Source organism: Elephas maximus, chromosome 6 (assembly GCF_024166365.1).
Source record: "Elephas maximus indicus isolate mEleMax1 chromosome 6, mEleMax1 primary haplotype, whole genome shotgun sequence".
NCBI classification, from domain to species: domain Eukaryota; kingdom Metazoa; phylum Chordata; class Mammalia; order Proboscidea; family Elephantidae; genus Elephas; species Elephas maximus.
In genome coordinates this window covers 4,507,131-4,744,796 of record NC_064824.1, presented here as the reverse complement: position 1 = coordinate 4,744,796, position 237,666 = coordinate 4,507,131, and the positions used below count along the sequence as shown (strand labels likewise).

Below are 237,666 nucleotides of genomic sequence, written 5' to 3'. Positions count from 1 at the left end.
AGGATGGCTGCTGGGCCTCAGGTGTTGGTTGGATGCAGATTATGTTCAATGGCAACCATAGACTATAAAAGCATTCAGCTGCCTGGAGGAAGAGGGCCTAACCTGGTGTTTAAGAAGGGTAAAGCCCTGCATGGGGTTGAATAAAACAAAACAGCTACCCCGGAGTCCCTGTGTGGTGCAGTCAAGCACTCAGTTTCTAACTGATAGGTTGGTGGTTCAAATCTACCCAGAGGCACCACAGAAGAAAGGTCTGGCAAACTATTTCTGAAATATCACAGCAGTTGAAAATCCTCTGGAATCTGTGCATAGGAAAGGGGGAAAAAGAGAAATCTCCAATAAAGGTAACAACATAGGCAAATACAAGGACCTAGTATATGGTATTTTCAGGGAGTAAACTCAATAATTTAGTTCCACAAGCAACACAACATCAAGTGCACAAGAAATAAATACAAATTAAACCTATCAGATATAGAATCTACAATGACATAATTCGAGACTCAACAACAGAAAGGAGGGAGGGAAAAGCAAAACAGAATAGAGTTTTAGTATATTAACATTGTATGTTCCTTGTTTGTATGTTAAATGTTGGCAAAAAAAAAAAAAAAAAAAACCAGTGCCGTCGAGTTGATACTGACTCATAGCAACCCTACAGGACAGAGTAGAACTGCCCCATAGAGTTTCCAAGGAGTTCCTGGTGGATTGGAAATGCTGGCCCTTTGGTTAGCAGCCACAGCACTTAACCAGTATACCACCAGGGTTTCCTAAATGTTGGCAGCAAGCAAAGTAAGTTGCTGCAGTTGTAAGTTGTTCAATGTAATATTTGTAGTAACCACTAATACTTAGGGAAAATACACGGAAAGGAAGAAGGAAGAAATCAAAAAGGCTCAACACAAAAAAAAGCAGCTAAACACACACACACAAAAATAACAAGAATGGAAATAATTGGACAAAGAAGATATGTTGTTGTTGTTAGGTGCCATTGAGTCAGTTCCAACTCATAGTGACCCTATGTACCACAGAACAAAACACTGCCTGGTCCTTAGCCATGAAAACAATCATCGTTATGCTTAAGCCCATTGTTGCAGCCACTGTGTCAATCCACCGTATTGAGGGTCTTCCTCTTTTTTGCTGACCCTGTACTCTACGAAGCATGATGTCATTCTCCAGGGACTGATCCCTCCTGATAACATGTCCAAAGCATGTAAGATTCAGTATCAACATCTTTGCTTCTAAGGAGCATTCTGGATGTACTTCTTCCAAACCAGATTTGTTCGTTCTTTTGGCAGTCCATGGTATATTCAATATTCTTTGCTACAATTCAAAGACATCAGTTCTTCTTTGGTCTTCCTTATTCATTGCCTAGCTTTCACATGCATATGATGCAATTGAAAATACCATGGCTTGGGTCAGGCACACCTTAGTCTTCAAGGTGACATCTTTGCTTTTCAACACTTGAAAGAGGTCTTTTGCAGCATATTTGCCCAATGCAATGTGTCTCTTGATTTCTTGACTGCTGCTTCCATGTGTGTTGTTGATGGGTGTTGGTTGGTTGTTGATTGTGAAAGAAGATATAAGACGCACAAAAAACAATCAGCAAAATGAAGAAAGATGTATTTCATTTTTAGTAATTACCTTAAATGTAAATGGTCTAATATCTTCATTCAAAAGACAGAAAGTCACAGAGTGGATAAAATTAAAAAAAAAAATCCATCTTTGTGCTGACTACAAGAGACACACCTGGGACACAATGATACAAACAGACTGAAAGTGAAAGGATGCAACAGAATATTCCAAGCAACTAGTAAACAAAAAAAAAAGCAGGGGCGTCCATACAGATATCAGATAAAATAGACTTTCAATGAGAATCTATTATAAGAGATAAAGAAGGATGTTACATAATAATAAAAGGATCAATTCATCAAGAACACATAACAATTATAAATACATATGCACCTAACATTGGTGCTCCAAAATATATGAAAAAATACTGAGTGATATGAAAGAAGTAATAGACAACTCCACAATAATATTTGGGGACTTCAAAACACCACTTACAATTCTAGACAGATCATCTAAAAAGAAGATGGGTAAGTACAAAGAGGACTTAAATAATACCATAAACCAACTAGACCTAATGGACATCATCATAACATACACATTTTTCTCCTCTGTACATGGGTCATTTCCCAGAACAGACCATATGCTAGGCCACAAAAGAAGTCTCAACAAGTTTTGAAAGACTGAAGTTATACAAAGTTTCTTCTCTGACTAGAAAGGAATAATATTAGAAATTAATAGCAGAAGCAAGAAAACACGCAAATTTGCAGAAATTAGACAACGCACTATTAAATAACTATTGGTCAAGGAAGAAATCAAGAGTGAAATTAAAAAATATCTAGAAATAAATGAAAATATATCATACCAAAATTTATAGGATGCAGCGATCAACACTACATTAACAAAGAAGAAAGATTTCGAATAAATAGTTTAATCCTACAGCTTGAGAGACTAGAAAAAGAAGAATAAGCTAACCCTACAACTACTAGAAGGGAAGAAATAATGAAGATCAGAACAGATATAAATTAAATAGAGAACAAGAAAACAGTAGAGAGAATCAAATCCAGAAGTTGGTTCTTTGAAAAGATCAATAAAATTGACACACCCCTTGCTAGGCTGACAAATAGAGAAGATGAAAATAAAATAAGAAATGAAAGCAGAGACATTACAGTAAGCCAAATGGAGTAAAAAGGATCATCACAGAATACTCTGAACAACTGCTGCTGTTGTTTTTGTTAGGTGCCATCAAGTTGGTTCCGATTCAGTGACCCTATATACAACAGAATGAAACAGCACCCGGTCCTCCACCATCCCCACAATCATTGCTGTGCTTGAGCCCATCTCCGCAGCCACTGTGTCAATTCATCTCATTGAGCGTCTTCCTTTTTTTTTTTGCTGACCCTCTACTTTACCAAGCATGATGTCCTTCTCCAGGGACTGGTCCCTCCTGATAACATGTCCAAAGTATGTGAGACTTAGTCTTGCCCATTCTTGCTTCTAAGGAGCATTCTGGTTGTACTTCTACCAAGACAGATTTGTTCATTCTTTTGGCAGTCCAAAATAAGTTCAATATTCTTCACCAACACCGTAATATAAAGGCATCAATTCTTCAGTCCTCCTTATTCACTGTCCAGCTTTCACACGCATATGAGGCAATTGAAAACACCATGGCTTAGGTCTGGTGAACCTTAGTCTTCAAAGTGACTTCTTTACTTTTTAACACTTTAAAGAAATCTTTTTGCAGAAGATTTGTCCAATGCAATGTGTTGTTTGATTTCTTGACTGCTGTTTCCATAGCTGTTGATTGTGGATCCAAGGAAAATGAAATCCTTGACAACTTCAGTCTTTTCTCTGTTTATCATGATGTTGCTTATTGGTCCAGTTTTATGTTGAGGTGTAATCCATACTGAAGGCTGTGGACTTTGATCTTCATCAGTAAGTGCTTCAAGTTCTCTTCCCTTTTGACAAGCAAGGTTGTGTCACCTACATAACGCAGGTTGTTAATAAGTCTTCCTCCAGTCCTGATGCCCCACTCTTCTTCATATAGTCCAGTTTCTCAGATTATTTGCTCAGCATACAGAAGGAATGCTCCTTAGAAGAATGGCGAGACATACTTTGGACATGTTGTCATAAGGAATCAGTCCCTTGAGAAAGACATCATGCTTGGTAAGGTAGAGGGTCAGCGAAAAGAGATGGATTGATACAGTGGCTGCAACAGTGGGCTTAAACAGAACAACGATTGTGAGGGTGGTGCAGGACTAGACAGTGTTTCATTCTGTTGTACATAGATAGGGTTGCTATGAGTCAGAACTGACTCGATGGTACCTAACAACATAACAACAACACAGATCGAATAGGTATGGTGAAAGAATATAACCCTGACGCACACCTTTCCTGACTTTAAACTATGCAGTATCCCCTTGTTCTGTTCCAATAAATGCCTCTTGATCTATGCACAGGTTTGATCTGTATGAACGACTGTACTCCAACAAAATCAATAACTTTGATGAAATGGACAAATTCCTAGAGACACATAACCTACCTAAACTGACTCAAAAGGAAGTATAAAACCAAAATAGAACCATAACAAGCAAAAAAATTGAATCAGCAATAAAAAGCCTTCCAACAAAGAAAAGTCCAGGACCAGATGGCTTCACTGGAGAATTCTATTGAACATTTAGAGAAGAACTGACACCAATCCTGTTTAAACTCTTCCAAAAATATACTGCCTCTTTCTATGAAGCCAGCAATACCCTGGTACTAAAGCCAGACAAAGACACCACAGGAAAAGAAAACAACAGACCAGTATCCCTTATGAATATAGATGTCAATTTTTTCAACACAATACTAGTAAAGGGAATCCAATAACGTATTAAAAGAATTACATATCATGATCAAGTGGGATTTATTCCTGGAATGCAAGATTGGTTCAACATTAAAAAATCAGTCAGTATAATACACCACATTAACGAGACAAAATAAAAGAACCACATGATCATCTCAATTGATGCAGAAAAGGTGTTCAGTAAAATTCAGCACCCTTTCTTGATAAAATCTCTTAACAAGATAGGAGTAAAAGGAAAGTTCCTCAACATGATTAAGGGTATTTATGAAAAAAACCAATAGCCAATATTATACTCAATGGAGAAAGATTGAGAACTTTCCCCTTGGAAGTTCACTCTCATATTCAATATTGTACTGGAAGTCCTAACTAGAGCAGTAAGGCAAGGAAAAAGAAAGAAAATGTATCCAAATAGGAAAGGAATAGGTAAAACTATCCCCATTCACAAAGGAATTGATACATACACAGAAAATCCCAAAGAATCTACTGAAAAGCTTCTGGAACTACTAGAGGAATTTAGCAAAGTTGCAGGATACAAGGTCAACATGCAAAAATCAGTTGGGTTTCTATACACCAGCAATGATAAATATGAAAAGGAGATTAAGAAAACAACTTTATTTATAATAGCACCTAAGCAGGCGCTCCTTGGAAACTCTATGGGGCAGTCCTACTCTGTCCTATAGGGTCGCTATGAGTCAGAATCGACTTGACAGCAATGTGTTTTGTTTTGTTTTTAAGATAATAAAATAGCTAGGAATAAATTTACTCAGATATGTGGAAGACATATACAATGAAAATTACAAAACACTGCTAAAAGATATTAAAACCCAAACCCAAAACCAACCCATTGCCATCGAGTCAATTCTGACTCATAGCAACAGTATAGAGCAGAGTAGAACTGCCCCATAGGGTTTTCAAGGAGTGACCTGTGGATCTGAACGCCAACCTTTTGGTTAGCAGCCAAACTCTTAAACACTGCGTCATCAGGGGTCCAAAAGAGACTAAAGAAGACCTAAATAGATGTAAAGATGCTCCATGATCATGTATTAGATGACTTAACATAGCAAGCAATCTACAGATACAATGCAATCCCAATCAAATTCCAACAGCATTCTTTGCAGAAATGGAAAAACTAGTCATCAATTTTATATGGAAAGACAAGAGACACTGACTAGCCAAAGCAATTTTAAGAACAAAGTGGAGGCCTAACACTTCCTGACGTCAAACCATGTTACACAGCTACATTAATGAAAACAGCCTGGCACTGTTTTAATGATAGGTCAGTGGAATAGAATTGAAAATCCAGAAATAAATCCAAATATCTATGGTCAGTGGAGCCCTGGTGGCACAGTGATTAAGTGATATGGCTGTTAACCAAAAGGTGGGCAGTACAGATCCACCAGCCGTTCCTTGGAAACCCTCCACGTAAGTTCTACTCTGTCCTATAGAGTTGCTATGGGTCAGAATTGACTTGGCAGTAGTGGGATGGGTTTTCTAGTTATGGTCAATAAGTTTTGACAGCCCAAATCCACCGTTGGGAAAGAAACAGTCTCTTCAACAAATGGTGCTGGCAAAATGATTTCCCCATGCAGAAAAATGAAACAAGATATATACCTCACACTATACACAAAAATTAATTCAAAATGAATCAAGGACCTAAAATTTAAATCTAAAACCATAAAGTTCTTGGAAGAAAATATAGGAACAAAGCTTCAGGACCTCATTTTTTTCAATGATCAATTATCAAACACAACAATGAATGCATGAGCAACAGAAAACAAAATAGATAACTGGGACCTCATAAAAGTTAAATACTTATGTTCCTAAAAAGACTTTATCAAAAGAGTAAAGACGCAGCCTACAGACTGTGAAAAAATCTTGGGGAATGATATAGCTGATAAGCGTTTAATATTTAAAATATATAGAAAATGTCTACAATTTAACAACAAATAACCCAATCAAAAACTGGGAAAAGAACATGAACAGACGCTTCACCAAGGAGGATATTCAAATGGCCAACACACAAGTTAAAAGATGCTCAGCATTACTGCCATCAGAGAAATGCAAATCGAAACCACAATGAGATACCATGTCACTTCCACTAGGATGTCCAAGATTAAAAAATAAGTGTTAGAGGGGATGTGGATAAACGGGAACCCTCATCTATTGCTGGTGAGACTGCAAAATGATGCAGGCTTTGTTGAATACAGTCTGTCAATTCCTCAAAAACATAAAGGTAGAGCTGTCATATGACCCAGCAATTCCAATCCTGGGTATATATCCTAGGGATCTAATAGAAGTGACAAGAACAGACATATGCACACCTATAAGAAGAGGACTTGATGCACTTACTGATGAAGATCAAAGACCACAGCCTTCAGTATGGATTACATCTCAACATAAAGAAAACAAAAATCCTCACAAATGGACCAATAAGCAACATCATGATAAACAGAGAAAAGATTGAAGTTGTCAAGGATTTCATTTTCCTTGGATCCACAATCAATAGCCACGGAAGCAGCAGTCAAGAAATCAAAAGACGCATTGCTTTGGGCAAATCTATTTCAAAGGACCTCTTTAAAGTGTTGAAAAGTAAAGATGTCACCTTGAAGACTAAGGTGCACCTGACTCAAGCCATGATATTTTTAATTGCATCATATGCATGTGAAAGCTGGACAATAAATAAGGAAGACTGAAGAAAAGTTGACGCCTTTGAATTGTGGTGTTGGTGAAGAATATTGAATATATTCATGGACTGCCAAAAGAACAAACAAATGTGTCTTGGAGGAAGTACAACCAGAATGCTGCTTAGAATCAAGGATGGTGAGACTGCGTCTTAACAGACTTTATACATGTTATAAGGAGGAGTCAGTCCCTGGAGAACGACATCATGTTTGGCAAAGTAGAAGGTCAGTGGAAAAGAGGAAGACTGTCAACGAGGTGGGTTGACACAGTGGCTGCAACAATGGGCTCAAGCATAATGATTGTGAGGATGGCACAGGACCAGGCAGTGTTTCATTCTGTTGTGCATACGGTCACTACGAGTTAGAACCGACTCGACAGCACCTAACACAACAACGTTCACATAGTAAAAAGATGGAAACAACCTAAGTGCCTATCAACAGATGAATGGATAAGTAAAATGTAGTAAGTACATACATATAATTGAATACTATTCAGAAATAAGGAAAAATGAGTTCCCAAAACATCTTGGAACACTGATGAACCTAGAGGACATTATGTTGAGCACAGTAAGTCAATCCCAAAAACCAAGTATTGTACGTCCTTAATTTCATGAAATGACATGAACAAGTAAATATAAAGAAATTAATGTTCATTAGTGGTTACCAGGGGTGGTGGTAGTGAGGAAGTGGAACAAAGGGCTTCACTCTCTAGATAGTAGACACATATTTGTTGTTGCTGGGAAAGTTAACACTAAATGAGGGTGAAATATGCACAGCTTGATGAAGGTAGCAAACCCTGATGGCGTAGTGGTTAAGTGCTACGGCTGCTAACCAAGAGGTCGGCAGTTCGAATCCACCAGGTGCTCCTTGGAAACTCTATCTGGCAGTTCTACCCTGTCTTATATGGTCGCTATGAGTCGGAATCAACTCGATGGCAGTAGGTTTGGTTTTGGGTTTTGATGAAGGTAAATGACGTAATTAAAAAGTATACAAGAAAAAAGGACCTGTTGGTAATTTGATATGGCATATATACTTTTGGAACAACAGCAAAACAACCAAAAAATATATGTGCGGGTATATATGTATGTATTCCTTTTGTGGACCGTGGGACAAACATCGCCAACCTACATTTCCCCCCTTGAAGTTTCTTGTGAACCTGCTTTTCCACTTATAGTGTCTGCTGCTGCAAGGCCAGGACCTGTATAGCTATTTAAGAAGGAAGAAATGGGCATGTGCGACAAATCACTGTTTTTACAGGGTATATTGTATGAGGTGGTGCTGAATCAATATTTTTAGTAGGTAAAACATGTTTTTGATAAAAAATTTCTGACACATTTGTCCCTTTGGATCCTGGGGAGGACAAATATGTCCCTCTGGACTCTGAGGGTAGGATTGGTGGGATAATGCAAAAAAAAAAAAAAAAATCCATACTTCCTACCAAAAATTCAGACATACTCAATGATTCAGTATGCATTCTACTAATGAAAACACATGGTATCAACAAAACTTTCAAAGCAGAAAAGAATTGGGTTTTGAAAGGGGCATGTAGACATGTATTTGTATAAAACCTAAACCAAACCTACTGCCATTGAGTCGATTCTGACTCATAGCAACTGTATAAGACAGGGCAGAACTGCCCCACAGAGCTTCCAAGGAGTACCTGGTGGATTTGAACTGCTGACCTCTTGGTTAGCAGCCATAGCACTTAACCACTATGACACCAGGGTTTCCATATGTATATAGACATGTGTATATAGGTGTTTGCATATGTATATGCATCTATGAGACTATATGCACATATTGTTGTTTTGTGCCATCAAGTTGGCTCCAACTCATAGCAACCCTATAGTACAGAGTAGAACTGCCTCATAGGATTTCCAAGGAGCAGCTGGTGGATTTGAACTGCTGACCTTTGGGATAGCAACCAAGCTCTTAACCACTTCGCCACCAGGACTACATATATTCATATATATAATAATGTCTTAGGCAGTGCTCTCTAGAGAAGGAGACAGAGAGAGAGAGAGATTTGTCTCAAGGAAATGGCTCACGCAGTCATAGAGGCGAGCAAGTCCCAAGCCCGTGGGTCAGGCATCAGGCATCAGGCATCAGGCTTCTCCCGACTCATGTAGCTGCAGAGGCTGACAAACCTAAATCCACAAGTCAGATAGCAGGATGCTGGCTCATGGCTGCAAAGGCTGACAAATCCAAGATCTACAGGTCAGACGTCAGGGTGCTGACCCAAATCCCCGAAACTGGAGGTCAGATGCTGATAAGCCAAATGCTGAATCCAGAGCACAGCAAAAGCAAGCGACCTTTCCCAGAAAGTCCACATAAGATGAGGGCCACACCCTCAAGGAAACTCCTTTTGGCAGATCTCATCATAAAAGTGATTACATTCTATCATATCTCATCATGGAGGTGATTACATCATTATACGTCTGCCAATCTACATGAGAACTGCCATACTACTGAGGAGCATGGCTCAGCCAAGTTGACACAAAACCTTAACCATCATAGTCCACCCGTTGTCAACCTGGCACCTGTACACGTCTCCTTAAACCATACATATCTCTGAATGAAGATGATTATAAAGTCATACTTGTGCCTAACAATACAACTAACACATGTTCAACCAAAAATATACTAGCCCTGTTTAAGTGAAGAAAACAAAAATATTTGATGCACACACACAAGAAATAGTCATAACAATTATAGTCCTCATTTCTGCAACTGGTCAGGTGGTTGTAACTGGTGTTTAGGACTACCTTCTTCCACCACCCATTATTCCCTGTGCCCTCAGCAAGCACCTCAGCTGGTCCTGGTTCTTTGCCTGGTGGGGTGACCCAAACCTTCATTCCTGAAGGATCTGGGCCATTAGTATTCATATCAAAATTGGGTTGGCATAGTTTTCCATTGACTTTAATTACAGGGCATGGTAGTATTAAGAGACACCCTAAGAGATCTCCTGCATTCCAGACATACTCTTCTTTACCTCCATTATGTAACAGCAATCCAATTTGTTCTTGGTAATCAGGATCAATCACACCAGCCAGTATGGTAACTCCCTTCTTTGCCTGTTGATCCAGAGGCATAAGGAGCCCAAAGTGGTCAAGTGGCATTCTTAACTTCCAGTTCAATGGAATCAGTGATGTGTCTCCAGGTGAGAACATTCTTCCCTTTGGAACTAAGACCTCTAGACTCACAGAGCATAGGGTCGTGGGGACAGGAAGCAAAAAATTTACAAGTGGGTTACTAGTAATAATAGTGAGTGGTGCCACTCCCATTTCCACCCCTTGATTCCTGGACCCACGAATCCTGGCTATGGGAGAAACGGCACCATATATTGGACTCTGGTTTAGAGCATATATAGGCTCATGGAGAATATTGCCCCAGCCCTGCAAGGTATTGCCACCTAGCTAGCACCGTAATTGTGGTCTTTAGCAGGCCATTTCCTCATTCTATCAAGCCAGCTGCCTCAAGAAGATGGCAAACATGGTAAGACCAGTGAATTCCACGAGCCTGGGCCTATTACCACACTTCATTTGCTATGAAGTGAGTCCCTTGATCCAAGGCAATGTTATGTGGAACACCATGATGGTGGATAAGGCATTTTACAAGCCCACAAATGGTAAAAAATCTCTGCAATCCCTCCGGGAATATGGTATTGCTTTTGGTTTACCATTTTCCTAGGTAGGAGCAGTTCTTATGGCTTCCATTTGGCTTTTCCTACCATAATAGCCCTTACTCCACTTGTCAGGAATCCAATGTGGGGTTTCTGCCAGTTGCTGAGTGTGTGTGTATACACACACACACACATATATTCCAATTATGCACTGAGTATATATATTCCAATTATGCACTGAAACTGGGGAAATCACTACAGGATGTTCAGGACCAACTGGACCTACTGTGAGACAGATATGAGCTAACACTTCATTAATAATGTGGTATCTGTATGCCTCCACTCTGACTGGTGGGCCACAGTGACATTTTGGGTCTCCTGGTAGCAGTGTCAGTTCAGATCCAGTATCCAGTAATCCCCGAAAAGTCTGATAATTTCCCTTTCCCCAGTGAACAGTCACTCTCATGAAAGGCCATAAATTCCTTTGGGGTAGGCTTCGAGAAAGAGTAGCAGTATCAATTTTTGGCAGTGTAATGGGATACTTTCTCAAGGAGACTCGGCCTCCCCTTCATTCAAGAAGTTCTAAGTCTGTAAACTTGCTCAAGTGTTGGAATTGATTGAAGGGCCGTGACTCTCTTTCCATCTTTTCTTTCACCACTTTGTCTAGTGAAAGTAGGACCAACCAACCAGCTTCCTTATACTTCTCATTCTGACAAAATTGTAAAAAGGTATTAAACATGTGATCACCCAGAGCCTCTCCTCTCACCAATACCTGATCTACTGGTGTTTATATTTTATGTATTTCTATTGCCACTTCACACCATGGATTAGCAGTGCCCTCTTTACTACTGGAAGCAGAGTTGTCAACATCTTTAAGACTATTCAGGCTTGGAAACTAATTTAGAAAACTCATTCTTACAATTTTATTTTTCTAGAATCACTCTCAGTACCAAATGTCTTCAGCTGGGTATTCTAGAGAAGCAAAATCAGTGCAGTATATGTGTATATACCTATACCTATACCTATACCTATACCTATACCTATACCTATACCTATACCTATACCTATACCTATACCTATACCTATACCTATACCTATACCTATACCTATACCTATACCTATACCTATACCTATACCTATACCTATACCTATACCTATACCTATACCTATACCTATACCTATACCTATACCTATACCTATACCTATACCTATATACACATAACAGAAGAAAATTAGAACAAGTCCACAAGAGCCAAAGTACGACCTTGAGTATATCCCACCTGAATTTAGAGACCACCTCAAGAATAGATTTGATGCATTGAACACTGATGACCAAGGACCAGACGAGTTGTGGAATGACATCAAGGATATCATACATGAAGAAAGCAAGAAGTTATTAAAAAGACAGGAAAAAAAAAAAAAAAGACCAAAATGGATGTCAGAAGAGACTCTGAAACGTGCTCTTGAACACAGAGTAGCTAAAATGAAAGGAAGAAATGATGAAGTCAAAGAACTGGACAGAAGATTTCTAAGGGCATCTTGAGAAAACAAAGTAAAATATTATAATAACATGTACAAAGACCTGGAGATATAAAACCGACAGGGAAGAACACGCTTGGCATTTTTCAAGCTGTAAGGACTGAAGAATACATGCGAGCCTCAAGTTGCAATACTGAAAGATTCTCCAGGAAAAATATTAAATGTTGCAGGAAGCGTCAAAAAAAAAAAAAAAAAAAAATGGGAGGAATACACAGAGTCACTATACTGAAAAGAATTGGTCAACGTTCAACCATTTCAGGAGGCAGCATGTGATCAGGAACCAATGATGCTGAAGAAGTCCAAGGTGCACTTGAAGGCATAAGCAAAAGAACAAGGCTCCAGGAACTGATGGCATACTAATTGAGATGTTTCAACAAACAGGTGCAGCACTGGAAGTGCTCACTCGTCTATGCCAAGAAAATGTGCAACAGAACCTCAAATTCCTAAAAAAAGAAAAAAATAGAACTACTGGACAAGTTGAGACTGGAAGACTCCCCAAAACCATTGCCCCGAGATATTCTTTAAACCTTGAACCGAAATTAACCCCTAACATCACCTTATAGCTAAATAACAAATTGGCTCAAAAAATAATGAATTTCACCCATAAGTGCTGTGCTCCTTTAAAAAATCACCTATATGAGACCAAATGCTCAACAATTACTTTAGAACAAAGATGAGAATGTGAGGGGCCAGGGAAGCTAGATTACTGGCAATGAAATAACCAGGATGAAAATAATGAGAATGTCCCTGCATTGTGAAGAATGTAACCAGTGTCACTGAAAAACTTGTGTGTAGAAATTGTTGAATGGGAACCTAAATTGCTGTGTAAACCTTCACCTAAAACACTATAAAATAGTATTTAAAAAATAAATAAAACCCTATGAAACACAGTTCTCCTCTGCACACATGGAATCACCATAAGTTGGAATTGACTTAATGGCAATTTTGTATGTGTGTGTGTTTCTGTGTGTCCAGGCATGGGCCAATAACTTGAAATTTGCCTCCAAAAGTGGAGGGCACCGAGGGACCAAAGAAAGGGGTGGGCAACTCCAGTGTGGCAGTGAAGAAGTGTATTACTGGACACCTGCTGGACCAAAGCAGATCTCCGCACCCCACGGTGGGAGGGCAGAGGTGGTTGAAAAATAGTGGCTCCATGCCAGGGGCTTAGATAAGAATGCAAACTGTAGTGAACTATCAGACCATGCGAGAGTGCCCATGTTTGGCCTTGCAAAGTCTGCTTCCCTTTCAGTCCACCTCTCGATGCCAGCTCTTAGAATGTGGCACATTTTCTGTCTTGTGCCGTAGTACGAGAGACCCCGTTCCCCCCACACTGGGTACCGTGTGGTGCTCACACATGTGAAAGAGATAAAGTTACTATGTGCCCAGAGCAGGAGGAAGGCTTCTCTGATAAGAAGGAACCAGGAGAGAAGGTGACTCAATCCCCAGCCTCCTCTTCAGAGAATGCTATGGGCCCAAGGCCTTTACTTAGGCAGCCTGGATAGGAGGCACAGAGGCAGATCACTCCCCCAACAGTCCATTCCCGACTCCCATCAGGGTTCCAAAAAACAAACCAAGTCCTGGTATGTCCATCACCCATTTTGGATGTTGAACTGCACATCTGTGGTTTGGTGCATAAGATGTTACCTCCGTGCATCATTGAGGCAGCATTTAATGAGGGTTCCTAGTAGGATGGCCCCCAGAAGATTGATCAGGCCTGCTGGGAGGAGAGATCCCAACCAGCCACCCCAGCTGTAGCTTAATCCAAGCCAACCGAATATATCAAAGGGCTGTATTTGTCCAGTCTTATCTATGTGAAACATTCCCTCAATCATTTATGCAAAAACAGCATCTTTCTCCCAACATGGTATATTATATAAACATTAGACATTCCAGCACCAGTAATACAAAAGCTCCCTTTCTCAGCACAATTGAACAAGGTATTATCATTACCAGACCAGGCTAATTCAGCCTTGGTGTAGTCAGTCAATATACATTGGACCATCTGGTCATATTCTGCAAGTCTTCCATGAGTAATATCAAACTCAGTCTTAAAAGTACCATTCTCAGAGTCAAACCATCTAGTCCTGTGCTTTTCACATTTTTAACACACAGAGAGAAATTTCCTTCTAAAGTTGGAGCACTCCCCACAGGCAGCTTTCATACTTCTAAAGATGTTTTCCGCAAGTAGTGGTGTCGACCGTATTCATTTACCACAGGTTACACATTTACACCAGGTTACACATTCATTTGGTCCACTAGGCATCCTCCTTATTGACAGATCAGCTGGAACAACAGAGGGAGATGACCCAGTTCAAATATTGCAGAGCCAACATTTGGTCTGATTGGTAGCTCTAGCAAAAGCCTGTGTCATTGGGACCCATGGATAAGGGGCCTGTCCATCACTGTGAGATAATCTCGGAACAAAAAGAAACAACATTAACAATCCCCCCCTTCCACTCACCTGTCTTCCGTGGAACTTTCGGTGACGGTTGTCCAGGTATAGCCACCCAGGCTGTCTGTCCTAATCTTGAGGCAGTGACCTTTTGTCAGTAACAGTTGTATACAAACAAACACATTTTATAGAACAGTTTGATCAAATAAGAAATGCCCTTGCAGGGAACTGCTGCATTGAGACCCCATACTGCTTGCCTGAGATGTAAAGTGCATGCTGGGCCTGTCTTGTCCCCTCCTATCAGCTGTTTAAGCCTGTCCACTACAGTGCTCAATTGCCCCTATGGCTTGGGGGTGATGTACAGCGTGAAGAGTTCATTCAAGATCCAGTGGAAGCCTTTGTATAGGGTAAGAGGCCCCGATATGATTTATCTGCTGAGAATGCCCTGGCCTGTTGGCTCAGGAATCTGTTCCTGGGCGGGTTTTAGCCTTGGTCATGGTCTCATAGGCAGGTCAGATTTTCTGTGCTGTCCAGTGTTTTTCTGATGATGGTGGCAGTCCGTGTGTGTGGGCCCAGTCTAGAATGGTGTGTGAATCTTCATGGGTCATCCTCTCTTAAATCCAGGAGGTGGTTGGTTGCTCTGGAGCAGAGGATCCTTCAGCCTCTGCAGCCCATTGGCAAGAGCTGTTTTGGTTGTTTTCCCCTCTCAACATAGGGGCCTTTCTGGTGACCATCCACGCAAGTAACAAAAGCTTATCAGGAACAGAACTGACTTTTTTTTTCCAGATGTCAGTCTGAGGATTGTCAGTGGCCAGACTGAATGGTCAGGCTATTAGCTATTCCCCATGTCACAGCTTCGGTGTGCCCCACTAAAAACGGCCTTAACTGCAGTAATTCCCATCAGGGCTTGGAGGCAAAAGTTTACAAAGGTATAACTTAATATATTGACATCATCAATGCATATAATAGAAATCCCTATTAGGGACTTATCCATAGTTAGGCTTGGGCAAGGATCTCAATAATGGTGACCTCAGACCCAAAAGCTTTCCTCATTTTCAAGTGTAAAAGAGATCACAAGTCACATGTGCAATGGTATCTAAAAACCCAAGATATACAATTCTTTTCATTTCCTCATTGAACTTCAATCGTAACATAAGGCCTTTGGTTTTCCCCGGTGACAGAGGGACCTAGGCTTAATCCTTGGTCTTAATTATTTCTGAAAGTCAGAAGATTTGGGCAAAGTTGGCAGAGCCCTCAGTCATTTGTGGAGCCATGTGTCCACCATACCAAGTGCAAGCATTGGTTCAGTAACCCAGTAGCCCTAAAATAGGGCCCTCCTATTTTAGTTTTCCCCTTACTATTGCAGCTGTGACTGTGTTGCTGTTCAATTACCTTGGCAGAGGCAGTTATCAGAGAATTCCAGAGACGGCCTCTAAGGTCTTTTCAAGGTTGCTCAACACAAGCTTTTTACTCCTTTTTTTGGTTGTTTCTTCTGTTTTAACTCCTGCTTTGCACTAGGCCTTACAGGGTGTTCTCAGTGCCAGGGACCTGCTTAGCCCCTCCAGCTATCTCTGGAGCGCTTGTTAGAGCGCTTTGAGCAATGGCTAGGGAATTGTTCCCCTAGCCCTTGAATTTCCCATCATTACAAACCTGCAGGAGAGCATTTCTAGTTGCTTATCCTGTTCGCAGATGTGGATGCTCAATACATCAGTCATGGCCACACACAACTGCCACACATCCCTTTCCAACTGCAACTCTTCCTGCAAAGCTCTTATGTGCACTTAAGCAGCTTGGTAGGCTTTGGTGGCCATCCCACAGCCGCTACTGCACTCCTAGCTTCTTTTCTACACTTATGAAGATGCGTGTCTGCCCACAACTGGGCTATGCCACTTGGCATTTCCTGGGTGTCCCTGTACTCTGGCCAACCCGGGATTTCCCCCACGGAAAAGCATATGGGCCAGACCTCCCTGCATGGATGTCGCTGGCCAGCCCAGATTTCCCCTGCAGGTGCCTCACGCCACTCACCATTTCCTTGGACTCCTAGCTGGCTTGCCAATTGTCCAGGCACGGGCCAGTAACTTGAAATTTGCCTCCAAAAATGGAGTGTGGCATAAGACCTAAGAAAGAGGAGGACAACTTCAGTGTGGCAGTGAAGGAGTTTATTAGGGAGACTTATGCATGAGGAAGTCCTGGGTGGCCACAGGACCAAAGCATATCTCCATACCCTTAAGTGGGAGGGCTGAGGTTTTATAGTGGTGGTGGACAATAGTGGCTCCATGCCAGGGGCTTGCATAAGAATGCAAACTGTAGTGAACTAGCAGACCACATAAAAGTGCCCATGTTTGGCCTCACAAAGCCTGTTTCCCCTTCATCATATGTGTATGTGTTTGTTTTGGGTGCATTTGTGCTTTGCCCAGGCTCAAGGAGAGCAGAAGGGCTGGCATTCCTGGATGTCACTGGTTTGGAACTGCTGTAGCTGAAGGTCTATATAAATTCTGTGAGGTCAGACAGAAGATGAAACTGGAGGGTGGTGGCCTGTGCCATGCTAAGGAGTCAACTCTGGTGCAGACCCTCACTCTTGGACTCTGAACCTGACTCAGTGAATGCTGGGTGTCGGTCCCTGGAGGAGTTGGTTGCTGAGGTTAGTTGGTAGACATAACTGTTTGCCATCAGCAACGTACATGCTTATGCATATTGTGCAGTTGACTTTTATCCAGATATTTTGTGATCTTAAACTCACTGTAAGCAAAATTATTATGAAAAAGTGCTTAACAATTACAGAAGGAATTTTTTCAAGGGAAAAGATTTTGTAACATGAGCCCTTTACTAAGTCATAAAATTATTTAGAGGCTTGTGGAAAGGTGGCATTTTTCTGGTGATCCTCCTCAAGGCTAATTCTGGCCCTTGAGGTCACAGCCTTCTTACATATGTACATGTGTAAAAATGGCGTAGAGGAGACATCTGACATCTTGTCGAACTTCACAAGGGGGAAGGAGAATCGTTATCACTATCAATGGCCGAAGGCTGGTTGCCGTGATGCACAGGTCAGACACGCCTCCACCCTCCAATCTTTTTTTTTTTCCAACAGTTCCGACACCAACCGTCTCTTTCATGGCACTCTTTACTTCTCTGCTGGGTTCAATAATTTGTTTTACTGGCCATGCAGAACTCACAGTGTTTATTGGAGAAGTAACAGGTTACAATTCAGGTTCAGGAATGCTCAGGATACAATATTTCGATCAGGACAACCTCTTCTCAGCCATGCCCACAGGCATGCCTCTCTCTGGCCCCTCAACCTCTGCCCTACTCAGGCAAGTGTTATAACGTTCTTTTAGCTCTGCTGTTAAGTGCTCAGAGGCACCCCAAGCCATCAGTAAGTCTCGGCCCAAAGGTGCTCAGCTCTCTTCTCCGTGGATTGGGGAGCCTAGCTCTTAGAGGTATCCACTCCACCAGCAAGCCTCCTGCCTGAAGACACTCAGCTTTCTTGCTCCATGGGCCAGGAAGCCCACCAAGCTGTCTCCTGCCGGTCTCCTGGTTCTGCTGCCTCCCACACTGCTATCACTGCACCATCATCTCTTGCTATCTATTCTGTTACAGCTCCCTCTCTCTGTATCTCCTGGATTTAGGAGGTTCTCAGTGCAGGGATCCTGGATTCAAAGGATGGACTCTATTTGGCTCTTGCTTCTTGGTGGTGGTGAGATCCTCCCTTCCCACCTCTGGGATGGCTCATCTTAAGCCTAGCAGGTGGGCAAAACTGACCAATCCCCTCGTTAGGGTTCCATACACCTTATTTGCGTGGTACTACCCCCACATGGGTGCCACGCACCGTATTTACATTATTAGCAAGCAATCCAATCCCCTTGGTAGGCCACAAGCATCGGTGGGAGTTACAAAGACTATGACTAAAAAAATATTAAGTAACTCATTTTACCGAAATATTGTTATTTGTTTTTAACAGGAGACAAACTCAATGCTTAATAATCATATATTGCTATGATTTCGGAGCCTCATTTAAATTAACTGACAGAAGAAGAAATCAGAAAACCTCAGTGGCGCATGCCCCCAGCATGCGTGGACACCAAGGGCACAGCCCTGGGAGCCAAAGGTCAGGTCTCTTCATATCCACCCACTGCCATTGAGTCAATATCAACTCATACCAACCCTGTAGGACTAGAGTAGAACTGCCCCATAGGGTTTCCAAGGCTATAAATCCTTACAGTAGGAGACTGCCACATCTTTCTCCCTCAGAGCAGCTGGTGGGTTCGAACTCCTGACCTTTCTATTAGCAACTGAGTGCTTAAACTACTGCACCACTAAGGCACCTCATCTCTTCATACAGGGATGAGAAATGCTCACATCCTGCCATTTCTCCATATCTCAGATTTCTTTTTGTCTAAAAAAGAAAAATAATTCCCCATATTCCTATCTCATATGGTTATTAGGAGGGGCTAGCTTGGGTCTCTGTTTAGCTTAGGAAAGCTTTCTTTAATTTCTGTGACTATTGCCTCTGTTCCAACCTTCTGGGATTTCTATTTACACAAATTGAACTTCCTGTTTCTATCCTCAGTGCCTCTCATCATTTTCTTTTTTTTTTTTTTTTTTAACATTTTTCTCTCATTTCTGGGAGACTTTCTCAGTTTTGTCATCTGCTTTGTTTTTCTGGTTTTATCTAACCTGCTGTTTCTTGCCATCATTGAGGTTTATGATTCAGTGATCATGGTTTTCATCTCCATAAAATTTTTCCAATGTCCCCTTGAAGCTTAAGAACAGAAAATCAAGGATTTTCTAAGAATGTCTCCTTGCCATGGCTGTAAATTCATTTCTAAAACCATATGCTCTTCTTCTGACTGGTCATTTTCTTATAGGTGAAATTTCTCTGTTTCCTCACTCTTAAAGACAGCAGTCCTTCCCCAGCACTGGCTTGTTGTCAAGTAAGATTGTTATAACTGCGCAAATCCTTCAAACACAGATGAAATAGGAAGTGGAAAGTTAAGCTTTCCTGTAATGTATACCAGTAATTCAGGAATCTAAATACTTTGAGGCACTATCAGCAGTCCCAACAGCAAACTTTGCCTCTCCACCAGAATTTCTTCTCCATGTTTGCAGGGCTAGGCAGGAATTAGCCTGATGTGGGAATGTCCCCACACTCTGCCTCACAAGGCTGCAGATGCCAAGGATAAGCCCCACCGTATCTGCTTTACCCTCAGTGGAGCCAGCAGTGCGAGGATCGCTGCCTTGGATCTCCAGGGTAGCTGATGCACATGGCATCACATGATATCCTCAGGAAGGGCCTGCAGGGTTTGACCAAGCTTGTTCCTGCTTGCCTCGGGCTCATACTGTTATTCCACAAGCCAAGAGATAGTTCTCTCCTCAAGCCAATTCCATTTTCATTGTGTCTGGTGGCTGATTCGTGGGTAGGACCTTTCTCCAGTTTTTAGTGCTGGTAATGATTGTCCGTCACTACAGCGAGAGTCTTAGAAGGGATAACTTGGATGACTTTGCTCATATCATATCTTACTCAATATCGGGATCCACTGTATCATGCCCTGCACAAAGGATGTTCACAGTATCGCTTGCCAATGATACTGATGATATCCCAGCAGGAATTGTCTGGACAATCCTCAATAATGGGAAGGAAGAGAATTAGCAGTTGCATAACGGTTCAAAGCACGGTGGTATGCACTGGAACCAATTTCTCCACTTCCTAGATGTGTGACCTTTGATTATTCTGAGCATCCGCTTTTTCTAACTGAAAATGGACCTAATAATAGTACCTATCAGATAAGGTTGTTGTGGAGATTAAATAATATATACAAAGCACTTAGCACATACCAACCCAAACCAAACCCACTGCCATCGAGTTGATTCTGACTCATAGTGACCCTATAGGACAGAGGAGAACTGCCCCATAGAGTATCTAAGGAGCGCCTAGTGGATTCAAACTGCCAACCTTTTGGTTAGCAGCCATAGCTCTTAACCACTACGCCACCAGGGTTTCCACTTAGCACATAAAAAAAAAAAGCACATAGTATATGCTTAATAGCAGCAAATATTTCCAACATTGCTAGGCACTGTTGCATAATTACATATAATTTTATTTAGTCCTCACAGCAATCCTGCAAAAGTCGTTGCTAGTATCAGTATTTGGTAGGTGAGAAAAGAAATACTCAGGATGATTAAGTAAGTAATTTGTGCAAGATCACAACTAGTAGGAGACAGAACCAGGATGTGAACCCAGATCTTTCTGGCTTTAAAATCTTTTTCATCTAGCACTGCTGTAGAAATGGAAGTACAAGCTTAGGAGAGACAGGACAGAAGCCAGTCCCTAGGCTCAGAAAAATTCCATTCCCATTCTGTTTTGGTTTCTACATGTGTGGTTAAATTTCATCTCCCATTTTCACATCATCGAAACACTGATCCTTCTGTGCTGACCTTTCTGATAAAGACATTTCAGGTTGTTAATTTATATATATATGTATAGAGAGAAAGACAGCCTATAACTTCATGGGGCAAGAATCTTCCCAACACCTTGCACTAATATCAGCTGTCATCACCACTGTGGTCTTACAAAATGCCATCCCTTTTCCGTACTGGAGCTCAGATGAGGACACTCTGCCCTTCCCTACAGTGTAGCTGATGCCAAGCTAGATGGTTCCATAAGACTTTACTGAAGTCTTGGGAAGATTTAAAAGAGAAATGGTCTCAGAAAAAGCATGGCGCTCAGCTGTCTGCTGACACAGTGGCTTATGTAGGCTAGGTTCCCCCAGGCTGCTGTCATCTGGGGCACCAGCTTTGTACCCTCCACTCAGGAGCAATGATTAATCTTCTCAAAGTCCTGACCTCCAAAGAGGGCTGAGAAAGAATCTTCATGCCTGGCTGGCCTTCTGCTCAGTTCCCACCCCCATTCACTCCTCCATAGTTACTCACCTCCCAAAGCACCTAGTGTGTGGCAGGCACTCTGCACACACTGGGAACACTAGTGGGTAAGGCACAGAGCTCATGGTCTATGGGAACAGAAAACAAGTTGTAGGAAGGAAATAAATAAAGTCTCTCTAAGGAAGTAAGCTTCACTGAGACATGAAGGTTGAGAAGGAGCCAGTCCCATGAAAAGCAAACAGAAAAGCATTCCAGGTAAAAGAAACAGTAAGTGCAAAGGCCCCGAGGCAAGAAGGGGAAACAGAAAGGTGGCCACAGTGGCTGGAACACAGAAGGGTGATACGAGGTGCAGAAACAGACCTGGCCAGATTACATGGGGCCTTGCCAGCCTTGCCAAGTGTGAAGGGACCCCTCTGCAGGGTCTGAAACAGGAACGTGACACGGTGTGATTTGTATTTTTGGAAGTTCCCTGAGGCTGCTCTATAGAACGAGTTAAGAGACTATCTTCCATTATGGTTTTGGGAGCAGTGGAGTAAGAGACAGAAATACAAAACTTTGAAATATACTTTGAAGGTAGAAATCACAAGACTTGCTGACGGATTGGTGGGAGAAGTCTCTCAATCTTTGACTCATACTGCAATGACTATTTCCTTTCTAAGCTATTCTTCCCACCCACAAGGGCTTAGCTTGCAGGGCTCGGCAGGACCACCCCATCTGAATCCAGGAACTAACTTCACCTTGCAGAAAGCCCCACACCCAGGAACAAGGGGACAGGAAAGAATGGTGGTAGCAGTGGGAATGTGGGCCAGCCAGGTATGGGAGTTGTAAAAATGGCCTGAGGAGGTATCTGACCTCCTCCAACCCCACAAGGGGGAAAGTGAAACAAGATCAACGGCCCAATGTTGATTCCTATGAGGTGGAGGACAGACAGGCCTCCTCCTCCCTCTGCCATCTCTACCAATTCTGACACCAACTGTCCCTCCCACAGCACTCTCTACTGGGTTTGATAAAACAAACAAAAAAACAAACCCAGTGCCGTGGAGTCAATTCTGCGTCATAGCGACCCTATAGGACAGAGTAGAACTGCCCCATAGAGTTTTCAAGGAGCACCTGGTGGATTCGAACTGCCGACCCTTTGGTTAGCAGCCGTAGCACTTAACCACTACACCACCAGGGTTTCCAACAATTCATTGCAATGGCCACAAAAAACTCACAGGCCATACTTATGATTATGGGGTTTATTAGGGAAGCACATTAAAATTCAGGCTCAAGAACACTCAGAATACAGTTCTTCCATCAGGATAGCCTCTTCCTGGCCCTCAGTCTCTTCCCAAGGGCACTCAGGTCTCTCCCTCTGTGGGCAGGCCAGGAAGCCCAGGGCGCTATCTCCTGCTGCTGTTCTTCCTTAGTGGTGGTGGGCTCCTCCTCTCTGCTCTGAAATTGGCTCTTTTTAAAGACAGAACTGACCAATCCCCTGGTGGGCCACAATTATCTTATTTGCACAGCCCCACCCAATTACCTGGGTGGGAATCACAACACCATGGATAGAAAGTCCACACACAAAAGTAATCAATCCTACCTCTGATAAAGAGTAACAGTGAACAGATCCAACAGATTAACAAACTCAGGGACTTAGGGAGGGTCTCAAAAGTTTAACTTTGCCTATTTACTGAACACCCAACACCACTGGTATTACCTTATACATGTACAGGGCTCTGTATTTGACCTAGAACTTTTGCATCCATTGTCCCAGCCTCCTGAGTTGTTAAGGCGGATGTTAATATACTCATCTGACAGTGAGATAACAGAGCGCCAGCACTGTGTGCGGAGTGTGACCCACAGAAAAATCAATTGTACAGCAGGCTCCCCAGCACTTGTGAATCCTGACCGGAGATGGGACATCATCTGTTAAGATACAAGGTTGATTATTAGGAAATAGTAGGCTATGGTACAAACCTAGGAGCACATTTGGCTTAGGGATGGGGAAGAGGGAAAGGAAATGGACCCAATATGAAAGGAAGGGAAAGACTGACCACTTTTCTAGCGCCCCCATACTAGCTGGTGGGCTGGGGCAAGGCACCTGCCACCTTTCGTGCTCACCGTTGTCTGCACTTCCATCACTGTACACCAGAACCGGTTCCCTGGGGCTTGGCCTGGTGATGATGCCGTCAGGAGGGGATCAGGACTTCCCCACACAGCTGGCCTTCAAGGTGAGACCAAGTCTCCCACTGTCTCTTGCCTCCTGGATTTTGTATTTCATATAAGTTACTTCTTGACTACCGCCCTTGTTTGGAGCTTTGGAGGTACCTCACCCTGTGCTCACGAGTGTCTGGGAGGATCAGAGGAAAACAGTAGCTCCCTCACCTAAAAAAATAATAATAATTAAAAAATATGTAATCCCATGACCTCCGTTTTCGTTTGCGCCTGTCACTAGACTTTTCCAGATACTTTTTAAAGTAGCTTTACGTGAACTGTGAGTCTACTTTCTATGTAGTCCCCGCAGAGACCCCGGCCGGCCCGTGGATCCCGGGCAGGGCGCATTCTGCCAGCTGGCTGTACGGAGGGTCGCGGGTCCCCTGGGGGCCGCGTGCACAGTTGGCTTCCGAGTCTGGCTGCGAGGGGCATCTTCTAGCCTAGCGCCCTCCCAGTACCCTGGGAGCGCAGCTGCCCTGCCGGAGTGTCTGCCCAGGTCGCTCCCGTAGCAGGCACTGGACCTCGCGAACTCGGCCTGTAGCCACAGTTTCCTGCCCCAGATGTGCCTGGATGCTCCGCAGCGGTCTGACCTGAAATCCTTGCAGAGGAATAGCCAGCGCCGGCCATCTCCACTCACTGCCAGGCTGAGGTGCAGGAGCGTCCCTTCGTTGTAACGATCCCGTCCCAGTACAAGCCTGTGAATGCTAGGGGTGGTGGCGGCGGCGGGGACGCAGCGGTCCGCGGAGGGAGGCTGGCCCGGGGCCCCCGCACGCAGCGCCCGCCGCCGCCGCTCCAGGTCTGCGTGCGCGCGGGCGTGAGCGCGTGCCGCCCGGGCCCGCAGCGGGGTTGCCGGGGACGGTTAGCGCCGGCCGGTAGACCGGGGAGTGGGCGGCCAGCGGATGCCCCCGCGCCCTACCCGGTGGGCGCCGGGCCTCGCTTCGAGCCGCGCGCGCGCAGCACCTGCAGAGGGATCCCGGTCCCGCAGCAACCTGAAGCGGGCGGTGTCCTGCGGCCGGCGGGGAGCCTCCTTAGCGGAGCCCCATGATGTCAGCCGGCCCCGAGCGGCGGCCGCGCGGCGACGGGAATGGGGCCGAGAACTCTGCGCGGCCGTCCGCACGTCTCCCGTGCTCCGACAGCGGCGCCGGCCCTGGCTCGCGCGCCCCTTCGCCCGGCAGCCCTGCCGCCGCCGCCGCGGCCCAGGGGCCCTGTCCCTCGCCGCTGCCGCCGCTGGCTCAGCTTCCGCCAAGCCTATGGCTGGAACTCGGGCCTGCCTGCGTGAGGACGCAGCAATGTCCCAGCGAGTCGAGCGGGCGGGCGAGCGGCGACTTAGGCACTAGCAGCAGCAGCGGCGGCAGCAGTGCCGGGCTGTCCCCGGGCTCTGACTCGGACAGCAGCGGCGTGGCGTGCGGCGGCCGCGGCGGCAGCGGGGGCATGCGCGGAGCCCTGTCCCGCTACTGGAGCCTGGAGAGCCTACACTCGGCCACCGCCGGTAAGGCGCCGCTGCCCATCACCGCCCCACGCGCCGGCCAAACCCCTCTTGTTCCGGGCTCTTTTTCCCTGGGCTCCTGGCTGCTTCTCGGCTAGTCTCCAAAATGACTCTTTCCGGTCTTTCCTTTTCCTCCTCTTTTTTATTTCTCATTTCCACCCCCTGGTCCCTTCTTTCCCACTGGTTTGCCTTTTTGAGTCCTTTTCCTTTTCCTGGTTTCCTTCTGATTTCCCCCAACCCGCTCCCACTACCCCTTCCCCTTCTTTCAGCCCTTCTACCTGTGGCCGCCTGTTACACCTGGGGCCCTCTTGGGCCACAGAAAAGAGCGCATCATGGAGAGGGCCATTCAGAAAACTGCGAAACTTGAATAATTAAGGGGAGGCTAGAATTTGGTTCTGTGATTCGCTTTTTCCCTTCCCAAAATTATTTCTGATCCAATGGCAAAATGTTTGGGTTTCCAAACTGCAGGTCCAATTATAGGTGGGATAGAGAGGGACAGGCTGGCGGAGATGGGCTGAAATGGATCACCTCGCCGTCAGTGTGCTTTGGATCAGGCCTCGGGACTGGGGCTCGGGCCTGGAGGAGGGCTGGTGCTGGATCCTCAGGAACAAGGAGAGCAGCTTCCCTGAGACAGGCTGCTTCAGTGACTCCTGGAACTGTGGGCTACCATTAGTTCTCATGTGTCTATCTGCAATGCCAGTTCAGGCACAGATGGAGAAGGTGGCTTTGATCCTAAGCATTAATCAAGAAGGGAAGTCCAGAGTGGTTTTATGGATGGTGGTCATGATCCTTAGTCAGTTTCTGGACTGGATTCTTTATATCTTACTCTTGCAAATACCCCACAAGCATTGTTGAGCCCCTGCAGTGGGAGCTGTTAATGAAGTAGGTTGCTGCCAGTTATGGGAAGTAATGTACCCATTATGCTGCTGCCAGGTCCATGCAGGCGGTGAAAGCAACAGAGCTTCACTGAGGTGGCAGCGGTGCAGGCTCCAGTGATGCCCCTGCAGAACAGTAAAACCAGGAAGCAGCATGGAGAGCCAGAGGGCAGCAGGGTGGCCCAAGGGCCAAATACAGCCCATGCTGGGAGGAGTGAATCCCATTGAAAGTAGGCCCAGGTGGATTTTGAGAGTGCCGTGAATGACGGGTACCAGGTCTGAACTTTGCTCTATGGTCAGAAGGTTTAGCAAGTGGAAGTAAGGACCTCTTCACTCAGTGCAGACCTCCCTTCTCAGTGCACACTCCCATACTCGGTACAAAACTGTATGCTCGGTGCAGACCTCCACACTGGGTCCAACGTCCACACTAGGTACAGACCTGTACTCTCGGTGCAGACCTTCGTGCTTGGTCAAACAGCCACACTCTGTACAGACTTACACACCTGGTGTAGACCTGCACACCCGGTGCAGACCTCCACACTCGGTGCAGACCTGTATACTCAGTGCAGACCTCCACACTTGGTGCAGACCTGTACATTTGGTGCAGACCTCCACACTCAGTGCAGACCTATATACCTGTGCAGACCTCCAACACTCAGTGCAGACCTGTACACTCGGTGCAGACCTGTACATTTGGTACAGACCTCCACACTTGGTGCAGACCTCCACTCTTGGTGCAGAGCTATACACTCAGTACAGACCTGTACACTCGGTGCAGACCTGTACACGGTGCAGACCTCCACACTCGGAGCAGACCTCCACACTTGGTGCAGACCTATGCACTAGGTACAGACCTCCATACTTGGTGAGAACCTCCATACTCAGTGCAGACCTGTACACTCGGTGCAGACTGGTACACTCAGTGCAGACCTCCACTCTCAGTGCAGACCTGTACACTTGGTGCAGACCTCCACACTTGGTGCAGACCTCCACACTCAGTGCAGACCTATATACCTGTGCAGACCTCCAACACTCAGTGCAGACCTGTACACTCGGTGCAGACCTGTATACTCGGTGCAGGCCTGTACATTTGGTACAGACCTCCACACTTGGTGCAGACCTCCACTCTTGGTGCAGAGCTATACACTCAGTACAGACCTGTACACTCGGTGCAGACCTGTACACGGTGCAGACCTCTACACTCGGAGCAGACCTCCACACTTGGTGCAGACCTATGCACTAGGTACAGACCTCCATACTTGGTGAGAACCTCCACACTCAGTGCAGACCTGTACACTCGGTGCAGACTGGTACACTCAGTGCAGACCTCCACTCTCAGTGCAGACCTGTACACTTGGTGCAGACCTCCACACTCGGTGCAGACCTCCACACTCGGTACAGACCTCCACTCTCGGTGCAGACCTAAACACTCAGTGCAGACCTCCACACTCGGTGCAGACCTGTATACTCCGTGCAGACCTCCACATTCGGTGCAGACTTGTACACTAGATGCAGACCTGTATACTTGGTGCAGACCTATACTCCCGGTGCACACCTCCACACTCGGTGCAGACCTGTACACTCAGTTCAGACCTGCACACTCAGTGCAGACCTGTATACTTGGTGCAGGCCTGTACACTTGGTGCAGGCCTGTACACTCAGTGAAGACCTCCATACTTGGTGCAGACCTGTGCACTTAATGTAGACCTTCACACTGGGTACAAGATCTATACTGAGGATCCCATCACTGTCATCTGCTCTCTCCAAAAACAAAGAAAACTCAGAAAAATGGAGTGATCCAGCTGTTGGTGTCTCCTCTAACTGAAAAGTTTTCAGAGTTTTGAAGCTCTGATCCCCTCTCCTTTGAATTCTCTTTTAACTGTCCTCGTTTTAAGTAAACTAAACTAGATTATACTGTAAGTGGGATTTGACACAAGCTGACAAAGGACACATTCCTCTCTCTTTGCCCAAATGGTTTCATTCCACTTCTGGAGTTGGAAGGCACTCTTGCTCCCACCTGGTGACTGCAGACCAGGCCCAGAGAGGCTCACAGAAGTGGCTCTTGTCCCCTCCATGGACTCCCCCTGTACTTCTTCCTTCTTCCCCAGGACATGTGCAGGGGTGAGGCAGATGGAGATGGCAGAGACCCTGGCTTATTAGGTGACTCTGAGATCCAGGGACTCCCCAGACTATCCCAGGAGCACTGAGGCAGCCTGGATGAGTTTCAGAGATAGCAGAGGTATTTGCATGAAGGCCTGAGAAGTGTGAGGTGTGTGTGTGTGTGTGTGTGTCTAAGTAAGTAAGGTGGGCCAGATAAAAGCTGAGGCCCAGAAGACTGCTCCTTGTGAGGCTCAGAGCTGTCACAGCAATGGTGGGGCAGGAAGTAAGGCATGATGACAGTGTAAAAGTTGATGGTTGAAATGCAGAAACTAATGCTCTCCCCCTCACAGGGCACTGGACTGCTGAGGAGGGCCTGTAGATGTTGCTAGGCTTGTGGGCAGCACACTGCACTCAGAGAGTGCTGGTCAGTGATCAGCCACAGGGCCACCAGGAAGGCATTGTAAGTCACCTCTTGGGTCATACTCTCTGCCCCTACTCCCATCCCTCGACATGCATTGGTGAGTGTTCAGTACTAGATGTGTGCAAAGATATCGTGACGTGTATCTGGTAGAGCCATTTGAGGTCGTGAAGCAGTTTTTCTCAGCTGGATTCCTGAAGAGAATTAAGCCCTGATGCCCTAAGATGTCCTTAGTGTGCAATAACTTAACTTCTGTTCTCTTCTTCTAGAATGGTACTAGTTATGTACTATCTTTGAGAGGACTGAGAAAATGGGCCCTCAAGTAGTTTCCTTTGGATTTGTGGCTCAGGTGAGGAAATGTGGTTGAAAAAGGCAGAAATCTGGTTGAAAACGAGGAAGACTTGATGGGAAGAGGAAAGTAAAATTACATTTTTTGAGCATTTTCTATATGCCAGGCACGTTGCTCCACATTGCCATTAACGTGCATAAAAAATTCTAATGAGGTAAGAATTTTTACCCTACAATCCAGATATAAAAACAGGCTAGAAAGGTGAAGGTACTGCCCAGGGTTGCCCAGCAAGGTGTGTCTGAGCAGAAGGTCAGGCCTGGTGAGCCTTAATGGGGCCCTTTGCTGGGATTAGAGTGAAGGCTGTGCCAGTGGCCAGGGCACAGAGGAAAAGGAGCCTGCAGGTATGGTTGGCAGTTGGAGGACTCACATTCACATGTGCTGTGATCTTTGTTCAACAGTCAAGGCTTTTTTTTCCGGCTCCGGCTTCCTCATTTTCAAAATGAGGAAATTTAAATTGAAGATGCGACCTCTTTTCTAAGCGGCTCTAACATGGTACCATGCTAGCCAGAGCTATTGACTTGAGGTGGGTGCTCCCCAGTGAGTTGGCATTCATTGAATACTGCATATCTGTGACTGATTTTGTAGCTCTAAAACAAAACACATGTGTTTAATTGAACTCTGTTTGTCTCTTAAGAAAGATTAAAAACAACCAGTATGGAAACCTTAGCAAAACTTCATTAATGTTGTTATGGTTTTTGTGGCGGGATTGCTAACCATTTTTAAGTTGCCAGCCAGGACCAGAAAGGTAAGAAACTTGAGACTGGGGTTGCAACTGACTTGAGGGAAGAGCCAGGGAATCCAAGCAGAGAGCTGTAGGTTCTCGTTTCCAAAAGACTTCTTGAATTTTAGATATCCATTCTTGGTATTTTCCATTGAAATGTCACTCATTCTGGTGTAGAGAAGGCTTTCCTTAAAGGCAGAATCTGAAAATAAAATGTTGTTGACAGAGTGGAATTCCCACCATCCTTCTTTCTGCCTTACTGTTCTCATCTCTCCAAAAGCACCCATAGCTTACATGGCCCTTAAATATGCTATCACACTGCTGTTACTTAGCCCAGACTTTTCAAATCCCCATCCTGGATGTGTTGCTTGACAAACTTAATTCTCTGTTTAGGTTTCTGGAGTTGACAGTTTATACTACATGTTCTTTTGCATGGTCAATGTCATGTGATCTCTTCTTGGGAGAGAACCCACAGTACTTTCAGACTCCTCTGCAGGCCTCTGAGGCGTAGTTCTGGCTCAGGTGGGAATCAGGCTTACGAGCAGGTTAGGCCACCTTGCAATGAGGCATTTATTGAACATCTGTTATAAATGTTAACTAGGCACTAGAGATGATAGGGGATTATCCAAGGTCTTGTCCTTAATGAAATCACGGCACAGATAATCCATTACGACAAGTGATCTGACAGAAGTAAACCCAGTGGGATGATGTTTTGGAGGATCCCCAAGACCACCTTCATGAAATCACGGCACAGATAATCCATTACGACAAGTGATCTGACAGAAGTAAACCCAGTGGGATGATGTTTTGGAGGATCCCCAAGACCACCTTCAGCTTCCACGATTCGCTAGAAGGACTCACAGAACTCAGAAAAGCTGTTATACTCATGGTTATGGTTTGTTATAGCAAAGGCAGAAGGTGCAGAGAGTAGGCTCCACGAGAGACCAGGGATGAGCTTCCAGTTGTCTTCTCCCAGTGGAGTCACACGGACCGTGCTTCATTTTCCCAGCAAAGGTATATAACAACATGTATGAAGTGTTGCCAACCAGGGAAGCTCACTCAAGCCTTGGTGTCCGTGGCTTTTACTGAGGGTCAGTCACATAGGCATGGAACCCCTGTGTGACTGTTCTTAGGTACACAGTCTCTAGCCCCTCCATGTTGTTGTTAGGTGCCATCAAGTCATATCCGACTGTACAGCAGAATTAAACAGTGCCCAGCCCTACGCCATCCTCACGATTGTTGCTATGTTTGAGCTCATTGTTGCAGCCACTGTGTCTGTCCATCTCGTTGAGGGTTTTCCTCTTTATTGTTGATGTTTTACTTTATGAAGCATAATGTCCTTCTCCAGGGACTCATTCCTCCTGATAACATGTCCAAAGTACCTTAAGACGAAGTCCTGCCATCCTTGCTTCTAAAAAGGGTTCTGGCTGTACTACTTCCAAGACAAATTTGTTCGCTCTTCTGGCAGTCCATGTTATATTCAGTATTCTTCACCAGCACCATAATTTAAATGCATCAATTCTTTTTCGATCTTCCTTATTCGTTATCCAGCTTTCACATGCATATGAGGCTATTGAAAATACTGTGGCTTGCGTTAGGCACACTTTAGTTGTCTAAGTGGCATCTTTGCTGTTTAACAGTTTAAAGAGGTCTTTTTGGGCAGATTTACCCAATGCGATACTTTGTTTGATTTCTTGACTGCTGCCCCTCCACAGGTCAGACTAATACAGCGTAGCTCAAGGCCCCCACCACAAATCACATTGTTAGCATAGACTGGCTGATATGGCCCAAGGCCCAGAAATGCAAAGACATTCTAATCAGGCAGGATGTTCCAAGGACTTAGGTTTTATCTCCCAGGAACTGATCAGTGGCCAGTCCTTTCCTTGGCATATTCAGGGTTTGACTATCCCAAGCCTGCTTCATTAACCCTTACAGCACAGATGAGAAAGCTCAGAAGACGGGCACCAGACCCAACCTGTTATGGGGGGTGAGAGGAGGCAAGGAGGAAGGGGTTTAGGAAAACCTTTCAGAAGGAGGTGTTGCCTGAGTCTTAATGCCTGCAGGTTAGCTGTGGTAAGGAGTGGAAAGCTTTCAGCAGAGAACAGTAACTTAAATGCATAACGATGTAGGAAGGGAAGGGCGCTTCTGTGTACTGAGCACCTGTGCGAGGTACGATGTCAGCTACTTTAAATAAGCAGAAATTGCCATTAAGACCTCTTTAAAGTGTTAAAAAGCAAAGATGTCCCTTTGATTACTAACGTGCACCTGACCTAATCCATGTATCATGGATTGAATTATGTCCCCCCAAAAAATGTGTGTATCAGTTTGGCTGGGCCATGATTCCTGGTATTGTATGATTTTCCTGTAGGTTGTAAATCCTGCCTCTATGATGACGATGAGGGAGGATGGGCAGCAGTTGTGTTAGTGAAGCGGGACTCAATCTACAAGACTGGATTGTGTCTTGAGGCAATTTCTTGGGATATAAAAGAGAGAAGCTAACAGAGAGACAGGGGGACCTCATACCACCAAGAAAGTAGCACTGGGAGCAGAGTGCGTTCTTTGCACCTGAGGTTCCTTTGCTGAGTTGCTCCCAGACCAAGGGAAAACTGATGACAAGAACTTTTCCTCCAGAGGTAACAGAGAGAGAAAGCCTCCCCTGGAGCCAGTGGACTGTAAGAGAATGAACTTCTGTTTGTGAAGCAGCATTAGGTAACTAAGACAGGGGGTATGCTCAGTCATTTCATATGCATGTGAAAGCTAGACAGTGAACAAGGAAGACCAAAGAAGAACTGACGCCTTTGAATTGTGGTGTTGGCAAAGAATATTGACTATACCATGGGTTGCCAGAAGAATGAACAAGTCTTGGAAGAAGTGCAGCCAGAATGCTCAGCCAGAGTATAGACGTGAGGATGGTAACACTTCATCTCACTTACTTTGGACACGTCATCAGGAGGGACCAGACACTGGGGAGGGTTATCAAGCTTGGTAGAGGGTCAGCAAAAACTAAGAAGACCCTCAGTGAAATGGATTGACACAGTGGCTGCAACATGAGCTCAAACATAACAATGATTGTGAGGGTGGTGCAGGGCCCAGCACTGTTTTATTGTGTTTTACATGAGGTCACTGAGTCAGAGCTGACTCGATGGCACCTAACAACAACAACATGAAATGAAAAGAATGCCAATGGGGGAGGTCAGAGTCAGGAAGACAAGGCTGCAGCCCCATGTCAAGAAGTACAGAATGACAATGCTAGAGAGACATGGGAAGGTTTTTGAGCAGGAGATTGATGTGGCCAAATTGCTTGCTTACTTTCTTCTCTTCTGTCTTTATATTTAATGCATTTCTAGTTATATACAGTAAACATCTCTTTTTGATGTACAATTCTATGAGTTTTGACAAACGCTGTAGTTGTATAACTACTACCACAGTCAAGATACAGAACAGTGTCATCACACCAAAATATTAATGCTACCCCTTCCCCCACCACCAGAATGTCGTATGAGTGGAATCATTTCATGTGTTGCCTTTTGTGTCTGGCTTCTTTTTTTTTTTTTTAATTTTTATTGTGTTTGAATACTCCTAGTTGCTGTCCCCCTAATGAGACAGCACATTCCTTCTCTTCACCCTCTATTTCCATGTCCATTCAGCCAGCTTTTGTCCCTCTCTGCCTTCTCATGTACACTCCAGAAAGGGGCTGCCCACGTACTCTCATGTGTCTACTTGACCCCAGACCCAGAAGCTCACTGCTCAATCAGTATCATTTTCTATCCTACAGTCCAGTCCAATCCCTGTCTGAAGAGTTGCCTTGGTAATGGCTCCTGTCCTGGGCCAACAGAAGGTCTGCAGACCATGACCCCCGGGGTCCTTCTAGTCTCAGTCAGACCGTTAACTCTGGTCTTATGAGAATCTGAGGTCTGCATCCCACTACTCTTCTGCTCCCTTGGGGGTTCTCTGTTGTGTTGCCTATCAGTGCAGTCATTGATTGTAGCCGGGCACCATCTAGCTCTTCTGGTCTCATGCTAATGTAGTCTCTGATTTATGTGGCCCTTTCTGTCTCTTGGGCTCATAATTACCTTGTGTCTTTGATGTTCTTTATTTTCCTTTGCTCCAGGTGGGTTGAGACCAATTGATGCATCTTAGACGGCCGCTTGTTAAGACCCTAGATGCCACTCTCCAAAGTGGGATGCAGAATGTTTTCTTAGTAGATTTTAATATGCCAATTGACCTAGATGTCCCCGGAAACCATGGTTCCCAAACTCCTACCCCTGCTATGCTGACCTTCAAAGGGTTTGGTTTATTCAGGTAACTTCTTTGCTTTTGGTCTAGTCCTGTCGTGCTGACCTCCCCTGTATTGTGTGTTCTTTTCCGTCTCCTAAATTAGTTCTTATCTACTATCTAATTAGTGAATGGAAACCCTGGTGGTGTAGTGGTTAAGTGCTACGGCTGCTAACCAAAGGGTTGGCAGTTCAAATCTGCCAGGCGCTCCTTGGAAACTCTATGGGGCAGTTCTACTCTGTCCTATCGGGTCGCTATGAGTCGACTCGACAGCACTGGTTTTGGGGTTTTTTTGGAATTAGTGAATACTCCTTTCCCTCCCTCCTTCCCCTCTATCATAACCATCAGAGAATAATTTCTTCCCTGTTTAAACTATTTCTTGAGTTCTTATAATAGTGGTCTCATTTCTCCTTTTGCAACTGACTAATTTCACCCAGCATAAAACCTTCCAGATTCCTCCATGTTATGAAATGTTTCACGGATTCATCATTGTTCTTTATCAATGCACAGCATTCCACTGTATGAATATACCAGAGTCTGTCCATTCATTTGTTGATGGGCACCTTGGTTGCTTCCATCTTTTTGCTATTGTAAACAGTGCTGCAATGAACATGGGTGTGCATATATCTCTTCCTGTAAAGGCTCTTACTTCTGTAGGGTATATTCCAAGGAGTGGGATTGCTGGATTGTATGGTAGTTCTATTTCTAGCTTTTTAAGGAAGCGCCAAATCAATTTCCAAAGTGGCTGTACCATTTTACATTCCCACTAGCAGTGTATAAGTGTTCCAGTCTCTCTACAACCTCTCCAACATTTATTATTTTGTGTTTTTTGGATTAATGCCAGCCTTGTTGGAGTGAGATGGAATCTCATTGTAGTTTTGATTTGCATTTTTCTAATGGCTAATGATCATGAGCTTTTCCTCATGTATCTGTTAGCTACCTGAATGTCATCTTTAGTGAAGTGACTGTTCATATCCTTTGCCTGCTTTTTAATTGGGTTATTTCTTTTTGTTGTTGAGTTTTTGTGGTATCATTGCAGATTTTAGAGATCAGACACTGATCAGAAATGTCATAGCTAAAAACTTTTTCACAGGCTGTAGGTAATCATTTTGCTCTTTTGGTGAAGTCTTTGGATGAGCATAGGTGTTTGATTTTTAGGAGCTCCCAGTTATCTAGTTTCTCTTGTGTTTGTGCAGTTAGCAATGTTTTGTATACTGTTTAAGCCATGCATTAGGGCTCCTAGCATTGTCCCTATTTTTTCTTCCATGATCTTTATTGTTTTAGATTTTATATTTAGGTCTTGATCCATTTTGAGTTAGTTTTTGTGCATGGAGTGAGGTATGGGTCTTGTTTCAATTTTGGCAGATGGATATCCAGTTATGCAAGCACAATTTGTTAAAGAGACTGCCTTTTCCCCATTTAACAGACCTTGGGACTTGATCAAATATCAGCTGTTCATATGTGGATGGATTTATGTCTGGATTCTCAGTTTGGTTCCATTGGTCTATGTATCTGTTGTTGTACCAGTACCAGGCAGTTTGGACTACTGTGGCAATATAATGTGTTCTAATATCATGTAGTGTGAGGCCTCCCACTTTGTTCTTCTTTTTCAGTAATGCTTTACTTCTCCAGGGCCTATTCCCTCTCCATATGAAGTTTGTAATTTGTTTCTCCATCTCATTAAAAAATGTCGTTGGTATTTGGATCAGAATTGCATAGTATCTGTAGATCACTCTTGGAGGAGTAGACATTTTTACAATGTTAAGTCTTACTATCCATGAGGAAGGTATGTTTTTCCACTTACGTAGGTCTCTTTTGGTTTCTTGCATAGTGTCTTGTAATTTTCTTTGTATAGGTCTTTTACGTCTGTGGTAAGACCTATTCCTAAGTATTTTCTCTTCTTGGGGGCTACTGTAAATGGTATTCATTTGGTGATTTCCTCTTCGATGTTCTTTTTGTTGGTGTAGAGGAATCCAACCGATTTCTGTATGTTTATAGTGTATCCTGATACTTTGCTGAACTCTGCTTTTAGTTCCACTAGTTGAGGATTCCTTAGGGTTTTCTGTGTATAAGATCATGTCATCTGCAAATAGAGATAATTTTACTTCTCCGTTACCAATCTGGATGCCTTTATTTCTTTATCTAGCCTAATTGCTCTGGCTAGGACTTCCAGCACAATGTTTAATAAAAGTAGTGATAAAGGGCATCCTTGTCTGTTTTCTGTTCTCAAGAGGAATGCTTTCAGGCTCTCTCCATTTGGGATAATGTTGGCTATTGGCTTTGTATAAATGCCCTTTATTATGTTGAGGAATTTTCCTTCTATTCCTGTTTTGCTGAGAGTTTTTATCATGAATGGGTGTTGAACTTTGTCAAATGCTTTTCTGCATTAATTGATAAGATCATGTGGCTCTTGTCTTTTGTTTTATTTATATGATGGATTACATTAATTGTTTTTGTCATGTTGAACCATCCCTCCACCCCTGGTATGAATCCCACTTGGTCATGGTCAATTGTTGAATTCTATTGGCTAGAATTTTGTTGAGGATTTTTGTATCTAAGTTCGTGAGGGATATAGGTCTGTAATTGTCTTTTTTTTTTGTGGTGTCTTTACCTGGTTTTCATATCAGGGATATGCTGGTTTCATAGAATGAGTCTGGAAGTATTCTTTCCTATTCTATTCTCTGAAATACCTTTAGCAGTAGTGGTGTTAACTCTTCTCTGAAAGTTTGGTAGAACTCTCTAGTGAAGCTGTTCCTGGCCACGGCTTTTTTTTTTTTGGTTGGGAGTTTTTTAATTGCCTTTTCAATCTCTTCTTTTGTTGTGGGTTAATTTAGCTGTTCTACCTCTGTGTTAGTTTAGGTAGGTAGTGTGTTTCTAGAAGTTCATGCATATCTTCTAGGTTTTCAAATTTGTTAGAGTACAATTTTTCGTAGTAATTGGATATGATTCTTTTAATTTCATTTGGTTCTGTTGTGGTATCGCCATCTCATTTCTTATTCAGGTTATTTGCTTCCTCCCCTGTTTTTCTTTTGTCAGTTTGGCCAAGGGTTTATCAATTTGGTGAATTTTTTCAAAGAACCAGCTTTTGGTCTTGTTAACTCTTTGAATTGTTTTTCTTTGCTCTATTCCATTTAATTCTGCTCTAATTTTTATTATTTGCATTCTTCTGGTGCCTGAGGGTTTCTTTTCTTGCTCTCTTTGTATTTGTTCAAGTTGTAGGGATAATTCTTTGATTTTGGCCTTTCCTCCTTTTTGTATGTGTCCATTTATTGATATAAATTGATCCCTGAGCACTGGTTTAGCTGTGTCCCAAAGTTTCTAATAGGAAGTATTTTCATTCTCCTTGGACTTAATGGATTTCTTTATTCCATCCTGAATGTCTTCTATAACCCAGTTATTTTTGAGCAGGGTATTGTTCAGTTTCCAAGTGTTTGATTTCTTTTCCCTTCTTTTTCTTTTGTTTATTTCTACTTTTATGGCCTTATGGTCAGAGAAGATGCTTTGTAATATTTCAGTGTTTTGGCTTCTGCTAAGGCTTACTTTATGAACTAATATGTGGTCTATTTGAGAGAATGTTCCATTTGCACTAGAAAAAAAAAGTATACTTGGCTACTGTTGGGTGGAGTGTTCTGTATATGTCTATGAGGTCAAGTTGGTTGATTGTGGCATTTAGATCTTCCGTGTTTTTATTGAGCTTCTTTCTGGATGTTTGTCCTTCACTGAAAGTGGTGTGTTGAAGTCTCCCACTATTAAAGTGGAGCTATCACACTTTTCAATGCTGATAGGGTTTGTTTTATGTATCTTGCAGCCCTGTCGTTGGATGCATAAATATTTAATATGGTTATATCCTCCCGGTATATTGTCCCTTTAATCATTATATAGTGTCCTTCCTTATCCTTTCTGGTGGATTTAACGTTAAAGTCTGTTTTGTTAGAAATTAATATTGCCATTCCTGCTCTTTTTTAATTGTTTGCTTGATAGATTTTTCTTCATCCTTTGAGTTTTAGTTTGTGTCTTGAAGTCTAAGGTGCGTCTCTTCTAGGCAGCATATAGACGGATCGTGTTTTTTAATCCATTCTGCCACTCTCTGTCTCTTTATTGGTATATATAGTCCATTTACAGTCAGTGTAATTATGGGTAGGTAGGAGTTTAGTGCTGTTATTTTGATGTGTTGTTGAGAGTTTCTTTTTTCCACTTAATTTTTTGTGCTGAGTAGTTTATGTATTGCCTTTTCCTCTTATTCATTGTTAATTTTGTTTCTGCCGAGTATTTTTTTCTTGTATTTTATTTTTTTGAGTAGGATTGTTAGTCTCCTTTGTGGTTGCCTTAATATTTACCTCTGTTTTCTAAGTTGAAACCTAACTTTTGTTTCTTTTGATCAACTTGACTTCCTCTCCATAGGAAAGATCTATGACTACATTTCTTAGTCCCTCATTATTGTTTTAATGTTGTCTTCTTTTACATAATGACATCACTGTTTCCCTGTTTTGAGCATTTTTTTATGTTGATTTATTTTTGTGATTTCCCTATCTGGGTTAACATCTGGTTGCTCTGTCCTGTGTTCTAGTGTTAGGTTGATATCTGATATTATTGATTTTCTAACCGGATGACTCCCTTTAGTATTCCCAGTAGTTTCGTTTTGGTTTTTACGAATAACCTAAACTTCTGTTTATCTGGAAATGTCCTAATTTTGCCTTCATATTTGAGAGATGGTTTTGCTGGATATATGATTCTTAGCTGGCAAATTTTTTTCCTTCAGTGCTTTATATAAGCCATTCCATTGCCTTCTTGCCTGCATGGTTTCCTCTGAGTAGTCCAAGCATAGTCTTATTGACTCTCCTTTGTTGGTGACTTTTTGTTTATTCCTAGCTGTTCTTAAAATGTTCACTTTGGGTGGGGCCAAGAGGGCAGAACAGACAGATGCTTCCAGTGATCCCTCTTAAAACAAAGACCCCCAAAACAAGTGAAATGACCATATTTATGACAAACTAGGAGCCCTGAACATCAAAGGCAAAGTTAGAAAACAAACTGAGAGCCAGGGGGAGGAAGAGACGGAAGCGGAGAAGAGACACCGGACCTGAATCACCAGGGTCCCTCAGGCACCATTCCTGGGAGTGGCTGCGGCGGGCTGATATTAGCATTTGACCGCAGTTTCCTCAGGAAGAAGCAGCCAGCCACACAGCCTACTCACACCTCTGGAAACAGAGAAGAACAGCGCCTTCAGCAAAAGCTAAGTAGTTGCTTATATTTTTCTGTACCCCCTATCCCCAAGCCAGCTTCAGTGATGGTTGATTTCCCTGGGCCTGAGATAGGCCCTGTTTAGTGCCAAGAGCCATCCTTCCGGCCTTGGAGAAGGAATAAATTTGAAATTGGGGGAAAAGATAATTTGCCAGCTCCACTAACCGGGGAAGCTCCGGACACAAGTGGCTCCTGTGCAGGCATAAACGGTCTAAGGACTTTGAGTCCCTTCTGCCCTGCATTGACCTGTATGGGCCTATTTCAGGAGAATAGGCCCATGTTGGCAGACTACAACTGTTTCAGCTATGCGGTGGCATGGCGGATGTTTGATGTTTGACACTGCCTTGCCTATTAAACAGGGCCCTTACCTACCCACATCAGGTGCCGAAGGACTGGTGGCTCCACACATGTTACCCAGCCACCCGCAACAGGGGTCCAAGGATAACTGGTACCTCCCAGTCCTCAAGGCCAAAAGCACTGGGTGCCCATGGTCCCGTCTGCAGAACCCACCCACCTGTACGCTGTATGGAAGATGGACACGCTTTCCTAGGGAAACTTGGGGGATGATTCTCAGCCCCCTGCCCTGTTTCAGAGCATGACCCCCTGCTGCAACCAGATATCTGCACCTACACTGATTCCCCCTACCCCTCTAAGACTGTAGATGCACTAATAAAGACACATACTAAATGCACTAATAAAGAGACAGAGAGTGGCAGAATGGAATAAGAAATCATGATCTGTCTATATGCTGCCTACAAGAGACACACCTTAGACTCTGAGGCACAAACAAACTAAAACTCAAAAGATGGGAAAAAAATATATCAAGCAAACAACAGTCAAAAAAAAAGAGCAGGAGTGGCAATAATTTCTGACAAAATAGACTTTAAAGTTAAATCCACCACAAAGGATGAGGAAGAGCACTGTATAAAGATTAATGGGACAATAAGTATATAACCATATTAAATATTTATGCACCCAATGACAGGGCTGCAAGATACATAAAACAAACTTTAACAGAACTGAAAAGTGAGATAGACACCTCCACAATTATAGCAGGAGACTTCAACACACCACTTTCGGAGAAGGACAGGACTTCCAGTAAGAAGCTTAATAGAGACATGGAAGACCTAATTGCTACAATCAACCAACTTGACCTCATAGACTTATACAGAACACTCCACCCAACAGCTGCAGAGTATACTTTTTTTTCTAGTGCACATGGAACATTCTCTAGAATAGATCACACATTAGTCATAAAGCAAGCCTTAACAGGATCCAAAACATCAAAATATTGCAAAGCGTCTTCTCTGACCATAAGGCCATAAAAGTAGAAATCCATAACAGAAAAAGCAGGGAAAAGAAATCAAACACTTGGAAACTGAACAATACCCTGCTCAAAAATAACTGGATTATAGAAGACATGAAGGATGGAATAAAGTAATTCACAGAATCCACTGAGAATGAAAACACTTCCTATCAGAACCTTTGAGACACAGCTAAAACAGTGCTCAGAGGTCAATTTATAAACACATCCGACAGGAAGAATGGGCCAGCATCAAAGATTAATCCCTACAACTTGAACAAGTGGAAAGAGAGCAACAAAGAAACCCTCAGGCACTAGAAGAAAGCAAATAATAAAAATTAGAGCAGAATTCAATGAAATAGAAAACAGAAAAACAATTCAAAGAGTTAACAAGACCAAAAGCTGGTTCTTTGAAAAAATTACAAAATTTATAAACCACTAGCCAAACTGACAAAAGAAAAACAGGAGAGGAAGCAAATAATGTGAATAAGAAATGAGATTGTCAATATCACAACAGACCCAACTGAAATTAGAAGAATCATGTCAGACTGTGCTCTAACAAATTTAAAAATCTAGAGGAAATGGATGAATTTCTAGAAACACACTACCTACCTAAACTAACACAATCAGAGGTAGAACAACTAAATAAACCCATATAACAAAAAAGAAGAGATTGAAAAGGTAATTAAAAAACTCCAATAAAAAAATCCCTGGCCCGTACATCTTCACTGGAGAATTCTACCAAACTTTCAAAGAAGAGTTAACACCACTACTACTAAAGGTATTTCAGAGCATAGAAAAGGATAGAATACTCCCAAACTCATCCTATGAAGCCACCATATCCCTGATATGAAAACCAGGTAAAGACACCAGAAAAAGAAAGAAAGAAAATTACAGACCTATATCCCTCATGAACTTACATGCAAAAATCTGCTACAAAATTTAACAGAATTCAACAACATATCAAAGAAATAATTCACCATGACTAAGTGGGATTCATACTGGGTATGCAGGGATGGTTCGACATTAGAAAAACAATTAATGCAATCCACCATATAAAGAAAACAAAAGACAAGAACCACATGATCCATCCTGTCAACTGATGCAGAAAAGGCATTTGACAAAGTTCAACACCGATTCGTGGTAAAAACTCTCAGCAAAATAGAAATAGAAGGAAAATTCCTCAACATAATAAAGGGCATTTATACAAAGCCAACAGCCATCATCATCCTAAATGGAGAGAGTCTGAAAACATTCCCCTTGAGGAGGGAACCAGTCAGGGATGTCCTTTATCACCACTCTTATTCAACATTGTGCTGGAGGTCCTAGCCAGAGTAATTAGATAAGGAAACAAGGGGCATCCAGATTGGTAAGGAAGAAGTAATAGTATCTCTATTTGCAGATGACATGATTTTGTGCACAGAAAACCCTAAAGAATCCTCAAGAAAACTACTGAAACTAATAGAGGAGTTCAGCAGCATATCAGGATGCAAGATAAACATACAAAAATCAGTTGGATTCCTCTACACCAACAAAAAGAACATGGAAGAGGAAATCACCAAATCAATACCATTTTCAGTAGCCCCCAAGATGATAAAATACTTAGGAGTAAATCTAATCAGAGACGGAAAAGTTCTACATAAAGAAAACTACAAGACACTACCACAAGAAACCAAAAGAAACCAACAAAAGTGGGAAAACCTATCTATCTTGCTTATCTATAGGAAGTCTTAACTTTGTAAAAATGTCTATTCTACCAAAAGCCGTCTATGGATACAATGCAATTCCAATGCAAATTCCAATGACATTGTTTAAATGGGATCAAAAAAAAAGCACCAACTTCATATGGAAGGAAAAGAGGCCGTGGACAAGTAAAGCATTACTGAAAAGGAACAAAGTGGGAGGCCTCACTATACCTGATTTTAACCTACTATACCACCACAGTAGTCAAAACAGCCTGGTATTGGTATACCAACACATACGTAGACCAATGGAACAGAATTGAGAATCCAGACATAAATCCATCCACATATGAGCAGCCGATATTTGACAAAGGCCCCAAAACAGTTAAATGGGAAAAGACAGTCTTTTTAACAAATGGTGCTGGCATAACCGGATATCCATCTGCAAAAAATGAAACAAGACCCATACCTCACACCATGCACAAAAACTAACTTAAAAAGAATCAAAGACCTAAATATAAAATCTGAAACGATAAAGATCATGGAAGAAAACATACAGACAATGCTAGGAGCCCTAATTCATGGCATAAGCAGTATACAAAACTTTACTAACAATGCACAAACACTAGAAGAGTAACTAGATAACTGGGAGCTCCTAAAAATTAAACACCTATGCTCACACAAAGACTTCACCAAAAGAGTAAAAAGATTTTCTACAGACTGGGAAAAAGTTTTTAGCTATGACATTTCTGATCAGTGTCTGATCTCTAAAATCTATGACTACAAAAACTCAACAACAAAAAGACAAATAATCTAATTAAAAAACAGGCAAAGGATATGTATAGTCACTTCACTAAAGATGACATTCAGGTACCTAACAGATACACGAGGAAATGCTCACAATCATTAACCTTAGAGAAATGCAAATCAAAACTACAATGAGATTCCATCTCACTCTAACAAGGCTGGCATGAATCCCAAAAAATAATAATAAATAATAAATGTTGGAAAGGCTGTGGAGAGATTGGAACACTTATACACTGCTAGTGGGAATGTAAAATGGTACAACCACTTTGGAAATCCATTTGGTGCTTCCTTGGAAAACTAAAAATAGAACTACCATACAATCCAGGAATCCCTCTCCTTGAAATATATCCTACAGAAATAAGAGCCTTTACAGGAACAGATATATGCACACCCATGTTCACTGCAGCACTGTTTACAATAGCAAAAAGATGGAAGCAACCAAGGTGCCCATCAACAGATGGATAAATAAATTATGGTATATTCACACAATGGAATACTGTGCATCAATAAAGAACAGTGATGAATCTGTGAAAGATTTCATAACATGGAGGAATCTGGAAGGCATTACGCTGAGTGAAATTAGTTACAAAAGGACAAATACTGTATAAGACCACTATTATAAGAACTCAAGAAATAGTTTAGACAGAGAAGAAAATATTCTTTGATAGTTATGAGAGGGGGGAGGGAGGGAAGGAGGGACAGGGGTATTCACTAATTAAAACCCCAACCCAGTGCCGTCAAGTCGATTCTAACTCATAGCGACCCCATAGGACAGAGTAAAACAGCCCCATAGAGTTTCCTAGGAGCACCTGGCAGGTTCGAACTGCCAACTCTTTGGTTCGCAGCTGTAGCACTTAATTAGCTTATTCACTAACTAGATAGTACATAAGAACTACTTTAGGTGAAGGGAAAGACAACACACAATACAGGCGAGTTCTGCACAACTGGATTAAACCAAAAGCAAAGAAGTTTCCTGAATAAACAGAATGCTTCAAAGGCCAGTGTAGCAGGGGTGGGGGTTTGGGGACCATGGTTTCAGGGGACATCTAACTCAACTGGCATAAGAAAATTGATTAAGAAAACATTCTGCATCTCACTTTGGAGAGTGGAGTCTGGGGTCTTAAATGCTAGCAAGCGGCCATCTAAGATGCATCAGTTGGTCTCAACCTACTTGGAGTAAAGGAGAATGAAGAACTCCAAGGACATAAGGTAATCATGAGCCCAAGAGACAGAAAGGACCACATAAAGCAGAGACTACATCAGCCTGAGACCAGAAGAGCTAGATGGTACCTGGTCCCAACCGGTGACTGTCCTGACAGTGAACACAACAGAGAACCCCTGAGGGAGCAGGAGAGGAGTGGGATGCAGACCCCAAATTCTTGTAAAAAGACCAGACTTAATGGTCAGACTGAGACTAGAAGGACCCCGGTGATCATGGTCCTCAGAACTTCTAGTAGCCGAAGACAGGAACCATTCCCCAAACCAACTGTTCAGACAAGGATTGGACTGGACAATGGGATAGAAAAAGATGCTGGTGAAGAATGAGCTTCTTGGATCAAGTAGACACTTGAGACTATGTTGGTATCTCCTATCTGAGGGGGAGATTAGAGGGCAGAGGGGGTCAGAAGCTGGCTGAATGAATGGACCCGAAAAAAGAGAGTGGAGGGAAAGTGCGCGCTGTGTCATTAGGGGGAGAGCAATTAGGAGTATATAGCAAGGCGTATATAAATTTTTGTATGAGAGACTGACTTGAGTTGTAAACTTTCACTTAAAGCACAAATCAAAAAAAAAGTTTCTCTCTTTATCTTTGGTTTTGGCAAGTTTGATTATAATATGTTTTGGTGACTTTCTTTTGAGATCTATCTTATATGGAGTTCAATGAGCATCTTGGATAGGTATTTACTCATCTTTTACGATATCAGGGAAGGTTTCTGCCAACAAATCTTCAACAATTCTCTCTGAATTTTCTGTTATCCCTCCCTGTTCTGGTACTCCAATCACTCATAGGTTATCTCTCTTGATAGAATCCCACATGGTTCTTAAGGCTTCCTAAATTTTTTAAAATTCTTTTATCCGATTTTTCTTTGACTATATTGGTGCCAAGTGTTTTACCTTCAGTCTCACTAATTCTACCTTCCACTTCCTCAGTTCTGCTCCTCTGACTTCCTATTGAGTAGTCTGTAATTTTATTGTTAATCTTCTGAATTTCTGACTGCTGTCTCTGTGGATTCTTGTAGGCTATTAAATTTATCATTATGTTCTTGAAAACCTTTTTAATTTCTTCAGCTGCTTTATCTGTGTGTTACTTGGCATGTTCTGCATTTTGCCTGATCTCATTCCTGATGCCTTGAAGAGTTCTGTATATTAATATTTTGTATTCTGCATCTGGTAATTCCAGGAAGGTACCTTCTTCCCTTGATTCTTTGTTTTATGAGCTTGTTGAAGTGATCATGGTCTGCTGCTTTATGTGATTCGATATTGACTGTTGCCTGCAAGCCATGTATAAGTTATTGTATTAGTTTACTTTATGTTTGCTTACTGTATCCTATCTTCTTGCTATGTTTTGATATGCCCAAATAGGCTGCTTGAGTGAAGTAGCTTGATTATGAGTGCCTTCGAAGCTCTAACGTCATGTCACCAGATGGCTAGAGCTACCAGGTGTGTGAGCTTAGGAGTCCAATCACTTTTCATGTATGGATTCAGCTCAGGTGTCCAGGTAGTTGGTCATAAGTGTGTGGTACAGGCTCTCTCCTACAGTCTTAGAGGGGCAGGGGTGATTGGTATAGGTACAGGTATCTTGTTGCAGCAGGGGGTCACGCTTTGAAAAAGGCAGGGAGCTGACAACCATGCCCTGAGTATCTGTGAGGAAAGTGCATCCCTAGTCCCTATAGCGCACAGGTGGGCGGGCTCTGCAGATGGAGCATGGGCACCCAATGCTTTTGGTTGTAAAGACTGGGAGGTATCATTTATCCTTGGACCCCTGTCGCAGGTGGCAGGGTGATGTGGGTAGAGCCACCAGTACTTAGGCCCCTGATGTGGGTAGGTGAGGACCCTGTTTAACAGGCAAAGCAATGTCAAACACCAAACACCCGCCTGTCCAGTGCACAGCTGAAACAGATGCAGTCTGTCAACAAGGGCCTTTTCTCCTGATATAGGTCCACACAGGTCCATGCAGGAGTGAAAGGTATTTAGAGTCCACAGACCATTTATGCCTGGACAGGAGAGGCTTCTGTCCTGATTTCTACAGCTTAGTGGAGCTGGCAGATTATTTTTTCCCCCAACTGTGAATTTATTCCTTCTCCAAGGCTGGGAGAATGGCTGAGGGCTCGCAGTAGGGCCTATCTCAGGCCCAGGGAAATCAACAGCCACTGATGCCAGCTTGGGGCTTGGGAACGTGGTAAAATAAACACAGGTTCTTAGCTTTTGCCAAGAGCACTGTTCTTCTCTGATTCTGGAGATGTGAGTAGGCTGTGCGTCTTGCTGTTTCTCACTGAGGAAACTGCCTCCAGAATGCTACCGCCAGCCCCACGATCGTCACTCCAGGGAATGGTGCCTGAGGGTTCCCGATGATTTATGTCCGGCAGCTCCTCTCCACTACTGAACCATTTCTCCTTGCCCCTGCCGCTTAGTCTGTTTTCTAACTTTGATGTTCAGGGCTTCTAGCTTGTCATAAATATAATCACTTCACTTTTTGGGGGGGTCCTTTTCGTAAGAGAGATCAGCAGAAGCATCTAACTACTCCGCCATCCTGGCCCTACCTCCCCTGGCTTCTTTTCACTTAGTGTAATGCATTTAAGATTCATCCATGTTGTTGCATATATTAGTAGGACTCTTTTCCTCTTAATTGCTGAATAGTATTCCAAATGTACCACAGTTTATCAAGTTAAGGAAGTTTGGGTTGTTTGTAGATTTTAGCTAAAACAAATAAAACTGCTATGAATGTTGGATCGTACTAAGAACAGTTTACCTAGCTTGAGGTCACAGAGTTTCTCCTATGTTTTCTTCAGAAATTTTTAAAATTTATTTTACAGTTATATCTATTCTGAGTTAATTTTGAGTAAAGTTTAAAGTATGGGTCAAGGTTCATATTTTTGCATTTGCATGTCCAGCTGCAGCACCAATTGTTGAAAGTCTATCCTTTTTCCATTGAATCACTCTTTGCTTCTTGGTCAACGATCAATTATCTGTATTTCTATGGGTCTATTTCTGGACTCTCTGATCTGTTCCTTTGATCTCTGTGTCCATCATTTTGTCCATACCACATTGTCTTGATTACTGTATATCTCTGCTAGCAAAATTTTGCTGAAGATAATTTAAAAACGAGTGCAACTGTACATTGATAGGGAACTGCCCAAAATTCAAGCCGGATTCAGAAGAGGATGTGGAATGGGGGATAACACTGTTGGTGTCAAATGGATCTTGGCTGAAAGCAGAGAATACCAGAAATATTTTTGCCTGTAGTTTATTGACTACATGAAGGCATTCAACTGTGTGGATCATACCAAATTGTGGATAACATTTTGAAGAATGGGAATTCCATAACAATTGTGCTCATATAGAACCTGTACATGGATCAAGAGGTAGTTATTCAAACAAAAGAAGATACTATGTGGTTTAAAATTGGAAAAGGTGTGCAGCAAGGATGTATCCTTTCACCTTAGTTATTCAATCTGTATGCTGAACAAACAGTCCAAAAAGTTTGACTGTATGAAGAATAATGCAGCATCAGGATTGGAAAAGACTCATTAACAACCTGTAATATGCAGATGATACAAGCTTGCTTGAAGCACTGATGAAAGTCAAAGACAGCACCCTGCAGTGTGGACTACACCTGAATGTGAACAAAATGAAAATTCTAGCAACTGCCCTTTTGATAAATAACATCATGGTAAATGGAGAAAAAACTGAAGTTGTCAAGGATTTCATTCTACTTGGATCAACAATCAATGTCCATGGAAACCGCAGTCAAGAAATCAAGTGACTACATTTTGATCAAAGTTTCTACAGAAGAATCCTTATCAAAGGGGAAAAAGCAGAAGAAAGTTTCAAATTCTCATGAAATACAGACTTCCTGGAACCATGGATGCTGGACCACTGATACTGTTGCCCTGAGATAATCTAAACCTTAAACCAAAAATATTGCCTGAAGTCTTCTTAAAACCAAATAATAGTTTACTTTAGCTAGTATATAATAATGACTGCCTTGAGCATTGTGCTCTTTTAAGATTTACGTATATGGGATCAAATTGACAACAGCAATTTGAAAGATCAGATAAGAAATTTAGGGGGAGAGAGGCAGGGCCATGATGGCAGAGTAGTCAGATGCTTCCAGAGTAGGCAGACCAAAAAAAAAAAAAAGTGAATTGCTTATATATGTGACAAGCCAGGAGCCCTGAACATCAAAGACAAAGCTAAGAAATCAGACTGAGTGGCAAGGGGAGGGAGAGACAGTTCTGAAGCAGTGAGGAGTTGGCCCGGACCTGACTCAGCGGGAGCCGGTGTCCCTCATTCCCAATCCCCTGGTGTGATCATGGCGGTGCTGGCGGTAGCATTCGAAATGCGTTTTCCACAGCAAGAGAGAGCAAGTGGCACAGAACCAACTCATGCCTCTGGAATCAGTGAAGAACAGCACTCTGAACAAAAGATAAGTGCTTGCATCTAATTTACCATGTGGATCAAAAAGCACCCCTTGCAAAAGAACTTTCTCCCATTTATCTGATCCCTCCTGCTGCCCCAGCCCCTGAGCTGGCTTCAGTTACAGCCTATTTCCCTAGGCCTGAGATAGGTCCTGCTGCACGTTCTGAGCCATTCTCCTGGCCTTGGAGAAGGAACAAATTAACAAATGGGGAAAAAATAATCTGCCGGTTCCCCTAAGCTGGGAACTCAGGGCACAAGTAGCTCCTGTCCAGGCACAGCCAGTCCATAGACTTTGAATGCCTTTCACCCCTGCATGGGCCTGAGTGGGCACATTTCAGCAGCGTAGGCCCTTGTTGGCACAGTGCAATGATATATGTGCCTGGGGTCTGATGTCAACTGTTTTAGCTATGCTGTAAAGAGGTGGGTTTTTGATGTTTGACACCACTCTGCCTATTAAGCACGGTCCTTACCTACCCACATGAGGGGCCTCAGGACTGGTAGCTCTACCCATGCCATCAAGCTACCAGCAAGAGGGGACCAAGGATAAGTGCTACCTCCCAGTCCTTACAACCAAAAGCATTGGGTGCCCGTGGTCTGGCTGCAGAGACCACTTGCCTGTGCACTCTAGGGAACAGGATGCACTTTCCTCACAGGCATTAGAGGAATGGTTGTCAGCCCCCTGCCTTGCTCAGAGTGTGACCCCATGCTGTAACCAGATGCCTGTGCCTACACCAATCATCCATGCTCCTCTAAGACTTTGGGTGAGAGCTTGCACCACACACTTGGTGACTGACTACCTGGACACCTAAGCTGAATCCATACAAGAAAAGTGAATGGATTCCTAGACTCGTGTACCTGGTAACACCTAGCCATCTGGTGACAGGACATTAGAGCTGCAAAGGCACCAATAATTAAGCTAGCTTACTCGAGAAGCCTATTGGGGTATATCAAAACAAAACAAAGCAAGAAGTTAGGACACAGTAAGCAAACATAAAATAAAGTAATACAATAACTTATAGATGGCTCGGAGACAACAGTCAGTATCAAATCACATAAAGAAGCAGACCATGATCGCTTCAACAAGCTCGCAAAACAAAGAACCAAGGAATTTTCCGAATGATTTGTTGTTGTTGTCAGGTGCCATCGAGTTGGTTCTGACTCATAGCAACCCTATGCACAAGAGAACGAAACACTTCCCGGTCCTGAGCCATCCTTACAATCGTTGTTATGCTTGAGCTCATTGTTGCAGCCACTGTGTCAATCCACCTCGTTGAGGGTCTTCCTCTTTTCTGCTGACCCTGTACTCTGCCAAGCATGATGTCCTTCTCCAGGGACTGATCCCTCCTGACAACATGTCCAAAGTATGTAAGACGCAGTCTCACCATCCTTGCTTCTAAGGAGCATGCTGGTTGTACTTCTTCCAAGACAGATTTGTTCTTTCTTTTGGCAGTCCATGGTATATTCAATATTCTTCGCCAAGACCACAATTCAAAGGCGGCAGTTCTTCTTTCGTCTTCCTTATTCATTGTCCAGCTTTCACATGCATATGATGCAATTGAAAATACCATGGCTTGGGTCAGGTGCACCTTAGTCTTCAAGGTGACATCGTTGCTCTTCAATGCTTTAAAGAGGTCCTTTGCAGCAGATTTACCTGACGCAATGGGTCTTTTGATTTCTTGACTGCTGCTTCCATGGCTGTTGATTGTGGATCCAAGTAAAATGAAATCCTTGACAACTTCAATCTTTTCTCTGTTTATCAGGGTGTTGCTCCTTGGTCCAGTTGTGCAGATTTTTGTTTTCTTTATATTGAGGTGCAATCCGTACTGAAGGCTGTGGTCTTTGATCTTCATTAGTAAGTGCTTCAAGTCCTCTTCACTTTCAGCAAGCAAGGCTAAATGAAGATATCATCCTGGAATTACCAGAGGTAGAATACAGAAGATTAATATACAGAACTTTTCAAGAGATCAGGAAGTAGGTCAGGCAAAATGCAGAGCAAGCCAAGAAACACACAGATAAAGCAGTCAATAAAATTAAGGTTATTCAAGAGCATAAGGAAAAATTTAATAGGCTGCAAGAATCCATAGAGAGACAGCAGTCAGAAATTCAGAAGATTAATAATAAAATTTCAGAATCAGACAACTCAGTAGAAAGTCAGTAGAGCAAAATTGAGGCACTGGAAGTCAGAATTAGTGAGACTGAAGAAGAGAAAAAAACTTGGCACCAATATATTCGAAGATAAATCAGATAAAAGAGTTTTATAAAATGAAGAAACCCTAAGAATCATGTGGGACTCTATCAAGAGAAATAACCTACAAGTGATTGGAGTACTAGAACATGGAGGGAGAATAGAAAATACAGAGAATTGTTGAAGACTTTTTGGGAGAAAACTTCCCTGATATAGTAAAAGACAAGAAGATATCTACCCAAGATGCTCTTGGAACTCCACACAAGGTAGATCCCAAAAGAAAGTCACCAACACATATTATAATCAAACTTGCCAAAACCAAAGATAAACAGAATTTTAAGAGCGACTAGGAATAAACGAAAAGTCACCTACAAAGGAGAGTCAATAAGACTAAGCTCAGACTACTCAGCAGAAACCATGCAGGGAAGAAGGCAATGGAATGATATATACAAAGCTTTGAAGGAAAAAAATTGCCAGCCAAGAATCATGTCCAGCAAAACCGTCTCTCAAATATGAAGGCAAAATTAGGACATTTCCCAATAAACAGAAGTTTAGGTAATTCATAAAAACTAAACCAAAACTACAAAAAATACTAAAGGGAGTCCTTTGGTTAGAAAATCAATGACATCAGATAACAACCCAAGACTAGAATACAGAACAGAGCAACCAGATATCAACACAGATAGAGAAATCACAAAAATAAATCAAGATTAAAAAAAACCTCGAAACAGGGAAGCAGTGATTATGTAAAAGATGACAACAATAAATCAATAAAGAGGGAATAAAAAATGTAGTCACAGACCTTTAATATGGAGGGGAAATCCAAGATGATATAAAGAGATAAAGTTTGGTTTAAACTCAGCAAAAGAGGGGTAAATGATAAGGTAACCATAAAGGAGACTGACAATCTTACACATCAAAATAAAATGCAGTAAAAACATAAAGCCTTAGCTAAAACAAAATGAACAATGAAAAAGAGGAAAAGACAATATATAAAGAAAAACTCAGCACAAAAAAATTAAGCAGAAAAAAGAAACTGTCAACAACATACACAAAAAGACATCAAAATAACAGCACTAACCTCATGCCTGTACATAATTACAGTGAATGTAAATGGACTAAATGTACCAATAAAGAGACAAAGAGTGACAAAATTGATTTAAAAAAAAATGACCCATCTATATGCTGCCTACAAGAGACACACCTTAGGCTTAAAGACACAAACTAAAATTCTAACGTTGGAAGAAATATATCAAGCAAAAAACAATCAAAAAAGAGCAGGAGCGGCAACGTCAATTTCTGAAAAAATAGACTTTAAAATTAAATCGACCACAAAAGATAATGAAGGACACTGTATGCTGATTAAAGGGACAGTATACCAGGAGGGTATAATCATATTAAATATTTATGCACCCAATGACAGGGCTTCAAGGTACTTAAACTCCAACTGCATTGAAAAGCAAGATAGGTCCACAGTAATGGTAGGAGACTTCAACATACTGCTTTCGGTGAAGGACAGAACATTCAGAAAGAAACTCAGTAGAGACACAGAAGATCTAAATGCCACAATCAACCAACTTGACCTCATAGACATACAGAGCACTCCACCCAACAGCAGCCAAGTGTACTTTCTTTTCCAACCCACATGGAACATTGTCTAGAATAGACCACATATTAGGTCATAAAGCAAGCCTTAACAGAATCCAAAACATTGAAATATTACCAAGTAACTTCTCTGACCATAAAGCCATAAAAGTATAAATCAATAACAGGAAAAGCAGGAGAAAAGAAATCAAACACATGGAAACTGAACACCTTGCTCAAAAAAGACTGGGTTATACAAAAAATTAAGGATGAAATACAGAAATTCATAGAATCAAATGAGAACGAAAACATTTCCTATCAGAACCTTTGGAACACAGCTAAAGCAGTGCTCAGAGGCCCATTTATAGCAATAAATGCATACATCCAAAAAGAAAGAAGGGCCAAAATCAAAGAATTATCCCTGCAACTTGAACAAATAGAAAGAGAGCAACAAAAGAAACCCTCAGGCACCAGAAGAACCAAATAATAATAATAATAAAAAATAGAGCGGAAATAAATGAAATAGAAAACAGAGAAGCAATTGAAAGGGTTGACGAGATCAAAAGCTGGTTCTTCGAAAAGATTAACAAAATCGATAAGCCATTGGCCAGACTGACAAAAGAAAAACAGGAGAGGAAGCAAATAACCCCGAATAAGAAACGAGCTGGGTGATATCACAACAGACTCAACTGAAATTAAAAGAATCAGATCAGATTACTATGAAAAATTGTACTCTAGCAAATTTGAAAACAGAAGAAATGGACAAATTTCTAGAAACACAGTACTTACCTAAATTAACACAAACAGAGGTAGAAACACTAAATATATAACAAAAGAAGAGATTGAAAAGGTAATTTAAAAAACTGCCCCCCACCCCAGAAAAAAAGCCATGGCCCTGACAGCTTCACTGGAGAATTCTACCAAACTTTCAGAGAAGGGTTAACACCACTACTACTAAAGGTATTTCAGAGCATAGAAAACGATGAAACACTCCTAAACTCATTCTATGAAGCCAGCATTTCCCTGATACCAAAGCCAGGTGAAGACCCCACAAAACAAACAAACAAAAAATTACAGACCTATGACCCTCACGAACTTAGACGCAAAAATTCTCAACAAAATTCTAGGCAATAGAATTCAACAACATATCAAAAAAAAAAACCAAAAACAATTCACCTTGATCAAGTGGGATTCATACCAGGTATGCAGGGATCAGAAAACCTGGTGGCATAGTGGTTAAGTGCTATGACTGCTAACAAAGGGTCGGCAGTTCGAATCTGCCAGGCCCTCCTTGGAAACTCTATGGGGCAGTTGTACTCTGTCCTGTAGGGTCGCTACAAGTCGGAATCGACTCGACGGCACTGGGTTTGGTTTGGTTTGGTTATGCAGGGATCGTTCAACACTAGAAAAACAATCCATGTAAATCACCATATAAATAAAAGACGAAACCACATGATCTTATCAATTGATGCAGAAAAGGCATTTGACAAGGCACCTATTCATGATAAAAATTCTCAGCGAAATAAGAATAGAAGGAAAATTCCTCAACATAATAAAGGACATTTATACAATGCCAACAGCCAACATCATCCTAAATAGAGAGAGTCTGAAAGAATTCCCCTTGAGAACGGGAACCAGACAAGGATGCCCTGTATCATCACTGTTATTCAACGTTGTGCTGAAGGCCCTACCTGGATCAATTAGGCTAGATAGAGAAATAAAGGACATCAGATTGGTAAGGAAGAAGTAAAAGTATCCGTAAAAATCCTCAAGAAAGCTATTGAAACTAATAGAAGAGTTCAGCAGAGCATCAGGATACAAGATAAACATACAAAAATCAGTTTGATTCTTTTACACCAACAAAGAGAATGTTGAAGAGGAAATCACCAAATCAATACCACTTAAAATAGCCCCCAAGAAGATAAAAATACTTAGAAACAAATCTAATCAGAGACGTAAAAGTACTATACAAAGGAAACTACAAGACACTACTGCAGGAAACCAAAAGAGACCTACATAAATGGAAGAACATACCTTGCTCGTGGATAGGAAGGCTCAACATTGTAAAAATGTCTTTTCTACCCAAGGTGATCTATAGATACAATGCAGTTCCTATCCAAATACCAAATGACACTTTTTAATGAGATGGAGAAACAAATCACCAACTTCATACGGAAGGGAAAGAGGCCCCAGATAAGTAAAGCATTACTGAAAAAGAAGAACAAAGTGGGAGGCCTCACACTACATGATTTTAGAACCTATTATATCACCACAGTAGTCAAAACAGCCTGGTACTGGTACAACAACAGATACATAGACCAGTGGAACAGAATTGAGAATCCAGACATAAATCCATCCACATAAGAGCAGCTGATATTTGACAAAGGCCCAAAGTGTGTTAAATGGTGAGAAGACAGTCTCTTTAACAAATGGTGCTGCCATAACTTGATATCCATCTGCAAAACAATGAAACAAGACCCTTACCTCACACCATACACAAAAACTAACTCAAAATGGATCAAAGACCTAAATATAAAATCTAAAATGATAAAGATATGGAAGAAAAAATAGGGACAGCATTAGGAGCCCTAATACATAGCATAAACTATATACAAAACTTTACTAACAATGCACAAACACCAGAAGAGAAACTGGGAGTTCCTAAAAATCGAACACTTACGCTCATCCAAAGACTTCACCAAAAAAGTAAAAAGATAACATTTAGACTGGGAAAAAGTTTTTGACTGCGACAAATCGATCAGAACCTGATCCCTGAAATCTACATGATACTACAAAAACTCAACAACAAAAAGACAAATAACCTAATTAAAAGATGTGCAAAGCATGTGAACAGGCACTCCAGCAATGAAGTCATTCAGACCACTAACACATACTTGAGGAAATGCTCATGATTGTTAGCTATTAGACAAATGCAAATCAAAACTACAATGAGATCTGATCATCTCACCCCAACGAGGCTGGCATTAATCCAAAAAACACAAAATAATAAATGTTGGAGAGTTTGTGGAGAGACTGGAACACTTATACACTGCTGGTGGGAATGTAAAATGGTACAATGACTTTGGAAATCAATTTGGTGCTTTCTCAAAAAGGTAGAAATAGAACTACTATATGATCCAGCAGTCCCACTCCTTGGAATGTATCCTAGGGAAATAAGAGCCCTCACATGAACAGGTATATGCACACCCATGTTCACTGCAGCACTGTTTACAATAGCAAAAAGATGGAAGCAACCAAGATACCCATCAACGGATGAATGGATAAATAAATTACTGTATTTTCACATAATGGAATACTACTTTACAATTAAGAAGAACTACGAATGCGTGAAAGATCTCATAATATGGAGGAATCCGGAAGGCATTAGGCTGAGTGAAATTAGTCATAAAACGACAAATACTGTATGAGACCACTATTATAAGGATTCAAGAAAAAGTTTAAACACAGAAGAAAATATTCTTTGATGGGGCAGGAGGGAGAGGGATATTCACTAATAAGAGAGTAGACAGGAACTATTTTAGGTGAAAGAAAAGACAACACATAGTATAGGAGGCCAGCACAACTGGACTAAACCAAAATCAAAAAGTTTCCTGAATATAACCAAATGCTTTGAAGGCCAGAGTAGCAGAGATGGGGTCTAAGGACCATGGTTTCAGGGGACATCTAGGTCAATTGGCATAACAAAATGTATTAAGAAAACTTTCTGCATCCCACTTTGGTGAGTGGTGACTGGGGTCTTAAACATTAGCAAGCGGCCATCTAAGATGCATCGATTGGTCTCAACCCACCTGGAGCAAAGGAGAATGAAGAACACCAAAGACACGAGGTAATTATCAGCCCAAGAGACAGAAAGGTCCGCACAACCAGAGACTACATTGGTGCCCAGCTACAACCAATGACTGCCCTGACAGGCAACAAAACAGAGAACCCCCGAGGGAGCAGGAGAGCAGTGGGATGTGGACCTCAAATTCTCATAAAAAGACCAGACTTCATCTGACAGAGACTAGGGGGACCCCAGAGGTCCTGGTCCCCAGACCCGCTGTTAGCCCAAGACTAGAACTGTTCTTGAAGCCAACTCTTCGGACAAGGTTTGGATTGGACTATAAGACAGAAAATGATATTGGTATGTGGGCAGCTCCTGGCTGGAGGCGAGATGAGAAGGCAGAGGGGGACAGGAGCTGGTTGAATGGACATGGGGAATGCAGGGTGGAGAGGAGGAGTGTCCTATCTCATTAGGGGGAGAGCAGCAAGGAGTACATAGCAAGGTGTGTATAAGTTTTTATATGAGAGACAGACTTGAATAGTAAATTTTCACTTAAAGCACAATAAAAAAAGTTTTAAAACCACTTAAAAACAAATGTTTGCAGCAGCCATCCAAGGTAAAACAATTGGCGTCTGTTTGCCTGGAGCAGCAGAGATAGGAGAGTCAGGAGAGCAAGGAGCAACTGGAATGCATGTCTAATGCCTCCAGGAATAACTGCAGAACAGAGTGATGCGTGGCAACCATTACTGAACATTCTGATTGAAGATTCTATAGAAGAATTATGATCAAAAGTGGGGAAAAGGAGGATCAGAACTTCACATTCCCATGAAATGTAGATTTTATGGAGTCATCGAGGCTGTATGATCCTCTGAAACTATTGCCCTGAGATAATCTTTACACCTAAAATCAAAAGTATACCCTGAATTCATCTTTAAACCAAAGAATAAACCCAACCCAGTGCCGTCAAGTCGATTCCCATAGGACAGAGTAGAACTGCCCCATAGAGTTTCCAAGGAGCGCCTGGCGGATTCGAACTACTGACCTTTTGGTTAGCAGCCATAGCACTTAACCACTACGCCACCAGGGTTTCCAACTAAAGAATAAAGTGTATCTTAATTAGTAAAGAATGTCTGCCTTCAGCATGGTGCTCTTTTAAATAATTGTGATCAAAATGACAGCAGCAACTCAAAAGGTGAAATGAGATGCTTGGGGGACAGTAAGTTTATGTTAATGGTGGTGGGATAATCTGGAAAAGGATAGTGATAATAATTGCTGAACTAGAAGAATGTAATCAGTGTCACTGGATTGTTCCTGTAAAAATTGTTGGCGTGTGCTTTGCTGTGCACATTTTCACCAAAAAAATAAAAATAAACAGAAAAGAAAAAAGAAATTTAGGGGGCAGTGAGTTTATGTTAATGAAAGAGGAACAACTTGAAAAAGGAGGGTGGGAAAGGTTGTACAACTTGAAGAATGTAATCAGTGTCACTGAATTATATGTGTAGAAACTGTTGAATTGGCGTAGGTTCTGCTGTGTTCATTTTTAAGGACAGCAACAAAAATAAACTATAAAAATTTTTTTCTATCAATAGTTTTTAGTTATCGGCCACAGCTTCTGCACATATTTGTTTAGATCTATATTTCAGTATTTTGTGTTTGTGGTGATACTGTAAATGGAACATATTTTATATTTCAATTGTTTATTTCTAACATATAAAAATACAAGTGATTCTTCAATATTGTCCTTGAATCCTGCAACCTTGCTAAGCTCCTAAGCTCACTTAATAGGAGCTTTTCTGTTTATGTTTTTAGTTTTTTGGAATGTTCACGTTATGTGGACAGTCACGTTGTCTGGGAATGTTGTTGATATTAGATGCCATCGAGTTGGTGTCAACTCATAGCGACCCTTTGTACAACAGAATGAATAGCTGCCCGGTCCTGTGCTACAATCCTTGTTATGCTTAAGCCCATTGTTGCAGCCACTGTGTCAGTTCATCTCATTGAGGGGCTTCATCTTTTTTGCTGACCCTCTACTTTACCAAGCATGGTGTCTTCTCCAGGGACTGATGCCTCCTGACAACACGTCCAAAGTATTAAAGACGTAGACTCGCCCTCCTCGCTTCTAAGGAGCTTTCTGGTTGTACTTCTTCCAAGACAGATTTGTTTGCTCTTTTGACATGTCAGTTCTTCTTACCTCTTCTTTATTCATTGTCCAGCTTTCACATGCATAGGAAGTAATTTAAAACACCATGGCTTGGGTCAGGCACGCCTTAGTCTTCAAGGTGATGTCTTTGCTCTTCAATACTTTAAAGAGGTCCTTTGCAGCAGATTTACTCAATGCAGTGCATCATTTGATTTCTTGAGTGCTGTTTCCATGGGTGTTGATTGTGGATCCAAGTAAAATGAAATCCTTGACAACTTCAGTCTTTCCTCTGTTTATCATGATGTTGCTCATTGGTCCAGTTGTGAGGATTTTTGTTTTCTTTATGTTGAGGGGCAATCCATACCGAAGGCTGTAGTCTTTGATCTTTATCAGTAAGTGCTTCAAGTCCTCTTCACTTTCAGCAAGCAAGGTTGTGTCATCCTCATAATGCAGGTTGTTAATGAGTCTTCCTCCAATCCTGATGCCCCGCTCTTCTTCATAGAGTCCAGCTTCTCAGATTCTTTGCTCAGTCTACAGATTGAGTAGGTATGATGAAAGGATCCAACCCTGACGCACATGTTTCCTGACTTTAAAACATGCAGTATCCCCTTGTTCTGTTCAAACAACTGCCTCTTGACCTGTATACAGGTTCCTCATGAGCACAATTAAGTGCTCTGGAATTCCCATTCTTTGCAATGTTATCCGTAATTTGTTAGGAACCACATAGTCGAATGCCTTTACATAATCAATAAAACACAGGTAAACGTCTTTCTGATATTCTCTGCTTTCAGCCAAGATCCATCTGACATCACTAATGATATCCCTTGTTCTGTGCTTTTCTGAATCCGGCCTGAATTTCTAGCAGTTCCCTGTCGATATGCTGCTGCAGCCACTTTTGAATGATCTTTAGCAAAACTTCACTTGCATGTGATATTAATGATATTGCTCAATAATTTCTGCATTCGGTTGGATCACGTTTCTTGGAATAGGCATAAATGTAGATCTCTTCCAGTTGGTTGGCCATGTAGCTGTCTTCCATATTTCTTGGCATAAAAGAGTGAGCACCTCCTACACTGTGTCCATTTGTTGGAACGTCTCAATTGGTATTCTGTCAGTTCCTAGAGCCTTGTTTTTCACCAGTGCCTGGGATAGAGACCATTTATTTCTTCCTTTCCAATCTGTTTGCTTTTTATTCTTTTTTCCTTTTTATTGCACTGACTAGAACTTTCACTATGATGTCAAGTGGGAGTCATAAGAGAGGCATCCTTGGCTTGTACTCAACCTTGGGGAGAAAGCATTCAGTCTTTTATCTTTTATCAAGTAAGATAAAAGTATTAAGTATGATGTTAGATGAAGTTTTTTTTTTAAATAAATGCCCTTTATCAGATTAAGGATAAAAGAAATTCTCTTCCAAGTCCTAGTTTACTGTGAGGATTTTGAGTTTTTATCAAATGCTTTTTTTGCATTTATTGAGATGATCTATTAATTTGATGAATTACATTAATTGATTTTTTGAATGTTGAATTAGTCTTACATTCCTGGAATAAGCCCCACCTTTATATTGCTGGATTCAATTTGTTACTACTTTAATGGAGCCCTGGTGGCACAGTAGTTAAGTGACACAGTTGCTAACCAAAAGGTCGGCAGTTCATATCCACCAACAGCTCCTTGGAAACCCTATGGGGCAGTTCTCCTCTGTCCTGTAGGGTCGCTTTGACTCTGTAGAGTTCTTGTAATGTCTTTGTTTGGTTTTGCTATCAGGGTGATGCTAGCCTCATAGAATGAGTTAGGAAGTGTGAAAAACAAAATAGGCCTGTGTGGAAATCAATCAACTATATCAATCTGTTCCACTCAGTTCTGACACTGAGTGAAGTAATGCTTCTTTCTCTGACCCTAACCACCAGAGCTAAGTCACACCTCAAATTAAAGAGCACCATCCTCCAGACTGCCAAGTCTGCCTAAGACTTCAAATGTCAGCTGCAAGCTTGGGGGTCCCCAGGACACCTTAACTCAGACCTGCTGTGTACACATTCAGGTTCTTGTCATTACTCCTTCAGGATGCCAGCCATAAGCTTTAGAGCCCCCAGGGCCCCACTCAGTTCTGACCTGCTAGCTGCAAATTTGGGGGTTCCCTCTATCCCCTCAGGATACCAACCAGCAGTAAGCTCAAGTGTTCCAGGTTCCCCTTTACTTCTGATCTGCTGGTTCCCACTACTCCCTAAAAAAAAAAAAAGATAGGGTTCAATAATTCCCTATAGCAACTTACAGAACGCACAGAAACTGTTACAATTACAGTTTTATTATGGCAAAAATGATACAAATGGAGAAAGGGATAGGGCAAGGTCTGGAAAGGTTCCCAAAGTGAAGCTTCCAGATCACAAAGAGTGCACTACCCTCCCATGTGCATGGATGTCTTTGACCAACCAGGAAAGCCATGGAGCTTCCGTGGCCAGAGTCTTTACTGCGGCCTCATGAGTGATTGAATTACATGGTCGTGATTGTTTGAATCAGCCTCCCTCCTCTAAGGTTGGGCTGATACCACATGGTGGGTCCTTCTGGCCTGGCCAGGCCCCACCTGAGTCACATCGTTAGCATTATCTGTAAGGTAGGTGTGATCTAGAGCTCTTGTAGATGTAGAGCTCAGAGGGGAAATTCAAAGGTTTTAGAGGCTATCTCTCTGGAAGCAGGGGCAGAGATCAAATTCTTTGGGTAAACTTAATTGTAAACCCCACAGCACCTGACAATTGAGGTAATTTTTTTAAATTAATTTTTATTGTGCGTTAAGTAAAAGTTTACAAATCAAGTCAGTCTCTCACACAAAAACCCACATACACTTTGCTACACTCCCAATTTCTCTCCCCCTAATGAGACAGCCCACTCTCTCCCTCTACTCTCTCTTTTCCTGTCCATTTCATCAGCTTCTAACCCCCTCCACCCTCTCATCTCCCCTCCAGGCTGGAGATCCAACATAGTCTCAAGTGTCCACCTGATCCAAGAAGCTCACTCCTCACCAGCATCCCTCTCCAACCCATTGTCCAGACCAATCCATATCTGAAGAGTTGCCTTCAGGAATGATTCCTGTCCTGGGCCAACAGAAGGTCTGGGGGCCATGACCACCAGGATCCTTCTAGTTTCAGTCAGACCATTAAGTCTGGTCTTATGAGAATTTGGGGTCTGCATCCCACTGCTCTCCTGCTCCCTCAGGGGTTCTCTGTTGTGTTCCCGGTCAGGGCAGTCATTGGTTGTAGCCGGGCACCATCTAGTTCTTCTGGTCTCAGGATGATGTAGTCTCTGGTTCATGTGGCCCTTTCTGTCTCTTGGGCTCATAATTGCCTTGTGTCCTTGGCATTGATCCAGGTGGGTTGAGACCAACTGATGCATCTTAGATGGCTGCTTGCTAGTATTTCGGACCCCAGACGCCACTCTTCAAAGTGGGATGCAGAATGTTCTCTTACGCCACTCTTCAAAGTGGGATGCAGAATGTTCTCTTAATAGATTTTATTATGCCAATTGACTTAGATGTCCCCTGAAACCATGGTCCCCAGACCCCTGCCCCTGCTATGCTGGCCTTTGAAGCATTCAGTTTATTCAGGAAACTTCTTTGCTTTCGGTTTAGTCCAGTTGTGCTCACTTCCCCTGTATTGTGTGCTGTTTTTTCCCTTCACCTAAAGTAGTTCTTATCTACAATCTAATTAGTGAATGCCCCTCTCCCAACCTCCCTCGCTCCCCTCTCTCGTAACCACAAACGAATGTTTTCTTCTCAGTTTAAAGTATTTCTCAAGTTCTTATAATAGTGGTCTTATACAATATTTGTCCTTTTGCAACTGACTAATTTCACTCAGCATAATGCCTTCCCGGTTCCTCCATATTATGAAATGTTTCACAGATTCCTCACTGTTCTTTATCGATGTGTACTATTCCAGTGGGTGAATATACCATAATTTATTTATCCGTTCATCCGTTGATGGGCACCTTGGTTGTTTCCATTTTTTGCTATTGTATACAGTGCTGCAATGAACATGGGTGTGCATATATCTGTTCATGTAAAGGCTATTTCTCTAGGATATATGCCAAGGAGTGGGATTGCTAGATTGTATGGTAGTTTTATTTCTAGCTTTTTAAGGAAGCACCAGATCGATTTCCAAAGTGGTTGTACCATTTTACGTTCCCACCAGCAGTGTATAAGTGTTCCAATCTCTCCACAGCCTCTCCAACATTTATTATTTTGTGTTTTTGGATTAATGCCAGCTTTGTTGGAGTGAGATGAAATCTCATTGTAGTTTTGATCTGCATTTCTCTAATGGCTAAGGATTGTGAACATTTCCTCATATATCTGTTAGCTACCTGAATGTCTTCTTTAGTGAAGTGTCTATTCAAATCTTTTGCCCATTTTTTAATTGGGTTATTTGTCTTTTTGCAGTTGAGTCCTTGCAGTATCATGTAGATTTTAGAGATCAGGCGCTGATCAGAAATGTCATACCTAAAAACTTTTTCCCAGTCTATAGGTAGTCTTTTTACTCTTTTGGTGAAGCCTTTTTTTTTTTTGGATGAGCATAGGTGTTTCATTTTTAGGGGCTCCCAGTTATCTAGCTTTTCTTCTACATTCTTTATAATGTTTGTATACAGTTTATGCCATGTATTGGGGCTCCTAACGTTGTCCCTATTTTTTCTTCCATGATCTTTATCGTTTCAGAGTTTATATTTAGGTCTTTGATCCATTTTGAGTTAGTTTTGTGCATGGAGTGAGGTACGGGTCTTCTTTCATTTTTCTGCAGATGGATATCCAGTTATGCCAGCACCATTTGTTAAAAAGACTGTCTTTTCCCCATTTAACTGTTTTGAGGCCTTTGTCAAATATCAACTGCTCATATGTGGATGGATTTATGTCTGGATTCTCAATTTTGTTCCATTGGTCCAGGTATCTGTTGCTGGACCAGTACCAGGCTGTTTTGACTACTATGGCGGTATAATAGGTTCTAAAATCAGGTAAAGTAAGGCCTCCCACTTTGTTCTTCTTTTTCAGTAGTGCCTTATTTATATGGGGCCTCTTTCCCTTCCATATGAAGTTGGTGATTTGTTTCCCCATCTCATTAAAGAATGTCCTTGGGATTTGGATCAGAATTGCATTAAATGTATAGATCGCTTTTGGTAGAATAGACACTTTTATAATGTTAAGTCGTCCTATCCACGAGCAATGTATGTTCTTCCACTTATGTCTCTTTTGGTTTCTTGCAGAAGTGAACTGTAGTTTTCTTTGTATAAGTCTTTTACATCTCTGGTAAGATTTATTCCTAAATATTTCATTTTCTTGGGGGCTACTGTAAATGGCATTGATTTGGTGATTTCCTCTTTGATGTCCTTTTTGTTGGTGTAGAGGAATCCAACTGATTTTTGTATGATTATCTTGTATCCCGATACACTGCAGAACTCTTGTATTCGTTTTCGTAGTTTCCTGGAGGATTCCTTAGGCTTTTCTGTGTATAAGATCATGTCATCTGCAAATAGAGATAATTTGACTTCTTCCTTGCCAATCTGGATGCCCTTTATTTCTTTGTCTAGCCTAATTGCTCTGGCTAGGATTTCTAGGACAATGTTGAATAAGAGTGGTGATAAAGGGCATCCTTGTCTGGCTCCCATCTCAATGGGAATGTTTTCGGGCTCTCTCCATTTAGGGTGATGTTGGCTGTTGGCTTTGTATAAATGCCCTTTATTATGTTGTGGAACATTCCTTCTATTCCTATTTTACTGAGAGTTTTTATCATGAATGGGTGTTGGACTTTGTCAAATGCCTTTTCTGCATCAATTGATAAAATCATGTGATTCTTTTGTTTTATTTATGTGATGGATTCCATTAATTCTTTTTCTAATGTTGAACCATCCCTGCATACCTGGTATGAATCCCACTTGGTCATGGTGAATTATTTTTTTGATATGTTCTTGAATTCTATTGGCTATAATTTTGTTGAGGGTTTTTGCATCTACATTCATGAGGGATGTAGGTCTATAATTTTCTTTTCTTGTGGTGTCTTTACCTGGTTTTGGTATCAGGGATATGGTGGCTTCATAGAATGAGTTTGGTAGTATTCCGTCCTTTTCTATGCTCTGAAATAGCTTTAGTAGTAGTGGTGTTAACTCTTCTCTGAAAGTTTGGTAGAACTCTGCAGTGAAGCTGTCTGGACCAGGGCTTTTTTTTTGTTGTTGGGAGTTTTTTGATTACCTTTTCAATCTCTTCTTTTGTTATGGGTCTATTTAGTTGTTCTACCTCTGTTTGTGTTAGTTTAGGTAGGTAGTGGTTCTAGGAATACGTCCATTTCTTCTAGGTTTTCAAATTTGTTTGAGTATAGTTTTTCATAGTAATCTGATATAATTCTTTTGATTTCAGTTGGGTCTGTTGTAATATCGCCCATCTCATTTCTTATTCGGGTTATTTGCTTCCTCTCCTGTTTTTGTATTGTCAGTTTGGCCAGTGGTTTATCAATTTTGTTGAGTTTTTGAAAAACCAGCTTTTGGTCTTGTTAATTCCTTCTATTGTTTTTCTGTTTTCTATTTCATTTAGTTCAGCTCTAATTTTTATTATTTGTTTTCTTCTGGTGCCTGTGGCTTTCTTTTGTTGCTCTGTTTCTATTTGTTCGAGTTGTAGGGATAATTCTTTGATTTTGGCCTTTTCTTCTTTTTGGATGTGTGCATTTATTGATATAAATTGGCCTCTGAGCACCGCTTTTGCTGTGTCCCAAAGGTTCTGATAGGAAGTGTTTTCATTCTCATTGGATTCTCTGAATTTCTTTATTTCATCCTTAATGTCTTCTATAATCCAGTCTTTTTTGAGCAGGGTATTGTTCAGTTTCTAAGTGTTTGATTTCTTTTCCCTGCTTTTCATGTTACTGATTTCCACTTTTATGGCCTTATGGTCAGAGAAGATGCTTTGTAATATTTCAATGTTTTGGATTCTGCTAAGGCTTCATTTATGACCTAATATGTGGTCTATTCTAAAGAATGCTCCATGTGCACTAGAAAAGAAAGTACAGTTGCTTGCTGTTGGGTGGAGTGTTCTGTATATGTCTACGAGGTCAAGTTGGTTGATTGTGGCATTTAGATCTTCCGTGTGTTTATTGAGCTTCTTTCTGGATGTCCTGTCCTTCACCGAAAGTGGTGTGTTGAAGTCTCCTCCTATTATTGTGATGTGGGTAGGTGAGGACCTTGTTTAATAGGCAAAGTAATGTCAAACGTCATTTCTTATTCTTATTCTTTGTAGGTGACTTTTCATTTATCCCTCACTGGTCTTTTAATTCTCTCTTTATCTTTGGTTTTGGCAAGCTTGATTGGTTTTGGTGACTTTCTTTTAAGATCTCCCTTATGTGGAGTTCGATGAGCATCTTGGATAGATATCTTCTCATCTTTCACAATATCAGGGAAGTTTTCTGCCAAAAAATCTTCAACAATTTTCTCCGTATTTTTCTTATCCCTCCTGTTCTGGTACTCCAATCACTCATGGGTTATTTCTATTGATAGGGCCCCACATGATTCTTAAGGTTTCTTCATTTTTTTTAATTCTTTTATCTGATTTTTCTTCAAATATATTAGTGCCAAGTGATTTATCTTCGAGTTCAGAAATTCCAGCTTCTACTTGCTCAGTTCTCTCCTCTTTCTATTGAGTTATCTAATTCTATAATTTCATTGTTAATCTTCTGAATTTCTGATTGCTGTCTATCTATGGATTTTTCCAGCTTATTAAACTTTTCATTATGTTCCTGAATAATCTTTCTAATTTCTTCAGTTGCTTTATCTGTGTGTTCCTTAGCTGGTCCTGCGTATTGCCTCATTTCCTTCCTGATGACTTGAAGGGTTCTGTATATTAAACTTTTGTATTCTGCATCCAGTAATTCCAGAAATGCACTTTCATCTAGAAGATCCCTGGATTCTTTGTTTTGAGAGCCTATTGAGGTGATCATGGTCTGTTTCTTTATGTGACTTGATATTGACTGTTGTCTCTGAGCCATCTATAAGTTATTGTATTAGTTTATGCTTGCTTACTGCGTCATAGCTGCTTGCTTTGTTTTGTTTTGGTATACTCCTATGGGTTGGTTGAGTGAGCTAGCTTGATTATTTTCACCTTTGGAGCTCTGGTGTCCTGTCCCCAGCTGGCTAGAGCTGTTACCAGGTATATCAGTCTAGGAGTCCATTCAGTTTTCTTGTATGAATTCGGCTCAGGTTTCCAGGTAGCTGATCATCAGGTGTGTGGTGCAGGCTCTGTTGTACAGTCTTAGAGGGGCAGGGGTGATTGGTGTATATACCAGAATCTGATTGCAGCAGGGGGTCACGCTCTGAACAAGGCAGGGGGCTGAGAACCAACCCCCATGTGTCTCTGAGGAAAATGCGTCCCTGTTCCCTAGAGTGTGCTGGTGAGTGGGTTCTGCAGCGGGACCATGGGCACCCAAAGTTTTTGGTTGTAAGGACTAGGAGGTACTAGTTATCTTTAGACCCCTGTCACGGGTGGCTGGGTGACCTGAGTGGAGCTACCAGTCCTTAGGTCCCTGATGTGGGTAGGTGAGGACCTTGTTTAATAGGCAAAGTAATGTCAAACATCAAACACCCACCTCTCCAACGCACAGCTGAAATGGTTGGAGTTTGCCAACAAGGGCCTAGTCTCCCAAAATAGGCCCACACAGGTCCATGCAGAAGGGAAAGGTTGTGCCTGGACAGGAGCCGCTTCTGTCATGAGCTCCCCCAGTTAATGGAGCTAGCAAATTATCTTTTCCCCCCAGTTGCAAATTTTTTCCTTCCCCAAGGCCAGGAGGATGGCTCTAGGTACTCACCAGGGTCTATCTCAGGCCCAGGGATTCAGCCACTGAAGCCGGCTTTGAGGTGGGGGAGACGCGGTAAAATATACACAAGTACTTAGCTTTTGCCTAGAGGGCCGTTTTCCTCATGTTCCCAGAGGTGTGAGTGTGCTGTGTGGCTGGCTGCTTCTCCCTGAGGAAACTGCAGTCCAGTGGTAGTACCAGCCTGCTGCTGCTGCTGCAGCTCTGGGAATGGTGCCTGAGGGCTCCCTGCGATTTAGGTCCGGTAACTCCTTTCTACTTCTGAACCGTCTCTTCCTCCCCCTACCCCTCTGTTTGTTGTCTAAGCTTCCCTTTGATGCCCAGGGGTCCCAGCTTGTCACAAATATACTCGTTTCACTTGTTTTTTTTGGTCTTTGTTGTAAAGAGGGCTCGACGGAAGTGTCTGTCTATTCTGCCATCTTTGCCCACCTCCTCAGTTGAGGTAATTTTAATCAGACTATTTTAATAGGGAGAACATTCATTTATGAGGAACATCTCTAGGAAGAGGCAAAAAACTTGGGATTTTATAAAAGAAGGGAGTCCTTAAGGAAGAGTGAACATGGGTCTTATCTCAGGATAAGCGAGGGCAGGGTGGTTTCTAGGAACACAAAAAAGTGAGAAGACTTCTCAACTCTCACTGCTTCCTGGGAATACAGAACTCAGATAAAGTTCAACATTGTCAGTTACCCCTTTTGTTCAAGACAAATATCATTCATTGTTGAACAACCAAACGATGATCATAACCAGGGTCTAGTAAATAGTCTTCTGAACCAGTTGAACCATATGTTGAGAGATGGTGACAAAGGTTAGTTTTAGGGTCCAGAAATTAGACATCATAAAGGAGGGATACTTAAAGTGAAAAAAGGAACTGTTAATATAAAAAGTTCTGTTAAAATAAAGAACCAGAATTTGAACCCTGACCACGGTCACCTGCTCAGTGGATTCCAAAAGTTCAGTGGAGGAAAATCTTTTGGTTATGCAGCAGTGCCACTCATTGAATTTCTTAAAGCTCTTGAGCTAGGATGCCCATGCTCTTGGTGATGGCAATAAACAGTCCACAGTCTCTCTTGTATAAGAGTGTGCGTGACCTGAGACCACCTTGTCCAGGGAGAAATCAGGCCCATGTGCTGTCTGTTGTGGTGGTGAGTGTTTCAAGGTTATCTATCAAGTCCTCATGATTCAGCTCACAGGGTTTCTTTAGAACCTGGGAAAAGGTCCAACTGCAGGGTCACCTAGAGTCCGGATAGGGATCTATGCAGTCAGGTTTCAGTTTTCAGTTGATACCAAATCAGGCAGGTAATAGATTGGTGTCATGGTTTGGGTTCCTGTGGAAAGCTGACTCAGTTGGAAATTAGAGTGCAGGATGTTCATAGTGCCTTTGGGATCAACATCTATGAAAAGGAGAAGTAAGCAGAAATGATCAGAGAGAGAAGTCCATCCATGATGGGATCCAGTGACAGCTTTGACTGACTTCAGGGGTACTCAGAAGCTAGAATGGCCCTTCAGTGTTGTCTCAACTTGGGCCAAGATGGTGAAGCCTTTATCCTTTCACATCAATCTTCCATTGGATGCAGACCACTCTGGGAAGGAGCAGGACCTTGGGCAAGGTGGCTATCTGAAGCTGAGGCAATCCCTTTAGGGACTGTTACTGGAGGCTGTCTGCCACTGGCATTCCAACAACGAGGCAACAACTCCTCAAGGAAGGGGGATCAATGGTGTCTCACAGAGGAAGAGAGAGGAGTGTATGACTTGGCAGGTCTGAATGCCTGGGTAGATGTTGCCCTCACTGAGATTGGTAACCCAGAATGAATAAAGATAGGGGAGGAAAATGCCAAGCTGAGTTTTGGATGTGTTGACAACTTGAAAATCAATCAACAGTGAGCATCAGGTCCCCTTCTTCCAAGTGTGCATGGTGCTTTGTTACCCTGGACTGGCGGGGTGGGGAGGGGGTGGAGCGTGTATTTAGCTGATCTGAGTTTCCAGACCTGGCATTTAGGTATCTCTGTACACACTGGAGTACTTTCTGAAGTCAGTAGTTGAAAGAACACTGGGCTGAGAGTATGAAAATGAGGAATAGAAAAGAGAAATGGCATTTTAAGTAAAGGATGTTCTATTTGATTCTCAGATCAGTCTTATTTTATAGGTAAGAAAGAGTGGAGGCTCACAGACTTTAAGTAACTTACCCATGGTGTTCACATCACACAGCTAATATCTTGAGTAGCTTAGATTTGACTTCAGGTCTATCTGATTTCCATGTTTGCTTTGTTCTATCACACTGCCTCTAATCTGAGGTTCTTATATAGTCTCCATTGAGCAAATGAGATTGATGCACAGAGTTGTCCAAGGCAGTTAATGCGAAAGTGGAACCAAGGCCACGGAGTCCAGAGTGTGTGGCACAGAACACTAGTCTTGAGGGATGTTAAATGGAAAAAGGGATTCAAAGGTGAAATAAGTTTAGAAAATGAAAGTTAAACTTCTCAGAGCCCATAATATTCTTATCTGCATTATAGCTCTCTCAAAATTCATTTGGCTACAGAATTCTGTGTGTGTGTGTGTATGTATGTGTGTGTGTGTGTCTTGCAGAATTAGTTTTCTGAGGAACACACTTTGGGAAATGCTGAATAAGTGCCTGTGTCATAGGCTGCTGTAGTCTTTCCTGGGCTCTCAGCTCAGTGACAGGAATTCTTAGCCAGTCTGGTGAAAAGTTATAAAGGAGCCTTTGAATTATGCTCACCAAAATCAGCCAATAATAATGTCAGCAAATGAAGAGAAGAGGAAATAATGAAGGCAGATGCGGAAACCTTTATGTGAGAAAGTTTGCGACTCAGTGAATCCCAAAGTCTTAACTGAAAACCTAGTATGTGTAAGATACACCAAAGAAGTAAAAGATGGGCTCCCATGGACTCTTTGATAGCAAGTAACTGAAACTGAGAGATACTAGCTTAGTTTGATGTAAGAAAACAAAAATGCAGTCTAGCCAATGGCAGACTAAAGGATCAGGCAGTAATTTGTGTGTGTGTATGTGAGTATGTGTGTGTGTGGGGGGGAGTATAGGTCTTATCACTGCTTTTCTGTGTGCATCAGCTTCCTTCTTTATCTGCTCTGGAAATCAGTAACTTTTCCAGATTACCTGGAATAGCCCAGTGTCCAAGGTCAAATGTGGCTGGTCTGTCCCCACAGAGAGGCCAAGTCTTTCTCATCCCCTGTTTCAGATCCTTGGGGAAAATCCTGATTACCTTAATATGTCTTATCATCTGCAGCCAGCAAGATCTCAAAGCATGTGTGAGCCACACTGCAGGGAGTCTCTAGTCTCATCAAAAAAGTATTTCTTATAAGTGAAGTAATTAAGACACAGCTTTCTAGAAAGCATAGCTCAGACATGCTGCTAAAGTGGTTGAAAGCGGAGAGATTCACGTGCCAGGCTGTGAAGCCTGAAGTCTGCTTTCAGAGATTAGAGTTGGGTAAGCCTGAAAGTGCAACTGTTATGTGCATACAAGGAGGCGCGAGAGAGTGGGACTCTCCACTTACAAGCACATCGAGCCAGGCTAGTTTGGGGGCCCAGCAAAAAGAACTGAGATGAATTCGTGAGTTTGAATGGAATTTTGACTCCTTGGAATAACTTTTTCCTCTATATTATATTTTCTATAATATATTAGAGCTTCTGAACTATGTTAGGGAGATAACCTGTATCAAAATAATATATTTTATAAAATATTTTAAGAGAAGTGCAGTTTTTAATATTTAGCATGCCTACGATAAAAAAATCTGAGAAGAACAAATGAATAAAAAGAAATAGGGGAGGCGGAACCAAGATAGGGAATAGACAGACGCTTCCGTCAAGCCCTCTTTACAACAAAGACCCGAAAAAACAAGTGAAACGAGTGAATTTGTGACAAGCTGGGAGCCCTGAGCATCAAAGGCAAGCTTAGACAATGAATTGAGAGGCAGGGGGAGGAAGAGGCGTCGGGTTAGTGCTAGCGCTGGGCTGCAGTTACCTCAGGGAGAAGCAGCCAGCCACAAAGCCCACTCACAGCTCCAGAACCTGAAAACGGCACTCTTGGCAAAAGCTAAGTACTTGCGTATATTTTACCATGCCCCCCACCCCCACCCCAAAGCCAGCTTCAGCGGCTGAATCCCTGGGCCTGAGATAGACCCTGGTGAATACCTAGAGCTGTCTTCCTGGCCTTGGGGAAGGAAAAAATTTGCAACTGGGGGGAAAAGATAATTTACTAGCTCCATTAACCAGGGGAGCCCAGGACAGAAACAGCTCCTATCCAGGCATAAACGGTCTGTGGACCTTGAACACCTTTCCCTTCTGCATGGACCAGTGTGGGCCTATTTTGGGAGACTAGGCCCTTGTTGGCAAACTCCAACCATTTCAGCTGTGCGTTGGAGAGGTGGGTGTTTGACGTTTGACATTACTTTGCCTATTAAACAAGGTCCTCACCTACCCACATCAGGGACCTAAGGACTGGTAGCTCCACTCAGGTCACCCAGCCACCCGTGACAGGGGTCCAAAGATAACTAGTACCTCCTAGTCCTTACAACCAAAAACTTTGGGTGCCCATGGTCCCGCTGCAGAACCCACTCACCAGCACACTCTAGGGAACAGGGACGCATTTTCCTCAGAGACACATGGGGGTTGGTTCTCAGCCCCCTGCCTTGTTCAGAGCGTGACCCCCTGCTGCAATCAGATTCTGGTATATACACCAATCACCCCTGCCCCTCTAAGACTGTACAACAGAGCCTGCACCACACACCTGATGATCAGCTACCTGGAAACCTGAGCCGAATTCATACAAGAAAACTGAATGGACTCCTAGACTGATATACCTGGTAACAGCTCTAGCCAGCTGGGGACAGGACACCAGAGCTCCAAAGGTGAAAATAATCAAGCTAGCTCACTCAACCAACCCATAGGAGTATACCAAAACAAAACAAAGCAAGCAGCTATGACGCAGTAAGCAAGCATAAACTAATACAATAACTTATAGATGGCTCAGAGACAACAGTCAATATCAAGTCACATAAAGAAACAGACCATGATCACCTCAATAGGCTCTCAAAACAAAGAATCCAGGGATCTTCTAGATGAAAGTGCATTTCTGGAATTACTGGATGCAGAATACAAAAGTTTAATATACAGAACCCTTCAAGTCATCAGGAAGGAAATGAGGCAATACGCAGGACCAGCTAAGGAACACACAGATAAAGCAACTGAAGAAATTAGAAAGATTATTCAGGAACATAATGAAAAGTTTAATAAGCTGGAAAAATCCATAGATAGACAGCAATCAGAAATTCAGAAGATTAACAATGAAATTATAGAATTAGATAACTCAATAGAAAGAGGAGAGAACTGAGCAAGTAGAAGCTGGAATTTCTGAACTCGAAGATAAATCACTTGGCACTAATATATTTGAAGAAAAATCAGATAAAAGAATTAAAAAAAATGAAGAAACCTTAAGAATCATGTGGGGCCCTATCAATAGAAATAACCCATGAGTGATTGGAGTACCAGAACAGGAGGGATAAGAAAAATACGGAGAAAATTGTTGAAGATTTTTTGGCAGAAAACTTCCCTGATATTGTGAAAGATGAGAAGATATCTATCCAAGATGCTCATCGAACTCCACATAAGGGAGATCTTAAAAGAAAGTCACCAAAACCAATCAAGCTTGCCAAAAACAAAGATAAAGAGAGAATTATAAGAGCAGCGAGGGATAAACGAAAAGTCACCTACAAAGGAGAGCCAATATGAATAAGCTTGGACTACTCGGCAGAAACCATGCAGGCAAGAAGTCAATGGGATGACATATTTAAAAACTTGAAAGAAAAAAATTGCCTGCCAAGAATCATATATCCATCAAAACTGCCTCTTAAATATGAATGTGAAATTAAGACATTTTCAGAGAAACACAAGTTGAGGGAATTCGTAAAAACCAAACCAAAACTACAAGATATACTAAAGGGAGTTCTTTGGTTGGAAAATCAATAATATCAGGTATCAACCCAAGACTAGAACATGGGGCAGAGCAACCAGAAGTCAACCCAGACGGGGAAATCCAAAAGAACAAAGCAAGATTATTTTAAAAAAGCCCAAAAGAGTGTAATTATATAAAATGTTTTTATATAAAATGTTATATAAATGTTTTATGTAATAACATTTTATATATTTATCGAATGTTATTATATATAAGAAGGCAACATTAAAATAATAAAGACGGACTAAGAAATGTAATCATACACCTTCCATAAGGAGAGGAAGGTACAGCGATACAAAGAAATAAAAGTTAGTTTTAAATTTAGAAAAATAGGGGTAAATAATAAGGTAACCACAAAGGAGACAAACTATCCTACTCATCAAAATAAAATACAAGGGAAAAATGCAGACTCAGCAGAAACAAAATCAACAACAAATATGAGGAAAGGATAATATATAAAGAAAATCTACTAAGCACATAATATCGAGTGGAAAAAAGAAACTGTCAACACACAAAAAAAGACATCAAAATGATAGCACTAAATTCATACCTATCCATAATTACCCTGAATGTAAATGGACTAAATGCACCAATAAAGAGACAGAGAGTGGCAGAATGGATTAAAAAACAAGATCCATCTATATGCTGCCTACAAGAGATACACCTTAGACTTAGATACACAAACTAAAACTCAAAGGATGGAAAAAAATATATCAAGCAAACAACAATCAAAAAAGAGCAGGAGTGGCAAAACTAATTTCTGACAAAATAGACTTTAAAGTTAAATCCATCAGAAAGGATAAGGAAGGACACTATATAATGATAAAAGGGACAATACACCAAGAAGATATAACCTTATTAAATATTTATGCACCTAGTGACAGGGCTGCAAGATACATAAAACAAACTCTATCAACGTTGACAAAGGAGATACACAGCTCCACAACAATAGTAGGAGACTTCAACACACCAGTTTCGGTGAAGGACAGGACATCCAGAAAGAAGCTCAATAAACACACGGAAGATCTAAATGCCACAATCAACCAACTTGACCTCGTAGACATATACAGAACACTCCACCCAACAGCAAGCAACTGTACTTTCTTTTCTAGTGCACATGGAACATTCTTTAGAATAGACTACATATTAGGTCATAAACGAAGCCTTAGCAGAATCCAAAACATTGAAATATTACAAAGCATCTTCTCTGACCATAAGGCCATAAAAGTGGAAATCAATAACACGAAAAGCAGGGAAAAGAAATCAAACACTTGGAAACTGAACAATACCCTGCTCAAAAAAGACTGGATTATAGAAGACATTAAGGATGAAATAAAGAAATTCAGAGAATCCAATGAGAATGAAAACACTTCCTATCAGAACCTTTGGGACACAGCAAAAGCGGTGCTCAGAGGCCAATTTATATCAATAAATGCACACATCCAAAAAAAGAAAGGGCCCAAATCAAAGAATTATCCTTACAACTCGAACAAATAGAAAGAGAGCAACAAAAGAAAGCCACAGGCACTAGAAGAAAACAAATAATAAAAATTAGAGCTGAACTAAATGAAATAGAAAACAGAAAAACAATAGAAAGAATTAACAAAGACCAAAAGCTGGTTTTTTAAAAAAAAAACTCAACAAAATTAATAAACCACTGGCCAAACTGAAAAGAAAAACAGGAGAGGAAGCAAATAACCTGAATAAGAAATGAGATGGGCAATATTACAACAGACCCAACTGAAATAAAAAGAATTATATCAGATTACTATGAAAACTATACTCAAACAAATTTGAAAACCTAAAAGAAATGGATGTATTCCTAGAAACACGCTACCTACCTAAACTAACACAAACAGAGGTAGAACAGTTTAGCAGAGTATCGGGATACAGGATAAACATACAAAAATCAGTTGGATTCCTCTACACCAACAAAAAGAACATCAAAGAGGAAATCACCAAATCAATGCCATTTACAGTAGCCTCCAAATACTTAGGAATAAATCTCACCAGAGATGTAAAAGACTTGTACAAAGAAAACTACAGTTCACTTCTGCAAGAAACCAAAAGAGACTTACTAAGTGGAAGAACATACCTTGCTCGTGGATAGGAAGACTTAACATTATAAAAATGTCTATTCTACCAAAAACGATCTATACATTTAATGCAATTCTGATCCAAATCCCAAGGACATTCTTTAATGAGATGGGGAAACAAATCACCAACTTCATATGGAAGGGAAAGAGGCCCCATATAAATAAGGCACTACTGAAAAAGAAGAACAAAGTGGGAGGCCTTACTTTACCTGATTTTAGAACCTATTATACCGCCATAGTAGTCAAAACAGCCTGGTACTGGTCCAACAACAGATACCTGGACCAATGGAACAAAATTGAGAATCCAGACATAAATCCATCCACATATGAGCAGTTGATATTTGACAAAGGCCTCAAAACAGTTAAATGGGGAAAAGACAGTCTTTTTAACAAATGGTGCTGGCATAACTGGATATCCATCTGCAGAAAAATGAAAGAAGACCCGTACCTCACTCCATGCACAAAACTAACTCAAAATGGATCAAAGACCTAAATATAAACTCTGAAACGATAAAGATCATGGAAGAAAAAATAGGGACAACGATACATGGCATAAACTGTATACAAACATTATAAAGAATGTAGAAGAAAACCTAGATAACTGGGAGCCCCTAAAAATATAACACCTATGCTCATCCAAAGGCTTCACCAAAAGAGTAAAAAGACTACCTATAAAAAAAAAGACTGGGAAAAAGTTTTTAGGTATGACATTTCTGATCAGCACCTGATCTCTAAAATCTACATGACACTGCAAAAACTCAACTGCAAAAAGACAAATAACCCAATTAAAAAATGGGCAAAAGATATAAATGGACAATTCAATAAAGAAGACATTCGGGTAGCTAACAGATAAATGCGGAAATGTTCACGATCCTTAACCATTAGAGAAATGCAGATCAAAACTACAGTGAGATTTCATCTCACTCCGACAAGGCGGCATTAAACCAAAAAACACAAAATAATAAATGTTGGAGAGGCTGTGGAGAGACTGGAACACTTATACACTGCTGGTGGGAATGTAAAATGGTACAACCACTTTGGAAATCGATTTGGTGCTTCCTTAAAAAGCTAGAACTAGAACTACCATATGATCCAGCAATCCCACTCCTTGGAATATATCCTAGAGAAATAAGAGCCTTTACACGAGCAGATACATGCACACCCATGTTTATTGCAGCACTGTTTACAATAGCAAAAAGATGGAAAAAACCAAGGTGCCCATCAACGGAGGAATGGTTAAATAAATTATGGTATATTCACCCACTGGAATAGTACGCATCGATAAAGAACAGTGAGGAATCTGTGAAACATTTCATAGCACGGAGGAACCTGGAAGGCATTATGCTGAGTGAAATTAGTCAGTTGCAAAAGGACAAATATTGTATAAGACCACTATTATAAGAACTTAACAAATACTTTAAACTGAGAAGAAAACATTCTTTTGTGGTTACGAGAGGGGAGGGTGGCAGAGTGGGAGAGGGGCATTCACTAATTAGATTGTAGATTAAAACTAGGTGAAGGGAAAGAGCACACAATAAAGGGGAAGTCAGCACAATTGGACTAAACCAAAAGCAAAGAAATTTCCTGAATAAAGTTAGTGCTTTGAGGCCAGCGTAGCAGGGGCAGGGGTGGGGATTATGGCTTCAGGGGGCATCTAAGTCAATTGGCATAATAAAATCTATTAAGAGAACATTCTGCATCCCACTTTGAAGAGTGGTGTCTGGGGTCTGAAATGCTAGCAAGCAGCCATCTAAGATGCATAATTGATCTCAACCCACCTGGATCAATGCAGAATGAGGAACACCAAGGACACAAGGCAATTATGAGCCCAAGAGACAGAAAGGGCCACATGAACCAGAGACTGCATCAGCCTGAGACCAGAAGAACTAGGTGGTGCCCGGCTACAACCAATGACTGCCCTGACCGGGAATACAACAGAGAACCCCTGAGGGAGCAGGAGAGCAGTGGGATGCAGACCTCAAATTCTCATAAGACCAGACTTAATGGTCTGACTGAAACTAGAAGGATCCTGGTGGTCATGGCCCCCAGACCTTCTGTTGGCCCAGGACAGGAATCATTCCCGAAGGGAACTCTTCAGACATGGATTGGTCTGGACAATGGGTTGGAGAGGGATGCTGGTGAGGAGTGAGCTTCTTGGATCAGGTGGACACTTGAGACTATGTTGGATCTCCAGCCTGAACAGGAGATGAAAGGGTGGAGGGGGTTAGAAGCTGATGAAATGGACAGGAAAAGAGAGAGTAGAGGAAGAGAGCAGACTGTCTCGTCTCATTAGGGGGAGAGAAATTGGGAGTGTAGCAAAGTGTATGTGGGTTTTTGTGTGAGAGACTGACTTGATTTGTAAGCTTTTACTTAACGCACAATAAAAATTATTTTAAAAAAATTACCTCAATTGTCAGGTGCTGTGGGGTTTACAATTAAGTTTACCCAAAGAATTTGATTTCTGGCCCTGGTTCCAGAAAGGAGCACCAAGGACACAAGGCAATTATGAGCCCAAGAGACAGAAAGGGCCACATGAACCAGAGACTACATCAGCCTGAAACCAGAAGAACTAGATGGTGCCTGGCTACAACCAATGACTGCCCTGACAGGGAACACAACAGAGAACCCCTGAGGGAGTAGGAGAGCAGTGGGATGCAGACCGCAAATTCTCATAAGACCAGACTTAATGGTCTGACTGAAGCTAGAAGGATCCCGGTGGTCATGGCCCCCAGATCTTCTGTTGGCCCAGGACAGGAACCATTTCCGAGAGGCAACTCTTCAGACATGGATTGGTCTGGACAATGGGTTGGAGAGGGATGCTGGTGAGGAGTGAGCTTCTTGGATCAGGTGGACATTTGAGACTATGTTGGCTTCTCCTGCCTGGAGGGGAGATAAGAGGTTGGAGGGGGTTAGAAGGTGGCGAAATGGACCCAAAAAGAGAGAGTGGAGAGAGAGTGGGCTGTCTCATTAGGGGGAGAGTAATTGGGAGTATGTATCATGGCAGTGGGCAACAAGGTGTATATGGGTTTTTGTGTGAGAGACTGACTTGATTTGTAAACTTTCACTTAAAGCACAATAAAAAATTATTAAAAAAAAAAAAAGGAAAAAAACCCCTCATAATCCCTCTCCACGGTTAGATCCATTCTTAACATTTTTGTGTAATTCCTCCTAGCTTTATTTTTGTGCATTTAAACCCAACTGAGATCTTACTACAAGCTTCAGTTGGTACTTCTCCTGTGTGATTTGTGTTCGGTGCAGATTCACTAGGGCTGCCTGTCATCTTTTTGATACAGGGCACATGCTGTACCTCCTGTTCTTCCCTGGTATCACTTCACACTGGCAGGAGCGGCAAGCTAATGCTCTGCATAAACCACCTCTGAGAGAATATGAGAGTCAGGAAAACCGAAGGGAAAAGCAGTCTTGTGGACATGTGGATGGGGAACTATTACCACATTGTTAAGACTCTCCAGAGCCTCTGGAGATTGCATTGTACTCCCAGGATTAACTCACATTGCGTCTTCTCAGAAGTCAGGGGAAAAATAGTTCCCCATAAACAGACCATGTTGTTCGCCTGTCAGCAAACAGCATGGACAGCAATTCATCTCCTGCCCATGCATACCACCTTTACCTGGAGCTTTCTAACCTTGACTATGTGCTGGCATCTAGACAGATTTGCAGCTTTGGAATCTAGAGTTGTTTGGGACCTGGGCTTTTGTTTCAGATTAGCTTTTAGAGTGTGGTAGATTCAGTAAAAAAAAAAAAAAAGTATGTATAAAATGAAGTAATGTCATGAAGACATAGCTCAGCCTTCTTCAGGTGAGGTGATTCCTAATTCTGTTGAGAAAATTATTCTGAATAGTCAAGAATTGAGCAGTAAACCCTTTTGGCTTTGACATTTTTTGCATTTTTACCCAAAAGTCTTTAAATCTATTCTCCTTCTTAGTCAAATCTAGAGACTTTGATTTTTTACCCCCTTTGGTGATTAAATATCAGAAGACATTACAGAAGGTTTCGCAATGGAGTAGACCTAGTATGGGCTTCAAAGTCAAACACAGCCAAGGTCAAATCCTGGCTCCACCACAGGCTGTTTGGCCTTGAATAGGTTATGGACATCTGTCTGCAAAAAAAAAAAAAAAAGAAACAAGACCCATACCTCATACCATGCACAAAAACTAACTCAAAATGGATCAAAGACCTAAATATAAAATCTAAAACAATAAAGAACATGGAAGAAAAAATAGGTACAATGCTAGGAGCCCTAACACATGGCATACACAGTATATAAAACATTACTAACATTGTACAAACACCAAAAGAGAAATTAGATAACTGGGAGCTCCTAAAAGTCAAACAATTATGCTCATCCAAAGACTTCACCAAAAGAGGAAAAAGATTACCTACAGATTGGGAAAAAGTTTTCAGCTATGACATTTCCAATCACATTTCAGATCTCTAAAATCTACATGATACTGCAAAAACTCAACAATAAAAGGACAAATAACCCAATTAAAAAATGGACAAAGGATATAAACAGGCACTACATCAGAGAAGACATTCAGGCTGCTAACAGATAAATGAGGAAATGCTCACAGTCATTAGCCATTAGAGAAATGCAAATCAAAACTACAATGAGATCCCATCTCACCCCAACAAGGCTGGCATGAATCCAGAAACACAAAATAAATGTTAGAGAGGTTGTGGAGAGACTGGAACACTTATACACTGCTGGTGGGAATGTAAAATGGTACAATTACTTCGGAAATCAATTTGACACCTCCTTAAAAAGCTAGGAATAGAACTACCATACCATACAATCCAGCAATTCCACTCCTTGGAATATACCCTAAAGAAATAAGAGCCTTCACAGAACAGATATATGCACACTCATGTTCATTGCAGCACTGTTTACAATAGCAAAAAGATGGAATCAACCAAGGTGCCCATCAGTGGATGAATGGATAAATAAATTATGGTATATTCACACAATAGAATGCAACATTTAAGAACAATGATGAATCTATGAAACATTTCATAACATGGAGGAATCTAGAAAGTACTATGCTGAGTGAAATTAGCCAATTGTAAAAAGACAAATATTGTATGACACCGCCATTACAAGAACTCTAGATAAAGTTTAAACGCAGAAGCAAATATTCTTTGATGGTTACAAGGGTAGAGAGGGAGGGAGACGGATATTCACCAAACCAAACCCACTGCCGTTGAGTCAATTCCGACTCATAGCAACCCTATAGAACAGAGTAGAGCTGCCCCATTGAGTTTCCAAGGAGCGCCTGGTAGATTTGAACTGCCGACCTCTTGGTTAGCAGCCGTAGCACTTAACCACTGCGTTACCAGGGTTTCCAACTAGGTAGTAGACATAAAATTTTTTAGGTGATGGTATGGGCAACACGCAACACAGGAATAGTCAGTACAACTGGACTAAGCCGAAAGAAAAGAAGTTTCCTGAGTACAACCAAAGGCTTTGAAGGCCAGAGTAGCAGGGATGGGGGTCTGGGGACCATGGTTTCAGGGGACGTCTTGGTCATTTGGCATAACAAAATGTATTAAGAAAATGTTCTGCATCCCACTTTGGTGAGAGGTGTCTGGGGTCTTAAAGTGGCCATCTAAGATGCATCAATTGGTCTCAACCTATCTGGAGCAAAGAAGAATGAAGAACACCAAAGACATATTGGTAAAGATGCACCCAAGAGACAGAAAAGGCCACATAAACCAGAGACTCCATCAGCCTGAGACAGGAAGAACTAGATGGTGCCCCACTACCACCGATAACTGCCCTGACAGGGAACACAACAGAGAATCCCTGATGGAGCAGGAGAACAATGGGATGCAGATCTTAAATTCTCTTAAAAAGACCAGGCTTAATGGTCTGACTGGGACCGGCGGAAGCCTGATGGCCATGGTCCCTGGACCTTTGACAGCCCAAGATTGGAAGCATTCCCAAAGCCAACTCTACAGACAGGGATTGGCCTGAACTATAAGATAGACAATGATGCTGGTGAGGAGTGAGCTCCATGGCTCAAGTAGACACTTGAGAATATGTGGGCAACTCCTGTCTGGTGGCGAGATGAGATGGAAGAGGGGGACAGGAGCTGGTTGAATGGACACAGGGAATACAGGGTGGAGAGGAGGAATGTGCTGTCTCATTAAGAGGAGGGCAGCTAGGAGTACACAACAAGGTGTGTATAACTTTTTGTATGAGAGACCACCTTGATTTGTAAACTTTCATCTAAAGCATAATAAATAAATTAAAAAAATAAAATAAAGAAAACCCTGTGGATCACAGCAAAACATTTCTGATATACTGCTGGAAGATGAGCCCCCTAGGTTAGAAGTCACTTAAAATATACAGTGGCCGAAATAATGGACTGGAGCATATTAACAATCTTGAAGATGGTGCAGGAGCAGGCATGTTGCGCATGGGTAGCTGCCTTAGTTATCTAGCGCTGCTATAACAGAAATAACAGAAGTGGGTGGCTTTAACAAACAAATTTCTTGAAGTTTAGGAGGCTAGCAAGTCCAAATTCAGGGTACTGGCTATAAGGGAAGGCTTTCTTTCTCTATCAGCTCTGTAGGAGAGTCCTTGTCTTTTTTCAGCTTCTGTTCCTCATTCCCTTGGTGTTCTTCATGTGGCTTGGCATCTACCTCCCGCCTTTCCCCATCTCTGCTTGCTTCTCTGTGCCTAATGTACTCCTTTTATACCTCAAAGACTTAAAACACAGTCTACATTGATATGGCCCATTAACATATCAAAGAAAGCCCTATTCCCAAATGGGGTTACAACCACAAGTATAGGGGTTAGGATTTATAATACTTATTTGGGGGGGGGCACAATTCAATTCATAAGAGTAGCCATGAGTCAAAGCTGACTCAGCAGCAACTAACAACAGCAGCATCATACTTAAAGACTGAGTGTTTTACCCGTAAGGTCAGAACAAGAGGAGGGTGTTCTTGCTCCTTCTGTTCAACGTTATACTGGAGAGCCAAGGCACTTTGGGAGGAAAAAGAAACACACAGCATCCAGAGTAGAAAGGAAGAACTAAAACTATGTCTGTTCACAGAGACATATTCTTATACAGAGAAAATTCTAAAAACTCCACACAAAAAATTCAGAGCTAATGAACAAATTCAGCAGAGTTGCAGGATACAAGATTAACCCACAAAAATCAGTTTTATTTGTACACACTAGCAATGAATAAGGAGCCCTGGTGGCACAATGGTTAAGTGTTCGGCTGCTAACTGAAAGGCTGGCAGTTCGAACTCACCAAGTGGCTTCACTGGGAGAAAGCCTTGGCAATCTGATCCTGTAAAGATTACAGCCTAGAAAACCCTATGGGGCAGTTCTACTCTGTCACATGGGGTCTCTATGAGTCAGAATTGAGTGGATGGCACACAACAATAATGAACCATGAGAGGAGGAACTTAAGAAAACCATTCCATTTACAGTAGCATCAAAAAGAATATAATTTTTAGGAATAAACAAAAGAACTGTAAGACTTGTATACTAAAAACTACAAAACAAATTAAAGAAGAAATAGAAAGATATCCTGTGTTCATATGTTGGAATACTTAATGTTGTTAAAATTATAATAATCTGAAATTGCTCAACAGATTCAACACAATCTTTATCAAAATCCTAGCTGTTTTTTTTTTTTTTTGCATAAATTGACCAGCTGATCCTAAAGATACTTCATATGAAATTACATGGGAACCAGAATAGCCAAGCAATCTTGAAAAATAAGAACAAAGTTGGAGGACTCACTTACACTTCCTGACTTCAAATCTTAATACAAAGCTGCAGTAATATAAATAGTGCCATACTGGCATAGGATAGAAATATAGACCAATGGAATCCAATTGAGCATCCAGAGTCAGTTTTCAACAAGAGTCCCAAGATCATTCAATGGGAAAAGAATAGTCTCTTCAACTTGAACAACTGGAGAAAATCATGCAAAAGAATGATGTTGGACCACTGCCTCACACCATATACAAAAAATAGTTCAAAATGCATCATAGACCCAAATATAAGAGCTAAAATTTCAAAACCCTCACTGCAAAGGGCAGAATAGGGGAGATGTGGCCCCACAGCATCAGCTCAAGAGGAAAGTTGCTGACAGGTTTTAGCTGGCAACTCGAGGAATCAACAGTAGGATGGAGGGACCAAGATATCAGTATGCTTCTCTCCATACAAGGCTGAGGCATGCGATGGTTAATCTCTGGAATTTGAGAGGTAATAGGTTAGCTTGACTCTGTTGGTAAAGCTACTGCTAGGGCATCGTAGAGAGTTGTGTGCACTGGAGTATAGAAGAGCAGGGCAGCCTGGGTGTGTTCAGAGAAGAGGGACCAGGCTCACTACTGTGCATTTCTGCCTGAGTTCTGTGCACTTTGTGTACATAGTGGTGTTCTCTCTTTCCCTAGTCAGTGCACGGATACAAACATTTCTGTTTTGTATGTGTTCCATGAGGGGAACATGATTGAGGCACTTTGCCTGCCATTCATGGCTTTCCTCGTTCTGAGCTGACCTTCTCATATTAGCTTCCTTCCTCTGATCCCTTATTTAAAGCCACTGCACCATCCAGAATGGGCCCTAAAATACCATGTGCTCCCTCCTACCCAAGTGTCTTGACTCCTGCATTTTGAACCCTCATTTGTAGTCACTTCCTCCATTCCTGTATCTCCAAATCATGCCTACCTTTCACTGCTCAGCAGAAATCTCCTCTTCCTCCAAGAAGTTTTCCCTGACCATGCTAGCCCCACATCTCTCTTTCTGAGCTCCTTTTTAGGTCACTCATTTGCCCCAATGTTGAAAATAGAGAATCAATAGTGATACTACTGCTAAGCCTAAGAAGTTCTCAGAAAGAATGTTGTGATCAATTATTGATGTATATCCTAGACGAATGGCAAGATTGCCATTCTCATTTCCATACTGGTTGGTTTTATTTGCAGCACTCTCTCATTGTTCCTCATGCATTCGTTCTGTGTCATTAGCCAACCGTCAGATCTCCCACAGATCATGGCAGAGGAGTACTAGGCACTCAGTTGTGGTTCAAGGATGTCTCTTGCCTTACTGGTTAGACTGATTCTTTTGTCTGGAGATGCATTTGTGTGAGTCCAAAGCCAATGTAGAAAACCAGAGCCAAAAATATTTTTTATTGAAATAGCTAAATCCTCAAGGCTTTGGAGTCATTTGTACTTTTAGCCTTCTTCTGTCTTCACCTTTTCAAAGTTCTCCCAACAAAACCACCTTCTCTAACGGGTCAGAGCCCCTCACGATCTTCCTGACAGCTCAGCACTATTCCCACCACTGATCCTGCCTGATGCCTTCTCTCCTCTTCTGCCTATCCTACACCTCAGTCCTGTGTGACAGCCAGCTCAAGTCTCCCTTGTTCTCGGGAGCATCCTCCATCACGCAATAGTATCTCTCCTTCTTCGTTCCTTATACATTGGAGCCCCTGTCATTTATTTTGGTATTGGGTAGTTAGTACCTTATGCATTCATCTCAGTTTCTCACTGGAAAGTAGCACTGGATCTGAATGTAGCTGGACTTCACACCCAGACTCTCCCAGTTATACCTGGTAAGACACACCTCTGTGAGTTTCCTATTTGTAAGCAATGATGATTCCTGTTTCACACTGTCTTTGTACTAAGTGAGAAAATATATATAAAAATTCCTGGTGCATTGTCACATTTCAGCGCATGTTGGTTTCTTTTCTTCCTTCTTGAGCATGAGAACCATCTCTCATCATTCTCCAGTCTTTACTACACCTCGTCCAAGCAGAGTGCTGGTCAAAGCAGGGACATGCAGTAAACAGTAACTGATGGGAATGCACAGTTCATTGAGCCCCCAGAAGCACTTGGATGAGTTGCCTATGGACAGATGGTGAAAGAATCTAAAAGACATCCTGTCTAAACTTGCTGGGCACTGAGAAATAGGAGGGACCCAGCAGCCTACCCGGTCGTCTACCCTGCCTCGGAGGGTCTCAAGTGACATTGATACTAACATTGAGCTCAGAATTAGTCCACAGCCTGCCTTGTTTTGGAAGGTAGACAGCAGTTGCTAGAAAGATAATAAAGTGCAGAAACACTGAGGAGAAAATATATCTAACACCTAGCCTAGATACTCCAGCCTAAGCATAGATGTGTCAGCATGTGGCTTTCAGATCAGTCTTCTGGGAGATACTTGGGCATTTGTGAAGCTGACGGGCCTGATTAGAAGGAACTTAACATGATCATTAGGCATGATGATTTTGAAATACACATAAGGGATTCCTCACAGAGAGTTTTCATTTAAATAGACTTTTTAAAACCCTAGAGCCTTCAACAGTCTTCAGTAGGCAGACATGGAGAGCAGAGCTTCGCCCAGCAGAGCCTTCAGCACACCAGGCGCACCACTGGGCTGCCTCTGTGGGGACGTGAGACAGTGAGGGAGACAAGCTCTGGGCATAACTTTGAAATTAAGTTTGTTTTGGTTTTTGTTTTTCATTTTTTAACCAAATTGTGAAATTTTATCATTATACTTTCTCCTCAAAATGAAAAGAAAGGCTCCGGGTGCATGACTTGACAAGCTCACTCTGTGGCAGGGTTTATCCATTTCAATCCATGGGCCATCTACCTGCACCTTGGTGCTGAGAGCTGGTCTGAAGAGCACCCATATTTACTGAAGGCTGCTTTTCGAAAGTCCAAATGCAAGTCGTGATAAAGGGAGGCAAAAGATCTGAGCCAGGGTTAAGTCCAAGGGATAAGGTGGAGCCCAAAATAGGCCAGTTGGTGCTGATGCGCAGAGTTGGGATGCTTGCAACGAGCAGAGAGTGAAGTGTGAAATGGGTTGGCAAGTGGTTTGGGACTAAGGCAAGACTGTCTTAGGCACTAAGAAGCTTCACAGTCAAGAAAGGAAGACGATGATGCACATCTTCCACTAAAAGACAGGGCATGAAATTTATTAAATTTTGTACAATTTCAGGAGAAATACTCATTGAAGGGATTCAGCAAAGAGTAAAAGTCTTTGTCATGGCAACTGTAATAGCATTAATGATAACTAACATTTGTTGAGCAGCTAGCTACTATGTTCCAGGTCCTTTATGTGGAACTTGTTATTTAGTCCTCATAAGAATTCTGTTAGATAGATGCTGTTATTACCCCTTTTTCCAGATGAGGAAATACGCCACTTTCAAAGCTTGGAAATCACAAAGCTAACGTTTCAGTTCAGACAGGCAGACCACATAGCCATGCTCTAAATTGCTATGCTGTACTAATCCCCAAATGCCCCTCCACCCAACCCCCAAGCTCCTCTTAGGAGACAAACACGCTGTCCTCAACTGAGCCAGAAGCTTCTGGAAAATAATTAGCATCGGTTTTCAAATAATCTCTGACTCCTGTTTTTTTTTAATTCTGCCTTTCATTATTCATCATCATTTGATATAATGGTCTTCTTTCCCCAGATAGATTGTAAGTTACTCAAGATTGGGTCTGTAGAACCTAGTTCAGTACCTGGTATTCCAGGGATATTTTTTAAATGCAGTGGACCCCAAATAGCCAAGGCAATCTTGAAAAAGAAAAAACTAATTGGAGGGCTCACACTTCCCAATTTCAGAACTTACTGCAAACCATAGTAATCAAAACAGTGTGGTATTGGCATAAGGATCTAGAATTGAAAGTCCAGAAGTAAACCCTTACATATAAGTGTTTTGAGTTTTAACATGGGTGCTGACAATTCAATGGGAAAAGAATTGTCTTTGCAACAAATAGTGCTGGGACAACTGGATCTCTACATGCAGAAGAATGAAGTTGGACCTCTGCCTCACATCATGTACAAAAATTAAAATGAATCGTAGGCATAAACATAAGTTAAAACTATAAAACTCTTAGAAGAAAACACAGGAGTAAGTCTTTACACCCTTAGATTAAGTAATGGTTAGCTACAACACAAAAAGTACAAGTGATAATAGAAAAAATACATAAATCGGACTTTATTGAAATTAAAAACTTTTATTTTTATTTTTTAAATGTACTTTAGATGAAGGTTTATAGAACAAACTAGCTTCTCATTAAACAGTTAGTACACATATTGTTTTATGACATCGGTTAGCAACCCCATGACATGTCAGCTCTCTCCCTTCTTGACCTTGGGTTCCCTATTACCAGCTTTCATGTCTCCTCCTACCTTCTAGTCCTTGCCCCTAGGTTAGTGTACCCTTTATTCTCATTTTGTTTTATGGGCCTGTCTAATCTTTGGATGAAGAATGAACCTCAGGAGTGACTTCATTACTAAGCTAAAAGGGTGTCTGGGGGCCATACCCTCAGGGTTTCTCCAATCTCTGTCAGACCAGTAAATCTGGTCTATTTTTGTGATTTAAAATTTTGTTCTACATTTTTCTCCAGCTCTGTCAGGGACCCTCTATTATGATCCTTGTCAGAGCAGTCAGTGGTGGTAGCAGGGCGTCATCTAGTTGTACTGGACTAGGTCTAGTGGTGGCTGTGGTAGTTGTGGTCTATTAGTCCTTTGGACAAATCTTTGCCTTGTGTCTTTAATTTTCTTCATTCTCCCTTGCTCCCAGAGGGGTGAGACCAGTGAAGTATCTTTGAAATTAAAAACTTTTATGTTGCAAATGATACCGTCAAGAAAGTAAAAAGACAAGCCACAGAATGGGAGGAAAAAAAATGCAAATTATGTATCCAGAATATATAAAGAATCTTACAACATGAGCACAGCATGATCTAAGATATGTTTTCTCCAAGCTTTCTTTCCCCTTCGGCCAGCCCAGGCAGAGGAAAATGAGTCCACAGGAAATGAAAGCACCATAAGATGGAAGTTACCTGGGTCTTTGAACCACCATGGGTAGGAAAGCCACCTACTAGGACCAACCAGGTTCAACTGCCGTAAAACTGAGACATAAACATCTGCATCAGCCATTAAAAAACAAAAAACTGTCGTAACTCAATAATATAAATAACCCAATTAAAAATGGGCAAAAGAGCTGAATAGATGTTCTCTGAAGACACACGGATGGCCCATAAGTGGATGACAAGATGTTCAGCATGATTTATCATCGAGGAAATGCAAATCAAAACCACAAGTGGTGTGAAGATACTTCTTCACACCCACTATGATGGCCATAATTAAATAGACTGATTAAATAGTTCAGCACTAAAAAGAAAAAAATGTATGCTATATATCATATATATGGAGAGAGAAATTGAATGTGTGGAGACAGAAGAACTAAAGAGACAAAGCACATGTGGCAAGATTAACAGCTGGTGAATCTAGTTGAAGGATATGTGAGAGCACACACTATCCATTAAACTTTTCTATAGGTTTGCCATTTTGCAAAATAAAAATGGGGGAAATTCAGATTCTTTTTTATACACAGTTACACCTAAGGCCCCCTCTGAGAACTGCCTGTTCAGCAGGACTAGAAGGACACAGGAGTTGGGATGGGGATTTGTTGATAGTGGAAGGAGGGAAAATCGTGTAATGATAAGTTAGCATTTGAAAGATTGAAAGGTGTATTTAAGAAGTGATGATTATATACATTTCAAGGAGGTTATAGTGTTTGTCTAATAAAAGATTAAGGATCTATCATTTTGTTGGGACTAAATTTTTTATTATGTCTAGTTTACATAACTTGAAGCTCTCTCTATTATGGCAGGCTGAATTTCTTCACCAACAGATTGATTGTGAGGGCACAGTGATGATGCAAGGGCACATGCAACCCTCAAGGATAAAGACAGGCAGGAAAGTCAGGAGTGCAAGAGAACTTAAATTACACAGGCCTGCGTTCAAATTGAGGCTCAAGCTCTTACTAGGCAAGTCAACTTAATCTTTTTTTTTCTGCACTTTCTTAACTTTAAAATGGGAATAAAAAAATCTACTTTCTGGGTTGTTAGGAGAATTAAATGAGGTAAGTGATGTAAAATACCTAGCATACATGGATGAACCTTGAAAACATCATGCTGAGTGAAATACGTCAGTCACACAAGGACAAATTCTTTATGATCTCACTTATATGAAATATGCAAATACAGTGAACCTGTGAAAGCCGGAACTTGAGAGGACTGCTTTATTTTTTCCAGTTTTGAATGTTTTCCGCCCTTGACAGGGTGCAGTCTTAACACTTTTCTATCACTTGCTATTAGTGGAAAACAGTTTTCCTTCTCTAACAGTTTTCCATCTTACACAAGTTCTAGCTTTCACAGGTTTTACAGTATATAGAAACTACAGATTATTAGTGGTCGCCAGGGGTGGGAAGGAAGAGTTTCTGTTTAGGGGGCATTAAGGTTATGTTAGTGGTGGTGGAACTATTTGGAAAAGGATAGCGAGAATGTGAGTACAACTTGAAGAATGTAATCAATGTTACCAAATTGTACATGTACACATAGTTGAGATGCTGTACGTTTTGTTATGTATATTTTCACCACAACAAAATTAAAAAAAAAAAAACCTAGCATAATGCCTGTCACTTAATAAGATCTAATAATCAGTGGCTCCATTTTTTTCTTGGATGAATGTTATGAACAATATACATGTGGACTTGTATGCAAGTTAAATTTTGACAAGCTGAGTATTGGCACACGTACAGAATATGGGTCTTGAAGGGCATACATCAAACTATTGACAGTGTTTACTGTAGGGGATGTAGTGAGCAATCTTCCACTATTTACTTTAGATACTTAATGTTTTAAATTTTTTACAATGAAAACCTATTCATAATGAAAGAAAAGAAAGAAAAGCAGAACTGTTTGCCTAATGCACTGGAGCTGGGCGTGAGGGTGCCTTTTTATTTACATCACTCTGCTAGTTGCCTTCTACTGGACATATTCATATTTGCCTGTGTTCCTCTTGAAAGTATGTTGCCAACAACCAGACACAGTATTCCATATGTGATCTGTCAAACACAATGCAGCCACCACCTCCAAAGTTTGCCAGAGTATTACATTAATCCATATCAAGAAATTTGAAACAGAAAAGATATTAAATCCAAAATAACTAGAAGGAAGGAAATACAAGAGAAGAAATTAGTTATATGAAAAACAAATATATGATAGAAAAGATAAACAAAAACAGAAGTTACTGTATTTTTGTTTTTTGAAAAGCCTAATAAATTATAAACTAATAAAAGTGATCAAGGGGGCAAAAAAAAAAAAAGGTACAAATTACAAAAATAAATAAGTAAATTATGGAAAAGGAGAAATCATTAAAGAAGATAGAGACATAAAAAGATATTATGAACAACTTTATACCAACAAATTTGAAACTATAAAACTCTTAGAAAAACCACCTTACTAAAACTGACCAAGAAGAAACAGAAAATCCATAAAGTTTCCCGAGAAGAAAATTCCTGGATTAGGTGACCTCACTACTGTTAGGGATTAATTTGTGTCCCCCAAAAATGTATGTCCACTTGGCTAGGCCATGATTCCCCATATTGAGTGGTTGTCTACCATTTTGTGATCTGAAGTGATTATCCTACTTGTTGTAAATCGTAACCTCTATGATGTTAATGAGTCAGGATTAGAGGCAGTTATGTTAATGAGGCAGAGCTCAATCTACAAGATGAGGTTGCATCTTGAGTCAACCTCTTTTGAGATATAAGAGAAATGAGCAGAGAGGAGAGGGACCTCATTACCACCAAGCAAGAAGTGCTAGGAGCGGAGAGTGTCCTTTGAAACTGGGTCCCTGCGCTGAGAAGCCCCTAGACCAGGGGAAGATTGATGGCCAGGACCTTCCACCAGAACTGACAGAGAGAAAGCCTTTCCCAGGAGTTGGCACCCTGAATTCAGAATTCTAGCCTCCTAAACTGTGAGAGAATAAACTTCTATTTGTTAAAGCAACCCACTTGTGGTGTCTCTGTTATGGCGGCACTAAATAACTGAGACAACTACTGAATTCTACCAAACTTTTAAGTAGTAAATAACAACAATCTTGTATAAACTTTCCCAGAGGATACTAAAGGAGGAAATACTCCCCAATTCATTTTCTGAGGCCACATAACGTTGGAAAATTACAAGCCAATCTCACTCACTTAACTGGAGCAAAAACTTGAAACAAAATTTTAGCAAATCAAATCCTGCATTATATAATAAAGGACATATTTAAATTGGTTAAGCATTAAAGCCAATCAGCCCGAAGAGCCAACAGAAAGCTTTTAGAGGTAATAGAGGGATTTAACACAGTTACAGGGTACAAGGTCAACAAACAAAAATCACTTGGGTTTCTATACACCAGCAATGAGAAATTTGAAAGGGAAACTAGGAAAACAGTTCCATTTGCAGTAGAATCTAGGAGAATAAAATACTTAGGAATCAATTTAACCAGGGACATGAAGGACTTACACAATGGAAATTATGAAACACTGCTGAAAGAGATTAAAGAAGATGTAAATAAATGAAAAAATGTTCTATGTTCCTCGATTGGAAGACTTAATATTGCTAAGATTTCAGTACTACCCAAAGTGATTTATAGATTCAATTATCCCAGTTAAAATTTCAACAGCCTTCTTTACAGAAATGGAAAAAGCAATCTTCAACTTTATATAGAAAGGCAAGAGGCAGTAAAAAGTCGAAGCAATTTTGAAAGGGAAGGACAAAGTCGGAGTACTCACACTTCCTGATTTTAAACATAACCAAAACAGCCTGGTGTGGGTATAACAACAGACACATAGAACAGTGGAAAAGAATTGAGAGTCCAGAAATAAACCCACTTATCTGTGGTCAACTGATTTTTTGATGGAGAAGGAAGAGTCTTTTCAATCAGTGGTGTTGGGAAAATTGGATTTCCATATGCAGAAGTAATAAAATAAGATCCATGCCTCACATCATACACAAAAACAAATTTGAAATGGATTAAGGATTTAAATGTGAAAACTAAAACCATAAAGTTCTTACAAGAAAATGCAGGGGCAAGACTGTTGGGTTTAGCTTTTAACAATGGATTAATATAATACCAAAAGCACAAACAGCAAAAGACAAAACCAATAAATGAGACATAAAAATTAAAAACTTTTGCTCATCAAAAGACTTTTAAAAAATGAAAAGACAAGCTATTGACTGGGAGAATATCTCCAGGAACCATATATCCAAAAAGAATTAAAAAATCAAAATATATATATAGAAAAACTTCCACAACTTAACAACAAAAAGACAACCCAATTGTTAAAATGGGAAAAGGAATTGAATAGACATTTCACCAAAGAGGATGTTCAAAAAAGCCACCATGCACATGAAAAGATGCTCAACATCATTAGTCATCAGAGAGATGCTAATCAAAACCACAACAAGCTACCATTTGATTCTCAATAAGAAGGCTAAGATTAAAAAAAAAAAAAAAAGTACTAACAAATGTTGATGAGGATGTGAGGAAATTAGAACCCTTAGCCATTGCTGGTGGGAATGAAAAATGGTATCACTGTTGTGGAAAACAGGGTGGCAGTTCCTCAAAAAACTAAAAATAGAACTACCATAAGACCCAGCAATTCCATTCCTAGGTATAGACCCAAAAGACTTGAAAGTAGAGACTCAAACAGAGACTTGTACACCAGTGTTCATTGCAGCACTAGTCACAATAGCCCAAAAGTGGCAACAACCTAAATGCCCATCAGCAGACTAATGGATAAACAAAATATGGTATATACATACAGTGGAATACTACTCAGCCAGTAGGAGAAATGAAGTCTTAATATATGCTACAGTACGGATGGAGCTAGAAGACATTATACTGAATGAAATAAGTCAATCACAAAAGGACAAATATCGTATAACCTTACTTACATAAAAAGACGACAAAAGGCAAATGTATAAACCAAAAAAAGAACCAAACCCAGTGCCGTCGAGTCAACTCTGACTCATAGCAACCCTATAGGCCAGAGTAGAACTGCCCCATAGAGTTTCCAAGGAGCGCCTGGTGGATTTGAACTGCTGACCCTTTGCTTAGCAGCTGTAGTACTTAACCACTACACCACCGGGGTTTCCGAATGTGTAGAGAAAGTTTATTAGTGGTTACCATGGGTGGCAGGGAGGTTAATGGTGATGGAAATACTGCATTGATTAAGGATAAGGTTGCACGGCTGATTATTGTAATGGTTGTCAGTTAGTTGTACACCTGTAAAAAGGTGAATTCTCAAAAGTTGTGTGATAGATATATTTATAACAATGACACATGAAGAGTAGCTGCTGAGGCTGCTTATGTATAATCAAAGATGTCATGGGATTTCGTTTCTTGCTTTTGAAGTTTAGGGTAATGGTTTCTGGGACATCCCAGTTAATTGGCCTAATAATGTGTTTAGTGCTTCTGTCCTACCTCCTACTTTTTATGTGTAGTGTCTGGATTCTTAAAAGCTTTCGAGCAGCCATCTATGGCACAACCATTGGTCTGTATTCACCTGGAACAACACAGGAAGGAGAGTCAGGAGTAGGAGGAGGATATGAAATGTGTGTGTAATTGCTTCCATTAACAACTCTCTCCTTTGCCATGAGAGCAGAAGAACTGATGGTGCCCGGCTACCATTGCTGAACATTATGATCAAAGATTCCATAGAAGAATCCTGATGAAAAGGGGGAAAATGCAGAACATAATTTCAAATTATCATGGAATACAGATTATCTGGAGCCATGGAGGCTGGATGAACCCGTGAAACTACTGCCTTGAGATAATCTTTAAACTTTAAACCAAAAATACCCCCTGAAGTCTTCTTAAAACCAAATAGTAGTTTAACTTAACCATTAAACAATGTAGGAAACATCAGAAGAAGATGGAAGAAATAAAGAGTCACTCTACCAAAAAGAACTGGTCGACATTCAGCCATTTCAGGAGGTAGCATATGATCAAGAACTGATGGTAGTAGAGGAAGAAGTCCAAGCTGCACTGAAGGCACTGGCGAAAAACAAGGCTGCAGGAATTGATGGACTACCAATTGAGATGTTTCAGCAAACGGATGCAGTGCTGGTAGCTCTCACTCATCTATGCTAAGAAATTTGGAAGACAGCTACCCGGCCAACTGACTGGAAGAGATCTTTATTTGTACCCATTTCAAAGAAAGGTAATCCAACAGAATGAGGAAATTATCAAACAATATTAATAACACACACAGAATTTTGCTGAAGATCATTCAAAAGCAGACACAGCAGTACATTGACAGGGAACTGCCAGAAATTGAAACTGAATTCAGAAGAGGATGTGTGTCTTGGTTATCTAGCGCTGCTATAACAGAAATACCACAAGTGGATGGCTTTTTAAGAGAAGTTTATTTTCTCACAGTAAAGTGGGCTAAAAGTCCAAATTCAGGGTTTCAGCTCCAGGGGAAGGCTTTCTCTCTCTGTTCCCCTCTCATCAATCTTCCCCCAGACTAGGAGCTTCTCCATGCAGGAACCCTGGGTCCAAAGAACATGCTATGCTCCCAGCACTGCTTTCTTCTTGGTATAGGTTCCCCCTCTCTGCTTGCTTCCCTTTACTTTTATCTCTTGTAAGATAAAGGTGGTGCAGGCCACACCCCAGGGAAACTCCCTTTACATTGGATCAGGTTTGTGACCTTAAGGGTGTTACAATCCCACCCTAATCATTTTAACATAAAATTACAATCACAAAATGGAGGACAACCATGCAATACTGGGAATCATGGCCTAACCTACGTGAATCAGGAGAAGCCTCTGTCCTGAACCACAGACTTGGGACATTTCCAGCCTCTACAACTGTGTGAGCCATTTCCTTGATATAAATATCTGGTTTTGCTTCTCTAGAGAACCCAGCCTAAGTCAGGGGGAAAGCTTTCAGTCTTTCACCATTGAGTGTGATGTTTGATGTGGGTTTTTCATAAATGCCTTTTATCATGTTGAGGGATTTCTCTTCTCTTCCTAGTTTGCTGAAAAGGTGTTTTTTTTTTTTTTTTCTGCAATTGAGATGATCATGTAGATTTATTTTCATTCTATCAGTCTGGTATATTATATTGATTGATTTTCTTACATCGAACCATTCTTATATTCCTTGGATAAATATGCTGTTGGATTCAGTTTGCTAAGATTTTGTTGAGAGTCTTTTCATCTATATTCATTAGGGTTATGGGTTTGTAGTGTTCTTTTCTTGTGGAGTCTTTATCTGGCTATGGTATCAGGGTAATGCTAGCCTCATAGAATGAGTTAAGAAGCCCTCCTTTATTTTTTGGACGAGTTTGAGAAGAATTGGTATTAACTCTTCCTTAAATGTTTGAAAGAATTCACCAGGGAAGCCATCTAATTCTGGACTTTTCATTGTTGGAAGGTTTTTGATTACTTTTTCAATCTCTTTCCTTGTTATAGATGTTGAGCTTTTCTACTTCTTCTTGAGTCACTTTAGGTAGACCGTATGAAATTCATCCGTTTCATCTAGGTTATCTAGATTGTTGACATACAGTTGTTCATAGTATTCTTTATAATCCTTTTAATTTCCGTTGGTCAGTAGTAATGTCACTTTCATTCCTGATTTTAGTTCCTAATGTCATCTTTTTTCCTTTGTCATTCTAGCTAGGAGTTTGTCCTTTTTTAAAAAAACTTTTAAAAGAACTGACTTTTGGTTTTGTTGATTCTCTCTGTTGTTCTTCTGTTGTCTATTTTGTTTATCTCTGTTCTAATCTTTATTGTTTCTTTCCTTCTGGTTGCTTAGGGTTGTGTTTGATTTTCTTTTTCTGGTTTCTCAAGGTGTAATGTTCGGTAATTGATTCGAGCTCTCCTTTTTTAATGTAGACATTTACAGCTATAAGTTTCCCTCTGATTACTGCCTTTGCAGCATCTCATTGGTTTTGTTATGTTGTGCTTTCATTTTTATTTGTCTTTAAGTATTTTCTGATTTGCCTTATGATTTCTTGGTTGTTTAATATTGTGTTGTTTCATTTCCACATTTTTGTGAAATTTCCAGTGTTCCTTCTGTTATTGATTTCTATATTCACTCCACAATACTTTGTATAATTTCAATCATTTTGAGTTTATTGAGGCTTACTTTGTGACCTAACACATGGTCTATACTGGACAATGTTCCATGTGCACTGGCAAAGAACGTATGTTCTGTTGTAGTTGGGTGAAATGCTCTATAAATGTCCGCTAGGTCTAGTTGGTTTACAATATTGTTCATATCCTCTAATCCTTGTTGATCTTCTTTCTGTATCTTCTGTCCATTATTGAAAGTGGTGTATTAAAGTCTCCAACTATTACTGCAGAACTGTCTATTTCTTTCTTCAATTCTTTCAGTGTTTGTTTACTGCGGCTCTGCTGTTAAAAAAAAAAAATTTTTTTTTTTTAGGTACATATATAATTGTGATAATGACAATTCCTGATGAATTGATCTTTTTATCATTATCTAATGTCCTTCTTTGTCTTTTATAAGTTTTTTTTTTTACTTAAAGTCTATTTTGATATTAATATAGTCACTCCAGCTCTCTTTTGTTTCTGTTTGTGTGGAGTACTTTTTCAAAACTTTCACTTTAACCTTATTTGCATCTTTTGATTTAAAATGGATCTTTTGTGAGAACATATAGTTGGGTCCCAGCTAGAATTTTTGTAGCTATAGACCAGCTTATTCTAAAATATATGTGGAAAGGCAAAGGAACAAGAATAGCTAAAACAATTCTGTAAAAAAAGAGTGAAGTAGGAGAAAACTTTCTACCACATTTCAAAACTTATTATATAGCTACAGAAAACAAGACCGTGTGGTATTGGCAGAGGAATAAACTCAAAGATCAATGTAACAGAATAGAGAATTCAGAAATAGCTCCAAACAAGCAGAGCCAACTGACTTTTGGCAAGGGTAAAAGCAATTCAGTGGAGGAACTATATTCATTACCACGAATGGTGCAGGAGCAACTGTATAGCCATAGGCAAAAAAAAGGACCTCAACTAAAACCTTATACCTTATACAAAAATTACTTCACAGATCCTCAAATGGATAATAGATTTAAATGTAATGCATGAAACTATGAAACTTTTAGAAGAAAACACATGAGAAAATCTTTGGGAACTAGATCTTGGTGAATAGTTCTCAGACATGACACCAAAAACACCATCCATAGAAGAAAAAAATTAATAAATTTGACTTAACCAAAATTAAAATCTTTTGCTCTGTGAAAGACCATGCTTTGAGGATGAAAAGACAGTATTTGAGAGAAAGTATTTGAAAACCACATGCCTTACAAAGGAGTCACATGTAGAATATGTAAAGAACTGTCAAAGAACCCAATTAGAAAATAGACAAAAGACATAAAGAGACATTTCACCAAGAGTACATATGGATGGCAAGTAAGCACATGAAAAGATGGTCAACTTCATGGTCATTAGGGAAATGCAAATTAAGACCACAGTGAGATAACACTACACACCTGTAAGAACAGCTACAGTAAAAAATAGCCATAATGCCAAATGGTCTTAAGTATGTGGAGAAACTGGATCTTTCATACATTGCAAGTAAGAATATAAAGTGTTACAGCCACCCTGGAAAATAATTTGGCTTTTTTTTTTTTTTTTTTTTAAACTAAACATATGTACTTATCATACAACCCAGCAATTATACTTCTGGGCATTTATCACAGAGCAATAAAAACTTATCCAGACCAAAACTTGTGCATGCATGTTCATAGCAGTTTTATTTGTAATAGCCTAAGACTGGAAGCTTTGGTGACAGGTGCGCCTGGCCCAATCCATGGTGTTTTCAGTTGCCTCATATGCATGTGAAAGCTGGACACTTAATAAGGAAGACCAAAGAAGAATTGATGCCTTCGAATTTTGGTGCTGGAAAAGAATATTAAATATACCATGAACTGCCAGAAGAACAAACAAATCTGTCTTAGAAGAAGTGTACAGCCAGAATGCTCTTTAGAAGCAAGGGTGGGGAGACTTCATCTCGCATACTTCATGCATGTTATTAAGAGGGACCAATCCCTGGAGAAGGGCATTGTGCTTGGTAAAGTAGGGGGTCAGCAAAAAAGAGGAAGACTTTCAACAAGATGGATTGAAACAGTGGCTGCAACAGTGGACTCAAACATAACGATTGTGAGGATGGTGCAGGACTGGGCAATGTTTCTATTGTACATAGTGTCACTATGAGTCGGAACCAACTTGACGGCACCTAACAACAACAACAAAGGAAATGTGGCTAGAAGGTCTGGATGACAACCTGAGCTCAAGTCCAAGGCCAAGCTTCTTTGCCCGCAGCTGCCTCTGCACCCATTTGTTCATCCAGACTTCTCTGCCCACCATCTTCAGTTTTTCAGTCTCTACCGAACATCTCCCATCTGTCTATCTGTATGCCGTGAGGTTTGCACCTGTGAACATTACAGTCTGGTTGGAGATTTCAGGCAAATCCACCAAGATGGTTAAGTACCAGTCAGGGCACCCTGCTAGGTACCAGGGTGTGGGAGGGACCCAGGGCCAGCCAGTGGGCTCCTCAGGCCCTGCTGCTGCAGTAGCCTGGGGTTGCCTTCCCAAGGCTGCTGCGAGTGTGCCCTGTGAGCCTCCCCTAAGCCAAGGATTCTCAGCCATGGGTGCAGGCACAGCCACCCAGGAGCTTGTAAACGGGATACCAGTAACCCCCTCCCCAGACCAATCAAATCAGAATTCCTGGGGGTGCGCCCGGTGTCAGCATTCATTATGGTGCCTGTAGTTAGCTAGTATCAGCTAAGGGTCAAAACTGCCCTGCACACTGGCCACCCTCGTTTTGGCTCTCCCGGGCTGACTAGCTTCGGCCCCCACGTCACGGCTCTAATACTCTGCTCTCTTGAGGGGACTTCTGGGCCACATGCATTTATCACCAGCTCCCCCTCTCCCTGGGCATGCCTTCACACCTCTGGCAGATTCATTACCTCAGGGCTGCACTGTGGCTGCCATTGAGAATGAAGGGTTTTGATGACTCAGAAAATTCATGTTGTGCTTTGGAATGGGTCAAACGCAAGCTTCTAGTCGTGGACCAAAGCAACTCTGCTCCTTTTGCACCACCACAGATGAGGCCAGAGAAGTCTGTCTCCCTCGATGATGCCCTTGTCCTTCCCAGGCTGTTGGCGGTTCTGCCCTCTCCTCGCCTTGGATCCAAGATCCCAGAGTAGTCAAAGTGGAACATAGCTTGTGTCTTATTGTTTTCTAGTGCTGCTATAACAGAAATACCGTAAGTGGCAGCTTTAACAAACATAAATTTATTTTCTCACTGTTTAGGAGGCTAGAAGTTCAAATTCAGGGCCCCGGCTTTAGGGGAAGCCTTTCTCTTTGTGTCGGCTCTGGGAAAAAGTTCTTGTCTCTTCAGCTTGTTCCCTGCTTCCTTGAAGATCCCCATGTGTCTTGGCATTTATCTTACCCCATGCTCACTTGCTTGTTTGTTTAATCTCTTTTATATCTCAAAAGAGACTGACTCAAGACACATCCTACACTAATCCTGTCTCATTAACATAATAAAAAAAAGAGACAACCAATTCCCAAATGGGATTATAACTATAGGCATAGAGGTTAGGATTTACAACCAATATTTTTGAGGGACATAATTCAATCCATAACAGCCTGCATTAGCAGGCCTGGCATCTGCAAAGCAAGGACAGCCCTCTCCTCCCAGCCCTGGACTTCACCTTCAAGAAAAGTCAGAGTAGACTAAGCAGGTAGTAGGATCTCAGCATCACATCCTATGAGCAATAATTCAGGGGACTGAGAATATTTAACCTGGAGCACAGACCCCATTGCATTGAAATGACTGTCATGTTTGCCTTCCCCTTTGGGGTTCCCCCAAGCCATCCCCAGATAAACCTACTCATGAGGTTACCAGTGTGCTTCCTCTGTGGGTACAGCTCCAAGACTAGGCCCCTTAGGACCTTCCCACCACACCCACAGGTCAGGTCTGTTGACTGGGAGGTCCATAGTAAATTTGCCCCCTTTATTCAGGAAAGAGGGGATCTATGAGAAGATCTATGTGGGAAATACATGAGCTGTACCTCTGTTTCAGGGAAAGAAATTGGGTCTCCTAAAGAAGCAGGAAACCCTGATGGCATAGTGGTTAAGAGCTACAGCTGTTCAAATCCACCAGGTGCTCCTTGGAAATCCTATGGGGGCAGTTCTACTCTGTCCTTTAGGGTTGCTGTGAGTCAGAATTGACTCAACGGCAAGGGGTTTGGTTGGTTTTCTTAAGCAGAAGCAGCGGCCTGGGGACCAAGTCTATTTCTATTCAGTCTGCTCTTTCAGGAATGCTCTAGGCCCCAGTTAATTCACTTTTTCCTCCCCAGCAGCAATAACTCACAGACAGTCTCATAGCTGTATTTGGCCTTGGCTTGCTCTTGAGGGACTTGGCCCTTGTCTTGCTTTCAGGCCCATGATCATCAGAAAGGTTCTGGACAGGATTATTGGACAGGTTGGGAGCTCTCCAGTTTAGGTTGGATCCCATCAGAGCCTGGTGGCATTTGAGACTTCTAATTTGCAGGAGTTTGCAGTGAGTGTGCCGTACTGACAATGCTCAGTGGGCAGGCTTTCTCGCCAGCACAGTTGCACGTGGGGCCACAGGGTGGGGTGTCAGCTCAGAGACAGCCACATGACCATGTCACTGTCTATGGGTCTGTGATCTTGGGGACACTGCACAGCCTAAGAAGTGTGTTCTGGTGTCATGCATGAGGTCCAGTGAGAAGAAGCATCTTCCCCAGGCCCCAGCAGAGTTCCTTGCCTTGGTTCTCACTTCACTTTCCTCAGTACACATTAGATGAGGGGAGCCTGCCCTCCATTTCATCCACTTGGCCATAGCTATAGCCTCTGAATGAATGGAAACTGACAAATGCAAAACTCCAAATACCTTGCTCCCTGGTTCCTTTTGTACCAGTTGCTGTGATGCAGAGAAACAGAGAAAAGACTAAAGTAAGTCTGTGATTCATTTAACATAACTTCTTGGGTGTTCTGGGTGTATTTATCTTAGGAGATTTTCCATCAGAATAGGCTGAGACATAGACCAAGACTCTGCTCAGACCCCTGCAACAGCCAGTTGATGGGACCCTCACCCTGTCTGTGCTGCATTCTACTTCTTGATGGGGCTGACAGCACCAACAATGCACTGTAGGGGCATTGCCAGGTTCTTCCCATGGGCCTGAGAGATGGCAGGGGCAGATCCACCAATAGGGACATCCAGACAGACCCAGGGTAACATGAGAATGGTGTCGCCCACCCAGGGCAGTCCATGCATTTGGTGAAATGGCCACAGGCAGGGGAAAAACTCATGTATGCCACAAAAAGATGATATCCGGTGAGGCAACAGGGAGGGAAGAGGACAAAATATGTGGATTAGCAGTGAGGTCCAATGCTGGAGGAGTCAGGGAAGCTGAGCAAGGAGATCAGTAAGCCAGGTGGTCGCAGTGGTTTGGAAGCAATGACTGTGAGTTAGGCTGTCGTGTTGGAGATCTACAGGGTATCCTGTCTTTCTTCCCTGACTCTTATAGGTCCCTAAATGTGTTAGTCAATCATATGATATTGGCAAGACAGAGTGGGCATGGAGGGAAGGGAAAGTGCTGAGTGGGAGGGGAGTATGGATGAAACAAATTGTCAGTTATACCTGGGACTAAATCCATATAAATGCCCTTCATGGAGAAATTTTTAAAAATTTATTGTCAAAGAAGACCTAAATAAATGGATAACTATGCTGTGTTCATGGAATGGGAGAGTTCTTACTGTGAAGATGTCAAGTCTCCCCAAATTGATCTATAGACTCAGTGAACTCACAACCATGTGGTGGTGGTGGTGGTGGTAGTGGTGGTGGAGGAGGAGGAAGAGGAACTTGACAAGTTATTGTAAAATTTATGTAGAAAACCAAAGGCCCAAGAAGAGCCAAGCATAACAGATTATAAAGAAAATATTCTACATTCTACTTTGGTGAGTAGCATCTGGGGTCTTAAAAGCTTGTGAGTGGCCATTTAAGATACCCCATCTGGAGCAAGGGAGAATGAAGAAAGCGAAAGACATAAGGGAAAGTTTAGTACAAATGACTAATGGACCACAAGTACTACAGTCTCCACCAGACTGAGTCCAGAACAAGTAGATGGTGCCCAGCTGCTCTGACAGGGATCACAATTGAGGGTCCAGGACAGAGCTGAAGAAAAATATAAAACAAAACTCAAACTCACAAAAAAAAAAAAAAAAATGACCAGCCTTACTGGCCTGACAGAGACTGGGGAAAGCCCGAGAGCATGACCCCCCCCCCCACTAGATACCCTTTTAGCTCAGTAATGAAGTCACTCCTGAGGTTCTCCCTTCAGCCAAAGATTAGACAGGCCCATAAAACAAAACCAGACTAAATGGGCACACCAGCCCAGGGCCAAGGTCAAGAAGGCAGGAGAGGACAGGAAACCTGGTAATAGGGAACCCGAAGTCAAGAAGGGGAGAGTGTTGACATGCCATGGGGTTGGCAACCAATATCACAAAACAATATGTGTACTAATTATTTAGGGAGATCATTTCCTAAGTGAATAAAGATGTGCAACCTCATTCAGTACGGATGGTAACAAAGTTGCTCACACATTTGGATAGTCGGAGTATATGTCTAATATGTGAAGGCAACAGAATACAATCAAACTGAATGTAAACCAAAAACACATTAGCAAATAAAAGCCATTTTGACCCATTAAAAAAAAGAAGAGCCAAGATAATCCTAGTAAAGAAGAACATGTGGCAGATCCTCCTACCTAACCACACACCAAGACATGTTATGAACCTAAAGGAATCAAGACATTGTGGTATTGGCAAAGAGATACACAAATAGACTGGTGAATTATAATTGCATTAGTTTCCTATGGCTGCTAAAACAAATTATCATAAAATGCTTAAAACAACATGAATTTATTATCTGACAGTTTTGTTAGAAGCCTAACACAGGTTTCATGGGGGCTAAAATCAGGGTGTTGGCAGGGCTGCATTCCTTCAGGAAACTCTAGGGGAGAATTAATCTCTTGCCTTTTCCAGCTTTTAGAGCCGTCCATATTCCTTGGCTCATGGCCTCCACCATCTTCAAATGGCAGGTGGAGTCTTTCTCACATCACTGACTCCTCTGCCTCCCTGTGAGAACCCTTGTGATAATATTGGGCCCACCTACATAATATGGGATAATCTCCCTATTATACAGTCAGCTGATTAGCGACCTTAATTCCATCTGTAGTCTTTGCCATGTAAGATAACATATTCACAGCTTCCAAGAACTAGGATATGGATATCTTTGGGGCCATTATTCTGCTTGCCACAGAATAGATTCCAGATGCAGACCCAACTACATGGAAGCTTCATTTAATGACAAAGCAGACATCGTAGATCTATGGAGAAAGGACCATTCCATAAATGGTGCTGAGACAATAAACCATTCTTAGGGGAAAAAATGAAATCAGATTTCAACCTCACATCATGCAAAAAGATTTCGAAAAATGTGAAAGGAAAAACTATAAAACATTAGAAGACAACATAGGGGAATATCTTTATAATTTAGAGGTAGGGAAGGATTTCCTAAACACAAAAAATTTAAACTAGAGGAGGTGGGGCCAAGACGGCAGAGTAATCAGACACTTCTGGTGATCCCTCTTACAACAGAGACCCAAAAAAACAAATGGAATGATTATATATATGACAAGCTAGGAGCCCTAAACATCAAATGCAAAGTTAGACTGAGGGGTGGAGGATAGAGATGGTTCAGAAGTAGTGAGGAGTTGCGGGACCTGATTCAGCAGGAACCCTCAGGCACGATCCCCTGGAGCGACCATGGTGGGGCTAGAGTTAGCATTCCAGATGTGGTTTCCTCAGGGAGAGACAGCAAGCTGCACAGCCTACTCACACCTCCAGAACCGGAGATGAATGGCACTCTTGGCAAAAGCTAAGCACTTGTGTTTATTATACCATGCCCCCAGCCCCCAAGGCAGCTTCAATGGCTATTGATTTCCCTGGGCCTGAGATAGGTCCTGCTGCATGCTCTGAGCCATTCTCCTGGCCTTGGAGATGGAATAAATTAACAATTGGGAGAAAAGATAATCTGCCAGCTCCACTAAGCTGGGGAGCTCAGTACAGAAGAGGTTCTTGTCGAGGCACAAACGGTCTGTGCACTTTGAATACCTTTCACCCCTCCAAGGACCTGTCTGGGCCTATTTCAGGAGAATAAGCCCTTGTTGGCAGACTGAAACTGTTTCAGCTGTGTGGTGGAGAGGAGGGTTTTTGATATTTGACACCACTTTGCCTATTAAACAGGGTCCACACCTATATATGTCAGGGACCTAAGGACTGGTGGCTCCACCCAGGTCACCTAGCCACCCGCAACAGGGGTCTAAGGGTAAGTGGTACCTGCCAGTCCTTACAGCCAAAAGCGCTGGGTGCCCATGATCTGGCTGCAGAACCCACCTACCTGTGCACTTTAGGAAACAAGGATGTGCTTTCCTCAAAGACACTTGGGACAGTTGTCAGCCCCCTGCCTTGTTCAGAGTGTAATCCCCTGCTGCAACCAGATACCTGTGCCTGCACCAATCACCCCTACCCCTCAGAGACTGTAGGACAGAGCCTATACCACACTTGATGACCAACTGCCTGAACACCTGAGCTGAATCCATACAAGAAAAGTGAATGGACTCCTAGGCTCATATACCTGGTTTAACAGCTCTAGCCATCTGGTGACAGGCTATTAGAGCTTCAATAATCAAGCTAGCTCACTCAAGCAGCCTATTTCGGCATATCAAAAGAAAACAAAGCAAGAGCTAGGATACAGTAAACAAACATAAAATAAATTAATACAATAATTAATAGATGACTCGGAGACAACAATCAATATCAAATCACATAAAAAGCAGACCATGATTGCTTCAACAAGCTCTCAAAGAATCAAGGAATCTTCTGGATGAAGGTGTCTTCCTGGAATTACCAGATGTAGAATACAAAAGATTAATATACAGAAGTACTTAAGACATCAGTAGCAAGATCAGACAAAATGCAGAACAAACCAAGGAACACACAGAAAAAGGAGTTGAAGAAATTAAAAAGGCTATTCAAGAACATAATGAAAAATTTAATTGGCTGTAAGAGTCCATAGAGACAGCAATCAGAAATTCAGAAGATTAACAATATAATTACAGAATTAGACAACTCAATAGAAAGAGGAGCAGAATTGAGTAAATGGAAGGCAGAATTCATGAGATTAAAGATAAAACAGTTGGCACCAATATATTTGAAGAAAAATCAGATAAAAGAATTTTAAACAATGAAGAAACCCTAAAAACCATATGGGACTCTTATCAAGAGAAATAACCTACGAGTGATTGGAGTACCAGAACAGGGAGGGATAACAGAAAATACAGAGAGAATTGTTGGAAGATTTGTTGGCAGAAAACTTCTCTAATGTCGTGAAAGATGGGAAGATATCTATCCAAGATGCTTATCAAATTCCACATAAGGTAGATCTCAAAAGAAAGTCACCAAGACATATTATAATCAAACTTGCCAAAACCAAAGATAAAGAGAGAATTTTAAGAGCAGCTAGGGATAAACAAAAAGCCAGCTACAAAAGAAAGTCAATAAGGAAAAGCTTGGACTACTCGGTAGAAACTATGCAGGCAAGAAGGCAATGGGATGACTTATATAAACCATTAATGGAAAAAAATTGCCAGCCAAGAATCATATATCCAGCAAAACTGTCTCTTAAACATGAAGATGAAATTAGGACATTTCCAGATAAACAGAAGTTTAGGGAATTTGTAAAAACCAAACCAAAACTACAAGAAATACTAAAGGGAGTTCTCTGGTTATAAAATCAACAATATCAGATATCAATCCAAGACTAGAATGCAGGACAGAGCAACCAGATGTCAACCCAGACAGGGAAATCACAAAAATAAATCAAGATTTTTTTAAAACACTCAAAACAGGGAAACAGAGATGTCATTATGTAAAAGACGACAACATTAAAATAATAAAAAGGGACTAAAAAATGTAGTCATAGATCTTTCATATGGAGAGGATGCAAGGTGATACAAAGAAATAAAAGTAAGGTTTAAACTTAGAAACATAGGGGTAAATATTAAGGTAACCACAAAGGAGACTAACAATTCTACTCATCAAAATAAAATACAAGAAAAAAATACTCAGCAGAAACAAAATGAACAACAATGCATAAAAGGAAAAGAGAATATATAAACTACATAGCCAAAAAAATTAAGTGGGAAAAAGAAACTGTCAACAACACACACACACACAAAAGACATCAAAATGACAACACTAAACTCATACCTATCCATAATAATGCTGAATGTAAATGGACTAAATGCATCAATGAAGAGACAGAGAGTGCCAGAATGGTTAAAAAAAACACTACCTGTCTATATGCTGCCTACAAGAGACACACCTTAGATTTAAGACACAAATAAACTAAAACTCAAGGTTGGAAAAAATATCTCAGGCAATACTAATTTCTGACAAAACAGACTTTAAACTTAAATCCACCACAAGGTTAAGGAAGGATGCTATATAATGATTAAAGGGACAATATACCAGGAGGATATAACCAGATTAAATATTTATGCACCCGATGACAGGGCTTCAAGATACATAAAACAAACTTCAACAGCATTGAAAAGTGAGATAGACAGCTCCACAATTACAGTAAACCCAAAAACCAAACCCACTCCCGTAGAGTCAATTCCAACTATAGCGACCCTATAGGACAGAGTTGAACTGCCCCATAGAGTCAATTCCAACTATAGCGACCCTATAGGACAGATTTGAACTGCTGATCTCTTGGTTAGCAGCTGTAGCACTTAACCACTACGCCACCAGAGTTTCCACAATTATAGTAGGAGACTTCAAATCACAAAAACAGTGAAGGACAGAACATCCAGAAAGGAGCTCAATAAAGACAGAAGATCTAAATGCCACAATGAACCAACTTGACCTCATAAACCCATACAGAATACTCCACCCAACAGCAGCCAAGTATACTTTCTTTTCCAGCACACATAGAACATTCTCTAGAATAGACTACATATTCGGTCATAAAGTAAGTCTTAACAGAATCCAAAACATCAAAATATTACCAAGCATCTTCTCTGACCATAAGGCTATAAAAGTAGAAATCAGTAACAAAAAAATCAGGGAAAAGAAATCAAACACATGAAAACTGAACAATACCCTGCTCAAAAACGACTGGGTTATAAAAGACGTGAAGGATGGAACGAAGAAATTCATAGAATCCAATGAGAATGAAAACACTTTCTATCAGAACCTTTGGGACCCAGCAAAAGCAGTGCCCAGAGGTCAATTTATATCAATAAATTCACATGTCCAAAAAGAAGAAAGAGCCAAAATAGAAGAATTATCTCTACAACTTGAACAAATACAGAGCAGGAAAAGAAACTGTCAGCCACCAGAAGAAAGCAAATAATAATTAGAGAAGAATTAAGTGGAATAGAGAACAGAAAAACAATCGAAAGAGTTAACAAGACCAAAAGCTGGTTCTTTGAAAAAACTAACAAAATTGATAAACCATTGGCCAAACAGGAGAAGAAGCAAATTCCCTGAATAAGAAATGAAATGGGCTGAAATTAGAAGAATCATATCAGATTACTAGGAAAAATTGTACTCTGACAAATTTGAAAACCTAGAAGAAATGGATGAATTTCTAGAAACACACAACCTACCTAAACTAACACAAACTGAGGCCGGACAACTAAATAAACCCATAACAAAAGAAAAGATTGAAAAGGTAATTTAAACACTCTCAACAACAACAAAAAAAAGGCTTCTCCCCGAGGCCTTCACTGGAGAGCTCTACCAAACTTCCAGTGAAGAGTTAACACCACTAGTCCTAAAAGTATTTCAGAGCATTGAAAAGGTTGGAAAACTCCCAAACTCATTCTATGAAGCCAGCATGTCCCTAGTACCAAAGTCAAGTAAAGACACCACAAAAAAAGAAGATTACAGACCTGTATCCCTCATGAACTTAGATGCAAAAATCCTAGTCAATAGAATTCAACAACCTATCAAAAAAATAATTAAGCATGTCCAAGTGGGATTCATACCAGGTGTGCAGGGATGGTCCAACATTAGAAAAACAATCAATGTAATACGTCATATAAATAAAACAAAAGACAGGAACCACATGATCTGATCAACTAACACAGAAAAGGCATTGGACAAAGTCAAACACCCATTCATGATAAAAACTCTCAGCAAAATAGGAATAGAAGGAAAATTCCTCAGTGTAATAAAGGGCATTCATACAAAGCCAACAGCCAAAATCATCCTAAATGGAGAGAGACCGAAAGTGTTTCCCTTGAGAATGGAAACCAGACAAGGATGCCCTTTATCAGCGCTCTTATTCAACATTGTGCTGGAGGTCCCAGCTAGAGCAATTAGTCTAGATAAATAAATAAAGGGCATCCAGATTGGTAAGGAAGAAGTAAAAGTATCTCTATTTGCAGATGACATATAAACAGAAAACCCTAAAGAATCCTCAAGAAAACTACTGAAACTAATAGAAGAGTTCAGCAGAGTATTGGGATACAAGATAAAAGTTGGATTCTGCTACACCAACAAAGAGACTATGAAAGAGGAAATCACCAAATCAATACCATTTACAGTAGCCCCCAAGAAGATAAAATACTTAGGAATAAATCTACCAGAGAAGTAAAAGACGTATACAAAGAAAACTACAGGACACTACTGCAGGAAATCAAAAGAGACCTACACACCACCACACCCACCCAGTGCCATCGAGTCGATTCCAACTCATCGTGACCCTACAGGACAGAGTAGAGCTGCCCCATAGAGTTTCCAAGGAGCATCTGGAGGATTCGAACTGCCGACCCTTTGGTTAACAGCCATAGCTCTTAACCACTATGCCACCAGGGCTTCCAAAAGAGACCTACGTAAGTGGAAAAGCATACCTTGCTCATGGATAGGAAGGCTCAACATTGTGAAAATGTCTATTCTACCAAAAGCTGTCTATAGATACAATGCAATTCCTTTCTGGATTCCAATGGCATTTTTTTATTGAGATGGAGAAACAAATCACCAACTTCATATGGAAAGGGAACAGGCACAGACAAGTAAAGCATTACTGAAAAAGAACAAAGTGGGAGGCCTCACACTACATGATTTTAGAACCTATTATACCGCCACAGTAGTCAAAAGAGCCTGGTACCGGTACGACAACAGGTACATAGACCAATGGAACAGAATTGAGAATCCAGACATAAATGCATCCACATACGAGCAGCTGATATTTGACAAAGGCCCAAAGTCTGTTAAATGGGGAAAAGACAGTCTGTTTAACAAATGGTGCTGACATAACTGGATATCTATCTGCAAAAAAATGAAACAAGACCCATACCTCACACCATGCATAAAAGCTAACTCAAAATGAATCAAAGACCTAAATATAAAATCTGAAAAGATCATGGAAGAAAAAATAGGGACAATGTTGGGAGCCCTAATACATGGCATAAACAGTATACAAAACATTACTACCAATGCACAAACACCAGAAGAGAAACTAGATAACTGGGAGCTCCTAAAACTTAAACACCTATGCTCATTCAAAGACTTCACCAAAAGAATAAAAAAATTACCTACAGACTGGGAAAAAGATTTAGCTATGACATTTCCGATCAGCGTCTGATCTCTAAAATCTACATGATGCTGCAAAAACTCAACAACAAAAAGACAAATAACCCAATTAAAAAATGGGCAAAGGATATGAGCAGGTATTTCACTAAAGACGACATTCAGGTAGCTAACAGATACATGAGGAAATGCAGACAATCATTAGCCATTAGAGAATGCAAATCAAAACTACAATGAGAGTCCATCTCACTCCAACAAGGCTGGCATTAATCCAAAAATACAAAATAATAAATATTAGGTTGTGGAGAGACTGGAACACTTATACACTGCTGGTGGGAATGTAAAATGGTACAACCACTTTGGAAATCAATTTGGTGCTTCCTTAAAAAGCTAGCAATAGACTACCATATGATCCAGCAATCCCACTCTTTGGAATATATCCTACAGAAATAAGAGCCTTTACATGAACAGATATATGCACACCCATGTTGATTGCAGCACTGTTTACAATAGCAAAAAGATGGAAGCAACCAAGGTGCCCATCAATGGTTGAATGGATAAATAAAGTACGGTATATTCACACAATGGAATACTATGCATCGATAAAGAACAATGATGAATCCGTGAAACATTTCATAACATGGAGGAATCTGGAAGGCATTATGCTGAGTGAAATTATTCAGTTGCAAAATGACAAATATTGTATGAGAGTACTATTTTAAGATCTCAAGAAATAGTTTAAATAGGGAAGAAAATATTCTTTGATAGTTATGAGAGTGGGGAGGGAGGGAGCGGGGTAATCACTAATTAGTTAGTAGACAGAACTTTTTTAGGTGAAGGGAAGTACAACACATGATACAGGAAAGGTCAGCACAACTGGACTAAACCAAAAGCAAAGAAGTTTCCTGAATAAACCAAATGCTTCGAAGCCCAGAGTAGCAGGGGCAAGGGTCTGGGGACCATGATTTCCGGGGACATCTAGGTCAACTGGCATAATAAAAACTATTAAAAATATATTCTGCATCCCACTTTGGTGAGTGGTGACCATCTAAGATGCATTAATTCGTCTCAACTCACCTACAGCAAAGGAGAATGAAGAACACCAAAAACACAAGGTATGAGCCCAAGAGACAGAAAGGGCCGCATAAATCAGAGACTACATCAGCCTGAGACCAGAAGAACTAGATGGTGCCCAGCTACAATCAATGACTGCCCTGACAGGGAATACAACAGAGAATCCCTGATGGAGCTGGAGAGCAGTGGGAAGTATACCTGAAATTCTCGTAAAAAGACCAGACTTAATGGTCTGACTGAGACTAGAAGGCCCCTGGAAGTCATCGTCCCCAGACCTTCTGTTAGCCCAACTCTTCAGACAGGGATTGGACTGGACTCTAAGATAGAAAATGATACTGGTGAGGAGCGAGCTTCTTGGCTCAAGTAGACACATGAGACTATATGGGTAGCTCCTGTCTGGAGGGGAGATGAGAAGGCAGAGGGGGACAGAAACTGTTCGAATGGACACAGGGAATACAGGGTGGAGAGAAGGAGTGTGCAACTAGGAGTATATAGCAAGGTGTATATAAGTTTTTGTATGAGAGACTGACTTGATTTGTAAACTTCCACTTAAAGTACAACAAATACAAAAAAAAAAAAATTTTTTTTTTAATTTTAACCGGATAGGACAAGACTGACAAATTTGTGTAATTAAAATTAAAAAAATTTTGTCCAGGAACCATTCCCAAAGCCAACTCTTGAGATAGAAAATGACACTGGTGAAGAGTGAGCTCCTTGGATCAAGTAGACACATGAGACTATGTGGGCAGCTCCTGTCTGGAGGGGAGATGAGAAGGCAGGGCAGGGGCAGAAGCTGGCAGAATGGACACCAAAATAGAGAGTGGAGGGAAGGAGTGTGCTGTCTCATTAGAGGGAGAGCGACTATGAGTATATAGCAAGGTTTATGTAAGTTTTTGTATGAGACTGACTTAGTTTGTAAACTTTCACTTAAAGCACAATAAAATCTTTTTTTTAATTCTGTCCATCAAAGGGTCCCTTAAAGAGAATGACAAGACAAGCCACAAAGTACGAGAAGATACTTGTAGCACATACAGAATGGGAGAGCATGGGTGCATGTACATTTACATTAACGCAACATGTGAAAAAAATGAGGATAATGCACTTAAGAAAATTCCATTTTTCTTAACTTATTCAGGGCCTTTGACCATACTAGACTCTTTAGGAATGGCTTTGAACTGAAGTACAGATGGAGGGGCTCCTGAGTGTGCTGCTGTGGCAGATGTCTCTGTCTCCTTGTGTAGTGAGTGTGTACAAGCTGCATAGCTGGCTGTCATCCGTGGTGGCGGGAGAGCCAGCCAGAGTACTCTGTCAGCCAGGCTGCATGCTTGTGGAGAGTGCGTTTATTTATCCTCAGAAGATTCACCTCCTTCTCCACATCCCCCCTTCCACCCTTTCCAGTCTGTTCCCTTTGCAAGCTGGTCTCTCTCCTTCCAGCCATTCCTGATGGAGCTCTCGGCACAGCCATCCATGTGGAAGAGGCGGGGAGCGAGGAGGACCTGTATCAGGACATGTGGAGCTCCAGTCACCACTACAGCCACTCTGGCGGGGGTGGTGAACAACTGGCCATTAACGAGGTAGGGTCGGGGCTATGTGGGGCAGATAGAGGAGAGATTTGTGGCCTGCAGGTCTGGGCCTGGGTGACTTCAGCCCATTCATGTGGGCCAATATTTCCACATGCTCTGTTTCCAAACAGATGAATGGACCCGGCATGAACGTGGACAGTGTCAGCCAGTGGCCACCACTGTTGGGTGTGATGTCTGTTACAGGAGCCCTTCCCTCCTCTCACAAAGCCCAGCAGACACCACACAGCCCAACCTACCACACAGTAGTGCTGGTTTGTCTGGTGGCGGGTTTCTACCAAGTAACCCCCACAGCCATCCCTCTGGGCTGAGGAGTCCTGCATGGGACACAAGAGGGCATGGCTGCTCCAGCCACCTCAACCCAACCTTCCAGCAAGCCATCTAGGCAGGACTAGGGGCAAGGCAAGAGGAAAGTGACTCTTTTCCTATTGACACCAAGAGCTCAAAAGCATTGCTGTTGCTGTGACCACTGTGTGAGTGACCGGTTTTTGCACCTTCTGCATAAGCAGAAGTTGGTGAGACAATTCATGTATTCAAAATGGGCTCACATGCCAGCTCCCCTTCTGCGCTCTCCATAGAGAATCAAGGTTTGAGACCTTGACTCACTCATACTCCTATTTTCTCACCCTCTTCTTTTTTATTTAATTTGGAGCAGTCAGCATAACCACATGTCCATAACAACCACCTTATTTTCTCCTGGAAATGAGATGGTGGTATGTTTCTGTTTCATTAAAGCCAGAATCTGACAGTGGGTTGTGGAAGCACCCAGAGGTTCTTCTTCAGAAGGAGTCATTCATCAACAGTTCACCTCTGCCATCTCTGTGGATGAACAGGCTGGGCGCTTCTCAGAAGGCTGTAGGGGGCCCGGTGCCCCTCATTACCCTCAGGACAGAGTAATGGAGTCCATGGTAGACAGACTTTTCTTAGAGGCCTGGCTTTAGAAAATAATTCAAAATCATCATTAAGGAATACTTTATTCAAAATCCATGGTACACAGAGAAAAAGCATCCAAATAAGTTAGTTTTTCTAGTAAATACAACCTTTCCCTTTAAGTGCCACTTGTATGCCATTTTGTTTTATAGATATATAAAATTTTATTTCTTGTGCTGTTGTTGAGAATATACACAGCAAAACATACACCAATTCAGCTGTTTCTGTATGTGCCATTTGGTGACACTGATCACATTCTTCGAGCTGTGACACTGATCACATTCTTCGAGCTGTGCAATCATTCTTGCCCTCCTTTTCTGAGTTGTTCCTCTCTCACTAACATAAATTCGCTGCCCACTAAGGTTCCTATCTAATTTTTCAAGTTGCTGTTATCGATTTGATCCCATATAGTCAAGACAGGCATGCTTTACTAGTTATTCAAGGCAGACATTCTTAACTAGTTAAGCTAAACTATTGTTTGGTTTTAAGAAGACTTCAGGGGATAATTTTGGTTTAATGTTTAAAGATTATCTCAGGGCAATAGTTCCAGGGATTCATCCAACCTTCATGACTCCAGGAAGCCGGAGTCCATGAGAATTTGAAATTCTCTTCTGCATTTCCCCCTTTTTGATCAAGATTCTTCTGTGGAATCTTTGATGAAAATGTTCAATAATGGCAGTTGGGCACCATCCAGTTCTTCTGGTCTCATGGCAAAGGAGGCAGTTTTTGATGGAGGCAATTAGACAGACATTCTATATCCTCCTCCTATTCCTGACTTTCCTTCTTCCTCTGTTGCTCCAGGTGAATAGACCAATTGTCCTGCCTTGGATGGCCACTTGCAAGCTTTTAAGACTCCATGCATTATGCATCAAACTAGGAGGTAGAGCAGAGGCACTAAACATGTTATCAGGCCAGTAACAGGGATGTTCCATGAAACCATCACACCAAATCTCCAAATCAAGAAACAAAATCCCATGAGGTTTTTGGTTATACATAATCAGCCTTAGCAGTTACTTTTTTTTTTTTTTTGTCGTTGTTGTAAATGTATCCATCACACAACTTTTGCCAATTCAACTTTTTACAGGTGTACAATTTATTGACACAGTTACAATAATCGGCTGTGTAATCCTACCCTTAATCAATGCAATATTTCCATCTGCCTTTTCCCCTCCCTCCTGCCCTGTGCTGAGTGAAATAAGTCAATCACAAAAGGACAAGTATTGTGTGATCTCACTTACGTAAAAAGACCAGAAAAAGCAAATGTATAGAGAACAAAGTTTATTGTATTCCATTTTGGATGGAAGATTTTGAAAAATCTTGTCTTGAAGCAAGGCCACAGATAATGGTTTGCTCTTTTTGAGGACTCAGACTGCTGTCCTCAGCTGAGCCTTATGGGGAGGCGGTGCAGGGAAGTGGGGGAACCAGCACGGGGGCCTCTAAACCTGGGAGGGGATTCTGTCTCCCACCAACCAGCCGTGGAGGTCTGAGCAGGTAGTGTCAGAGCACTGTTTCCTTAATTGTGATATGGAGAACTAACGGGACAGCCATGAAGTTGGAAGAGGACTGGCTAAAGTAATGAACGTAAGTAACCCAGTGCACAGTGATGTCTCAGTAAGTCCCCAACAGTGGGATGATAATGAAGAAGGAATGTTAAATAAAGCTTTTAGGGACTAATGACTTGTGTGGGTACTATTTGATTGGTCATAGATGCTGCATTTTTGAGTTCTTCTGCCTGCCTTTTATAAACTATGCCTGACAGTGAAATTAAGGCCTGTTACATCTTGCTGCTGGTGATGAGGTACCTTTGGGGACCCTCAGGCCCTTCAGAATTTGTTTATTCTAAGACATGTGGACTAGGAAAACCAATAGCCAGGACAAATGGGCTCTGGCAGGGAGTGCACCTTTATGAGGGAAATGAAGTTAATTTAGTACATAAATTTTGTAACCCCTGTTTTTGCTGATTAGAGAATTTTTTTCCTGTTTGGTTCAAAGGTTTTCATATTTGAGGTCACTGAATAAATGGGGTCTTGCTGCTATACCTTTTGTTTAGAGCACTCAGTGATTTCCATGTACTTGTCTTCCCCTGACAGACCATAGCATACCACTGGGAGGAAGGTGCACCCCATCCAGACGACAAAACCAGGTCCTGGCTGAGGGCGCCCTCTCCCAGTGATGCAGTGTGCCAGCGCAGCAGATAAGCTGGGCTCCTAGTGCTTAGCTCTCCCTCAGGAGACCAGCCAGCACATTCAGATGTTGCCAGCTCTCCACCCTGATGCGGAAAGTTCAGATGCTGTCCTGAAAGAGACAGTGGAGTATGCAGGGAAGGGCCCGGGTTTGGAGGCAGACATCCTGGGTCTGAGTCCACACTCTGCTGCCGCTTGGTACCTGTAGGACCTTTGGCAAGTCTTTGACTTCCGTGAGCCACGGTTTCTTCCTTGTAGGGTAGATGCGGCTGATGTGTGAGGCCTGGAAGTGCTTGGCATGCTTTGGTGTTTGCGAAATGCAGCACCTGTTAGGGTTTGTTGAAAGCACTACAATCAACTTGCCTTATAAGAATTTTGAAACAGAGTGTGACATCCATTTGAATCGCCTGTGCTTTACAGAAGCTCTTTGAAAAAGACATAAAAGGTGATTCTCCAGTGACAGCCTGATTAATTCTGTCTTCCAGGACAGCACAGTTCCACAGAGCATTTTATGACTTCTCTGGCATCCACTGCCATTCTCACTTGCTCATCCAGGTTTGTTAGGGCCTAACGAGTTGTATACCAGAATCTCTGGAGATTATAGAAGCAACAGACGTCAAAGAAAAGTTCCTATTAAGTAATATTTGGTCTGCTTGAAAGTAACGTATTCACTTGTACTTTCTAAAAATATGTGGGGGTCTTGTTCAAAATTGTGACACTTTCTTGTTTTGTTTTTACCTCAGAAGGAAAGACTACTTCTCAGTTTCCTAAGCAGAAGGGAAAACAAACTACCTGGTCTGAAAAGCAGTAGACACAGTGTAGTCCAGTGGAGCAGTTTTGTATTTTGGGCACATAAGGAGTGCATGTATTTGTGTGTGTGTGTGTGCGTGTGTGCTGTATGTGACGGTTATGGGTGTGATGTGTGTGTGTTGCATGCATGTAGTAAGTATTTACTGAGTACTTTGTGTCAGGTAGTGCCCTAGGAATACAACGGGGTGTAAGACACAGTCCCTGCTTCAGAGAGCTAACTGTAGGGAAGGCACACTGCACCAAACTGTTGAGCCAAGGTCTGGGGTCCCACACAAAGGCAGTGGATGGAAAAATGCTTTACTCACACAGGGAAGGTCAGCTTTGCTAGGGAGCACTGGTCCTCCATGGCCATCAGGTCAGTGCCCAGAGCCAACACAGAACTGGCAGGGTCCGGCACACCCCTCTCAGGCTGCAGGTGAGGGACCTTGTTTCCTCCCCACCAGGAACAGATAATAAAAATGAGGTTGGCCAGGTGCCATATGGTAGCCACGCAGGAGCAGAACAAAGAAAGCTACTACGTACCCAGAACGGGGAGGGAGGCTCCCTGATAAGGAGAAGAAACAAAGAGAGAGGCTTAGTATCCACCTTTTGCTATCAGGACTCGAGTTTTCTGATTACGCACACCCGCTCTGGCCGCTGATCCGTTGGCCTGGCTCTGTGTGTCTGTCTGCGGGTCCCGCACGACCTCCCTCAGCCCTTCCGCGGACATCTGTGGTCTGGCCTACTCAGTGCAGAGACTGCTCTACTGCCTGCAGTTCCTGCAGACGCTACAGGAAGAAGCCAAGGGGAGAGCCCGGGAGCCCCCCAGCTACTCTCCTCTCGAGCCGCCTCCTTAAGCCCCCTCCTTCTCGCCCCTCCCCTCACCCGCCCCTGCGGCCCAGCCTGCTGGTTGCTAGGGCCGCGGCGCCTGGAGACTGTCCCGCTTGGCAGACAGCCGGTGGCGTCCGAAGCCCGCAGCCTGCGCCGCCTCCCGGCGCCCCCACCACGGCGGGGGCAGGGCTCCGCTGAACGGCGGCGGCGGCTCCTCCTCTCGGGCCCTGAGGCCCTGCCGCCGCCCCGGCACTGCTCCAGGAAACCGAGCTCCGGGGCGGCCTCGGCGGCGGCGCCCTACGGCCTGCAGAGCATGGCTCGGATTCCGCAGCGCCACCGCAGCCCCCCACGGGGGAGCGCCCTGCGCGCCCTGTTGCAGTGCAACCTGACCCCCGGCGCCCAGCGCGTGGTGGTCTCTACCGTCCTGGCCCTCCTCATCTTCATCAATGTCGTGCTGATATTCCTGCTGGCCTTCCGTTGACCGCCTGCCGAGGAGGCGACGGGCTGGGGGTGAGTGGCACCGGGTTGGCACACAAAAGAGTCAGCTCGTCACCATCCGCCGCCGCCGCTGCTGCTGCTGCAGTTGCCGCTGCCGGTCTTTTCTACCTAGTCCCATCTCACCGCCCCCCAACCCCGTCTGCCCCCGCCTGGTCTCCCCCAGGCCCAGCCAGTGGTATGGCAGGTGGGGGGCAGATGCTCTCTGCCCCTAAACTGGCCTGGTCCGGTGGCCCTGCACTGGACGCATTGAAGGGAGGGCCTCTCTGTTTGCCCCTCACCGCACATCTTGTTAGGTGCCGCGTTGGAGCGTCCCCGCGGGGTGGCAGATGCGCACTGCAGGCAGTGCCGTTGACACGAGGGCACAGGCTTGGTAAGGCCCCTTGTCTGTCCTCTGATGCGTGTGACTAACATGGCTGGCGTGTCTGCCTGATGGCTTTGGTGCGGGCGTGGCCGTGGCTGGCTGCGGTGGTCTGGAAATGGGCATTGTGGTGGGGCGTGTGTGGGGCCGGCATGCAAGTTCCCTGTGTTGTGGAAGATGCTCTTCCCTGCGCATAACTGCAGTTGCATTTTAGGTTTTGACTCGTGGTCCTGGTCAGCACCACTACACACACACAGGCAGAACCCACAGTGTACTCGGGCTGTGCAGGGCCTGCCTTCCGGGGAGATACTATCCTGTGGGCATGTAACACAGAGCTGGACACGGAGCCAGTGGTCATCGGATGGCCATTTGGAGGCAGGCGTGGCCGGCTGTTGGGCTGTTGTTTCCAGGACTGCAAGGCTCCACTGGGCCCTGGCTTGCCTTAGTCTTGAGCTTGTCCCTTCACTGGGAACCACCCCCCTCCCCAACACCCCTGTGCCTCAGAGGCCAGGCAAAGCCCATGGCAGTCCTTGTGTGATCCTCAACTCCTCTGGCCCAGGTGCTGCTGAAGACAGAAGCCACACAGGGAAGGGCCTCTGCCCAGGAGCCTGTCCAGTGCTGGCTGTGATCGGCGCCCTCATGGCTTCAGGACCAAGGCATTTCTGATGTCACATGAAGCATGACTCTGACCTCTTGGACTCATTTTGTCTTGGTGACACCGTAGAAGTCATGTGTGTGCCAGGGACAACATAGGGTGGACTATGGTCAGAAGCTGGTCTCAGGAAGGCACGGTGGACCTCAAGCCTGTGACCAGAGGTCCTTACATGGAACTCTTCTCTGTAGTGTCCAGGATTGGAGTGGCCCTAAGCACACCTGTGCACTCCAGGTGTGGGCAGCCTGCAGCTCACAGCTCTAGAGGAGAGAGGGTGGTGGTGTGCGGGCATGGCAAGTTCAGGCTGCCTGAGTCTGGACCAGAGCATACAGCCTGGAGACCATCCCAGTCCTGGATGGTATAAGTCTTGTCTCCTAACTTGTCTCGTGCTGCACCCTTCAATGCCACATAGCTCAGCAGCCCTCTTGAGATGAGAGAGGCAGACCCCAGACCTCACTCTTCTCCACAGCCCTGTGCAGGTGAGTCAGCACCTGTGAATGCAAGTCTGGTGGAACAGAGGGCTTTGTGAAGTTGCTCTTTACTCCCTGGGACTCCTTTGCGTGTGCATTGGTGCTTCCCAGGCTCACCTTCCAAAGTAGAACCTTCTGTACTCTCTCAGACAAGTTTGGCTGTGCCTGCAGCCCCCTTCCTTTTTGTTCTTGCTCTTGAATCTCCCCATGATCCTCACTAGTCTGAGCTCCTGTGTCAGAGATGCAGTGAGACAGAGTTTGCCTGCCTCTTGCACCCATTACAGTGCTACATTCATGCACCCATGCAGGCTTTAGCAGACCAGACACCTGTTGGTAGAGAAGGGACGTGTTCTGGCCTTAAAGGAAAGAAAGGGAGCAGTCATCAGGTAATAGCTTAACAGTGTTGCCTGGCACTGTTTTAAACTCTTGTTCTTGTTACGTGCCGTCAAGTCAGTTCCAACTCATAGCGACCCAATATACAACAGAAGGAAACACTGTTCAGTCCTGCACCATCCCCACAATCACTATTATGCTTAAGCCCATTGTTGCAGCCACTATGTCAGCCTATCTGGTTCAGGGTCTTCCTCTCTTTCACTGACCCTGTACCTTACCAAGCATGATGTCCTTCTCCAGGGACTGATCCCTCCTGATAAACCAAAACAAAAACCAAACCCAGTGCCGTCGAGTCAATTCCGACTCATAGCGACCCTATAGGACAGAGTAGAACTGCCCCATAGAGTTTCCAAGGAGTGCCTGGCAGATTTGAACTCCCGACCCTTTGGTTAGCAGCCGTAGCACTTAACCAGTACGCCACCAGGGTTTCCTCCCTCCTGATAGTATGTCCAAAATATGTGAGGTGTAGTCTTGCCATCCTTGCTTCTAAGGAGCATTCTGGTCGTACTTCTTCCAAGACGGATTTGTTCATTCGTTCTTTCGGCAGTCCGTGGTATATTCAAGATTCTTCTCCAACACCACAATTCAAAGGCATCAATTCTTCAGTTTTCCTTATTCATTGTCATCCCACCTTTTGTATGCATATGAGGAGACTGAAAACACCATGGCTTGAGTCAGGCACACCTTAGTCTTCAAGATGACATTGTTGCTTTTCAGCACTTTAAAGAGGTCTTTCGCAGCACATTTGCCCAATGCAATGCGTCTTTTGATTTCTTGAGTGCTGCTTCCATGGCTGTCGACAGCGGATCCAAGTAAAAAGAAACCCTTGACAACTTCAGTATTTTCTCCATTTATCATGATGTTGCTTTGCTTATTGGTCCTGTTGTGAGGATTTTTAAGCTCTTAATACATATTAATTTAATACTCACAAATCCTTTGAGGTGAGTTTTATAATTAACCTCAATTGCAGATGAAGAAACTGAGGCATGGTGAGGCGAAGTAACTTGCCCCTAGCCCCACAGGGAGTGAGGGGCTGAGCCTTAGTCCAGGAACCTGCCCAGGCTGGCGGGGGACTGGGCCAGCTCCTCCCAGAAGAAGGGCTCTACCCACAGGACATAGCTCCTGGCCTTGCCTCTGACCCAGTGCCCTGCGTCTTCAAGCCCAGGAAGGCCCAGTGGGTGGAGGGAGGCTTCTATGAAGCAGCAGCAGAAGACCTGAGTACAATTAGATCTCTCTGGAAACAAACACACTCTGTAAATGGTAAGTGCTGCTGTACTTCCATCCCAGCCCTGTGTTTGGCACCGAACATGCATGATGATGGCATTTGGTTCTCCTACCAGCCATACAAAGCAGGCACCACCCCATTGAATAAGGCTGTGGCAGAGTGTGCTTAGCAAAGAAGGAAGCGTCAGCTCCGTGAAGACCAGGGCATGCTTCACAAGCAAAGTGATCCACCAGCTGATTTTAAAAAAATAAGTGGGTGCTTGTTGTTTTTGTTGTTGTTGTTAGGTGCCATCGAGTCGGTTCCGACTCACAGCGACCCTTTGCACGACAGAACGAAACACTGCCTGGTCCTGCGCCATCCTTAGAATTGTTGTTATGATTGAGCTCATTGTTGCAGCCACTGTGTCAATCCACCTCGTTGAGGGACTTCCTCTTTTCTGCTGACCCTGTACTCTGCCAAGCATGATGTCCTTCTCCAGGGACTGATCCCTCCAGACAACATGTCCAAAGTATGTAAGACGCAGTCTTGCCATCCTTGCCTCTAAGGAGCATTCTGGCTGCACATCTTCCAAGACAGATTTGTTCGTTCTTTTGGCAGTCCATGGTATATTCGATATTCTTCGCCAACACCACAATTCAAAGGCGTCAACTCTTCTGTCTTCCTTATTCATTGTCCAGCTTTCAAATGCATGTGATGTGATTGAAAATGCCATGGCTTGGGTCAGGCGCACCTTAGTCTTCAGGGTGACATCTTTGCTCTTCAACACTTTGAAGAGGTCCTTTGCAGCAGATTTGCCCAATGCAGTGCATCTTTTGATTTCTTGACTGCTGCTTCCGTGGCTGTTGATTTTGGACCCAAGTAAAATGAAATCCTTGACAACTTCAATCTTTTCTCCGTTTATCATGATGTTGCTCATTGGTCCAGTTGTGAGGATTTTTGTTTTCTTTATGTTCAGGTGTAATCCATACTGAAGACTGTGGTCTTTGATCTTCATTACTAAGTGCTTCAAGTCCTCTTCACTTTCAGCAAGCAAGGTTGTGTCATCTGCATAACAGAGGTTGTTAATGAGTCTTCCTCCAATCCTGATGCCCCGTTCTTCTTCATATAGTCCAGCTTCTCGTATTATTTGTTCAGCATACAGATTGAATAGGTATGGTGAAAGAATACAACCCTAACGCACACCTTTCCTGACTTTAAATCAATCAGTATTCCCTTGTTCTGTCAGAACAACTGCCTCTTGATCTATGTAAAGGTTCCTCATGAGCACAATTAAATGTTCTGGAATTCCCATTCTTCGCAGTGTGATCCATAATTTTTATGATCCACACAGTTGAATGCCTTTGCATAGTCAATAAAACACAGGTAAACATCCTTCTGGTATTCTCTGCTTTCCGCCAGGATCCATCTGACATCAGCAATGATATCCCTGGTTCCACATCCTCTTCTGAATTTCTGGCAGTTCCCTGTCGATATACTGCTGCAGCCATTTTTGAATGATCTTCAGCAAAATTTTGCTTGCATGTGATATTAATGATATTGTTCTATAATTTCCACTTTCGGTTGGATCACGTTTCTTGGGAATAGGCATAAATATGGATCTCTTCCAGTCAGTTGGCCAGGAAGCTGTCTTCCATGTTTCTTGGCATAGGCGAGTGAGCACCTCCAGCGCTGCATCTGTTTGTGGAAACATCTCAATTGATATTCCATCAATTCCTGGAGCCTTGTTTTTTGCCAATGCCTTCAGAGCAGCTTGGACTTCTTCCTTCAGTACCATCAGTTCCTGATCATATGCCGCCTCTTGAAATGGTTGAATATCAACTAATTCTTTTTGGTATAATGACTCTGTGTATTCTTTCCCTCTTCTTTTGATGCTTCCTGCATCATTTAATATTTTCCCCATGGAATCCTTCACTATTGCAACTGGAGGCTTGAATTTTTTCTTCAGTTCTTTCAGCTTGAGAAACGCCGAGCGTGTTCTTTCCTTTTGGTTTTCCATCTCCAGCTCTTTGCACATGTCATTATAATACTTTACTTTGTCTTCTCGAGAGGCCCTTTGAAATCTTCTGTTCAGTTCTTTTACTTCATCAGTTCTTCCTTTTGCTTTAGCTGCTCGACGCTCAAGAGCAAGTTTCAGAGTCTCCTCTGACATCCATCTTGGTCTTTTCCTTCTTTCCTGTCTTTTCAGTGACCTCTTGCTTTCTTCATGGATGATGTCCTTGATGTCATTCCACAACTCGTCTGGTCTTTGGTCACTAGTGTTCAATTCGTCAAATCTATTCTTGAGATGGTCTCTAAATTCAGGTGGGATATACTCAAGGTCATATTTTGGCTCTCATGGACTTGCTCTGATTTTCTTCAGTATCAGCTTGAACTTGCATATGAGCAATTGATGGTCTGTTCCATAGTCGGCCCCTGGCCTTGTTCTGACTGATGATACTGAGCTTTTCCATCATCTCTTTCCATGGATGTAGTCAATTTGATTTCTGTGTGTTCCATCTGGCGAGGCCCATGTGTATAGTCGCCGTTTATGTTGGTGAAAGAAGGTATTTGCAATGAAGAAGTTGTTGGTCTTGCAAAATTCTGTCATTCGATCTCCGGCATTGTTTTCTATCACCAAGGCCATATTTTCCAACTACTGGTCCTTCTTCTTTGTTCCCAACTTTTGCATTCCCATCGCCAGTAATTATCAATGCATCTTGATTGCATGTTTGATCAATTTCAGACTGCAGCAGCTGATAAAAATCTTCTATTTCTTCATCTTTGGCCCTAGTGGTTGGTGTGTAAATTTGAATAATAGTCGTATTAACTGGTGTTCCTTGTAGGCGTATGGATATTATCCCATCACTGACAGCGTTGTACTTCAGGATAGATCTTGAAACGTTCTTTTTGACGATGAACGCAACACCATTCCTCTTCGAGTTGTCATTCACAGCGTAGTAGACTAAATGATTGTCGGATTCAAAATGGCCAATACCAGTCCATTTCAGCTCACTAATGCATAGGATATCAATGTTTATGTGTTCCATTTCATTTTTGACGATTTCCAATTTTCCTAGATTCATACTTCGTACATTCCAGGTTCCGATTATTAATGGATGTTTCCAGCTGTTTCTTCTCATTTTGAGTCGTGCCACATCAGGAAATGAAGGTCCGGAAAGCTTTACTCCATCCACGTCATTAAGGTCGACTCTACTTTGAGGAGGCAGCTCTTCCCCAGTCATCTTTTGAGTGCCTTCCAACCTGGGGGGCTCATCTTCCAGCACTATATCAGAAAGGTTTTCACTGGCTAATGCTTTTCAGAAGTAGACTGCTAGGTCCTTCTTCCTAGTCTGTCTTAGCCTGGTAGCTCAGCTGAAACCTGTCCTCCGTTGGTGACCCTGCTGGTATCTGAATACCGGTGGCATAGCTTCCAGCATCACAGCAACATACAAGCCCCCACGGTACAACAAACTGACAGACGTGGGGGCAGGGGGAGTGCTTGTTAGGCTTCGGTATTTGGGTTTTTTTTTCTTTTTTCTGAATGAGTGAAGGACTCGGGATTTTCAGTGTAGGCAGTAAGCCACACCGAGACCAGGGAACACTTAGGGAGGCTACTCTCCCAGCTTGCAGACCCCAGACGAATGGTTGATACCATGAATATACCTCATCAGGACACCTCTCCTTTCTGGGATCTACACAGGGGCTTTGCAGCCCAGGTAGAGCAGATGCTGGCAGTTACTCAGGCCTGACGGGAGCCTGAGGCACAGAAGGTCAGAGGACTTGCTTGAGCTGTTTGTCTATTGAGGATCGCCTGCACTAGGGCATGGAGTAGCAAAGGTGACAAGCCCCCTTCCCCAAGGGCTCCCCGTGTGACGAGGCAGAACAGGAATAGCAGCTTGTTCATAACTCTCCGGGAACCCTGTCATTGTTAGTTGTCATGGACTCGTCACTAACAGTGACCCCACGTACAACAGAAGGAAATGTGGCCCCGGTCTGTGCCGTCCTCATGATTATCAGTATGTCGAAGTCCATTGTGCGTCCTCTGTGTATTTTGAGGGTCTTCCCATGTAAGGGGGATCATCTTCCAGCACTGTATTGGACAACATTCTGTTGTGATCCGTAGAGTTTTCATTTGAAATGTCAGTAGCATAGCTTCCAGCATCACAGCAACATGCAAGCCACCACAGTTCAACAAACTAACAGACAGGTGGCGCAGAACTCTAGTTTCTCTGTAAAGCTCTGTCTCTTTGCCCCACGCCTCAAGACCTTCTTCTCACAGCTCTATAAGAAACGAGATTCCCCCTTCTCTGCAACAACTGGCCAAATAAAGCAGGGGGAGCAGCAGGCCATTTCTGGGGGCACTCATTTGAGGAAGCCTAAGAGAGGGAGACTCTTGGCCTGGTAATATCAGGTGGAAACCACCTGGGGGCGTGGGGCCGTGTGGGCTGCAACTACGTTACCCTCCAGCCTGGGTTTGGAAGGGCACCTCCTGCAGGAAGGGCAGCCTTCATGTCGTCCTGGGGCACATATGTGAGCACCTGGCGGGAGCTGGGCAGACAGGAGCCACCTCCTAGCTTAGCAGATTTTTCTCCTCTAGGAATGGAAGTGTAGCATCCTGACATGCCACAGAGGATTGGTCAGCAGGGAGGTTTGCTGGGCGTGCTTGTCAGGGCTGCATGTGCAGAGTCTCAGAACTCCCTTTTCTCCAGAAGCTGAACTGTAGAGCAGTTCAAACCTCTTTACCCAGGAAGTGAACTGTTTCATTTTCTTGGTAACTCTTGATAATTCACTCATCATTCAAAGCATGCAAATTTTCCCAGCTCTTCCCACACCTTTTTCCTGCCTTGGTCCTCCTCAGCCTGCCCAAAGAGTGTGGAGAGTGTCCACTGTGGGGAGTGTCCAGGACAGCTCCTCCCGTAGGTAGAGCCGCAACCACTGTCCCAGCGCACAGGGAAGATGAGAGCCAGAGCCCAGGCTTACACTTCCTGAGCCCACAGGAGCTTTTGGAGATTGACTGTGAGCTGGGTTTCTGACATTGTCTTTCTCCGTGACAGCTGGTGAGGGGAAACCCAATGCCTCTTGGCAGAAACCCCCTGTGACAGATGAACAGATCGACCTTTTCAAAAAGTGTGTTCCCATATAGCACCCCAAATGCTTCAGGCAACACTGCAGACCCTCAGCCATGGGGACCTTCTAGTTATGCATAGCCCAGGCTGAGTGCTCAGTGTGCCACCTACTGTCCAGCATTTGCAAGTGGCAGCCCTCTCTGTCCCTGCCTCTGTGCTTTTCTCGAGCCATGGGCTTACATTCACACTCATTCTTCACACCCTTCATACATGCCCAGACCGACACACGTTGCCATAATGCACACACTCAGCCGTAGTAACGGACAGGCCCTACCCTGAGGCACATGCCTGCCTGTCGTTACAGGGACTCTCTGCCCTGATGCACTCACTCACCTGTTGTTGTGGACATTTGCTGCCCTGGGGTACGCACCTGCCTGTCATTATGGCCACTCTGCCCTGAGGTACACAGTCGCCTATCGTTATAGACATGCTTTGTTCTGATGTGCACACCTGCCTGTCCTTAGGGACATGCTCTGTGCTGAGGTACACACTCACCTGTCATTACAGACACACTTTGTTCTGATGTGCACACCTGCCTGTCCTTATGGACATGCTCTGTGCTGAGGTATACACACCTATCGTTACAGACACGCTCTGTTGTGATATGCACACCTGCCTGTCCTTATGGACACGCTCTGTGCTGAGGTACACACTCACCTGTCGTTACAGACACGCTTTGTTGTGATATGCACACCTGCCTGTCCTTATGGGCATGCTCTGCTCTGCAGTACACACTCACCTGTTGTTACAGGCACACTTTATTCTGACACACATACCTGCCTGTCATTACAGACCCTGGGCACAGGGATGTTGACCTGCAGCCCATATTTTCATAGGCTTACCTACACTAACTTTGAGTACTCTGCTTCCCCCTTTCCCTTAAGCCACATACTTCAAGGCCTCAATTAGAAACCCTTCTGTGAGGAGAGTGCCTGACTCTGCCTGCCCCAGCCTCAGCATCTGCTCTCTGGGTGGTTCAGGATGGTCCACTCATGTGGCCCTTCCGAGTCCTATTGTTTCCATCCAGTCCAGGATCCTGGAGGCCAGGCTAACGCTGCAGAAGTGGACATGCTTGTAATATGTCTTTGTAGCTGGGGATGAGTTCTCTGGTCACCTGAGAAGGCTTGAAGCCCCTAGAGCTAACCCAAGCTCTGTGTCTGGGTCTCTGGATGGGCCTAGGAAGCCTATGAGCCCTAGAAATGGCCATCACCCAGTGAGTGAGCATGTGTGCATGTGCTTGTGGGTTTCTCTGAGAGGGGTGCCTCCACTGGGCCTGTCTGGGGAAGCCCAGACTTCTTATTTGGGAGCTAGAAAGGGCGTGGTGTTGCCTGTAGACTCTGCAGGACTCTGGCTGTGATAGCTAGAGCCCAGAGTTGGTCCCCTGCAGTGGGCACAAAGGAATTGCATCTCTTGTCCAGACCTGCCCACCCCTTCCTTCTTGCCCTGAGTCCAGGAAGCCATTCACTTGTTCATTAGGAAGAGCTGAACACACAGGACAGAAAAGCGAATGTCCACTCAGCAGAGTGGGGCTGATATCAGAGCTGCTGGAGGGAGGCGGCCCCATTTTGAGGGGCAGTAAGCAGCCCTCATGTATCGGCTGAAGTCGATGTATCAGAGAGGGCCCGCTCGGGAGAAGGAAGCCATGCCCACTATTGGAACAAAGAGATCAGAGGGTCAAGAGGATTCTGAAGCACCAGGCAGGTAGCACAGTACCTGCTTCTCCTAGAGCTGGGAGTGAAGGGAAGAGGTGGGACTATTAAAGCTTAGAATCCCCTATGGTCAATTGATTTTCAAGAAGAGAGCCAAATCCATTCACTGGAGAAAGAACAGTCTCTTCAACAAATTGTGCTGGCAAAACTGGATTTCCACATGCAAAAAAATGAAACAAGATCCAAACCTTATGCCATATACAAAAACTATTAAAATGTATCAAGGTCATAAATGTTAAATCTAAAACCATAAAGTTCTTGGCAGAAAATGTAAGAGCAAAGCTTTGGGACCTAATTTTCTTCAATGATAGATTATCAAACACAACAATGAATGCATGAGCATCAGAAAGCCAAAGAGATAACTGGGACCTCATAAAAGTTAAATACTTATGTTCATAAAAAGACTTTATCAAAAGAGTAAAAAGACACCCTACAGACTGGGAAAAAATCTTTGGGAACCGATAAGGGTCTAATATCTAGAATACAGAGAAAAGTTCTACAACTTAACACTAAAGAGACAAATAACACGATTAAAAACTAGGCAAAGAACATGATCAGACACGTCACCAAAGAGGATTTTTAAATGGCCAATAGACACGTTAAAAGATGCTCAAGGAAGGTCATTAGCCATCAGAAAATGCAAATCAAAATCAAAATGAGATACCACTTCACTCCCACTAGGTTGGCTAAGATTAAAAAAAAAGTCAGAAAATAACAAGTGCTGGAGGGGATGTGGAGAAATGGGAACGCTCATCCATTCATTGATGGTAGAAATGCAAAATGGTACAGCCTTTGTAGAAAACAGTCTGGCAGTTCCTCAAAAAAACTGCCAGAGTCCTGCAGAGTCTACAGGTAACACCACGCCCTTTCTAGCTCCCAAATAAGAAGTCTGGGCTTCCCCAGACAGGCCCAGTGGAGGCACCCTCTCAGAGAAACCCACAAGCACATGCACACATGCTCACTCACTGGGTGATGGCCATTTCTAGGGCTCACGGGCTTCCTAGGCCCATCCAGAGACCCAGACACAGAGCTTGGGTTAGCTCTAGGGGCTTCAAGCCTTCTCAGGAGACGAGAGAACTCATCCCCAGCTACAAAGACATATTACAAGCATGTCCACTTCTGCAGCATTAGCCTGGCCTCCAGAATCCTGGACTGGATGGAAACAACAGGACTCAGAAGGGCCACATGAGTGGACCATCCTGAACCACCCAGAGAGCAGGTGCTGAGACTGGAGCAGGCAGAGTCAGGCATTCTCCTCACAGAAGGGTTTCTAAGAGGAGATAGGGGGCCAAGATGACTGACTAGGCACAAGCTACTACAGATCCCTCATGCAACAAAGACTCAGACAAGTGAATCGATCACATACATGACAATCTACGAACCCTGACCATCAAACACAGATCTAAAGAATTGACCTGAGTTACAGGTGAGCGAAAACCTGTGTCCTGAACCAGCGACCGCTTCTGGAACCCACGACCACCCCACAGCCTTGAGCCCTGGCGGTTCCCTGGTGCCGAGTGGCGGGGCTGATTGCGGCTTGCTGAGGTAGGGCAGGCACGGGACACAGCCCTAGCCCCTAGCCCCCTGGAGTAACCTCCGTAGAGACTCAGCCAGCGCAAGCAGGCGGCACAATGATGGGGTGAACGAGAGAATGAACAACCACGGGGAAGCAGCGACCGTTTTCGGAGCCTGGAGCCAGCGTCCCAGTCAGAAAACCTTGGTGCCGGGCTTTGGACTGGGCGCAGGGGAGCTGAGCATGGCCTCCTGAGACAGCGCAAACACGGGATGCAGCCCTAGCCCCCAGAAGTGTCTCGGGGGAAGCCCAGCCAGTGCACGCAGGCAGCGCAGCGACGAGGCTGACAGGAGGAGAAGACACCGGGAGGCAGCGACTGGTTTTGGAGCCTGGAGTGCGGCGTCCCAGACGGAGAACCTTGGCGCTAGGCTTTGGACTGGGAGCAGAGGAACTAACCGTGGCGTCTGAGACAGTGCAAGCATGGGACGCGGGCCTGACCCTCGGGGGCAATCTCTACCCAGCCAGCGCACACAGTCAACGTGCCCCTCGGGAATCTCAGATAAAACAGTCATCCCAAGCAAGATAAGTAACTTTGTCTATATTCCGGGGTGCTACTCTCTCCTATCTATCTGATCCCTCCCCTCCCCTTCCCAGGCGGCTTCATTAATATCGGAATTTCCTGGGCCAGACAGTGAAGTGCTCTGCAGTTTTCTTTTTTCTTTGCTTGTTTGTTTTGTTTTTTCCTAATCCATTCTCCTGGCTTGAGCAAAGCAGCTGCAAAAAACCCAGGGACCAAGAATCCTTCCCTGACTTCCCAAAATTGGACTAAAAATACAGAACAGCTCCAGTCAAGCATTTGAGATCCTCTTGGGCTTTCATCCCTACAGGGAACAAGGTGGCTATTATAATGCAAAGGCAATTCTGATAGGGATCTGACTGTAATTGTTTTAGCTGATTACCGGAAAGACAAGTTTCCCATGTCTGATATCTCTACCTATTCAACAGAGCCCTCACGGACCCACAAGGGGGAACTGAGGGCTGAAGCTCCACCCAAACCACCTAACCTCCTGCCATAGAGGTCTGAGGATAGTGACATCTACCAATCTGTAGAGGTACATGCATTGGGTGCCTAAGGTACAGCTGCAGAGCCCACCCACCAAAGTGCTTTAGGAATAGAGACACACCTACCTCACTGGCACTTGGCGGAAGCCTGTCAGCATCCTGCCCCCTTGGAGTGTGACCCCCTGCTGCTACTAGAATCTGGTGCACACAACTATAAACACTACTCCTCTAAGCAAATAGGTGACAGTCTACCCCACACACTTGCTGACCCAAAATCAGATTCTACTCAAGAATAGTGAATGGACTCTTAGGCTTATATTTCTGGTAACGGCCCACACCAGCTGGTAAGAGGACATAAGTGATTCAAAGCCTACAACAATCAAGACACAGTAATCTAGTAGCCCATCTACATACGTTGAAAGAAAACAAAACAAGATAAGTCTCAGTGAGCAAATATAAAATAAACCATTACAATATATTACAGATGGCTCGGAGACAACAATCGATATCAAACCACATAAAGAAGCAGACCATGATTGCTTCTACAACTCCCCAAATTAAAGAATCAAAATCTTTCCCAAAGGAAGATACAATCCTGGAATTGCCAGATGCAGAATATAAAAAACTAATTTACAGAATGCTTCAAGACATCAGGGATGACCTCAGAAATGAAATAAGGCAATCTACAGAAAAAGCCAAGGAACACACTGACAAAGCAGTTGAATAAATCAAAAAGATTATTCAAGAACATAGTGCAAAAATTAATAAGCTACAAGAATTCATAGAGAGACAGCATTCAGAAATGCAAAAGATTAACAGTAAAATTACAGAATTAGACAACTCAGTGGGAAGTCAGAGGAGCAGAATCGAGGAATCGGAATGCAGAGTGGGGGAGTGGGAGGATAAAGTAATTGACACCAATATAGCTGAAGAAAAATCAGATAAAAGAATTAAAAAAAATGAAGAAACCCTAAGAATCATGTGGGACTCTATCAAGAAGAATAACTTGCGTCTGATTGGTGTTCCAGAAGAAGGAGGGATAACAGAAAATACAGAGAGAATAGTTGAAGATCTGTTGGCAGAAAACTTCCCTAACATCATGAAAGACGAAAGGATAGCTATCCAAGATGCTCATCGAACCCAATATAAGATTGATCCAAAAAGAAAATCACCAAGACATATTATCATCAAACTTGCCAAAACCAAAGATAAAGAGAAAATTTTAAAAGCAGCCAGGGATAAAAGAAAGCTCTCCTACAAATGAGAATCAATAAGAATAAGTTCAGACTACTCAGCAGAAACCATGCAGGCAAGAAGGCAATGGGATGACATATATAGAGCACTGAAGGAGAGAAACTGCCAGCCACGGATCATTTATCCACCAAAACTCTCTCTCAAATATGAAGGTGAAATTAAAACATTTACAGATAAACACAAGCTTAGAGAATCTGCAAAAACCAAACCAAAGCTACAAGAAATACTAAAGGAAATTGTTTGGTCAGAAAATCATTAACATCCGATAACAACACAATACCAGGTCACAGAACAGAACATCCTGATATCAATTCAAATAAGGAAATCACAAAAACAAATTAAGATTAATTTCAAAAAGAAAAAAAATGCTCGAAACAGGGAATCATTGAAGTCATTATGTAAAAGATCACAATAATCAAAAAGAGGGACTAAATACAGGAGGCACAGAACTGCCATATGGAGAGGAAAACAAGGCGATATACGACGATACAAGTTACGTTTTTTACTTAGAAAAATAGGGGCAAATATTAAGGTAACCACAAAGAGGTCTAACAATTCCATAACTCAAAATAAAAACCAAGAAAAACATAACGACTCAGCAAATATACATTCGACTACTATGAAAAAGAGGAACACACAATTTACAAAGAAAAACATCTCAGCATAAAAAAGTGGAAAAATGAAATCGTCAACAACACACACAAAAAGGCATCAAAATGACAGCACTAAACACATTCTTATCTGTAATTACACTAAATGTAAATGCATTAAATGCACCAATAAAGAGACAGAGAGTCTCAGACTGGATAAAGAAACACGATCCGTCTGTATGCTGCCTACAAGAGACACACAGACTTAGAGACACAAACTAAAACTCAAAGATGGAAAAAAAATATATCAAGCAAACAACAAGCAAAAAAGAGCAGAAGTAGCAATATTAATCTCTGACAAAATAGACTTCAAAGTTAAATCCACCACAAAGGATAAAGAAGGACACTACATAATGATTAAAGGGACAATTGACCAGGAAGATATAACCACATTAAATATTTACACACCCAATGACAGGGCTGCAAGATACATAAAACAAACTTTAACAGAACTGGAAAGTGAGATAGACACCTCCACAATTATGGTAGGAGACTTCAACACACCACTTTCGGAGAAGGACAGGACTTCCAGTAAGAAGCTCAATAGAGACATGAAAGACCTAATTGCTACAATCAACCAACTTGACCTCAAAGACTTATACAGAACACTCCACCCAACAGCTGCAAAGTATACTTTTTTCTAGTGCACATGGAACATTCTCTAGACTAGATCACATCTTAGGTCATAAAACAAACCTTTGCGAATCCAAAACATCGAAATATTACAAAGCATCTTCTCAGACCACAAGGCCATAAAAGTGGAAATCAATAACAGAAAAATCAGGGAAAAGAAATCAAATACTTAGAAACGGAACAATACCCTCCTGAAAAAAGACTGGGTTATAGAAGACATTAAGGAGGGAATAAAGAAATTCATAGAATGCAACGAAAATGAAAACACTTCCTATCAAAACCTCTGGGACACAGCAAAAGCAATGCTCAGAGGCCAATTTATATTGATAAATGCACACATACAAAAAGAAGAGCGAGCCAAAATCAGAGAACTGTCCCTACAACTTGAAAAAATAGAAAGTGAGCAACAAAAGAATCCATCAGGCACCAGAAGAAAATAATAAAAATTAGAGCTGAACTAAATGAAATAGAGAACAGAAAAACAATTGAAAGAATTAACAAAGCCAAAAGGTTGTTCTTTGAAAAAATTAAGAAAATTCATAAACCATTGGCCAGAATGACTAAAGAAATACAGGAAAGGAAACAAATAACCTGAATAAGAAACGAGATGGGCCACATCACAACAGACCCAACTGAAATTAAAAGAATCATATCAGATTATTATGAAAAATTGTACTCTAAGAAATTTGCAAACCTAGAAGAAATGGTTGAATTCCTATAAAAACACTACCTACCTAAACTAACACAATCAGAAGTACAACAACTAAATACACCCATAACAACAAAAGAGATTGATAAGGTAATCAAAAAACTCCCAACAAAAAAAAGCCCTGGCCCGGACGGCTTCACTGCAGAGTTCTCCCAAACTTACAGAGAAGAGTTAACACCACTGCTACTAAAGGTATTTCAAAGCATAGAAAATGATGGAATACTACCTAACTCATTCTGTGAAGCCACCATATCTGTGAAACCAAAAGCAGGTAAAGACATTACAAAAAAAGAAAATTACAGACCTATATCCCTCATGAACATAGATGCAAAAATCCTCAACAAAATTCTAGCCAATAGAATTCAACAACATATCAAAAAAATAATCCACCACGATCAAGTGGGATTTATACCAGGTATGCAAGGTGGGTTTAATATTAGAAAAACCATTAATGTAATCCACCATATAAATAAAACAGAAGACAAAAACCACATGATCTTATCAATTGATGCAGAAAAGGCATTCGACAAAGTCCAACACCCATTCATGATAAAAACACTCAGCAAAATAGGAACTGGAGGAAAATTCCTCAGCATAATAAAGGGCACTATACAAAGCCAAAAAAAATTTTTTTTCTTTTAATACAAAGCCAACAGCCAACATCATTCTAAATGGAGAGAGCCTGAAAGCATTTCCCTTGAGAATGGGAACCAGACAAGGATGCCCTTTACCACTGCTCTTATTCAACATTGTGCTAGAGGTCCTAGCCAGAGCAATTAGGCTAGACAAAGAAATGAAGGGCATCCGGATTGGCAAGGAAGGACTAAAATTATCTCTATTTGCAGATGACATGATCTTATACACAGAAAACCCTAAGGAATCCTCCAGAAAACTACTGAAACTAATAGAAGAGTTTGGCAGAGTCTCAGGTTATAAGATAAACATACAAAAATCACTTGGATTCCTCTACATCAACAAAAAGAACATCGAAGAGGAAATCACCAAATCAACACCATTCACAGTAGCCCCCAAGAAGATAAAATACTTAGGAATAAATCTTACCAAAGATGTAAAAGACCTATACAAAGAAAACTACAAAGTACTAGTGCAAGAAACTAAAAAGGACTTACTTAAGTGGAAAAATATACCTTGCTCATGGATAGTAAAAATGTCTATTTTACCAAAAGCCATCTATACATACAATGCACTTCCGATCCAAATTCCAATGACATTTTTTAATGTGATGGAGAAACAAATCACCAACTTCATATGGAAGGGAAAGAAGCCCCGGATAAGTAAAGCATTACTGAAAAAGAAGAAGAAAGTGGGAGGCGTCACTCTACCTGATTTTAGAACATATTATACAGCCACAGTAGTCAAAACAGCCTGGTACTGGTACAACAACAGGCACATAGACCAATGGAACAGAATTGAGAACCCAGATATAAATCCATCCACCTATATTTGACAAAGGCCCAGTGTCAGTTAATTGGGGAAAAGATACTCTTTTTAACAAATGGTGCTGGCATAACTGGATATGCATTTGCAAAAAAATGAAACAGGACCCATATCTCACACCATGCACAAAAACTAACTCCAAGTGGATCAAAGACCTAAAGACTAAAACGATAAAGATCATGGAAGAAATAATAGGGACAATGTAGGAGCCCTAATACAACGCATAACTGGGAGCTCCTAAAAATCAAACACCTATGCTCATCTAAAGACTTCACCAAAAGAGTAAAAAGACCACCTACAGATTGGGAAAAATTTTCAGCTATGACATCTCCGACCAGCGCCTGATCTCTAAAATCTATATGATTCTGTTAAAACTCAACCACAAAAAGACAAACAACCCAATCAAAAAGTGGGCAAAGGATATGAACACACACTTCACTAAAGAAGATATTCAGGCTTTTTTTTTTTTCAAGAGACACATGAGAAAATGCTCTCGATCATTAGCCATTAGAGAAATGCAAATTAAAACTACGATGAGATTCCATCTCACTCCAACAAGGACGGCACTAATCCAAAAAACACAAAATAATAAATGTTCGAGGGGCTGCGGAGAGATTGGTACTCTTATACACTGCTGGTGGGAATGTAAAATGGTACAACCACTTTGGAAATCTATCTGGAGTTTTCTTAAAAAGTTAGAAATAGAACTACCATACAACCCAGAAATCCCACTCCTCGGAATATACCCTAGAGAAATAAGAGCCTTCACACGAACAGACATATGCACACCCATGTTTATTGCAGCACTGTTTACAATAGCAAAAACCTGGAAGCAACCAAGGTGTCCATCAATGGATGAATGGTTAAATAAATTAGGGTACATTCACACAATGGAATACTACACATCGATAAAGAACAGTGACGAATCTGTGAACATTTCATAACATGGAAGAACCTGGAAGGCATTATGCTGAGTGAAATTAGTCAGATGCAAAAGGACAAATATTGTATAAGACCACTATTTTAAGTTCTTGAGAAATAGTATAAACTGAGAAGAACACATTCTTTTGTGGTTACGAGAGGGGGGAGGGAGGGAGGGTGGGAGAGGGTTATTTACTGATTAGATGGTAGATAAGAACTACTTTAGGTGAAGCGAAGGACAATACTCAATACATAGAAGGTCAGCTCAACTGGACTGGACCGAAAGCAAAGAAGTTTCTGGGATAAACTGAATGCTTTGAAGGTCAGCGGAGGAAGGGCAGAGGTTTGGGGACTATGGCTTAAGGGGACTTCTAAGTCAATTGGCATAATAAACTCTATTATGATAACATTCTGCATCCCACTTAGAAGTGTGGTGTCTGGGATCTTAAATGCTAACAAGCAGCCATCTAAGATGCATCAATTGGTCTCAACGCATCTGGATAAAAGGAAAATGAAGAACACCAAGGTCACACGATAACTATGAGCCCGAGACAGAAGGGGCCACATGAACCAGAGACTTACATCATCCTGAGACCAGAAGAACTAGATGGTGCCCGGCCACAACGATAACTGCCCTGACGGGGAACACAACAGAGAACTCCTGAGGGAGCAGGAGAACAGTGGGATGCAGACCCCAAATTCTCATAAAAAGACCAGACTTAATGGTCTGACTGAGACTAGAAGAATCCCAGCAGTCATGGTCCCCAAACCTTCTGTTGGCCCAGGACAGGAACCATTCCTGAAGACAACTCATCAGACATGGAAGGGACTGGACAATGGGCTGGAGAGAGATGCTGATGAAGAGTGAGCTACTTGTATCAGGTGGACACTTGAGACTGTATTGGCATCTCCTGCCTGGAGGGGAGATAGGAGGGTAGACAGGGTTAGAAACGGGCAAAAGGGTCACAAAAGGAGAGACTGGAAGAAGGGAGCGGGCTGACTCATTAGGGGGAGAGTAAATGGGAGTATGTAGTAAGGTGTATATAAGCTTACATGTGACAGACTGACTTGATTTGTAAACTTTCACTTAAAGCACAATAAAAATTATTAAAAAAAAAAAACTAGAGGTAGAGCTGCCATAATGACCTACCAATTCCTGGGCATATACCCTAGGGATCTAATAGAAATGACATGAACAGACATATGCACACCTATGTTCATCACAGCACTATTCACAACAGCAAAAAGATGGAAACAACCTACATGCCCATCAACAAATGAATAGATAAGTAAAATGTGGTACATAATACAATGGAATACTACTTAGCGAGTTAAAAAAAAAAAAAAAGCTGAGTTCCTAAAACATCTTACAATGTGGATGAATCTGGTGGACATTATGTTGAGCAAAATAAGTCAATCCGAAAAGCCAAATATTGTATGTTCTTACTTTTATGAAATGACCTGAACAGGCAGATACACAAAAACTAACGTTCATTAGTGGTTACCAGTGACGGGTGGTGGGCAGAGGAGACGGAAATTCACTCTCTAGATAGTAGGCATTTATTTTTGATGATGAGAAAGATTACACTGTATGAGGGTGTGTGCACAGGTAAATGATGTCACTAAATGATACAGAAGAAAAAAGGATCTTTCGGTAGGATTGCTATGACGCGGAATCGACAGCAAGAGTTTTTTTTTTTTTTTTTGGTTTATGGCATATATTATTTTGAAACAACAGCAACAACAACCAAAAAATATATGTGTGGATATATATGTTTGCATATAGACATATGTCTTAGTCCTCTAGTGCTGCTATAATACCACAGGTGGATGGCTTTAACAAAGAGAAATTTACTTCCTCACAGTAAAGTAGGCTAAAGTCCAAATTCAGGGCATTGGCTCCAGGGGAAGGCTTTTCCATCTCTGTTGGCTCTGGAGGAAGGTCCATGTCCTCAATCTTCACCTGTTCGAGGAGATTTTCAGGCGCAGGGAGTCCAAATGACACGCTATGCTCCCAGTGCTGCTTTCTCGGTGGTATGAAGTCCCCCTGTCTCTCTGCTTGCTTCTGTCTTTTATATCTCAAGAGATTGTCTCAAGACATAATCCAGTCCTGTAGGCTGAGTCCTGCCTCACTAACACAGCTGCCACCCATCCTCCTTCATTAACATCATAGAGGCAGGATTTACAACATATAGGAAAATCACACAATAATGGGACTCATGGCCCAGCTAAATTGATACACACATTTTTGGGAGGACATAATTCAATCCATGACAACATATATGTATATAGGTATGCAGAGTAAAACCTGGGAAAGCCAGAACCCATGTAAGGTGAAAACCTGTCAGAGAAGGAAAACTCAAATATTTTCTACTAAAATGAGTGATAGAAAAGTGTAAGACTGCAACCTGTCAAAGGCCGAAAACTTGTGAAACCCAGAAAACAAGGCAGTCATGTTGAGTTCCAGCTCCCACAGGTTTCACTGTATATGCAAGTATATATGTGTGTGTGTGTATATATATAGGTTTATGCATATGTATAAGCCCAGGTGGCACAGTGGTTGAGCGTTCAGCTGCTAACCAAAAGGTCGGTGCAGATCCACCAGGTGCTCTTTGGAAACCTTATGGGGCAGTTCTACTCTGTCCTATAGGGATGCTATGAGTCGTTTTGGTTTTTTGGTTTTGTGTATATATATATGCATGTATGTTACTGTATTTATAAATATTTATACATAATAAAGCATATAGGAGGCACAGTTATAGATACTTCTTAGACATAACCAAACACCTTGTGGGATTGGTTTCCTGAGTTTCAAAGATTAGGACCATGGTCTTGTGGGACATCTCAATTTTCATAATATAGTGCATAAAGTTAAGTTTGGTGAGTAGTGTCTGGGATCTTAGAAGTGTGTGAGTGGCCTTCTAAGATACAACTATTGGTCTCTACTCATATGGAGCAAAAGAGAAAGAAGGAAACCAAAGACTCAAAGAAGGAACTAGTCTGCAGGACTAATAATTTACACGAACCATGTCCTCATCTACCCTGAGACCAGAAGATGGTGCTTGGATACCACTACCAACCTTTCTGATCTGGGCCACGAATAGATAGACCCTGATACCAAACCAAAACCTGTTGCCGTTGAGTTGATTCTGACTCATAGCGACCATATAGGACAGAGTAGAACCACCCCATAGGGTTTCCAAGGCTGTAATCTTTATGGAAGCAGAGTGCCACATCTTTCTCCCACGGACCCTGTTAAAATGGGAGAGAAATTGGAACGGAACCTTAGATTCCAAAAAAAAAAAAAAAAACAGACTTATTGGACCGGTTGAGACTGGAGGACTCCCCGAAGCTGTCGCCCAGAGATATTTTTTAAACCTTGAATTGAAACTAGCCCGAGTTCACCTTTTAGCTAATTAGATTCGTTCACAAAATAAAGAATATCACGTGTGAGTACTGTGCTCTTTTAAAAAAACCATCTACATGAGACCAAATGGTCAACAATTACTTTAAAACAAAGATGAGAAAGGGGGCAGAGAAACTAGATTAATGGAAATGGAACACCCAGAGTGGAAGTGAGAATGTTCATATATTGTGAAGAATGTAACCAATGTTACTGAAAATTTGTGTAGAAACTGTTGAATGGGAACCTAAATTGCTGTGTAAACCTTCACCAAAAACACAATAAAATATTGTTTAAGCTTAGAATCCCCTGGGCGTGTTACTGGAGCTCAGAGGAGGGGCAGTGCCCAGCTGGTGTCTGGGGCTGGTTGTGACTGTGTTTAAAAAGCCTGCATATTGGCCCAGCAGCTGCAGCATCTTGGGGCCTCACAGGGACTGCAAGTTCAAAGGAGACCTACAGGAGGGAGCACTTCCCTGTCAGTGCTCCAGCCTGCCATCTCCCTCAAATGCCCTTGTTGGCAGAGTCCAATGGGAGCACCTGGCACAGCAGAGTGTGGGTCTCAGAATTCCAGGCCCAGCACCACAGAGCAGACCACAGACAGGAGGGCGCAGCTAGGAGGCGAGTTTAGTCGCTGGCCCACGGGGATGGGAGGGAGGTCAACACTGAGCGGGAGGGGTGCCGTGGTCACTGAGACACGCAGCCCTCAGCCACTACTGCAGCGATCCAGTGCATTTGGAGTGTCTTTGCTGAGCCCTGCCCAGATAGCGATGCCCAGGGCACAGCCTGCACAGGAAGTGCCCCTAGCTGAGAGGAGAGGGGTGTCTGCCCCTCCACAGAGCCAGTTAGGAGTGCTGGGGGCAGAGGACCGGGGGTGCCCACTGACTGGCCTGTCCTGGCTCTCTCCACAGCTGATCAGCGATGGCAGTGTGGTCTGTGCTGAAGCACTGTGGGACCATGTCACCATGGATGACCAAGAACTGGGCTTCAAAGCTGGGGACGTCATCGAAGTGATGGATGCCACCAACAGAGAGTGGTGGTGGGGCCGCGTCACCGACGGGGAGGGGTGGTTTCCAGCCACCTTTGTGCGGGTACCACTCCACCTGAAGTTCTCTCAGGCCCTCTGTAGATAGGGTTGTCAGACCCCTGCCTGACTGCCCTGTAAAGAGCCACCTGGCTCTCCTCAGAAACCCAAACCTGACATACCTCAGGCTGCCAAGCAGCTAGGATCTGAGGCACAGGGCTGGACCTCCCACTTCTCCCTACATTGAGACTGTGTGCCCACTCTGTGCGTGTGGGCTGAAGGGTGGGTGCAGGGCCAGAAGGCCAGTTCCTCCTCCTCCAGAGCCACCACCTTCTCCCATGCCTGCACCCCGCCTCTCCCTCTGGATGGCCCTTGGTGACCTGTGAGGAAAGCAGGTGGGAAAGGACTGGCGTGTGGAGACAGGGCTCCACTCCTCCAATGGGAATTGGCTAGTTTAGAATAACCCCACCACAGATGACTTACTTTACCAAACATTTACTAAGCACTGTGCAGAATATTTTACATGAATTATCTCATTTAACTCACACAACCCTGAGGTGGCAACCAATATTTGCACATGAAGAAATCGAGGCACAGAAGTTCCGTTAATTAGCCCAAGAGATCACAGCTAGGGACCCAGAATTCCACCTAGATGGCCTCTGGTCTCCAGGGAAGGACTGAGGTGCAGTCTCCGAAGGCCCAGCAGGGGAAGCAGGGAAGGGCCCATCTCACCTGGGTCATGCTTCTCTTGCAGCGCATAGCCTCCTCCATAACCTGTGCATTCTGCACCCGAGGTGTCGCCTAGTCCAGGTCAGAGCCCCAGCCAGGCCTCTCAGCCCCAGAGGGACCCCAGGTATAAGCAGGCACAACTCAAAAGGCACTTCTGAGCACTGCTGGGTTCCAAGCACTGTGCTGAGCACAGAGTCTAAGGGACAACTGGGGGAGTACGGGAGCCTTTTGAGGTAGGCCTGGGTTGTCTCCGGACAACGCTGGCAGTGGCAGCTGTCCTTAGCACCAGGCCTGGGCCAAGAACTGCACGTGTGACCTTCGCAGGGGTTTCCAGTTGTCCCTTCGTTTCTGCAGGACTGTGCCCACCTACCTGCCCAGCCCCTGAACCAGACCCCCTCCAAGCCTCGGTTCCTCCTGCCACTCTGCAGGATGGGGGCACTGACCCTTCATGGGGTGCTGAACCTCCACGCGTTGCCTGCAGCTTCGGGTGAACCAGGACGAGCCAGCAGACGACGAGGCCCATCAGGTACAAGAGGACGGCAGGGTCGCAGATGGCGAGGCGGAAGAAGGCGGCTTAGTGCAGAGCAGCAAAGACCAGATGCGCACCAACGTCATCAACGAGATCCTCAGCACTGAGCGGGACTACATCAAGCACCTGCGGGACATCTGCGAGGTGAGCGAGGGCCAGGCCGGCGCTAGGGTGTGGATGGGGTGGGGAGCCCCGGAAGGCCCTGACCGGCCCCGACCCCCAGGGCTACATCCGGCAGTGCCGTAAGCGCGCTGATATGTTCAGCGAGGAGCAGCTGCGCACCATCTTCGGCAACATCGAGGACATCTACCGGTGCCAGAAGGCCTTCATCAAGGCCCTGGAACAGAGGTTCAACCGCGAGCGCCCGCACCTGAGCGAGCTGGGGGCCTGCTTCCTGGAGCACGTGAGTGCGGCGCTACCGAGTCTCCACACACACCTTGGCCCTGGCTCATTTCTGCCTCCTTTTCGCCTGCCCTGCTCTCCTGGTCAGTCTCCTTGCGTCCTCTCAGCGGCCTGCCCAGCAGGCTAAAACCCAGGCAACCTGCCCTCCTCCCAGAAGCTTCCAAACGTTCTGGGTGGACCCTGCCCCACGCCTCCACTTGGCCAACCACCCTAACCCTTCAACACTGTTTTAGGAGTGCCTCTGCTTCTGTGACATGGGGGGTGAGGACACACCAAGTCTGGAAAGCTCCTTGAAGCAGGGAGTGTCTGAGCACTGGCCCCAGATGGGTGTGCTATGGCCAGAGAGGGGCCAACTGGCAAACTCTGGGGTTCCTAACACAGTGCAAAAATTACGGCTTATGTTGTACTTACAGCGCTTGTCCCCTCGCTGTACCAGCTGGCACAGAGCCAAGGCTCGTCAGCCTGTTCTGGTCTGGGTGGAAGGGGAATTCTTGTCTGTTTTCCTCTCTCTGGCAGCCTTGAGGGGGTTGAGCAGACAGTATCAAGCCCAACTCATCCAGGACAGCCAGCCCATCCAGGGCAGGCTACTACCAGTGGTGGTATTGGGAAGGCCCTGCCACCCCAGGGAGTAGGGAACCGGGGAGGTAGACCATGGAGTGCCATTGGCCAACTGTTTCTGTGCAGACTCAGATGGTGGGCCTGGACAGCAGGTTGGCACCCGTGTAAGTAAGGTTGGTTCTGTTTATCCAGCAGGCAGAGTTGTAGCCCAGGGAGGGGGTACTGGGGCTGAACCTCTGTTGAGGGACAGATCCAGAGACAGGCACATTGCTTTGGGTGGCCATCACAACCTCCCCCAGGAGGAGGCATCCCCTCATTTCACCTGATCCAGGAAGCCCAGAGAATTTCCTGACTTGCCCAGGTTGCTCCGTGGCAGACCTGGGCCCTCTACCTCCAGTTAGATGAAGTTGGAGGGAAAGGAGGCACAGCAAGCCTGGCACAAGGATGTGGGCGTCCATGTGACTCTGTGGGACAGGCAAAGAGTCAGGACTTTGTGAGGAGTAAGCAGGACCTGGGCCAGCAGCCCATCACAGAAGCTGGCATCCTATTACCTCTCAGTATCTGTCTGTTTCTAGGTTCTGTTGACCAGCAATGCCCACTGTCTGCCGCTGTCATTTTCAGCCTCCATAGCTTCAGTGGTTTCTTCAGAAAACCTAACATACAGCCAAACTATGTGCCAGAGAAAGGCTGAGGAAGCATGGGCCCATGTTGGCGCTCACCATTTCAGCATTCTCTCACCCCTGGGCATTGAGTCCACTTGGCTGGTGCCCTCGCAAAGCAAGGGGACAGGGAAACCAGCACTCTGAGCCCAGAGGCCCCTGCCTAGGGCCTGGGGGTGGGGTGGGGGCAGAGGACAGCTGTCCTGATCTCCAGCTGTGTCCCTCCAGCAAGCAGACTTCCAGATCTACTCGGAGTACTGCAACAACCACCCCAACGCCTGTGTGGAGCTCTCCCGGCTTGCCAAGCTCAGCAAGTATGTGTACTTCTTCGAGGCCTGCCGGCTACTCCAGAGGATGATTGACATCTCCCTGGACGGCTTCCTGCTGACGCCAGTGCAGAAGATCTGCAAGTACCCTCTGCAGCTGGCAGAGCTTCTCAAATACACACCCCCACAGCACAGGTGGGACACCCTGGTGGCATAGGGGTTAAGTGCCACTACGGCTGCTAACCAAGAGGTCAGCAGTTGAAACCCGCCAGGCGCTCCTTGGAAACCCTATGGGGCAGTTCTACTCTGTCCTAGGGGTCACTATGAGTTGGAAATCGACTCGAGGGCAGTGGGTTTGGTTTTAGTTTTTCAGCACAGGTAGGGGTGCACTAGGGGCCCCCTGGGGCTCTGCTTGCCTCCCTTCAGACAGCAGCTGTGCCAGGCCCTGCTATGGGCACTAGGCAACAGCAGCAGAGAGCAAACTAGGAATCCATGCTCTTGTGGCGCTGTTGGTGCAACGGGGCGGGGCGGGGGAGATAAGGATGTATAAGTTCAACTCGTGCTACCACAGCTGAAGTTCTGGCTGGCTCCAGAGGGGTGCAGGAGGGTCCCAGGCCCCTCCCACCACCCTCCAGCTCCTCTGCTGTGCCACAGGGATTTCAAGGACGTGGAAGCTGCCTTACATGCCATGAAGAACGTGGCCCAGCTCATCAACGAAAGGAAGCGGAGGCTTGAAAACATCGACAAGATTGCGCAGTGGCAGAGCTCCATAGAAGACTGGGAGGTGAGGCCCAGAGGGCCCAGAAAAGACAGAGACCTTGGCCCTGTGCTTTAACACCATGCTTGTGCCTAAGAGTTGGCTGGTGCGGGGTAGGGGTGGTGGGGCAGAGGAGGCATCTGAAGCAGGGACACACTCCTGGAAGCTGGCAAGCAGGGACTCATGGCAGGAGAGTGCACCTGTTTCACCAAACTCCAGGAGCGGGCCTCAAGGGCCACTCTGTCCTAGTGAAGCGTGAAGAGTGGAAGGCCCTTGTGCAAAGACAATGCTATTCTCTTCCCATTGGCAGACAGCCAGTCCCAAAATGGGGCCCCACACAGAGGGAAGCCATTCCATTGCTCTGCTTCCAGGTGGACTCCTGACCTTAGCTAACTGTGGGGGGCACCAGTAAAGGTACTCAAGACCAAACCAAACCAAACCCAGTGCTGTCAATTCCGACTCATAGCGACCCTATAGGACAGAGTAGAACTGCCCAATAGGGTTTCCAAGGAACACCTGGTGAATTTCAACTGCCGACCATTTGGCTGGCAGCTGAGCTCTTAACCACTGTACCACCAGGGCTCCATAGGGCCTCAGGCATGACCAGCAATGGGTCATCCAGTCAGAGCCTCCTGGTTCCAGTTTGCAGGAACCAGTTTTGCCTCTAAAGCACCACCACACCCTGAACTAGGACATTTCTACCAGTCGGGCCATCAGCCTAAGGAGTGGCTGTAGGAACCCCCCACCTCTGCGCCCCCATCAATCTGACTCCTCCCTGAGACCATGGCTCCCTGTGGTGCCCTGCCCACCCCGTACCACACCCACACCAGTCCTGTCTCTATAGGCCCCTGCACAAATCAACCAAGAGGACCATCAGGACCAGCTGTAGAACTTTATAAAAATACAGATGTTTGCACCCCACCCTAGATATAATGAGTTAGAATCCCTGGAGTTGGGGGAGGGGCTGAGCAATGTTTGTTTTTGCTTTTACATTTCCGTGGCAATTGATTCTGAGACTTAGCCCTGGTTAAGACTCCCTACAAAATACCAAACTGAAAGCAGCCTGCAGCTCCTGGCTGTGGCTGGCATCTTCAAGGAGTGGCCTAAGGGCCAGGCTGAGTCAGGAAGTCAGGCCCCAGTGAGACCATTCCAGGCTCTAAACACATTTCACTGGGAAGAGGACCACCTTAGCAGCCATGAAAACTGGCGTCAGAGTGACTTCCAGCCAGGCCTAGTTATTCTCTAGAGCAGCACTGACCAACAGGAATACAACGTGAGCCACACTGTAAATTTATACTTTCCAATAGCCACCTAAGGAGCCCTGGTGGAACAGTGGTTAAGCACTTGGCTGCTAACCAAAAGGTCAGTTCGAACCCACCAGCTGCTCCTCAAAAGAGAGATGTGGCAGTCTGCGTCGGTAAAGATTTACAGCCTTGGAAACCCTGTGCAGCAGTTCTAGTCTGTCCTATAGGGTCGCTGTGAGTCAGAATCGACTCGACAGCAACAGGTTTGGTTTGGTTTTGGTTTGAGCTATCTTAAAAAAAAAAAAAAGACAACAGATAAAACTCATTTTAATGTTTTAACTCTATATCCAAAATATTACCATCTCCACATGTAATCAATATAAAATGTACTTGAGGAAATATTTTACATTCATTATTTCATATGAAGTCTTCAAAACTGGCATTTTATACCTACCTCACATCTCAAGTGGCCACACCTCAAGTGCTCAATTAGCCACAGGAGGCTCCAGGCTCCCTGCTTTACAAAGATAACCAACTCATACGACAAACGTGGCCCACCTTCCTCCCTCTTCCCACCTTTGCTGCACCCAGAATACTTACTTCCCCGGGCTGCAGGGACGTCCTGCAGGCCCACCACGGCTTGTACTTGCTGCTGAAGCCCTGTGGATGCCACACCCCTCATCCCCAGGGCAGAGGCAGGAAGCAAAGATGGTTGAAGAGGCTTCCTCTGGGGCTCACAGTTAGGTGGGCTCAGCTCATGGCTCTCCTTGGGCTCCCCCAGGGGGAAGATCTCCTGGTCAGGAGCTCAGAACTCATCTACTCGGGGGAGCTGACACGCATTTTGCAGCCTCAGGCCAAGAGCCAGCAGAGAATGTTTTTCCTTTTTGACCATCAACTCATCTACTGTAAGAAGGTACCAGAGTCGCTGAGCCCTGGGCACAGGGTGGCCCCGCATCAATCAGGCAGAGGGAGTCAAGCCAGGGCCAGGTGCAGCTGCCCAGAGGAAAGCAGCCAGCCAGCTTCCCAAAAGGCCCACGGGCAACCCACAGGGCCAGAAGGAGGGTGGCTCTGCAGGGTGGGCCTATACTCAGGGCCGACAGGGGGCAGCCTGACTGGGGCCTGTGCTGTCGAGAACACCATAGCTAGGCTCTCCTGGGCCTGGACACTTCTTGCTCCTCAAGCCACTTTTTCTCTCCCTGCAAACCTTGCTCCTCCTTCCCAGCCCTGCAGTCCTCAGCCCTGTAAACTTCTTGCAGGCTTCTCAAGCCACCTGTAGGGCCTGAGGAGCCCGCACCTACACTGCTTTGACTCCTCTCTTGATGAAACCTGACTGACCAAGATCTCTGCCTCACTGTGTGACCTGGCCACTTGTCCCTCCCCTCCCACCCCACCCCACCCCACTCCCAGGTGATGTAGAGTTCAGCTCCCTCACTGTTTCCATGGCTGCCATCCCAGCTGCAGCCCCTCTGCCCTCCTAAAATAGAGACTGACTCCCATGCAGGGTTGGACTGTCCAGTAAGCGAAGTACTCACAGGCTTACTTGTGCTTACTTACTAATCTGTAGTGCACAATTTCAACTGTTCTTCACCACATCAAAGGTGGTAAAACCCATGTGAAATTGTGCATTACAGATTAGTACGTAAACAAAAGCCCACGCATACCTTGCTTACTGGTTAATCTCTTCCTGCTCCCAGACCAGACATGCAGAGGCATCAGAAGCTGTTTCCAGAACTAGAGACTCCCCCCAGGACTGGGGCTGGACCAGGGGCATTCACAGGTTCAGCAAACCTTGGTCAGGAGACACACTGTCCCATGGTGTGTACCTGTGGTGGGCACCCCCAGGACCCTTCCTGTAAAGAGGAGCTGGCCTCAGGCAGGGCCCTGGCAAGGGTTCGGAAGGGCCAGGAGGGTCCCTACCAGCAGGCTGGGCACCACCTGATGGCATCTCTGGCAGGACCTGCTCCGCCGTGAAGTCCTGTACTATAAGGGCCGCGTGGACATGGACCGCCTGGAGGTCGTGGATGTGGAAGATGGGAAGGACAGGGACCTCCATATGAGCATCAAGAATGCCTTCAGGCTATGCTGCAGCACCACGGGGGAGAGCCATCTGCTGTGCGCCAGGAAGCCCGAGCAGAAGCAGCGCTGGCTGAAGGCTTTTGTCAGTGAGAGGGAGCAGGTGCGGCTGGACCAGGAGACAGGTGCGTGACCCTGCTCAGCCTTGTCCTCCTCACCTGAACATGAGGCGGTCAGGACCACCTGCAACTGTGAGACAGCCCCTGTCCATCATACAAGGGCCCTTCTCAGTCCTAGGAGTGTGAACCAGCACTGCCTTCATCACCCTACTGGCAGGAGCAACCCCTTCCTCTCAGCATGCAGCCGCAGGGCCCTGCCACTGTCCTGGGTGCGTCTGGGGTGGGGGGTTGCTTGCACAGGGTTTGGGCCCCTCTGCTCACCCCCCCAGGTTGCTCGGACCTGAGGGAGCCCCCTTCCAAAGCAAGCCCTGGGAGAGGATTAGGGTGGAATATGGGGGCTGCCCTCCAGAAGCCTCCCCCACAGCCCCCACGTGACCAGGGCATCTCCCCACTGCACCCCCGCCTGCCCCTGGGCCCCGTGGGAGATGCAGGGAGAGAGACTGCCCTCAGGGCTCCAGGCAGTGGGGAGATGGGCCTCTGGTAACAGGGAGGGGAGTGCAGCATGTGAAGCAGAGGACACATGGCCAGATGAGGTCCCAGCAACCTCTCTTCCCAGGTAGGGCCAAGGGCTGGGCGTCCACCCATAGGCTGGTGCAGCCCAGGTACAAAAGCATGTGGAAGGGCTGCCTCATCCTTGGCAGAGATGCCCAAGGGGTCCTCACTGTGTCCCCGCCCCACCCCAGGCTTTTCCATCACAGAACTGCAGAGGAAGCAGGCCATGCTGAATGCCAGCAAGCATCGAGCTGCTGGGAAGCCTAAGGGTAAGCCCCCTGTTCCCATCTCCTGGGCCACACACACCCATCCTGACACGAGCCATGACCAGGTGTCTGCCCCTGAAGGTTGGTGACTGAGGGGCTGCCAGTGACAAAGCAGGCAGCCCACAGCACCTCACTGACCTGCACAGCTCCCTGCAAAGGAGCAAACGGCCCCACTCCCTCAGGCCTGGAGCCCCAAAATGTCAATGGCACACGCCATGGAGGAGTCCAGAGCCTTCATCTTCCCAGCACTCCTACCATCACCTCTGAAGGCCACAGAAGGGCAGGGCATGTGCCAGCAGCTCATTGGTGGCCCAGGTGGCCCCTGGATATAGTCAGCCCAAACCCTGCTGAAGCAAGTCTTTTGTGTGGCAGAGCTGTCACCTGTGGGAGACCTAAGGCAGAGCCATGGAACGGGCCCAGGTCCACCCCTCCCACAGCGCAGGCTGCCACTCTGCCCTGTGCCATGTGACCCGCTTGTGTCATCTTCCCTCTGCCCAGCCACCAGCCGGCCCTACTACCTGACACGCCAGAAGCACCCAGCACTGCCGGCCGGCCTACCCCCCCAGCAGCAAGTCTTGGTGCTGGCAGAGCCCAAGCGGAAGCCGTCTACCTTCTGGCACAGCATCAGCCGGCTGACACCCTTCCGAAAGTGAGCCTCACACCCTCACTCCCTGCACCCGGCCCAACAGCACTTTGGACTGCCTCAGCAAAGGGCCACGATGCACTACGGTGCTTCAGCTCTTCTGCTGCGTCCTCCATATCCAGCTTTCCTTTGCCTGTTTATTTTGCAAACTGGAAGTGAGTAGGGCTGAGGCAAAGGGATTCTGGATGCTGCCAGGAGTGAGCCAGGTTCTGTCTTACCACACTTGGAGACGGTGCCAGGACAGCAGGGGGTGCCCCAACACATGCAGCACCCCACCCCCCCACCCCACCCCACAGGCCTGCCTGACTCCTGTGCAGGGCCTTTTGCCAGCTCTGCTTTGGACCTGAAAGCCCTGCCTCAGAGTTCCCCCACCTTCTCCTCTTGCAGCCCTGGGCCAAAACACTGTGGCCACTTTGGACCCTCTTCTTTGGAAATCTGATCATCCCTCCACCTCCTCCTGCTTTCTCTGGGCAGGAGGGAAAGATGCTTGGGCCCTTAGCTGCCTGCACAGCCCTCTACCATCCTTGCAGGCCCCAGCCCCTGCCAGTGGTGTCAAGCACTACAGCCTGAGAATGGGAAACAGGAACTCTGTGCCTAGACATCTGGCCCAGAGCCCACCTGTTTTTCCCCACCCTTCTCTGGACACTCCTGGCTGCTGGACACTCTCTTCATCTGTGTTTATTTACAGTGGGAAGAAAAGAAAACTGTAGTCAGCTGTGCTATTAGAGTTTGTAGCCAGTCCATCTGTAGCTGTGGGCTGACTCCTGAACCTGGTTCCTATTTTCCTTGTTTGGATTTTGTTTTGTTTTCTAACTATGGAGAAAAAGAACTGTTAGTGACACAGAAAGATTGCCTTACCCCCAAGCGTGAGAAGCCATAAGGACTGAATCCTGCAACCCAGCATCTAGTGCCTGTCAACCCCAGGCAGGACTGTGGAGGAGGAGTCCCAGCAAGGATCAAGGAGTGTGCGGATGCCAAGGGCCCACCCCAGCCCAGGGGAGCTCAGCAGCATGTACAGTCACTCTTGCACTAAACCTTCTCCAAGCCGGAACAAAATTTCATAAAGAAATCTTGTGAAAAGTAACCTAGCTGCCAGTCACTGTGTCTCCTGTTGGGTGTTTGTATTTTTCCTCAACATGCCCTGTTCCTTTTTGCCCCCATTATCCCATCTCTACCCTAGTTCTTACTTTGAAGAGAAGGAATGAGCCCCACAGCCTGAAGGGAGTTGTCGGGGGCGGGGGGCTCATCCTGGTTGTAGACCACAGCGGTCAGGCCCTTGATGAGACATGCTAAGGTGGCAGGACAGGCTCCAGGGAGGCCACAAGGAGCTGGGGAGAACTGGGACAATGAAGGGGGAGAGCAGGGCCAGGGTTAGCCTGGTATGTGCCCAGACCCTGTTCCGGTGAGGGATGAAACTGGCTCAGCCCCCTTCCTCAAAGGGCCCAGAAGCCCAGGGATTCAAGGAAGGCTGCTTCCCAGAAACTACAGTTCGCTGAAGTGGGGAAATGAGTCTGGGGGAGCGGTGAAACTTAATCTTTTGGGGGCTCAGCATCCTCATCTGTGAAATGGGGAGGAATTTGATTTCCCAGGAGGAGGTGCATCACATGACCTAGGAGAGCAGGTGTGCAGGGCTGTTTCCCTTCCTTTCACCCCCTGGGAAACGGTCCTTCACACCCTTATTCACTGCCAAGGTCACTGAGGGGCTGAAGACAGCAAGGGCTTTCTTCCTGAAACCCCAGATAGTCTCCTACCTTGAGACCAGAAGCTACAACACCTCCCAGTCATGCCAAGCTACCTCTAAACAAAGTACCTACAGAAAAACGAAGAAAAACAGAATATGCAACACAAGTCAATCTTTATTGAAAACTGCAGTATTAATACATAACAATTCTTGTTACGATAAACGTGCTTTTAAGAATTTTAAATCTGAGCTCATCTACTCATCAGATTGCATAAAAAATTAAAATAGGAAGAATTTACACATAATTGAACTGGCTCAGGATGGATTTCTCCATTCCTTTGTATTGACACAGTAAGTTCAATGCAGAGGTGAGGGACGCCTTTAACACCGGAAGACAATGCTGACTTAAGCGTAAAAAAAGTACCAATAGAATGGTCTAGGAAACAGTATTTAAGTCATTAAAACAAAAAAACAACAACAAAAAAAAACCCCATTTCCTGTTTAAACACAACCCATAAGGCTCCTTGGGGCCTCTCTCAAAGTGGCCGTCACAGCAACCCTGCCAGGAGCGCAGGACAGCTGCTCTTCTATCTGGCCACAGCATTCCTGACCACTAGTCTGCACAAGGAGCCACAGGAGGCACTCTGAGGGGCCAGTGGCCTGCTGGGCACCACCACCATGCAAGAAGACTTCCATATTGGCTCCAGGAGGCCAAGACTGACACCTGTCACCTCCAGTGGCCCAAAACCGTGCAGGAAGATGACTAGGAGCACACGCTGTCTCCTGAAGCTCCTCTTGGACTCCCTAGACAGAGATGCCCAGAAAGGTTTCTTTTGCCTCTGGTCTCCCTGTCTGCAGTGGACAGGGAATCCCGACTAACCTCTAGTCCTGTGGATCAAAAATAAGACTATCCCCACAGGTTTTCTGTTCCTCAAATGAAGTGGAGGTGGAAGAAAGGGTCAAACCTTCCCAACAGGTTTATCTAAGAGCAACATCACAGTTTTCTACCTGAAATGATCAGACCCTCCCCTCAGAGAATTACCTGCAGTATATTCAAGAGTCTACTGCACCTTCAGAAAGCTTAGGCTGAATAATACACAATTCAGGAAAATGTACGCTGACACACACAAAAATCTGAGATGTAGAGAGGGGAGCTAAGCATTCTGCCCCCTCCCTTAAGCCCCACTGCATTCCTCTTTTGAGACCCTCCCCCCACCCCCAAAAGCACCAGAGAGAACCAGAAGCTGCCCTTACTTCATGCTCCCCGAAGCTAGTGATGCTGTACTCCCTGGAACCTACCCTTGCATCCACTAGAATGTCAGACAAGGTATCCTGTCCTGTTTAGTTAGGCCATTAGCTGCCGGATGAGGAGGAAGTGGCGCAAATGGTCAGTTAATACTGTTTTCAAATGTTTAAAATGGGCAGGTAAAGAAGTCTGTACATACCATTTAGAACAGACCTTAGTATTTACATAGCTGGTGTACACCACTTTCCCCCTGGCACCCTCAGAGAAACCAAATGTGAGCAATACTACCAGGTATTAGTACGTTTTGCATTATCTTTAAGAATGTATTTTCCCTCATTACTGGAGTGTCCCCAAAAGACACACGCAAATCACCTTCAGGCCTCATTTATTACAGCCAGGTGATGCTACTCGGTGGAGCAAGGAACTGTGTGCCCAACTTGGGGAGGGCAGGCTCTCTCATGTCCTGTAAATACTAAGTTTGCATAGCACTCAATAAACAGTGTCCCAGAATAGCCACTGATGGGCCTAATGACGCTACCTACACTGGAGACTCAAAAGGTTCTGAAGGGCCTCCGTACTGATGAGCCTGGCTGCTCCACGAATGGCCCAGCCAATGCTGGCCTCCTTCTCCGAGGCAGCAGGCCAGTCTGCTGAACACACAGCAACTCAGTCCAGATCCAAACCAGATTTCCATTAACACAGAAACAGCAGCATCTACACATCTGACGTAATAACCCCGCGGACCTTGGGTTGTAAGTTGTATAACAAGATTTTCTAAAACATCCATGACGTCATCCATGTCTACAGGAATCAGGCCCTTTTGCTTGCCTGCTTTAGCTTCTAAAAGAGCCATAATTCAGCTGAAAGACTCTCAAATCAGGAATATCATATGCGAAAAAGCAAAATTTCTCAGAATCTTCCACTACTGTGCTTGGGATCTCAAATTACACAACTTTTTAACAGAAGTTTGACCCAAGTTGTACTCAATGGTACTGGAGTTAAATGCTGCTGAAATTACTGTCTGTGAGAGTTTTGTTACTATTCATATGCCTAGATTCTTACCTGACAAGCTCTACCTTTTATCATCATAAGGTATTTATTGATAGCTGATGCCCTGATAATTTCAAAACTGAAAAGACTTCCTCATGGATGCATTCCATAATGCAAAGTGTTTGATAAACAGCCTCCCAACTCAACTTCACAAAAGGGAAAAAAAATTAAAAATTATAAAGGGGAAGAGAAGTGTTTATGAAGCTGATGTAAAAGAAAGAAATGCAACCCGCTCATCTTTCTCTTGAAGTTTAATTCAGCGCTTGTGAAAACACTCACCCCGTGTGTGCCAGCATCCAAGCAAGTCTGAAGAGACATCCTAGATAGCTTCTTATCCTGAATTCAAATGACTACACCTCTTACAGGAAGTTGTGTGTGTGGTTTTCTGCTTTTTATTGTTTGGGGTTTTTGTTTAAATACACACTAAAATCGTAAATATCTTCTAATCTATTATTCCTAATCTGGGAAAACCGACTTCTCTATCAGTCGGGTCAGCCCCTGGAACCCTTAGAACCTGTTAATATTGCAAGCAAACCCATTAACTACGCAAGAGGAATCATCAACACAGACTTGAAAAAATGAACAGATTCTAACTGTGTACCTGGGGTAAATGTCTGCTACACACACACGCTAAGGTGGGTTAAGTGCTCATAAAGCAATTTAAACACTCTATGTTAATAGATATCAGGAATAAGGAATTTTATTTACAATGATCCATGCAAAAATATTCCTAAAGTTGTTATAAAATAAATGTGAAAAAAAAATTATGAAGACTACGTACTATAAAAAATAAAGATTACCAAAGGCTCAGTGGTCAGGTGTCCTGCCCACCAACCAGGGCTGACCACTAGTGGGGCGACCTCCCAACCAGCATCAGAGCCCGTGACCTAGCTGCCAGAGACATGAGAGCAGAAACCCTTCCCCCAAATACAGCACTGAAAACCACCATCGGGGTGTAAACAAGATGCCAGCCCCACAGCCCTAAAGACCACTAAAAGGGAACACAATTTCCATCGCCACCCCGACTACATCTGAGAACACAGAAAAAAGCACTCCCATCATTTTAAGTTCGGCGTACTTAGGAAAACAAAAATGCATCTATATCCTCCTGATTTCTTATGTGCAATATTCAGATTTTAAGATCAAAATTCCTTCCTGATCATCATGGCGGCCATAAATGCATTCCCTTCTTGCGGTCCAACCTTGTTTCATGCTAAACACCCTCAGTTGCAAGAAGAGATGGCAGAAGAAATCTCCCGGACCGCAGACATTACCCCTTCACTCTCTCATTCCCCCCCAGCCAGTCTCAGAGGACGCATCACCAGGGGGGACAACCCCAGGAGAAATTACAGGAGCCCTGACACAATGCATACTCAGTCTACAAGAAACATGAGGAATTTTAAATAGGTTTGTTCCCTTTTCATAATTCTTAAATATATATATTCTTCATAACACATAATCTTTGCCCTTCTTTTTGTGTGTGTGTATGTGGGGGAAGGGAGGGAGCGGCAAAGCCTCCACGTTCTTCAGCTGACTCAGGATTTCTCAGGAAAAAAGAAGGAATGATTCTTTAAGCTAAATACAGCAGAGGTCAATGCCTCCTCCAAGTGCGATGGCTCCTCTTTTACAGGTCTTCCCCGCCAGGGAAATAGTTTAATTCTACACAGGCCTTTTCCACTACAGATAAAGAAAACAGCATGTCTAATTTGTAAGAGATTTGTAACAAAAATTTTGATAGCAGAGAAAGTTCCTCTGCTTACACATCAACCACCGCTCTGCCCCTAAATGTACCGGCCACACAACTGTTTGGTGATGGTCTTTAAGAATGTCCACACCACACTGACCCCACCACACCCACATGGAAAGGGGGGGACAGAAGGGGCTGGGAAGCCGGCATGCCACACCCCAGGCAGCTGCAGCCTCCTCTTGACTCTGCCCCTCCTGTGACTTACTCCCCCAGTGCAGTCAATGTGAAAGAAAAAAATCACTGAAAACTAAAGTCTATGGTCCTAACTGGCAACCACACCAACCCAAAAGGCTGAAGAATCATCTAGCGTATTTTAGGTGCTCTATGGAGAAATTCACTTTTACACTTATAACTTTAAGACTCTGCATACATTACAACAGTGCATTAGTGATACAAGTTGTAAAATACTTTTCCATTCCTTTGGATTTTGCATATGATGGTTTTGCATCAGTCACTGCAGGTAGATTGAGCAAGCTTTGTTTTTGTGGTTTTTTTAAAACATGCATTCAACTAGATATGGTTCAGAATAGATTAATACTCCCTTTTATCATTATAGTTAGCTAAAAAAAATTGCCACACAGTCCACGAAACAGGATTTGCTTTAAAACCAACCCACAGAGTTAGCTGAAGACTACCAACGCTGGGACCTGCTGGGCCAGAATGTCATCGTGTTTAGCTAAGTGTCGAGAGCATTAAGAAGAGAGTCCCTGTTGGAGGCACGAGGCCTGCAGCACCAGCTGTGAAACCTCAATGTGACTGCACAGCTCCATCCAAACCTGGGGGGAGAGAAAAGACACGTAGTCACACAGAGCTCCTCTGGCACCACCGCTCAGAAGAGGAAGTCTGAAATTAGTCTTAAAGGAAAGAGGATGAAATCCACTAGGACCACGAAGGGCAGAATCATCCCACAGAGCCAACATGGTGGGGAAAGAAAGGTCACAGTACATGAAGGTTCCTGTGTGCATCACAGATCCTCCCACCAGGTCCCTAAGCATCCACACACACCTCAGCACCTGGTTAAGACAGGGGTCAGAGGGCCACAGAAGGCAGGTATGTGAATCAGAGCAGAGAGTCGGGTAAGGAACAAAGTGGATAGTAAATATAGTAAGTACACAATGGTTTCTCCTCTTTCTTCTTACTTCTTCTAGTTCCAGTAAGAACAAAAGTTTAAAAACTGCCTTGTCCTTGGATCAATGGTTAGGTAACATCTCTCTACCTGGTATGCTAAACATGCAGTAAGCTTGGCATTCTCTCCTGAAGAGATGCTCTTCAGTCAAGAGCCAACCCGGGCCTTTGTCGGTCACTTACATTTGCAGAGTGATCACCACTGAGGGGGCACGTAGCTGTAGGTGGGTGTTCCTGGGGCCCGGTATGTTGGCACAGTGACTGGGTGGGGGGCGACAGGAGTTGGGGAGTGAGCTGTCAGTAGGGTGCCTAGAAGAAAGAACAGCACATCTCACTGGCCAGTAGCAGCATCCACACAGGAGACTGGCTGGAGCCACTGCAAGTAAGGCCAACTTCACCACCACAATGCCATGCCGCCTGGAACCAGAGCTCCTTGTGGCCTAAACTCCAACACAGTTTCTATCTGTGCCCCAGTCTCCTCTGCCTTGAGAGTTAAGTGTGGGAAACCCGAACAAAATCGAGACTCAGGGCAGAAACACAAATGTTATCCTGAAATGCTTTTTGCCCTGGCACAAATTCCTTACACTGAAACAGTCTAATAAAACAAAGAACAGTATTAAAAAAAGAATTCCAGTCACGGGCAACCAAGTACGCCTTGTGCGGACATGAGCTCCCAGCTATACGTGACTCATGTTGGGCTTAACCCAACTCACATTCGCAGGATGCCACCTTTACCAGGGGCTCCACGGTTCCATAATTGGGACCATCCCAGTGAGGAGTCTCATCTCACCATGACTTACTTCCTAACCTATGGGAGGCCTTGGGAAGTGAAGCACACGAATGCCAAAGGATTCCTGCACGCAGCTGTCATTTCTATTAACCCAAGCCCAGCTTTCCTAGGTTCCTAACAATCTTCTCATTAACACAGCTGGCCCACAAAGACAGCCCACACTAATGTGAACATGCAAGAGGGAAGCTCCACCTGCAACAGTGTGCCCCTTCTGCTCAAGCTTTATGTGTTGAGGGTATTGGCACTCCTTTTCCTACTGCCAGACACAGCAGCTCACGGACAAAGTGGGATAATAAATCTGAAGAGTGCTAGCCTACACTCCAAACCAAGGGAAGGAAGGGAGGTAAGAAAAATAATTTGCTGTTCCTTCTCAAAAGAATTATATGTTCTTCCACACAACCACAGCCACGGAAAACTTGAGCCAAGGGTGAGAGAGCATTAGCGAGTCCTGCCCTCCCACCACTCTCATACCCCCTCTCTCAACACAGCCAAGAACAACGACTCACCAGCTGACATGGCCATAGTGGTCCCAGCCACCATGCCCATGGTCACTCCGTTGCCTCTGGGAGGGGGGATGGGTGCAGGGTACACGGTCGCCGGCATGCCGTTGGGCTGCACCACGGTGGTGTGGTGGATGACGTGAGGGGGTGCTGCATAGAGGGGTTGTGTGTAGTACGTGCCCTGCTGTGGAAGAAGGAGAGAGACAGCTGCCAGAGGATCCCACTCCCCATGGGTCACAGCACAGATGGAGCAGACTCATTGCACATATGGAGTGTCAGAGAGGCCCAGAGCACACACCCGAGCCTTACCTGTGCGTATGGGCTCTGTTGGGGGTAGGCACTTCGCACAGGGTACACGGCAGTCTGGTAAGGGTTAGGGGAGGAGGAGTATGGCGGCACCGTCCCGCTGGTGGGTGAACAGGACACTTTGTAAGGTGTGCCAGGAGTGTAACCTGAAATAAAGAAGCCCAATGGCCTTAGTTCAAACACGCATTCACCACAACCTGTGCCAGGCTCATACATTCACAACCTGTGCCAGGCTCAAAGAAAGGACTGAGTGTGCAGAGAAGGGTAGGGCAACACTCTAGGCCTGGACCTGAATCAAGAGCTGACAAACCTACGGCCACAACCCCCCTCCACTGACATTCTTATTTCATAACATACTGACAGAGAGAGAATGTGTGTGTATCACAGAGGCTGTTTGGAAAGGAGGAAAGGAGGTGAAAGAAAAAAGTTCTGCACAGTATGCTCCTACATACACAGAACAGGAAATAAGTGTCCTGTCCTGTTGGAATATAAACTGGTATGGCCCTTCTGGGGAAATATTTGGCACTGGAAGTATGCATATCTTTTATACATTCCACAATTCCACTTCTAGAAATTTGTCTTAAATAAGCATAGATATGTACAAAGCCTTAACTGTAGGCATGTTCATTCATCCCATGTTGTTTAGTACAGCAAAAACAAAAGAAGAAAGTTTTAAAAAACCATGAGACTGGCTAAACACTCTATGTTTAAAAAGAATTTCAGGTCAACAGAGTCAGCTGAACATAGACATGTGCTTATGACCCCACCTAAAACTACATAAAATGACAGTAAAACAGATTAAAAAATAAAAAGACATAAAGCCACACATAGCAAAAACAGAGGAGAAGACAGTATTCTTGAACCTAAAAAGCAGAGGTGGGAAGTGATTCAGCAGACTCAAGAAAACTGTTCCTCAGCCAGCAGCAAGGGAGTCGAGAAGCAATTTAGACCATGGGCCCCCTCCCCAAAGGCCTAGAAACTGTTGGTACTTGCGTCCAGCTGTTGATGGAGCTCTGATCTGAAGAATGGCTGGGACAGTCCATCCAGGGAGCAGTGAAGCGCCTGGCTCCCTGTCCTGACCCCACATAAGGCCAATGCCCTTCTCGACCCCAACAGAGATCAGGGTTTATCTTGTGTTTTTTTTTTTAAAGAGAGGGTCTCTGGACAGCTATGTGCAAAGCAGCTTTACTCATAAAAACCAAAAACTGGGACCAGCCCAAATGTTCAGCAACAGATGAATAGATAAACTGTGGTATATCATATGATAATACTCAGCAATAAAAAAAAAAGAACAAAGTGTATATACCTAAAACATGTGAAAGACGCAGAAGAGACTTGCACACCAATGCTCACTGCAGCACTATTTACAACAGCCTCAAGGAAGATACAGCCTAAATGCCTATCAATAGATGAATGGATAAACAAAACATGGTACATACATACAATGGAATAGTACTCAGCCAGTATGAAAAACCAAGTCTTGATACATGGTAAAATATGAATGGAGCTGGAAGACATTATGCAGAGTGATAGAAGTCAATCATAAACAGACAAATACCATATGGCCTTACTTATATAAAAAGACAAGAAAAGACAAACGCACAGAAAACAAAATTTATTAGTGGTTACCACGGGTGGGAGGGAAGGGGCAGGTGGGGTAACTGTGACAGAAATATCACAATGACTAAGTGTAGGGTTGCAGAGCTGATTATTATAATTGCTGACTATCAGTCGTACACCTGTAAAAAGTTGAATTGGCAAAAGCTGCAGGATACACTTACAACAATAACAAAGAGTAGCTGGTGAGGCTACTTATGTATAACCAAAAACCTCAGGGGATTTGGTTTCTTGGTTTGCAGGTTTGGTATGATGGTTTCATGGGACATCACAGTTAACTGGCCTAATAACATGTTTGGTGCTTCTGTTCTACCTCCTAGTTCAATATGTAGTACCTGGGGTCTTCAAAGCTTTCAAGTAGCCATCCCAGGCACAACAATTGGTTTCTATTCAAGCAACAGAAGAAGAAGGAGGGTCAGGAACAGCAGGAGGATATGGAATGTGTGGCTAATCACCTCCATGAACAACTGCCTCCTTTGCCATGAGACCAGAAGAATTGGATGGTGCCCGGCTGCCCTTACCGAACATTTTGATCAAAGATTCCATAGGAGAATTCCGATCAACAGGGGGAAAATATAGACCAGAATTTCAAATTCTCATGGACTCTAGACTTCCTGGAGTCATGTAGGTTGGATGAATTCCTAGAACCACTGCCCTAAGATAAACTTTAAACCAAAAATATCCCCTAAAGTCTTAAAACCAAACAACAGTTTAGCTTAACTAGTAAAGAAGTCTGCCTTGAGCATTATGCTCTTTTAAGAACTATCTGTATGGGATCAGACTGCCAACAGCAACTCGAAAGATAGGAACCTTAGGAGACAGTAAATTTATGTTACTACGGGAGGAACAACTCACAAAATGAGAGTGAGAATGGCTACACAACTTGAAGAATGTGATCAATGTCAATAAATAGCACATGAAGAAACTGTTGAATTAGTATGTATTTTGCTGTGTATATTCTTAAAATAAAGCTATATATAAAAAAATAAAGAACACACCAAAACATGGATATATTTCAAAAGCATTATATTAACCAAAAACAAACCAGACATAAGAATACATGCTGTATGATTCCACTGATATGAATATCCAGGGAAGACAAATCTAATCCACAGTGTAAAAAAGCAAGTCAGTGGTTGTCAGAGGTCAGAGAGGCACAAGGGACTCTTTAGGTGGAATGAAAATATTGACTGTGGGTTTGTTATATATCTGTCCAAACACATCAGATTATACACTTAAAAAGAGTGATTTTCAGCACATGTACGTTATACCTCAAGGCCTCACAAATATGAATGGCTGGCAAAATAAAAGAGTGACATACAAATGTTGGTGGAAACGCAGAGCAAGTGCAACACTCCAAGCCCAGTCCATGGGAGGATAAAACAGTGCAATGACACTGGGAAACTGATAGTTTCTCATAGTTACTTTCTACATGACCCAGCAATTTCAGTGCTAAAATCCCCTAGAAAAATAAAAGCATATGCCCATGACAAGACCTGTAAAAAAAAAAAAAGTCTACCAGATTTACTCTTAATAACCAAAAACGGCAAATAATCCCAATTTTTATCCACAGGAAAGTAGATAAATTGCGATACATCCATACAATGAAATACTACTTAGCAATAAAAATGAAAAAATGAATACACGCAACAAACAGCATGAATGAATCTCAAGTCATCGAGCTGAGTCAAAGAAGCCGGACATGAATAAAAACAGTGTTGAATCCATTTAAATGACATCTAACAACAGGTAAAACTTATTTGTCTACAGTGGTATAAGTCAGAAAGTGGGGTTTGATCTGAAGAAACGGGAAGACGAGTTGCTGGGATGATAAAAACATTCCATACTTTGGGGTGGTGGTTACATTAGTATATATATCCGTCAAAACTCATCTAACTGAACGTTAAGATGTGTGTTTTGTGTATAAAACTATACCCCTCATATTTAAACAATGAGCTGAGTATTAAAAAAATTTAAACTTAAAATTAAAAAATTAGGTAGCCACACAAAAATCAGTTGTTCCTTTACAATGAACATTAACGAGGAATACTCTGAAAAAGAAATCAAGAAAACACCACCATTTACAATAACCCCAAAACGATAAAATAGTTAGGAATTAACCTCATCAGGGACATGAGAGCCTTACACAATGAAAATTATAAAAACCCTACTAAAATGGACTAAAAGAGACCTACATAAATGGAAGGACATTCTGTGCTCATAGATTAGAAGACTTAATATTGTGAAAATGTCAATATTACCTCCCCCAAACCCCAGCGATACAACGCAATCCTGATACAAATCCCACTGTTCTTTACTAAAATGGAAAAACTAATAACCAATTTGGTATGGAAAGGAAAGAGGCCCCGGATAGCCAAAGCAATATTCAAGAAGAACGAGGTCAGAGGCCTCACACTCTCTGATGTCAATACATACTACACAGCCACTGTAATCAAGGAAACCCTGGTGGCGCAGCGGTTAAGTGCTACAGCTGCTAACCTAAAGGTCGGCAGTTCAAATCCGCCAGGCGCTCCTTGGAAACTCTACGGGGCAGTTCTACTCTGTCCTATAGGGTCGCTATGAGTTGGAATCGACTCGACGGCTAGGGTTTGGTTTTTTTTTTTTTTTTTATGTAATCAAAATAGCCTGTTACCGTTTCAATGGTAAGCACATACACCAGTGAAACAGAATTGAGAATCCAGAAATAAATCCATTTATGGACAACTGATTTTCAACAAGGGGTCAAAGTCTATTCAATGGGGGAATAAACAGTCTCTTTGAATAAATGGTGCTGGCAAAACTGGATACCCACTTGCAGAAAAATGAAACAGAGCCCATATCTCACACCATACACAAAAACAAACTCAAAATGGATCTGAGACCTAAACTGTCAAACCTAAACCTATAAAGTTCCTGTAAGACAACAGAGACAAAACAATGGAACCTAATCTTTTTTTAAAAATGGGCTAACAAACATGAATGCACCAATAGCAGAAGACAAATTAGATAAACAGGACCTCATAAAAATTAAATACGCTCATCAAAAGAATTTATCAAAAATGTAAAAAGATAACCTACAAACCGGGAAAAAATCTTCAGAAACAACACATTGGATAAGGGGTCTGTCTGAGTTATCTAGTGCTGCTACAACAGAAATACCACTAGTAGATGGCTTTAACAAACAAAAATTTATTGTTGAACAGTTTACAAGTCTAGAAGTCCAAATAAAGGGTGCCGGCTCTACCAGAAGGCTTTCTCTGTGAACTCTGTGGGAAGGTCCTTGTCTCTTCCAAGTTTCTGCTCCCGGACGATCTTCATGTGGCTTGGCATCTCTCTTCCCTCATCTCTGCTTCTCTTTGCTTGTTTAATCACTTTTATATCTCAAAAGAGATTGACTCAAGGTATAAAAAAAAACGCTACACTAATTCTGTCTCTGTAGACCCTGGTGGCATAGTGGTTAAGAGCTACGCCTGCTAACCAAGAGGTGGGGATGTTTGAATTCACCAGGTGCTCCTTGGAAACCATATGAGGCAGTTCTAACCTGTCCTATACGGTCTGACTATGAGTCGGACTTGACACGACTGCACCGGGTTTGGTTTTTAGGGGGGCTTAATCCTGTCTCATTAACAAAGACAACCCATTCCCAAATGGAATTATAACCGAAGGCATGTTGTTGTTGTTAGGTGCCATCAAGTCAGTTCTAACTCATACTGACCCAACAGGATAAAACAGAACTGCCCCACAGGGTTTCCAAGGAGTGGATAGTGGATCTGAACTGCAGACCTTTTGGTTAGCAGGTGAGCTCTTAACCACTATGCCACCAGGGCTCCACCACAGGTTAGGATTTACAATACATATTTTGGGGGGACACGATTCAATCCATTAATATTCCCCCCTTTGGCCCAAATAAATCCACATGCAAAACACACTCATCCCATCACACCATCCCCAAATCCTGAAGTTCAAAATCTTATCTTCTAAATCATCTAAAATCAAATATGGGTGAGATGTTAGGCATATTCCATTCTGTGAAAAATTCCTCTTCCTCTGTGTACCTATGAAATATTGAACACAAGTTGTCTGATTCCAAAGTACAATGGTAGAATGGGCACGAGGTAAACATTTCTATTACAAATGGGAAAAACTGAAGGGAAAGAAGGGCTAAAAAGGTCCAGCTAGTCCAAAACCCCACAGAACACATTACATTAATGCTTAAGGCTGGAAAATAATCCTCTCTTCTCTGAGAACATCTGGGCAATGGCCCCACCCTCCAGACTGAGTATTGGCCACACTCTCTGGATTCTGGGTGCAAGTCCCTTGCATTCAACTTCACTTTCCTGGCCCAGTAGGATGGCAAACTCTGCTTCCTCGGCTTTGGGTAGCCACAATCTTCCAGCCCATCTGAGTAGTAACCCCGCCAAGCAGCCTTGGGCAGGCGTTCTTCTCCTGCCCCTTGGGCACAGCAGCACCACACCCTTAGCTTTGGACAGCAGCCCCATCCCCCTGATACTCCTGAACAGTAGCAACACACTCCAGAACCCATTTGGTGAAGATCTGTCACTTGGAAATAAAAAAACTGTGGCCCCACACTTTGAATTCCAGCAGGTTGTGGTTCCACCATTTGAAATCAAGGCAGCCCTGCTTCACATGCTCCTTCTAACAGTTCTGCTGATCTCCAAGTTGCTCTAAGGGTGGTCTTCTCCTTGGAGAACAACAGATGTAGCACCTGTGGCCTGCTTCCTGCCTTCTGCTTTCCAAAGGGTATTCTGTCCTTTCATTCTTGCTCTGTTCCTTTCAGGCTAAGCTGATAGGTTTTCTGCTGCGGTAGTTGGTTAGATTCATCAGTCACAGGCTTAATCTCTTTTAAAAACAAAAGATTGTACAGCCACCTCCTTGGTGAAAATTTTAGGGCACGCGTCCTTTTTTTGTATGACAAATTTTCCATATCTTCAAGTTCTGTTTTCATTTAGCACATTTCATTTTTTTCTTTTGCGTTTTTTTTTCCGTTTGAAAATACACTTTCCTTATAAGTTTGAGAATGATTATACGCCATTTTTTTTTCTTTTTCTTTATTACTGTACTTTAGAGGAAGGCTTACAGAATAAATTGACTTCTCATTAAACAGTTAGTTCACATATTATTTTATCACACTGGTTACCAACCCCATGATAACCCCATGTTATTAACACTCTCCCTAGGGTTCCTATTACCAGCTATCATGCTCTCTCCCACCTTCTATTCCTTGCCCCTGGGCTCACATGCCCCTTTAATCTTGTTTTGTCTTATGGGCCTGTCTAACCTTTAGGAGTGACTTCATTACTCAGCTAAAAGAGCATCTAGAGGGCCATACTCTCAGGGTTTCTCCAGTCTCTGTCAAATCAGCAAGTCTGGTCCTTTTTTCCTAAGTTACAATTTTGTTCTACATTTTTCTCCAGCTCTGTCCACAACCCCTCCATTGTGATCCCTGTCAGAGCAGTCGGTGGTGGCAGCCAGGTGCCATCTAGTTGTGCTTATACTCAGCCTGGAGGAGGATATGGAAGTTGTGGCCCATGAATCCTTTGGAATAATCTTTCCCTGTGTCTTTGGTTTTCTTCGTTCCCCCTTGCTCCAGACAGTACAAGACCAGTGGGGTATTTTCAATGGCCGCTCACAGGCTTTTAAGACCCCAGACACAACTCACAGAAGCAGAATGTAGAATATTTTCTTTATAAACTATGTTATGCCAAATTGAGCTAGATGTTCCCTGAGACCATGGTCGCCACAGCCCTCAGCACAGCAATTCAGTCCCTCAGGGAGTTTGGATGTATGTGTGGAGCTTCCACGACCTTGCCTTCGACAAGGTGTGCTGGCTTCCCCTGCACTGTGTCTTGTCTTACCCTCCACCAAAGTTATCACTTACCTATTATCTATTTAGTTTTTCCATCCCCACCCCTCCCCTCCCTCAAAACCATCAAAGATTTTTTCTTTTTGTGTGTAAACCTTTCCATGAGTTTCTACAATAGTGGGCTATTTGTCCTTTTGTGGTTGTCTTACTTCACTCAGCATTAATGCCCTCCAGAATCATCTATGTTGTGAGATGCTTCACAGATTCATCACTGTCCTCTATCGTTGTGTAGTACTCTATTGTGTGTATGTACCATAGTTTTCTTATCCATTCAACTGCTAATGGGCATCTAGGTTGTTTCCATGTTTTTGCTATTGTGAACAATGCTGCAATGAACATGGGTGTGCATATGGGTATTCTTGTGATGGCTCTTATTTTTCTACGATACATTCCTAGGAGTGGGATTCCTGGATCACACAGTATTTCTATTTCTAGCTTTCTAAAGAAGCGCCATATTGTTTTCCAAAATGGTTGTACCATTTTGCATTCCCACCAGCAGTGCCTAAGAGTTCCAACCTCCCCGCAGCCTCTCCAACATCTGTTATTTTCTGTTTTGTTTTGTTTTGATTCCTGCCAGTAATGCCAGGGTGAGACGGTATCTCATTATGGTTTTGATGTGCATTTCTCTAACAGCTAGTGATCGCCAGCATTTCCTCCTGTGTCTTTTAGCTGCTTGTATGTCTTCTTTGGTGAAGTGTCTGTTCATTTCCTTTGCCCATTTTTTAATTGGATTTTTTGTGTCTTTGTTGTAGAGGTGTTGGGTTTTCCTGTAGATTTTTAGAGATTAGACCTTTGTCAGATTTGTCACAGCCAAATTTCCCCTCCCTGCCCCCGAGTCTGTAGATTCTCTTTTTACTCTTTGGGTGAAGTATTTTGATGAGCATAAGGGTTTAATTTTTAGAAGATCCCAGTTATCTAGCCTATCTTCTGGAGGTTTTGTATTGTTACTTTTGGTGTCTATCCTCTTAATGCTGTGTATTAGGGCCTCCAGTGTTGATCCTATTTTTTATGACCTTTATAGTTTTTTTGTTTTATATTTAGGTCTTTGATCCATTTTGAATTCGTTTTTGTGTATGGTGTGAGGTATGGGTCCTGTTTCAATTTTTTGCAGATGGACATACAATTCTGCCAGCAGGATTTGTTAAAAGACTGTCTTTTCCACATTTAATTGACTTTGGGCCCTTGTCGAAGATCAGGTGACCATAGGTAGACAGATTTACATCTGGTTTTTCAATTCTATTCCAGGGTCAATGTATCTGTCGTTGTACCAGTAGCAGAGTGTTTTGACTACCATAACTGCATGGTAGGTTCTGAAGTTAGGTAATGCAAGACCTACTTTATTTTTCTTCAGTGGTGCTTTACTTATGCAGGGCCTCTTCCCTATCCATATAAAGTTAACGATCAGTTTTTCCATCTCTTTAAAAAATGTTGTTGGTAAAAGGACCAGGATTGCATTCTACTGGTAGACTGCTTTGGGCAGAATTCTTATTTTCACAATGCTGAGTCTAACTATCCATTGGAATGGTATACTTTTCCATTTATGCAGATCTCTTTCGGTTACTTGCAGTAGTGTTTTGCAGTTTTCTTTTCATAGGTCTTTTACACCCCTGGTTAGATTTATTCCGAACTATTTTAGGGGCTATTACAAATGGTAACATTTTCCTGATTTCCTGTTCGTCATTCTCCTTATCTGTGTATAGGAATCCAACTGATTTTTGTAGTTTATATTGTATCCTGTGACTCTACTAAGTCTATTAGTTCCAGCGGTTTTTTCATGGAGTCTTTTGGGTTTTCTATGTATAGTATCATGTCATCCACAATTAGGGACAGTTTCACTTCTTCCTTACCAGCTTGGATGCCCTTTGTTTTTCTTGCCTCGTTGCTCTCGCTAGGACTTCCAGCACCATGTTCAACAGGAGTGATGATAAAGGGCATCCTTGTCTTGTTCCTGTTCTCAGAGGGGAATGTCTATGGCCTCTCTCCATTAAGAATAATATTGGCTGCTATTTTTGCATAAAACAAACAAAAAAAAAACCCAAACCCATTGCTATTAAGTCAATTCTGACTCACAGCGACCCCAAAGGACAGAGCTGAACTTCCCCACAGGGTTTCCAAGGAGCACCTGGTGGATATGAACTGCTGACATTTTTTTTGGGTTAGCAGCCATGGTTCTTAACCACTATGCAACCAAGGTTTCCTGGTTTTGTATAGATGGCCTTTATCATGTTGAGAAATTTCCCCTCTATACCTATTTTATTGAGAGTTTTTAACAGGAATGGGTGTTGGACTTTGTCGAATGCTGTTTCTGCGACAATCGAGATGATCATCTGATTCTTTTATTTGTGGTGGATTAATTTGATTGATTTTCTACTGTTGAGCCATTCTTGCATACCAGGTATGAGTCTTACTTGGTCGTGGTGTTTTTTTTTTTTTTTTTTTTAATATGATGCTGAGTTCTATTGGCTAGAATTTTATTGAGAATTTTTGCATCTATATTCATGAGAGATATTGGTCTACAAAAGTTTCTTTTTTTGTGGTGTCTGTGCCTGGTTTCGGTATCAAGGTTACGCTGGCTTCACAGAATGAATTTGGAAGTATCCCTTCCTTTTCTATGTTCTGAAATACTTTGAGTAGTATGGGTGTAAGCTCTTCTCTGAATGTTTGGTAGAATTCTCCAGTGAAGTCATCAGGGCCAGGGCTTTTTTTTTATTGGGAATTTTTTTATTACCTTTTCAATCTCCTCTCTTGTTATGGTACTGCTCAAATTTTCGAAGTCAGTTTGTGTTAGTCTGGGTACGTAATGTGTTTCTAAAAATTTGTCCATTTCCTCTAGGTTTTCAAATTCTTGGAGAATAGTTTTACATAAAATTGTTATGATCCATTTTATTTCAGTTGGGTCTGTTATAATGTCTCCCCATTTCACTTCTTATTTGTGTTATTGTGTCCTCTCCTGTTTTTTCCTGTCAATTTGGCCAGTGGTTTGTAGATTTTGTTGATCCTCAAAGAACCAACTTTTGGTTTTGTTGATTCTTTCTACTGTTTTTCTATATTATCCATTTCATTTTATTTCTGCTCTGATCTTTATTATTTCCTTTCTCCTGGTGGCTGTGGGCTTCTTTTTACTTTTCTCTATTTGTTCAAGTTGTGTAGCTAATGTTCTGATTTTCTCCCTTTCATCGTTTTTCATGTGTTAAATTGACTGTGTCCCAAAAGTTTTGGTATGTGTTTTCATTCTCATTTGATTCTAGGAATTTTTTGATTCCATGTCTTAATTCTTCTATTACCCAATGGTTTTGAAGAAGGGTGTTATTCAGTTTCCATGTTATTGATTTTTTTTTTTCCTTGCTCTTCTGTTGTTAATTTCTACTTTGATGGCACTGTGATCAGAGAAGATACTTTGTATTATCGGAGTGTTTTGGATTTTGTTGAGGGTTGCTTTGTAGCTTAGGATGTGGTCCATTCTGGAGAACGTTCCACATGTGTTGGAAATGAATGTGAACTTCGCAACTTTTGGGGAGTGTTCTATATATGTCTATGAGGTCAAGTTAGCTGATTGTGCCCTTTAGCTCTTCTGTATCTTTGTTGAGTTTCTTTCTAGATGTTCTGTCCTTTACTGAGTGGTGTGTTAAAGTCTCCTAGTATTATTGTGGAGCTCTCTATTTCTCCTTTCAGTGCTGTTAGAGTTTGTCTTATGTATTTTGGAGCCGTGTCACTGGGTGTGTAGATATTTATTATGGTCATGATGGACTGTCCCTTTAATCATTTTATTATAATGATTATATAATGCCCTTCTTTGTCTTTTATGGTAGATTTTGTTTTAAACTCTATTTTATCTGAGATTAGTATTGCCACTCCTGCTCTTTTTCAGTAGCTGTTTGCTTTGTATATTTTTGTCAATCCTTTGATTTTTAATAAATTTATGTCTTTGTTTCTAAGGTGTGTCTCTTATAGACAGCATATTGATGGATCCTGTTTTTTATCCATTCTGTCACTCTCTGTCTCTTTATGGGTGCATTCAGGCCATTTACATTTAGTGTAGTTATTGATAGATGTGAGTTTATTGCTGTCATTTTATACTTTTTCTTTTTTGTGGTGCTGACATTTTCTTTGTTCCTCTTACTCTCCTGTGCTGAATTCCTTGTTTGTGGGTTTTTCCTCATTTGTTTTTTATAGGAATTGTGTTTACTGAGACTTTATGTTTTTCTTCTTTACTTTGATGAGTAGGTGTGTTTACCTTTCTTGTGGTTACTCTAAAACATGTCCTTATCTTCCTAAGTTTGAACCAGTCTTTTAATACTTTCTATCACCTTAACTTCCTCTCCATTTGAAAGTTCTGAACCTACACTGTTTATTCCTTCTTTCACTGTTCTGATGCTGTCATTTACAAATTAACCTCTGTTCCCTGTTTTAAATCTTTTAGTTTTGATTTGTCCTTGAGATTTCATTACCTAGATTATTATCTGGCTGATGGAGTCTTGCATCCTAGATTCAGGCTGTCTTCTGATGTTGCTTGATTTCTAATCAAAGGACTCCCTTTACTAATTCTTCTAAGTTTGCTTTGGTTTTTACATATTTCCTTAATTTCTGCTTATTTGGAAATGCCCTAATTGCACCATCATATTTGAAGGAGAGTTTTGCACACTATACTACTCTCGGTTGGCAATTTTTTTCTTTCAAAGTTTTATATACGTCATCCCATTGCCTCCTTGCCTGCATGGTTTCTGCCCAGTAATCAGGGTTTAGTCTTACCGTTTCCCCTCTGTATGAGACTTTTTGTTTTTCTTGGGCTGCTCTCAGGATTCTTTGTCTTTGGTTTCAGTGAGTGTGATTATGATATGTCTTGGTGATTTTCTTTTGTAGTCTATCCTATACTGGGGTTTGTTGAGTTTCTTGGATGGTCAGCTTTCCATCTTTCATGATATTAGGAAAGTTTTCTGCCAGCAGTTCTTCAATGATCCTCTTTGTGTTTTCTGTTTTCCCCGTTCTGGAACTCCCATCACTCGCAAATTTTTGTTTTTGATTGTATCCTACATCATTCTCAGAGTTTCTCCATTTTTCTTCTTTACTTTCTGATTTTTCCTCAAAGTGGTATCCAAGGATTTGTATTCAATTTTGTTGATCCTGTCTTCCACTGTTTCAAACCTGCTCCTCAAACCTTCTGTGACAGTGTTCATTTCTGAAATCTTGCTGTTTATCTTTTGGATTTCTAATTGCTGTTTTTGTATGATTTCTAGTTGTGAATTTGACATTTTGTTCCTGTACAATTTTTCTGAAATTTTCCATTGTTTTGTCTTTCTTTTCCATGATTTTGTCTGTTATTTTCCATGATTTTGTCTGTTTTTTGCTCATTTTTGTCTGCTTTCGCTTTCAACTCTTGGATAGCTCTGAACATTAGAATTGAATTCCCTATCAAGTAGTTCAAGTGCCTTTCCTTCTACTGGAAGGTCATCTGGTGTTTTATTCTGGATGCCTACTGGAACCATCCTGGTCTGTTTTTTTAGTTTGTTTTTATATTGTCTGTTGTCATCAAGACATTTGGGAATAATTTTCTACATTTGCTGTAGATTTATTTCTTCCCTTTTTTTGTTACTTAGTTATATCTGAGCAGGTGGGCTGGGCCTTCTTTGTTTGCTCATCTGTGGGTATGATACTTCTCACCACCTAGTCCAAGTGGCAGGGCCAGTTGCTTGACTATGGTGCAGCAGGGCAGGTTTATCCCAGGGGGAGTGGCTGGGATGAAGTTGTTTGTGGCATGTACTGCGGCTGACAGGGCAGGTTCAAATAGACCATGCCTGTGCTGCTCAGGGGTGTGATGCTCAGCACGCAGTGCAGAGTGGTAGGAGGGATGGGGAGGTTGTGATGTGGGGATCTAAGTGGGTGTTCGAAAGAAGAAAAAGAGGAGAAACAGGAGTCCCCCCCCCAAAAAAAAAGTGCTGAGGGAGCCTGTCACTGGAGTGGTGCAGACCCAGGGAAGTCGTGTACCAGAAGCTTTCTAGTCAGGCAGTGAGGCACAGCCTGTCAAGAAGGGACAGTTATGGCACATGCAGCTAGGTGGGCAGGGGAAAGGACAGATAAACTCAATTAAGGAAAAAAAGAGAGAAAGGTACATGTGACCAGATGGTCAGAAGGAGGGAATGGAAGGAATGTGGAGAGACAAGAAACTCAGGAAAAAAAAAAAAAGATGCCAGGTGGTTAGGAGGAAGGAAAGGTAGAGACAAGAAACCGAGAGAAAAAAATAGAAAAATGTCCCACAGAGCCCACAGGAAGTACATCCCCAGCTAAGCAGAGCTGCACAGCCTGGCAAGAAGGTGCAGAGATGGCACACGGTACCAGGGGTTCAGGAGAAGGGTAAGGAAGGAAGGTAGAGACAAAAAACTAAGAAAAGGTGAGAGAAAAAAATGCCCCAATGGAGCCCACTGGTGTGATGGAGCAAACTGGGGCAGTGACTCCCGAGCTGCGCAGCACTGCACAGCCCTCTAGAAGGAGCAGAGATGGCACATGACTCCAAGTGTTCTGAAGAAAAGAAGGGAAGGCTGGTAGAAGGAGATAAGAAACTAAGAAAAAAAAAAAAAATTTCCAACGGAGCCCACTGGCTTGGCAGCGCAGATTGGGGAAGTGGCTCCCAAGCTGCACAGCCCATCTAGAAAGAGCAGAAATGGCACATGGTACCTGGTATTCAGGAGACAAGGTAAAAAGGAAGGTAGATACAGGTGAGTAACCAAGAAATGAAGAAAAAAAAAAATACACCCATGGACCCCACCGGCATGTCAGCGCTGACCAGGGCAGTGGTTCCCCAGCCGAGCAACACTTCACAGTCTGTCAAGAAGGAACAAAGATGGCACATGGAACCAGGTGTTCAAGGGAAAGGAAAGGATGAAGATGAAAGAGACAGAAGAAACGGAATAAAGCTGAAAAAAGCAACAACAAAAAAAAAATGGCACTGAAGGAGATGGTGTGAGCATGGATAATCCAGGCAAGGAGCTGGCGCCTCCCCAGCCCAGCAGCTACAGCCCACAGGGAAGCAGTAGAAGCTGAGCAGGAGGAAGAAGGGTGGGGGGCGGCAAAACATGTATTGCTGGTTACCGGGTGCGCTGTTTCCTGGCAGGAGCTCCGTGTAGCTGCCTTCCTGTACTCTCTGTCTGCTCATCTTGGTGGATGAGGAGGCCAAGATGGCAAATCCGTGCTGCACTGGCTGACAAGGGAGCTCCAGTCCATATCTTTCCTCGCTATTTCTTATTCCATTCGATGCTTGGATGAGTTCTTTATCCCTTCATTTGACACCTGGGTTCCAGGACTGCTGTTTGTCTCTGTTTTAGTTAGTTTTTCAGGTCTTTGCTGTGGAGGGACGATGTGGTGGTTCTGTCTACAGTGCCATGTTGGCCCACCTCTTTAGCAGGACTCTGTACATTCTCTTTATGCCATGTATTAGGGCCCCTATTTTTTCTTCCATGATCTTTATCATTCTTGGTTTTACATTTATGCCTTTGATCCCTTTAGATTTAGTTTTGTTGCATAGCATGAGGTATGGGTCCTGTTTCATTTTTTACAGATGAACATCCAGTTCAGCTAGCACCATCTGTGAACATGACTATTCTCCATTCAATAGACTTTGACCCTTTGTCAAATATCAGCAGCTCATAGATGGATGGATTTACATCTGGGTTCTCAATTCTGTTGCATACGTGTGTGTCTGTTGTTGTACAATACCAGGCTGTTGTGACTATCATGCTGTATGATAGGTTCTGTGATCAGGTAGTATGAGGCTTCTCATTTTGTTTCTCTTCTTCATTAATTCTTTGTTTATATGGGGCCACTTCCATCTCCACATAAAGGTGGTGCCTCTTCCATCTCCATACAAAGGTGGTGACCTGGTTGTCCATGTCTTTAAAGAACGTTACTGAAATTTGGATCAGGACTGCACTGTAACTGTAGACTACTTTGGGAAGTACTGACAGTTTCACAATGTTGTGTCTTCCTATTGATGAGCATGGTATATTTTTCCACTTAGGTAGGTCCCTTTTGGTTTCTTGTAGTAGAGGTCTGTAGTTTTCTTCATACAGTTTTCACATTCCTGGTTAGATTTATTTATTCCTAAGTATTTTATCTACTTGGGGGCTATTACAAATGGCATTGATTTGCTGAATTCCTTTTTGAACTTCTCTTTGTTGATGTAGAGGATCCAACTGATTTTTGTATGTTAATCTTGTGTCCTGCTGCTTTGCTGAAATCTTCTATTTGTTCCAGTAGCCTTCTTGTGGATGCTTTTGGGTTTTCTATGTATAAGATCACATCATCTACAAATAAGTATAGTTTTACCTCTTCCATACCAATCTGAATGCACTTTTTATTTTCTTGCCTCACTGCTGTAGCTAGGACTTCCAGCATGATGCTGAATAAGAGTGGTGGTAACAGGTGCCCTTGTCTGGTAACCGTTCTCAAGGGGAATGTTTTCAGTCTCTCTCCATTTAGCACAATGTGAGCTGTTGCTTCTGTATTACTGCTCCTTACTATGTCGAGGAATTTCCCTTCTATTCCTATTGGTTTAGAGTTTTTATCAGGAATGAGTGTTGGACTTCGTTAAATGCTTTTTCTGCGTCAATCGAGATGATCATGTGATTCTTTTATGTGGTGGATTACACTGACTTATTTTCTAATGTTGAACTGTCCCTGAATAACTGCTATAAATCCCACCTGGTCACGATGTATCTTTTTTTTTTTTTTATGCTGTTGAATTCTATTGCCTACAATTTTCTTGATAATTTTTATATCTATGCCCATAAGGCATATTGGTCTGTAGTTTGTTTTGTTTTTTTCTGGTGTCCTTGCTTTCAGGGTTATACTGGCTTCATAGAATGAATTCAGGATTTTTTTTTTTTTTTTTTTCCCTATGCTTTGAAATAATTTGAGTTGTACTGGTATGAACTCTTCTCTGAAAGTTTGCTAGATTCACCAATGAAACTATCTGGGTCGGGGCTTCTTTGCTGTTGTTAGTGGTGGTGGAGGTTTTGTTTTTTTTTTTTAATTACCGCTTCAATCTCTTTTGTAATGGGTTGGCTTAGTTTTTCTACCTCAGTTTATGTTAGTTTAAGTAGGTAACGTGTTTCTAGAAATTTGTCCTTTTTCTCTAGATTTTCAAATTTGTTGCAGTGCAACTTTTCATAGTATTCTATTATGATTCTTTTTATTTGTGTCTGTTGTGGTATCACCTGTCTCATTTCTTACTTGTGTTATTTGCTTCCTCTCCTGTTTTCTTTTGTCAGTTTGGCCACTGGTTTCCCTATTTTGTTCATCTTTTCAAAGAATGAACTTTTGCTCCTATTGATTCATTCTATTTTTTTTCCTCCATATCTACTTCTGCTCTAATCTTTATTATTTCTTTCCTTGTGATACCTGTGGGCCCCTTTTGCAGTTCTCTTTTCTATTTGAGTTGTAATGCTAGTGTTTTGTTTTGGCCCTTCTTTTTTGATGTGTATGTTTACTGCTGTAATATGTTCTCTAAGCACTATTTTTCCTGTGTCCCAAAGGCGCTGGTAAGATGTGTTTTCATTCTCATTTGATTCTATGAATTTTTTTATTCCATCCTTGATTTCTCTTATTATACAGTAGTTTTTAAACAAGGTGTTGTTCAGTTTCCATGTATTTTTCTCCTTGCTGTTTCTGTTAGTGATTTCTACTTTTATGGCATTATGATTAGAGAAGATGCTTTGTATTATTTCAGTGTTTTGGATTTTGCTGAGGATTGCTTTGTGGTCTAAAATCTTTTCCATTCTGGAGCATGTGCCATGTGCGTTGGAAAAGAATGTATACTTTACTGCTGTTGGGTGGAGTGTCTGTACATGTCTATGAGGTCAAGTTAGTTAACTGTGGCATTTAAATCTTCTGTATCTTTACTGAGTTTCTTTCTAGATGTTCTGTCCGCCAAAATCGGTGTGTTGAAGTCTCCTATTTATGTAGGACTATTTCTCTTTTCAATACTCTTAAGAGTTTGTTTAATATATTTTGGAGCCCTGTCACTGGTTGCATACATATTTATTATGGTTATGTCCTCCTGGTGTATTGACACTTCACAGTCATTATAGAGTGACCTTCCTCATGCTTCATGGGGGATTTTGCTTTAAAGTCTATTTTATCAGAGATTAATACTGCCACTCCTGCTGTCTTGTGGTTTTGTTTGCTTGATATATTTTTTTTCCCCATCTTTTGAGGTTTAGCTTATATCTTTGTCTCTCAGGAGGGTCTCCGGTAGACAGCATATACACTGATTGTCTTTTTTATCCCATGTGCCAGTCTCTATTTTTTACTGATGTATTTAGGCCATTTACATTCCGAGTAATTATCAATATAGGTATGAGTTTACTGCTGTCATTTTGTTGCTGCTGTTTGTGGTGCTGACAGATTCTTTGCACTGCTTGATTTTGGTGCTGAGTTTATTTTTGTTTATGGATTTTCTTCTCATTTCTTTCATTATTGTTGATTTTATGGTGCTGAGTTTTTATGTTTTTCTTTCTTATTTTGATGGGTAGGTTTCTTAGCTTCCTTTGTTGTTACCCTGAAATTTACCTTTACTTTTCTAAGTTAAACCAGTCTTTTATTTCTAGATATCACCCTGACTTCCTCTTCATATGGAAGTTCTATGACTACACCATTTTTTCCCATCTTTTTTGTTCTGACATTGTGGTCGTTTATATATTGTTTTCTCTGGTTCCCTATTTTAGCTCTTTTAGCTTTGTTTTACTTTTCATAATTCCCTATCTGGGTTGGTATCTGGTGGATCTGTCCTGTGTTCCAGTCTTGGATTGCAGTCTAGTATTGTTGGTTCTGTAACCCCATGACTCCCTTTAATATTTCTTATAATTCTGGTCTTGTGTTTTACATATTCCTTTCATTTCTGTTTATCTGGAAATGACCTAATATAGCCATTGTATTTGACAGACAATTTTTCCTGGATATATAACTATTGGCTGTCAATTTTTGTCCTTCAAGGACAAAATTTCATTCCATTGCCTTCGTGCCTTCATGATTTCTGCTCAGTAATCAGAGCTTAGTCTTATTGGTCCTCCCTTGTAGGTTAGTTCTCGTTTATCCCTAGCTGCTCTCAGGATTCTTTGTGGTGTTGGCAAGTTTGATTATGATATGTCTTGGTGATTTTCTTTTGGGATATATCCTGTATGGATTTGTTGAACTTCCTGGATAGGTATCTTTTCATCTTTCATGATATTAGCAAAGTTTTCTGCTGGCAAATCTTCCAACAATTCTCTGTGTTTTCTATTGCCCCCCACCCCCCACACACACACCATTCTGGAACTTCTGTCACTCGTAGGTTTTTCCTGCTGATAGTATCCCACTTAATTCTTCGGCTTTCTTAACATTTACAGAAAAAAATTTTTTTTCTGATTTTTCCTCAAATTGGTGTCAAGGAATTTATCTTCAATCTCACTAATTCTGACTTCCATTGTCTCAATTCTGCTTCTATCACCTTTTATTGGGTTATCTAATTTGGAAATTTGGTTAGCTTTTTGGATTTCTAGTTGCTGATTTTGTACGGTTTTTAGTAGCCTGTTTATTCAGTCATTTTCTTCTTGTATTTTTTCCTGACATGTTGCAGGGGTTGCAACCAATGTCACAAAACAATTTGTATAAATTTCTGGATGAAAAACTTAATTTGCAATTAACGTCAGACAAAACCACAGTAAGATTAAAGAAACAAAAAATAAATTCATTATAGTTTTTAACTTTAAAAAATTTTTTCAAAATGACATAAGATGAGAGCAATTTAAAATGCTATTTTTTACACTTAATGTGTATTTCTGACTGAATTGTGAGCACTCTAAAACGGATTTTAAGTTTCTTGAGGCTTGAATCACATGTACTATTCTCTATAATACTACTGCCATCTATTCAGCTCTCGACCCAATGCGATCCCATGCACAGAAGATGGAAACCCTGCCCGGTATTGCACCATCCCCATGATCAGCTGGCCACTGGACTGTTGTGATCCATAAGGTTTTCACTGGCTGACTTTCAGAAGTAGATCACCAGGCCTATCTTCCTAGTCTGTCTTAGTCTGGAAGCTCCAATGAAACCTGTTCAGTAACACAGCCAACATGCCAGCCTTCACTGACAGAAGGGTGATGGCTGCATAGGAGGTACACTGGTTGGGAATCCAACCTGGGTCTCCCCATGAAAGGTGAGAGATCTACCACTGAACCACCAAACCCACTGGATGCAGAGAGGAGCATTAATGATGCAAATTGAATGAAGTGAACAATCTGGTGTTTTAGGAGTATCCGTCCCTCTCACTGCCAGTGAGTCGATGATTCTGACTCATAGCGACGTATTCAAACTGCTGACCATCTGGTATTCAAACTGCTGACCATCTGGTTACCAGCCAAGCTCTTAACCACTGCACTAAGCAATCTATGGCCATTTAATTTTATTCCAGTGTTTTTACAGCTGTGAAGAACTTGGCATTTATTTATCCATTCAACAAGCTACTTTTTATCTCCTACGCTGGGACCAAGGATAGCAAAAAAAATGAAAATCATGATTACTATATTCATTTGTTTTTGTTTTTCTCACAACCAGTTAAGTTTCAGAAAGCCCTGGGATAAGAAATTTGCCCAAAGAGATGTGTTTTATGTGAAATTTCATCTAGGTGATTTAACTTTCTGGTGACCTCTGGAATTAAAGCCCATTCTTTGGCTTGTCTATGGGATAAGAAAGCCTGGCCACAGACTACATGCCAACTGCCTCCTGATCCTGCGTTTGCACTGTTTCTTTCACTGGTTATTTTGCCCTCTTAATAGGCCACAAACCCGCATTACCTTTTACTAATGTCAGACTCTTTGATTCCATCCTTCATGAATTTGTGAGATGCCGTTTCTACATACAGTACTTTGTAAATAAAAGTAATAATATGGCAAATCATAATTATGTAAAATGATCAAGTCTTTAAGGTGGGGGGAACCTTTGTTCTTGTAGTTGCTTGTGGTTCATGTTGTTCTCACTGCTGCATAATTGTCCCTGTCTTTGCTGTTTCCTCGTTATGGATTTCTATTTCTCCTTTGGCATACCTTATTATTATTTCCTTTGAAACAACCTCTCCTCTACTGGTATGCAGACTTACTTTAGCTTAGTCCGTCAAGAATTTATCAATCATTTACAATGTGACTATCACTGTATAGGACACTATGGGAAAGACTCCAAGGTCCATTTGACATTCGATGTAGCCTCTCCCCTTGAGGAGTTTAGGAACTAAGGGATGACTTTTCTCGATATTCTTCCATACCAGTCTAAGCCACTGAAATTAGAAAATTACAAGCAGTATGTTGATATTCCCTACTGGAATACTCAGTATTTCTTTGAGCCTCTGCCTCTTTGCCTATCTACAAGACAGAGAGAGGGAGAAAGGAAGTCCTGGAAGGGCTCTGACCATCTAATTTATGTCTTCTGTGTCTGATTTCAATATTGATTGCTTATAGTCAAAGCTTACATTACTGCTTTCTTGAAGTCCTAGTCGTAAACATGGAATTTATTTCATCCATTCTTCTAATTGTCCTCCTGATCTCTAGGCTAGACATGGAGATGCCTAGTAGGAGTTAATGCATAAAACCTAGGAAGTGATGACAATTTTATCTAAAACGTCCTATTATAAAATGCTTTAAGACATTTCCGAATAAAAATGGCTGAAAACTGTGAAATTCTTACTCTAAAAAAGTGGGTCTTATGCTGACCATAAGACCACTTTAAGTGGGTCTTATGGTCAGCTTTGATCCTCACAAAATTCTTTAAAGTTGCTATCTTACTGCTTTCTTCATTTTATAGATGAGGAAAACATGCCAAGTTATATAACTTTCCCAAGACCCATATCTAACAGGTGGCAGAGCTGGGACCTGACCTCAGCTCTGGATGTACTCTGAATACACTCTGACTTTCAACCACTCTGGTAAATGCCCTCGCCTTTGAGGGACACTGAACAGAGTCAAATGGAGAAAGAAACAAATGGTTAGGTGACTTGATTTTATTTAATTGGTTAACAATCTTAAGTTCCTGGTTCATGTATTTATTTACAGAAAATATGAGGAAAGATAAATAATACTTAGTGTACTTGAAATGGATTAAGGCAGCACCCCAGCCATGGATGTGACTTAGAAAGACCTCTGATGTGCAAAAGAATCACCTACAATGACAAAAATTTTACTCTTCATATTTTCGTGTCATTATCTTAAGGCATTGTTATTGTTGCTGTGGCTAGTTGACTTCGAGTAGATTCTGACCCACAATGACCCCATGTGTTACAGGGTAGAATTACAACATTGGGTTTTCTTGACTGTAATCATTAAAAAAGTAACAGTTAAAATGCAAAATACCTTACTAGGTGGGGCAATATACTGAAATATCATCATTCAAGCAGGTACTTACAGAACTTCACAAAGTTAAAGAATGATAAGTACTCTAACAGAAGTGTCTTGGGTCTGGTTTCCTAACAGTACAGTCTGAGATGGGATTCTTACCTAAGTGGTATGTTCAGTGGATGCCCTCAGGTGCAACCTGTCAGGGAAACCAGGACAGAACACAGGAAGGAAAACCTCAGCCTCATCCCATGGAGAGGCTCTGGAGTAAGAAAGGCTCCAAGGAGTTGAGGAAAGAGGTTGGTCTTTTGCACCCCAAATAAACCAGTCATTGACTCTGCCTTCTAACTCTTGCCCTTATCCTGCCTGTGTAATTTGGAATCTCTCACTCCCAGGCATTTCCAGTAGAATTGGCTTCCAGTGCATCAGAATAGTTCCTTTGAGAGATTATAGTTGTGACTCTTCAGGAGCCTGACTCTTAACAGCAAGGGGAAAGGGGGAATGCATCACCATTACCACCTACTACAAAAAACTTGGACAAAATGCTCTGAGGAAACAGAAAGGAGAAGATTATTTTCACATGGTGGAGAGGTAATTTTTTGGTCATTTTCACCATAATATGAATAAGGTACTCAAGAGTTAAACTTTATAATCGAGTATTGGAAAGGGGAAGGGAAGAGGGAGGGAGAAAGGGAAGGAGAGACAAAGTGAAAGTATCAAAGAAAAAAAAAAGGGAATGGAATGGATTAACCAAAACGAAACCAAAGCCTTTACGATCTAGTCAATTTTGACTCATAATGACCCTATAGGACAGAGTATGACTGCCCCGTAGTGTTTCCAAGGCTGTAATCTTTACAGAAGCTGACCGCCACATCCTTCTCCTGCAGAGCTGCCGGTGGGTTTGAACTGCCAACCTTTCGTTAGCAGCCAAGTACTTTACCACTGCACCACCAGGGCTCTTACGGAATGGACTGCTTACGTCAAAACGTGCTATAGTCTTTGAAAAGCTTGTGTCCAAAAGGTTGTGGTATGGTGCGTTTTCATTCTCATTTGATTCTAGGAATTTTCTGATTCCACCTCTGGTTTCTTCTATTACCCACTGCTTTTTAAGCAGGGTGTTATTCATCTTCCATATAATTGATTTCTTTTTTTTTTTCTTGCTCTTCCTGCTGTTAACTGATACTTTGATGGTGGTGTGATCAGAGATGATACTTTGTATCATGCCAATGTTCTGGATTTTGTTGAGGGTTGCTCTGTGGCCTAAAATATGGTCTAATCTGGAGAACGTTCTATGTGTGTTGGATAAGAATGTACACTTGGCAGTTGTTGGGTAGAGTATCCTATATATGACTACGAGTTCAAGCTGGCTCATTGTGGCCTTTAGATCTTGTGTTTTTGCTGAGTTTGCCTCTGCTGTTCTGTCCTTTACCAACAGTGGAGTCTCCTACTATTATTGTAGAACTGTCGATTTTTCATTTCAGTGCTGTTGGAGTTTGTTTTATGTATTCTGGAGCCCTGTCGTTGGGTGTGTAGGTATTCATTATGGTTATGCTTTTGTCACGGATTAAACTGTGTCCCCCAAAAATATCTGTCAACTTGGCTAAATCATGATTCCCTTGTACAACTGTATGACTGTCTACCATTTTATTTTCTGACGTGATCCCCTTAAATGTTGTAAATCCTATCACTATGATGTAATAAGATGGATTCACAGCAGTTATTTACACTGATGAGGTCTACAACATTAGCGTCTTAAGCCAATCTCTTTTCAGATATAAAAGACAGAAGTGAGCAGAGAGACATGGTGACCTCATACCACCAAGAAAGCGGTGCCGGGAGCAAAGCACGTCCTTTGGACCTCAGGTGCCCACGCCGTGATGCTCCCAGACCAAGGGAAGAATGGTAACAAGGAACCTTCTCCAAAGCCGAGAGAAGAAAGCCTTCCCCTGGAGCCGGTGTCCTGAATTCGGACTTCCAGCCTACTGACTGTGAGAAATTAAACTTCTCTTTGTTAAAGCCACCCACTTGTGGTATTTCTGTTATGGATCATCCATTTAATCATTATATTATGCCTTTCTTTACCTTTTATGATGCATTTTGTTTTAAAGTGTATTTCATCTGAGATTAGTATTGCTACTTCTGTTTTTTGGTAGCTGTTTGCTTGATAAATTTTTTCCATCCATCCTTTGATTTTTAATAAAATTTATATCTTTGTTTCTAAGGTGTGACTCTTGTAGGCAGCATATTCATGGATCCTGTTTTTTATTCATCTTTCACTCTCTGCCTCTTTATGGGTGCATTTAGGCCACTTACATTCAGTATAAATATTGGTAGGTGTGAGTTTGTTGCTATCATTTTGTAGTGTTTTTTTTTCTTTTCTTTTTTTTGTGGTGCTGACGTTTTCTTTGTTCCTCTTACTCTCCTGTACTGAATTCCTTTTATTTGTGGATTGTTTTTTCATTCCTTTTGTTTTTGTAGATTTTGTGTTTACTGAGATTACATTTTTCTTCATTAATTTGATGAGTAGGTTTGTTAACCTTCTTTGTGGTTACCTTGAAATTTAGCCTCATCTTCCCAGGTTTCGATCAGACTTTTATGACTTGGTATCGCCTTGCCTTCCTCTCCGTTAGAAAGTTCCATACTTACACTGTTTATTCTGTCTTCCATTGTACTATCAATTTTCTCCCCCTGTTCTGGAACTCCAAATACTTGCAAATTTTTGCTTTGGATTGTGTCCCTTGTATCCACATCATTCTCAAGGTTTCTTCATTTTTTTTTTTTTTCTGATTTTTCCTCAAAGTGGTATCCAAATATTTGTCTTCGATTTTGCTGATCCTGTTTCCACTGTGTCAACCTTGCTCCTCAGAACTTCTATGACACTGACCATGCCTGAAATCTTGTTGTCTTTTAGATTTCTAACTGCTGTTTTTATATGATTTCTAGTTGTGAATTTATTTTGACATTTTACTGCTTGTATTATTTTCCTGAATTCTTCCATTGTTTTGTCTGTCTTTTCCATGATTTTCCCTGCCTTTTCAATGATTTTGTCTATTTTTTCAACATTTTGTCTGCTTTCTGAATATTAGAGATTTGAATTCCGTATCAGGTAGTTCCAGTGCCTTTTCTTCTAATGGAAAGCCATCTGGCATTTTATTTTGGGTGCCTACTAGAATCATCCCGTCCTGTTTTTTTTTTGTATGTTTTGATATTGTCTGCTATCTTCGGGGCATTCAGTAGCTATTTTCTTCATTTACTGATTGTAGATTTGTTTGTTTCATGCTGTTTTTTTTTGTTGTTGTTTTATTTGGTATGTCTGAGCAGGCAGACTGTGCATTCTTTGTTTGCTTGTCTGTGGGCACAATACTTCTCACCATCTTCTCCAGTGGGCAGGCCCAGTCACTCAGCTATGGTGCAGCAGGGGAGGTCCAGCTGAAGGGGAGGGGCTGGGATGGGTTGTTTGTGGCAGGAAATGGGCCCGACGGGGGCTGGGCCAGCGGTGAGTGCACAGCAGGTTCCAGCAGGCCTTGCCTGTGCTGCTCAGGGTTGCGATGTTCAGCACAGGGTACTGATAGGCAGGAGGGAGGCTATGATTTGTGGATCTAAGTGGGTATGTGAAAGAAAAGAAAGAGAAGAAACAGGAGTCAAAAAAAGAAAAAAGTGCTGAGGGAGCCTGCTGTTGGAGTGTAGAGACAAGAAACCGAGAAATGAAGAAAAACAAAAGAGAAAATAAAGAAAAATTAAAAAGAAAACTGACCCACTGGTGACAGGGAAGTGGCTCCCAGGCCTCAGAGTATAGCCTGTCTAGAAGGGGTAAAGGTAACACACAGTGCCGGGTTTTCAGGAAACATGAAAAGGAGAGAGAGATGAGAAACAGAGAAATGAAAAAAAAAACAAAAAGGGAAAAATAATTTTTTTTTTTTTTTTTAAAAAGCGAAAGACATGTCCCTAGGGATTCCACCAGTGACCCAGGAAGTGGCTCCCAGGCCTCAGGACACAGCCCATCTTGAAAGGGCAGAGATGGCACACAGCATGAGGTATTGAAGAGGCAGCAAAAGAAGGTAAGTAGAGAGAGATAAGAAACTGAGACAGGAAGAAAAACAAAAAGGAAAAATGAAAAACAAAAAACAAAAAGGCCCCAGGGATCCCACCAACACGGCGGCACAGACCAGGGCAGCAGTTCCCCAGCTGAGCGGTGCTTCACAGCCTGTCAAGAAGCAGAGCTGGCACATAGAGCCAGGTATTCAAGAGAAAAGAAGGGGAGGAGCTGAGAGAGAGGGAAAAACCAAAAGAAGCCAAAAAAAGCACCACCAGCAACAAAGAAATGGCACTGAAGGAGCCAGCCAGTGTAGGCAGGGCGAATCCAAGTGGCAGGGAGCCAGCACCTCCTGGGCTGAGCAACTGCAGCCTGCTGGGAAGCGGCAGAGGCCAAGCAGCGGGTAGAAGGGGAAGGGGTGGGAAAGCGTGCATCACTGGTTACCAGATGCTCTGTCTCCTGCTGGGTGCTCCGTGAAGCTGGTTTCCCATACTCCTTGTCCACTGATCTCTGAAAGTAGTCCAAGATGGTGAATCTGTGCTGCAATAGCTGATGGGCGACCTCTGCTACATATCTCTCCTCTCTCTCTCTTCTCTGTCAGTTTCTTACTCCAAATGGTGCTTGGTTGAGTTCTTTACCTCTTCATTTCACACTCAGGGTTCCAGGACTGACGTTTGTCTGCGTTTTACTTAGTTTTTTGGGTCTCTGCTGTGGAGGGATGGCGTGCTGCTTCTGTCTACAGCACCATGTTGGTGCTGGCTCTGCACAGCTCATTTTTAAATCCATCTTTTTCCTCCCACATTTTACTGTAAGTGGCAAGGAGAAACCACAGGGCCCCTTTAAGATCTCATCAGCCAGATATCCAAGTTCATCACTTACAAGTTCTACCCTTCACCAAACATTTGAAAATAATTAGGTAAGTTCTCTGTCACTGCGTCAGAAGCATCGCCCTTCCTCCACTGTCCAATCACATGTTCATTGTTTTCTTCTAAAGCCTTGGCAGAAGCACACTTTACGTCCCCATTTCCAGGAACGTTCTGTTTTGGGCACTGGATGTATTCTCTAAGGTGACAGAGACTCCCTTCTGAGCCCTCACCAGGATTGATTTTTGACATCCATACTTCTACCAACAGTATCTTCAAGGCACTCTAGGTTTTTACTATTAGTCACCTTAAAACTCATCCAGCATCTAGTCATCAACCACTTCCACGTTGTAGGTATTTGTCAGAGCAGCATCCCACCCCCAGTACCAAATTCTTAGTTATCTAGTGCTGCTATAAAAGAAATACCACAAGTAGGACGGCTTTAACAAACAAATTTATTTTCTCATAGTTCAGGAGGCTAGGCTGTAGGATGCCAGCTATAGGGGAAGACTTTCTCTATTTGCTCTGGGGGAAAATTCTTGTCTCTTTCAAATGCCTGATCCTAGACAATCTTCATGCGACTTGGTATCTCTGCTTCTCTTGATGGCTTGTTTAGTCTCTTTCATATCTCAAAAGGGATTGACTGAAGATACACCCTACACTAATTCTATCTCATTAAACGTAACAAAGACAACCCATTCCCAAACCATAGGCACAGAGGCTAGGATTTACAACACATACTTTGAGGGAAACAATTCAATCCATAACTAATTTGTAAACAGAAAACTTCAACAACTCAACAACAAAATGATAAACAACCCAATTATAAAATGGGCGAAGGACACGAACAGACACTTCACCAAAGAGGACATTCAAGCAGCCAACAAACCCATGAAAAGATGCTCATGACTATTAGCCATTAGAGAGATACAATTCAAAACTACAGTGAGATACCATCTCACCCCTGCTAAAACGGCACTGAGAAAAAAAAAAGTAACAACAAATGCAGGAAGAGTGGAACCCTTATCCACTGCTGGTGAGACTGTAAAATGGTACAACCCCTATGGAAAAACAGTATGCAGCTGTCTCAAAAAACAAGGAATTGAAATACCTTATGATCTAGCAATCCCATCCTAGGTATATAACACAGAGATCTAATAAAAGAGACACAAACAGACATACGCACACCTATGTTCACTGCAACATTATTCACAATAGTAAAAAAAAATGGCAACAGCCTAAATGCCCTTGAACAGATGAATGGATAAGCAAAATGTGGCACATACATATAATGGAATATTATGTAACCGTAAAGGTCAGTGATTGGTCTGCAAAACACTGTATAACATGGATTGATCTGGAGGACATGATGTTAACAGAAGTAACCAAAAAACCAAACCCACTGCCGTCAAGTCAATTCTGACTCATAGTGACCCTACAGGACAGAGCAGAACTGCCCCAAAGGGTTTCCAAGGAGCTCCTGGTGGATTTGGACTGCTGACCTTTTGGTTAACAGCCACAGCTCTTAACCACTATGCCACCACGGTTTAACAGAAGTCAATCACATAAGGGCAAACATGGTGTGATTCCACTTTTACAAGAACAGATATTACAGAGAGACCAATGTTCATCGGTGGTTACCAGGGATGGGCACAAGGGAAGGGGGAATCACTCTCTAGATCACAGACACGTTTTATTTTTGGTGATGGGAAGAGTAGCACCCAATGTGGGTGTAATGAGCACTGCTTGACCAAAGTAAACAGTGCCACTAAGAAGCTTACCAGAGCCATCTAAGACACATCAATTGGTCCCAACCCACCTGGAGCAAAGGAAAATGAAGAACAAGGAAAATATTAGCCCAAGAGACAAAAAGGGCCACATAAACCAGAGACTCCATCAGTCTGAGCCCAGAAGAAACTAGATGGTGCCTGGCTACCACCAATGACAGCCCTGACAGGTAACACAATAGACAGTCCCTGACAGAAGGAGAAAAGTGGGATGCAGAATTCAAATTCTAGTAAAAAGACCAGACTTAATGGTCTACGACTGGAGGGACCCCGGGAGACACGGCTCCCGGACTCTCTGTTAACCCAGAACTCAAACCATTCCCAAAGCCAACTCTTCAGACAAAGATCAGACTGGACTATAAGACATAAAATGATACTCGTGAAGAGAATGCTTCTTAGCTCAAGTAGATAAATGAGACTAAATGGGCAGCTCCTGACCACAGGCGAGATGAGAAAGCAAAAAGGGACAGGAGCTGATTAAATAGACACGAGAAATCTGGGGTGGAAAGAAGGAATGTGCTGTCACATAGGAAAAGCAACTAGGGTCACGTAATAATATGTGTATAAATTTTTGTATGGGAAACTCACTTGAACTGTAAACTTAAAGCACACTTTAAAAAAAAAGTGCCATTGAAAGCAGAAAAAAAAGCTTACCAGAGAAAAAGATGTTTGCACTCAAGAATATGACCTATACAATTAGGCAACACCACCAATAACCAAAAAATGAGCACAGGGTACATATGTATGGTATAGGCATATATGTATACGTGTAGGTACAGGTGCGCACATATGAGTGCAGAGTTAGAAGTACACCTACTCCTCGCTTATCAACTATCGTGCAACATTTTGCATTTACGACAATAGTAAAATATCTACTCTCCAACTATTCTGTGCATCAACAGTGTATTTCTGGCAAGAGCTACACTGGCCGTGATGGTTAAGGTTATGTGTCAGCTTTGCTGGGATGTGATTCTCAGTTATTTGGCAGTTATGTAATGATATAATTTGTCAGTTATGTAATAATGGAGTCATTCTCCATTTTGAGATCTGATGTGATCATCCTTCATTTTCACATAATGCCGATTTTCACATACCAACCAGGTCTTTGGAGCCTAACCATGTCGATAAGTGAAGAGTAGGTGTATTTATACATATGTGTGCATACAGATAAATGTGTGCAAACGTATAAAGGGTCTAGTTACACAAAACTTCTCAGACATGACCAAACACCTTGTGAGATTGGCTTTCTGAATTTGATGGCTTAGGACATTAATCTCATGGTACAGTTCAGTTAATTGGCATAATATAGTTCATGAAGTTCATGTTCTGCATCCTAGTGAGGAGAGTAGCATCTGGGGTCTTAAAAGCTAGCAAGCAGCCCTCTAGGACACAACTATTGGTCTCTATCATCAGGAGCAAAAGGGAAAGAAGGCAAGCAAAGTCTCAGAGAAGAAACTAGTCTACAGGGTTAAAAGCCTACAGAAGCCACTGCCTCACCCACCCTGAGACCATAAGAACTAGGCGGTGCCCATCAACCACTGCTTACCATTCAGAAATGGGCCACAATAGATGGATCCTGATAGAAAAGGAGAAAAAACACGGAACAGAATTCAAATTCTTAAAAAGTCCAGACTTACTAGACAAGTAGAGACTAGAAGACTCCCTGAGACTATCATCCTCAGATACTCTTTAAATTCAGAACCAAAACTATCCCTTAAGGTCCCCTTTTAGTGAAATAACAGATTGGCACACAAAATAAGGGATACTGCCCACGAGTATGATGCTCCATTAAAAAGAACCATCCACATGAGACCAAAAGCTCAACAATTACTCTAAAGTAAAGAAGGGAAGATAGGTGGACAGGGAAACTAGAGCACTGAAAACAGAACAACTAGAACACAAAGAGAATGTTGGCACACTGTGAAAAATGTAACTAATGTCACTAAATTTGTATAGAAATTAGCAAATGGGAACCTAATTTACTGTGTAAACAAAACACAATAATATATTATGGAAAAAAAAATAGGTACCTTTGGATGTGCTAAGCAGGAGAGAGGTGTGGCTGCATGCTTCTATAAGGATTTACAGCCTTGGAAACTCTATGGGGGCAGTCCTACTCTGTCCTTTAGGGTCACTATGAGTCAGAATCAACTTGACGGCAATGGGTTTATACATGCTGAAAGGAACCTTGGTGCCTCAAGTGATTCAAACCCAACCCAAATACTCTGCAAAAGGCCTGGCAATTCCATAAAGGCTGTTGTTACCGTTGGAGGCCATCAAGCCAATTCTACCTCACAGTGACTCCATGTGAGAGAGGAGAACTGCCCCCATAGGGTTTTCTTAGCTGTAATTATAACAGAAGCAGATTGCCAGGTCCCACAGAGCTGCTGGATGGGTTCAAACCTTCAACCTTTCAGTTAGCATCCGAGCGCTTAACCACACTGCACCAACAGGGCTCCTTTCCATAAAGATTACTACCAAGAAAACTCTACTCTGTAACACATGGGGTCACCATGAGTTAGGGTCCAACGTGACAGCAGCTAACAACATTTGCTGATAGGGAATAATTTCCAACACATAGTGTTAAATGCAAAAAAGAATGTGCAGAATAGTATATACTTTGTTTCCTTTTGTGGAAAGATGGAAGGATATGTATGTATGTATACAAAAACTTTGCAAAAAACATTCTGAAAGATTCTCAAGAAAGAGGACGGACAGTCAAAAAAAGGGAGCTACGTTCTAATGTATATTTTCTTACATTGTTGGAATTCTTTAAACAATGTATACATTATTTTGTTTTTAATTTAAATGAGAATGAATTCCCAGGAAATTCACCAGTCTTAAATGGTCTTTTTTAAAAAATCACAAGAAATGTCCTCTATCTCCAAAGGGCCAGTTCAGTCTTGCTAAGCTGTTCCACCTTACCACAACCACCAGTTGTGACGACACCATGTGCATCACAGCAGAACTGTGCTCTGCTGGGCTTTTCAATAGTGATTTTTTGCAAGTAGATTGCCAAGCCTTTCTTCCCAGGCACCTCTAGGTGAACTCGAAACACCAAACTTTCAATTAGCAGTCTAGCATACAGTTCCAGTTGTGAAGATTTTTATTTTTTTATGTTGAGGTGTAACCCATACTGAAGGCTGTAATCTTTGGTCTTCATCAGTATGTGCTTCAAGTCCTCTTCATATTCTCTTCACACTTCCAGCGTTATATCTGTTTATTGAAACATCTCAATTGGTATGTTGCCAATTCATGGAGCCTTTTTTTTTTTTAAACCAATGCCCTTTAGCTTGGACTTCTTCCTTCAGTACCATCAATTCTGGATCATATGCTACCTCCTGAAATGGCTGAATGCCAGCCAATTCTTTTTGGTACAGTGACTTTGTATATTCTCTCCATCTTCTTTTGATGCTTCCTACGTCATTCAGTATTTTGCCCACAGAATCCTTCAATATTGCAACTCAATGCTTGAATTTTTTCTTCAGTTTTTTCAGCTTGAGAAACACTGAGTGTGTTCTTTCCTTTTGGTTTTCTAATTCCAGGTCTTTGCACATTTCACCATGATACAGGTAGTCCCTCAACTTACAACATATTCGAGTTTACAGTGAACCACACTTAAGACCATACATTTTGTTTTTTAGTTTTTGGCGAGTGTACTCCTGTCAATAATATGTACTACATACAATGTTGCAGCACGTAATTTGCTGATCTTTTCATTCTCAGATGTTCAATTTCATGCTTTGCTATTCAAAACAGTGCCGTACATCAGCCTATGGCCTGGTCCACAATGAAGTCAGCGCCACTGATGGAAGTCACAATGGACAGAAAGCTGGACAATGTTCAACTCTAACGATATATGACAAATGAACAGCAAATGCACATGAGAGCCTTTACAACTCTGACTTCATTGTTAGGACACTGACACCGATTTCACTGTACACCAGGCCTACAGTGTGATCTTATCTAGCATTTCATATTATAACCATCATCAGTTCTTAATCTGAAATGAGGTATTCGACACAGGACAGAACCAATTTATGACAGGCTCACTGGAGCAGAACACCATCCTAAGTCAGGAACTACCTGCATTTTACTTTGTCTTTTCAAGCCACCGTCTGAAATCTCTGCTTTAGCTACTCTATATTAAAGAGCAAGTTTTAATCCCTCCTGACATCTGTTTTGGTCTTTTCTTTCTTTCCTGTCTCTTTAATGACCTTTTGTTTCTTCATATATGATGTCCTTGATGTCTACCCCCAACTCTTCTGGTCTTTGATCACTTGTGTTCAATGCATTCAAACCTATCCTTGAGATGGTCTCTAAACTCAGGTGGAATATATTCAAGGTCATATTGTGGCTCTTGCCCATGAACTTGATCTAATTTTCTTCACTTTCAACTTGAACAGGCATATGAGCAATTGATGGTTTGTTCTCCAGTTGGCCCCTGACCTTGCACTGACTGACGATATTGAGCTATTCCATCGTCCCTTTCCACAGATGTAATTGATTTTGATTCCTGTGTATTCCAACCAGTGAGGTCCATGTGTATAGTCGACATTTATGCTGTTGAAAAGGGTATTTCCAATGACTAAGTTGTTGGTCTTGCAAAATTCTATCACACGATCTCTGCATCATTTCTATAATCGAGGCCATATTTTCCAACTATTGCTCCTTCTTTGTTTCCAACTTTAACATTCCAATCACCAGTAATTATTAATGGATCTTGATTGCATGCTAGATCAATTTCAGATGGCAAAAGTTGGTAAAAATCTTCAGTTTTTTCATCTCTGGCATTAGTGATGGTGTGTAAATTTGAGTAACAGTTAACTGGTCTTCTTAAAGGCATACGGATATAATCCTATCACTGATAGCCCTGTCCTTCAAGACAGATCTTGAAAGGCTCTCTTTGATGATGAATTTGACGCCATTCCTCTTCAATTTGTCATTCCCAGCATATAAAAAAATAGTAGACCATATAATTTTCTGATTCAACATGACCAATATCAGTTCATTTCAGCTAATACTTAAGACACCGATCTTTACACATTCTATTTCATTTTTGACAAGTTCGATTTTCCTATTCATACTTTGTACATTCCACGTTATGATTAATGGATGATTGCGGCTACTTCTTCTTATTTTGAGTCCTGCCACATCAGCAAATAAAGGTCCTGAAAGCTTTATTCCAGCTATGTCATTACGGCTGACTATACTTTCCGGGGGCAGCTCTTCCCCAGTTATACTGAATGCCTTCCAACCTGAGAGGCTCATCTTCCGGCACTGTATCAGACAACGTTCTGCTGCTAAGATTTTCGCTAGCCAACTCCCCCCACCCCCGCCCTGGAGGTAGATCACCAGGACTTCCTTCCTGGTCTCAGTCTAGAAGCTCCACTGAAACCTGTCCACCATGGGTGACCCAGCTGCTATTTGAGGAATCGGTGGCATAGCTTCCAGAATCACAGCAACACGCAAGCCACCACAGCATGACAAACTGACAGACAAAAGTCCTTTGCGCACAATCAATGACAGGTCAACCTACAGTGCCTTTCTTTTCTTCTGATGGAGCCCTACTGCTGAAGAAGGCCCTCCTAATGCCCTAGGTCTCCTCATCATCTGAGATGTTCTTTACAACACCTGCCTTAAATGTAGGCTCTGCTAAAGATAAAGAGATGACTCCAAGAAGCCACCAAGTGTGTGCATCTGTTAGAACACAAAGAATCATCTGCTTAAAATTTGTGCAATTCGTTTATGTAAATCTTATCTAACAATAAAACAAAAAGAACCATACATAAGTATTAATGACATGCTATACTTATTGATTTTACAAATGCAAAAAATGCAATTAAAAAACACTCTCAGGAGTAGCACAGCCAGGATTAAAGACCACATCTAGGTAACTCCACAACCCAAGCTCTTCAATATATTGTTCTGATTCCCAAAAAAAAAAAAAAAAGAGGACAGCCCATTCTGGCTGCATGTGTACTCAGTCTACCACGCCTGTTCAAAGGACAAAATGAATGACACTCTTCTACATTTTCAGAGTAACGGATCTTTCAGCAAAAGACATGACGTGTTATTTCATGGTTCTCTGAACACTCTACATCACACATGGAAGAGGAGCTGGGAAATAAGCAGTGTTACGATTGTAAAAACTGCTAAAAGAGACAATACCACGTGCACAGCATCTATACTACTGATGAGCTTTATCTTAGTATTTTCTACAAATGTGGTGGTAAGAGGACCCAAAGGCAGCAGGAATGAAGACACACCTTCTCTTTTTATTTTATATTTTTATTCGTAATGACTTTGACATGCTCATCAGATAAAGCGAAAGGCCCACTGAAAAGAGAGATTAAAAAAATTCAGGATATGAAAACACAGAAGGAATCTGAGAAAAAGGGCACAGTAGCAGGCACAGCCTCAGATTAGGTGGCTAAAAACACAGGACATTTACAGAACATACAAAGTGTCTTTTTCACAAATTTCATGTAAAAATCTCTTATTCCCAGACCACATATTAGTCATAAAACAAGCCTTAACAAAATCCAAAACATAAGAAATATTACAAGGCATCTTCTCTGACCATAAAGACATAAAAGCAGAAATCAATAACAAAAAGCAGGGAAAAGAAATCAAGTACGTGGAAACTGAACAACACTTTCCTCAAAAACTAATGGGTTATAGAAGAAATGAAGGACAGAATAAAGAAATTCACAGAATCCAATGAAAATGAAAACATTTCCTATCAGAACCTCTGGGACACAGCTAAATCAGAGCTCAGAGGTCAATTTATATCAATAAATGCACACATCCAAAAAGAAGAAAGGGCCAAAATCAAAGAATTATTCCTACAAATTGAACAAATAGAGAGCACAAAAGAAACCCTCAGGCACCAGAAGAAAGTAAATAATAAAAATTAGAGCAGAAATAAATGAAACAGAGAGGAGAAAAACAATTAAAAAATTTAACAAGCCCAAAGCTGGTTCTTTGAAAAGATCACCAAAATCAATAAACCACTGGCCAAACTGACAAAAGAAAAACAGTAGAGGAAGCAAATAACTCAAATAAGAAATGAGATGGGGAATATCACAACACACCCAACTGAAATTAAAAGAATCATATCATATTCCTATGAAAAACTGTACCCTAATGAATTTCAAAACCTAGAGGAAATGGACAAATTTCTAGAAACATACTGCTTACCTAAACTAAGACAAACAGAGGTAGAACAACTAAATAAACCCATAACAAAAGAAGAGATTGAAAAGATAATTTAAAAACTCCCAACAAAAATGCCCTGGTCCTGATGGCTTCACTGCAGAGTTCTACCAAACTTTCCGAGAAGAGCTAACACCACTAACTACTAAAGGTATTTCACAGCACAGAAAAGGATGGAACACTCCCAAACTAACTCTATGCAGGCAGCATATCCCAGATACCAAAACCAGGTAAAGGCACCACAAAAAAGAAAATTACAAACCTATATCCCTCATGAATTTAGACACAAAAATCCTCAACAAAATTCTAGCCAATAGAATTCAACAACATTTCAAAAAATAATTCACCATGACCAAGCGGGATTCATACCAGTTATGCAGGGATGGTTCAACATTAGAAAAACAATTAATGTAATCTGCCACATAAATAAAAGACAAGAATCACAGGATTTCCTCAATTGATACGGAAAAGGCATTTGACAAAGTCCAACACCCACTCATGATAAAAACTCTCAGCAAAATAGGAATATTAGGCAAATTCTTCAACATAATAAAGGGCATTTATACAAAGCCAACAGCCAACATCATCCTACATGGAGAGTCTGAAAACATTACCCTTGGAGTCTGAAAGCATTACACCCTTCAGAACCAGACAAGGATGTCCTTTATCCCCACTCTTACTCAACATTGTGCTGGAGGTCCTACCTGGAGCAAGTAGGCTAGATAAAGAAATAACGGTCATCCAAATTGGTAAGGAAGAAGTAAAACTATCTCTATTTGCAGATGACATGATCTTATACACAGAAAACCTGAAAGAATCCATAAGAGAACTACTGAAAATAATAATATAATAGTTCAGCAAAGTATCAGGATACAAGATAAACATACAAAAATCAGTTGGATTCCTCTACGCTAACAAAGAAAATGTTGAAGAAGAAATCAACAAATCAGTATCATTTACAATAATCCCCAAGAAGATAATACTTAGGAATAAATCTAACCAGAGACATAAAAGACCTATACAACAAAAACTATAAGACTACTATTGCAAGAAGCCAAAAGAGACCTGCGTAAGTGGAAAAACATACCTTGTTCATGGATAAGAAGACTCGACATAGTGAAAATGTCTATTCTACCCAATTTGAACTATAAATACAATGCAATCCCGATTCAAATTCCAATGACTTTTTTAATGAGATGGAGAAACGAATTCACCAACTTCACATGGAAGGGGAAGAGGCCCGGATAAGTAAAGCATTACTGAAAAAGAAGAACAAAGTGGAAGGCCCCACAATACTTGATTTCAGAGCCTAGTATATGTCACCACAGTAGTCAAAACAGCCTGGTACTGATACAATAACAGACAAATAGACCAATGGAACAGAATTGAGAATCCAGACATAAATCCATCCACATATGAGCAGCTGAATATTTGACAAAGGCCCAAGGTCAGTTAAACAGGGAAAAGACAGTCTCTTTAACAAATGGTGCTGGCATAACTGGATCCATCTGCAAAAAAAAGAAACAAGACCCATATCCTTACACCATGCACAAAAACTAACTCAAAATGGATCAAAGACCTAAATATAAAATCTAAAACAATAAAGTTTAGGGAAGAAAAAATATGGACAACTCTAGGAACCCTAATACACGGCATAAACAGTATACAAAACATTGCTAACAATGCAAACACCAGAAGAGAAAATGGGTAACTGGGAGCTCCTAAAAATCAAACACACTCATCCAAAGACTTCACCAAAGAGTAAAAAGACAACCTTCAGACTGGGAAGAAGTTTTTGGCTGCAATAAATCCGATCAGCGTCTGATCTCTAAAATCTACATGATACTGCAAAAACTCAACAGCAAAGAGACAAATAACCCAATTGAAAAATGGACAAAGGATATGAACAGGCACATCACCAAAGAAGACTTTCAGGTAGCTAACAGATACATGAGGAAATGCTTACCATCATTAGCCACTAGAGAAATGCAAATCAAAACTACAATAAGATACATCTTACCCCAACAGGGCTGGCATTAATCCAAAAAACGCAAAATAAAAAAATGTTGGAGAGGTTCTGGAGAGACTTAAACACTTATACACTGCTGGTGGGAATAGTAAGACGGTACAACCACTTTGGAAATCAATTTGGTACTTCCTTAAAAAGCTAGAAATAGAACTACCATACAATCCAGCAATCCCACTCCTTGGAAAATATCCTATAGTAATAAGAGCTCTCACACGTACAGATATATGCACACCCATGTTCACTGCAGCATTGTTTACAACAGAAAAAAGATGGAAGGAACCAAGGTGCCCATCAACAGATGCATGGATAAATAAATTATGGTATATTCACATAATGGAATACTACGCAATGATTAAGAATGATGAATACATGAAATATAACATGGAGAAATCTGGAAGGCATTATGCTGAGTGAAATTAGTTAGGACAAATATTGCATGAGACCACTATTATAAAAATTCAAGAAAATTTTAAACACAGAAGAAAATATTCTTTGATGGTTACGAGGGTGGGGAGGAAGGGAGATGGGTATTCGCTAATTAGACAGTAGACAAGAACTACTGTAAATGAAGGGAAAGACAACACACAATACAAGGGAGGTCAGCACAACTGGACTAAACCAAAAGCAAAGAAGTTTCCTGAATACAACCAAATGCTTCAAAAGGCCAGAGTAACGGGGACAGGGATCTGGGGACCATGGTTTCAGGGCACACCTGAGTCAGGGGGCATAACAAAATGTATTAAGAAAACAATGCTGCATCCCACTTTGGTGAGTGGTGTCTGGGGTCTTAAACGCAAGTATGCAGCCATCTAAGATGCATCAATTGGTCTCAACACACCTGGAGCAAAGGAGAATGAAAAACACCAATGACACAAGGTAAATATAAGCCCCAAGAGATAGAAAGGGCCAATAAACCAGAGACTACATCAGCCTGAGACTGGAAGAACTAGATGGTGCCTGGCTATCACTGAAGACTACCCTGACAGGAAACAGAGCAGAGAATCCCTGACAGACCAGGAGAACAGTGGGATGCAAACCTCAAAATCTTGTAAAAAGACCAGACTTAATGGTCTGACTGAGACTGAAGGGACCCCAGAGGTCATGGCCTCCGGACCCTCTGTTAGCCCAAGATTGGAACCATTCCTGAAGCCAACTCTTCAGACAGGCACTGGACAGGACTAAAAAACAGAAAATGATACTGGTGAGGAGTGAGCTTCTTAGATCAAGCAGACACATGAGATTAGGTGGGCAGCTCCTATATGGAGGTGAGATTAGAAAACAGAGAGGGACAGGAGTGGTTGGCTCAACATGGAGAATACACCGTGGAGGGGAGGAATGTGCTGCCACATTAGCAGGAGAGCAGCTAGGAGTACGTAGCAAGGTGTGCATAAGCTGTTGTATGTATGAGAGCGTGACTTGGTTTGTAAACTTTTCAGTTAAAGCACAATTTAAAAAAATCTCTATTCCCATCTTCTCCTATGCAATTAGATCACTGGGCAACGATGGGCCAGCACTCTTGCAGCCAGCAACTGTCCGGAGCCCACTCACGCTCACACCTTTAAATAAACCGGGCACACCAGGCAACCAGAGTTGCCACCAGGCCCTTTACTTCCATCTCCCTGCCCTAGCTTTTGAGTTTGAGGAACAATTTGAAAGTAATCTTGGAACAGTGGCAACTAAGGACGCTTTTTAAGTGTTAGCACCTGACCTCCAGACACGACCTTCCCCTTTGGGGGGGCAATGCAAACTTTTAACAAGGACAGCTTTGCCAGCCTCAAATACACCTGAAGCCCTTTCCCCCCCTCCCAAAAAAAAAGAATAAAAAAGAGTTGAACTTTTTAGTATATTTTTACATTCAGTTGTACTTCATAAAGAAAACAAGTAAAGGTGGGCTACTTTTGAAAATTCTGGAACAGTGACTTTTATTTTATGGTGGTCTGCAAAAAATGAACTTTGACGTATTCTTGGGAGCAAAACTTACAAAGAAATGGGTCAGAGATCTAAATATAAAACCTAAAACTACAAAACTTCTAAAAGAAAACCTATGTGATATTGGATTAATCAAAGATTTTATGAACGTGATACCGAAAGCATGACCCACAAAAGTACACAATGATAAACTGGAATCCATTACTTAAAAACTTCTCTTTGAAAGGCACTGTAAGAATTAAAAAAAAAGCTGCATATGGACTAGGAGAAAATATTTGCAAATTATATATTTGGTAAAGGATTTGTATCCAAATTATATTAAACCTTTCAAAATTCAATAATAAAATGAAAACAACCCAATAACTGACATACAGTAAAAGATATGAACAGAAAATATGCAGATAGCAAATAAGTACTTGAAAAGCTGTTTAACATTGCTGGTTAGTAGGAAAATAGAAATTAAAAACACTGTGAGATACCCCCATATACTAAGATGGCTAAAATTAACGACTGACCAGACTAACTGCTAACAACAACATGGAGAAAATGGAACGCTCATGCACCACTGCTGGAACTGTAAGATGGTACAACCACTTTGAAGACAGTTTGGCAGTTTCTTATAAAGCCCAGCGTACACTTATCGAAAGAACCAGTCGTTCTGCTCCTTCATATTTACTCAAGAAAAATGAAAACACATGTCCATTCAAAGATTTGTACACGACTATTCACAGCAGCTTTATTTATAACAGCAAAAAAGTACCAACAATCCAACGTGTTCATCAAATTGTCGTACATCCTTACTATGGAATACCACCCAGCAATAAAAATAAATAAACTACTGACACACACTACAACATGGGTGAATTTCAAAATAATTATGCTAAGTGAAAACAGTCCAAAAAAAAAAAAAAGATTACATTCTGTATAATTCCATTTATATAAAATTTTAGAAAATAAACTAATCTGAGGAAGAGAAAGCAGATCAATGATCGACCTGAAAACTTTTGAGGATGGATATGTTCACTCTCTAAATTGTGGTAATGGGTGTATACATTATATCAAAACTGATCAAACAGTACACTTTAAACATGTGCAGTTTACTATATGTCACTTACATCTCAATAAAGCTGTAAAAGAAAAAAAAAAAACAGTCAAACAAGGTGAGATTTTTACAAAAGGAAAGGGGCGTTGCAACATAGACCTTAAAGAATCAAATGAGTAACAGCATAAAGTGGTGGTATTAGAGAACCTACCACAGAAGGGATGTTTCATAACAGAGCCCAGAAGACAGATAGAAAATAGTAGGTACTAGTCCAGGTGGGACAGAAAACATGAATAAAAGCTGGGCAAGAATACAAAACCATTTAGGAAAGAACAAACAGGCCAATGTGGCAAAGAGCTAGGGATTTAAAGTCAAGAGTCTTGGCTTAACTGTCTTATATAGTCAATGGGAAACCATTTAGAAAACTTTGAACATTACTCTGGGCAGGTAACATGAACCTAAGGAAAGAACAGTCAAAGCAGGCTGTATCAGGGAAAAGGTTTTCTAAGGCTACAAGCTAAGGGCTAAACAAAGGTGGCTGTGAAGATGGAAAAGAGATAAGGGTCACAGAAAGCAGAACTTTATGATTAATAAAATAGGAAGAACTCAGGAAAAGACACTTGTTGTCTCCTTTTTTGTCAGAATAGCTCTGTAGAGATAGGTGTTCTGAGGGATAAAGAACGGCCCTGCAGTCCCATGAGAGTAAGGCACGTCCTGGAGAGGCCAACCCAAGCACTTAGGTTGGAAAAGGACAACCAATGCTGTGTCGGAGCCACAAAAACCAGTCACAGTGACTGAACACCCAAATGAACCAAGACAGAGTAAGGGATCACAGGAGGAAAAACTCTACTACAAGTGACCTTTAACAGATTCACAGCCCCAATCAAGTCCACTTTCAATCTTAACACTGATTTCTAACATCTAAGAATATTTTCATTCACCTTAGACAGAAAACAAGGTATTCATAAAAAATACTCTGTACAAGGAAAGATGAAACAATTAGTCACTTACAACCAAAGTGCTAAAGTACTGGAGAGAAATCAGAATTCTAAAAATGTTAACATGGAAATTCCTCCTACTAACGTGGCAATTAACATGGTTTGATGGACAGATGTTCTAGAACAACTGGCACAATGTTATGCAGCCTATAACCACCCAGTGATAAGAATGAAGGTTTGGAAGGTGGGGCCAAGATGGCATAGTAGTCAGACGCTTCCAGTGATCTCTCTTACAAGGAAACAAAAAAAACAAGTGAAACGATTATGTTTATGACAAGCTAGAAGCCCTAAACATCAATGCCAATTAGAAAACAGACTAAGCAGCAAGGGGAGGGAGAGATGGTTCCGAAGAGGACAGGAGTGCCAGACCTGAATCGCCAGGAACCCGCAGGTGTAATTTCCTGGAGCGACTCTAGCAGGCCTGGCGGTAGCATCCCAGATGCAGTTTCCTCAGAGAGAGACAGTGAGCTGCAGAGCCTACTCACGCCTCCAGCGCCAGAAAAGAACGGCACTCTCGGCAAAAGCTAAGTGCTTGCATTTATTTTACCATGCCCCCAGCCCCCAAGCCGGCTTCAGTGGCTGTCCATTTCCCTGGGCCTGAGATAGGTCCTACTGAGCACCCTGACTCATTCTCCCAGCTTGGAAAAGAAATATATTCACAACCAGGGGAAAAGATAACCTGCCAGGTTCACTAAGCTGGGGAGCTCAGAACAGACACAGCTCCTGTCCAGGCACAAATGGCCTGTGGACTTTGAACACCTTTCACCACTGCATGAACCTGTGTGGGTCCATTTCAGGAGAATCAGCCCTGTTGGCAGACTGCAAATGTTTCAGCTGTGTGGTGGAGAGGTGGGTGTTTGATGTTTGACACTCCTTTGCTTATTAAACAGGGTTCTCACCTACCCACATCAGGTGCCTAAGGACTGGTGGCTCCAATCAGGTCACCCAGCCATCCACAACAAGGGTCCAAGGATAACTGGTACCTCCCAGTCCTTACAACCAAAAGCACTGGGTGACCATGGTCTGGCTGCAGATCCCACCCACCTGTGTGCTCTAAGGAACAGGGATGCGCATTCCTCACAGACACTCGGGGGGTGGCTGTCAGCCCCCTGCCTTGTTCAGAGCGTGACCCCCTACTGCAACCAGATACCTGTACCAATACCAATCACCCCTGCCCCTCTAAGACTGTAGGACAGACCCTATACCACACAAGAAAAGTGAACAGAATCCAAGGCTCATGAACGTGGTAACAGCTTTAGCCATCTGATGACAGGACGTTAGAGCTTAAAAGGTGTTAATGATCAAGCTAGCTCACTCAAGCAGCCTATTTCGGCATATCATAACAAAACAAAGCAAGAAGATAGGACACAGTAAGCAAACATACACTAACACAATAACTTACAGGTGGCTCAGAGACAACGCTCAATATCAAATCTCATAAAGAAGCAGACCATGATCACTTCAACAAGCTCTCAAAACAAAGAATCAAGGAAATCTTCCAGATGAAGGTGTCTTCCTGGAATTACCAGATGTAGAATGCAAAAGATTAATATACAGAACTCTTCAAGACATCAGGAAGGACATTAAGGAAAACACAGAAAAAGCAAAGGAACACACAGATAAAGCAGCTGAAGAAACTAAAAAGGTTATTCAAGATTATACTGAAAAATTTAAAAGGTTGCAAGAACCCATAAAGTGACAGCAATCAGAAATTCAGAAGACTAACAATAAAATTACAGAATTAGACACCTCTACAGAAAGTCAAGGGGCAGAACTGAGGTAATAGAAGGCAGAATTAGTGAGACTGAAGATGGAATACTGGGCACCAATACATGCAAAAAAAATCAGATAAAAGAACTTAAAAAAACGAAGAAACCCTAAGAATCACGTGAGACTCTATCAAGAGAAATAACGTAGGAGTGACAGTAGTACCAGAACAGGGAAGAAAATACATAGAGAATTGTTGAAGATTTGTTGGCAGAAAACTTCCCTGATACGGTGAATGATGAGAAGATATCTTTCCAAGGTGCTCATCGAACTCCACATAAGGTAGATCTCAAAAGAAAGTCACCAAGACATAATCAAATTTGTCAAAACAAAAGATAAAGAGGGAATTTGAAGAGCAGCTAGGGATAAACGAAAACTCACCTACAAAGGAGAGTCAATAAGATAAGCTCAGAATACTCCGCAGAAACCATGCAGGCAAGAAGGCAATGGGATGACTTATATAAAGCACTGAAAGAAAAAAATTGCCAGCCAAGAATCGTATATCCAGCAAAACTGGCTCTCAAATATGAAGGGGAAATTAGGACATTTCCAGATAAACAGAAGTTTAGGAATTCATGAAAACAAAAACAAAACTACAAGAAATTCTAAAGGAAGTTCTCTGGCTAGAAAATCAATAATATCAGATATCAACCTAAGACTAGAACACAGAGCAGAGCAACCAGATGTCAACCAAAGCAGGGAAATCACAAAAATAAATGAAGATTAAAAAAAGGCTCAAAACAGGGAAACAGCAATGTCATTGTGTAAAAGAAAACCATATCAAAACAATAAAGAGGGACTAACAAATACAGTCAAGAATCTTTCATATGGAGAGGAAGTTAAGGCAATATATACAGAAACAAAAATTAAGTTTAAACTTAGAAAAATACGGGTAAATATTAAGGTAACCAAAAAAGGAGACTAACAATCCAACGCATCAAAATAAAATACAACAAAAAAATAGATTCAGCAAAAACAAAATCAACAACGAAAAAGTGGAAAACATATAAAGATGAACTACTGAGCACAGAAAATTCAGTGGGAAAAAGGAACTGTCAACACACAAAAAAAGACATCAAAACGACAGCACTAAACTCATACCTATCCATAATTACACTGACTATAAACACACTAAATGCACCAATAAAGAGACAGAGAGTGGCAGAATGGATTAAATACACGATCCATCTATATGCAGCCTAAAAGAGACACACCTTAGACTCAGAGACATAAACAAACTAAAACTCAAAAGATGGAAAAAAACATACCAAGCAAACAACAATCAAAAAAGAACAGGAGTGGCAATATTAATTTTTGACAAAATAGACTTTAAAGTTAAATCCACCACAGAGGATGAGGAAGGACTATATAATGATTAAACAGAAAATATACCAGGAGGATATAACCATATTAAATATTTATGCACCCAATGACAGGGCTGCAAGATACATAAAACAAGCTCTAACAGCACTGAAAAGTCAGATAAGATGGTTCCACAATAACAGTAGGAGACTTCAACACACCACTTTCTGTGAAGGATAGAACATCGAGAAAGAATGTAAATAAAGACACGAAAGATCTAAATGCCACAATCAACCAACTTGACCTAACAGACATATACAGAACACTCCACCCAACAGTAGCCAAGTGTACTTTCTTTCCCAGTGCACACGGAACATTCTCTAGAATAGACCACACATTAGGTCATAAAGCAAGCCTCAACAAGATCCAAAGCATCAATTTATTGCAAAGCATCTTTTCTGACCATACGGCCATAAAAGTAGAAATCAATAATAGAAAAAGCAGGGAAAACAGATCAAACACTTGGAAACTGAACAGTACCCTGCTCAAAAACGACTGGGTTATAGAAGACATGAAGGATGGAATAAAGAAATTCAAAGAATCCAATGAGAATGAAAACACTTCTTATCGGAACCTTTGGGACACAGCAAAAGCAGTGCTCAGAGGTCGTATTATATCAACAAATGCACACTTCCAAAAAGAAGTGCCAAAATCAAAGATTAAGCCCTACAACTATAAGTAGAGAAAGAGCAACAAAAGAAACCTCAGACACTACAAGAAAGCAAATAACGAAAATTAGAGCAGAATTAAATGAAACAGAGAACAGAAAAACAATTGGGGTGAAAGGGTTAACAAGACCAAACGCTGGTTTTCGGAAAAAATTAACAAAATTGATAAACCACTGCCCAAACTAACAAAAGAAAAACAGGAGAGGAAGCAAATGAATAAGAAATGAGATTGGCAATATCACAACTGACCCAACTGAAATTAAAAGAATCATATCAGACTGTACTCTAACAAATTTAAAAATCTAGATGAAATGGATGAATTTCTAGGAACACATTACCTACCTAAGCTAACACAAACCGAGGTAGAAAAACTAAATAAACCCATAACAAAAGAAGAGACTGAAAAGGTAATTAAAAAACTCCCAACAAAAAAAGGCTCTGGCCCGGATGTCTTCACTGGAGAGTTCTACCAAACTTTCAGAGAAGAGTTAACACCACTACTACTACAGATATTTCAGAGAATAGAAAAGGACAGAATACTTCCAAACTCATTCTATGAAACCAGCATATCCCTGATCCAAAACCAGGTAAACATACCACACAAAAAAGAAAATTACAGATTTATATCCCTCATGAACTCAGATGCAAAAATCCTCAACAAAATTCTAGTAAATAGAATTTAACAACATATCAAGGACAAAGTGCGATTCATACCAGGTATACAGGAATGGTTCAACATCAGAAAAACAATTAATGCAATCCATCATATAAATTAAACAAAAGACAAGAACCACATGACCCTATCAACTGATGCAGAAAAACCTTTGACAAAGTTCAATGTCCACTCATGATTAAAACTCTCAGCAAAATAAAAACAGAAGGAAAACTCCTCAGAATAATAAAGGGCATTATACAAAGCCAACAGCCAACATCATCCTAAACGGAGAGAGCCTGAAAGCATTCCCCTCAGGAACAGGAGCCAGACAAGGATGTCCTCTATCACCACTCTTATTCAACATTGTGCTGGAGGTCCTAGGAAGAGCATTTGGCTAGATAAAGAAATAAAAGGCATTCAGATTGGTTAGGAATAACTAAAAGTATCTCTATTTGCAGATGACATATCTCATACACAGAAAACCCTACGGAATCCTCCAGAAAACTACTGAAAGTAATAGAAGAGTTCAGCAGAGTATCAGGATACAAGATAAACATACAAAAATCAGTTGGATTCCTCTACACCAACAAAAAGAACATCGAAGAGGAAACCACCAAATCAATACCATTTTCAGTAGCCCCCAAGAAGATAAAATACTTAGGAATAAATCTAATCAGAGACATAAAAGTCCTACATAAAGAAAACTACAAGACACTACTGCGAGAAACCAAGAGAGGCCTACGTAAGTGGAAAAACGTACCTTGCTCAGGGACAGGAAGACTTAAATTTGTAAAAAGGTCTATTCTACCAAAAGCCATCTATAGATAGAATGCAATTCCAATTCAAATTCCAACGATATTTTTTAATGCAATGAAAAAACAAATCACCAACTTCATATGGAGGCCCCGGATAAGTAAAGCATTACTGAAAAAGAAGAACAAAGTGGTACTGGTACAACAACAGATACACAGGTCAATGGAACAGAATCAAGAATCCAGACATAAATCCATCCAAATATGAGCAGCTGATATTTGACAAAGGCCCAACCAAACCAAACTAAACCCAGTACCGTCGAGTCGATTCTGACTCATAGCAACCCTACAGGACAGAGTAGAACTGCCCCCATAGAGTTTTCCAAGGAGCACCCGGAGGATTCGAACTGCAGGCCCTTTGGTTAGCAGCTGTAGCACTTAACCACTACGCCACCAGGGTTTCTGACAAAGGCCCAAAGTCACTTCCATGGGGAAAAGGCAGTCTCGGCAAAAAAATGAAACAAGACCCATACCTCACTCCATGCACAAAAACTAACTCAAAATGGATCAAAGACCTAAATATAAAATTTGAAAGGATAAAGATCAGGGAAGAAAACATACCGACAACGCTAGGAGCCCTAATACATGGCATAAACAGTATACAAAACATTACTAACAATGCACAAATGCTAAAAGAAAAACTAGATAACTGGGAGCTCCTAAAAATTAAACACCTATGCTCATTCAAAGACCTCACCAAAAGACTAAAAAGATTTCCTATAGACTGGGAAAAAGTTTTTAGCTATGACATTTCCCATCAGTGTCTGATCTCTAAAATCTCCACAATACTGCAAAAACTCAACTACAAAAAGGCAAATAATCCAATCAAAAAATGCACAAAGGATGCGAATAATCACTTCACTGAAGATGACATTCAGGTAGTTAACAGATACATGAGGAAATGCTCACAATCATTACCCATTAGAGAAATGCAAATCAAAACTACAATGAGATACCATCTGACTCCAACAAGGCTGGCATTAATCCAAAAAACATAAAATAATAAATGTTGGCGAGGTTGTGGAAAGACTAGACACTTATACACTACTGGTGGGAATGTAAAATGGTACAACCACTTTGGAAATTGATTTGGCGCTTCCTTAAAAAGCTAAAAATGGAACTACCATAGGATCCAGCAATCCAACTCCTTGGAATATATTCTACAGAAATAAGAGCCTTTACACGAACAGATATATGCACACCTATGTTCACTGCTGCACTGTTTACAACAGAAAAAGATGGAAGCAACCAAGGTGCCCATCAAGGAATGAGTGGATAAATAAATTATGGTATATTCACACAAAGAAATACTACGCATTCATAAAGAACGATGATGAATCCGTGAAACATTTCATAACATGGAGGAATCTGGAAGGTATTATGTTGAGTGAAACTAGTCAGCTGCAATGGGACTTTTTTTTTTTTGTATGAGACCGCTATAATAAGAACTCAAGAAATACTATAAACAGAGAGGAAAGTATTCTTTGATGGTTACGAGAGGGAGGGAGGGAGGGAGGGAGAGGGGTATTCTCTAATTAGATAGTAGATAAGAACTATTTTAGGTGAAGGGAAAGACAACACACAATACAGGACAGGTCAGCACAACTGGACTAAACCAAAAGCAAAGCATTTTCCTGAAAAAACCAAATGCTTTGAAGGCCATTGTAGTAGGGGGCAGGGGTTTGGGGGCCATGATTTCAGGGGACATCTAGTTCAATTGGCACAATAAAATCTATTAAGAAAACATTGTGCGTCCCACTTTGGAGTGTGGCGTCTGGGGTCTTAAACGCTAGCAAGCAGCCATCTAAGATGCATCTATTGGTCTGGACCCACCTGGAGCAACGGAGAATGAAGGACACCAAAGACACAGGCTCATTACGAGCCCAAAGGACAGAAAGAGCCGTCTAAATCAGGGACTACATCAGCCTGAGACCAGAAGAACTAGATGGTGCCTGGCTACAGCTGATGACTACACTAACAGGGAACACAACAGAGAACCCCTGAGGGAGCAGGAGAGCAGCGGGATGCAGACCTCAAATTCTCATAAAGAGCCAGACTTAATGGTCTGACTGAGACTAGAAGGACCCCAGAGGTCATGGTCCCCAGACCTTCTGTTAGCCCAGGACAGGAATCATTCCCAAAGCCAACTCTTCAGGCAGGGATTGGACTGGACTATAGGACAGAAAATGATACTGGCGAGGAATGAGCCTCTTGAATTAAGTAGACACATGAGACTATGTGGGCAACTCCTGTTTGGAGGGGAGATGAGAAGGCAGAGGGGGACAGAAGATGGCTGAATGGACATGGAAATACAGGGTGGAGAGAAGAAGTGTGCTGTCTCTTTAGGGGGAGAGCACTAGGAGAACAGAGCAAGGTGTATATAAATTTTTGTATGAGAGACTGACTTGATTTGTAAACTTTCACTTAAAACATACAATTAAAAAAAAAATGAGGTTTTGTGTTATGGAAGGACATCCATCAGAAATACCAATAAGTAAAGCTTTCCATGCAATGGGAATTAAGCTCCTATTATACTTATCGACAAGGCTAATTTTATGAACCCAAAAATCAATTCACCCAAATCCTAATACTATAACCACTCTTCTCAAAATCCACCTACTACACATTCTCCCACAGCTGCACGTACAAAGCATTTCTGTTAACCAGCACAAACTGGCCCGCATACCTGTTTGGAAGGTAGGATTTGCTCCAGGGTACATGTTAGGAGAATAGGCAGGAGCTGCTGCTGCATAGCCCATGGGGAAACCAGCTGGAGAAAAACAAACATGAAACAATCTGATGTTATAAAGCTAAGCAGTAACATGATTTCACAATCAGGACTCCCATAGGTCTGCACACTGACGTACCAAGGCCCCCACAGCATTACCTGTGCCAGAACATAACGTCCTTCCCCAGAACTTCAGTAGATCACATTCAGAATCCTATCTTTTAAACCTGTGATTAGGTGCCTACAACCTTCGAGAACTGAAAAATTTGAGCAAAAACTGAGGTATAAGCCCACGGTCCAAGTAGCAAAATCATAACCACAAGACACACATACAAAAGCTGAAGTCAAGAAAGCCCCAACAGTTAAGGCAGTTATTCCACATTCTAATCACCTTAATGCTTCGCAACAGTAATAAGAGTGCTCAGCGCATCCTGCGCTAGGTCCTGGTTTATTCTGTTAAGACTTGAAGGGGGTACCGTTCATCTGCTTTCACGCTATCAAGTATGAAAAACAGATTAAAATCTTACTTGGATTCAAGACTGTTTTTGCTGCTACCCATGAGCAGCAAAAGGTGTTTTAATAATTTAATTTATTCTCGTTAATTGCAAATAAGTACCCATATTACTGTACATTTTCACCTAGAAGCTAATTTTTTTTTTTTTTAAACCAACCAACTAGTTGCCATCAAGTCTATTCCAAATCATGATGACTCGTGTGTCAGAACAGAAGTCTGCTACATTGGGTTTTCAAAGGAAAGGCACTGTTTAAAAGTTCTAATTTAATTTCAGGTTTCTTCATATGCTGCCAATCCTCAATTTCTATCAGTCAGGGTGTAAATGTCACTGACCTCAGTCTCTGACTGAGGAGCTCTAATGGCACCACAAGCACATAGGAAATAGAAAAAACAAATTTCACAATCTACTTATTTGAAGAAACTCTCAAGCAATATGATCTTTATTAATACAAATGAGTATTTCTTAATCCCTAATAAGACTAAACCCAACCACTAATAACATGCACACAATAGAAACATAAAATATGTAGTGCTATGGCTAAAATCCTGCTGTCAGGTGTCCACCACCAGCAGCGGCCTTAGCCATGTGTTTAACAACACCTGTGAGGCAAGCACTCACCTTCTGCCTGGCCCACTCCGGTTCACAATGTAGGACATGCCACTCATTTGGATAACCAGGGGCTTTTTCTATATCCAGACACACAGCCAATGATGCCCCAGGCTCACTAGTCTTAACTATTGTCATTAACTAGTTTTGAGAAGCTGTAGCTTCTCTATTCCTGTCTTATTTCATCTGTAAATAAACAAGTTGAAATAGAACAGCAGTCTTCAGGAATAAATGAATAACTGTGTTAAGGACACCCAGAGGACAGTGTCTCCTAGGACACTTGGACCAGGACATTCAAGGCAGAAAAGGACCCCTGAAGGGACTGTGGTGGTAACAGTAGCCAAAGTGAGGAAACAATAAAGACAAGATGAAAACTCGGGGCAAGTTCTGAGTGAAATTCCAAAGATAATAATACCTTTGTGAATCCGGATTTTTAAAGGCTCTGAATAAAGTTCCTTGCGTGAATTCCTCACATGGGTGGCCAACACAGCCTGGAAGTGCTTGCTACGCTGTCCTGCAGGTTCACTTGGAACTCCTCATCTCAGGACAGGAGTCTTCGACCCCACTAGTCCCCAGGAATCCCTACTTGGAAGTGCCCAGTTCTCACCTCTCATATAAATCCATTGCTTCAGAGTTGCTTTCCTGTCTCAAAACTGATCCTCCTCTACGTCAGCAAAACCTATTTTGGGTTTCCCTCCTGGACTATCACTTTCCCCATTTGCCCTCTCTCGTTAGCAGAGCACAACACGTAGTGGTCAAATGTTTTATCAAGTTAAGTCCTCTTGGACATCAAGGACAACTCTGACTTGAAACAGGCCTAGAATGGTCATTTTGAAGAGTAGGTCGGTGGTTTTCAATCTGTGTTCTAAGGGCCTTGAGAGATTCTTTAGAGGTCCCAGCTGCAGGCAGAGGAAGTCCAAGTAGGCTCTGGAGCCGGTCCTCAATTTACCCACAGGAGCTGCTGTGATATATCTTATTCCAGGAATCCATTTAGAATTAAAAAAAAAGACTTCATTATTAAAAAGTTTAAAAAGCCACTGGCCTAGATCATATCCTGTAGGCCACTACCACTATCCCAACAACATCTGTATTTCCTCATCTCTCTCCATAAACTCTACCTGTAAATTGTTAGGGGGAATCATCTGCTTCTATACTTGCTTTGCTAGAGTTTGCTTGGTCCTTCCTATCCTAACCTTCTGGAGGTGGGGCCAAGGTGGCAGAGGAGTCAGATGCTTCCTGGGGTCATCTCACAACAAAGACCCAAAAAAACAAGTGAATTGATTATATATGACAAGCTAGGAGCCCGAACATCAAAGGCAAAGCTGAGGAATCAGACTGAGTGGCAGGTGGAGGGAGAAAGGACTCAGAATCAGCAAGGAGTTGCCAGACCTGACCCAGCGGTAACCAGCACCCTGCAGGCCGATTCCGCTGCCGTGAGCACAGTGAGGCAAGCAGAGGTACGACGAAGATTCCACTCAACCCACCAGAACAAGTGAGAAGCAGCCCTGGATAGGCAAACGGCCTATCACGATCCAAAAATACCACTTCAGGAAAAACTTCTCTCCCACTCCCTCTCCCTTCCCGCTCTGCACCCGACTGCATCCCCTGGGCCAGAAGGACCCTGCACAAGCCCTGAGCTATTTTCCTGGCCTTGGAGAGGGAACAGATTAACAAACGGGAAAAAAATAATCTGTCGGCTGCCCTAAACCAGGAACTCACAGCAGAAACATCTTCTTTGCCTAGGCACAGGCATAAGGGGTCTACGGACTTTGAATGCCTTTCACCCCTGCAAAGACCTGTGTGGGCTCATTTCACAGCGTAGGCTCTCATTAGCACAGTACAACAGGGTATATACCTGAAGTCTAACTTCACTGTATAAGCTATATGGTGCAGAGGCAGGTTCATGTCATTTAACACTGCTCTGCCTATTAAGCAGGGTCCTGACCTACCCACATCAGGGGCCTGAGGACTGGTGGCTCCACCCATGATACCCAGCCACCTGCGACAGGGGTCCAAGATTAAGTGGTGCCTCCCAGTCCTTACAGCCAACAGTATCGGGTGCCCACAGTCTAGCTGCAAAACCCACCCACCTACACGCTGTAGGGAACAGGGACATGCTTGCCTCACAGACACTCAGACAGTTGTCAGCCCCATGCCTTGCTCAGCATGTGACCCCCTACTGTAGCCAGACACCTGTACCTACACCAATCACCCCTGCTCGTCTACAACTATAGGTGAGAACCTGCACCACACACTTGGTAACCAACTACCTGCATACCTGAGCTGAATCCATACAAGAAAAGTGAACAGACTCCTGGGCTCACATACTATTAACAACTCTAACCACCTGGTGACAAGACATTAGAGTTTCCCAAGGGGCCAGTAACCAAACTAGCTCACTCGAGCAGCCTATTTGGGCACATCAAAACAACACAAGAAGCTAAGATGCAGTAAGCAAACATAAAAAAAAAAAAAAAAAAAATACAATACCTTATTGATGGCTCGGAGACGATCCCCCATTAAAAAAAAGCCCACTGCCGTCGAGTCAATTCCAACTTATAGGGACCCTAGGGGGCAGAACAGAACTGCCCTATAGAGTTTCCAAGGAGTGCCTGGTGGATTCGAACTGCTGACCTTTTGGTTAGCAGCCGTAGCACTTAACCACTATGCCACCAGGGTTTCCTTGGAGACAACAGTCAAAATCAAATCACATAAAATGGCAGACCACAATGCCTTCAGCAAGCTCCCAAAACAAAGAATCAAAAAATCATCTGGATGAAGAGAACTTGCTGGAATTACCAGAGGTAGAACACAAAAGATTCATATACAGAACCCCTCAAGAAATCAGGAAGATCAGGCAAAACAGAACAAGCCAAGCAGCACACAGACAAAGTATTAGAGGAACTTAAGCAGATTCAATAAGAGCATAATGACAAATTTAACAGGCTGCAAGAATCCACAGAGAGACAGCAAACAGAAAGTCAGAAGATTAACAATAAAATTTCAGAATTAGACTATTCCATAGAAAGTCCTAAGAGCAGAATTGAGGCAATCGAGGTCAAATGAGTGAGATTAAAGATAAAGCACTTGGCACCAACTTATCTGAGGAAAAATCAGATAAAAGAATTTTAAAACATGAAGAAACTCTAATATGTGCAACTCTATCAAGAAGAATAACCTATGAGTGCTTGGAGTACCGGAATGGGGGGGGGGGATAGAAAATACAGAGAGAATTGTTGAAGATTTGTTGACAGAAAACTTCCCTGATATGGTGAAAGATGAGAAGATATCTATCCAAGATGCTCATCAAACCCCATACAAGACAGATTCCAAAAGAAAGACACCAAGACATATTATAATCAAGCTTGCCAAAACCAAAGATAAAGATAAAAGAATTTTAAGAGAGGCTATGGATAAACGAAAAGTCACCTACAAAGGAGAGTCAGTAAGACTAAGCTCGGACTACTTAGCAGAAACTATGCAGGCAAGAAGGCAATGGGATGACATATACAAAGCCTTGAAGGAAAAAAATTGCCAGCCAAAACTCTCTCTCAAATATGACAGCGAAATTAGTATATTTCCAGACAAACAGAAGTTTAGGGAATTTGCAAAAACAAAACCCAAATTACAAGAAATACTAAACCAAGTCCTCCAGTTATAAAGTCAGTAACATCAGGTAACAACTCAAAACTAGAACACAGGACAGAACAACCAGATATCAACCCAGAGAGGGAAATCACAAACATAAATCAAAGCTAAAAGGCTCAAAACAGGGAAACAGAGGCATCATTACATAAAAGTTGACAACACTAAAAGAAAAAAAAAGCCTAAATAATGTAGTCATATTTTCATATGGAGAGAAAGTGAAGGCGATATAAAGAAATCAAAGATTGGTTTAAACTTAGAAAAATAGGGGTAAATATTAAGGTAACCACAAAGGACACTAACAATCCTGCACATCAAAATAAAAAGCAAGAAAAACATACTCAGCAAATACAAAATCAACAACAATGAAAATGAGGAAAAGAAAATATATAAAGAAAAATAACAGCACAGAAAATTAAGTGGAACAAAGAAACTGTCAACAACAGTCAACACAAAAAAAGACATCAAAATGCCAGCACTAAACTCATACCTATAAATAATTACGCTGAATATAACTGGCCTAAATGCACCAATAAAGAGACAGAGGGTGGCAGAATGGATTAAAAAAAAACACGAACCATCTATATGCTGCCTACGAGAAACACACCTTAGACTCAAAGACACAAACTACAACTCAAAGGATGGAAAAAAATATATCAAGCAAACAACAATCAAAAAAAGAGCAGAGTGGCAATATTAATCTCTGACAAAATAGACTTTAAAGTAAAATCTACCACAAAGGATAAGGACACTATATAATGATTAAAGGGTCAACACACCAGGAGGACATAACCATACTAAATATTGACGCACCCGACAGGGCTCCAAAATACAAAAAACAAACTCTAACAGCACTGAAGAGAGACAGACAGCTCCAAAATAGTAGTAGAGACTTCAACACACCACTTTCCGTGAAGGACAGAATATCCAGAAAGAAGTTCAATAAAGACATGGAAGATCTCAATGCCACAATCAACCAACTTGACCTTATAGGCATATACAGAACCTATCCTAACCTACACACAGCAGGTGTTTTAAACAGCACAATGAACCACCAGCAATGGGGGTGGGGGGCTGTCAAAGTCCCTCACTCTCTCTAGAGCATCCTCTGCTCCTTCCCCGCCCCCCCATCCCACCAGCCACCTTTCCCCCCCCCCAACACCTTGATGCAGAGCCTCAGCATGGCCCACCTCACTATCTTTAGTCCAACAGTTTCCACCTCGGTTGCACAAAACCCCCACAACTTTGAAAGGACTGCCACCCAGGATGCCCCCACCCCCGGCACTCTGCTTTGACTGGTCTTGAGTGGAACACCAGAATCATTTTCCTTAATCTCTCCAGATCATTCTAATTTGCAGGGTTCCAATGAACAGGGTTGAGAATCACTGTTTCTTCCCATTCCTGCCAGTCTTCCTCACTATAGACAGCAATGCCATCCTATGAATACCCTTCACAGAGGATACTATGGGCTGTCTCATTCAATATCTTCTCTCCATTCCCTTTCTGGCATAGAGAGTCTAGAAAGCTAAAAATTACACTGCCCAGGATCCCCTGCGGCACGGGTTTGGGACTGATCCCAAATCCTAATCACTTATATGAGACTCTGATCACTTTATGACAGTAAAAAAAAAAAACTTCAGAATAGCAAAAAATACCATAAATTTATTAAAAAAAAAAAAAGACAAACTAGGAGAAAATATTTGCAAATTATTTTGACACTGAGTAAATATTCTTATATAACTATTAAAAAGAGAACAAAAACCCAACCCTATTAAAAAAAAAAAAGTCATGGTGAGAGAACTGAAAACTACAACTATACTGATATCATTTCTAACATCAGGCTAGCAAAAATCCAAAAGCTTGACAACACACTTTTGTTAGTAAGGTTTTTGGTAAACATACACTTGTCGTAGGAGTACATAACAATACAAATCCTATGAAAAGGAACTCGGCAATATCTTAAAAACTGGATATTCATTTACTCCCACCCAGCAATCCCCCCTCTAAGAATCCACCGTGAAGACAATTCCCACAAACACAATGAACATAAGCATGAGGCTATTCACTGCAGCATTATTTGAATGACGAAACACTTCACACAACCCAAGACTGGTTGAATAAACTGGTTGAAAAGCCCCCCAAAATAGAACATTGTACAGCAATATTGTGTAAAAAGGGGCAAGGCAAGCCTTGTGAGCTGATATGAAGTGATTCCTCAAATACGCTGGGCCACCAAAGCAAAGTGCACACCAGCACCTGCATTTCCTTCCAGAAAGAATCTACTGTTATGCCATGAAGAGTTTCTGGGCTGATGTCTAAACTTAGAAAAATAGGGGTAAATATTAAGGTATTTATAAGCAGCAGTGCCTTCTGGATCTATTTCTGTCTGAGGCAGGCCTCCGCTAACTGGCCATCCTGGGCCCTGAGCTCCCCAGTCACAGTAATGCATTGCAGTCTGACGCGGTCCCTACCCGATCCTGCTTCCTCTTCCCCCTCCCCTTCACAAGTGTTGTGTCCCAGAAAGTCTGCACCCCTAACTGCATCTCAGTGTCTGCTACCTTTTGTGCCTGGGAATACCTGTCAACTCTGGGCCTGGGTAGGAGGCTGAGCGCAGGCTGTCCTGGGCAGACGGGACAGAGACAGAGAGTTTTGGTGGCCTTGTAGAGAATGTAGTGATGAAACATCTAAGGAGCTTCAAAACCAGCTAAAGTCCCTTTAAGACACGTACCAAATTCCAAAGCTACCCTAGCAGAAAGCTAAAAAGCTAAAGTGAAAATCAGTGAAATGCAAAACAGAATTTTTCACACTCCCCTGATGCTTAAGAGACAAAGATTAGAGTTTGGGACCCACTAGGGGGATGGGTCCTGGTGAGCAAGGCAGGCTCAGAGAAGCCCTGGACTCTAGGATGAGGGCAAAACAAACTCAGCTTCTGAGCGCATTAAGGAGATCAGTCACCACTCTATCTTGACTAGCAAAGGAACACATTAACTGGACCACCTGCAATTTTTAATACAACATATATAACCGATATTCCATCAAAAACACAAGGCATGCCAGTACGGGACCAGATGACCAAAAGACAAATTGACAAAAGAAACAGACTCACAAGTGATCCAGAGACTAGAGTCAGCCAACAAAGTCTTTAAAATAACTCTGAGTTATGTGTTGTAGAAAACAGAAGATGAAGAAGATAGATGAAAAGACTAAAAGAGCAGAAGGCGGCATAATGAAATGACAGCAGATCATTAGAAAGCACCTATACTGAAACTGACAGAGAGAAAAAACAGAAAATACAAAAAAGGGCACAAGAGACATGAAGGACAGAATGAAATGGTCTAATATGCTTGTACATGAGTCCCAGGAGAGAAGAATGGAGCAGAAAAAAATATTTGAAGAGCTACTGCTAATTCAACCCACAGCGTCAAGAAGCCCTTGAATGCCATGCAAGATAAATTCGAAGAAAATCACATCTAGTCACATCATAATAAAACAAAACTATTTTAAAAGCAGCAGAGGGTAGGGAAAGAGACATTACTTTCAAAGAAGCAAAAATAATTCTGACAGAAACCAGAAGGCATTACAATTGTATCTTTAAAGTGCTGAAAGAAAACAACTGTAAACCTAAAACTGAACACAGTGAGGTAGGCTGAAAAATGGCCCCTCAAAAGATACTGATATCAAATCCCCGGAACCAGTGAATGTGACTTTATTTGGGAAAGGGTCTTTGCAGAGGTGATTAAGTTAAGGATCTTGAGATAAGGTCATTCTGGATTACGTGGGTGGGCCCTACATCCAATGACTGGTGTCCTTACAATACACACACAAAACTAACAGAATTTGAGGAGGCGGTGTGATCATGGAGGCAAAGACTGGAGTGACACATCAACAAGGCCATGTCAAGGAATGCTGACAGCCACCAGAAACCAGAAGAGGGCAGGCAAGTAGGAATTTTCCCCGGGGACCTCCAGAGGAAATATGGCCCTGCCAACCCCTTTATTTTAGATTTCTGGCCTCCAGAACCATAAGAAAATAAATTTCTGTTGTTTTAAGCCACCAAGTTTGTGGTAATCTATTACAACAGCCATAGGAAAATAAATACCGCCAGCAAAAATATCCCCCCAAAATACAAGTAAATACATTTTTCACAAACAAAAACAAAAATCACTGCCAGCAGACCTATAGTAAAAGAAATACCAAAGGGAGTTCTTCAGGTAAAAGGAAAATGATACCAAACAGAAACACAGAAATACAGAATGCAATGAAGAACACCAAAAATAGTAAATGTACAAATAAATATAAATGCTGACTGAACAAAATAAAAATAGTAATGCCTTAAGTCACGGCAACAGTAACACACAAGGAGGGGATAAAAATGCTATAATCTATAGCAAAAAAAAAAAAACAAACCAAACCCAGTGCCATCGAGTCGATTCCGACTCATAGTCACCCTATAGGACAGAGTAAAACTACCCCATAGAGTTTCCAAGGAGCGCCTGGCGGATTCGAACTGCCAAGCCTTTGGTTAGTAGCCATAGCTCTTAACCGCTACACCACCAGGGTTTCCATAACCTTTACAGCAACCACTAAAAGAATAATAGAAGAATTTTTTAATTAATAAAAGGAAAAATGAATAAAAATATACTTGATTAGAAAATAGTAAGATGGTAGCAAAGGTCCGATTCAATTATATCAGTAATTACATTATCCTAATTAAAAGACTAAGTGTTACTTGGAATTGTTCCCTATTTTCAAGTAAATGTAAATAAAAAGGAAAATTAAAATTTTAAACTTCTCTCAATTTGCTGAAGAGTATAAAAGCACTTTCTTGTAATGTGAGTTTTTGGTACTGAGGTTATGCTAGCCTCAAAATACTGAAAGCACATAATTTCCTACATGAAATAACTCCTGGTTAAAAATTCCTAGAATGTTTTCTATTGCCAGTATTAAACACTTACTGATACAGATAGTGTTATAAAAGTCAGGGAGAATAAAATACCAAAACCAAGAAAATAGGCAAAATAGATTCAAAGAAATAGTAAAGTGAGGAGAAACTACACAAAATTTAAAATTGCTTTAAAGCTACAGAAATTTTCTTTTATGCATTATTTTAAGAATTGGCTCCCAAGCCACGGCAACCTCGTGTGTTAGAGAGCAGAGCTTTCCACAGAGCTTCCTGGGCTGCAATCTTTATGGAAGCAGATCGCCAGACCTTTCTCCCATGAAGCATCAGGTGGACCTGAACTGCCAACCTTTCTGTTGGGAACTAATTACAAACTGCTTGCACTACCCAGGCTCCTATAATTTTAAGGCTAAAAGGAAAAAAAAAAATTTTTAACCTAAAAAGTATTTTTCTCCAATTCTTTTGACCAGACATCACTAAACTATAGCCCATAGGCCAAATCCAGCCCAGCACTTGCTTTCATAAAGTACTGGAACACAGCCACACTTGTTCATTTCGTATTACTGCCTATAGCTGTTTTTGTGCTACAAAGGTTTAGTTGAATAGTTGCAACACAGACAGTATAAACCACTAAGCCTAAAATATTTACTATCCATCCCTTTATATAAAGTTTGCCAACCCCTGCTTTTGACCAACCAAAGAGCAAGTACAGAGTTTATGTATCTGTCTCCTCACAACCGTACACAGAAATGGTGTATGGTAGGTGATCAATATTTTATTATGTTGACTATTAGGTAATGTTATAAGTTTTGGCTACTTTCCTAGGTCCTGATCCACTCAAGATCCTCTTTAGCTACTTAACATTCTATTTAAACTAGTGTTGATACTTTAAAGACTTTAAAAGTAGGTCTTACCATTAAATTATCTTTCACCAATTCTGAAAAATTCTGTCACTCCTTTTTTCTCCACTCTCTCATTTTGATCCTTCTGGAGCACTTAATTCTCAACCTTCTCATTCTGGCTCTGTATTTCTTAACTGATCTCCTATTTCTCCCTTCTCCATGTTCCATTCCAGTTTTCTCTTTAGCAATGGGTTTATCTGCAATTTAACCTGAATTTTGTTCAAATGCTATTTTTCATTTTTCCAGCATCCTGTTCCTCTCTTATATTTGTGATTCCTTCTTTCACATCTTCAATTATTCTAAATGTGTTTATATGTGACATGGTCTCCACCTAATGGTTCTATCCAGCAGCCTGTCATGACTGCTGACTCTTACTTGATGGATAACAGTGTGCCTGTTGTTATTTGCACTGCTGGCAGACAGAACTTGGTCTGTGGGAACCCAACAGAACCCAAGATGGGGAGCCATGCCTCCAGAGCAGCTCTGCATGTGCTGCTGCCAAGTACTCCAGGGGTGACCTAGGCTAGGACTATTTTTTTATGATACTTTCACAATTTCTGGACCTCCCGAAGAACAATACAAATTAGAACTCCAAACATCCCCGAATGGTTATAAATTCTTAGGAAACCTTATGCTCCCCCAATCCCACCCCTAGAACCAATCCAGAGACAAAGTTTTTGCTGGGCCAGTGAATTAAAATTTTTGTGTACCTAAATCCATTTCTGTCAAGTCATTCCGACTCATAGCAACCCTACCAGACAGAGCAGAACTGCCACATAAAGTTTCCAAGAAGCAGCTGGCGGATTTGAATTGTCGACCTTTTGGTTAACAGCCAAGCTCTTACCAGATTTATGAGGGTAACTCCCTGCCTCACATGGTCCTAGGACCTCATTTTCTGTCCCCAGGTAGATTATTAAAACTCACTAATAGCGAGTGCCGCCAGGGCAGGCAAAACATTACCTCAACGGCCAAAGGCACTGGTTATTCTATCACTTCATATTTGGTCAAAGATATTTCTCTTACTTTCCTGGAAGCTCACCTTTTTAAAAATGTTTGTTTTATTAAACTTTCTAGGGGTTTTGCAAACAATGTGATTTTAGGGTAATATCATCCACCTTATTTTCAAAACACACAATAAAGTGTAACATTCAAATTAAAAACTACTTGTTCAAAGTCACCAACTAGGACAACCATTCGCTACTCTTGACCAACCAGCTCCTATCCCCCTAATTTTTGTTTCACCTCCTCCTCCCTCACAGTTCATGTTTGAGCTAGCTGACTCCACTAAGGGTGGAGGAGGTGGCTCAGGCTTAAGTTAATCTGTAGGATCCCCTGGCCTGGGGACTGGCTCAAGGATGGGCAGAGAATGGAAGCTGAGTCCAGTCAGAAAGAATCCTAGGATAGGGAACAAGAACCTCCACTGGGCCTTCCTGTTGGACAGAGATAAAAAAAAAAAAAAAAAGAGAGAGAGCTGCTGGGAGGTACTAATCACCATGGAGAAACCACAATGGGGAGAACGACCAACACTGAGGCAGTACTGAAGAAGTGAAGCTGAGACCAGAAAACAGAGAAACTAGATCCTAGTCGCAACTGACCAAGCCTTCAGCAAAGCCAGATCTACCTCTTGATTTTTCGATTCCAGGAGCCAATGAATTTTCTTCCTTAGTTATGCCATGTGGGGTTGGGTTTTTCAATTGAAAGCGTTCTTAGTGACATGGAAATTTACCTAATGTTCAAAGTTCAAGAATGAAAACAAAATTATACTTCCTTACCTGGATAACCAATTCCTTTGGCATTTGCATAGGGAACCCCAGAAGATCCAGGGCTATAAACAGGATTCATGATTTCAAGAACTAAAAGGAAACAAAAAACATGAGTTAATCAGTGCTTTTGTTCTCAGATTTTTCTCCAGCATCAGTCCCAGAAGAACAGGTGGTACCAAGAGTTCCTTCTCTAGTCTACTATAAAGCCATGCCATGTCATGCCGCTGCCAGCCAGAAGAGAAGACAAACAGCATGCGTCTTAATGAGCACCCACCAAGACACTGCAAATTTTCCTTTACAGCTCTCTTCAGACCATCAGAGTTAAGGAGGAAAAAAGTGTTCTGTGTCCCTACCTAAAACAGTTAAAATAAATAAATAAATAAAATCAGCAAATAACCTAAATGTCCTTGTAACGGAGAAGGTAGTTTAAACAAACCAAGGCATAGCCAAAGCCTGAACTACTTTGCATCTGCTTTTCAAACTTTTAAAACAAGAGATTGGTATAATCTTACGTGAAAAAATTAGAGTATGATACTGCATCATGCAGTATGATCCCAAATTTACATCTACACGTCTAGGCATGGGCACCCCTGACACAAACAAGTAAGTCTGGGAAGAAACACGTGAAAATATTAACAGCGTTTGTCTCTGGATGAGGTGGGTTTAGTTTTCTTTCTGCACTTTATTTCCTATAAAACTTCTGTTTAAAAATATATATTTAAAAAAATCTAGCTACAAACCCAGCAACTCCTATTAACCCATACAATATTTTAACAATTATAAATCTAATTTTCTCAAAAGTTCAAGAACTTGTACAGCAACAACCACAATTCTACCCCTTTTCATTACTATCCCCAGCAAGCTTCTCTTAATTTTAAAACCCAATGTATTCTTAAAAGTATGAGCTTAATTAAGACTATTCAGTGTTCCTAGTGTGATAAATTACTCACTGACTTATATTACCAAACAACTGTTTAATTTTTTTAAGCTTCTAAATCAGAAGTCGGATGCCCTGACAACTACAACTACAGTTTGATTAGTCTAGACTGGTACCGTCCAACAGATGTTTGCCTGCAATGATGAAAATGAGTTATGTCTGCACTGTCCGATAGGCAGCCAGGAGCCACATGTGGCTATTCAGCACTTGAATAACAAGGCCTGTAATGGATCTGATTTTTATTTTTACCTAACTTTAATATAAATTCAAATAGTCACATCTGCCTAGGGGCTACTACATTAGACAGTACAGGTCTAGAAAAAAGATTAGAGAAAGAAACCAAGGACAGAAAGATAGCAAGTAGGCAGGACAATCAATTGTGTATTTTACCCCACAGTTTAAGAATTAACAAATTGGTAACTGCCAATTCCTATTATCCTGCACTTTTGAACCATTCTTGGCAACACAGGAATTGTGGAGGCAAAAAAAAAAAAAAAAAATTTTTTTTCCCAAACATTTTATCTGTATTTGTGGTTCAATTGCCATCTCTGAAGAAGTGAATACTTCCCCAAACTCTTCCTCTGTTCTGTGCCAGGATCTAAATCTACTTTCTTAATGAATTCAAGATAAACAAAGCACTATGCAAAGGCCAACAGAAAATAAAAGAACAAGTCACAGTCCCTGTTCAGAGTTAAAAGTTCTCGAAAAGTCCTAAGAAAACTCTGCAAAGATGGAGATGTATGTCTGCACTGTCCAGAAACAGCCACTAGCCAAATATTGCTACAGAACACTTGAACTGTGGCTAACACAAAAGGAACTAAATTTTAATTTAACTTTAATTCTAATAAAATTAAAGTCACATGTGGGTGATAGCTATCATATTGGACAACACAGGCCTAGTAGGAAGAAGACAAGAGGCATGAATATCGGCAAAATGGGGCAGTGTCAAGAGCCACAAAAAAAAAAACCAGAGTGTTCTGAGGGTTGAGTGGGGAGAGTAAATTCAATGCGGGAGGTAAGAACGGTCAGAAAAAAACTTAAGGTGCTAGTATTTGCAATAAGGAGTCCCTGGGTGGCACAAACTAGTTCACATGCTCAGCTGCCAACTGAAAGGCTAGAAGAGCAGGTCCTCACAGAGGTTCCTCAAAAGAAAGGCCTGGTGATCTGCTTCCGATAAATCAGCCACTGCAAACACCATGAAGCCCAGTTCTACTCTGACACACATGGGGTCACACCATCAGTCGGAATCAACTTAAGAGCAGCTGCTATTTACAATTAAAAAAAAAAAATTTTACAATAAGCCCTAAATAACGGGTAGCATCCTGACTAGCCACAGAAATGAGAAAATGAATGATGCATTCTAGCAGTATTGGGCAATTTGGTTTATTTGGAGCTGAGGCTACACGTAGGACACCAGGAAAAGATTATAATAAGCATAGATTAGGTAAGACCATCATGTGTAGACCCTTAAGTGTGGGGCTGAACAGGCGATGCCCTCTGACAGGCAGTGAAGCTCATGAACAGCTAGCAGTTAAACACAGTTACTATATGACCCAGCCATCCACACTATTATACTACCAAGAGAAATGAAAGCGTATGTCCACAGAACAACTTGCACTCAATGTTCATATAATGATGCACAATAGTGAAAAAGTGGAAACAACCCAAATATCCATCAACAGATGAATAAATAAGCAAAATATCATATGTCCACACAATGGGATATTATTCTGTCATAAAAAGGAAGAATGAAGTTCTGATGCCCACTATGACATGAATAAACCTTGAAAATATGAAACTGAAAGAAGCCAATCACAAAAGGCCACATACTGTACAATTCCATTCATATGAAATGTGCAGAATAGGCAAATTCATAGGCAGAAAGATTAGTTAGTCATTGCAAGGGGCTGGGGAGGGGAGAAAGAGGAGTGGCTGTTAATGGGTATGGGGCTTCTTTTTGGGGTGATGAAAATATTCTAGAAACTGATAATGGTGATAGATGTACAACTCTGTGAACATACTAAAAACCACTTAACTGTGTATTTTAAAAGGGTGAACTTTATGCTATGCAAATCATGTCTCAATAAAGTAGTTACAAAAAAAAAAAGACCAAAATATATAAAGTTTCTAAGACAACTCAATCAAAAAAAAAGGGGGGGGGGGGCAGGACTTGACAGGCATTTCACCAGAGAAAATCCAAATGAACAACAAGCACATGAAAAGATGCTCAACATCATTAGCTGTTGTTGTATGCCACTGAGGCAATTCCAACTCATAAGGACCCTATATGACAGAGTAGAAATGCCCCCTAGGGTTTCCTCAGCTGTAACCTTACCATAGCAGATCTCCAGCTCTTTTCTCCCACAGAGCCTCTGCTGGGTTCAAACAGCTGACTGCTTAAGCACTGCACCACCAGGGGTCCTTTCACTAGCCATTAACCCATTGCCATTGAGATGATTCCAACTCATAGTGACCCTATAGGACAGAACTGCCCTAAAGGTTTCCTGGTGGATTTGAACTGCTGACCTTTTGGTTAACAGCAGATCTAATCGCTGCACCACCAGGGCTCCTCACTAGCCATTACCAAAAAAAAAAAAAAAAACTCATTACTCTACAAAACAGAGTAGAATAGCCCCATAGAGCTTCCAAGAAGCACCTGGTTGATTCGGACTGCCAACTTTTGGTAAGCAGCTGCAGCTCCTAACCACTATATCACCAGGGTTTCCACTAGCCATTAAAAAGGGAGATGGAAATCAAAACTACAACGAGACATCGCCTCACCCCTATTAGAATGGCAATACCAAAAAATGGAAAACAAGTGTTAGCAAGGTTGTGGAGAAACTGAAATCTCCATCCATTGCTGGTGGTAACGGAAAACAGTGCAGCCACTGTGGAAAAATTGGACAGTTCCCCAAAAAGTTGAACACAGGACTACCATATGACCCAGCAAACCCAATCCTAGGTATATACCCAGAAGTGAAGGCAGGAATGCAAACAGAACCCTGTATGCCAATGTTCATTGCAGCACTTTTCACAATAGACAAAAGGTGGATACAACCTAAATGTTCATCAACAGGTGAATGGATAAACAAAATACGGTATACATACACAATGGAATACTACTCAGCCATATAGAGAAATGAAGTCCTGATGCATGCTACAACATGCATGAAACTTGGAAACAACATACTCAGTGAAATGAGTCAGCTGCAAAAGGACGTATATTGTATGATTTCACTTACATGAAATAAGGAAATATACAGAAACCAAAAATCAGTGGTGGTTACCAGGGGTGGGAGGAAGGGGGAAAGGAGAAGTTTTTGGTTAGTGGGCACTGCATTTATATTAACGGTGGTGGAAAAATTTGGAAAAGGATAGTGAGAATGGTTGCACAACTTGAATCATTTAAAATTGCTGGGATGCAGCATGTTCTGTTATGTATGTTTTCACGATAAAATTTTAAAAATGAAGGCTAGTACAGCAAGACAATGCTTCATGAGGATTATTAATTTGGCAATGGGATGCAGACAGTTCAATCGACTGGAGACTAAGACTAAAAAAAGAAATAAGGGGTTTACAAGACAGAGCTAGAAGACCAAAGCTTCAAAGACTCTGCCTTGCTTAATGTTTCTTCCCACCACTGTGTTCTAGCAGCAGACTCAGCATTGTTACAATCCATGATGATATCTAAAAATTATGCACAACAGCCAAAAGGTGGAACAACCTAATCGCCCACCAACAGATGAAAGGATAAACAAAATGTGGTACATACATACAGTGGAATACTACTTAGGCAGTAGGAGAAATGTCCTGATACAAGCCGCGGTAAGGATGGAGCTTGAAGATATTATACTGAATGAAATAAGTCAATCACAAAAGGACAAATATTGTATGACCTCACTTTTATAAAAAAGACAAGAAAAGGCTAATGTACTTGTAACAGTGCTGCTACCTCCCATTCACTGCCTTCTAAATAGAAACAAGGATTTCTTCACCCTCCCCATCCATCATGAAATCCAATCCCCACAGGCACTGCCAACTTGTCCCACTTTCCCTCCACTCAGATAAATCTCAAGGGGATTCCTTTGCCTCTAAAACAACATACAAATGCTTGAATTCAATGCCCCCAAAATCTGGCCCCAGCCCGCCATTCTTACCTACGGTATTCTTTATACTTTTCCCATTTTGCCCATGCTGTTCTCCCTGCCTGTGAGGTCCTGTACTAACCAACCTTCAAGGGCAGACTCAAGCATCCCTCTCTTCAACTTCCCTACCTTTAAATCACCACTAAAACAAACAAACAAACAAAACCTGTTGCCATCGAGTTGATTCTGACTCATAGCAATCCTACAGAACAGAGTAGAATTGCCTCATAGGGTTTCCAAGGAACAACTCGTATATTCGAAATGCTGACCTTTCAATTAGCAGCCTTAGTTCTTAACCACTGAACCACCAGGGCTCCAAATAACCACTGGGGCACATATATTCTCTGTCATATTGTGACTTCCTAAATTTTAATTGCCTACTGGACAGTAGCTAAGTTCTCACCTTTTTACTTCGCCATAATATCTACTACTGTTCCTTAAAGACCAGCAACGTGGATGAATGCTATAAAATATAGACCAAATTAGGAACAATATAGTTTAGAACAAGGTTTACTCATACACTAATTCTTTAGGGAAATGGCATTTTCACAGTAATAGCTGCACAGAACATCAAATTTTCCTAAATATTTCATTTTTCAACCATGCCAGTTAAGGTTATGACTCAGTGTTTTTTTTTTTAAATGAGCTTTACTACTCAAGAGATATAAAACTTAGAAAAAACTCTCAAGTCCTTTCTTCGTCCTATTGTATGCCAAACTATGCAAAATACTCTTTTTAAAAAATTATAAACAGATTATTTAATTAACAGGTTATATTATTTACAGATAAATTTATATGTCTGGGATTTCCTTCAAGCTAGGGAGGAGGACAGGGTGTATTGTATATAGCCAGACAAGATCTACCATGGGCTGATAACGGCTGAAGGTGGGCAATGGGTACAAGGGGTTCATGTATATTTCTCTCACTTTAGTATGCATTTTCAACAGAGCTTTTCATAGCTTTTCTCTCCTTCTAGCCTGTTGTTCCCCCAGACAGCTGACTGGCTCACTACCACAATTCACTGGGTTTTCTGACATGGCCACTTCCTCATGAGATCTTCCAAGATAACCTTGTCTAAAATAGCCACCAACGCTTTCTAGACCTTGTGCTTACTTCCTTTTTGTTTTCATGGTACTTAAACCTTTTTAAAATTAAATGTCTATTTGTTCATTTTTTGTCCTTTCCCATTAGAACATAAAAGACTGTCTCTCTTGCTCACCTAAACACCTCAACAGTATTCAACAAACACGTAGTGAGCAACCCTGCTGCTGAATGGGTGAAGAGTCTATCCTGACTACAGAGAACTGAGTACAAAACTAAGCGCAAGGAGACCAAAGTCAGATTTAGGGCTCTACCTTCTCCTAGCTATGGGATCTACGACAAGTCTTTTAGCCTTTCCTGCCTTTCTGCTCCTGGGTAACTCTAATCAGTCAGTTACTTCAAAGGACGCAGGAAGAATCAAGAAGACAAAAGATGTGAAGGGGTTTGACCTGTGAAGCACTAAATGCTCTCCTTCCATAACAACTTGACCACAGTCTGACCAATAATAATACAATTCTACCCTACATCTGGAGTCCCTGGATGGTGCAAAAAGCACACTCCGCTGCTAACCAAATGGCTGGTGGTTCGAGTCCACCCAGAGGCACCTTGGAAGAAAGGTCTGGAAATCTACTTCCAAAAAATCAGTCACTAAAAACCCAGCTGAGCACAGTTCTACTCTGACACACACAGGGTCACCATGAGTTGGAACTCATTACCCCATATTTACCACTTAAATTCTTTTCATGAGATTGCACTTGAATCGTAAGTTTTAAACTAACTACAAGTTACATTTTCTGAAAATATTTTTACTCCTTCGGGGACTAATAAGAGATACACTGCCTAATGACTAAAAAGGTTTTAATAAATTAAAAATTATAGGTAAAAAAAGGTAGATAAGAAAATATGATACAGGACTGCTAAGATAAAATGGGGCACTTCCCTCTGTATCTGCTAAAAGGGCTTGCAATGAAAGAAAGTCAGTAACACACAGACAAGGTCTGTGAACAAATACCAAATAGCTCCTCAAGTCACTTGTTTAAAAGATGAGATAAAGATTCCCTGAAGAATTCGAACCTGTAAGCGCGGGGGGAAAACACCTTATTCAGCACCGTCTCCCTGCATTTCACACAGTGCTTGGCACAAAGGTAGCTCATAAATACCTTCCGAATATTGCTAAAAAATGAACTATGCAATTGAAAATACATAATTTTTCATAGCAATAAATATTAATTTGAAACCTTTATTTAAAAATGTGGGTTTTGTTTTATTCAGAACTATTGAAACATATCTGCTTATTGATGGGCTATTTTTTTTTTTTTTTTATTGTTGTTAGGTGCCATCGAGTTGATTCTGACTCACACTGATCTTATAGGGTATACCAGTACTGCCCTAAAGCGTTTCCCAGGCTGTAATCTTTACAGGAGCCACTGGGTAGGTTCAAACCACCAAACTTTCGATTAGCAGCCAAGTGCTCAACCATTTGCACCACCAGGGTTCCATGTTTATTGGTTAGTGCACACCTGACCATCTCATCTGAATCCACTAATCAATCTTAACAACACCAAGAGTCAAGAGAAATATTACTCAGCATTATCTGCTATGTACCATTACAAAAACATTAAAATTTGAATGTGATGGAGCCAACAGATCTAAGTACACACTTCTACAGGAAAAGACAGGGGTTGGAGGAAGATGCTGAACTACACCATGAAGCAATCAGACAAATCCAAAAGGTGGGACATTCTAGAGGATAAATGACTCAGGAGGGAAATGTTCAGATTAAAACTGATTTAGACAGAAGGGCAATAGATGAATTTTGTCTGGATTCAGATTTGGATAGAAAAACCTAACTGTAAGGAAATATTTTAAAGATAACTGCAAAACAACAGAAAACAGGCTGAGTATCAGATGACACTAATTATTATGGTTAATTATTAGCTGTGATAATGGTATTGTGGTTATGTAAAACTAGATAATTTTTAGAGAGACATACTAAAGTTTTAAGGGTAAAAATGACATTATGCCTATAATTTATTTCCCACAAAAAAGGGTAAATACAGAAAAATGCTAATAACCATTACAGCAAGGTGATAGTACATGAGTTACATCGCATCATTCTACTTGTTTAATTTGAATAAGGAAAAAAACTACCACCACCATCCCAGTCTGATCTGGTGTGTACCAAGTACTCTAATCTCAAGGCTGGATCCAGACGATGTCACCTTTAAAAAGCTCCCCCTTGGAATGCCTCAACTGGCAGAACTCCTACGGGAATCAAGAATAGACAAATCTTCGATTTGCATTTTTAAAAAAAAGGATGACAGCAAAAAACCCTCAATTTGAAAATCCATCAACGACCAGAAAGAATGTCTTTGAAATGAGAACATTCATCACCATACTATTTTGTCTAATTCAAAACTTAGTTCCTCCCATGCTTTGGGATTGAACTGTGTCCCCCAAAAATGTGTGTCAACTTGGCTAGTCCATGATTCTCAGTATTGTGTGGCTGTCTTCTATTGTGTGATCCAATGTAACTTTCCTCTGTATTGTAAATTCTAACATCTATGATGTTAATGAGGCAGAACATCATCTACAGGATTAGGCTGTATCTTCAGTCAATCTCTTCAGATACAAGAGAAGTGAGCAGAGAGGAGAGGGACCTCATACCACCAAAAAAGACAGCCGGGAGTGGAGTGCATCCTTTGGGCCTCAGGTTCCTGTGCTGAGAAACTGGATGACAAGGCCCTTCTCCCAGAACCAACAGAGAAAGAAAGCGTTCCCTGGGAGTTAGAGAACTGAATCCCGACTTCTAGCCTCCTACACCATGAGAGAATAAATTTATTCGTTAAAGCCATCCACTTGTGGTATTTGTTATAAAAAATAATTTTTTTTTCCTAGACCATGAGAGAATAAATTTATTTGTGAAAGCCATCCACTTGTGGTATTTGTTATAGCAGCACTAAGTAAGACACCCCGTAAAACAGTAATTATAAATGTTAAAGGCCTTGTACATTAAGATGTGTATTTCATAACAAAACTAATTTCAAGGAGTTTAAATTCTCCCTCTTGGATACACCAAAATACAAGAAAATCAACACTGAAAATTCTCAGTAATGCCAGGTATCACATAAGAATATATACATAACAGGAAAAAAATTCCCCACTCCCCCAACATCCACCTTCACCACCAAGGTTTGCAAGTTACTGGGAGAAGTTCACATATTTCTGCACAGAACAACTGGGCAGACTGTAAAGATAAAGGCATACAGTAAAACATAGACATGGAAAAAGTCACTGTTACTCTATTACACTGGTCTACTGTTGTTTTAAGATTGTCCTCAACTGATCCAGATAAAGCAGCTCTCTATACAAGGCAAGTTTGGTAGACAAAAATTGCCCTTTAAACTACCAAACCAAAACTAAACCCATTGCCATCGAGTGGATTCCAACTCACAGTGACCCTAAAGGAGAGAGTAGAACTGCCCCATAGGGTTTCCAAGGAGCACCTGGTGGATTCGAACTGCTGACCTTTTGGTTAGCAGCCGTGGCTCTTAACCTCTATGCCACCAGGGTTTCCCTTTAAATCACAGAACCTACAAAAAGTTAAAGTTGTTTTTTAAATACACTTACGTTTCTTTCAATTCTAATTCTCTACTCTGTACCATTATATACTGTTCTTATTTTCCCAATATTTGTAATTCAAATGACTGTCATTACAACTGTCTAATCTTAAAATGAAAATAACTTTAAAGGCGGTTGTGTATCAAAACAGTAACTAAAAAGCCTAACAAATTTAACACGGCATAATAAGGGGGCAATGGTCATAGTATCAACAGCAGCAATTGCTGCTGTCTCCTTCTTACTGAGTTCCAGGCACTTGCCTTACACAGAATGCTTCCACTGCTCAGAAGGGCAGGAGGCTCGTCCTACTGCTACGTCTCTAATGACTGGCCAAGGGCTGCACGAGGAACACCCAGGAGAACCCCAGAGGAAGCCAGCTAGGCCTTCTACTAGACCATAACTTTCGTTTAGTCACAAACACAACTAAACATGAGAAGCACAGGCACGCACCGAAGTAAGCCTGCTTTATAACGCTTAAGAGAAACAAAAAGCTGTCACAACTGTGCCACTTCGCAGTTGCTTCAACACTCGGAAAAATACCCTTGAATTGCCCAATTCTTTGCTGTCAAAGCAAAAATAATCCACTATTTACTTACCAAGTTTAAAAATTTGTCCCTGTTATTAGCCAAAACAAACAAAAAACTTACTTAATCTAAAGTCTTTCATCATAATATTTCAGAAAGTAATCTCAAATTAAACGAGGATGACTTGAGAGTTTAAGTGGGAACTATATAAACAGCTTCATCTTTAAAGCCTTCTTGCATGCCAAAACACTCCAACTAATTTTTACATATTTTATAAAACGTTACCTCATGCAACTCATTAAACGCACCCTATACCTCCACGTACGCGATAAAAGAAAAACACCGTATTCGTGACATTGTACAAGTGTACTGTTTTTCAAAGTAAACCGAGGAGGGGCTACAGAACGCCCTGCTGAAGAAAACTTTTAAAAGCTGAATTTAAATCGTATCTTTTCAAGCTGGAGGGACAACGCTCAGTTTCTGCAGGCAATTCGGACAATTTTTACTTCGTGGGTAAACAACGATACATTCGAAATTATTAAAATCACAAGAATTCTAAGTACAGAAGTAACACCCATTTTTCACCCTCAAACACTTTCGTCACGTACACTAACTCTGGCCTTGCAAACACCAAGAAAACATTCCTCTACAATAAGCCGCAGCTCTCCGCCGGCCGCCTGGGCAGCAGCCCCTCCTCCCCCTCAGGCTGCACACGCCCGCGACCCTCGGGTCCGCGCCGAGCTCCTCCTCCTTCGCGCCTTTCCGCAGGCCCTCAGGACCGCTCCAGCCGCCGGCCCACGGGCCGGCCGGCAGGACAAAGCGCGCCGGCCCCCTCCCGGATCCAGACGACAAGTGACCCCACGCCCGTGGCCCGACCTTGGCGCCGCCCCAGGCCTGCCGCACAAAGCGCTACACTTCCGGCCGGGTCGCCGCCACCGCCTCCCGCGCCCGCCGTTCGCTCGCCCGCGGCCCAGGCCCAGGCCCAGGCGGGCGCCGCGGCCCGCACCGACCGTGGGGCGTCCGTCCCACTCACCGGGCCGCAGCAGCAGCAGCGACCTGGGCCTCGGCGACGAGCGCGCGCTAGCCCGGGGAGGCTCGGCCGCGGGACGAAGCGAGGGGCACAAGACGTGGAAGCCTGCTCCGATCCGGGGCTGAGTCGCGAGGCCGCCGGTCTCCGCCACCACTGACCCCGCCCGCCTCTCCGCAGCCCGCGCTCCCCGCCGACGCTGCGCAACCAACAGAGCCGGCGACCTCACTTCCGCCCGCGAGCGTGCGGCGGCGGGGGCGCGCCGGACACGTGACTCGGCGGCTTGCCCGGGCTCGAGTGGCGACGTGCGCGCGCCCCCGCGGCGTCGTGCGGAGGCGGTTGCGCGCGGCCCCTACGGCGGGCCTCCGTGGGCCCGGCTCTGGCCGCCCTGGCTGGGGCCACGATGCATGGTCTCCGGCCCGGCAGGCGCTTGGACGGCGCACGGCGTAACCGTGGAAGAGCCGCGATCCACGGGCCAGCCTCTCCAGGGTCCCCTGAGTGCTGAACGTCGGACCAGGTGCCCGCTGGGCATGTTTTCTGTTGGTCTTTTGGGATAAACACTTACATGGAGAATTGTTCTTCATGCTATTTTGCGTTCTTAAGTACAGAAAAAGAGACATATTGGAAGTAATTCTAGCTTTTTATGAATTCCCCATGAAAAACTAATTTACTTGGTATTTTTTTAATACCTACTGCACTGCTGAGTCTGTGTGTGAATGTAGACACGAGGGCACGCTGGTGTGACGGTCAGCCGCTTCGGTGGGCTGTAGGCGCCTGCGGGCGGGAGCCTCCGCGTGCCCGCGCCCAGCCGGCCCTGTCGTCGTGGATGCTCTCTGGTGACAGCCGACCTGACACAGGTGCTCCGGCCGCGCACTGCTTCGTGGCCTGGGAGACTACTGTTTGGCCGCTGCTGGGCTCGGCCTTGGAGAAGGCTGGCCATTGACTGGCAAGGTGCCATCCAACCACGCAGAATGGAGGGCCCGACACTGGGTGCCAACCTCCAGTTTGGCCCAAAGGGCTGCTAAGCGAGCAAGGGGGTGGGGGTGGGGCAGCTCCCTTAATGCAGCAACAGCAGATGATGGCTAGCGACATCACTGATGTGACACTGTGCCGATCACCGTTTCATTTAACACTCATGATGACTCTATGGAAACGGTACTGTCATCATCCCCATTTTACAAATGAGGAAATCAAGGCAGAGAGAGGTTGACTGTCTTCTTCAAGAACACATCTACGCGGAAGCAGACTCGGATTCAAACTCCAGGTCTGGCTTCAGAGTCCTTCCTCTTTGTGTGGAAGCCCTGACTTTTAGCTTTCCCAGAGCTGCTCAGGAGCGTGAATGGGACCCACAAGTTCCCTGTCTGCTGAGAGCCAGTGGGTCTGTCTCGATGAGAGGTGAGAGGACCCTGTGGTGAGGCTGGGCTGGGTCTGCAGAAAGAGCTAAGGATAGCCAGATCTTCAGTAACTTCAGCTACAGTTCCTAAAGACAATTTACTGGCACCTATAGATTTAAGTTTCTGGTGAACTGTAAATGTTGATAATTTTAAATAAAACTGGGATGTTAACTTTTTTAAATAAGTATGGTGATTTGATTCCCGCTATTTTCCATTATAAAAATATGTAAGTTCTTCTATAACAGTACAAGATTTCAATTTTTCTTCTCCTTTAGCTCTGATTTCCATTTCACCACCCCCACGGAATTTCTCGCTAACATACTTACATGTTGAGGGTCTTGTATTGACACTTATTTCAGTCATGATAGCTAGGAAATACTACATGAACAAGCCCAAAACCTCAATGTCTTAATACAACAGAAGTTTATTTCTCCCTGGAGCATCAGGTCCTAGACAGGTTGAATCAACTAAAAAATTACACAAAAATCAGTATGCAACAATCAAAATTAAAAACAAAAAATTAATAGCTATACCGTATATCTAGATAACAACTAATTAGAAGGTATAATGGAAGAAGAGAGTGTTTTATGCAGGGTTATATATACCAAAAATGATACATATATAAATATAAAGGAGCCTGGTGGCACAGTAATTAAAGTGATCGACTGCTAACCTAAAGGTGGGCGATTCGAAACCACCAGCGGTCCTGAGGGAGAAAAATGTGGCAGTCTGCTTACATAGGGGTCACCATGAGTTGAAATCGACTCAGCGGTGGTGGGTTGGTTGGTTGGTTGGTGGGTGTATAAATATAATTAAATTATAATTCCTAGCAATAAACTTTTATAAGAATTGTGCAAGATCTACATGAATAAAATTTTAAATAACAACTGAAAGGCACACACACATAGGAAAACACATTTCTGGATAAGTAGATTTAACATCAAAAGATGTCAATGCTTCTGAAATTATGAATTTAACAGACCTGCAGTAAAACAGGGTTATTTTTAACTAAATAAACTGGTTCTAATTTACATATGGGAAAAATCAACAAAAAAATGAAAAGCAAGAACATCTGCTAGGAAAACTTTGCAAATAACAAGTAATAGGAAGCGGTACCACGAGACCTATCAGATATGGAAACATTTAAAAGCCTCAATCGATAAAGCAGTCTTATTCTAATGCATGAATAGAGAGACCAGTGAAATACAACAGAAAATCCAGAAATGCACCCAAATAGTTTGGGAAGTTGGTATCTAAAAAAGGCAGTAACTCAGATCATTGGGCATAAAGATGGTCTATTCAATAAATGGTATTGGGAACAAAATATAGATCTGGAAAACTAAAAATTGGATCTATACTTCACACTGTATACCAGGATTAAATTGAGTTGGAAAAAGATATGAATGAACAACAATGGAGTCATACAAGGACAAGAAGAAAACATGGGGAAATTCTCTTCTAAATTTGAAATAAAGAAGACCTTTTTGACTATCACTCAAAATCCAGCCACCATGACTATGACGCACCATTAAAAAAGGCAAAAAAGAAAAAAAAAAAAAAAACAAGGAAGAAATAGTCCCAATACATACCACAAACAATGGGTTAATCTCTACTCAAAGAGCTTCCGGAAGTCATAAGAAAAAGTCCAACAACCAATAAAAAATTGAGGAGAGTCTCCAGTAAAGGAAGTATGTTGTTATTGCTAGTTGCCTTCGAGTCGATTCAGATTTACAGCGAATCCATGTGTGCAGAGTAGAACTGCTCCATAGGGTTTTCCATGCTGTGACCTTTCAGAAGCAGATCACCAGGATTATCTTCAGAGTGAGTCTGGGCGGGTTCAAACCACCAACCTTTTAGCTAGTGGTTGGGTGCTTAACCGTTTGCACCACCCAGGACTCCGGGGGAAAGCTCAACCTCACTCATAAAAAGAAAAATGCAAGTTAAAACTTACTAGAGAGAGAGGCAGGCCCAGTATGGCAGAGTAGTCAGACGTTTCCTGTGGTCCCTTTTAAAACAAAAACCTGAAAATACAATTGTATTGATAATAAATGACAAGCTAGTAGCTCCAAACATCAAGGAAAAAGTTGGGGAATCAGACTGAGCGGTAGGGGGAGGGAGAGATGATTCAGAAGCAGCGAGTTCCCAAACCTGACCTGGCCAGCACCAGCACTCTGCAGGCTGAATTGGCTAGCGCACCAAGGGTGGAGCAAGCAGTGGTGCTGGGGATGCATTTCCCACATCCTGAGAGACCGAATGGCAGAGAGTCTGCTCAAGCCTCCGGAACCAGTGAGAAACAGTGCTAAATAACCAAAAGATAAGTACAACCATCTAACCTAGCACACGGATCAAAAAAAAAAACACACAAAAAAAAACCTGGCAAGTACCTCTCTCCCATTTACCTGTCCCCTCCCCACTCTGCTCTGGGTCCCAGTCCAGTGTCAGCAATTGCCGCACTCCCTGGACCAGAAGTTGGACACATCGCACGCCCTGAGCCGTTCTCCCTGCTTTGAAGAGGGAACAAATTAACAAGCACGGTAAAATATTATTTGCCAGCTCCCCTAAGCTAAGAACTCAGGGCAGACACAGCCCCTTTGCCTAGGCACAGACATAAGGAGTCCTTTCACCCCTGCATAGACCTGTGTGGGCCCATTTCAACAGCATAGGCCCTCATTAGCACGGTACAACCTGAAGCCTATTTTCAGCTGTATCGGCTATAAAGGGGAGTGGCAAGTCCTGACATTTGACATTGCCCTGCCTATTAAGCAGGGTCCTCACCTCACCTCATCAGGGGCCTGAGGTTTGGTGGCTCCACCCATTCCACCAAGCCACCCCCGTGACAGGGGTCCAAGAATAAGTGGTGATTCCCAGTCCTGTAAAACCCACATGACTATGTGTTCTAGGGAACAGGGACACGCCTTCCACCCAGACACTTAGGGGCAGGAGTCAGCCCCCACCTTAATCAGCGCATGACCCCTTACTGCAGCCAGATACCTGTGCCTACCCCAATCACCCCTGCCCATCTAGGACTGTACATGAGAGCCTGCACCACACACTCAGTGACTGACAACCTGGACACCTGAACTGAATCCACACAAGAAAGGTAAATGGACTTCTGGGCTCACATACCTAGTAAAAGTTCTAGATAACTGGAGACAGGATGTGAGAGCTTCAAAGATGCCAATAATCAAACTAGCTCACGTGACCAGCCTATTTGGGTATATCAAAACAAAGCAAAACAGGAAGCTAGGACACAGTAAGCAAACATAACTAACTATGATAACTTCTTGATGGCTTGGAGACAATAGTCATTATCAAATCACATAAAGATTTGACCATGATGGCTCAGCAAGCCACCAAAACAAAGAATCAAGAAACCTTTCAGATAAAGATAACTTCTTGGAATTACTGGAAGCCGAATTCGAAAGATTAATATACAGAACTCTTCAAGAGATCGGGAAGGAGATCAGGCAAAATCCAAAACAAGCCAAGGAATACACAGACAAAGAAATAGAGGAACTTAATTTTTTTAAGAAGATTATACAAGAGCATAATGAGAAATTCAGCAGGCTGCAAGAATCCATAGAGTTTGTCTACTTCCAGACGTGGAATTTTTAGTATCCATAAACATGTTTAGTATTTCTGAAAGTACAAAATGTAACAAGTTTAGGCTTAGTCATTGCAGCATTGGTTTTAGTAGCAAAAACATAGAAATGACCTAAGTGTCCATCTTCAGAGGACTGACTGAATAAACTCTCATTCATCCGTACAGCAAAACATTCTGTAACTCAAAAAAGAAATAGGTACAGCCAATTATGTAATTGCTATCAAAAAAAACAGGGCAGGGGCAGGTGGGGGCACTGTCTAAGCTCCTCTAACTTCACAAGAGGCAAGGAGAATCAAGATCAACAGCCCGAGGCTGATTCCTATGAGGCAGCGGTCAGAAACACTTCCTTTCTCCACCATCTTTACCAATTCTGACTCCAACTGTCCCTTCCACGGCACTCTCTACTTCTCTGCTGGGTTCAATAATTCATTGCAATGGTCACACAGAACTCACAGACAATACTCACAATTATGAGGTATATTAGGGAAGCGGCAGGTTACAATTCAGGTTCAGGAACACTCAGGATACAGTTCTTTCATCAGGACAGCCTTTTCCCAGACATGCTTGCAACAGGCCTCTCTGGCCCTCAGCCTCTGCCCTGCTCATGAGACAGAGCCCCCACAGTGCTATATTCTTACCTGACTTCTTCCCCTACAGTGTTGTATTGAAAAATTGTTTCCTTTGCTGGGCTCCTCCTCCCCTCCAGTTTTGCATTTGAATCATGCTTTTGCTTGGAGGTTATATGTAAACCCATTGTGCCTGTGTAATATAATTAAGTGTTGCTGCCATAACCTGTATGAACTCCCTACTTGTAAACCCCTTTAAAAGTGACTTGTCTGCCCGCCCTTGGTGAGCAGTCTTGGCAGCAGCAGCTCTGACTGACTCCATTTCCTTGTACAACAAAATAAAGGTGCCTTTCCTGTTCTCCCACCTCAGTCTCTCATTTTTCAGCCAATATGAGTCAGACCAAGTAAGAACCTGGGGTTTCCACCTGGTAACATTTGTGGTGAGCCAGGCAGGAGCCCTCTATTTGGTTCCTGAGGTAGATAGAAAAACAGACTGGCCCCGATGTCTGGCACCACCAGGACATTTCTCCTGGAGACCTTGGAGCAGCTCTGAAAGCCAATACCCTCTGGGACCTAAACAATGGCTCTGTGAGACACACAAAACAAGCCTGGGTTGTTTAGTAAGTGCCTAGGTAAGGCCTTAGAAGAGCCCCAAGAAGCAGGAGAAATTGACCACCGAGGGCATTAGGAATCTGAGGTTATTTGGTAGGTAATGGGCGTAATTCCTAGGTAAGGCCTTAGAAGAGTCCCAAGAAGTAGGAGGAATTGACCACTGAGGACATAAAAGGCTCAGGTACCTGTTAAGTTGGGTTACCTGTTAAGTTGGTGCACTGGATTAGGTTGTGTGAGTATGTAACTGTGTATATGCAAAGAATGGGGAGCTTTCAAGAAATCCCAAAATGCGACCCGCTAAGATGCATCCTTAAGAACTGGGAATAGAGACTTGGACAGACATGGCTCTGGCAGTATGCCTGTCTTTCCTACTTTTGTTTCTTTACATGTCTGTGAATAAAACCTTTCTTTTTGCTTTACTAAACTTTGTGGTGTTTTCACCCTACAATAGTTAATGGTGTAGTTGCTGCAGGGATTCTAAAACCACGAATCCAGTCGGCCTCAAGGACACCTGGACTACAGAACAGAAGCCAGCAAAAAGAGAGGTCCTATCTTCTGGACTCAAGCATTCCACTCCAAGTCCCTTCAATACCGACAGGGTGAGTGCTCTAGGAAAACAAGCCTTTGCTTATTTTTTCTGTTCTTTTTCTCGTGTTAAGTTTTGTTTGAAAAACTGGTTGTTTGATTAAGGAGAATCTTTCTTAGATTTTTCTTGACCATTTGTTTAAGAGTAATATCTAGTAACTCTTAGTGAACTGCAGTTTAGGTCCGGG

The 237,666-nt window shown here is 42.4% G+C and overlaps 2 protein-coding genes and 1 long non-coding RNA gene across 10 annotated transcripts; 1 reads left to right on the top strand and 2 right to left on the bottom strand.

The window, feature by feature from the left end:
- Nucleotides 1-8,801: 8,801 nt before the first annotated feature.
- LOC126078503 (uncharacterized) lies at nt 8,802-24,585 on the bottom strand. Of its 2 annotated transcripts, XR_007518050.1 has the most exons (5): nt 24,296-24,585; nt 23,613-23,876; nt 23,209-23,417; nt 16,662-16,753; nt 8,802-15,542 (listed from the first exon to the last, which is right to left on the bottom strand). It is a non-coding gene; the product is annotated as an uncharacterized LOC126078503 (long non-coding RNA). The 2 variants fall into 2 exon arrangements; XR_007518049.1 differs by having other exon boundaries at nt 8,802-16,753.
- A 118-nt stretch (nt 24,586-24,703) lies between these two features.
- ARHGEF4 (Rho guanine nucleotide exchange factor 4) lies at nt 24,704-150,746 on the top strand. 2 transcript variants are annotated; one of them, XM_049889047.1, is made up of 12 exons: nt 24,704-25,194; nt 112,254-112,393; nt 140,054-140,233; nt 141,377-141,568; nt 141,648-141,827; nt 143,272-143,504; nt 143,964-144,093; nt 146,092-146,223; nt 147,265-147,508; nt 148,186-148,263; nt 148,759-148,909; nt 149,291-150,709. In XM_049889047.1, the coding sequence occupies exons 1-12, from the start codon at nt 24,747-24,749 to the stop codon at nt 149,340-149,342; spliced, it is 2,160 nt and encodes a 719-aa protein (XP_049745004.1). In that variant the 5' UTR covers nt 24,704-24,746; the 3' UTR covers nt 149,343-150,709. The 2 variants fall into 2 exon arrangements, with proteins under 2 accessions (XP_049745004.1, XP_049745005.1); XM_049889048.1 differs by lacking the exons at nt 24,704-25,194; nt 112,254-112,393 and adding an exon at nt 117,365-117,642 and having other exon boundaries at nt 149,291-150,746.
- Nucleotides 150,747-151,454: 708 nt separating this feature from the next.
- On the bottom strand, nt 151,455-230,957 carry FAM168B (family with sequence similarity 168 member B). Of its 6 annotated transcripts, none has more exons than XM_049889055.1 (7): nt 230,724-230,957; nt 219,432-219,512; nt 207,050-207,133; nt 157,352-157,494; nt 157,049-157,223; nt 155,936-156,061; nt 151,455-155,403 (listed from the first exon to the last, which is right to left on the bottom strand). In XM_049889055.1, exons 2-6 carry the CDS (start codon nt 219,499-219,501, stop codon nt 155,949-155,951), a joined length of 585 nt encoding a protein of 194 aa, XP_049745012.1. In that variant the 5' UTR covers nt 219,502-219,512; nt 230,724-230,957; the 3' UTR covers nt 151,455-155,403; nt 155,936-155,948. The 6 variants fall into 6 exon arrangements, with proteins under 6 accessions (XP_049745012.1, XP_049745009.1, XP_049745011.1 ...); XM_049889052.1 differs by having other exon boundaries at nt 157,049-157,226; nt 230,724-230,955; XM_049889054.1 differs by lacking the exon at nt 230,724-230,957 and adding an exon at nt 230,299-230,689 and having other exon boundaries at nt 157,049-157,226.
- Nucleotides 230,958-237,666: the final 6,709 nt, after the last annotated feature.

What these genes read in the sequence shown, in the direction of transcription:
- ARHGEF4 (XM_049889047.1), top strand. Translation starts at nt 24,747, where the DNA reads ATGATGTCAGCCGGCCCCGAGCGGCGGCCGCGCGGCGACGGGAATGGG. An exon ending in TACACACCCCCACAGCACAG is followed by an intron (nt 143,505 to 143,963) that starts GTGGGACACCCT and finishes GCTGTGCCACAG; the next exon opens with GGATTTCAAGGACGTGGAAG. An exon ending in AGCTGCTGGGAAGCCTAAGG is followed by an intron (nt 148,264 to 148,758) that starts GTAAGCCCCCTG and finishes CCCTCTGCCCAG; the next exon opens with CCACCAGCCGGCCCTACTAC.
- FAM168B (XM_049889052.1), bottom strand. Translation starts at nt 219,501, where the DNA reads ATGAATCCTGTTTATAGCCCTGGATCTTCTGGGGTTCCCTATGCAAAT. An exon ending in CAAAGGAATTGGTTATCCAG is followed by an intron (nt 207,134 to 219,431) that starts GTAAGGAAGTAT and finishes GTTTTTCTCCAG; the next exon opens with CTGGTTTCCCCATGGGCTAT. An exon ending in AAATCCTACCTTCCAAACAG is followed by an intron (nt 157,495 to 207,049) that starts GTATGCGGGCCA and finishes TCTTTATTTCAG; the next exon opens with GTTACACTCCTGGCACACCT.